Raw genomic sequence first — 255,965 nt, forward strand, 5'->3', positions numbered from 1 at the left:
CCCAACCATGATTTAGGGGTAGAGAGAGTCTAGGTAGGGACCCAGTTAACGACCCAGAAATCCGACAGATGGGGAAGGTATTGAAGGGCAGCCTCAATGTACTAACTGACCTGGCAATCTAGAGGTTCATCATTTTGACACCAGGGAGACTCATCCGTTTAGACACCGCACATACCAGTAGCCACCAAAGTGCTCAACATGAGCAAGAAGGAGGTAGATCAAATGCTAGTATTGAGTGTAATTGTCCCCTCTCAAAGCCCCTGGGTGCTACCGCCATGTATGTTCCCAAAAAGGACAAAATGCTTCAATTCTGCATTGACTACAGTAATGGTGACAGAACCATATAGGATGCCCCAGGTAGACAAATTACTGGACCTGCTTTAAGGAACTCACTCTCTGTCCGCTCTGGATTTGAGCAAAGTGTACTGACAGATACCCCTCACCAGGAAGTCGTTTTTTTTCAATCCATTTGATCTATTTGAATTTCATGTCATGTCCTTTAGAATAAAGGTGTATCTGGATGATATAGTCATTGTCAGTGACACTTGGGAGGAGCATCTTGAGCATGTTTCCTGGTACTGAGCGGCAGGACTGTTCATCAGACCCAACTAGTCCCAGATGGGCATTGTAGAGGTATTGAAATTGGGCACCATTTTGGAACTGGCCAAAATTAAGGCCACACCGAATTCCCTAAGACACCTGACTACAACAGGAAATTTCCTCCCAAGTACACAACCATCTCTAAGCTCTTCAGAGACTTGTACACAAAGAAATTAGCTCAACTTGACTGCCGCCCCCCCAAGTGTAAGCACACTTTTAATCAGATGAAGATAGCCTGAGCTCTATCTCCAGTATATGCCAATGTAACAAGAGAGTTTTAATCAAGACACTTATCCACTGGTAGCCACTTTCATCTGATAAAATGTCAGTGGCACTTCTCTAAGTGTTCTTAAAGTGTGCCCTGTGCTATTGTTAAATATGTTTGTATATTTTATAGTTAAACTGTCACTAAGCTGGCTATGTTCATCCTGGGTTTGTTGTGGGGTGCCCTCCAGGTATCGACTGCTGTCATTACCGACAGCAGGACTTTGTGTTACAGCATCTGTTACCCTAGTCCGGAAGTCCCAGTCAAGCCAGAAATCTAACTTGATAGATCAGGAGGAGCCCACCACTAAATCTCATTCATTGGGAAGGCTCCTTTTGTGAGTGTTTACCATACTTGTTCAGCATATTTGGCCACAGACTTTGAGGAGCACTGACAACAGGGAATGAAGGGGATACATGATGAATGGGGCCAGCACCCTACCACTCCCTGAAATAATAGTTTTACCAATCTCTAACAGGGGATTGTAACATGGAGCTTAATTCCCTCAGACTGTAGGAACTGCAATAACAGTATTGTCTTTAATGACAACATGTCCAAGGTCAGGAGAGAGACTGGGCAGGACTGGCTGGAAACAAGATGCCTTTGCAGGGTCATGACAAGTAAAAGTGTTCCCTGCTACTTATCTGCATAGATCCATATTTCTGTATGTGCCCACCGAGAGCAGGGTGGCATTTGGAGTGGATCACTACCCAATTTGCCAGGAGAGATGGAATTGTCTTTACAGTACAACCAATTTACTTGTGACAAATTGTCTCAAAAATGACTCAAAAGTCACCCTGTGTCTTGTATTGTAATATAGAGTATCTATAAATTGTTTGGTAAAACACTTAGGTGACTGCATTCTTTCAATAAATTATATTTGTTTATTTGCTATATCTTCCTGAGTGAAAATATATTTCCACAACAAATTACCAGGGCCGGTATTGAGGCCATTAGAGTAGCCCAAAAAACTTTGATCAAGTGCAGAAGTCGTTGTCGTTAACTCCTGAGTTCGGGAATCTACAGACAGTAACAATCAATTTAATCAAGGGATGACATCATTGCTAATTACATCTCAAGTGAATAAACTCTTAGGATCCAATGTTGGAACATGCTATCTGCAGACATTGTGGAGCTGACGCTGTTGGGGTTCTGAGATAGAGAGGAGTGCCACCATGAAGGATGGAAACCAGAGACAGGCAAACGGCTGTGTCTGGTGACTGGCAGAATAAGCCAGAGATTCAGGGTGAGATTGTGGAAGATGGAAGTCAGTAGTTGGTTACAGTGAAGCACAGTGAGGATCAGCAATTTTCTTCCTTCAGTCTCGTTCCCTGTGGATTTTGTGTATTTGTATGGTTGATAAAAGTGGTAACGTTGAAGTCATGTAGGTGATAAAAGAAGAACTTTGCTAACACTGGATGGAGCCAAAGTGGATACTCTAGTATTGGCAATAAGACGAGTATTGTATGTGTTCTCTATGTGTAATGTTTATTGATTTAACCCTTTTGTAAAAGTGCTAATACTCTTTTACTGGTTTTCTGTTTAATAAATATACCTGGATTTATGCCTGGGTGTACTTGATAGCTTATTTGTACACTGAAATTTAAAGTTGATCTAGGACAACTACCCCAAATATAAATCTGCCATCACATTTTAAATATACCTCCCCTCCAATGCAACATGATTTTACCTTACTTACTTTTGCATAACTTTCCTTAATGAATCAAGCCCATTGTCCCTCAAGCTTTGTCAGCAAGGAAACATCCATGAACCTCTTTTTGGACTAGCCCTCTGCACTGGCCCTGCAGGTGTATATGGCCACCTTGGAATACTTAAATAATTATAAAGGCCAAGACAATACACAGTCATAAGAAATGATTTTATTCATGATTTCTTTTTCTTTTCATATATCACAGATTACATGTTTATAACCTATTTAAGACAAAGAACTTACAGTACTGGATTTTAATAATAAGCAAATATAGATGAGAACTTTTAACATTAAGTCTTACCCCACAGTGAGAGTAGTGGGTAACAGAGCTACAACTGGGAGGAAGGCCACAAAGTGTCCTAGCTGCAGCAAGGAAATGGACTGTATCTGTGATACCCAAGGAGGCTGCAGACCCATCATACGCATGTAAGTTTTTCTTGTATGCCTTGGAGGAAATCTTCAAGAGGAAGGTGACTGACAAGAGAGAGTTAACTAAAATATTTAACTACATGATAAGCCCTGGATTGAATGATACTTTCTATGAGTATATGATTGTGTGACAAGTGACAGTTCTATTTTATAATCATGCACCACCACAGACTTTAGGGAGCATGGAGTCCTAGGGTATGTAAAGTACAAGACACTCCTCAAAATGTTCTCTTTTTTGTTGTCTAGCAGTTATCAGAAATCATCTTATGCTGCTGATTACTGGTCTGCGTCCCCTCAATAGACTGTTATCACTACCTGGTCAAGCCGTTACAGACATATGCACATTAATAAAAGCCTTGCAAAGATCAATCCTGATCAATCACTTTGGAAGATCCGTCAAGGACCTTTGCTATGGTACAGAAGTCTGTGATTACTTGAGGAAGTAAAGAACACAAATTATAGATAGATAGAACGATCTCTATACAGTGGTTGTCAGAAGTCAACAGCATACTTCTCAACATTTAAAGATAAGAAGTGAAATAAAATAAGTCCCTGCCAATGTTCCACCCAAAACATGCCCGGTATGCTCCATTGGCCATGGCAGAAGCATTCACTCTCTGAGCTAGTGGTTCTGCAGCCAATGAGGACCATAGCCATAGCATTCTGGGACCTGTAGTTCCAAAATCTAATGCATACCACTGCATAGACAACCTGTAGCTTACCAAGAGTTGCAGAGCTACAAATCCCAGCATACTGAGAAATGTAGTTCCCTAATAACAGGAGAGACACAGGATGCCTATGTTCTATACATAAGCCAATAAGCTGTTTATCCTTATATGATGATAATTTATATGATGATGATAATTAGCCCAAGCTGGCTCTCTGAATCTAATTATAGAATGGATAGGGAGATCTTTTGCAGTTTAATTTTTAAAGGGCTTAGTTTTATTAGTATAAACCCACTACCCCTTACAAATTTTATAACCATCACTGGCCAACCTGGGTTGATTATTATTAATGCAGGAGATCCATCAATGGGCTGTAATGATAAGAAGCTCCCACGCTATTCAGTACAGAGCTGTTAGCTCTATTACATATTACTAATCTTGCTTTAAAAAGTGTTGTGGGCATTGTACTGAATGAATAAGACCCCAGTATGGCAATCTGTCTATTCTTGACAAAGAGTCCATAAAAACCTCTTTCTATTGCACCAAAAAGTAAAATAGAAAAGAAACACAGGCCTGTTAGGTAAATACATTTTAATTGACTAAAATAAACATGCTCTTTATTCTTCTTGCTTAATCAATTCTTTATAAAAAAAAAATCATCTGGTCTTCTGTTCTTGATTTGACAAAGTCCAGCACTTACTGTGCTTTAACCCACCTAAGCCTGACAAAAACTCCATCAAAAACAACAAACCCCTTCCTCATCGCAAAGGTTAAAAATGAAAACATGAAAAATACGACCAATCAGCATTGTATACGACAGAGGTGACACGTGGCCCCTTGTTCTTCAAGGAGAAAGTCAGCATGTTGGAGAATCTAATTCAATGAATAGCTTGACTCCGCCAATCTGCTTTCCCGATACACTGACCTCAGTCCTCTTTGGACACAAAATACTAGAGGTCCACAATAGTGGAATCAAGTTGCCGATATAGTACCCTACAGTATTTCTGTAAACTAACAAATAATCCTTTTTTCCCTTTAAAGCAGATTTTTTTCTTGTATTCTACATCATGTTTGTGTTGTATATGAAGCAGTTTTTTATAAAGTTATATATCTATGGATAGAGAAGACAATATTTTAAATGTGATGAAATAAAGGGCAGAATTTTCAATGAAAAAAAAAAGTAAATTCAAACTTTTTCAGTTCAAGGTACCCTTAGGGTCTCCAAAAAATTTTCAAGGCACCCCTAAGTCAATATAATTACCAAGTAGTCCCCCACCTTGCTTACCACTGGCCCTGGCTGAGGCCCCCCTGTGAGATCTCCAAGGCACCCCAGGGAGCCGCGGCACACAGTTTGGGAACCACTGGGCCAACACATGATTAATAATACCATTTTTCAACATTTTTTAATAATCAATAATGTATTAATATAAGTAATAATAGAACTGAGTAATGCAGAAATGAAATAACAAGGGAACGTAATTATTATGGTATGTTCCTGATTTTAATAATGATACAAAATAGACAGTTACTTGAATGTTATATTTGCACAGATCTGGTGTAGCTTGTTTTAATACCAACAATTCTGTTTAACGCGCCTTTTACCTCTTTATTCCTTAGACTATAGATAAGAGGATTCAACATTGGAGTTACAGCTGTATACAATATTGAGAACACCAAGTCTTGCTCCTCTAGACGATCTAAAGGAGGCTTCATGTACATACATAGACCAGTGCCATAGAATATAACAAGGACGGTAAGGTGGGATGTGCAGGTAGAGAAGGTTTTTCTTCTACCATTTGCGGATTTGATACCGAGAATACTTCTAATTATTTTAAAGTAGGATGTTACACTGAGGACGAATGGACAGAGGGCAAGAACCATAGTTTCTACATAGAGTGTGATATGAAATCCGGTGTCATTGCAAGATAACTTCTCCAATGCTTTAATATCGCAGAAAAAATGCTGGATTTTATTAGAACGACACAAGTCTAAATGGTAGATGGAGAGAGTCATAAATAGGGAATTTAAAGATCCGGATACCCAGGTGGCCCATAAAAGGAGAACATATTTCTTCTTACTCATAATCAGGTGATAATGTAAGGGCTTACACACAGCCAGGTAGCGATCATACGCCATACAGGACAGAAGGATGTCCTCTGTGCCAGCTGCGAACATGAAAAAGTACAACTGTGAGAAGCATTGTCTGAATGATATGGAGTTATTTCCGGAGAGTAAAATGTCCATCAGTTTTGGGAGAGTGGATGATGTAAAAATAATGTCCACAAATGACAAGTTGCAGATAAAAATGTACATGGGGTTGTGTAAACGGACATCGATGATCACAGTAGAAATAATGACTGAATTACCAAGTACACCAGACATATAAATAAAGAAAAATACAAAGAAAAGAAGAGAATGCTTCTCCGTACTGTTGGAAAAAGCTAAAATCTGGAAATATTTTATATATGTGCCGTTATCCATCAGGTTTCTGCAAAACAAGGAGAATAAAAGTGGTTTACTTTCCCCGTTTCCTTTCTAAGGACACAGTCAAAAATAATACATACAACAAATAGCTTTAACAAATGGCCACGCCGGTGCCGAAGGTCCAATAAAAATATTCATATGTCAAATATAGAACAAAACAATTTATATTGTTATAGGTTTTCATTATATTGCAGGTTGATTATCAATCAGCTTAGGTCACTGCTGTTTCCAAAGTGTTTCGTAGCCTGTGGGTGACCTAGTTCTAGTACTTAACTAGGGCTGCTAGTAGTCTTAATTTTCCTATGATATTGCTGGTTTTTGCTGCAGTAAATATTGAACATATTTTTTAGAACTAGCTATGATTCACATTAATAGAATTAGTATGGAAATTACTAAATCTTTTAGTGCATTTACTGGCCCGAAAGGATGAAAGCGTTGGATTTTATGCACAGTGCAAACTATGGAAGACATTTATAAAAGCTAGTGTACAGGAAAACTGTGGTGGTTGTCTGGCTACCTGAAATGAAGCGTAAGCTTGCTTGGTATCCCCTCTTGACAATAATAGTTAAATTGATTGTATGTATATGACTGTATGTGTTTTAATAGTTATGATTGCGCTGATTTTAAATGATGCCAGGTAGGTTGTTTAGGTACCACTAGATTCTCAAATATGTACCTTAAAGAGCTACTTTCACTAGTTATTGTGGTACGCTGCCAACCATCCATGTTGTACAGGAAGTGAGGTTCGTTCCAAAGCATCTATGCACCTAAAAGACTGTACTGTGTTAAACTGGGGCATAGCTCAAGATGCTCAGATACTAAAGTGATCAGGGTCATATGTGTGGTTAAGTGTGGACCCATTGTTCAACAACTAATCCAGCTGTACTACTCGGAGCCAAATACTGCAGGGTGCCTGCTGCTACATGAAGAATGTGGGGTGACACTTCTTCCAATAGTCAGGTATCAATCTATTGAGTAAGGATTTTCTAAGCACTTGCCCTGCCAAGCCACACCACACAATGGGAACCAGTCTGTAGAATAACAAGAGACATTGTCCAACTGATTGGTGACTTCTACTTGGGACAGTACAAACTTGAAATTATGGCTCCTGTCATAGATCACTGGTTGTAATTTAGATCTTTATGTCTACATGGACTTGGTCACTTTGTGCACCTGATACAAATGGGAAGACGATGGTAGTAAAGTGAATTGTGGAGTTCAACATCTGGATCCTGGCTCTGGGAGAATGGTGATTATATGCTCCTTTATGTTGGAATTATGTCATAGGCTCTAATTGCGGTGAACCCCCTGGAAAGAGCTGTAATCTGTGGTGTTTATTTTGTACAATAAGTCACTGTTTTGCTTTATCCAACTGTTTCTCTAAGGGATTTCTACCAACTAGGGATACCGGGTGTGCTGGGTGGGTATATAAGGCTGCCTACAGGCAAACAAACTACCTAGTATGGTGTAAGAATGAAACATTAACCTGGTATCCTCACAGTTGCCCATAGAAACAACCTGTAGAGTGGTTTAGAAAATTAATTGCAAACATCTGATTGTTACTAGGGACAACACTACAGTTTTCCTCTGCACCATTTTTTTTGTAAATGTGCTCAATGGTGTAAGCATATATGTTCAAATCTGCCTCAAACCTGCTAGAAATTGAACCAATGCTCTATTACCTAATAAAGGTGTATTTTTCCCTTTACTGGATCTTAAAGCAATAGAGAAGAAAGCAAAACAGATGCTAAAGAACAAATATTATAAACTCTGTGTGCGTGTGTGCGGTGGGGGCTGTATCCCTGGCTCCCCTGTGCCATACAGTTCCATTAACCTTTTCCATGCCAAATCTGATTAAATTAAATAAATAAATATATTTTACCTGGACTTAAACTCTGCAAATACATACGTTCCTCTGTACATGTGCATAAAAAGAAAATATATTTGAAAATACTGAGTTACAAATGACCACTTGAAACCTAAGGGATATCCCGCTGCCTTTGTAAGTCGGCCACCCTTGGTCTTGGCCTACATTGCCTTTCTAGGAATCCAGCCCTGAAAATAAAAGTATCCATTGTTGCTCAAATCTCATACATTTTACTATATTACAATGCAAATATATATAATAATCATGGACAAAGATTGTAACGCTGGAGGAAAGATGAAGAGGTTAGGATTTGTACCATAGAAACTAGAGATGAGCACACTCGGATTTCTGAAATCCGAGCCCACCCGAACGTTGCGGATCCGAGTCGGATCCGAGACAGATCCAAGTATTCCCGCCAATTGCAAAACTGAAACCGAGGCTCTGAGTCATAATCCCGCTGTCGGATCTCGCGATACTCGGATCCTATAAATTCCCCGCTAGTTGCCGCCATCTTCACTCGGGCATTGATCAGGGTAGAGGGAGGGGGTGTTAGGTAGTCCTCTGTCCTGCTATATCTCGTGCTGTTCCGTTCTGTGCTCTGTGTCCTGTTCAGTCCAGTGGTGCTGTGTCCTGTGCTCTGTCCTTCTGAGTTCAGTGGTGCTGCTGGGTCCTGTGCTGTGTCCTGTTCAGTCCAGTGGTGCTGTGTCCTGTGCTCTGTCCTTCTAAGGGCATTGTTATTTCCCCATTATTCCCAAATTATAAAAAAATTCAAAAAAAGTTATAAAAAAAATTACAAAGGAAGTAATTATTAAAAAAAAAAAAAAAAAAATATCCCTAAACAATCCTGCAGTATAAGTCCATTGGTACTGCTATATTACAAAGTACACTGATTCAGCAGTATAAGTCTAGTGGTACTGCAATATTACAAAGTTCACTGATTTTCAAGTATAAGTCCATTGGTACTGCTATATTACAAAGTTCACTCATTCTGCAGTATAAGTCCATTGGAACTGCAATATTACAAAGTTCACTCATTCTGCAGTATAAGTCCATTGGTACTGCTATATTACAAAGTTCACTGATTCACTGCTATATTACAAAGTTCACTGATTCAGCAGTATAAGTCTAGTGGTACTGCTATATTACAAAGTTCACTGATTTTCAAGTATATGTCCATTGGTACTGCTATATTACAAAGTTCACTCATTCTGCAGTAAAAGTACAGTGGTACTGCAATATTACAAAGTTCACTCATTCTGCAGTATAAGTCCATTGGTACTGCAATATTACAAAGTTTACTCATTCTGCAGTATAAGTCCATTGGTACTGCTATATTACAAAGTTCACTGATTCAGCAGTATAAGTCTAGTGGTACTGCAATATTACAAAGTTCACTGATTTTCAAGTATAAGTCCATTGGTACTGCTATATTACAAAGTTCACTCATTCTGCAGTATAAGTCCAGTGGTACTGCAATATTACAAAGTTCACACATTCTGCAGTATAAGTCCAGTGGTACTGCAATATTACAAAGTTCACTCATTCTGCAGTATAAGTCCAGTGGTACTGCAATATTACAAAGTTCACTCATTCTGCAGTATAAGTCCAGTGGTACTGCAATATTACAAAGTTCACTCATTCTGCAGTATAAGTCCAGTGGTACTGCAATATTACAAAGTTCACTCATTCTGCAGTATAAGTCCAGTGGTACTGCAATATTACTAAGTTCACACATTCTGCAGTATAAGTCCAGTGGTACTGCAATATTACAAAGTTCACTCATTCTGCAGTATAAGTCCATTGGTACTGCAATATTACAAAGTTCACTGATTTTGCAGTATAAGTCCATTGGTACTGCAATATTACAAAGTTCACTCATTCTGCAGTATAAGTCCAGTGGTACTGCAATATTACAAAGTTCACACATTCTGCAGTATAAGTCCAGTGGTACTGCAATATTACAAAGTTCACTGATTTTCAAGTATAAGTCCATTGGTACTGCTATATTACAAAGTTCACTCATTCTGTAGTATAAGTCCATTGGTACTGCAATATTACAAAGTTCACTCATTCTGCAGTATAAGTCCAGTGGTACTGCAATATTACAAAGTTCACACATTCTGCAGTATAAGTCCAGTGGTACTGCAATATTACAAAATTCACTAATTCTGCAGTATAAGTCCAGTGGTACTGCAAAATTACAAAGTTCACTCATTCTGCTGTATAAGTCCAGTGGTACTGCAATATTACAAAGTTCACTCATTCTGCAGTATAAGTCCAGTGGTACTGCAATATTACAAAGTTCACTCATTCTGCAGTATAAGTCCATTGGTACTGCAATATTACAAAGTTCACTGATTTTGCAGTATAAGTTCAGTGGTACTGCAATATTACAAAGTTCACTCATTCTGCAGTATAAGTCCAGTGGTACTGCAATATTACAAAGTTCACTCATTCTGCAGTATAAGTCCATTGGTACTGCAATATTACAAAGTTCACTCATTCTGCAGTATAAGTCCAGTGGTACTGCAATATTACAAAGTTCACTCATTCTGCAGTATAAGTCCATTGGTACTGCTATATTACAAAGTTCACACATTCTGCAGTATAAGTCCAGTGGTACTGCAATATTACAAAGTTCACTGATTTTCAAGTATAAGTCCATTGGTACTGCTATATTACAAAGTTCACTCATTCTGCAGTATAAGTCCATTGGTACTGCAATATTACAAAGTTCACTCATTCTGCAGTATAAGTCCAGTGGTACTGCAATATTACAAAGTTCACACATTCTGCAGTATAAGTCCAGTGGTACTGCAATATTACAAAATTCACTAATTCTGCAGTATAAGTCCAGTGGTACTGCAAAATTACAAAGTTCACTCATTCTGCTGTATAAGTCCAGTGGTACTGCAATATTACAAAGTTCACTCATTCTGCAGTATAAGTCCATTGGTACTGCAATATTACAAAGTTCACTGATTTTGCAGTATAAGTTCAGTGGTACTGCAATATTACAAAGTTCACTCATTCTGCAGTATAAGTCCAGTGGTACTGCAATATTACAAAGTTCACTCATTCTGCAGTATAAGTCCATTGGTACTGCAATATTACAAAGTTCACTCATTCTGCAGTATAAGTCCAGTGGTACTGCAATATTACAAAGTTCACTCATTCTGCAGTATAAGTCCATTGGTACTGCTATATTACAAAGTTCACTCATTCTGCAGTATAAGTCCATTGTTGTTACTGCCATATTACAAATGTCACTGATTCTGCAGTATAAGTCCAGTGGTACTGCTGTATAACTCCAGTCCAGTGGTACTCTCCTCCCCCCCCCCCCCCACAAAAAAATTAAGAGAGTTATGCTGTCAGCAAAAACACAGCAAACAACTCTGCCTTCTAAAGAGAAATTATCACAAATCCCCAATGCGAGTCCAAGGGTGTTGGTGGTTGCGAAGCCTGACCTTCCCATCACTGTACGGGGAGAGGTGGCTCCTTCCACCATTTGCAGCACGCCCTCTGCATATTCTGGAAGGATCACCCAGAGTCCAGTTACAGATTTGGCTAATGAAGGTGTGAATGTTGTACACCGGGAGGAGGATATTGATGTAGCTGGTGCTGAGGAGGATGTGTATGATTATGATGCAGACAGATACCAAATTGTCTTTCTCAATTTCTATTTATATTCTAGATCAGGGTTGGCCCAGCACGCCTGTAAATGTGGTCCAGAAGGAGTTTTGGTTGTGGCAAGGGGGCAGCACTGTTAATGGAAAAAAAAAATCCTGCAAAAAAAAGAAAAGAAAATACTTACCTTGCGGTCACGTCAGCTGGTACTCCGGCTCCCTCCCTTGTCTCCTCCTCCGTGCGGTGCTCGCAGTGAATGTCGGGCGTGATGTCATCACGCCCAACATCCATTGCGGAGCGCAGCACAGAGTAGTCACCCGCGTGAGAAGAACAATCAGCAGCACAGAATTGGAGAAAAGAAGAGAAGAGGACAGGAGAACAAGCCGATTAAAAGGTAAGTTAAGGGGGATTTGTTTTATTATTTCAAGGGACGCTGACCAGTGAATAAAAGTCCCCTGGTCCTGGAGCATCATGGACCTTATCTCCCTGCTACATACTTCTACTTGTAATACTAATGGGGCATTATATATTATTCTCTTTGGCCCATTATAAGTTGTTATTCCTTAACTAACATAGTGGTGTAATTAGCAAAACAGGTCACAATTTGGGGTCATAGTGATGTATATGACAGGTACCGCAGGCCTGGTCAGGGCACCCTGATATACAATGCCTGGCTTAAATGCACTTTATTGATATTGCATCGAAACAATACAAAAAGTGATTATAGTATAATAACTAGAGAGGATTTTTTGAACAGGGCGATTGAAAGGTAAGTATAGGGGGATTAAAAAAAAAAGTGATATATATATATATATATATATATATATATATATATATATATATCACTTTTCTTCTCATATATATATATGTTAAATATGTTTTCTATGTTTTTTTTGGATGATCAGCTATCGTTATTGTTAGTGTATCTTATGTGCGGCCCAAACCAACTCGTCGTCTTCCAATGTGGCCCAGGGAAGCTAAAAGGTTGGACACCCCTGTTCTAGATTATATAACGGCTGAATAGTTTTCTATTTTACTCCTAGTGGAGAGGGGATCTGATTCAGACTAGGGATGAGCGCACTCGGATTTCTGAAATCCGAGCCCACCCGAACGTTGCGGATCCGAGTCGGATCCGAGTCGGATCCGAGACAGATCCGGGTATTGGCGCCAAATTCAAAAGTGAAACTGAGGCTCTGACTCATAATCCCGTTGTCGGATCTCGCGATACTCGGATCCTATAAATTCCCCGCTAGTCGCCGCCATCTTCACTCGGGCATTGATCAGGGTAGAGGGAGGGTGTGTTAGGTGGTCCTCTGTGCTGTTTAGTTCTGTGCTGTTTAGTTCTGTGCTGTTTAGTTCTGTGCTGTTTAGTTCTGTGCTGTTTAGTGCTGTGCTGTGCTGTGCTGTGCTGTTTAGTGCTGTGCTGTGCTGTGCTGTGCTGTGTTCTGCAGTATCAGTCCAGTGGTGCTGTGTGCTGTGCTCTGTCCTTCTGAGGTCAGTGGTGCTGCTGGGTCCTGTGCTGTGTCCTGTTCAGTCCAGTGGTGCTGTGTCCTGTGCTCTGTGCTTCTAAGGGCATAGTTATTTCCCCAATATTCCCCTGTGTTTAAAAAAATAAAAAAAAGTTTTTTTAAAAAATACCAAAAACTACTTTAATATTTTTTAATTACCACAAAATTTTCACAACCAATCCTGCAGTATAAGCCCATTGGTACTGCAATATTACCAAGTTCACACATTCAGCAGTAAAAGTCCAGTGGTACTGCAATATTACAAAGTTTACACATTCTGCAGTATCAGTCCAGTGGTGCTGTGTCCTGTGCTCTGTCCTGCTGAGTTCCGTAGTGCTGCTGGGTCCTGTGCCGTGTCCTGTTCAGTCCAGTGGTGCTGTGTCCTGTGCTCTGTGCTTCTAAGGGCATAGTTATTTCCCCATTATTCCCAAGTTTTTAAAAAATAAAAAAAAAGTAAAAAATAATAAAAATTTAAAAAAAAAAAAATATATAATAATTATAACCAAATTTGCAAAACCAATCCAGCATTATAAGTCCATTGGTACTGCAATATTACCAAGTTCACACATTCTGCAGTATCAGTCCAGTGGTGCTGTGTCCTGTGCTCTGTCCTGCTGAGTTCCGTAGTGCTGCTGGGTCCTGTGCCGTGTCCTGTTCAGTCCAGTGGTGCTGTGTCCTGTGCTCTGTGCTTCTAAGGGCATAGTTATTTCCCCACTATTCCCAAGTTTTTTAAAAATAAAAAAAAAGTAAAAAAAAATAAAAAATGTAAAAAAAAAAAAATATATAATAATTATAACCAAATTTGCAAAACCAATCCAGCAGTATAAGTCCATTGGTACTGCAATATTACCAAGTTCACACATTCTGCAGTATCTTGTGCTACATATAATGGAGACCAAAAATTTGGAGGATAAAGTAGGGAAAGATCAAGACCCACTTCCTCCTAATGCTGAAGCTGCTGCCACTAGTCATGACATAGACGATGAAATGCCATCAACGTCGTCTTCCAAGCCCGATGCCCAATCTCGTAGTACCGGGCATGTAAAATCCAAAAAGCCCAAGTTAAGAAAAAGTAGCAAAAAGAGAAACTTAAAATCATCTGAGGAGAAACGTAAAGTTGCCAATATGCCATTTACGACACGGAGTGGCAAGGAACGGCTTAGGCCCTGGCCCGTGTTCATGACTAGTGGTTCAGCTTCACCCACGGATCTTAGCCCTCCTCCTCCTCCCCCCCCTACAAAAAATTGAAGAGAGTTATGCTGTCAGCAACAAAACAGCAAACAACTCTGCCTTCTAAAGAGAAATTATCACAAATCCCCAAGGCGAGTCCAAGGGTGTTGGTGGTTGTCAAGCCTGACCTTCCCATCACTGTACGGGAAGAGGTGGCTCGGGAGGAGGCTATTGATGATGTAGCTGGCGCTGTGGAGGAACTTGATGATGAGGATGGTGATGTGGTTATTGTAAATGAGGCACCAGGGGGGGAAACAGCTGATGTCCATGGGATGAAAAAGCCCATCGTCATGCCTGGTCAGAAGACCAAAAAATGCACCTCTTCGGTCTGGAGTTATTTTTATCCAAATCCAGACAACCAATGTATGGCAATATGTAGCTTATGTAAAGCTCAAATAAGCAGGGGTAAGGATCTTGCCCACCTAGGAACATCCTCCCTTATACGTCACCTGAATAACCTTCATAGTTCAGTGGTTAGTTCAGGAACTGGGGCTAGGACCCTCATCGGTACAGGGACACCTAAATCCCGTGGTCCAGTTGGATACACACCAGCAACACCCTCCTCGTCAACTTCCTCCACAATCTCCATCAGATTCAGTCCTGCAGCCCAAGTCAGCAGCCAGACTGAGTCCTCCTCAATACGGGATTCATCCGAGGAATCCTGCAGCGGTACGCCTACTACTGCCACTGCTGCTGTTGCTGCTGTTAGTCGGTCATCTTACCAGAGGGGAAGTCGTAAGACCGCTAAGTCTTTCACCAAACAATTGACCGTCCAACAGTCGTTTGCCATGACCACCAAATACGATAGTAGTCACCCTATTGCAAAGCGTATAACTGCGGCTGTAACTGCAATGTTGGTGTTAGACGTGCGCCCGGTGTCCGCCATCAGTGGAGTGGGATTTAGAGGGTTGATGGAGGTATTGTGTCCCCGGTACCAAATCCCCTCGAGATTCCACTTCACTAGGCAGGCGATACCAAAAATGTACAGAGAAGTACGATCAAGTGTCCTCAGTGCTCTTAAAAATGCGGTTGTACCCACTGTCCACTTAACCACGGACATGTGGACAAGTGGTTCTGGGCAAACGAAGGACTATATGACTGTGACAGCCCACTGGGTAGATGCATCCCCTTCCGCAGCAACAGCAACAGCTGCATCAGTAGCAGCATCTACAAAATGGCTGCTCATGCAAAGGCAGGCAACATTGTGCATTACAGACTTTAATAAGAGGCACAACGCTGACAACATATTAGAGAAAATGAGGGAAATTATCTCCCAGTGGCTTACCCCACTTAGACTCTCATGGGGATTTGTGGTGTCAGACAATGCCAGTAACATTGTGCGGGCATTAAATATGGGCAATTTCCAGCACGTCCCATGTTTTGCCCACACCATTAATTTGGTGGTGCAGCATTACCTCAAGAGTGACAGGGGTGTGCAGGAGATGCTTGCGGTGGCCCGCAAAATTGCTGGACACTTTCGGCATTCAGCCAGTGCCTACCGCAGACTAGAGGCACATCAAAAAAGCTTGAACCTGCCCTGCCATCACCTCAAACAAGAGGTTGTGACGCGCTGGAACTCCACCCTCTATATGCTGCAGAGGATGGAGGAGCAGCAAAAGGCCATTCAGGCCTACACAGCCACCTACGACATAGGCAAAGGAGTGGGGATGCGCCTGAGTCAAGCGCAGTGGAGACTGATTTCCGTGTTGTGCAAGGTTCTGCAGCCATTTGAACTTGCCACACGAGAAGTCAGTTCCGACACTGCCAGCTTGAGTCAGGTCATTCCCCTGATCAGGCTGTTGCAGAAGCAGCTGGAGAAAGTGAGGGAGGAGCTGGTAAGCCATTGCGATTACAGCAAGCATGTAGCTCTTGTGGATGTAGCCCTTCGTACGCTTTGCCAGGATCCGAGGGTGGTCACTCTTTTAAAGTCAGAGGAATACATTCTGGCCACCGTGCTCGATCCTCGGTTTAAAGCGTATGTTTCCGGCGGACACAAATCTACAGCGGTGCAAAGACCTGCTGGTCAGGAGATTGTCCTCTGAAGAGGACCGTGACATGCCAACAGCTCCACCCTCATTTTCTTCCACATCTATGGCTGCGAGGAAAAAGCTCAGTTTTCCCAAAAGAGGCACTGGCGGGGATGCTGATAACATCTGGTCCGGACTGAAGGACCTGCCAACCATTGCAGACATGTCTACTCTCGCTGCATTGGATGCTGTGACAATAGAAAAAATTGTGGATGATTACTTTGCTGACACCATCCAAGTAGACATGTCAGACAGTCCATATTGTTACTGGCAGGAAAAAAAGGCAGTTTGGAAGCCCCTGTACAAACTGGCTCTATTTTACCTGAGTTGTCCCCCCTCCAGTGTGTACTCGGAAAGAGTTTTTAGTTCAGCGGGGAACCTGGTCAGTGAGCGGCGAAGGAGGTTGCTTCCTCACAACGTTGAAAAAATGATGTTTATAAAAATGAATAATCAATTCCTCAATGAAGTACAGCACTGCCCTCCAGATACTACAGAGGGACCTGTGGTTGTGGAGTCCAGCGGGGACGAATTGATAATGTGTGATGAGGAGGAAGTACACACTGTAGGGGGAGAGGAATCAGAGGTTGAGGATGAGGACGACATCTTGCCTCAGTAGAGCCTGTTTAGTCTGTACAGGGAGAGATGAATAGCTTTTTTGGTGTGGGGGCCCAAACAAACCAATCATTTCAGTCAAAGTTGTTTGGTAGGCCCTGTCGCTGAAATGATTGGTTTGTTAAAGTGTGCATGTCCTATTTCAACAACAGACCTCTCAACTGCAGCTCATCCCTCCTCTGCGGGGATAATGTCTCCTGTGCTCTGACACGTCACTCTGTGTACTCTCAGCCTCAGGATCTGACACTACAGCTACCATGCCTCTTGTAGCAGCCCTCACTCCAGGGCCTCTTCCATGTGCAGTGTCCCCCTCTCTCTTGGGATCACTATAGTGGCATGGAGTTCTCCCCCTCATCCAGGGCACACATTCCTTGCCCTGGCTCAGTCACCACGCTCAGACTTCCAGGCAATGCTGGGGGAGCCTGGGAGCTTCCACCCCAGGTCCCCAGCTACAACTCTCCTCTCCTGTGTCTTCTCTCTCTTTCTGACACTTTAAAGATCGTGCCTTTAAATGAAAAAGTCAGTCTTCATTGCACGACTATGTGCAAGTGCAACAGGGACATTTTTTTGGGTTTACAAAGTCAAACAATAACACTACGACCCTGTCTGTCTGGGGTCTGTCAATGACGAATTGTCTGGAGCATGTTTGGAGGAGGTATTGTGGCCCCGGTATCAAATTGGGTACCGGGGCCACCCCACTATGCAGTCCAGATACTTGTTTGGTGGAATTCCGACACGTGGAGGGTTTTTAAATTATATTGTGGCCTCGGTACCAAATTGTGTACCGGGGCCACCACACTACGCAGTCAAGATACTTGTTTGGTGGAATTCAGACCAGTTGAGGGTTTTATTATTATATTGTGTGGACCACTCTATCTATACCACACTACAACTCTATACCACTCTATTTCCTACTTTAATTCTATTTAATTCTATTTCCTACTTTAATTCTATTACTAATTAATTACCATAAAGAGGAACAAAAAAACCCAATTTTACCAAAAGTATAATATGACTTAGACTTACAAACACTACACTTTAAAGATCGTGCCTTTAAATGAAAAAGTCAGTCTTCATTGCACGACTATGTGCAACAGGGACATTTTTTTGGGTTTACAAAGTCAAACAATAACACTACGACCCTGTCTGTCTGGGGTCTGTCAATGACGAATTGTCTGGAGCATGTTTGGAGGAGGTATTGTGGCCCCGGTATCAAATTGGGTACCGGTGCCACCCCACTATGCAGTCCAGATACTTGTTTGGTGGAATTCCGACACGTGGAGGGTTTTTAAATTATATTGTGGCCTCGGTACCAAATTGTGTACCGGGGCCACCACACTACGCAGTCAAGATAGATAGATGCGTATTGCGTATCATAGATAAAGTACATTCAGTGGTGTGGGGCAAATTGAAAAATATTCCAAATGCACTGACATTATCAAAAACAAGAGGTTGTCACACGCTAAAACTCCAACATGTATATGATGGAGAGGATGGAGGAGCAGCCGTATGTGTAGTGTAATGCAGATCTGTTGAAGGTTTTTTATATATTTTATTGTGGTGCCCAGTGCCCACTCCTCTACGCAGTCCAGATACATTTATTGGTGCGAATCATAAAAGTTCAGGGTTTTTAATATATATTGTGGTGACCCACTCCTCTACGCAGTCCAGGTACATTTATTGGTGCGAATCATAAAAGTTCAGGGTTTTTAATATATATTGTGGTGACCCACTCCTCTACGCAGTCCAGGTACATTTATTGGTGCGAATCATAAAAGTTCAGGGTTTTTAATAGATATTGTGGTGACCCACTCCTCTACGCAGTCCAGATACATTTATTGGTGCGAATCATAAAAGTTCAGGGTTTTTAATATATATTGTGGTGACCCACTCCTCTACGCAGTCCAGGTACATTTATTGGTACGAATCATAAAAGTTCAGGGTTTTTAATATATATTGTGGTGACCCACTCCTCTACGCAGTCCAGGTACATTTATTGGTGCGAATCATAAAAGTTCAGGGTTTTTAATAGATATTGTGGTGACCCACTCCTCTACGCAGTCCAGGTACATTTATTGGTGCGAATCATAAAAGTTCAGGGTTTTTAATATATATTGTGGTGACCCACTCCTCTACGCAGTCCAGGTACATTTATTGGTGCGATTCATAAAAGTTCAGGGTTTTTAATATATATTGTGGTGACCCACTCCTCTACGCAGTCCAGGTACAATTATTGGTGCGAATCATAAAAGTTCAGGGTTTTTAAGATATTGTGGTGACCCACTCCTCTACGCAGTCCAGGTACAATTATTGGTGCGAATCATAAAAGTTCAGGGTTTTTAATATATATTGTGGTGACCCACTCCTCTACGCAGTCCAGAAAGATACCTTGTTGCAACGTTTTGGACTAATAACTATATTGTGAGGTGTTCACAATACACTGTAAATTAGTGGAAATGCTTGTTATTGAATGTTATTGAGGTTAATAATAGCCTAGGAGTGAAAATAAGCCCAAAAACTTGATTTTTAAACTTTTTATGTTTTTTTCAAAAAAAATCCGAATCCAATACCTTAAATCCGAACCGAGACCTTTCGTCAAGTGTTTTGCGAGACAAATCCGAACCTCAAAAATAACGAAAATCCGGATCCAAAACACAAAACACGAGACCTCAAAAGTCGCCGGTGCACATCCCTAATTCAGACAGATACCAAACTGCCTTTGTCCATTTCTTTGTATATTTGAATTTCTAGTTCTACAGTCTATGCAGGCTGCTTTTTTTTATATTCAACTACAAGTGTAGGGCGGGGGGGCATAGATAGCCACCAAAGTAACGTAGTCCATTTAATTTCACTTTCTAGCTCCACAGTCTGTGCAGCCTGCTTTTTTTTATCTTCAAAGTATTTACAAGCCTTGCAATCTAAATTAACAAGAGGTAGTGACGTGCTAGAACTCCACCCTCTATATGCTGCAGAGGATGGAGGAGCATCAAAAGGCCATTCAAGCCTACACAGCCACCTACGACATAGGAAAAGGAGTGGGGATGCGCCTGAGTCAAGCGCACATGAGAATGATTTCCGTGTTGTGCAAGGTTCTGCAGCCATTTGAACTTGCCACACGAGAAGTCAGTTCCGACACTGCCAGCTGGTACACCATTGCGATTCCACCAAGCATGTAGCTCTTGTGGATGAAGCCCTTCCTACGCTTTGCCAGGATCCAAAGGGTGGTCAGTCTTTTAAAGTCAGAGGAATACATTCTGGCCACCGTTCTCGATCCTCGGTTTAAAGCGTATGTTGTGTCTGTTTCCGGCGGACACAAGTCTACAGCGGTGCAAAGACCTGCTGGTCAGGAGATTGTCCTCTGAAGAGGACCGTGACATGCCACCAGCTCCACCTTCATTTTCATCACTGTTTGTGCAGTTCCAAAAAAGAGAAACTGCCATTTCTATTGCTACCTTCTTTCTTTCTATATTTAAAAAAAACAAAAAACTGTCATTTCTATTACAACGTTAATTGTTTGTGCAGTCACAAAAAAGAGGAACTGCGCCCTTAACTGCTATGTTTGTTTTAGATGTCCATCCTGTGTCCGCCATCTGTGCACTTGAATTCAGACCAGTTGAGGATTTTATTATTTTATTGTGGCCCACGGTACCAAATTGAGTATCGGGGCCACTCCACTACGCAGTCCAGATACTTGTTTGGTGGAATTCAGACCAGTTGAGGGTTTTTTTAATATATTGTGGGGACCACTCCACTACGCAGTCCAGATACTTTTTTGGTGGAATTCAGAACAATTGAGGTTTTTTTTTATTATATTGTGGCCCCGGTACCAAATTGGGTACCGGGACCACTCCACTATGCAGTCCAGAAAGCTACCTCGGTGAAACGTTTTGGACTAAAAACAATATTGTGAGGTGTGAGGGTGTTCAGAATAGACTGGAAATTAGTGGAAATGATTGTTATTGAATGTTATTGAGGTTAATAATAGCGTAGGAGTGAAAATAAGCCCAAAAACTTGATTTTGGAACTTTTTATGCTTTTTTCAAAATAAATCCGAATCCAAAACCTTAAATTCGAACCAAAACCTTTCGACAGGTGTTTTGCGAAACAAATCCGAACCCAAAACATCAAGCAAATCTGAATCCAAAACACAAGACACCAAAAGTGGGCGGTGCACATCTCTAATAGAAACATACAAGAGCATAGAATTTGACGGCAGATTAATGCACAGCCCATCGAGCCTGCCCATTTTATTAATAAAAACCACAGACAGATTTCAAGAACAAAAAAAAGTTTACATATATACTTTCAATGTAATAGTAAATCCAAATATTAGTGGGTTATGGAACAGACTGAGAAAAACGGGGGGTTACCAAGAATAGAAGTAATAGGTAACATCATCTTATTTTCTGGATATAATATTTAGGAAGCTCTTGTAGACTCTGAGTCTACATAGTGACTCTCCGGTCCCATAGTGGACTACCTTGGGCTGGGTCTCTGGGCCATCTGCATTTTTTCTTTCCTTTAAAATGTTCCTAATAAGCTGCTGAGTTGAGTTTTGCCCCCCCAAGGCTAAAATTTGCCAGCCCTCCCCTGTAAACCAGGGAATTCAAGATTTTTTTGTTTACATTTATCTCCTTTGCATGCAGATAACGCCCAAGTTCCCCCCTGATATTATAAAATACAATCTATTTCTAACTGCAAGCAAAGGAAGTGGCGACAGTTGCTCCTGGACTTTGCTATTGTGCTTTTAGTTGCTAGAATGCTAGTTTATTAGCATCTCTGTTATGGAAAATGATAGGTTATCACAGGATACCCTCCAGTTTTAGTGCATGTCCTCGTGTTCTAAAAGTTCTGTAATATGCTTTCCTCCAGCACCTTGTTTAAACCCTTGATATATTTGAAAGCTTCTATCATATACCTACTCTCCCTTCTCTGCTACAAGCTATACATGTTGGTGTCCTTTAGTCTTTCCTGGTATTTTACAACAGTCTCTACCCCATTGGAGCTTGCAGTCTTAATTCCCAACCACACAGACACAAACACACTAAGGCTATTTATTTTTTTGCCAGAGCCAATTTAACCTACTAATATGTTTGTGGGAGGAAATTGGTGCACCTCATTTATAATGCTCGGTTGGGAATCAAACTCATGACCCCAATGCTGTGAAGCACAAATGCTAACTACTGTGCCACTCTCTTGCCTATCTTCTATCTTAAGTAACATGAAATAGTTACTCCTAGATGCTTTTTCTTATCAGTAGTTGTCATTTGTCATTAATATAATATTCAGCCTTTGGATGAGACACAAGTGGATCATTTTGTGTTTTGTTTTAGTTTTGTACTGTAGCTGTCACACCCTTAACCATTCCTATAATCTACGTAGACCAACAGAATCTGATCAACTTGTCAAACAATGGAGAAAGTGCTTGCTTCTGATTGAAATGTCCTAATAATTCCATAATTAGGTATTGACATGCAGAATAGCTTATCATGTGTAGAAATCATTATATTACTGACAATGACGGCATTAAAAACAGACAGAGAAATTAAAAATAATTTCCATGTGCATTGTATATATCAAACAAATGCCCCAGTGTGGTATATTTACAGCATATTATAGACCAAATTATATAAGAGCAGAGCAATTTGTCATGTAAACTTACTGGCATCATATATAAATATATATATATATATATATATATATATATATATATATATATATATATACTGCTCACTTTTAACTGCAGTTAAGGTACCCATGTAAAACACTACTTTCAGTGCGGCAAGGAAATAATATTTGTCACCCTAAAAATCAATCATTCTGCCAGCATGTCAGGAAACTAAACCTAACCCATTTGGGTAGATGGAGAGAAACTTAGGAGTCTGTGTAATAATGTGAGATACTCATACAGCACTGAATATAATTACTGTATTATTATCATTATTATTATTATCATTATTATTCAATATTAGGTAAAACAAAGTAAATGGAAATATCAAATATTTATCACTTATTTTCTGAAACGTAGAAAAATATTACCTTGTAATTGACAGAAGAGCTTCAGATCTTGCAAGCCCTCTATGTCATTACTAGAGGTTTATATACCTTGCAAATGTCAAGTTAACACATTAGCAGTGTTATCTATAGGGAAAAAAGTAATAGTCAAGGGATCGTACCGCTCCTTGCAATAACAAAATAGCATTGTTTTGGAACCTTTAGTGTTTTTAATTATCCATTAAGTTATTTCAGTTTTATTGCTATTTTAATTACACCTAAACTGAAATTAAAATCTAGTAGAGAAAAACTGAGATTCTAAATCCAAAAGAAAGATACTAGGAAATGCTGTACTCTGTTAGTCAACACACTATTGTGTGAAGGAACAATAGTAAGATAAAATGTACTTTTTATGTAAATGATTTACTAAGAATTGTATTTCCTATTAAAAATTGACACTCGTGAAAACCTGTTGCAGTGAATACCATACAAGTGATGTAGAGGAACCACAGACTGGATAAAAAGCTGTGCCTGGAGACTGGAGATGGACTCGATGATCGTGAATCTGGATGTCAGGACAGGTAAGAGGTGACGATTCCCACTTAACTGACTAAAGAATCTGAGCTACAGTGAAGGGCTGCGAGGACTGACAATCTTCTGACAATCTTCTTATTTCATCCAAAATTTCTGCAGGTCTTGTGGATCTTGTGGACCTTGCTGGCAGAAGGAGTCATCGCAACAACGGATCACGCATGAAAGGTTATAGCTGGGGTTGGCTAGTAAGAAATTGTATTTGTACTATACTTGCAGGCCTATGTCTCGTATTAGAACTGCGGTAGTGTGATTAAGTTAATCCTTGTTTAACAGTACAATAGCTTGGTTGGTGTTTTTGTATTAATGAACTTAACTATTTTTGATCCATATATTTGCCTGGGTGTGAAAATATGTTCCCACAGTTCCTGAGGCAAGTGATAGGTTGAAGGTAGCGATTTAGTGCATGAGTCTTTGATGGGTAAACCTCAGTACACTCTACACAGGTTCAATTAGCCTGTGGGTGCCCTGGTATTATGAAAATCTGGCACCTGTGGCTCAAGTTAAGTCTCCTGGATCAGCTGGAGTGCCTGGAAGAATGATTTTAATTGTCTAAGGAAGAAACAGTGGATCTGGCAGGATCATTGTTGCAGAGTGGAGGCCAAGAGGGATTATCAGCAGCAACTCCTTAAAGCAAATTCAAGCATAAAAAACCTAACTGCAGCAATGGGTAATAAGCCAGCAGTCCTAGAAAGATAATTGTTTAGCCAGCAGCCATGAGGAGGTGAGAAAGCTGTCAAATAGGAGCCCAATATCTTCCCATATTCAGGCTGGAAAACGAAAACATGGTGGCCAAATGTTAGCTCTGGAGGGCATTTTGTCAGTAACACTGGAGAACTGCAGTGACAGTACAATGGATAGGTAGCGGGTGATGATCCACAGCAATTACCACTAACGAGTGGAACAGGTAAGCGGAGATCAGCGGCAGTACACTGGATAGGAAACAGGTGATGATCCACAGCAATTACCACTAACGAGTGGAACAGGTAAGCGGAGATCAGCGGCAGTACACTGGATAGGAAACAGGTGATGATCCACAGCAAATACCACTAACGAGTGGAACAGGTAAGCAGAGATCAGCGGCAATACACTGGATAGGTAGTGTGAAGATCCACAGCAATTATCACCAACGAGTAGAACAGGTAAGCGGAGATCAGCGACAGTACACTGGATAGGTGGCGGGTGATGATCCAGAGCAATTACCACTAACGAGTGGAACAGGTAAGCCGAAATCACTGGCAGTACACTGGATAGGTAGCGTGAAGATCCACAGCAATTATCACTAACGAGTAGAACAGGTAAGCGGAGATCAGCGACAGTACACTGGATAGGTGGTGGGTGATGATCCACAGCAATTGCCACTAACGAGTAGAACAAGTAGGCGTAGATCAGTGGAAGAACACTGGATAGGTAGCGAGTGATGATCCACAGCAATTAACACTAACAAGTGGAACAGGTAAGCGGAGATCAGCTGCAGTACACTGGATAGGTAGCGTGAAGATCCACAGCACTTACTACTAACGAGTGGAACAGGTAAGCAGAGATCAGCAGTAGTATACTGGATAGGTAGTGGGTGATGATCCACAGCAATTACCACTAACGATTGGAACTGGTAAGCGTAGATCAGCAGCAGAACACTGGATAGGTAGCGAGTTAAGATCCACAGCAATTACCACTAACGAGTGGAACAGGTAAGCAGAGATCACCGGCAGTACACTGGATAGGTAGCGTGAAGATCCACAGCAATTATCACTAACGAGTACAACAGGTAAGTGGAGATCAGCGACAGTACACTGGATAGGTAGCGGGTGATGGTCCACAGCAATTACTACTAACGAGTGGAACAGGTAAGCAGAGATCAGCTGTAGTACACTGGATAGGTAGCGGGTGATGATCCACAGCAATTACCACAAACGAGTGGAACAGGTAAGCGGAGGTCAGCGGCAGTATACTGGATAGGTAGTGGGTGGTGATCCACCATGCGGAAGAGAGAGAGCTGCTTTCAGGCCCGAAGTAGACATGAAGAACCAGCACTGATAGGTGAAGGGAGAGGAGCCTTATCAAAGGATGTCTGGAAAGTACAACCAATGGGAGAACAGGTGAGTAAGTCTGCGCAAGTGCAGGACCGCTGCCGACATGACAGCTGACGAGGAAAGCGAAGGATCAGGAGGAGGGTAGGTGCGCCGGTCCTTGAGTGGTGGCCAAGGAAGGCCGGCGTGTGACAGTACCCCCCTTTAAAGGTTGTCACCGAACACCTGGGATCAGGTTTCCTGAGAAATTTGGCGAGGAACTTCTTTAGAAGAAGAGGCGCATTGACATCGGATGCCCGCACCCACGAACCGAAGCCCTTCCAATCCACAAGGTATTTTACTCCACTTTTAAAGTACTTGGAATCCAGGATCTGCTTGATCTCGAATTCCTCAGATTGTTGAAGTTCAGGATGAGCAGAAGAGGCAACGGGAGATGAAAAGCAATTAATGACAAGAGGCTTTAACAATGAAATGTGGAAGGCATTAGCGATCCGGAGAGCCGAGGGAAGCTTGAGTTTAAAGTAAACAGGAGAGATAACTTGAGCAATCTTGTAGGGACCAATAAACAGAGGAGCAAATTTCATACATGGCACTCTGAGACGGATAGTTTTGGTAGATAGCCAAACTCTGTCACCAACTCTCAGGGGTGGCCGGTAATGCCAAAAGTTCATGATTTCAAGGGTGTACACCATACACAATAGAGAATGGGGTCGCCGAGGTGGACTCATGAAAGGCACTATTGTGCACGAATTCAGCCCAAGGTAACATATCGACCCAATTGTCCTGGTAAGCCGAAGAGAAAATTCGGAGGAAAATTTCCAGATCCTGATTGACTCTCTCTGTTTGGCCATTGGTTTGAGGATGGTAAGACGAGGAGAATTTTAGGCGAATACCAAAAAGGTGACAAAGAGATCTCCAGAACTTAAAGACAAATTGGATTCTGTGATCAGAGACGATCTCAGAAGGACAGCCATCTAGGCGAAAATTCTCCTTCACGAAGTGCTGAGCCAGAACTGCTGAGGAAGGTAACCCGATCAAGGGAATAAAGTGTGCCATTTTGGAAAAGCAATCCACAATAACCCAGATGGTATTACATTTTTTGCTAGCAGGCACATCCGTAATAAAGTCCATAGAAATATGGGTCCAAGGCTTAGAGGGCAACAGGAAGGATGAAGAAGACCCAACTGAGGTTGACTAGGGGATTTGCGTTGAGCACAAACCTCACACGTGGCTACAAAGTTCTTAACTTCGGACTGATACTTGGGCCACCAATACTGGCGAGAAATTAGCCAAAGGTCTTCCAGGCTCCCAGATGTCCAGCAACACGTGAAGCGTGGAACCAGATCAAGAGTCTCTTCCATAGGTAGGGAGGAACAAATGTTTTCCCATGGGGAGGAGTAGATAGTTTGACAGCATTGACACATTTAGGATTCAGAATGGGAAGTTCAAGGAAGTCCTCGGGTTCAGAGTTCTCAAAGACTCGGGATAAGGCATCAGCTTTTTCATTCTTCAAACCAGGTTTGAAGGTGACATGAAGATTGAAGCATGAAAAGGAGAGCAACCAGCTAGCTTGACGAGGATTTAAACACTGGGCACACTGGAGATAAAGAAGATTTTTATGATCTGTGAAAACAGTGACAATGTGTCGGGCCCCTTCCAGGAGATAACGCCATTCACTCAAGGCTAGTTTTATGGCTAGAAGTTCCTTGTCGCCTATGGAGTAATTCCTTTCAGCTGGCAGAAATTTGCAGGAATAAAAAGCACAAGGATGAAGTTTCCCTTGACTTGACCTTTGAGATAGAACGGCTCCTACCCCAATAGTAAAGGCATCAACTTCAAGAAAAAACAGGAGATAAGTCAGGCTTTTTCAGAACGGGAGCAGAAGAAAAGGCTTTCTTTAGAAAGAAGAAGACCTCGATAGCCTCTGGTGACCAATGCTGGGTCTCAGCTCCTTTCTTGGTGAGAGCCACCAAAGTGGCCACGATGTTGGAGTACCCCAAAATAAATCGTCTATAGTAGTTGGCAAACCCAAGGATGGATAGTCTTGAGAGTGTTGGAACGAAGCCATTCCAGAGTTGCCTGAACTTTTTCAGGATCCATCCGAAGGCCTGAACCAGAGATGATGTAACCAAGAAACGGTAGTTCAGAAGCCTAAAAGGAGCATGAGTAAGACCCTCAGCAAGATGAAGACAATGAGACTGGAGATCCTTAGAAAATATTAAAATATCATCAAGGTACACTACCACGGCAGAATACAGGAGGCCACGGAAAATTTTGTTAACATAACTCTGAAACACGGCAGGGGCATTGCAGAGGCCGAAAGACATGGCTAAATATTCGTAGTGACCATCTCGCGTGTTGAACTCTGTCTTCCACTCATCTCCAGCTCGTATTTTCATGTGGTTGTATGCCCTCCGGAGATCTAACTCTGAAATTTTTTTTGCCCCTTTAATGTGATCGAATAATACGGTGATCAGCGGAATGGGGTAATGGTTTTTAATAGTGATGGCATTCAGACCCCTGTAGTCAATGCAAGGCCGTAGGGTTCCATCCTTTTTCCTTACAAAGAAAAAAAACCTGCTCCCGCAGGAGAGGTAGAAGGTGTAATGAATCCTCGTTGCAGGTTTTTCTTGATATAATTCTCTGTCGCCGCAGTCTCCAGTAAGAAAAGGGGATAGACTTATCCTCTAGGCGGAATTTTCCCTGGAATTAAATCGATGGGACAATCCCAGGTTCGGTGAGGAGGCAATCGCTCAGCAAACGATTTATTGAAGACATCCAGGGCCCGATCAACCACTAGGCTGACCAGGCTGCAGCCTGGGGTGCTGGGTCCCGGGGGGCGCGGCGCTGCGGGTATTTATTCATTTTTTTCATTCTTTTTTTTTTCTTTATTCATTTTTTTTCCGGAGTGCGGGAGGAAGGATTGCCGCGTGCGGGGGGGGGGGGAGGGTCGCCACGGGGGGGTGGAGGGCTCGACGATCAAAAGCATTGGTGGTCAGCAACACACAGCCAGTCGCCAGGCTGCCTGCTGCTGTGCAGCAGACAGGAAGCAGGACGTCTTCACATCCTATCTGCTGATCTGAGGAGAGGAGCAACGCTGGCACAACTACATGTAAGTGAAGGGGGGAACTGCCCTGCATATCTATAGGGAGAGGGGAACTGCCCTGCATATCTATAAGGAGGGGGGGAACTTCCCTGCATATCTATAGGGAGGGGGGGAACTGCCCTGCATATCTATAGGGAGGGGGGAACTGCCCTGCATATCTATAGGGAGGGGGGGAACTGCCCTGCATATCTATAGGGAGGGGGGGAACTGCCCTGCATATCTATAGGGAGGGGGGAACTGCCCTGCATATCTATAGGGAGGGGGGGGAACTGCCCTGCATATCTATAGGGAGGGGGGGGGGAACTGCCCTGCATATCTATAGGGAGGGGGAGAACTGCCCTGCATATCTATAGGGAGGGGGGAACTGCCCTGCATATCTATAGGGAGGGGGGGAACTGCCCTGCATAACTATAGGGAGGGGGGGAACTGCCCTGCATATCTATAGGGAGGGGGGGAACTGCCCTGCATATCTATAGGGAGGGGGGGGACTGCCCTGCATATCTATAGGGAGGGGGGGAACTGCCCTGCATATCTATAGGGAGGGGGGGAACTGCCCTGCATATCTATAGGGAGGGGGAGAACTGCCCTGCATATCTATAGGAAGGGGGGGACTACCCTGCATATCTATAGGGAGGGGGAGAACTGCCCTGCATATCTAGAGGAAGGGGGGGGACTACCCTGCATATCTATAAGGAGGGGGGGAACGACCTTGCATATCTATAGGGAGGGGGGAACTACCCTGCATATCTATAGGGAGGGGGGGGAACTACCCTGCATATCTATAGTGAGGGGGGGAACTACCCTGCATATCTATAGGGAGGGGGGAACTACCCTGCATATCTATAGGGAGGGGGGGACTACCCTGCATATCTATAGGGAGGGAGAGGGGGGACTGTCATGCATATGTATAGGGAGGGAGAGGGGGACTGCCATACAAATCCATAGGGTGGGAGGGGGGGGCGGCCATGAAAATCTATAGGGAGGGAGAGAGGTTGATATGTATGAAGGGGGGCTGATATATGTGACTGGAGGAGTTTTGATGTAACGGGGGGGATAGCTACAGAGTGGAGGTAAGGAAAATAGCTGCAAGGGGGATGGATGCAGGGTGGGAGGTAAAGAAAATGGCTGCGGTGACGTGCGGCCAATCAGTGGTAGCACCATATGAATTAGTCGCTGATTGAAAAAGCTCTCCTGCCACGCTGGAGTCCTTTAACGGACCCCCAGCCCGCCACCCATAGACCTCACTAACTGACCTACTCTCTAAAAAAGCTGTTCTATAAAAATCCAATTGCCGCGGCCGTATTAGCCTAGGGTGGGCAGAACCCTTAATCAGGCCCTGAAGACATCAGAAAAGGAGGAATACTGGGGAGAAAGTGTGGGAAGTGGTGGAATCTGATGAGGTATGAAGGGTCCTCAAAGGTTTGACCTGAGTAAGACATCACCCTGAACAGGCTTTGCCCCAAGCCAGAATCTGAGTGGAGGGCCAATCCAAATGAGGTGAGTGGAGATGAAGCCAGGGTAGACCTAAGATGAGAGGGCTAGTGGTTTGAGGAAGAACAAGAAATGAGATTTTCTCCCAATGTAGAACCCCTACTTGTAAGTAGGGATGTGCACCAGCCACTTTTGGTGCCTCGCGTTTTGTGTTTTGGGTTCGGATTTGCTTGAGGTTTTGGGTTCGGATTTGTTTCACAAAACACCTGACGAAAGATTTTGGTTCGGATTTAAGGTTTTGGATTCGGATTTATTTTGAAAAAAGCATAAAGTGCTAAAATCAAGTTTTTTGGGTTTATTTTCACTCATACGCTAATATTAACCTCAATAACATTCAATAACAATCATTTCCACTAATTTCCAGTCTATTCTGAACACCTCACAATATTGTTTTTAGTCCAAAAAGTTTCACCGAGGTAGCTTTCTGGACTGCATAGTGGAGTGGTCCCGGTACCCAATTTGGTACTGGGGCCACAATACCTCCTCCGACTTTCAAGTGTAGTGTTTCTAAGTTATAAACCCTACAGTAGTTCCAGTGGCGCACGCAGGGGGGGTTTCTGAGTCTCCAGAAACCCCCCCCTGCGCTAACTAAGTGGCCGCTATAGCTGCACTGTCCTATACAGCAGCCGCGGCGCTGTCAAAGAAGCGTCCGCGGCGGTGCTGTAGTGTATACAGCACCGCCGCGGACGCTTCTTAGACAGCGCCGCGGCTGCTGTATAGGACAGCTCTGAAGAAACGAAGCTGCTGCGCATGCGTGTTTCTAAGTTATAAATACTACAGTAGTTCGAGCACGTCAATACCTCTTGTTTTAGACGACCATGGTACTGAGCATTCATTATTGAGATCCCATCAAGTATGTGAAAGACAGACAGGGTCGAAGTGTTATTTGTTGACTTTGTTAACCAAAAAACTGTCCCTGTTGCAAATATTCGTGCAATGAAGAGTGACTTTTTCATTTAAAGGCTCAAGCTTTCAAGTGTAGTGTTTCTAAGTTATAAACACTACAGTAGTTCGAGCACGTCAATACCTCTTGTTTTAGACGACCATGGTACTGAGCATTCATCATTGAGATCCCATCAAGTATGTGAAAGACAGACAGGGTCGAAGTGTTATTTGTTGACTTTGTTAACCAAAAAACTGTCCCTGTTGCAAATATTCGTGCAATGAAGAGTGACTTTTTCATTTAAAGGCTCAAGCTTTCCAGTGTAGTGTTTCTAAGTTATAAACAGTACAGTAGTTCGAGGACGTCAATACCTCTTTTTTTTTTATTATGACTGGGCATTTAACTTTTGGTTTAATTTGTTTAATTGGTTTTAATTTTGTTTTACTTTGTGCTCATGGCAAACGACTGTTGAACGGTCACATAATGCCAAAAATTGAGTTGCAAGATGGAATTGTCCTTGGGCCCTCCCTCCCACCCTTATGTTGTTGAAATAGGACATGCACACTTTAACAAACCAATCATTTCAGCGACAGGGCCTACCAAACAACTGTGGCTGAAATGATTGGTTTGTTTGGGCCCCCACACCAAAAAAGCTATTCATCTCTCCCTGTACAAACTCAACTGGCTCTACTGAGGCAAGATGTCGTCCTCATCCTCAGATTCCTCGCCCCCTTCAGGGTGTACTTCCTCATCCTCACACATTATCAATTCGTCCCCGCTGGACTCCACAACCACAGGTCCCTCTGTAGTATCTGGAGGCCAGTGCTGTACTTGATTGAGTAATTGATAATTCATTTTTATGAACATCATTTTTTCAACGTTGTGAGGAAGCAACCTCCTTCGCCGCTCACTGACCAGGTTCCCCGCTGCACTAAAAACTCTTTCCGAGTACACACTGGAGGGGGCACAACTCAGGTAAAATAGAGCCAGTTTGTACAGGGGCTTCCAAACTGCCTTTTTTTTCCTGCCAGTAACAATATGGATTGTCTGACATGTGTATTTGGATGTTGTCAGCAAAATAATCCTCCACCATTTTTTCTATTGTGACAGCATCCAATGCAGCTAAAGTAGACATGTCTGCAATGGTTGGCAGGTCCTTCAGTCCGGACCAGATGTTCTCAGCATCCCCTCCAGCGGGTCTTTTATGAAAACTGAGCTTTTTCCTCGCAGCCACAGGTGTGGAAGAAAATGAAGGTGGAGCTGTTGGGATGTCACGGTCCTCTTCAGAGGACAATCCCCTGACCAGCAGGTCTTTGCACCGCTGTAGACTTGTGTCCGCCGGAAACAGAGACACAACATACGCTTTAAACCGAGGATCGAGAACGGTGGCCAGAATGTATTCCTCTGACTTTAAAAGAGTGACCACCCTCGGATCCTGGCAAAGCATACAAAGGGCTTCATCCACAAGAGCTACATGCTTTGTGGAATCGCAATGGTGTACCAGCTCCTCCCTCACTTTCTCCAGCTGCTTCTGCAAAAGCCTGATCAGGGGAATCACCTGACTCAAGCTGGCAGTGTCGGAACTGACTTCTGGTGTGGCAAGTTCAAATGGCTGCAGAACTTTGCACAACACGGAAATCAGTCTCCAGTGCGCTTGATTTAGGTGCATCCCCACTCCTTTGCCTATGTCGTAGGTGGCTGTGTAGGCTTGAATGGCCTTTTGCTGCTCCTCCATCCTCTGCAGCATATAGAGTGTGGAGTTCCAGCGCATTACAACCTCTTGTTTGAGGTGATGGCAGGGCAGTTTCAGACTTTTTTGATGGTGCTCCATTCTGCGGTAGGACACTTCCGGCATTCTGCCAGTGCCAGCAATTTTGCGCGCCCCCGCAAGCATCTCCTGCACACCCATGTCACTCTTGAGGCAATGCTGCACCACCAAATTAACAGTGTGTGCAAAACATGGGACGTGCTGGAAATTGCCCATATTTAATGCCCGCACAATGTTACTGGCATTGTCTGACACCACAAATCCCCATGAGAGTCTAAGTGAGGTAAGCCACTGGGAGATAATTTCCCTCAGTTTCTCTAATATGTTGTCAGCGTTGTGCCTCTTATTAAAGCCTGTAATACACAATGTTGCCTGCCTTTGCACGAGCAGCCGTTGTGTAGATGCTGCTACTGATGCAGCTGCTGCTGTTGCTGCGGAAGGCAATGCATCTACCCAGTGGGCTGTCACAGTCATATAGTCCTTAGTTTGCCCTGAACCACTTGTCCACATGTCCGTGGTTAAGTGGACAGTGGGTACAACCGCATTTTTAAGAGCACTGAGGACACTTGCTCGTACTTCTCTGTACATCTTTGGTATCGCCTGCCTAGTGAAGTGGAATCTCGACGGGATTTGGTACCAGGGACAAAATACCTCCATCAACCCTCTAAATCCCACTCCACTGATGGCGGACACTGGGCGCACGTCTAACACCAACATAGCAGTTACAGCCGCAGTTATACGCTTTGCAATAGGGTGACTACTATCGTATTTTGTGGTCATGGCAAACGACTGTTGGACGGTCAATTGTTTTGTGAAAGACGTAGCGGTCTTACGACTTCCCCTCTTGGAAGATGATCGACTAACAGCAGCAGTGGCAGTAGTAGGCGTACCACTGCAGGATTCCTCGGATGAATCCCGTATTGAAGAGGACTCAGTCTGGCTGGTGACTTTGGCTGCAGGACTGAATCTGATGGAGATCGTGGAGGAAGTTGACGAGGATGGTGTTGCTGGTGTGTATCCAACAGGACCAAGGGATTTAGGTGTCCCTGTACTGATGACGGTCCTAGCCCCAGTTCCTGAACTAACCACTGAACTATGAAGGTTATTCAGGTGACGTATAAGGGAGGATGTCCCTAGGTGGGCAAGATCCTTACCCCTGCTTATTTGAGCTTTACATAAGCTACATATGGCCATACATTAGTTGGCCGGATTTGGATAAAAATAACTCCAGACCGAAGAGGTGCATTTTTTGTTCTTCTGACCAGGCATGACAATGGGCTTTTTAATCCCATGGACATCAGCTGTTTCCCCCCCTGGTGCCTCATTTACAATAACCACATCAGCATCCTCATCATCAAGTTCCTCCACAGCGCCAGCTACATCAATAGCCTCCTCCCGAGCCACCTCTTCCCGTACAGTGATGGGAAGGTCAGGTTTCGCAACCACCAACACCCTTGGACTCGCCTTGGGGATTTGTGATAATTTCTCTTTAGAAGGCAGAGTTGTTTGCTGTTTTGTTGCTGACAGCATAACTCTCTTCAATTTTTTGTAGGGGGGGAGGAGGAGGAGGGCTAAGATCCTTGGGTGAAGCTGAACCACTAGTCATGAACACGGGCCAGGGCCTAAGCCGTTCCTTGCCACTCCGTGTCGTAAATGGCATATTGGCAACTTTACGTTTCTCCTCAGATGATTTTAAGTTTCTCTTTTTGCTACTTTTACTGAACTTGGGCTTTTTGGATTTTACATGCCCTGTACTAGGAGATTGGGCATCGGGCTTGCCAGGCGACGTTGATGGCATTTCATCGTCTATCTCATGACTAGTGGCAACAGCTTCAGCATTAGGAGGAAGTGGGTCTTGATCTTTCCCTACTTTATCCTCCAAATTTTTGTTCTGCATTATATGTAGCACAAGAGAGTGTACCCTTAAGCCACAAACACTCGGCAAAGCCTTTAAAAATTATATGCGGCACAGGAGAGTTCCACTGGACTGGAGTTATACAGCAGTACCACTGGACTTATACTGCAGAATCAGTGAAATTCGTAATATGGCAGTAACAACAATGGACTTATACTGCTGAATCAGTGAACTTTGTAATATTGCAGTACCACTGGACTTATACTGCAGAATCAATGAAATTTGTAATATGGCAGTAACAATGGACTTATACTGCAAAATCAGTGAACTTTGTAATATTGCAGTACCAATGGACTTATACTGCAGAATGTGTGAACTTTGTAATATTGTAGTACCACTGGACTTATACTGCAGAATGAGTGAACTTTGTAATATTGCAGTACCAATGGACTTATACTGCAGAATGAGTGAACTTTGTAATATAGCAGTACCAATGGACTTATACTGCAGAATGTGTGAACTTTGTAATATTGCAGTACCAATGGACTTATACTGCAGAATGAGTGAACTTTGTAATATAGCAGTACCAATGGACTTATACTGCAGAATGTGTGAACTTTGTAATATTGCAGTACCAATGGACTTATACTGCAGAATGAGTGAACTTTGTAATATAGCAGTACCAATGGACTTATACTGCAGGACTGTTTTGGGATATTTTTTTTTTTTTATAATTCCTTTTTTTGTAATTTTTTTTATAACGTTTTTTGAAATTTTTTATAATTTGGGAATAATGGGGAAATAACAATGCCCTTAGAAGGACAGAGCACAGGACACAGCACCACTGGACTGAACAGGACACAGCATAGGACCCAGCAGCACCACTGAACTCAGAAGGACAGAGCACAGGACACAGCACCACTGGACTGAACAGGACACAGCACAGGACCCAGCAGCACCACTGAACTCAGAAGGACAGAGCACAGGATCACAGCACCACTGGACTGAGCAGAACACAGAGCACAGCACAGAACTGAACAGCACGAGATATAGCAGGACAGAGGATCACCTAACACACCCTCCCTCTACCCTGATCAATGCCCGAGTGAAGATGGCGGCGACTAGCGGGGAATTTATAGGATCCGAGTATCGCGAGATCTGACAGCAGGATTATGACTCAGAGCCTCGGTTTCAGTTTTGCAATGGGCGGGAATACCCGGATCTGTCTCGGATCCGCAACGTTCGGGTGGGCTCGGATTTCAGAAATCCGAGTGCGCTCATCTCTACTTGTAAGGAGAGTAGTTCCGTACATGTATGGAAAAGATCGTTACTCAGGCAAGCTCCATTAATGCCGGTAATGACAATAGGTTCTTTCAGTGGGACGGTAGGGAGAGCCAATTGTTTCACTAGGAGTAGTGAAATTAAATTTCCTGCAACACCAGAATCCAACATGGCACAAGTGCGGGCAGATTTAGAAGCCCAATGTAAGGTGACGGGAAAGGAGCAAGTCTTCCCAAACGAGAAATCCGGAGAGTGGTTGAACTCTCCAGACTTTAGCCTGCTCTCCTGAGCAGGCTAAGGTCTGACATTTCCGAACCGTTTAGGATACAATTTTAGAAGATGTCCAGAATCGCCACAATAGATACATAATTTATTCATCATTCTCCTATCTCGTTCTTCCGGAGTTAGGCATGAATGACGCAATTGCATGGCCTCATCGGAGGAGCTAGGAAGTTGGAACCGGGGAGCCAGCCGGAATGGCGGTCGTTTTAAGGTTTCCTTTTCAGAAGATCTTTCTCAGAACCTGATGTCTACTCTGTTACATAATAGGATTAGGGAATCCAAAGTAGTGGGCAGTTCTTGAGAGGAGAGAGCGTCCTTAACCTTGTCGGAGAGACCCTGCCAGAAGGTAGCTACCAGGGCCTCGTTGTTCCACTGAAGTTCAGAGGATATAGTCTGAACTGGTTTCAGGAGAGGTAGGTAAGGGCATGTTCAAATAAGGATTATGCCAGCCTGGATCCACTCTCTTTTGGATCTGCTGTTTCTGTTTAACTGTATGTTCAGTTGTGTCTCCATGATTGCACCATTACTAAATCTGTAAAAGAGCTGTAAACATTTTATTTATAAAACTTGCAACAATACAAACTGAATGTTGCATAACCAGATTGTCACGGGCACTAGGAGTTCTACCCAGGATTCACCAGGTGATAATGCTTACCAGAGGGGCGGCGTTTACCCAGCGATCCTCTGGGCGGTAGGGTGAATAGTAGAAACGTATATAACAGCAGATGGAGAGAGAATGCCAATGGAATAGATAGGAGTCAGCGACTTGCAGCTATGGTGGAGAGGCAGGTGTCAACCAGGAAGAGCAGAATGGACGTGAGTAGGTGAAGGAAGGTAACGGGAGAGTCAGTGGTCTGCGGATAGCAAGTTGTACCACTGCTGTGATGAGAAGACTTGTCCAGGTGCAGGTAGGTAGCGGAAGAGAGTCAGTGGTCTGCGGATAGCAAGTTGTACCACGGCTGTGATGGGAAGACTGGTCCAGGTAGGTAGCGGAGGAGTCAGTGGTCTGCAGATAGCAAGTTGTACCACTGCTGTGATGGGAAGACTTGTCCAGGTGCAGGTAGGTAGCGGAGGAGTCAGTGGTCTGCGGATAGCAAGTTGTACCACTGCTGTGATGGGAAGACTTGTCCAGGTGCAGGTAGGTAGCGAGGAAGTCAGTGGTCTGCGGATAGCAAGTTGTACCACTGCGAGGAGGTGAGGACTTGTCCAGGTGCGGATAAGTGAAGTAATAATAAGAGTCTATGGCTGTATGTATACAGCTGGAGAGCAGAGGAGCTTGTCCAAATAGATATGCAGAGTAACAGCTAATAGTCTATAGCGGGTATGTATACCGCTGCTGAGTAGAGAAGCTTGTCCAAAGTGGATATGCAGGATAACAGCTGATAGTCAATAACAAGTATGCATACCGCTGCTGAGTAGCGAAGCTTGTTTAAACAGATATGCAGCGTAACAGCTAATAGTCTATAGCGGGTATGTATACCGCAGCTGAGTAGAGAAGCTTGTCCAGGTGCAGGCACAGCAGGAGAGCTGGGAGACTGTAGCGGGTATGGGAACCGCCGGTGAGCAGAGCAGGTAATCCAACAGGCAGCTGAAGACACAAGCAGGAGAACTAGGAGTCAGTAGCGGGTATGGGAACCGCCGGTGAGCAGAGCAGGTAATCCAGCAGGCAGCTGAAGACACGAGCAGGAGAACTAGGAGTCAGTAGCGGGTATGGGAACCGCCGGTGAGCAGAGCAGGTAATCCAGCAGGAAACTAAAGACACGAGCAGGGCACAGGAAACACCTTCAGAGACTCACAGGGAGTGAGACTCAAGATCAGGTAACGATACAATGGCCACAGGTGCCTTAAATAGGGAGAGGTGATTGATTCACCAATTAGGTTAAAAGCAAGGTCATAAGAGTTCAGGAATCCTGCGCATGCGCAGTCCATCAAGATGGCGGATGGCCGCGGCTCAGGACAGGCGCCGGCAGGAAGGAGAGAGAACCACGCACAAGAGCAGAGGCACTCACAGTCCGGTGAGTGACAAAGATTCACTGCACACCACTGTCACGGTCACTAGGAGTCTCGACCCAGAATTTACCAGAATAGACTTCTACTCACCAGAGGCGCGGAGTCTAACACAGCGACTGGTCTTCTCCAAGAACTCCCGCAAGGAAGAGTGGGTTTCAGCGGCTTCCACTGTGCAGGTATATAGTATATAGATGAACTGTGGCAGATAGATACATCATTAACATGGAATAAAAGCTTGTCCAGGTTGCAGATGCAATACAAGGTAGTGGGGAGGTCTGCGACCAACCGTTATTTACACTGATATGGAGTAGCGACTTGTCCGGATGGTAGATATAATACAGGATGGACAAGAGGTCTGTGGCTGATAGATATTACCACTGGCATGGAGTAGAGAGTTGTTCTAGTTGCAGGCAAGATACAAAGTAGCGTGGAACGATCTGCGACTGACAGGTATTACCACTGGCGTGGAGCAGAGACTTGTCCAGATTGCAGGTAAGATACAAAGTAGCGGAATAATCTGTGGCTGACAGGTATTACCACTGAATGCAATGAGCAGTAGTAGAAGGAAACAGGCAGCTCAAGGGCAACTAGTATATAGATGAACTGTGGCAGATAAATACATCATTAACATGGAGTAAAGGCTTTTCCAGGCTGAAGATGCAATACAAGGTAGTGGGGAGGTCTGCGACCAACCGTTATTACCACTGACATGGAGTAGCGACTTGTCCAGATGGTAGATATAATACAGGATGGACAAGAGGTCTGTGGCTGATAGATATTACCACTGGCGTGGAGTAGAGAGTTGTTCTAGTTGCATGCAAGATACAAAGTAATGTGGAACGATCTGCGACTGACAGGTATTACCACTGGTGTGTGTTACGATCTGCCTTTGTATCTTTGTGAGCATTTTACCCTGTGTTATGTTTTGCTTTGTTCCCTGTGTGCATATTACCCTGCAGTACCTGTGATCCTTCAAAGGTGCTGCTGATTGGCCTTTCCTACTATCAGGGGTTAACTTGCACTGCTAGTTAATCATAATCACCTGTCTGTGGCCTATATATGCCTGCTTATTCCTGAATCCTTTGTTGGTCATTGAAGTTCCTAGCCTGTTCATGTGGCTCTGTTCCTGGATTACCTGCATGTGTCTGTTCCTGGTTTCAGTTAAGTTATTGGCTGCATTTCTTTATCATTTACTGTTGTCTGCCAAGATCTGGAAATCCATTGTTTCATTCAGCTTGAACTGTTTACTGTTTATTTTAGCTACCCTGGACTATACCTTTACTGCAATAAACAGTTTAAACGTTTATATCATGTGTCTGGCTCCATGGCTGTTATCAAGGAATTGGTTTTGAACAGAACCATAACAGAATGACCAACCAAAAAGAAAGCCTTGGGGGTAAATGTATCAAGCTGAGAGTTTTCCGGCGGGTTTGAAAAACCAATCAGATTCTAGCTATCATTTATTTAGTACATTTTACAAAATGACAGCTAGAATCTGATTGGTTGCTATAGGCAACATCTCCACTTTTCAAACCCGCCGGAAAACTCTCAGCTTGATACATTTACCCCTTGGAGTCATGTGGAAAAACCCTGCTTTAGATTTCTCCTGGAACTCTCATTGCAATTGATTTCATTTGTTTTCTCCCTGCAAATATGTCTGCTCTACAAATGGCTGAACAGCCTCTGCTTCAGTGTCTACAAATGGACATAATTCTGTTACGCACTCAGCTGGCTCAATTTTCTGCTATACTTTTGGACCCACTCAGGAGACTATCAGAATCTGTTTCTCTGAAATCCAATACTGTTGATTTGCTTCAGCCAACTCTGCTGCTGAAACTGTGCTGCAAGCAGCTCTTAATAGTACTATGACAAATTTGCATTTAACTAACTACAGTGTAACAAATGCCCGGTTCACAGGTGGTCCACGCCCCCACCTGACCGAAGCGGAGCGACGGCGCAGAATAACCAACAAACTGTCTCTACTGTGCAAATAATATACCCTTCTTACAAGCCTGTCCTCTCCGCAGACCACGACAGCCTACCAAACCATGTTCTGTTGTTACTTCTCTGCATTCTGGATTTGTTTACACTTCACCTGTTCTGCTCCCTGGAATGAGACCCAATCTGCCAACACCAGTTACCAGCTCTGAGGCGCCAGCTCCAGCCGCCTGTCCCGAGGCGCCAGCTCCAGCCGCCTGTCCCGCGGCGCCAGCTCCAGCCGCCTGTCCCGCGGCGCCAGCTCCAGCCGCCTGTCCCGAGGCGCCAGCACCAGCCGCCTGTCCCGAGGAGCCAGCACCAGCCGCCTGTCCCGAGGCGCCAGCTCCAGCCGCCTGTCCCGAGGCGCCAGCTCCAGCCGCCTGTCCCGAGGCGCCAGCTCCAGCCGCCTGTCCCGAGGCGCCAGCTCCAGCCACCTGTTCCGAGGCGCCAGCCTCTGTCTCCTGTTCCGATGCGCCAGCCTCTGTCTCCTGTTCCATCATCATGTCTGTGGCCTATATATGCCTGCTTATTCCTGAATCCTTTGTTGGTCATTTAAGTTCCTAGCCTGTTCATGTGGCTCTGTTCCTGGTTTCAGTTAAGTTATTGGCTGCATTTCTGTATCATTTACTGTTGTCTGCCAAGATCTGGAAACCATTGTTTCATTCAGCTTGAACTGTTTATTTTGGCTACCCTGGACTATACCTTTACTGCAATAAACAGTTTAAACGTTTATATCATGTGTCTGGCTCCATGGCTGTTATCAAGGAATTGGTTTTGAACAGAACCATAACAGCGTGGAGCAGAGACTTGTCCAGATTGCAGGTAAGATACTAAGTAGCGGAATGATATGCGGCTGACAGGTATTACCACTGGTGTGGAGTAGAGACTTGTCCAGGTTGCAGGTAAGATACAAAGTAGCGTGGAATGATCTGCGGCTGACAGGTATTACCACTGGCGTGGAGCAGAGACTCGTCCAAGCTGCAGGTAAGATACAAAGTAGCGGGGAACAATCCGCGGCTGACAGGTATTACCACCGGCACACAGGAGGGCTTCCACAGCAGGCAGAAAACACGATCCAGGAGTAATGGACTCCTTGGTTACCTCAGAGGAATGAGGACAAAGAACATCCAAAGGTAGTAGGGCAACAGGTGTCTTAAATAGTGAGAAGCGATTAATCAACCAGTGAGGAGAGGGAGAAGGTTTTATCAGTCTTTAGGTCTGCACATGAACAGACCTCTGGTCAAGATGGCGGACTGCCGCAGCGCAACACAGGCGCCAGCAGAGTAATAGACTAACTGAAAACTCACCAACAGACTTTGGTGCAACCATGTGGATATTGGAATGGCTCAGGTCAATAGGCATAATCCTAAAGGATGTAGATGGGATGTTGGAGATGGGAATCAGTGTGCTTTCCCAAAGTCCCTTGGCCACCAGTGAAGTGTAAAAAAAGAGCTTAAGTGCAAAAAAGAACTGAACCCTTAAGTTCTGCCTGGGTTACTGCAGGCTAAATGAGGTGACAGTGAAGGATCCTTACACCATGCCATGAGATAACAAATTGCTAGATTGACTGTGGGGGCCCATTATATGTTCATATTGGCTCTTGTAAATAGATATTTTCCAGTACCCCTTTCTAAGGGAGGAGCAGGAGTTGTCCACTTTTATTAATAGTTTGGGCTATTTGAGTTCACTGTCATGCCCTTCCAAATGAAGAACAACCCCAGTAACCTTCAAGATGACTGTGGTCCACCTACTTGAATGAAGTCAGGAGTTTGTACAGACATATCTGGATGACATATTCAATGGCATTTGGGAAGAACATCTCAGGCATGTGGCACAAGTGCTTTAGCACGTCCAGAAAGCAGGTCTCAACATACAGCCCAACAAATGACAATGTGGATGGTGGAGCTATACTTGGGACACTTTTTTGGAGTCAGCGATGTTTGACCGGAGACAGACAAACCTGAGGCTAGTTTGAAATGGCCTCAACCTTCCAACCAGTTTCAAGTTTATGCCTTCCTTAGGATGACCAGATACTAGTTTAGTTTTGCTATAAAGCATCATTGCCAAACCCCTGACCGACCTGAGGCACTTGTCACAGGTGACATAGTCCCCCGCCTGAGTTTTCTTTTCGCACTTGAAGGCTACACTTTAGCAAAGCCCCTGTGCCGCCCAACCCTGTCTTCTGACAGCGATCAGGGCCGGATTAACCCGAGGTCTAACTGGACTATAGCCCAGGGGCCTCGGGCATCCAGGGGGCCCTTCAAAGTCCTCAGCAACATTATTGATTGGTCCGGGGACGGGGGCGCCCCCAGCCCGATCAATGCTGCTAAACACTGTCGGTGCAGTCACCCGTCCCCGCTCAGTAATCTCCTTACTGAGGAGATCTCGCGAGAGTTCGTGAACTCTCACGAGATCTCCTCAGTAAGGAGCTTACAGCGCGCCGCGGAAGGAAGACTCCACTGACAGGTAAGTGCTTTGGGGGGGGGGGGTAGGGGGGGGGGCTCACATTGGGGGCTCACAGGGGAATGGAGGCCCCCTTAGCCTAGGGGCCTCCATTCCCTTAATCCGGCCCTGACAGCGATTCATGATTCACATTGCAGATTGGGTGAAGTACTCGGCCAAATAGCGGGTAATGGTCCAGAACACTGAGTTGCTTGCTTCTCTCAAAAACTAGTAGAACAGGATAAGGCTTATGTCACCATTAAAGAGGAGAGCCTGGCAATTGTCTGAGCATTTAGGAAACTGTGTAATAAGTGTCATCTCGGCTAGCGTTCCCTACTCCATTGGGTCTCTCGGACATGAGTATTTCACTCATTGACAATACTTTTGTTGTGTGTTATGTAATTTGCTGATTGTACTTAAATATTGCCAGGGGTGTGTAATGGTACCAGGAGCTGGGGATCCCATATAACCATTTTCTAGGTATGAAGGAGGCACTGACAATCAAGGGTATATGAACGGGGTCATTAAAGTCAAGAACCTGGTCCCTAAGCTTCACTGATCGCCATATCTTAGGCTATACCAGTGTGGTTATATTATGGGGATTGGCTGTGACCCTTATCTATTGGGTTAATATGAAATATGGGTTCATACATCGACAAATTAACGCCAGCATTTTTTTACGTTACAAATTCTCACAAAAAGCTATAATTTATCCATCACTTCACACACAATACTGCACAATGTCACACAATCAATGAACAAGGATATACAATATTGCAAGTTACCCAGTGCCATTCTCTTCCTGTAAGAGTTCATAAGAGAGTAGTTAAACTATAGATAACCCACTGTCACATAGACCGCGACTGTACCTGATGTCACCACACTTCTGGTGGGCACAGAAAGAAGTACATTCCTCGGGATGGAGTACACCTTCCTCCTCACTCAGTTTTTGAAATCCTTGGTGCAGGTCATACAATTCTTCAAGCAGCCCCAGCCTAACAATACTCCTGACCAGTTTGTAAGATACCAAGAACTGTCATCCCTGGACTCTCTTTTGAGTCCTCTCATTTTCCAATACCATCACACAGCCACAGGGAGGAACATGACCAATGAACCAAGGAAAAGATAGAGGAGGGCAGAGTTTAGTAGTGATCTCATTTCTGGAAGAAGATATCTCTCAAAATAAGTAGCAGGTCTGGCTACAATATGTCTACAGTTTAACAGTTCACAGAATGTAACAAAATGAAAGGTGACAATACATTACACTCAGGAGCAGCGGTCACGGTGGACGGGAAGGTTCCTCCGAAAAATTGATTATTCTTCACCCACTTCACATTCTGTACTGCCAGGCTTAGCAGTGGCCTGATCAGTCATCAGTAAATTTTTGACAGGTACATGAGAAGATGCAGATCAGTGATTAAAGGAGCAGATTGTAGCTGTTGTTCCCTTTTAATGCATTGATCAGTGAAATTCAACGGAGCGGTTGCCACCAGTCGGTATTTCCCTAAAAAGAAATACAGCTATTGTTCCTTGAAACCGTCCTTTATAAACTCTCCCTGGTTCCTGCTTGTCCTGAAGTAGTGTCAGGGGGGGGGATGATGCACCACTTCCACAGTTGTGGCTTAGTTTATCCTTATCTCAGGAGACATAATAGAAGACAAGGATTGTTCAAGGAAATCTGAGACTTCCCCCTCTACCATTCCCTTCACTGGCTCCCCTTCCCCTTCAGAATCCTCTTCAAGCTCCTCACTCTTACTTACAAGGCCCTCGCCAACTCCACTGCACCCTACATCTCCACCCTCCTCTCTATTCATGCTCCATCCCGCCCTCTCCGATCTGCCAATGACCGTTGCCTCTCTTCCCCCCCTGATCACCTCCTCCCATGCGCGTATCCAAGATTTCGCCCGCACTGCCCCCCTCCACTGGAACAAGCTCCCTCCCTCCATCAGAACTTCCCCTAATCTGTCCAATTTCAAACGGGCTTTAAAAACCCACCTTTTTCTTAAAGCCTTCCAGTCTCCCACTTAATTACCTACCTTTTCTTCTGCCTCTTACCCTTCATTCCCCTTCCCCTATCCTCCCTCTCTCCCCCGTGTCTCTCTGTCTGTTTACACACCCCTTAGATTGTACGCTCCTTTGAGTTTGAGCAGGGTCACCTCTCCTCCTGTCTTTACCACTGTTAACTCTGCTCTCCAGCAACCTCACCCTCCTCCTCGAGGACCCTTTTCCCCCCGTCCCCTCCCGCTCCCTCTTCTCCCCCCCTGGGGGTCTCCCTATCATCAGTGCCCTCCCTCTTGGGCTCCGTCGTATGCAGACCTTCCCCTCTCCCCTCCCCCGCCCTTGCTGTGCATTGAGCTCACTGAGTTACTGTGCTTATTGTTTACTGTACTGTGCTGTCTCTCCTCGTATTGTAATTTCGTTTGTCCCTGTACGGCGCTACGGACACCTAGTGGCGCCCTATAAATAAAAATTAATAATAATAATAATAATAATTCAGGTGTATCCTCCAGGATTCAAATTATCTTATTTACTCTTACTTGTTCTTGCAGCCATTGTTCTCTCTTGCTTGTACTTGCAGTGTTGTTGCCATCTAGCTGGCTTCCAGAAAGTTGGGGTGCTGTTATGCAGAAATTATATTATAATGTAAAATGTTAACAAACCCTGAATGATTACCCTCTTTAGTTCAAACACAACACTCCATTATGTCCAGATAAAAGTACCCCCCATAGCACAGGCATATATAGACAATAAAATATATGAAATTGTGTTGTCAAAGAGCTATAATCAAATACTAACATCTAACAGCCCAATTTGACTAGTATTTAGCATTCTAGTGACCACTGAGAACACTGTGACAGCCACACAATACTGAGAACCAGGGCCGCCTTCAGAAAAAATTGGGCCCAATAAGGGCGATCATGTGCTCTGCCTGTGACAGATCACATGATCGCAGGGGGAATGATTCCTCCACCCCTGCGATCGGATCCTGGTGCCTGGCTGTCACGGTGACAGCCAGGCTGAAGACAGAATAGCGGAGACCAGCGGCGGGCCCCAGGTAAGTCTTTGCTGAGCTGTTGTACCGGGCCCCCTGGTGAGCCCGGGCCCGGTACAACAGTACCCCCCTGATGGCGGCCCTGCTGAGAACATCCCTTATACCCACCACACAATACAGAAAACATGCCCCCCCACAAAGCTGCTCTATTCTTTGACTCTCCCCCTTCAGCCAATACATCAGCCCCTTTCTGCCATTTTTGCAGTCCTGCCAGAACTTTTTACAGCCCCCTTCTGTCATTTTTTACAGCCCACATCTGCCATTTATACAGTAGCTTTCTGCCTTTTTGTAATGCCCCTTATGTCATTTTTATAGCTCCCTTCTGTCATTTTTATAACCCCTTTTAGACATTTTTAAAGCCCCCTTGTGTAATTTTTTGTAGCCTCTTTCAGACATTTTTATAGCCCCCTTGTGTCATTTTTATAGCTCCCTTCTGCCATTTTTATAGCTCCCTTCTGCCATTTTTATAGCTCCCTTCTGCCATTTTTATAGCTCCCTTCAGACATTTTTATACCCCCCTTTAGACATGTTTATAGTCCCTTGTGTCATTATTATAGCCCCCTTCAGACATTTTATCACCTCCCCCACTGCCATTTAATGTAACCCAGCACCTGTCACTTACCTTCCTCTCGTAGACCAGGCGCTGCTCCTCTCCTCCTCTTCATGTTGATCGTGGACAGGACAGGCAGCCTGACAGTAATTAAAACTGTTGTCAGCTGCCAGTCAGTGTGTCTGCGGATGGATCTCATGAGATGGGGCAATTTTGCGAGACCAGAACCGCGGCTGCACTGACAGGCAGCTGACAGCAGTTGCATTTGCTGTCAGGCTGTCTGTGTCCTATAGAGAATGTCGGGGCCGCCCCCTTTAGACCAGGGGCGGACCCCGATGATGCCAGCCACCGCCACCGACACCATTATAATAAAAAAAAAAAAAGTGTGTGTTGGGGGAAATGTAATTCTGTTGGCGCTGCGCACCCCCCCAAGATTCTGTGCTCCTATTGGCTGATCAGGCCCTGCCCATATTATGGATCCCTGGAGTTGATACGAGGCATAGAGTTATCATGTGCTTGTATTGGTTGTGAGAGATTCATGGATGGTGTTTCTATGCTCGAAGTTGATTTCCACCCTGGGCTGCAAGCCAAGTCGCCTGTTCTGGGCTGTCTGAATTCCTATCCACTACAGAAAAGCAATCCAGACACCTCTTTCTGCAGGGAGCACCACAGGAGGCCTCGGGAGAATTTAAAATCGGGGAGTGGTCCGTGCACTCCCTTTGAACATGATGAGCTAATGAAGCTCTGGATTGCTATCTAAAGAGAGCCTTTTACTAACCCTACACTCATGGGAATTCTAGAAGGTTTTGAAAGTGGGGTGCCAGGAGGGAAAGAGGTGGGCGGGTGCAGGCTTGACTACCTATGGGTTCCAACTCTGGTGGTCTGGAAGGCTGGTTACTAACTAGTGGCATCAGGGAATGTCTCAGAGATGGTCTATATGAAACTGAACCTGCCTGAAGCAGGGGGACAGTAATCGTTGGTTGTAACTTGCAGTACAAGAGTGAAGATGAGTTGGGGCTGCCAGAAGGGAGCAGATATCCTGGGTTACCAGAGACTGCTGATGTATTTTGGGCTATGGTGATGCTCCTGGTTATTGTTAATTTACCTTGTTTATTAAACATGTGTAGTGTTTTAAATAAAAATAATGTTTTGGCGTTTTATTTGGCTTTATTCATCTGGTCTATGCCTAAGTGTATTACGAACCCATTAAGGTACAGGGACTGAAAGCTGGCAACTAGGCCAGTGGCGCACGCAGGGGGGGTTTCTGGTTCTCCAGAAACCCCTCCCATCCGCGAACCAACGGTACTGTACAGAAGCGTCCGCGGCAGTGCAGTATTGTAGTATATTACAGCACTGCCGCGGATGCTGCTTGACAGCGCCGCGGCTGCTGTAGAATTCAGACTCACCGAAATGGAGCTGCTGCGCATGCGCAGCAGCTCCCTCTCGCAACATTTTTTTTTTTTCCGGGGGGGGGGGGGGGGCGGAAACCGCCCCTTCTAAATCCTGCGTTCGCCCCTGTAGGCTGCCATCGGCAAACCAGTCAAGCTGAGTGCCTGAATGGGGTGTTAATTTCCCAGTACTCTATTGCATAGAATGTGTGTATTTGAAATTGTGACATTTCATATTCTTAAGTGCCGCCGGGTTGGTCCTTTAGGTTCTACGAGATACCCCAATATTTTCCCTAAAAGAACTATCTTCACCTATACTTATCAGGGCACCCAAGCACACGGATTCAACCTGAGCAACCTGTGGCCCGCTAGCAGTCAACTATGTTGAACCAGAAGTGATGGCCAGCTCTGAAACCACTGTCATGATAACCAAAATTTGGTTTTGGCCAACCAGCTACCAAAGTGCCCGGGGGGTAACTGGCATTGACTCCCACACTAGATTAGTGCTTATTTATTTTCCTTCAGCCTACTGCCCACTTCTAGCACTTTGGACATAAGGACACATTCTACACCCAGGCAAGTGGATGAATAAATACAGTTCTATCGAACAAAAGGAGCATCAACAGCAAAAACAGCACTTTTAAGCAATATCATACTGTGAGGCCCATTTGTTAATTAATAGGGTTGTGATGAAACAAGATATTACTATCACCTTAACCAGTCTGCACCTCGTTTCTCACAAAGTGTGGACTATAAAAACATATACTCTTGCTAGCCCTCTGGTTGCCCATATTTGCCAGTCATATTTACATTAGTATATGTTGTATTTTTAAGTTGTAATATCTCAGGCAGCATGGCTTTCTTATTTTGAGCATATATGCAGACTAGTCCATTGTTTCAGCCTAGGCAAACAGATTATTGTCCACCATTCCTGTATGAATGTACATCACACCAGGGGTCTCGTGTTAAGAAAGGGAAAAGGTCCACAGATAGAGCGCTTTGTTTAATTACAGAGGACTACATTGTGTATGCAAATGTAATGGGCCTGATTCATTAAGGAACTTAAGCAAGAATTTGAGTAGGTTTTCTTAGTTAAGTTTTCTGGACAAACCATGTTACAATGCAAGGGGTGTAAATTAGTTTATTATTTTGCACATACCGTATATACTCGTGTATAAGCCGAGTTTTTCAGCATACTTTTGTATGCTGAAAAAGGGCACTCGGCTTATACACGGGTGAACTTACCTGGTGTCCGGTCCGTCGGCTGTCAACCTCTGCATATGCGTTGCAACAACAGGAAGTTCGGCATTTGGAACGCAAACTTGCGTTCCAAATGCCGAACTTCCTGTTGTTGGAACGCATATGCGTTCCACTGCCGGGTAAGTGAAACTAACCGTGGCCTTTTCTTAATCCTTAGAAATGTATAGAGCATGTGAACCTGCGCCATCTGTACCCAGCTACCAACAGACCAGACAGTTTCCAGTCTATGAAGCTCAGGAGGAAAGTTATTTGAATCAGCTGTTGTTGGATGCCACTCTTGAACCTGTCACTGTCACAGACTCCAGCATTAGCGTCTTCCAGAATCAATATCTGTGCTTCCCGGAAGGACCCACCCAGCCATCTCCCATCTTCTACCAGAACATGGTAACGTTTATTTCCTATCGTGTTAGCTATTAATATGCGCGTAAGAAGTTCTATCACCTCTCAACATAGGTCTGATGATCTCACTCAGTATCTTACTCGGGTTGGTTCGATAGTTCTAGATATGTCAGTACAATGAAGATCTACAGTACCTGCTCTGAAAGGGAAACTGTAAGGCAAGTTCCTGAAAGATATATAGGTTGTCAGGTTTGAAAAGGTTTTCAAATGCAAATAGCAATTTCTGTGTTCAGTAAAAAAAAGTACCATACTTAAAATATGTTCATTTCTTAAGTCAGTTTGATTGACATTGAAATAAAACTGTGGGCTGAGTTAGGATAAGACTTTCAAGTTACAAATACAACCCTCCACCCCATTCTCTTTCTTCATTTTTTTCTCTCTCACTCCCTCATTCCTTACACCATCTCTATTTTCTCACCCCCATGCGCTCTCTCTCCCCCTCCCTTTTTACCCCTTTCTTTTTCTGTCCCTCTCTCTCTCTCATCCTCGCACTCTCTCTCTCTCTCTCCCCTTTTTGTTTTGTTTAATTTACAGTGCAATTACATAAAGAAACAAACAATACAGCCACTATGTTCATACATTTATATCCCTACCCCTTATATACCCCTTTATTTAGGTTAGGTTGTACCCAATGATTTTATAATCATTTATGAATGTTCCTTGACATCTAGCTAAAAATGATTTCATAGATTGAACCTATCATTTTTATTTAGGTTTTTAAATTAGCGCTCTTTTCCACCCTAGGCTTATACTCGAGTCAATAAGTTTTCCCAGTTTTATGTAGTAAAATTAGGTGCCTCGGCTTATATTCGGGTCGACTTATACTCGAGTATATACGGTAAGTTAAATACTGGCTATTTTTTCATGTAGCCACATGGTATTTTATTTTACAAAAATAGCAAAACAAAACCAAACAAAACCAAAACACAAAGGTAATCCAGATCCAAAGCCAAAAACCAAAACACAGGGATCAGTGACCATCTCTAATAATAACCCTCAGTAAAGAGTTAACTCATCTTTTGGGGCGGCGGTTCCCAAACTGTGCGCCGCGGCTCCCAGGGGTGCCGCGGCGCTGTCACTGGGGTGCCGCGGGCCAAGCATTGAAAAAAAGAAAGAACACAGAAACTTACCAATCTGTCGGGCGCCGGGACCCAGCAGACTCCTCTCTCCTGCAGCTGTCACTGAATATCGAAGTCAGTAACAAGCTGCTGCAGGAGAGAGGAGTCTGCTGGGTCCCGGCGCCCGACAGATTGGTAAGTTTCTGTGTTCTTTCTTTTTATTCTATGGCTGGCACGTGGCAGAGGAGAGAGAGGGTGACAGCGGGGCAGAGAGGGTGACAGCGGGGGCAGAGAGGGTGACAGCTGGGGCAGAGAGGGTGACAGCGGGGCACAACAGGACAGAGGAGGGTGACAGCGGGGAAGAGAGGGTGACAGCTGGGGCAGAGAGGGTGACAGCTGGGGCAGAGAGGGTGACAGCGGGGCACAACAGGACAGAGGAGGGTGACAGCGGGGCACAGCAGGACAGAGGAGGGTGACAGCGGGGCAGACAGCGGGGCACAACAGGACAGAGGAGGGTGACAGCGGGGCACAACAGGACAGAGGAGTGTAACGGAACAGAAGAGGGTGACAGCGGGGCACAACAGGACAGAGGAGTGTAACAGGGGACAGAGGAGTGTAACAGGGGCAGAGGAGGGTGACAGCGGGGCACAACAGGGCAGAGGAGTGTAACAGCGGGCAGAGGAGTGTAACAGCGGGCAGAGGAGTGCGACAGCTGGGCAGAGGAGGGGCTCAGCTAGGCAGAGGAGGGGCACAGCGGGGCAGAGGAGGGGCACAGCGTGAGAGGGGCAGTGGAGGGGGACACAGCGTGAGAGGGGCAGTGGAGGGGGACACAGCGTGAGAGGGGCAGTGGAGGGGGACACAGCGTAGGAGGGGACAGCGTGAGAGAGGGCAGAGGAGGGGGACAGCGTGGCAGAGGAGGTTGACAGAGGGCAGAGGAGGGGGACAGCGTGAGAGAGGGCAGAGGGGGCAGTGTGAGAGAGGGCAGTGTGTCTGGATGCAGAGGGGGCAGTGTGTCTGGATGCAGAGGGGGCAGAATGCCTGAGGGCAGAGTGTCTGGATGCAGAGGGGGCATTTTTGCATACAACTAAATAAGTATTTCTGTCCTGACCTAAATACTTATTAAAATTTTTTGACCCAACTACTTCTAAAACAGGACTGCTCAATAATTATTTTGGAGGGGTGCCTTGAAAAAATTTGGAGACTCTAAGGGTGCCGCGAACTGCAAAAGTTTGGGAACCACTGTTTTGGGGTTTAACTGCCATCTTGTGGCTAAATTGTATATTATATTCTTTACGACACCTATTTGGAAATCTATTGCCATCTAGTGGCTAAACTGTACAGGTTACAATTCTGATTTTCTGTACTTTCTGCTGAACTGTTTATTGGCCTTTGATGCCACCTAGTGCCTTTACATAACATTGCACGGCTCACTGATATTCTCATGTTCTACAATCCTTAAATAAGACAACGCAGAATCCCAGCTTGCTTTTATATACTTCCACCTACAAAAAACCCTCTTCTTTTTGGAGTAATCAGACTCAACCCTTGAACCTTAGGGATCATATGCTAGCATTTAGTTTTGGGCATATTGCTCTATGGCTGTGTGGTGTTGTTTCGGTGTTTCTTCTGCTGTCTGAGTCATGTCTCACAAACCGCAAAAAGCCGGCCATGTTTACCCGCAAAGACAAAACACAAGTGTGTTTTTCCTTACTTGAAACTCCGGTATCGCCGATCTCGGACCACGAGGACTCCCAACCCTCAAATGTAATTTGCTCCACACCAGAGCTGTTGAAGATAATTCAAACCACCATACAAACTGAGATGAGGGCGGTTATTTGGGACATTAAAGCTGAGGTTCTGACCCTTGGCAACCGCACAGATTCACTAGAAGTGGATGATATCTGCTCCCATCAAATATCGGTTGACCAACAACTCACAGAAATACGCCAATCTCTTTCAGATGTGCAACATCACAACGAGGATGTTGAATATCGCACACGACGAAATAACGTCCGCCTTAAGAATATTTCGGAACTCATTGACACTGATGCTCTGCCTAAATATTTAGAGGGCCTTCTCCGCCAATGCCTTCCGGATGCTCCTTCTTCCGACTTTCTACTGGACCGTGCTCATAGTGGTCTGCAGACCAACCACCCAGAGACGTGGTGATTAGATTCCATTATTACACTGTCAAATAAAATTTTTTAGCTGTGACATGCAATACTCCAGCTTTTTCTTACTCTGGTCATAACATCCAGATTTTTCAGGACTTAGCTCCTTCAACTTTAAGGAAACGCCGCAACCTGATCACCATCACGAAATCCCTCAGAAACCATCACATTCGATATCGCTGGGGCTTCCCCTTTTCTCTCCAAGTTCCTCATAATGGCTCCTTCCATAGGATTAAGACTCACGAAGGAGGCCTCTTAATGCTGGAGAAGCTGGGTATCCCAATGGCCTCTCCAAACCTGCCCGCAAGCAGCTCTCCACCCGCGAAGATTTCCATCACCTACTAGGTCTACAGTAGAGAAGCTCACTGACCCCCGTGTTTTTGTTTTTGTATCTGTATCTGTATCACCGTCGTGTTTTGGTTTTGGTTTTGTTTGATTTTTCAACAAAATAGCAGAACAAAACCAATGTTTTTGTGCATAAAATAACCAAATTTAGTGCTCCACCTGTTTCTTGGATAAGTAATGTAATTGTAAAACTAATAAATTATGAAAAAAACTGTTTAATTTCTGGTAGGTAGGCCTTCATTAATTCTACACACAAACCAGATTGTCTTCCTCTCCATCTATGCATATTGGCAATGCAGCCATTATCTTTGGGTGTATATTACACCCTACACGTATAGTTAAATATGTAAAGAAATGGACAAAGACAGTTTGGTTTCTGTCTCTATAGGCCCCCCTCCACTTGTAGAAAATACAAAAAAATTTAGCCGTTATAGACTGTACAATATTAATTGAAATGGACAAAGGCAGTTTGGAGTCAGTCTGTGTATGACACCCTACCCATAATGGGAAATTGCCAAAACAGCAGCCTTTCCAGACGGAACGCGATATGGAAATGCCCCAAGTCCCTTTCCTCTTTGGGGGTAGATTGCACCCTAGACTTAAATAGAAAGATTTAAAAATATGTTATCGTCATCATCTGGAGCTTCATCCTCACCCTCATCAGTGTGTACGTCATCATCACAGACTATCAATTCATCGCCGCTTGAATCCGCCATTAGAGAACAGTCAGTGCTTGTATGTCTTTGATGGTGAAGGCCTTTCTCGTGGAAGATGTAGTTCATTTTTATAAACATAATTTTCTCCACATTTTTGGGAAGTAACCTTCTACGGCGATCACTGACTTAAGTTTCCGGCTGTGCTGAACACTCGTTCAGAGTACACACTGGAGGGTGGGCAGCTTAGGTATTGCAAAGCAAGTTTGTACATTGGTTTCCAAATGGCCTGCTTTTCCTCCCAGTAAGGAAAGGGACTGTCTGACATTTCCATATCAATTACCTTTTGAAAATAATCCTCCACCATCCTTTGCATGTTTATACTCGTATTGGATGGAGTTATGGGCAAGGTGACTTATTTTTTGGAAAAATCCTTCAAACCAGCCCAGATGTTAAATTGTTCTGGTCTGCCCTCTGTGTCTTCCCTGCTTCTTTTTGAGAAATTACATTTTTTACCAGCAGCATTTCGAGAAAATGAAGGAGGACACGTCGTCAAGCCGAGGCCAGTTCAGCGGCCAACTTGCTGAGCAACAGCTCCTTGCAAAAGTTGACATCTCGTTCATTTTGAAGCAAAAACTCAATGTAGGTCTTAAACCTTGAATCAAGCACAGTGGCCAAAACGTACTGATCCGAGTTCACGATCTTAATAACTCGAGGATCATTGTGAAGCGAATGAAGTACTTGATCGACAAGGCCAACATTCTTTGCGGAATTGCTTGATTTCATCTCCTCCTTCAGTTTCTCAAGCTGCTTTTCCAATAGACTAATTAAAGGAATGACTTGGCTCAAACTAGCAGAATCTACACTCACTTCACACGTCACAACTTCAAATGGTTTCAGCACCTTGCACAGGACTGAAAGGATTCCCCACTGTGCAAGAGTGAAATACATCCCCCCTCCTTTCCCAATGTCATGGCTTGTGCAATATGCTTGGATGGCTTTGTGCTCTTCCTCCATCCTCTGAAGCATGTACAGGGTGGAATTTCACCTAGTTACAACCTCCTGCTTAAGTTGGTGGCAGGACAAGTTAAACTGCTCTTGGAGCTGCTGCAATCTCCTACATGCTGTGGCCGAATGCCTGAAATGGCCTGAAATCTTACGGGCCACCGGAAGCATCTCCTGCACCTCACGGTTATTTTGTAGGAAGCTCTGCACCACCAAGTTGATGGTGTGAGCAAAACAGGGTATGTGCTGGAAATCACCCAGCTGCAATGCTCGCACTATATTGTTGGCGTTATCAGAAATGACATATCCTGGGGAGAGTCCAAGTGGTATAAGCCATGTATCAATCACATCTCTTAGTTTGCGTAACAAATTGTCAGCTGTATGCCTGTTAGTGAAGCCGGTGATACATTACGGGAGAAATGGTGTCGCAATGGAATCCTGTAACGCGGACACAAAACCTCAATTAACTGTGTAAAACCAGCTGCGTTTATTGTGGAGATTGGACGCAGATCTAACATTAACATGGCAGCCATGGCGTCTGTGATTTGCTTGGTGACTGCTGTCATATTTGCTTCCCATCGCAAATGATTGTTTCACAGTTAATTGCTGAAATGTAGGACTGCTCTTTTTCTGGGCCTTCCTCTGGGCTAACGAATAACCCCCAGCAGCAGCAACAGCAGCAGCAGTGGGACAAACGCTTTCTTCAGAGGAATCAATAATAGTGCAGGAGTCATCCAGCCTTAATAAGTGGGATGCAGGGCTAACTCCGAGCGCTACTGAGGATATTGATGAGGATGGTGTGGTGGGTGTATTTTGTAGCCGTCGGGATGTCGGTGACCGGAGGGTCCGAGCTGATGATGGAGTGCTTGTAATTTTTTTGGAAGAACTTTCAGCTTTTCCCAACACTTTGCCATGAACTCTCGTCAAATGGCGTAACATAGACGAGGTTCCAAGATGGTTAAGGTCCCTCCCTCGACTGACTGTGGCTTGACATACACTACAAATGGCTATACAGTTGTTGTCTGGATTGGGGTAGAAATAATTCCACACATAAGAAGTGGATTTTTTAGTTTTATGGCCTGGCATGACAATGTCCTTTTTCTTGTCACGTGCCAGAACTGCTGCCACTGGTGCAGGACTTACACAAACAACCTCATCCTCATCAACATCCTCATTAGTGCCCTCGTCGCTTACACAATTCTCCCCCTCGTTCTCTTCTATTTCCATATTGGCATCCTCAATTTGTGTATAACCGGCTACACTCGGGCTGATCAGGCACACATCAGCAGAACTGCTGAAAGGGCCCTTCTTTATGGGTACACTTACAGAATGCTCACGATTAGACATCCCACTGTTGGATGGCAGAGCCGTAACTAGGGTGGTGCGGGCGGTGCCGTCGCCCCGGGCGCAAGCCTGAGGGGGCGCAACAGCCGCCCGCTACCTTCCCCTCTGTCTTACATAGTAAAAAAAAATTGGTGGCCCCTCCCCCGACTTCTCTATCCTCCTCTCTTCTCTATCAATTGTTATCAGAATTGTAATCAGAATTGTATTCTCTGTCCCTGCTCTAATCAGCCTGTGACTACACCCTGCTCTCTCCCTCTGTCAAATGACGATGGATTGCTGTGGAGGCTGGTATTTCTCATTTTTAAATATCGCGAGAACCGAGCACCGAGATCCGACTACGTCATGATGACGTTTGGCCTCGATTTGGAATCCGAGCAGGCGGGAGAGTACCCAGCCTGCTCGGCTCGGTACTCGGATAGGCAAGTTCGGGCAGGTTCGGTTCTCGGGGAACCGAGCCCGCCCATCTCTAATTACAATACAGGATAAATATGAGGGCATATTTTACAATGTGGTTGAGCATGTAGAACAAATCAAAATAAAACATTGTGTCAAGTTCCTGCGTTTCTTCTTAGCAAAATGTTTACAGTCCTCAAAATTGTTATGGGTATGCTTGGTATTAGAACTCATGCCTGCTGCATTGTGAGTTCAAAGTGCTAACCACTGAGCTACCTGTGAGATTCCTATTTTGTCAGTAATTTGTGTGAATAATGAAGAGTACATTTAAGTGTCAGTTGCCTGTGTAGCACGCATGCTGTATTGTTGGTGTTCTTCCTGCTTTTTTAAATATCAGGTTGTGATATTGGGTAGCTCTCCCACTTTCCATAAAGGCAGTCATGAGTTCTAATCCAGACAGAAACCCTTTATCTGTGTGGAGGTTGTATACACTCTTGTGTGTATATCCTTTATGGAAGAGTATGGTATGCATTTTCCTGAAAACCCAGATGGATTTATAGTACAACATACATTTTTATAGATTAATTATTCATGTGCTTTTAATGTAGCTATGCCCATGCATTTTGCGCATTATACGGCGACTTAAAATCCAAAACACACAAAGGCCTTCAGCAATGTGTCTTTTAGGTAAAAGTGTGTATTACGCTAATTAATAGCAAACGTAAAACATTGTTCACAGTGTACCACGTCATTGTTATTTGCCAATGATTAATCAGTAAAGAGCTATCCCGTGAAAATAAGCCACAGGCATTGTGTTTTGTTACGTGTAAACAAACTGTTCAAACCTCCCACATTGGGCGTGGCGTATACATTCCTTAGCTTCACGTCAATTGCTTGTGATCTGTCGCTTGTGCTTCTACCTTGTTTAAAGATCTGCATGTTGGTGTGTTTTTTTGCGTTTGCGATTCTTATTTCCATCACTTAAGTGTAGAAGACCACAAGTGGGTGTGTTTTTGGAGTTTGAGGTTCTTATTTCTCTCGCGTAAGTGTCTGCGTCATTTAAAGTATGCAACGCAAATACAGATGCATTTGTTTACCTTAATAAATCGGGCCCATGGTTATCATTTTAGACAAATACACAGGCACTACTGTTAGAAGTACACAGCTCTGCCTTCACAAGCAGAATGTTGTGAAACGGGACATACCTCCCAACTGTCCTTGCAGTCAGACCAAATCCTGACTAAGTTAGACAGTCATCCAAATTCTGGACTGCCCTACCAGATTCAGGACAGTTGGCAGACTGTCCTGCTCTCTCCTACCTGTCTTGGTCATTTTCACCACTTGTAGCAGCTGGTTTATATTGCTCTGTTCCTTCTTGCCTTGATCCTGGAATATTGAAGGCCCTATTTTGAAAAAAATGGGTACATGAGATTTAGAAAACTCCAACCAGCCCCGGTGTTAAAACAATAGCACTCACGTTTTATAATTAGGCCTCCCTCCAGTCCCCCAAATTATATTATTCACATTTAAGAAGTAGAACTATTTCCCTCCAACCAGCCCCAACATTAAATTAACAGTATACCCATTTACTCAAATCATATTTCCCTCCCTCCAAACAGTACCAGCAATAAATGAAATAGCATTAAATTTTAATAAATATAGCAATTTTCCACAACCATCCACAGCAATACTTAATTCATATTCACATGTAATAAATAGCCCTCCTCCCCAAAAACAGTCACATATTTCAATTGATAGCGCTAAACCACCCCAGCATTAAATTAAAGGTTCCTTCACCTCACCTTAAATAATTAGCCCCCAGCTACACTCCACCAATAAATAGCCTGCCTCCCTCACTATATAAAGATCCTACCTTCCCTTACATATTATATTAAAATACTGCGCACACACTATGTTTAAAATATTGCGGACACACGCACTGTCACTCACCGGACTGTGAGTGCTACTTCTCGTGTATTCAGGAACCGTGGCCGTCCGCCATCCTGAGGGTCTGCGCATGTGCAGCCCTTTCAAGCCTTCAGTACCTGTTGCTTTTAGTTAATTGGCTGATCAGGCAACACTCCCTATTTAAAGCACCTGTGGTCAATACTTCGTTGCCTGATCTTGGAGTCTCATTCCCCATGAGCCTCTGAAGGTGTTCCAGTGTTTCCTCGTGTATTCAGCTCCTGCTGATTCCTGTTATTCGCTTGTGGTTTCCAGACCACTTTAACTCTCCTGTGTTCATCGTGTCTGCAACCAGCTGATTCCTATCCGCTGCCTCCGTTCCTTCTACAGAGTTCCTGCTCACTTCAACTCTCCTGTGTTCATCGTGTCTGCAACCAGCTGATTCCTATCCGCTGCCTCCGTTGCTTCTACAGAGTTCCTGCTCACTTCAACTCTCCTGTGTTCATCGTGTCTGCAGCCAGCTGATTCCTATCCGCTGCCTCCGTTGCTTCTACAGAGTTCCTGCTCACTTCAACTCTCCTGCGTTCATCGTGTCTGCAGCCAGCTGATTCCTATCCGCTGCCTCCGTTGCTTCTACAGAGTTCCTGCTCACTTCAACTCTCCTGTGTTCATCGTGTCTGCAGCCAGCTGATTCCTATCCGCTGCCTCCGTTGCTTCTACAGAGTTCCTGCTCACTTCAACTCTCCTGTGTTCATCGTGTCTGCAGCCAGCTGATTCCTATCCGCTGCCTCCGTTGCTTCTACAAAGTTCCTGCTCACTTCAACTCTCCTGTGTTCATCGGGTCAGCGCTCCGCTGCTCTCATCTCTGCTACTGGATATCAGACCGCCTCAACTCTCCCGTGTTCTTCACGTTCCAGTTCCTCTTACTACTGCTTCCAGAGTATTGCCTCGTTCATGCTGGTTTACCTGCCGTGCGCTGCACCAACCTGATTACCGCTTCCACCTTCCAGTGGTCTCTCCTCCTGTCGGCCTTCAGCCGTTCAGGTATCTCTGCACGTCTCTCTGACAGCCTGCTCTCCTGAACCGCGGTATGCATACTTCTCATTGACTTTGCTGGTGTATTGCATATCTAGCTGGACTGAGTTGTGTTCTCCTCCGGAGTCTCCTATCCACTGAGACTATTGCTACCATTGACTTTGTTCCCTATTGTCTGGATAGTTATTGTGACTTTGTATATGTAGCAGTGCTGCTCAGTTATCATTGTATTGTGGATATCATCGTGGGATCAAGTTCTGTGTGCCCGTGTATACTCTGCATTGCATTCATCTCCTCGTGATACTCCTCACATATATATTGCAGTGGTACAACTTGCTATATGCAGACCACTGACTCCTGTTCCCTGTGACACCAGTTTTAAGTTTCCTCTCACGTAAGCAGTGGTACAACTTGCTAACGCAGACCACTGACTTCCCTGTTACCTACCTTCACCTGGATTCCATTCCTTCACCTAGACAGCGGTACAACTTGCTATACACAGACCGCTGACTCTCACCACCTCCTCGCTACTCCTGGACATTCCTCCTCACTATAGCAGTGGTACAACTTGCTATACGCAGACCACTGACTATCCTCACGTTTCCTTGTCCATCTAGTTCCTCGTGTACAGTCATCTACCCATTACCAGTGCTGCTAGTCATAGACTTTCCTCGAGCATTCTCTCACCATCTGCTGTTTCTCCTGTTCCGTTGTCACCCTGCTACCAGAGTACCATATTACCAACTATACTACTCTGGTAAGTCCATCATCTGGTGATATCCTGGGTAAAGACTCCTAGTGCCCGTGACACGCGCACACTATATTAACATGGTGACATACATTAACATGGGGCCACACACACACACTATATTAACATGGGACACACACACTATATTTAAAATACTGTGCACGCACATGCACACTATTTTTAAAATATTGCGGACACACACGCACACTATATGAACATGGCCAAACACACACACGCACACTATATGAACATGGCCAAACACACACAAGCACACTATATGAACATGGCCAAACATACACTATATTAACTTGGGGCTACATACACACACATTATATTAACATGGGGCTACACACACACACACACACACACACACTGTATTAACATGGCCACACACTATATTAACATGGACACACACACACACAAACACACTATATTATCATGGACACACACACACACACACACACACACACTATATCAACATGGGGACACACACACTATATCAACATGGGGAAACACACACACACTATATTAACATGTGGACACACACAGACACACTTACCTTGTTACATCCGATCCAGCCATCCGCATGCCCGCCAGAGCAGCAGCACCTCCTTCCTGCGCACTGCTCAGCGCACGGAGAGTCAGTGACGTGTTGCCTATGCAAGTAATCACATGGGACAGCACAACGTGACAGGTGACGTCCCATGTGATTACTTGCATTGGCCGTACATCACTGAGTCTCCATCCGCCGAGCAGAGCGCAGGGAGGTGCTGCTGCTACGGAGGGCATGCAGACCGACCCATCTTGACATTGGCCCTTCTGGTATTTGCCAAAAGTACTGGATGGCCAGTCCGGCCCTGACGCAGAGTATTGATACTGGAATGCTGGGTCCCAACCTCAGAACAGCTGGATAACGGATTAGATTGTCTAATCTGTAGGTCACAGGAATTGCTGCAGGTAAGTAGGTGTCAAAACAGGATCTTCAAGCAGTAATGTTTTATTAGCTCAAGTAATCCTAATAGCAGTTACATACACTAGTTTAAGGTGATAGTGATCTCCAGAAGTATAGATGGTAAAATATTACATGGTCAAACAGAGCTCCATTTTATACAGAATCTGACACAAGTCCTGGCAGGGGATAAACCAGCCCCCTGGTCCGACCAGACACCAAATCGTCTGATATCACATCACATGATTTAACATCAGGATGTGATATTTCTATAGACGTGAAGTTAATTAAATTTACATTAAAATTTAGCATAAAATTCACAGCAATATGTGATATCCTACATAACTTGCATCCTGAGTTTACATTGTTCAGATTGGTTCCTGTGTCTCTAACAAGAAGTGACAACATGTAACAACCTCTTGCTGGGCCTTCAGGCTAAACCAGGTTTTTGTCACTTCTGTGATGAAAATAATTTCTTAGCATTTCCTGCTTTCAGCAAACAAGACTTCCTCTGACCTGGCATAATATATTAGAAATCAATACATTTCCTATACCGAAATACACACAATATGAAAAAATACCTGTATATTTGAAATTAAATACAGTGGTGCCCTGAACCCTTAATTAAAGTAAATATCTAAAAAAAAGTTATTTATAAGTGATCCACCCACAACATAATGCACTGATGCTCTGGTATATACACTTAGACTGGGGCAAGAATTAAAAAGTGCAATAAACTGAGAAACGGGTGATAGATAAAAAGTCCTCAGTCCAGTAGGTCCCCGTTTCATCACAGTTCCTTTATGGATTCAGAAATCATTTGGATAAAGCCAATTATACAGGTAAACATTGCAAATAACAATAGCAAGGAGCAACATTATAACTCAGAATATTCAACAATTATCACCCCACAACATTCTCCAGTACCCCAGTGATACAGCTCTCCATCTGTGAGCACGGCCAAATCTTCACTCCTATACCACATGTTATAGTCCTATCTTATTGTCTCCTTGCTTTTGGCAGGATCACAGATTCCCGGAAGCTTTTTCTGTTGTTTCTGTACAGCGATCACTATTCAAATACTTTCAACGCCATAACCCCTAGGTAGCTACTCTTACCCCTAGCTGGCACCCCCAATTGGCTGTCTTTGGCGAGTGACCAGAACATCATTGGCTTAGCAGTGTTCGTCTCCAATGTATGATGCTCCCTGCGATACCTGTGATGCTGGCTCCAGGTTGTCTACTGGGGAAGAGGAAAAAAAATAAGTCTTTAAGTTTCCAGACGTAACAACTTCACCAGTTCATTATGTAATTGCCCTGTTCTCTTCCCTTGTTCACTTGTTCCAAGTGAGCGGCCTACAGAAAATGGGTTGACGTGATTGTCCAATAAAGGTGTAATAGCAGGTAAATTCGGTATCGTTTTCTTAAATCACTTTCTTTTCTGCTGATCAATGGTCAACCCGTTTTCAGTACACACATAAAAAGATGCAGACCGGTGACTAATGGAGAAGTTTGTAGCTGTATTTCCCTCTTGAAGTGGTAGCAGGTGTCTGACTTATAAGGGATGAATATCCCTTATAAGTATCCTTCCAAATTCTCTTCTGTTCCGATTGTCCTCAAGGAGAGGCAGGTGGAATGTGGCACCACTTACATAGTTTTGGATTGGGGCACCCTTATTTAATAGGATTTGCTAGAGAAGTGGGGATGTGCAAGGAAGCCTAATACTGAGAGAATACCGGGACCTAGGAGTAACTCTTATGCCCACTCAGCCTAGCTTGTCTTCCATAAGCATCCTTATATGCTAGCTGAGGGTACCTGGTACTTCTGTGAGTTATGAATCACTTAGGCAAACAAAATAAAAAGATACAAATGTACCTTTTATTCTATAATATAACTATATTTGCATATATGTATATATATATATATATATAAACACACATTAATAATAATGAATGCTGGTAGCAAAGCCTCTTAGAGACTTCCCCATACACAGAACATACTACAGTACTCTACTTTAAAGGACTTATAGTCACAGTATCCATTAGGCCACAATGTTCACTCCTCCGCCAGCCAGGGAGGTCCAAGTCCTCTGTCCTCCTGCTTTCGTCGGGTGCACAGAGCAACAATGGCCACAGAGATTTCCACGAGCAGATCAACAGGCACAACCCTAGACATGTGCAACATGCATTTACCCCATTGCTGTGGCAGAAAACCTGATCTCACCACAACCAGTCTCCAGAATAAAACACACAGGTATCCCTCCAGCTCCTTATTATAAAGGGACCCACATTCCCACCATGTAAGGATTCACCCTGGGTGGGTATCAGATACCTTGAAGATCCAGACAAAGGGGCTGACTGGAGTGTCTCTATTCATTAACGTCAGATCCTTCTAACCTTGCTGGGAAGGCACCTGGATGTCTGCTAGGATGCCTTACAGAACAACAGTCACATTATCATGGCAACAAATGGGGTCAGTGTCCTTAATAAATTGAACCTAGAAGCAGTGGCGGATCCAGGGGGGGCGATCCCCCTAGCAGGGGCTTGCTGCTGATGGCTGCACACTGTGCAGGTCCGTTCAGCAGTGACAGTGTGCTGCCCGGCTGCTCTGATTGTGTTTTAAACACAATCAAAGCAGCGGGACAGCACACTGCCAATGCTGAACGGACCTGCACATACTGTGCAGGCGGCAGCAGCCTTAGAAATTAGAAAGGGGGCGGGGCCTAAACCCCCCCCCCCCCCCCCTAAAATCGCCCCGGGTAGAGCAGTTGCCTAGATCCGCCCCTGCCTAGAAGTCAACCCCATGCAAACTTTTTCAAGTAAAGGAAGCAGCAACTGTTATGGGCTTCCTGTCTGGAAGAGAAGGAGGACACATTGGGTGGATATAACTGCCATATATGACTTCTCCATACAATTTGTCACAATTGGATGCATGCATAATTAATTTCTGGTCAGTCCTAAAATGATTTTATGCTATGCTATTTTATCTGGGCTTAAGGCTTACCTGCACACAGCTTTTAAATGCAAGTCTTTCCCAAGCACTAGCAACCATGGGAGACCTGGGACTCACCTGACACAAGTTGGAATTAATTAATGTAAACAATGGAGTGCAGGAGTCATGGGACTTACATTGTATAAACAAAAACAGACATAGATCCTCTGCACTCTCCATGTACAGACTGGGGTGCAAAAGGAGGTTACCCACATTGTATAGACAATCTATACAATGTGGGCAACCCCTTCTTGCACCCCAGTCTGTAAATGGAGAGTGCAGAGGATCTATGTCTGTTTTTGTGTATATATAATATATATATATATATATATATATATATATATATATATATATATATATATATATATATACATATACACACACATAAAACAATGTTGAATGAAGCCTGAGACCTCCTGTATTGTCTCCGTAAATTCTGTGAACACTGCCAAGAACCAGTAAGCTGTGCATTTGACATTCAGAAAGAGGATAATCACAGTAAAAGTCTTTAGGTGTAAGTGTGGTACTCCAAGCCCTGTTGAACAGCACAGAGGAGTGCATAAACGCTTTTAAAATGCAGGGCTACAGGGGGTTAATTGTGCTCCTGAAAACTTGTGCCCAGGAGTGATTGACAGGAGGAGGATGAAGGCCCTGATTGGCTGGGGGAGTAACAGGAAGAGGTTGTGCAGGAAGGAGGAGAGAGAGAGAGCAGCATAGTAGAAGGGACAAGGGGGAGGATGTGCAGCCGAACAGAGAGAAGATAAGCTGCTGCCAGAACTGTGATATTGCCAGCAAAGCGGACGGAGAACAGCTGGGGACACGCAGCGGGGCGCCAAAGACAATCTACACTAACTGCAGAACCGTCTCCAGGTAAAACTCTAGCCTGCAGTGTATTGCACACACCCCAGTGTCCCCGGCCGTTAAGCCTGCCTTGTCTTGGGGCTCAGGACTTAGGTGCCCTTCCGACGGATGGAGGGGTTCACTCGAAGACCGAGAGCCACAAGCCGGCCAAGAGCAAGTGATTTGCTGCTGGATATTTCCCGTAAAGAACCGACGTCCCTATAACACAAAGGCTCTTCTCAGAGCCACCCACGTTTTCCTATAAGAGCTGATTACAGCATGGTTGTTTCCTTATATTGCAGCTTTGTGTAGGTTCACAGCAGTTTATTTCGCTAGTAAACCCGGCCAGAGTCTTTATCACCACTTTGGGTAGATAAGGGAGGTTATTTACAGGGACGATCTTTGTGGGGAACGACTATTGTTTTCTCTACGTATACGTTTTAACTGTCTTAGTTATATTTATCCACTCTTCCCTTCCCACGTACTGTAGGGCTCCATATGTAATTGCGGTTATTAGCAGCTTGTAGGGAGTGATCTACCTGTACGTTGATTGTCAGTATCCAGTAGCGACACCTCGGAATGTGTAATGGATGCTCGGGGTACAGTATACGTGAGGCAGGTGATGAATAAAATCTGTCCTTTAGATACCACATAAGCTGGTAGAGAGCGGAGCTGAGAGAGTAACAACCATTTAACAAACTAATGAATGGTTTATATATTGATTTTGCTATAGCTCGTTCAGTAGGATAACGTGGCTGAAAAAAGCCGTCAGTATCTATATACACACTAGTTTATGCCCTTCGTGCGGGTGGGTGAAACTAGTTGAGCACGTACAACCTTAGTTTTCTCGAAAATAACTTGGAAATAATGGAAAGTAGGTGGGAGAATCAGTGTGCACAAACAGCAACTGACGAAATGCACGTTGTGCTGATAATACAGGCTGAGGTGCTGCTGTGGATCCCCATAAATGATCGAAAACCGACCAGTGTCTGATACCAGACAGTAATTACTTTAGATAAACAATTTGAAACCTACAGATTAATGCTAGAGCTCGTTTAGAAGGATTTGGTGGCTCTGAAAAGAGCCTTTGTGTTATGTATATAGATGATGCCGATTATCTTATGCCCTCTCCCCGCGGATTCTGCGGGCCAGCTGGATATCCTTGGGCATGATGGTTACCCTCTTGGCGTGGATGGCGCAGAGGTTGGTGTCCTCGAAGAGCCCCACCAGGTAAGCCTCGCTGGCCTCTTGCAGGGCCATGACTGCCGAGCTCTGGAAGCGCAGGTCGGTCTTGAAGTCCTGGGCGATCTCCCGCACCAGACGCTGGAAGGGCAGCTTGCGGATCAGCAGCTCAGTGGATTTCTGGTAGCGGCGGATCTCTCGGAGAGCAACAGTTCCTGGACGGTAACGATTCGGCTTCTTCACGCCGCCGGTAGCTGGGGCGCTCTTATGGGCGGCTTTAGTTGCCAGCTGCTTGCGAGGAGCTTTCCCTCCAGTAGATTTGCGGGCGGTCTGCTTGGTCCTGGCCATTGTTCTACTACAAGTGTGCACTAGTAACTGAAGAAAAGCCTCTTAACCACATTTATTTATACAAAGTGCTGCGCTATGATTGGATGATGTAAAGTCGTCTTTCATCCTAATTTTTTTGTTATTTTTAATATAAGCCATCTGACAGGATGAGGAATTGAATGAGAATAATTAAGACAAACGGTATTTTCATGTTTCAGTCATGATCATTACGATTTAACTGAACCGGGAAGTATTTCCTAGTATTCCAGCGGGAATAAATAACAAGTAGATACACATACTTACCACACGGTGGTGATATTGCGTCACGATCTACAATACAGTACTAGGATCCAAACATCCCACGTTCAATATATACCGTATTTGCCGGCGTATAAGACGACTGGGCGTATAAGACGACCCCCAACATTTCCACTCAAAATTAAAGAGTTTGTTATATACTCGCCGTATAAGACTACCCCCTCTTCCGCACACCTTCCACACACACACTGTATTAAATCACTGGCCCCCACACACACTGTATTAAATCACTGGCCCCCACACACGCTGTATTAAATCACTGGCCCCCACACACACTGCATTAAGTCACTGGCCCCCACACACACTGCATGAAGTCACTGGCCCCCACACACATACACACACTCATATATGCTGATCACACACACACTCATATATGCTGATCACACACTCTGCATTGACATGACATAACATAAAACAAACATAACATAACACATACTAATAACACTTACCTTCTTCTGCTGTCACTCTCCTCTGTCCCCCTCCTGTCACTCTCATCTGTCTCTCTCTCCCTCTCTCACTTTGCCCCCTCTGCCGCGCCCCAGCCATAAAAAAAACCCCAGAAACACTTACCAATCCGCGCGGCGCCGGGACCCAGCATCCTCCTCTCTCACGCAGCTTGTCACTGATATATGACAGGCTGCGTGAGAGAGGAGGATGCTGGGTCCTGGCGCCGCGCAGATTGGTAAGTGTTTCTGTTTGTTTTTTTTTTATGGCTGGGGCGCGGCACCCCTGAGACCCCTGAGTTTGGCACCCGGCGTATAAGACGACCCCCCCACTTGGAGGCATGTTTTTCAGGTCAAAAAAGTTGTCTTATACGCCGGCAAATACGGTACTTTCTTTCCTGCCCTCCCCCATTCCTTCTTTTTATTCTTCTACAGTATAGCATCTCCTATAGTATACCTTTTTGATAGTGCCATAATTATTTGTTTTAAATGATCAATCTGATTTGACTATCAAATAGATTGTCACAAAGTATTTTCAATTGACTATATGAATAACAATGTGACACAGAGAAATGTATGACATTAGCTCAGGGACTTTCTAATGTGCCCTTGCTGGAACACTTGGAGAATTGGGTGTCACACTATGCAGCACCCACAGGCTATTTGCCAGGATCTAGAGGAGTTTACCAGCAGCAACTCCTGCACCGAGTCTTCTCTCACTGAGTTTCTTTTCAGCCTCTCAACCCCTACAGTACCGAAAAATCTATAAACATATATAGATGCGCCAAAGGAGTGTTTAATTTTGAAAAACAATGGCAAAGTTCATCTGATATCAAACCAATTTTCTTAAAACAAAGGACAAAAATGGCTGTAAGATGTAAAAATACAATATAAATGCTAGGTAATCTAAAATCAAATTATTTATACCCAAAATCCCACCTGGGGTAAGTGTAATAAACAATGTGCGTGGATAAAGCATATCATGTACAGGTGATAATTATGCTCCTGGAACCTGAATGAGAATACCTTATGATTGAAGCACAAGATGAAAGTGAATGGCCAGTTCACTTGTAAGTACTTATATGAATGTCAATGTGTTCCAAAAGTTTTCTAAAAACAGAACATGAATACATCTTACATGTGGAAAAGTGTCTTTAGAGCGATCTCACCAGGAGGTTAACAGCGGACTCTTGGGGAAGACTCTCCCTTTGTGTAGTTCATACAACTGAACAGACTCGGACTCCAAGCTGCTGGTCCCTCCATAGGAACAATAATCTAGTCTTATCATGCTCTCCTCAATTAAGGCTGACAACCTCCTGATTCAGAGCTTGTGGGCTGTTTGAAGAAGGATTCTCCCCCTCTACAATTCCTGCAGCCAAATACAGTTGTTAGATTCACAGTTCCTCTATAATTATGTACTTATTAGTGAGAATCTTTCTCAAAAGTTTATACAAACATTGATGTCCAGGTTAAAAGGATGTTAAAATTCCACATATGTCTGTCTGATTCGGAATAAATATCCATTGACGCGTTTCGTCAGTCTGATATTGACTATGTCAAAGATACTTTGTGGTCACTCGTTGGGGTCCAATTATATATACAACCTGCTGCAATTAGTACAGCTGTACCAGTCATTTAAGTCAACACCTAAGATGGTTAGTAGCACACGTATATTTTATGGCACAGCAAAATGTAAAAATATAGCTGAGAATGCCATTATTAAAATAGTAACTATAGACATTTATATAAAATGAACAATAAATATCAAATAGGAGTTAGAGGAGAGGGGTATAGTTATCCATAATGAATGATTATACTACATACATGAATCATTTCTCTATGGATATAAGTTTATTCTCATTTTCTTATCAAACTCATTTATAGTTCATACATGTTTAAGTCTCTACAATCTTCAATAAAAGATAAAAATATATATGATAAAAAGAATACATTTTCTTTATATTGAGCTTCTTTGTCACTCCAGCAAGGATGTGAGCTCTCAGTGGCTCAGTCAAGTGTCCTCATCTTTTTCTGCTGAGCCACAGCTCAGTTTTAATTCATACTCCTACAAATGGGGAATAGGAAATGTTTTCTTACTTCTAGTAATGAACCCTCAATCTTTTCAACGGGGAGTAAATTTGTTTCTATTAAAATCCAATCAGCTCTTAAAACATATTTCATTTCCAAAACTGCTTTTGGGGATAGGGGGAGAGAATCTTTACACGATACATTCTCACAGGTCTATAACAATCTAATCAACTAGAAACTATACAAAATCCTGGTGCATAAAGAATAAAGATGAAAATGGATAAAAATCAATAACAATATAAATAATAATAATAATGACAAATATAAATATTAGAAAATAAATAAAAATATAAAAAATAAAAACATTTGGAGATGTAAAATCAAAGGGACAAATGGCAGGAATAATCGATCTCCATAGTTCGATGTGTGTAACAGAAAGAACGTCTTACACATCACTTTTTAAATAATTTATCCAAATCATCTATGCTGAGTTGAATGCTAGAGTTTCATTCAGGCCCTCTGGTGTCAGTGTTCTTAACGTAAATATCCAGAAGATCTCTTTTTCACATAGGATCCTAAATCTTTCGTCCCCTATAGTACAGATGATGTGGGGAAGTACTATGACAAACACTTGTATGCAGGTTGCCTAGTGGTCAGAACCTTGCCAGTGTAGATACAGTGGGTCGCTCCATAAGTGTGCCCAGGTTGGCTGGTGAATTGTTCCTCTGCTCCTCCGCACATCATCATATGTTTGGTCTAGCTATTGGTCAGCTGTGCCACCTATCTGATCACTTCTACCCATAGGTCTGTCTTAGATTCTGCTAATAAGTCAGGAATGGGGTCCCTCTAAGAGTTGTACATGGTCGGGCAGCACGACTGCCAGTTCCCCTACTGCATGCTCCAGGTATCCCTTGACCCATTTGATGTTATATCTGTAACTGCTTGCCGGTATTATCTAAGGTGACAGTATAGTCAGCCAAATGTTAGGTAACTATGGTAACCACAGGCTATTTACTTGTACTTACCAGTAGAGAAGGTTAAATGAATCTCACTGTAACATCTGTATCATAGCACATAGAGAATGCATTACAGTATGATAATGGTCTGTATCCTTATATCCAGCCCCTGAATAACTGCTCCAGGGGGGATGGGTATGAAATCCTGATGGAAGAAATGCCGACACTTAACCTGCCAACATAAAAATGCAGACAATGTAAATGCCGCCATTTCCATTTGACATACACTGAGAAAATGCTGACAGTGTGATTGCCGACCTTAATAATGCAGAGAATCACATTGCCGACATTAAATGAGCAATGCCTACGAATTCTTGTCAGAAATGTTACCACCACTGCCGGGACTGCAGTTGTCCTGCTTTAATTCAACCTGATTTTGGCAGACACACAGATCCACAAAACCTGCAAGGAACAATGGTTGAGCACATGATTAAAGTTCATGGGATCTGCATCTTTTCCTCTACCCACCAAAAGTGAGCTGACGTTTGTTCAGGCCACTGTCAAGTCTGGCAGGACAAAGAGTGAAGTGATCAAAGGATACTCAATTGCCTAAGAAGCCTTCTCAGCCACTGTGACCGCTGCTCTCATGAGTAATGTATTGTTAACCTTCATAGGTATTCCTGTGATGCCCAGAAAACTGTGGCACACTAGGACCCAGTGAAACAGGGCTGTATCATTGCATGATACTGGAGAGACTTTAAGACCCAGAAAATTCCAGTCTGTCAGGGCTGCTGGAAAGCTATGTGTTTGGTGTGACTGAAACAATGATTCAAGGAAGTGGAGTAACAGAGAGAGGGCTGAGGAGCCTTGTGAAAAGATAAAATAGTGCAAACGGAGGAGGGAGTAAGAGTACGGAAGTCACACTGACATATTTCTTTAACTTTTTTTTTAAGTACCAAGCTCCGCCCCCCCCCAGCGAAGAGGGTGGAGTAATCAGGCGTCGGGGTCCACCAGGATACCCCGGCTCGCCGGGGGGCCAGTCCGACTTACTCAATTTCTTGCCTAACTTCCTTAATGAATCAGGCCCATTGTCTCTGTTACCTTGAATATACAATGGAATGGCTTAGCTGAAATAACTATTTTGCTGCATACACTTAACAAAGGGATACAATATTACACTGGATTATAACACTTCACAGTGGTGTGAAATATTAAGACATTTAACACATGGGGGTATATTTTATAAACTGCAGGTTTGAAAAAGTGGAGATGTTGCCTATAGCAACTAATCAGATTCCTGCTATCATTTGTTTAGTACATTCTACAAAATGAGAGCTAGAATCTGATTGGATGCTATAGGCAACATCTCCAATTTTTCAAACCCGCAGTTTAGTAAGCATACCCCATTATATCTGCAGTGTTGCACAATATGAGCCTGTGGTATATTTTGATACAATAAAATTTTTATTGATACATATTAATAGATTTCACAATGCTTTTTTTAGACAGTATATTACTGTGGAGACACATTGCACATAAAGTTCTAATCTAATTACCTCCTAGATTACCTGTTTTACCTAGATAAGTACCTTTGGCTGCCAGCTAGCTTTATTAACAGACACTCATATATCTGAGCTTTTAGTTAGTGGGATAATGTCTGTCATACCTTATAACAAGGGACATTTGAGACAAATGGTCATTTATTTAGCTAACTCACATACCTTAGCTATGACTTCTGCTGTCCTGCTTTTTTCACACCATCTGTCAACAGTCTTTATATTTCTAATACATATAATATTGCAGGTAATAACAAGAGCAACATGTTATTTGTTGTTATTAGGTACAGTTAGAGATGCTCAATGACCCCCGTGTTTTGGTTTTGGATCTGGATTAGCTTTGGGTTTTGGTTTTGCTAAATCCGCTCTTGCGTGTTTTGGTTTTGGTTTTGTTTAGCTATTTTTTTTAAAATTTTATTTTTTGGGGTAAAATCACATCATTTTGTACCTACATTACTATTAACCTCACTAACACTAAAATCCAATGATTTACATTCAATTTTTACCATGTCACAGGTCACCATATACTTTTCATACACTTTCAGCCAAATATTTGTCACAGTTTGAGGGATTGGATTCTTTGATCTGCCCATCTTGACGCTACTCCTAGCAAGACACGGAATCTTACAGACAGACAGTATTCACCAGGGACCACCGCAAGGTGGTTTGGTCTTAGTTGCATCCACCCGCAGGTCGCGGCCCTTACCAGGAGTATCAGGCGAGACCCTTTAGGGGAATGAGCGGAATGGGATGAACAGGATACAGCAGAGAAGATGGAGCACAAGCTCTGTAGACAATAGTGTAACAGAATAATGGAGTGTAAACTTTTGTGGAAAGTGGTTTAGCTGAGAGAGCTGGAGCATAAGATCTTGATGTGAGCGATATAGCTGAGAGAGGTGGAGCGTGAGCTCTGGTGGTCTTGTGGTGTGTAAAAATAGTGACTGGATGCCTAGCCCCCTCCAACAGATAGTGCCACTCCTCCAGAGCTGTTTTAATGGCAAGTAACTCCATGTCTCCGATAGCGTAATTTTTCTCTGCCAGTAAGAACTTTCTTGAGAAAAATGCCCAAGGATGAAATAGATTGAGATGAGATTTCTGAGAAAGGACAACCCCAACTCCCACATTAGAGCCATCAATTTCAAGAAAAAACGGCTGAGAGGTGTTGGGTTGCTGGAGAATAGGCGCAGAGGAAAAGGCTTTCTAAAGAAATTCAAAGGCCTCCAGGGCCTCCGTTGACCAGGATTTAGGGTTGGCGCCCTTCCGTGTAAGAGCCACAATAGGTGCCACAATGGTAGAATATCCCTTAATGAAGCGCCCATAGTAATTTGAGAATCCCAGGAAACAAGAGGAAGAGGCCACTCAATTATTGCTCGCACCTTTTCTGGGTCCATCTTTAATCCTGTACCAGAGATTATGTAGCCTAAAAATGACATCCGAGGTTGTTCAAAGAGACACTTTTCAAATTTATAAAATAGTTGGTTATTGTGGAGTCGTGAAAGGACTTCTGCCACATGGGCACGTTGAGACTGAATTTTCTGGGAAAAAATCAAGATATCGACCAGATAGACTACAACATACTCATAGAGGAGATCCCTGAAAATCTCATTAACAAAACTTTAAAAGATCACCGTCGTTACACAGGCCAAAGGGCATCACCAGGTATTCACAGTGGCCGTCACGGGTGTTAAAAGTGTCTTCCATTTGTCACCAGATCTGATTCTATTCAGATTATAGGCTCCTCTGAGATCCAATTTAGAAAATATTTTGGCTCCCTTGATCAGGTCAAAAAGTTCCGTAATGAGTGGGATGGGATATCGGTTCTTAATAGTTATTGCATTGAGACCCTGGTAGTCAATACACGGGCGTATCGAACCGTCCTTCTTTTCAACGAAAAAGAATCCCGCTCTGGCAGGTGAAGAGGAGGGTCTAATGAACCCACGTTGGAGATTTTCTTGGACATAGTCAGAGGATATACGCTTCCTCAAGGAGGAATCTGACCGGGTTGGAGGTCAATGGGACAGTCCCTGGGCTGATGAGGAGGGAGATGTTCGGATCTCGTTTTATCAAAGACATCCAAAAATGAAGAGTATTGTTCCGGGAGGAGTTTACACTTGGTCTCGGAAGAGATGCTAATAGAGGCAAGGGGTCGAACTTGAGAAAGACAATCCCGAAAAAAATAGGGCTCCAGGAAAAAACTTGGGAGGTGGTCCAGTCCATTTGAGGCGAATGCCGTTGGAGCCATGGCAACCCCAATATGACAGGGCTGGTAGAGGACGGCAAGACAAGGAAGGAGATTCTCTCCCTGTGCAATGCTCCCACCTGAAGAACGATAGGCTTACTGCTGCACTTGATTAATCCATTAGAGATGCGGGAAACATCAATAGCATTGATGGGGACAGGAGATTCCAGAGGCTGCATAAACAAAGAACCTTGAGACACGAGGGAGAGTGAAATAAAATTCCCAGCTGCTCTAGAATCCAACAAGGCGTGGAAATGGACAGGACCTAATGGACATACAGCGTAATAGGAAAAGAACAAATTTTAGGTAGATTAGAGGGAGGAGAGGATTTAACATTACCCAATCTGACCTCTCCGGAACAGATTAGGGCTTGGCGTTTCCCGACTTCTTAGGTCAATTATTAAGCATATGGCCAGGGTTGGCACAGTAAATACACAGCTTGTTCTTAAGTCTAAGGTCGCGCTCCTCTGCAGTCAAGCGAGAACGTCCCAGTTGCATTGGTTCATCCTCAGAAGTTGGGGAAAGGAAATGTGGTGTTAACTTGGGTATGGGGCGCCGGGAATTATCCCTTTCAGCAGTCCTTTCACGAAAATGAAGATCCACACGATTACATAGAGAGATAAGAGCATCCAAGGTAGTTGGTAGTTCCTGGGAGACCAGAGCATCCTTGATTTTAAAGGATAATCTCTGCCAAAATCTAGCCACCAAGGAGTCGTTGTTCCAAGGCAACTCAGATGATAGAGTGCGAAAGTTGATGACATACTGAGCCACTGATTGTGAACCCTGGCGGAGTCTGAGAATACTGAATGCTGAGGAGGTAACCCGGCCAGGCTCATCGAAAATTTTTCAGAAGCCCACAATAAAGGCAGTGCTGTCATAAAGGAGTGGATCATCATGCTCCCAGAGGGGAGGCGCCCAGGCCAGGGCTTGCCCCGAAAGTAACGAGATTAGATAGGCCACCTTGGCTCTTTGAGTAGGAAAATTGTGTGGTTGTAGTTTGAATTGAATCAAACACTGGTTGAGGAAGCCCCTACAATTGTTAGGGTCCCCGTCGAACTTGGAAGGAGGAGGAATCTGAAGAGTAGAGATAGTGGTAACTGGTACCTCAGGAGCGGGAGGTTCCGGCGCCGGGATGACGGGAGGAGCAGTAGAAGCAGCAACCTGAATCAAATCCATTCTAGAGGCCAGCATTTGAAAACATTGAAGAAGTTGCCGCTAAACTCTGTCCTGTTGTTCCACTCGATTGAGTAGGTGCTGAAGCATGTCTTTATCAGATTGTTCCCCAGTAGAATCCATCATGGCCTGTTGAAACTGTTATGGTTTAAGGGATTGGATTCTGTGATCTGCCCATATTGGTGCTACTTCTAGCAAGGCGCGGAATCTATCGGGCGGACGGTATTCACCAGGGACCACCGCAAGGTGGTTTGGTATTAGCTGCATCCACCCGCAGGTTGCGGCCCTTACCAGGAGTGTCAGGCGAGACCCTTTAGGGGAATGAGCGGAATGGGATGAACAGGATACAGCAGAGAAGATGGAGCACAAGCTCTGTAGACAATAGTGTAACAGAATAATGGAGTGTAAACTCTTGTGGAAAGTGGTTTAGCTGATAGAGCTGGAGCATAAGCTTTTGAGAGCAGCGATATAGCCTAGAAAGGTGGAGCGTGAGCTCTTGTGGTCAGCAGTATAGTTGAGAGAGATGGAGCGTGAGCTCTTATGGTCAGCGGTATAGCTTGAGAGAAATGGAGCGTGAGCTCTTGTGGTCAGCAGTACAAATGAAGGGATGGAACGTAAGCTCCTCCGCCAGTGGTACAGCGGAGAAAGATGGAGCTCTGAAGCCAGCAGCACTGCGAAGATATGGAGCTTTAGAGCCAACGGCACAGCGGAGATATGAAGCTGTGAAGTCAGCGGCACAGCGGAGATAAGGGGCCTCGAAGACCAAATAGAACACGCAGGAAGAGGAGACGGAACGTCTAATACCAGGCAGGTAACACGAACAACAGGCACTGAGGAGAAGGAGAAAGTGCCTTTTAAAGTTTAGAGCCAGAATGGGTATCCAATAGGGAGCATGCAAAGGACATAAAAGATAGAGTCCACGCATGCGCAGAGTCAGAGACAGGACGCCAGCAGCCATAGCATGGAATCAGCATGAGGCAGGTGAGAGTGTTGGGCCTCGGTTATAGAAGCCAAATGACCTCCGTGCCAAGAGGCAGAGGCCTTTTGGGGATAGTAAGTATTTGCTATAACTGCTGGACATAATTGGATAACATTGAGATGTCCATTATACTTGTAAATAATCCCTGCTGTTACACATGTTGATTAAATGGTGACATAAATGTCACAGGTTTAAAACATAATGGCCCTACAAATTTTAATTTGTTTAAACACTAAAACCACAGCCAGAGCCATCTTAACACATGGGCACGCAGGGCAGGGGCGACACAAACAGATGGGCCCGATAGCCTGGTCAACTTGTCAGTATATTATTCTATTTTTTGGAATTCAAATCTAAACCAAATTATTTTTATTTCCTGTGAGTGGTTGTGTAGGTAGTGCCCCACTGTAGTGCATCGCCCTGGGGCCTATAATACTGTTAAGACCACCCTGTTCACGCCCCTCTCAGAAAGTAGTACATCTATGAAAATGCTACACCAAAGCCTTATCAATGACTATTGTGCGGCCAAATGCATTTGTATGTAGAGGCCTAACATTTTAAAGTAATGTAACAGTACACATCTCTAGTAAGTCCTGTCTGTTTGACAAATTAGGTTTGGATGTATATTTATTTTTGTTTTTTGGTTTCTTTCAGCACCCAAGGAGGAACCCCAAATGTGGTCTCCCCCACCACCAACTGCGGGTGAACTCATGGCCCACATGGGCCAATTTGTGGAGGAGTTGGAAGCCCTCCACAATCGCCAGGGCCAAATCATTGGCGATCTGCGCTTTAAATTGGCCTACTGGGCCTCATTGTCCTAATGTTTTTTGACTTTTTGTTTTTTATTGTAAATATTGTTATTTTTTATGTAAATAGTTGTAAATCATTCCAAAATTTTAAATTTATATAAGTTGATAAAAAAAAAAAATCATTGGTGTGTGACTTTATTCATCTAATTACCCAACATGTGGGTGTAAGGATAAAAGAGAAAGTATATAACATTCCGAAAAGAGTAACATTTAAATAAGATGGTTTGTTTAGAACACCATCATCATTTCGATAGCAGAAAAGGCTTTGATTTGCTCTTTGCATGTCATCTTAAAGGAACATGTGCCTTCCACCAACAAACCACCCCTCTAAGAGGTATGCCATCCGTAGGCCCTGTGTGCAAAATAAATTCCCAAAGGTCAAATGCCCTAGCTAGTTGACAATTTCCCCAAATCATGTGTCATTGTAGTGATAGTCCAAGGTTACGTTCAAGTATCAGAGCAAACCCAGTCACACATTGAAGATAATATCGAAACTGTACCCAGAAGTGGCGTCAGTGGTGTAAGACAGAAGTGCAAGTGAAGCAAATCTCCATGGTACTGGACTGTGGGGAGCGTTCTGTTTGGATAAAGCTGAGTACATCACATAACCTGTACGCCGTGTATCCAGATAAAAGTAGGTTTGCAGGCAATGTTGCATTTAACTCCAAGAAGGCTGTCCCCTACAAACCTCCCCCCACCACCCTCTTAGTCCATTCCTAGTAGTAAATGTCAGCATGCACATAATAATGTGCATGTGAACTGTGGGCCCTGAGGCTTTTCGAAAGTTCCCTCCAAAAAATTAGTTTATTACTATACAGGATAAATATGAGGGCATATTTTACAATGTGGTTGAGCGTGTAGAACAAATCAAAATTAAAAAATAAAACATTGTGTCAAGTTCCTGCGTTTCTTCTTAGCCAAATGATTACAGTCCACAAAATTGTTATGCATTTGCTTGGTATTAGAACTCATGCCTGCTACATTGTGAGTTCAAAGTGCTAACCACTGAGCTACTTGTGAAATTCCTATTTTGTCAGTAATTTGTGTGAATAATGAAGAGTACATTTAAGTGTCAGTTGCTTGTGTAGCACGCATGCTGTATTGTTGGTGTTCTTCCTGTTTTTTCAAACATCAGGTTGTGATAGTGGGTAGCTCTCCCATTTTCCATAAAGACAGTCATGAGTTCTAATCCAGACAGAAGCCCTTTATCTGTGTGGAGGTTGTATACACGTGTGTGTGTGTATCCTTTATGGAAGAGTATGCTATGCATTTTCCTGAAAACCCAGATGGATTTATAGTACATAGATTTTTATAGATTCATTATTCATGTGCTTTTAATGTAGCCATGTCCATGCATTTTGCGCACTATACGGCGACTTGAAATCCAAAACACACAAAGGCCTTCAGCAATGTGTCTTTTAGGTAAAAGTGTGTATTACGCTAATTAATAGCAAACTTAAAACATTGTTCACAGCGTACCACATCATTGTTATTTGCCAATGATTAATCAGTAAAGAGCTATCCCGTGAAAATAAGCCACAGGCATTGTGTTTTGTTACGTGTAAACAAACTGTTCGGACCTCCCACATTGGGCGTGACGTATACATTTCTTAGCTTCACGTCAATTGCTTGTGATCCGTCGCTTGTGCTTCTACCTTGTTTAAAGATCTGCATGTTGGTGTGTTTTTTTTAGTTTGCGATTCTTATTTCCATCACTTAAGTGTAGAAGACCACAAGTGGGTGTGTTTTTGGAGTTTGAGGTTCTTATTTGTCGCACGTAAGTGTCTGCGTCACTCAAAGTATGCAACGCAAATACGGATGCGTTTGCGTACCTTGATGAATCGGGCCCATGGTTATCATTTTAGACAAATACGCAGGCACTACTGTTAGAAGTACACAGCTCTGCCTTCACAAGCAGAATGTTGTGAAACGGGACATACCTCCCAACTGTCCTTGCAATCAGACCAAATCCTGACTAAGTTAGACAGTCACTTAAATTCTGGACTGTCCACCAGATTCAGGAAAGTTGGCAGACTGTCCTGCTTTCTCCTACCTGTCTTGGGTCACTTTCACAACTTGTAGCAGCTGGTTTCTTTAGCTCTGTTCCTTATTGTCTTGATCCTGGAATATTGGATGCCCTATTTGGAAAAAATGGGTACATGAGATTTAGGAAACTCCAACCAGCCCCGGTGTTAAAACAATAGCACTCACATTTTATAATTAGGCCTCCCTCCAGTCCCCCAAATAATATTATTCACATTTAATAAGTAGAACTATTTCCTTCCAACCAGCCCCAACATTAAATTAACAGTATACCCATTTACTCAAATTATATTTCCCTCCCTCCAAACAGTCCCAGCAATAAATGAAATAGCATTAAAGTTTAAAAAATATAGCCATTTTCCACAACCATCCCCAGCAATAAATAATTCATATTAACATGTAATAAATAGCCCTCCTCCCAAAAATCAACCACATATTTCAATTGATAGCCCTAAACCACCCCAGCATTAAATTAAAGGTTCCTTCACCTCCCCCTAAATAATTAGCCCGCAGCAACACTCCACCAATAAATAGCCTACCTCCCTCACTATATAAACATCCTACCTTCCCTCACATATTATATTAAAATACTGCGCGCACACTATATTTAAAATATTGCGGACACGTGGCACACCATATGAACATGGCCAAACACACACACGCACAATATATGAACATGGCCAAGCACACACACGCACACTAAATGAACATGGCCAAACACACACTATATTAACATGGGGCCACACACGCACACACGCACACACACACACACACACTATATTAACATGGTGACATACTACAATAACATGGAGCCACACACACACACACACATTTATTAACATAGCCACACGCACACTATATTTACATGGGGCCCCACACACACACTATTTTAACATGGGGCCACACACACTCTATTAACATGGGGCCCCACATACACACAATTTTAACATGGGCCACACACACACACTATATTAACATGGGGAAAGACACACACACACTATATTAACATGCCGCAGGTAAGTAGGTGTCAAAACAGGATCTTGAAGCAGCAATATTTTATTAGCTCAAGTATTCCTAATAGCAGTTACATACACTAGTTTAAGGTGATAGTGATCTCCAGAAGTATAGATGGTAAAATATTACATGGTCAAAAAGAGCTCCGTTTTATACAGATTATATATCTATAATATAAATGTCTAGTGGCGTGTGTTAGTCTGTCTGTGTGTGTGTGGAAAAAATAAAACCAAGCTGCAGCGCCACCTGCTGGGCGGGGTTATACAATGACCTACTAAATTCTTAGTGTGTGTGGAAAAAAAAATTCAGAAAGGGCTGAAATTTGGTATACTAAGATGTTTTTAATTTGTTAATTTAATTTGTTAATTGTTAAAGGTGTTTATAAAGATTTTTAAAAAAATATATATATATTTCTTGAAGGAGAAGTGACAGTTGGGAGTGGTTGGTGGTTGCCGGGGGTGACAGTGGGGAGTGGTTGGTGGTTGCCGGGGGTGACAGAGTGAGAGGAGTGTGATACTCAGGACCGCTGAGAGAGATCCCTGTGTCTGGATTGACATCTGGATAGATGTGGCAATGAAAATGAATGATGAGGTGATGGTGAAGAATGATGAGGTGCTGACATGTGGACAAAACCACGTTAAAAAAGGGCGCTTACGTCGGGAAGTAACGCTCTTCCCCTGATGAGGCCTGGGCTATGGCCCAAATGCATGACAAGAACCTTTTTTAACACCTTAAGTAGCTTGATTTGACTAGAATGCATGAGTATCATGCACGGGCAGTGTCGGACTGGCGCATGAAGGGCCCACCGAGGGACTGCAACGCTAGGGGCCCACCAGTGGGGGTGTGGCCGGCCATCATAGAGGCGGGACCAGACACTAGAGGGGGAGTGGTCAGCTCACGAAGGACAGCTAGTACCATAGTGTAGTATATAAAGAATGCAGTGTGTATATAGAGTACACAGTCTTGACCTGCCCCTTAGATTGGGTAGAACAGTCACCAAAAATTGGGATTGTTCCAGTAAATTAGGCTTGGCTAACCTGTGGCACTCCAGGTGTTGTGAAACTACAAACCCCAGCATGCTTTGCCAATATATAGCAGCTTATTGCTGGAAGGGTATCCTGGAACTTGTAGTTTCACAACACTTGGAGTGCCACAGGTTAGCTAAGCTTGCACTAGACTCAGAACATTTGACAAACTGTCCTACCTGTTGTTGTCACTTTTACCACCTGTGGCTTCTGGTTTCTTTAGTTGCGGCTTGTCTGGATCCTGGAATGTTGAGGGTCCTATTTGGAAAAAATAATGGATACATTTAGAAAACACCAACCATCCCCGCTATTAAATCAACAGCACCCACATTTAATAAATAGGCCTCTCTCCAGCCCCAACATTAAAGTAATAGTACTCACATTTGATAAATAGATCTATTTCCCTCCAACCGACCCCAACATTAAATTAATACTATTCCCATTTAATAAATAAACCTATTACCCTCCCTCCAAACAGCCCCAGCAAGAAATTAATAGCATTTACGTTTAATACATCCATTTCCCACATTAAATATTAATATTCACATTTAATAGATAGCCCTCCTCCCCACACTCAGCCCTACATGCAATTATAGACCCAAACCACCCCAGCATTAAATTAAAGGTCCCATCACCCCCTCCCTATAGTGTTCTCTGTACAGTCCCCCTCCCTATAGTTTAGCAAAGGCAGCCCCCTCTAATTATAGTTTAGCATAGGCAGCCCCCCCCTCACTATAGTTTAGTATAGATAGGCAGCCCCCCTATGCCACATAGTAGTGCCCCCAAAACAATATTATGCCACACAGTAGTGCCCCAAACAATGTTACTCCACACAGTAGTGCCCCAAACAATGTTATGCCACACAGTAGACCCGGAATTCACATATGCCACGTAATACTGTCCCCAATTCATATTATGCCCACAATAGTGTCCCCAATTCAAATTATACCCTCAATAGTGCCCCCCAATTCACATATGCCATGGAATAGTGCTCTCTCAATTCGCGCACACACTAATATATATATATATATATATATATATATATCTATATCTATATTCTCTGCAGTAAGCCTCTGCTTACCCAGTAGCTAGAGAACAGATGGAGGATATAAGATAATTCTGTGTCAAGTAAAAGTCCTGGAATTTGGAGGAAATTAAAAGACATATCCAATAATATTAAATAAAAATAAGAAAATCTACTTACCCATATTTTGATTGATGCAGCCTCTGCTCTTTAGTCCTTCAGCGGCGGCGGGAGCATAAGACAGTCAGCTGACAGGAGGAGGAGAGGGCAGGTCACATGATCGCAGCTGCGATCGCATTTGAAAGATGACTGCAGCCAGTCATCTGTAGCAGCAGGGACGCCGATCACCAGGTGAGCTGACCCCCCCCCTCCCTTTGATCCAGAACGTGGCTGCCGGCTGGATGACAGAATACGTATGTTCAGCAGCCATTCATTAATTCCTGGTTTAAGTTAAATATTCTACGAGTATTCCCTTTATTATTCCGCTCACGCTCAGACAGTTTGTGTGTAACACACTTAACTGACAAGAAGTCTGATGTGCGTAGGGGGAACTGTTCCCTGTGGTTAAACCTTATCTGGAAATATCTGACAAGAATCCCTGGACCTGGTCTCCCAGCAGGCACACGCTCCTCTGTCTAACACGCTGGCAGGATCTGGGCACACGTACTGCGTGTAACACGGGTGATATCAGGATGGTGATTGGGGAACTCTCCACACCAGGCCGGCAGTGAGAATGATTACAAAGGTTTATAACAAGCAGACGAGATGAACTCTGTACACACAGCAGCAGGGACGCCGGGGAGGGCAGCAGGGATACAGAACATGTGAGCTGAATGGGATCCGCCCACTTCTAGAAGGGGGTGTGGCCGTAAAGCAGAGGGGCCTACCGGTAATTTTTCCAGTAGTCCTGTGGGCCAGTCCGACACTGTGCACGGGTTTACTTGTATATATATATATATATATATATATATATATATATAGACAAAGAACAGGGATACTCTGCACTCTCCAAACACATAATTAATGCTGTGCTAAAAGCTTTTCTATATTAAAAACAGGGAATGTTAGTTCCACATATTGCAATATATGTTAAGCTGATCAACTCACGCCAAAGTCTTCCCATTCTGGTCAGTCCTAACATGATCATATGCTATGCTATTTTATCTGGGCCTTAGGCTTACCTGCACACAGCTTTTAAAGGTGAGTCTTTACCAAGCACTAGCAGCCATGGGAGACCTGGGACTCATCTGACACAAGTTGGAATTAATTAATGTAAAGAATGGGGTGCAAGAGTGATGGAACTTACATTGTATAAACAAAAAAAGACGTAGATCCTCTGCACTCTCGATGTACAGACTGCGGTGCAAGAGGGGGTTGCCCACATTGTATAGACAATCTATACAATCTATATCGGGCAGCACGGTTGGCAAAGTGGTTAGCACTTCTGCCTCACAGCACTGGAATCATGAGTTCAATTTCCAACCAGGAAATTATCTGTGTGGAGTTTGTATATTCTCCCCGTTTTTGCGTGGGTTTCCTCCGGGTGCTCTGGTTTCCTCCCACACTCCAAAAATATATTAGTAGGTCAATTGGCTGCTATCAAATTGACCCTAGACTGTGTCTGTGTGTGTGTTAGGAAATTTAGACTGTAAGCTGAAATGGGGCAGGGACTGATGTAAATAAATTCTCTGTACAGCACTGCAGAATTAGTGGCACTAAATAAGTAGATGATGATGGAGAGTGCAGAGGATCTATGTCTGTTTTTGTGTGTATATATATATATATACACATACACACATAAAATAATGTTGAATGAAGCCTGAGACCTCCTGTATTGTCTCCGTAAATTCTGGGAACACTGCCAAGAACCAGTAAGCTATGCATTTGACATTCAGAAAGAGGATAATATCAGTAAAAGTCTTTAAGTGCAAGCTGCTTGGGCATTTAAACCCTTGATGGATTTTCTACCTACAAACGGGTAAATAACTACCCATTCTTCCAGTCCCAGGAATACAAGGTACCCAGGTGTTTTATCAGTGTACATTTTCTCATTTACTTTAATAGGCGTTTAGGCTCCTTTACAGTGAACATTTCATAACACTATACAAAATTGCTTTGATTACGACCCATGGTAAAATGTTATAATCTGAGCAGCAGCATTAATAATGATGAGAGGAGATTCCCGGAGATTTACTCCTTATGGATCAATACCAATAATCTGCTCTCATCACAGAAAAGTGTGGGGAAGAGTCTCCGAGTTAGGCATGAATGCCTACCAGTCTACATGACCATGAGTTTAAAAGTGACAAGACAATGGTAAGTAGACAATGGTAAGTAGAGGCAGGGAAGTCAAAAACGCCTCTAGAAGTTTTCTAATGAGGATAATTTTGCACTCTAACGTTTGAGAACGGCTAACACTAAAGACTTCCCAGGTGATGTCTGACAGTCCATTAGGAGTTATAACCTCCTGCAAGCTTGAAAAGCATATGGATACCCAATATGTACCTTGCATCACCCTTCAAGCCCCTCTTCTGGGTCTCTTGGTCCAGAAGGGGATGGGAACAAGTGGAGACATTTGTCCCAGTATGAGGGTTGGAGGGCACTATCTTGCGGAGAGTACCAGTAAGTTTGTTGTGCCCTCACGTGCCCAAGGGCTCCCTGAAGTCTGTAGTAGTGAAAGATTAAACAATGGAGCCACCAATTGTCACACAATTCAATATAATCTAAGAAAATGTCTCTAAATCCAAGATAATCATAAAATTAACCCATTATTGTTTTTTTCTTTCTAGAAATGCTAACCTGCAGCCTGGGATTTTTGGCTCCTGGAACCTGGCCGTTAGTGTCCAAAATACTGCAGTTCATACTATAAGCAATACGTCACTGTACCCGTGTAATGTGCTACAAACCAAGACTAAATACAATAGTAAGTGACCATGCTGCTTTAGAACTGAAGATATAACACTGTGATACTGCAACCCCTTTGTACTCCATATGGCAAGATTTATGGTACTTTATTACTGACGAGAGAGGGTCCCCAGGAGGGACAACCTTTCCTGACCCTACTCTCATATAAAAATATAGAACTACAAGTGTTGGCAAAAGAGGATGTCAAGTTGCCTTTGTTTTTCAATGTGCCCAGCACCCTGCTCTTGCCACACCAGCCTCTCTTCACAATAAAGATGGCAATTTAGTTCCTAGACAAGAGTGCCATAAAGTTGTTTGGATTGGGAGCAGAGACAACCTGCCTGTGCTAACCACCCGGGTGTACAAGAGTCCTGATCCTCTTTATGTCGTTCAATATGCAGCCTGCTATGTACGGATTGTGACAAAGAGCATCTTCTTTATGACAAGTGCCAGGTGGAGAGAGAAGAGCCCCGATGGGCCATTTTAGCCTTGTAGAAACGGGGAGATGTGTCACATGCCGGGCAGATCCGACGGGGTATGGGTGAGCTTCCAGCGGGGATTCCTGGCTTCCTTATTAACAACTAGTCCAGCAATGGCCATAAAGGGTTAGGAGAGACCTTGGAGGACGGTTGTGGTGCAGAGAACCAGCTCGCTCGTCTTCTTATATCGTATAAAAGTCTCTTTTCCTCGGTCACAGAAACACAACGTACGAGGAAAGCTCCCCTTACACTCAGACAGGGAAGGGTTTACGTGTCTGCGTATCCACCAATAGAAACACAGAGCGGAATGTGCACACCAGCCAATCACAGCGCAGCCGGCAGTGTATATAAGAGACTTCTGCCGCCCTCTATGGATAGTACTTTTCTATTTGTGTACTTGTAGTGAAGATGGCAGAAACCGCACCAGTCGCCGCTGAGTCTGTTCCTCTATCAGAGGGCGCCGGCAAGAAGAAGAGACAGCCGAAGAAAGCCGCAGGAGGAGCCAAGAAGAGCCCCAAACCCTCTGGTCCTAAAGTGTCCGAGCTGATCCTGAAAGCCGTGTCCGCCTCCAAAGAGCGCAGCGGGGTTTCTTATACCGCCCTGAAGAAGGCTCTGGCTGCCGGAGGTTACGATGTGGAGAAGAATAACACCCGCGTCAAACTGGCTGTGAAAGGTTTGGTGAGCCAGGAAACCCTCATCCAGGTGAAAGGCAGCGGCGCTTCCGGCTCCTTCAAGCTGAATAAGAAGCAGCTGGAGAGCAAAGAGAAGGCGGCCAAGAAGTCTGTGCAGCCCAAGAAGCTGGCGGCAAAGAAAGTGGCCAAATCCCCTAAGAAGCCCAAGAAAGCTCCGAGTGCGGCCAAGAGCCCGAAGAAGGTGAAGAAGCCAACGGCGGCTGCCGCAAAAAGCCCGAAGAAGGCTGCCAAGAGCCCGGCTAAGAAGGCGGCTAAGCCAAAAGCTGCCAAGAAAGCAGCTAAGCCCAAAGCTACTAAGAGCCCGGCTAAGAAAGCGGCTAAACCTAAAGCTGCCAAGAGCCCGGCTAAGAAGGCGGCTAAGCCTAAAGCTACCAAGAGCCCGGCTAAAAAGGCGGCTAAGCCCAAAGCTACCAAGAGTCCGGCTAAGAAAGCTGCGGCAAAGAAGTGATGGAAGAGCCGCAGCCTGATCTTTCTTAACTCCCCCCAAAGGCTCTTTTCAGAGCCACCCACCCTCTCACGACAGAGCTGTATGCACACGATATGATCTATAAGGAGGAAACACGGGAGTGTGGGGTATGTATTAGGTAACCATATGCGGTCTCCAGGCCTTACACTCGACCACATTTGCTGACATAACCTTGGGTATTGCTGTGAAGAGGCAAATGTGACTTCATAACAATATTACAGTAAGACTGCAAACTCATGCGCTGGTTATTACATCTAGACAAATGTATGTTGACTACATAGAAAAATCACCGTTTCTCCTGCAACACCTCCTGATTATCATTGTATATTGCAAACGCTGGTGGTTACACTGCAGTGTATAACATGATTGTTCTGATTGCAGATAGGTTCTTCAAGGGTCACTGACATTCTCGGCAGTCTTAACCTTATTGGAACTCTCAGGTACGCAGGGTTCTCGCGACGCCAGCAGTCTTTTAATTGATTCTATCCGGTATACCCACTGTCATAATGGAGAATATGCAAACTTTAACCCCTTGCATTACACCTGCCGATAACCATCTTTCCTGGCACACATTGTGAACAACTTTGGCACAAAGGATAAATAGCATTGCCGATAATACTTATGTCTCTTGGGGAATACGGTTTATTCACTCTTTTACTCATAGAAATGTAGCAAAAATATAATGCACAATAAATATTCACTTTGATACTCTATTTGTTACAGTTGAATGTATCAGTAAAATTCCTTTACCAGAAGTGGAGAATTAAACAGATATCGGGACAACTAGAGGAGAGTTTCCCTCAGTGACCACATGAGGTCGCTCTTGGGTCAGATTAGTGTGGTTGCCAACTTCCAGTTTCTGATGTTTTCTAAGAAAGAGCCAAGAATTCAAAGCGCGTTTATAAATTAAAAATGAACACAAGAAATACAAATTCTTTGAAATGTTGTATAATAAATGTTAATGGACAAGGGTTATTACCACATTTATATTTACGTTTCTTTAAGTGCACCATATAGATCAACGTGTACACCTTAAATATTCGCATCATTAAAAGTCCGAATAAACCATTCAGGATTGTTAAATGAAGTCCGGATGAAAAGCCAGATAATAGTCTGAAATCACTTGTCAGCAGCCTAGTACAGTCACAGCATAAACCACAATAATTACAGCCCGATTATAGAGAAAGAGGGTGGCTCTTAGAAGAGCCTTTGTGTTCATTTCGGGCGGAGAAGGGATAACTTGGCGCTGGTGCACTTGGTGACGGCCTTAGTGCCCTCGGACACGGCATGCTTGGCCAGCTCTCCTGGCAGCAGCAGGCGTACGGCGGTCTGGATCTCCCGGGAGGTGGCGGTAGAGCGCTTGTTATAATGAGCCAGGCGGGAAGATTTCCCAGCGATGCGCTCAAAAATGTCATTAACAAAGGATGATGCCCATAGCCTTAGAGGAGATGCCGGTATCGGGGTGCACCTGCTTCAGTACCTTGTACACGAAGATGGCGTAACTCCCCTTCCTGGTCTTCCTACGCTTCTTCCCATCTTTTTTTTTGGGTCTTGGTCACCGCTTTCTTGGAGCCTTTCTTAGCAACAGGCGCTGACTTTACAGGATCAGACATGATCGATTCACTCCTTCCACACACTACAGAATAAACAGTTTTAAACAGCTCCCAGATCTGCCATATTTATAGGCAAATGAATGCAAATGAGGAATCAAGCAATATTAGACAGACGAATCATGTGACGATCAGTACGTCCATAATTCCACCTTTCACTCTCTGATTGGTCTGTGCATGAACCTGAGCGGCATTGGTTATCTTGAAATGGACCAATCACGGAGGAAGAGCAAGTGATTTGATCTGCAAGTTACCCTACAGAACCGACGTCCCTACAACACAAAGGCTCTTTTCAGAGCCACCCACTTTTTCCTGTAATAGCTGATTACAGCGCGGTTGTTTCCATTGCAGTTTATTTGTGTAATTTTACAGGCCATTATTTTACGTCTATACCGAGACCATGTATCAATCTAGATTTGTGAGCTTCCCGACAGAAAGGAGCTGTGCCGCGGGGAAGTTAATGTTTGGCTCGTGTCATTTTTTAGCACTGTAAGAACTCAATGTTATAGGAAAAACCTGTAGCTAGAGTGGGTGCACGTGTTGTGTTCTTACCATAGACAAACTGTAAAGAACGGATGATCGGAGCACAGTATTCGGGTCGTGTTGTTTTTAAACGATGACATTTAGATACCACATAAACCGGTAAACAGCGGCTGTAATAGCCTCTTATAAAGTAACATACAGATCATGCCAGAGCTCGTTTAGAAGGATTTGGTGGCTCTGAAAAGAGCCTTTGTGTTATGTATGTAGATGTACTATTATCTTATGCCCTCTCCCCGCGGATTCTGCGGGCCAGCTGGATGTCCTTGGGCATGATGGTCACCCTCTTGGCGTGGATGGCGCAGAGGTTGGTGTCCTCGAAGAGCCCCACCAGGTAAGCCTCGCTGGCCTCTTGCAGGGCCATGACTGCCGAGCTCTGGAAGCGCAGGTCGGTCTTGAAGTCCTGGGCGATCTCCCGCACCAGACGCTGGAAGGGCAGCTTGCGGATCAGCAGCTCAGTGGATTTCTGGTAGCGGCGGATCTCTCGGAGAGCAACAGTCCCGGGACGGTAGCGATGCGGCTTCTTCACGCCGCCTGTAGCTGGAGCGCTCTTCCGGGCGGCTTTAGTTGCCAGCTGCTTGCGGGGAGCTTTCCCTCCAGTAGATTTGCGGGCGGTCTGCTTGGTCCTGGCCATTGTTTTACTACACGTATGTACTAGTAACTGGAGAAACATCCGTTAAAACACATCTATATATGCTTAGTCCTGCGCTATGATTGGATAGCTAAAGAATGATCCTGATTGGTTTACGATTTTTCGTAGCAAGTTTTCAAAAGCCCGCCAAGAATTTGTGTTTATTTTTTCATTAATTATTCAATAACGTCTTTCATGTGAAAGAATATGAATTATCTTAACTAATTTATGTATTAGTATACCATCTTCTGTGCAAACAATTTAATGCCTTTAAATTTAGACAACTAAAAAGAACATATTTACTGCTTTACAATTTTTAAATTAGCTATAATGTTATATTACTAGTCCAAATCAGAGGACAAGATACTTACCTGACCAATGTTTTCCATATATTAGTTCCTTCCAGAACCACAATTCCATCCTTCATTTCATTTATAAAGCAAGTACATTTTACACATTACAACACAGGAACATTCTTAATGTCTTTAGTTAAATGTATAAAATTAAGTATTTGTATCCTCTTTTTTTGTTGTTAAACTTTCAGCATATATACGTAATTAATCCTTCACAAAACAAGTACATGAAGTTACACAGGACCAAATCTTTTGCCCCATCCCTGATGCAGTATAGTTTGGTCTGACACACCGCTCACTCACTACTTATCCACCCAGCAAAGAACCGAATGTATGTACAAATTACACACAAACCTCCACATTTGGCTTCTTTCTTGTTTAATTATCTTAGTGACTTGTTAAAAGTCTGAAAAGAAGGTTTAGCATGTCTCTAATAGAAGGTAAAACGTAATCTGGTCTTAAATTGTAATGATGGAGAACCAGTGCCCAACGGGATATGGGTAGGAATCTAAGTTTTAGGAAGAACATCAGTTTCAACCAATCTTATGATTTTTATTCCATAACAACTGATCTTTTTTTTGTGTGCTTTTTACTGATTATTATTAAATGGTTTAAACTGCAAACAAGGGAACTTTTTTTCTGTAATCACTTCTCAGAAGCTGCAAATAATGACACATAGAGGATCTGATGAAAAAAACTCAGTTTTACGCATTCTATACCCCAATCAAATATTCACGAAGCAGATTATTTTGCAATGTAGAATAAGACATTGATGTAAATAGAGCGTACACGTTAGTGATCACATTTCATTAAATGCAAACCAGCCTTGTTACTCGTCTCTGGTGTCCTAACCTTAATTCTCTGAGTAGCGGCTTTGCCTGTGTAACACTGATCCGTCAGATATGCTACGGACTGGAGACTTGTCTTCCACCAGTAACCAGCAGCTACAAAACAAATCAAGATTCCAACGTCTACAAAACGTGTGCTTGACTAGGACGTGGATGGGGGAATAATACAAGAGTAACTGAATTCCACCGGTTAAGGCTAAGGGATGTGTTATGGGGATCTATGGTTGGGCGGTTTAGTCTGCGTGGAATTCTGCATTAGGAAATTAACAGCATAATGTCACACACTACAAGCTAAATTAGGCACATTACATTGTTGATTTCCAAAAAGTCATTTAAAAATGTTATATTTCCAGTGCAATTCCTTTTCTTAGTTTTTCGGTAAAATTTTATATGTCAGCGATAGATACACAGCTTTCTGTAATATCCAGATTTACAAGTAGAGAAAGTCACCAGTCCAGATTCTGACAGTTCCTCCACTTCCTCCTTTTTGTGGATTTTCCAGGACAGCGACACATGGCACCGGAGAACCATTGTTGATGCAGAGAGCAGATACTACTGAGGGAGAGATCCACTATGGACATTTCCCTTATAGCAGATTTTCAGCAGCAAATCCTGTAGCGTGGCCTGTACTAAGAACCTGGCATCAGTTTTCCAGCCTCCCGTGCATATACTGTTACAGGATACAATTACTGGATCAATCATATTGTTAGTCCATAAACACTACAGTTCTTTCTTCTGTTGAGAGCAACAATGTGTTAATATATTCAAATCGATCAGGCTCTTTGTTTTATTACATCCACATCATCTGGCGTAAGCTGCACTGGCTCACTGGTAAACTGAGTGTCAAAGTTCTCAAACCCATAATCATCTGTGATCTGAAGCTTGAAGGGAGGAACAACCTACGTTTTCTCCAGCATATTCCATACTCTTCTCCTCTGAGGATTTCAGGAGAAATGTAAGTTGGTGATCACAGAAAGTGCTAGTTGTGTCTCCTGGCCCTAGGCCCTCCTTACACAAGCCATAATCAGTTAGCTTGATGTGATCCAAGAATTTGTATTTAGTACTTTGTTTTAAATCTAATAAGCGAGATGGCAGGATCACAAATGAAATTAGTTACAATAAGCAACATTTTTATGTTTCAGTCATAATTACATTAGAATTGAATCAAGAAGAATTTTCTAAGAAATAAGAAGTAGATACACATACTTACCACAGGGTGGTAATATCGCATCACATACTGCAATTTAGTACTAAGCTCCAAACATTCTACAAAGAGAGTTTCTGAAACAAAGTCTTCACATACACAGGAAATATACACTTCCCGTGACTTGGTATCGCCATACATATTTTCATATAGCATCCCTTATTGATAATGATATAATCATTTGTTTTAAATGATCAATCTCATTTGACGGTCTCAAATAGGTTGTCTCTGTTTATTTAATGTACTGTAAGAGGATAATAAAATATGATGTCCGGAGAGCAGGGTGCCAGGCACCTTGAAAAGTAAAGGTACAGCCCACTTGTCATCCTCTCTCTTCAGTAGTTATATATTTTATTCAGTGACATAGTTTCAAATGTGTTTTAAGCGTCGCAATTTACAGTACTTAAAAGTTTTCCTGTGTGTTCTTTATGTAAAAGTAGGAAGACATTGGACTCAGTCCCAACCTCTCTGACAGTGGAGCAGAACATGTTGCTCTGCAGTCAGGTCATTGCTCTAAGTGACTTTGTGGATATTGCCCCTATAGGGTGAGTTATTTAGTTGGCTTAGGTGCTTTCAACCCCCTGACACTGTTTGTTAAAGAGTGAAAGCATTTTATTTAGAATAAAAACCTATTTGTTTTTTCATCCAACTGTTTTTGCTAAGTGATTCATGAGGGAAGAGCAGGGTGCTGGACATTGAAAATAAAGGTTAAACTTGCTTGGCATCGCCTCTGATCCAGTACAAGGCGCTCATCGCATGTAATGTTTTGACAGTTCTTAAATATTGCCAGGTGGGTCCTCTATGCACCACTAGGCAGTCCATCACTTCCTCTGAAGGAGCTACTATAACACATGGATACCCAGCCGACAGGAAACACCCAGAGAGGTTACACAGATCGCTGGCTGAGACTTTTTTTTTTACTTGCTGCCCTTGGTGGTCGTCCGTGTTGTGCTAGAAAAGTGGTTAAACTGGGACATGGCTCATAGTGCCCAGGGGTGCAACATTATTTTAGTTAGTTAAGCAGATGCTTCTTGACTCATTTTTCCTTTCCAGCTATATGTTTCCCTTTCTCTCTCTCTCACAAAGACACACACAAAGGAAATATTATCACTCCAAATCCGTCTTTAAAAGTCACAGCGACACGTTTATTAGTTAGGCATGGATCTCTAAGTTGTTTTTTTTTACTAACTTTTATATAAAAAATAGATTGCTTTGGTTCAAATAAATGGTGACAAATAATTTGAAACAATACTTATTAGTATCTAAAATATAACCTACACATTCCTCACTAGTCTGATGTAGCTAAGAGGTACCTCTATACCTTCTAATAACTGTCTTTCAATATCTCACTAAGGGGTCTATTTAGCAAGGATTTTTCTTGTGTTAAACACCCGAAAACAACAGTTTTCGGGTGTTTACCGTGAAATTGCTATGTATTATTGAAGCATCGCAGCAGATATCTCAGATACCTGCTGCTTTGCATTTCCTATCGTTTTTCTGAGCACTCCCCATAACAGTGTATGGGAAGTGCTCAGAACCGCTATGTATGAAAGTCTATTTAGAGAAACTTTTCTCTCTTTTTACATGTTAATGTACGCCATCTGAAGCTGGCGCCATCTGAAGCTGGCGTACATTAACATATCTGTAAACTTCCGCGCTGTCCAGCTCTGCTCTGAAGAGCAGAGCTAACAGCGCATGTGTGGAGGGATCATGTGATCCCTCCCTGTCAATCACCCTGCAGTTTGCCGTCCAGGATGCTAGTGCGCATGCACCAACTTTTTAGTCGGTGCATGCGCACTAACAAAAAAGGAAAAAAAAGAGAAGATCACCGCAGCCTTTAAACTTGAGAAAAGACTGCGATGATCAGGTGAGTCACTTCTCAGGGACAGCAGTCTATCGGCACTGCTGTCCCTGAGAAGTTTTTTTAATACATAGCTGTTACTTTTCAATCCTTATCAAGGAGATAAGGATTGAAAAGTATCAAGTGAAAAAAACGAACCCCTAACAACGATAACTATCACTAACAATATAGACTAAACTTTATCACAGCTGCTTTAACTTAGTAAACACATAGCATACAAGTACATTTGGATGTTAAGCAGAGGTATATATGGGTATGCAGTCTCTATACAGTGGCAGTTTAAACACAGTTCACTACTTCTCTTTCACAGTTCAAACTAGAGATGGGCGGGTCCGGTTCTCCGAGAACCGAACCCACCCGAACTTTGGGTATCCGAGTACCGAGCTGAGCAGCTCGGTACTCTCCCGCCCATTCCGAATCCAAATCGAGGCCGAACGTCATTGTGACGTCGTCGGATCTCGGGGCTCGGTTCTCGCGATACTTCAACTTTATAAATACACGCCTCCACAGCAATCCATCGCCATTTGACAGAGGGAGAGAGCAGGGTGTAGTCATAGGCTAATTAGAGCAGGGACAGAGAATACAATATTGTTCTTGCAATTGCTCTAACCAAAATCGCTAGTGCAGAGAGGAGGATAGAGGTTTATTATTTTTTCTTCATATTTGGCACTCCCCAGCGCTTTTGGGGTGTCCCCCATAATTGTGCATAAATATTTCTGGCTGTCAAAAGTCATATCTGTCAGCAGTATCTACTAAATAATTTTTAGCACTCCTCAGTGCTTTTGGGGTGTCCTCCCTAATTGTGCATTAATATTTCTGGCTGTCAAAAGTCATATCTGTCAGCAGTATCTACTAAATAATTTTTAGCACTCCTCAGTGCTTTTGGGGTGTCCTCCCTAATTGTGCATTAATATTTCTGGCTGTCAAAAGTCATATCTGTCAGCAGTATCTACTAAATAATTTTTAGCACTCCTCAGTGCTTTTGGGGTGTCCTCCCTAATTGTGCATTAATATTTCTGGCTGTCAAAAGTCATATCTGTCAGCAGTATCTACTAAATAATTTTTAGCACTCCTCAGTGCTTTTGGGGTGTCCTCCCTAATTGTGCATTAATATTTCTGGCTGTCAAAAGTCATATCTGTCAGCAGTATCTACTAAATAATTTTTAGCACTCCTCAGTGCTTTTGGGGTGTCCTCCCTAATTGTGCATTAATATTTCTGGCTGTCAAAAGTCATATCTGTCAGCAGTATCTACTAAATAATTTTTAGCACTCCTCAGTGCTTTTGGGGTGTCCTCCCTAATTGTGCATTAATATTTCTGGCTGTCAAAAGTCATATCTGTCAGCAGTATCTACTAAATAATTTTAAGCACTCCTCAGTGCTTTTGGGGTGTCCTCCCTAATTGTGCATTAATATTTCGGGCTGTCAAAAGTCATATCTGTCAGCAGTATCTACTAAATAATTTTTAGCACTCCTCAGTGCTTTTGGGGTGTCCTCCCTAATTGTGCATTAATATTTCTGGCTGTCAAAAGTCATATCTGTCAGCAGTATCTACTAAATAATTTTTAGCACTCCTCAGTGCTTTTGGGGTGTCCTCCCTAATTGTGCATTAATATTTCTGGCTGTCAAAAGTCATATCTGTCAGCAGTATCTACTAAATAATTTTTAGCAATCCTCAGTGCTTTTGGGGTGTCCTCCCTAATTGTGCATTAATATTTCTGGCTGTCAAAAGTCATATCTGTCAGCAGTATCTACTAAATAATTTTTAGCACTCCCCAGTGGTTTGCGCTCAGAATAGATTCAAAGCAGTCCACATATGATCTGAATGAGCAACCAGGTTCTGTCACCAGTCCTGATGTTAGTGTTCCCAGTACGTCATCTGGCCAAGGCGATGTCAAACAACAGAGTGTTTTCAAATTAGTGCAAAAAACAAAAACCCAAAAAAAATTTACTGTATTGAAGCGAAAAAGAAGTGTAACTGAGCAAAAGTTAAGTGACGATAAAAAAAAAATTGCAAGCATGACATTCTACACACGCAGTGGCAAAGAGAGAATGAGGCCTTCACCTTTGGCTATTAGTGGCAGATCCCAAGTAGTTACCCAGCCTACAATTGGTGCACAACTACTGTTACGCGTCAAAGCCGAGCTGCAAGATAACAGTGAGGCATTACAGGAGAATATTTGCTCTGATTCACAAATGACAACAATCCATGTGGAGAGTCCATCCAACAGTGGGATGTCTAATCGTGAGCATTCTGCTGATGTGTGCCTTAATAGCCCGAGTGTAGCCGGTGATACCCAAATTGAGGATGCCACTTTGGAATTAGAAGAGGATGAGGGGGAGATTTGTGTAGGCGACGAGGGCGCTAATGATGATGTTGATGATTATGATGCAGACAGATACCAAATTGCCTTTCTCAATTTCTATTTATATTCTAGATTATATAACGGCTGAATAGTTTTCTATTTTACTCCTAGTGGAGAGAGGATCTGATGCAGACAGATACCAAACTGCCTTTGTCCATTTCAATTTATATTGTACAGTATATAACGGCTGAATTTATTAGTATTTTATACAAGTGGAGGGGGGCCTAGAGAGACAGAAACCAAACTGTCTTTTTCCATGTCAATTAATATTGTACAGTCTATAACGGCTGGATTTTTTTGTATTTTATACAAGTGGAGGGGGGCCTAGAGAGACAGAAACCAAACTGTCTTTCTCCATGTCAATTAATATTGTACAGTCTATAATGGCTGAATTTTTTAGTATTTTATACAAGTGGAGGGGGGCCTAGAGAGACAGAAACCAAACTGGCTTTCTCCATGTCAATTAATATTGTACAGTCTATAATGGCTGAATTTTTTGGTATTTTATACAAGTGGAGGGGGGCCTTGAGAGACAGAAACCAAACTGGCTTTTTCCATTTCTTTACATATTTAACTATAAGTGTAGGGTGTAATATACATCCAAAGACGATGGCTGCATTGCCAATATGCATAGATGGAGAGGAAGACAATCTGTTTTGTGTGTAGAATAGGCCTACCAACGAAGAATTAAACTGTTTTTTTGGATGATTTATTACCTCAACAATTAGATTACTTGTCTCTAAAACAGTTGGAGCACTAAATTGGGTTAATTTAGGCCCAAAAACATGGATTTTCCAAAAAAATAGCAAAACAAAACCAAACAAAACCAAAACCAAAACACGCAATGGCAGTTTTGCAAAACCAAAACCAAAACACGACGGTAATCCAGATCCAAAACCGAATCCAAAACCAAAACACGGGGGTCAGTGACAATCTCTAGTTCAAACAAACATTCCGTGGAAAATAGCACAGAGCAAAGTCACGGCTCCCTGTATTCCTCAATTTGAATTTAGCACGAATAATCCCAAACAGTGGAACATTGCAATGTTAATCCCCTCCAACGAACAGTTACTTTATTCCAGGCAATTTGACAAAGCACGTGTAAGAAACTTACCTGCTCCACGCTCCTGTTCCCGTCCTGTCTGTAGTGTGGGGACTTCCGAGTGTGCGGCTCTGCTGGTCATGTGACCTCCAGCAGGGAATTTGACCTTCCCCTTCCTACATAAGAATCGCTCTGACACTTGTATGGTGTAAGTTATCTAGTGTTTGACTCGCTTTGCCTTCTAGGTGCTTCTTCTCCCTGTGATTCGTGCCTGCTTCATTACTGGTTCTGACCTGTGTACCAGACCTCGGCTTATCTTGAGACTTCGCTACTGGATACTCCCTGTGTACGACTTGATACATTAAAAAACACCTTGGCTACCCAAGTTAATCCTCCGGCTTGCGGTCCTCCAGTGCAAAGCTCTGCAGTAACACATTCTTCTGCGTCATAGCTCCAGATCCTTAATTCTCCGAAGTTTGATGTTGATCCTAAGTCCTGTTGGGGCTTTTTAATTTAGTGTGCTTTACAATTTTAATTGCAGCCGGGAAATTTTCCTACTGAAAAAACCATAGTCACATATATCATTTCTGTGTTATCTGGCCAAGCCTTGGCTTGGGCCTCACCGTTCTGGGATCGCAACCATCCTTTGTTACATAACTACACTATGTTTTTGGAGATGTTTATGAAATTATTCGAAGAACCAGGCAGGTTCTCTAGTACAGCCTCCGCCATTCTTCATATACGACAGGGTACGCTTCCTCTGGGTCAATATGCCATTAAGTTTCGTACTTTAACTTCTGAGCTGCGGTTGAACAATGACACCCTGGAAGCAACTTTCTGGCAGGGTTTATCCAATTTTATAAAGGATAATCTAGCTAGTCAGGAATGTCCTGCTTATCTTGATGCCCTTATCTCCATTTGTAACCAAATTTACATTAGTTTTAGGGAGAGAATTCAAGAGAGAGAACATTCCTGTCGCTCTAACCTGTGTTTGGCTCCCAGGTTTCAAAACCCCATTATCCCTGTTGAGGAGTCCATGCAAATAGGCTGAGCACATCTCTCACTTGAGGAGAGGGAGAGACGTTTTAATAATAATCTCTGTCTGTACTGTGGTGAGCCCGGACATTTCTTGATACAATTGTTCTAAGCACCTGGGAAACGGGAGAACCTAACCTCCTCCAGAGAGGCCGGGTTAGGTACATCAGAGATCTCTCTGTGTGACTCAAACTATTCCTTTGAAGTGCTGCTTTGTTATGCTGATCATCAGGTCTCACTGCCCGCTCTTATTGACTCCAGTGCAGCCGTACATTTGCCTCTCCTTCCTCAACTCATAGCTATCACTAACATTGACGTAGTCGCATTGTGGGGGGATCAGTCAGATTTTGCACTATTCCTCTTTCTCTTCAGGTGGGTGCACTGCACACTGAATGCATCTCCTTTCTGGTTATCCCTATATCCATTAACCTGCTGGTATTAGGTCTTCCTTGGCTTCAACTCAATTCAAAGGTATTGTATTGGCAAAAAGCGCAAGTGCTATCTTGCGGATCCTCCTGTCATTCCCGATGCCTTCAGAAGGTGCTGATTCCTAAGAGAGAATCCTTACCATATTTGTTTACTTCCTTGGATCTTCTGGCTCAGTACGTTAACTTCACGATTGTCTTTTGTGAACAAGAAGCCTCCAAGTTACCCCTTCATCGGGCTTGGGATTGTGCTATAGAGTTGTTAACTGGCAAGACTCCTCCACATGATCGCGTCTATCCTCTCTTCTTACCTGAATCCCAGGCCATGTCTACCTACATTGAGGACAACCTAAAGAGAGGCTTCATATGGAAATCTACCTCCCCTGCCGGGACATAGTTCTTTGCGTCAATAAGAAAGATGGAGGGCTTCGCCCTTGCATTGATTATAGGGGTCTCAATTCCATCACTGTTAAAAACAGGTACCCACTGCTCCTGATCTTGGAACTCTTTGACAGGATAAAAGGAGCTTCCATCTTCACAAAATTAGATCTAAGGGGAGCTTATAATTTGAGTCGGATTAAAAAAGGCAAAAAATGGAAAACAGCCTATAACAACCTTGATGGCCACTTTGAGTATACGGTGATGCCTTTCAAGCTGTGTAATTCACTCACTGTTTTCCAAATTTTTATGAATAAGATCTTTCAAGATATGCTCTATCAGTTCGTGGATATATATCTGGATGATATTCTCATCTACTCTTCTGATTTAAGATCTCATCGTGAACATGTGGCTGCCGTTCTCACTCAGCTTCGACAATATCACTTTTTTTTTGTAAATTAGAAAAATGTGTTTTGGAGAGAGAACAGCTTAATTTTCTTCGGTATGTGATCTCTGGTTCCGGATCTCAAGTGGACCCCGAGAAACTTAAGGCTATCTTGGAATAGCCCCAGCCTGTCTGTCTCAAAACAACTCAGCGTTTTAGCTGGTGATAAATCAATTGAGGATGCCACTTTGGAATTAGAAGAGGATGAGGGGGGTATTTGTGTAGCTGACGATGGCGCTAAAGAGGGTGTTGATGATGATGAGGTTGTTTGTGTAAGTCCTGCACCAGTGGAAGCAGTTCTGGCACGTGACAAGAAGAAGGCCATTGTCATGCCTGGACATAAGACCAAAAAAAGCCACTTCTTATGTGTGGAATTATTTCTACCCAAATCCTGACAACAGTTGTCTAGCCAATTGTAGTGTATGTAAAGCCACATTCAGTCGAGGGAGGGACCTTAACCATCTTGGAACCTCATCCATGTTACGCCATTTGACGCGAGTTCATGGCAAGGTGTTCTGAAAAGCTGAAAGAAAAATAATAACAAGCAGTCCGTCATCAGCTAGGACACTTCTCTCACCTACATCCCGACGCCTGCAATCTACACCCACAACATTGTCCTCATCAATATCCTCAGTATTGATAGGAGTTAGCCCTGCATCCAACTTTGTAAGGCTCGATGACTCCTGCATTATAATTGATTCCTCTGAAGAATTCTTGAGCGTTAGTCCCACTGCTGCTGCTGTTGCTGCTGCTGGGGGTGAATCTTCCTCCCATAAGCAGCCCAATATTTTTACATTGTGCTGTGCCATAAAATATATGTGTGCTACGAACGATCTTAGGTGTTGACCTAAATGACTGCTACAGCTGTACTAATTGCAGCAGGTTGTATATATAATTGGACCCCAACGAGTGACCACAAAGTATCTTTGACATAGTCAGAATCAGACTGACGAAACGCGTTAGGGGATATTTATTCCGAATCAGACAGACACATGTGGAATTTTAACATCCTTTTAACCTGGACATCAATGTTTCTATCAACTTTTGAGAAATATTCTCTCTAATAAGTACATCATTATAGAGGAACTGTGAATTGAACAACTGTATTTGGCTGCAGGAATTGTAGAGGGGGAGAATCCTTCTTCAAACAGCCCACAAGCTCTGAATCAGGAGGTTGTCAGCCTTAATTGAGGAGAGCATGATAAGACTAGATTATTGTTCCTATGGAGGGACCTGCAGCTTGGAGTCCGAGTCTGTTCAGTTGTATGAGCTACACAAAGGGAGAGTCTTTCCCAACAGCCCGCTGTTAACCTCCTGGTGAGATCGCTCTAAAGACACTTTTCCACATGTAAGATGTATTCATGTTCTGTTTTTAGAAAACTTTTGGAACACATTGACATTCATATAAGTACTTACAAGTGAACTGGCCATTCACTTTCATCTTGTTCTTCAATCATAAGGTATTCTCATTCAGGTTCCAGGAGCATAATTCTCACCTGTGCATGATATGCTTTATCCACGCACATTGTTTTTCAAAATTAAACACTCCTTTTCCGCAATCTATATATGTTTATAGATTTTTCGGTACTGTAGGGGTTGAGAGACTGAAAAGAAACTCAGTGAGAGAAGACTTGGTGCAGGAGTTGCTGCTGGTAAACTCCTCTAGATCCTGGCAAATAGCCTGTGGGTGCTGCATATTGTGACACCCAATACTCCAAGTGTTCCAACAAGGGCACATTATAAAGTCCCTGAGCTAATGTCATCTATTGCTCTGTGTCACATTGTATTTTCAATTGACAATAACAGGAATAATAGAGACAACCTATGTGATAGTTACATCAGATTGATCATTTAAAACAAGTAATTATGCCACTATCAAAAAGTGATGCTATACTGTAGAAGAATAAAATAGAAGGAATGGGGCGGGGGAGTATATATTGAACGTGGGATGTTTAGCTCCTAGTACTGTATTGTAGATTGTGACGCAATATCACCACCGTGTGGTAAGTATGTGTATCTACTTGTTATTTCTTCCCGCTGAAATACTAGGAAATACTTCCCGGTTCAGTTAAATCGTAATAATCATTACTGAAACATGAAAATACCGTTTGTCCTAATTGTTATCAATTAATTCCTCATCCTGTCAGATGGCTTATATAAAAAATAACAAAAAAAAACAATAAAGATTATTGGCGGACTTTTTGAAACATGCAGCGAGCTGATTAAACCAATGAGGATGAAAGGCGACCTTAAATCATCCAATCACAGCGCAGCACTTTGTATAAATAAAGTTGGTTAAGCAGCTTATTTTCAGTTACTAATACACACTTGTAGTACAGCAATGGCCAGGACCAAGCAGACCGCCCGCAAATCTACCGGAGGGAAAGCTCCCCGCAAGCAGCTGGCAACTAAAGCCGCCCGGAAGAGCGCCCCTGCTACCGGCGGCGTGAAGAAGCCGCATCGTTACCGTCCCGGGACTGTTGCTCTCCGAGAGATCCGCCGCTACCAGAAATCCACTGAGCTGCTGATCCGCAAGTTGCCTTTCCAGCGTCTGGTGCGGGAGATCGCCCAGGACTTCAAGACCGACCTGCGCTTCCAGAGCTCGGCAGTCATGGCCCTGCAAGAGGCCAGCGAAGCTTACCTGGTGGGGCTCTTCGAGGACACCAACCTCTGCGCCATCCACGCCAAGAGGGTGACCATCATGCCCAAGGACATCCAGCTGGCCCGCAGAATCCGCGGGGAGAGGGCATAAGATAATCAGTACATCTACATACATAACACAAAGGCTCTTTTCAGAGCCACCAAATCCTTCTAAACGAGCTCTAGCATTACTCTGTATGTTTTCAATTATTTATCTAAAGTAATAACTGTCTGGTATAAGACACGGGTCGGTATTCGATCATTTATGGGGATCCAAAGCAGCAGCTCAGCCTGTATTATCAGCACAACGTGCATTTCGTCAGTTGCTGTTTGCACACACTGATTCTCCTACCTACTTAACATTATTTTTTATTTATTTTCGAGAAAACTAAGGTTGTACTCAACTAGTTTCAACCACCCGCACAAATGGCATAAACTAGTGTGTGTATGTATAGATACTGACGGCTTTTTTCAGCCACGTTATCCTACTGAACGAGCTATTAACATTAGTTGTTCCCCACAAAGATAGTCCCTGTACATAATCTCACTTATCTACCCAAAGTGGTGATAAAAGTTCTGGCCGGGTTTACTAGTGAAAGAAACAACCGCATTGTAATCAGCTCCTATAGGAAAACGTGGGTGGCTCTGAGAAGAGCCTTTGTGTTATAGGGACGTCGGTTCTTTAGTGGAAATATCCAGCGGCAAATCACTTGCCCTTGGCCGGCTTGTGGCTCTCGGTCTTCTTGGGCAGCAGCACGGCCTGGATGTTGGGCAGGACACCTCCCTGGGCGATGGTCACCCCACCGAGCAGCTTATTGAGCTCCTCATCGTTGCGCACGGCGAGCTGCAGGTGGCGGGGGATGATACGGGTCTTCTTGTTATCACGGGCGGCGTTCCCAGCCAGCTCCAGAATCTCAGCCGTCAGGTACTCGAGTACTGCGGCCATATACACCGGGGCTCCGGCTCCCACACGCTGCGCATAGTTTCCCTTCCTCAGTAGACGGTGAACGCGACCGACAGGAAACTGCAGACCGGCCCTAGAAGAGCGAGTCTTGGCCTTAGCCCGGGTCTTACCGCCTTGTTTCCCTCTTCCAGACATGTTCAGCTCAGACTAATATACTAGCACTGTAATATAAGTAATTCTGCTCGTCTCCTTCCTTCATATACTTGGAAGGCACAAACAGCTTCCTCTGTGATTGGTCCGCTTTTCCCTAACCAATGCCGCTCAGGTTCATGCGCAGGCCAGTCAGGAAGTGAAGGGTGGAGTTATGAATACACCGACCGTCACATGATAAATTTGTCCAATAAATCGTGATTCCTCATTTGCATGCGCTGCCTATAAATAAAGCAGATCTGACGGCGTTTAGAAACAGTTTTTCAGCATCGTGTGTAGAGAGAAAGAACTGATAATGCCTGATCCAGCGAAGTCAGCGCCTGCTGCTAAGAAAGGCTCCAAGAAAGCGGTGACCAAGACCCAGAAGAAAGATGGGAAGAAGCGTAGGAAGACCAGGAAGGAGAGTTACGCCATCTACGTGTACAAGGTACTGAAGCAGGTGCACCCCGATACCGGTATCTCCTCTAAGGCTATGGGCATCATGAACTCCTTTGTTAATGACATCTTTGAGCGCATCGCTGGGGAAGCTTCCCGCCTGGCTCATTATAACAAGCGCTCCACCATCACCTCCCGGGAGATCCAGACCGCCGTACGCCTGCTGCTGCCGGGAGAGCTGGCCAAGCATGCCGTGTCCGAGGGCACTAAGGCCGTCACCAAGTACACCAGCGCCAAGTAATATCCTCTGTCCTACATGAATACAAAGGCTCTTCTAAGAGCCACCCATCTTCTCACTAATCGGGCTGTAATTATTGTGGTTTGTGCTGTAACTATACTAGGCTGCTGACAAGTGATTTGGGACTATAATCTGGCTCTTCATCCGGACTTCATTTAACAATTCATTTCCTGAATGGTCTATTCGTATTTTTAATGATGTGGAAAATGCAGGTGTACAAGTTGATCGATATGGTCCACATAAAGAAACGTAAATAAAATGTGACAATAACCCTTGTCCATTAACATTTATTATACAACATTTCATAGAATTTGTATATTTTTTTTTTCAAGTTTATAAATTGAACACGCTTTGAATTCTTGGCTCTTTCCTACAAAACATCAGAAATTGGAAGTTGGTAACCACACTAATCTGACCGAAGAGCGACCTCATGTGGTCACTGAGGGAAACTTTGCCCTCGTTATCCCGATATGTTTAATTCTCCACTTCTAGTTAAGGAATTTACGGATACATTTAACTGTCTCTAACAAATAGAATGCAAAATAAATCTTCACTTTGATACTCTATTTTTGCTACAATTATATGAGTAAAAGAGTGAATAAACCTTATTCCCCAAGAGACATAAGTATTATCGGCAATGCTATTTATCCTTTGTGCCAAAGTTGTTCACAATGTGTGCCAGGAAAGATGGTTACCGGCAGGTGTAATGCAAGGGGTTAAAGTTTGCATATTCTCCATTATGGCAGTGGGTATAGAAGAATCTATCTGCAATCAGATCGATCATGTTATAGACTGCACTGTAACCACCAGCGTTTGCAATACACAATAATGATTATTAGGAGGTGTTGCAGGAGAAACGGTGGTTTTCTGTGTAGTCAACAGACCAATCAGTCATTTGTCTAGATTTAAAATCCAGCGCATGAGTTTGCAGACTTACTGTAATATTGTTATGAAGTCACATTTGCCTCTTCACAGCAATACCCAAGGTTATGGCAGGAAATGTGGTTGAGTGTAAGGATTGGAGACCGTATATGGTTACCTAATACATACCCCTCACTCCCGTGTTTCCCCCTTATAGATCATATCGTGTGCATACAGCTCTATCGTGAGAGGGTGGGTGGCTCTGAAAAGAGCCTTTGGGGGGAGTTAAGAAAGATCAGGCTGCGGCTCTTCCATCACTTCTTTGCCGCAGCTTTCTTAGCCGGACTCTTGGTAGCTTTGGGCTTAGCCGCCTTTTTAGCCGGGCTCTTGGTAGCTTTAGGCTTAGCCGCCTTCTTAGCCGGGCTCTTGGCAGCCTTCTTCGGGCTTTTTGCGGCAGACGCCGTTGGCTTCTTCACCTTCTTCGGGGTCTTGGCCGCACTCGGAGCTTTCTTGGGGGATTTGGCCACTTTCTTTGCCGCCGGCTTCTTGGGCTGCACAGACTTCTTGGCCGCCTTCCCTTTGCTCTCCAGCTGCTTCCTATTCAGTTTGAAGGACCCGGAAGCGCCGCTGCCTTTCACCTGGATGAGGGTTTCCTTGGTCACCAAACCTTTCACAGCCAGTTTGACGCGGGTGTTATTCTTCTCCACATCGTAACCTCCGGCAGCCAGAGCCTTCTTCAAAGCGGCAAGAGAAACCCCGCTGCGCTCTTTGGAGGCGGACACGGCGTTCAGGATCAGCTCGGACACTTTAGGACCAGAGGGTTTGGGGCTCTTCTTGGCTCCTCCTGCGGCTTTCTTCGGCTGTCTCTTCTTCTTGCCGGCGCCCTCTGATAGAGGCACAGACTCAGCGGCGACTGGTGCGGTTTGTGCCATCTTCACTACAAGTACACAAATAGAAAAGTACTATCCATAGAGGGCGCCAGAAGTCTCTTATATACACTGCCGGCTGCGCTGTGATTGGCTGGTGGACACAGTCCGCTCTGTTTTTCTATTGGCAGATATGCAGTCACGTAAACCCTTCCCTGTCTGAGTGTAAGGGGAGCTTTCCTCGTACGTTGTGTTTCTGTGACCGAGGAAAAGAGACTTTTATACGAAATGAGAAGACGAGCGAGCTGGTTCTCTGCACCACAACCGTCCTCCAAGGTCTCTCCTAACCCTTTATGGTCATTGCTGGACTAGGTGCTGCTAAGGAAGCCAGGAATCCCCGCTGGCAGCTCCCCCATACCCCGTCGGATCTGCCCGGCATGTGACACATCTCCCCGTTTCTACAAGGCTAAAATGGCCCATCGGGGCTCTTCTCTCTCCACCTGGCACTTGACATAAAGAAGATGCTCTTTGTCACAATCCGTACAGAGCAGGCTGCATATTGAACGACATAAAGAGGATCAGGACTCTTGTACACCCGGGTGGTTAGCACAGGCAGATTGTATCTGCTCCCAATCCAAACAACTTTATGGCACTCTTGTCTAGGAACTAAATTGCCATCTTTATTGTGAAGAGAGGCTGGTGTGGCAAGAGCAGGGTGCTGGGCACATTGAAAAACAAAGGCAACTTGACATCCTCTTTTGCCAACACTTGTAGTTCTATATTTTTATATGAGAGTAGGGTCAGTAAAGGTTGTCCCTCCTAGGGACCCTCTCTCATCAGTAATAAAGTACCATAAATCTTGCCATATGGAGTACAAAGGGGTTGCAGTATCACAGTGTTATATCTTCAGTTCTAAAGCTGGGTACACACTACACGGTTTTCATCCAATAATCGGCTCAATCAGCCGACATACGACCGCTCGTTCAAAAGTCGGGTCAGTGTGTGCAGTGACACAATGGTCGAAAGTCTGCCCAAATGGACGATTATCGCCTCATTTGTTTGGTTGTACCGTTTTATATTTTCGTTCCAATCTCGTTTCCGTTGTGAAGTGTGTATAAACTTCCGACCGATCCACAACAGTGAGTACGAAATTACAGTCATTGCTCACCACAACATGGCTGTAAAAAGTCGCTAAAGGGAAGTCCGCTCTTCCCTTTATCGTCCTAAACAAGGCTAGTGTGTATGCAGTCCATGAACTGAGCGATCGGAACATCGATCACATGTAAAATCGATCGGCATAAAAAGTTGGTGGGAAAATCTGTAGTGTGTACCTAGCTTAAAGCAGCATGGTCACTTACTATTGTATTTAGTCTTGTTTTGTAGCACATTACACGGGTACAGTGACGTATTGCTTATAGCGGCGGTTCCCAAAGTGTGCGCCGCGGCTCCCAGGGGTGATGCGGCACTGTCACTGGGGTGCCGCGGGCCAGCCCTAGAGAAAAGAAAGCAAACAGAAACACTTACCAATCCGCGCGGCGCTAGGACCCAGCAGCCTCCTCTCTCCCGCAGCTGTCACTGAATATCGACATCAGTGACAGCTGCGCGAGAGTAGAGGCTGCAGGGTCCTAGCGCCGCGCGGATTGGTAAGTTTCTGTTTGCTTTCTCTTTTTCTATAGCTGGCGCGGGGCAGAGGAGGAGGGCAGATGGCAGAGGAGGGGGACAGATGGCAGAGGAGGGGGACAGAGAGCAGAGGAGGAGGGCAGATGGCAGAGGAGGGGGACAGAGGGCAGAGGAGGGGGACAGATGGCAGAGGAGGAGGGCAGATGGCAGAGGAGGGGGACAGAGGGCAGAGGAGGGGGACAGAGAGCAGAGGAGGAGGGCAGACGGCAGAGGAGGGTGACAGCGTGAGAGAGGGCAGAGGAGGGTGACAGAGGGCAGAGGAGGGGGACAGATGGCAGAGGAGGGTGACAGAGGGCAGAGGAGGGGGACAGATGGCATAGGAGGGGGACAGAGAGCAGAGAAGGAGGGCAGATTGCAGAGGAGGGGGACAGAGAGCAGAGGAGGAAGGCAGATGGCAGAGGAGGGTGACAGCGTGAGAGAGGGCAGAGGAGGGGGACAGAGGGCAGAGGAGGGTGACAGAGAGCAGAGGAGGAGGGCAGATGGCAGAGGAGGGGACAGCGTGAGAGAGGGCAGAGGAGGGGGACAGAGGGCAGAGGAGGGGGACAGAGAGCAGAGGAGGAGGGCAGATGGCAGAGGAGGGGACAGCGTGAGAGAGGGCAGAGGAGGGTGACAGCGTGAGAGAGGGCAGAGGATGGTGACAGCGTGAGAGAAGGCAGAGGAGGGGGGCAGAGGAGGGGACAGAGGGCAGAGGGGGCAACGTGAGAGAGGGCAGTGTGCCTGGATGCAGAGGGGGCAGTGTGCCTGGTTGCAGAGGGGGCAGTGTGCCTGGTTGCAGAGAGGGCAGTGTGCCTAGTTGCAGAGGGGGCAGTGTGCCTGGATGCAGAGAGTGCAGAGTGTCTGGATGCAGAGGGGGCAGAGTGTCTGGATGCAGAGGGGCATTTTTGCATACAGCTAAATAAGTATTTCTGTCGTGACCTAAATACTTATTACAATTTTTTGACCCAACTACTTCTAAAACAGGACTGCTCAGTAATTATTTTGGAGGGGTGCCTTGAAAAAAATTGGAGACTCTAAGGGTGCCGCGAACTGCAAATGTTTGGGAACCACTGGCTTATAGTATGAACTGCAGTATTTTGGACACTAACGGCCAGATTCCAGGAGCCAAAAATCCCAGGCTGCAGGTTAGCATTTCTAGAAAGGACAAAACAATAACGGGTTCATTTTATGATTATCTTGGATTTACAGACATTTTCTTGGATTATATTGAATTGTGTGCAATTGCTGGCTCCATTGTTTAATCATTCACTACTACAGACTTCAGGGAGCCCTTGGGCACGTGAGGGCACAACAAACTTACTGGTACTCTCCGCAAGATAGTGCCCTCCAATCCTCATACTGGGACAAATGTCTCTACTTGTTCCCATCCCCTTCTGGACCAAGAGACCCAGAAGAGGGGCTTAAAGGGTGATGCAACGTACATATTCGGGATCAATTTGCTTTTTAAGCTTGTTGGAGGTTATAACTCCTGATGGACTGTCAGACATCACTCGGGAAGTCTTTAGTGTTAGCGGCTCCCAAAAGTTAGAGTGCAAAATTATCCTCATTAGTAACCTTCTAGAGGAGTTTTTGACATCCCTGCCTCTACTTACCATTGTCTACTTACCATTGTCTTGTCACTTTTAAACTCATGGTCATGTAAGCTGGTAGGTATTCATGCCTAACTCGGAGACTCTTCCCCACACTTTTCTGTGATGAGAGCAGAGTATTGGCATTGATCAATAAGGAGTAAATCTCTGGGAATCTCCTCTCATCATTAATAATGCTGCTGCTCAGATTATAACATTTTACCATGGGTCGTAATCAAAGTAATTTTGTATAGTGTTATGAAATGTTCACTGTAAAAGAGCCTAAACGCCTATTAAAGTAAATGAGGAAATGTACACTGATAAAACACCTGGGTACCCTGAACGGACATTCCTGTGAACGGAAGAATGGGTAGTTATTTACCCATTTGTAGGTAGAAAATACACCAAGGGTTTAAATGCACAAGCAGCCTGCACTTAAAGACTTTGATTATGATTATCCTCTTTCTGAATGTCAAATGCACAGCTTACTGGTTCTTGGCAGTGCTTCCAGAATTTACGGATACAAAACAGTAGGTCTCAGGCTTCATTCAACATTATTTTATGTATATATATATATATATATATATATATATATATATATATATATATATATATATATGTTACCCCTGGGGATGCTGCAGTTGGACTTGAGCACCCAGGGGCTAATAATCACAATTGCATCAGTAAGAAAAGAGATGCATATAGCTATTTACCAGTCAAGGAGAAGGAACTACATCTCCCAGAAAGCTGTTATGAAGAGGGGGCGGAGCCTAAGAAGACTGAGAAACCAGAGGGCGGAGAGAGAGAGGAAGAGAGGAGCATCCTGGGAGAGACTGAGCTGTGTGACCAGTTCAGATAGGTGACCCTAGGCAGAAGGGCACTGGATGAGTGATCTGAGCAGAGAGAGCAGTCTGCAGAGATATCAAAGCTCGGTGCAGTTCTGAACAGAACCTGCTGGAAGCCACAGTTTGAAGCTGTAGGAGGAGGTTTGCATGCATCTCTGAAGAAGGACATTTTACAAGTCAGCCATTTTGGAGATAATCAAGTTCAGACCTGTGACACACTGGTGCAGATAAGTTACTGGTTATTTTATCTATCTGTTGTTGTTCAAGTGGGGTTTGGACTATATCTGGCCACAAGGGCTGAAGAGTTAGGGATAGATGGGTGGGCAGGTAAATATGCACCAAGTGTGTGTCTAATCAGCACTTGTGGAACTACAAGTCCCAGGATACAAATTAGAAAGGATTTTACAGTTGTTGCTAGAGGAGGGTCTGCATACTGTGACTGCTGTACCTCACTGCAAGTGATTTAAAGATCTCCAAAATCTGCAAACTGGACACATGATGTTTCCATGCCATGCTGCATACATACAGAAGGGCCCCAACTTGCAGTGCACTGCTCTATTTGTGTGGTGTGTTTGAATACTGCTGTGTGTGTTTGGCAGTACATTGTAGGGCTATAAGGGAAAATATATAAATTCACCCTGCAAGATATTCACAGTATCAGGAGCAAGTAAGATATCTGATATATTTTTTCATGTGTATAAAGCTGTGACAGTTAATGGTTATATTGTTATATATTATATTATATTGTATGCTGTTATTGATTTATTGCGAGTTTTTGTGTTAACTTGGTGTGCATAGTAAGAAGTGGTGCGCCACTTTCATCCACATTTGTTTTATTACTGTATTGTATTGTTTGCACTATTATTTCAAATTATACCAAAGTATATTTTTCTATAAAATTACAAAGCTGCATTTAGGATTTCCATTTAAATAAATGTGCCTGGCTGGCTTTTGCAGCACACATTTTGTCACAGAGTGTTAATACTGGGCAGGGGGTTTCCCGAATCTCCCCCTGGTGTATCTTTTGAACACCCCCCAGAAGAGAAAGCAGAGATTCGGGTGGAGGCACTGAAAACCAAGTACCAAGGTGAGAAGCATCTGCGTGGTTCAATATATATATATACCCTCACAACGCTTAATACACAAGGGGGTGTTACAGTGCCTCCACCCGAATCTCTGCTTTCTCTTCTGGGGGGTGTTCAAAAGATACACCAGGGGGAGATTCGGGAAACCCCCTGCCCAGTATTAACACTCTGTGACAAAATGTGTGCTGCAAAAGCCAGCCAGGCACATTTATTTAAATGGAAATCCTAAATGCAGCTTTGTAATTTTATAGAAAAATATACTTTGGTATAATTTGAAATAATAGTGCAAACAATACAATACAGTAATAAAACAAATGTGGATGAAAGTGGCGCACCACTTCTTACTATGCACACCAAGTTAACACAAAAACTCGCAATAAATCAATAACAGCATACAATATAATATAATATATAACAATATAACCATTAACTGTCACAGCTTTATACACATGAAAAAATATATCAGATATCTTACTTGCTCCTGATACTGTGAATATCTTGCAGGGTGAATTTATATATTTTCCCTTATAGCCCTACAATGTACTGCCAAACACACACAGCAGTATTCAAACACACCACACAAATAGAGCAGTGCACTGCAAGTTGGGGCCCTTCTGTATGTATGCAGCATGGCATGGAAACATCATGTGTCCAGTTTGCAGATTTTGGAGATCTTTAAATCACTTGCAGTGAGGTACAGCAGTCACAGTATGCAGACCCTCCTCTAGCAACAACTGTAAAATCCTTTCTAATTTGTATCCTGGGACTTGTAGTTCCACAAGTGCTGATTAGACACACACTTGGTGCATATTTACCTGCCCACCCATCTATCCCTAACTCTTCAGCCCTTGTGGCCAGATATAGTCCAAACCCCACTTGAACAACAACAGATAGATAAAATAACCAGTAACTTATCTGCACCAGTGTGTCACAGGTCTGAACTTGATTATCTCCAAAATGGCTGACTTGTAAAATGTCCTTCTTCAGAGATGCATGCAAACCTCCTCCTACAGCTTCAAACTGTGGCTTCCAGCAGGTTCTGTTCAGAACTGCACCGAGCTTTGATATCTCTGCAGACTGCTCTCTCTGCTCAGATCACTCATCCAGTGCCCTTCTGCCTAGGGTCACCTATCTGAACTGGTCACACAGCTCAGTCTCTCCCAGGATGCTCCTCTCTTCCTCTCTCTCTCCGCCCTCTGGTTTCTCAGTCTTCTTAGGCTCCGCCCCCTCTTCATAACAGCTTTCTGGGAGATGTAGTTCCTTCTCCTTGACTGGTAAATAGCTATATGCATCTCTTTTCTTACTGATGCAATTGTGATTATTAGCCCCTGGGTGCTCAAGTCCAACTGCAGCATCCCCAGGGGTTACATATATATATATTAGGGATGTGCACCGGCGACTTTTGAGGTCTCGTGTTTTGTGTTTTGGATCCGGATTTTCTCGATGTTTTGGGTTCGGATTTGTTTCGCAAAACACCTGCCGAAAGGTTTTGGTTCGGATTTAAGGTTTTGGATTCGGATTTTTTTTGAAAAAAAACTAAAAAGTGTAAAAATCAAGTTTTTGGGCTTATTTTCACTCCTACGCTATAATTAACCTCAATAACATTCATTAACAATAATTTCCACTAATTTAAAGGCTATTCTGAACACCTAACACCTCACAATATATTTTTTTTTTTAGTACAAAACGTTGCAACGAGGTATCTTTCTGCACTGCGTAGAGGAGTGTTCCCCACAATATAATTAAAAACCCATCAACTGGTCTGAATTACACCCAAAAATAGTATCTGGACTGCGTAGAGGACTGACCACTGGCCACCACAATATAATATATAGAAAACATTCAACAGGTCTGCATTACACCCAAAAATAGTATCTGGACTGCGTAGAGTAGTGGGCACTGGGCACCACAATAAAAAATATATAGAAAACCTTCAACAGGTCTACATTACACCCAAAAATAGTATCTGGACTGCGTAGAGGACTGGCCACTGGCCACCACAATATAATATATAGAAAACCTTCAACAGGTCTGAATTACACCCAAAAAAAGTATCTGGACTGCTTAGAGGACTAGCCACTGGCCACCACAATAAAAAATATATAGAAAACCTTCAACAGGTCTGCATTACACCCAAAAATAGTATCTGGACTGCGTAGAGGACTGGCCACTGGCCACCACAATATAATATATTGAAAACCTTCAACAGGTCTGAATTACACCCAAAAATAGTATCTGGACTGCGTAGAGTAGTGGGCACTGGGCACCACAATAAAAAATATATAGAAAACCTTCAACAGGTCTGAATTACACCCAAAAGAAGTATCTGGACTGCGTAGAGTAGTGGGCACTGGGCACCACAATAAAATATATAGAAAACCTTCAACAGGTCTGAATTACACCCAAAAATAGTATCTGGACTGCGTAGAGTAGTGGGCACTGGGCACCACAATAAAATATATAGAAAACCTTCAACAGGTCTGAATTACACCCAAAAGAAGTATCTGGACTGCGTAGAGTAGTGGGCACTGGGCACCACAATAAAATATATAGAAAACCTTCAACAGGTCTGAATTACACCCAAAAATAGTATCTGGACTGCGTAGAGTAGTGGGCACCACAATAAAAAATATATAGAAAACCTTCAACAGGTCTGCATTACACCCAAAAATAGTATCTGGACTGCGTAGAGTAGTGGGCACTGGGCACCACAATAAAATATATAGAAAACCTTCAACAGGTCTGCATTACACCCAAAAATAGTATCTGGACTGCGTAGAGTAGTGGGCACCACAATAAAAAATATATAGAAAACCTTCAACAGGTCTGCATTACACCCAAAAATAGTATCTGGACTGCGTAGAGTAGTGGGCACTGGGCACCACAATAAAAAATATATAGAAAACCTTCAACAGGTCTGCATTACACCCAAAAATAGTATCTGGACGGCGTAGAGGACTGGCCACTGGCCACCACAATATAATATATTGAAAACCTTCAACAGGTCTGAATTACACCCAAAAATAGTATCTGGACTGCGTAGAGTAGTGGGCACTGGGCACCACAATAAAAAATATATAGAAAACCTTCAACAGGTCTGCATTACACCCAAAAATAGTATCTGGACTGCGTAGAGGACTGGCCACGGGCCACCACAATATAATATATAGAAAACCTTCAACAGGTCTGAATTACACCCAAAAATAGTATCTGGACTGCCTAGAGTAGTGGGCACTGGGCACCACAATAAAAAATATATAGAAAACCTTCAACAGGTCTGCATTACACCCAAAAATAGTATCTGGACTGCGTAGAGGACTTACCACTGGCCACCACAATATAATATATAGAAAACCTTCAACAGGTCTGAATTACACCCAAAAATAGTATCTGGACTGCTTAGAGGACTAGCCACTGGCCACCACAATAAAATATATAAAAAACCTTCAACAGGTCTGCATTACACTGCACATACGGATGCTCCTCCATCCTCTCCATCATATACATGTTGGAGTTTCAGCGTGTGAAAACCTCTAGTTTTTGATAATGTCAGTGCATTTAGAATATTTTTCAATTTGCCCCACAACACTGAATGTACTTTATCTATGATACGCATCTATCTTTTTTGACTGAGTAGTGTGGTGGCCCCGGTACACAATTTGGTACCGAGGCCACAATATAATTAAAAAACCCTCCACGGGTCAGAATTCCACCAAAAAGGGTATGGACTGCGTAGTGTGGTGTGCCCGGAACACAATTTTTTACAGCACCAACAATATAATTAAAAAATTGGACATCAACTGTCACCGTTGTTTAATATCTGATACACCTAAATATGGACTGCACAGTGGAGTGGCCCCGGTAGTAAATTTGGTGCCGGGGCCACAATACCTCCTCCAACTTCAAAGTGTAGTGTTTATAAAGACAGACAGCGTCGAAGTGTTATTAGTTGACTTTCTTAACCCTAAAATTGTCCCTGTTGCAAATATTCGTGCAATGGAGAGTTACTTTTTCATTGAAAGACTCAAGCTTTCAAGTGTGGTGTTTATAAAATATAAACAACAATACAGTAGTTTTAGAGCACGTCAATACCTCTTGTTTTAAATCATGACAGGGCATTTTACTTTTGGTTTAATTTCTTGCATTTTTTTTTTTAAATTTGGTTTTACTTTTTGAACATGGCAAACGACTGTTGATTGGTCATATAATGCAAAAAAAAAGTTCCAAGTTGGAATTGTCCTTGGGCCCTCACACCCACCCTTATGTTGTTGAAATAGGACATGCACACTTTAACAAACCAATCATTTCAGCGACAGGGCCTACCAAACAACTTTGGCTGAAATGATTGGTTTGTTTGGGCCCCCACACCAATAAAACAATTCATCTCTCCCTGTACAAACTAAACAGGCTCTACTGAGGAAAGATGTCGTCCTCATCCTCAACCTCTGATTCCTCTCCCCCTACAGTGTGTACTTCCTCCTCCTCACACATTATCAATTTGTCCCCGCTGGACTCCACAACCACAGGTCCCTCTGTACTGTCTGGAGGGCAGTGCTGTACTTCATTGAGGAATTGATTATTCATTTTTATAAACATCATTTTTTCAACGTTGTGAGGAAGCAACCTCCTTCGCCGCTCACTGACCAGGTTCCCAGCTGCACTAAAAACTCTTTCCGAGTACACACTGGAGGGGGGACAACTCAGTTAAAAAAATAGAGCCAGTTTGTACAGGGGCTTCCAAACTGCCTTTTGGAGTTCTACCACGTCACTACCTCTAGTTAATTTAGATTGCAAGGCTTGTAAATATAAATACTTTGAAGATAAAAAAAAGCAGGCTGCACAGACTGTGGAGCTAGAAAGTGTAATTAAATGGACCACGTTACTTTGGTGACTATCTATGCCCCCCCCGCCCTACACTTGTAGTTGAATATAAATAAAGCAGCCTGCATAGACTGTAGAACTAGAAATTCAAATATACAAAGAAATGGACAAAGGCAGTTTGGTATCTGTCTGCAGCAGATCCCCTCTCCTCTAGGAGTAAAACAGTAAAATATTCAGCCGTTATATAATCTAGAATATAAATAGAAATTGAGAAAGACAATTTGGTATCTGTCTGCATCATAATCATCAACATCCTCCTCAGCGCCAGCTACATCAATATCCTCCTCCCGGTGTACAACATTCACACCTTCATTAGCCAAATCTGTAACTGGACTGTGGGTGATCCTTCCAGCATATGCAGAGGGCATGCTGCAAATGCTGGATGGAGTCACCTCTTCCCGTACAGTGATGGGAAGGTCAGGGTTCACAACCAACAACACCCTTGGACTCGCCTTGGGGATTTGTGATGTCATCTGTTTAGAAGGCAGAGTTCTTTGCTGTTTTGTTGTTGTTGCTGACAGCATAACTCTCTTAAATTTTTGGTAGGGGGGGGGGAGGAGGAGGGCTTAGATCCTTGTGTGAAGCTGGGCCACTAGTCATGAACACGGGCCAGGGCCTAAGCCGTTCCTTGCCACTACGTGTCGTAAATGGCATATTGCCAACTTTACGTTTCTCCTCAGCTGAAGTTTCTCTTTTTGCTATTTTTTGAGAACTTGGGCTTTTTGGATTTTACATGCCCTGTACTAGGAGATTGGGCATCGGGCTTGCCAGACGACGTTGATGGCATTTTATCGTCTATGTCATGACTAGTGGCAGCAGCTTCAGCATTAGGAGGAAGTGGGTCTTGATCTTTCCCTACTTTATCCTCCAAATTTTGGTTTTCCATTATATGTAGCACAAGAGAGCATACCCCTAAGCCACACACACTCGGCAAAGCCTTTAAAAATTATATGCGGCACAGGAGAGTAGCACTGGACTTATACACTGCTGAATCAGAGAACTTTGTAATAGCAGTACCACTGGACTTATACTGCTAAATCAGTGAACTTGGTAATATTGCAGTACCAATGGGCTTATACTGCAGGATTGGTTTTGCAAATTTTGTTGCAATTCTTTTTTTTTTAATTCTTTTTTTATATTTTTTTTTATAACTTTTTTTTAATTTTTTAAACACTTGGGAATAATGGGGAAATAACTATGCCCTTAGAAGCACAGAGCACAGGACACAGCACCACTGGACTGAACAGGACACAGCACAGGACCCAGCAGCACTACTGAACTCAGCAGGACAGAGCACAGGACACAGCACCACTGGACTGATACTGCAGAATGTGTGAACTTTGTAATATTGCAGTACCACTGGACTTTTACTGCTGAATGTGTGAACTTGGTAATATTGCAGTACCAATGGGCTTATACTGCAGGATTGGTTGTGCAAATTTTGTTGTAATTGAATAAAAAATAAATAGTTTTTTGTATTTTTTTAAATAACTTTTTTTTATTTTTTTAAACACTTGGGAATATTGGGGAAATAACTATGCCGTTAGAGAAGCACAGAGCACAGGACACAGCACATGACCCAGCAGCACCACTGAACTCAGAAGGACTGAGCACAGCACAGCACTGCACAGCACAGAACTGAACAGCACGAGATATAGCAGGACAGAGGACCACCTAACACACCCTCCCTATACCCTGATCAATGCCCGAGTGAAGATGGCGGCGACTAGCGGGGAATTTATAGGATCTGAGTATCGCGAGATCCGACAATGGGATTATGAGTCAGAGCCTCAGTTTCAGATTTGAATTTGGCGCCAATACCCGGATCTGTCTCGGATCCGACTCGGATCGGCAACGTTCGGGTGGGCTCGGATTTCATAAATCCGAGTGCGCTCATCTCTAATATATATATATATACATACAAAAACAGACTGGGGTGGAAGAGGGGGTTGCCCACATTGTATAAATTGTCAATACAATGTTGGCAACCCCCTCTTGCACCCCAGTCTGTACATGGAGAGTGCAGAGCGTCTATGTCTGTTTTTGTTATACAATGTAAGTCCCATGACTCTTGCAACCCATTCTTTACATTAATTAATTCCAACTTGTGTCAGGTGAGTCCCAGGTCTCCCATGGTTGCTAGTGCTTGGGAAAGACTCACCTTTAAAAGCTGTGTGCAGGTAAGCCTTAAGCCCAGATAAAATAGCATAGCATAAAATCATTTTAGGACTGACCAGAATGGGAAGACTTTGGCGAGAGTTGGTCAGCTTAACATATATTGCAATATGTGGAACTAACATTCCCTGTTTTTAATATAGAAAAGCTTTTAGTACAGCATTAGTTATGTGTTTGGAGAGTGCAGATCCCTGTTTTTTGCCTATATATATATATATATATATATATATATATATTATTATTATTATTATTATTAATTTTTATTTATAAGGCGCCACCAGGTATCCGTAGCGCCGTACAGGGACATACAGAAACACGATACAGGGTGAGGCAGCACGGTACAGTTAACAAAAAGCACAGTAACTCAGAAGCTCAAAGTACAGCTAGATGAAAGGTGAGAGCCCCCAGCGGTGAAGCTAGAGGGGCAGAAGTACAGGAGGACCTCACGGAGGAGACAGGGAGCTGGAGAGCAGAGTTAAGGTGGTGGAGAACAGGAGGAGAGGAGGCCCTGCTCGAAGGAGCGTACAATCTAAGGGGAGGGTAGGACGGACAGAGACACAAGGGTAGGAGGAGAAAAGGAGTAGAACGCAGAGAGGGAGAGGGGGGAGAGGAGAATGACGAGGAGGGAGGCAGGAGGAGGGCAGGATAGGGAGGGCGGTAGGTGGGAGGCTGGAAGGAGGTCGGTTAGGTGGGGGACTGGAAGGCTTTGAGGAAGAGGTGGGTTTTTAACTCCCGTTTGAAGCTGGACAAGTTGGGGGATGTTCTGATGGAGCAGGGGAGCTGGTTCCAGTGGAGGGGGGCAGCGCAGGAGAAGTCTTGGATGCGAGCATGGGAGGAGGTAACCAGGGGGGAGGTGAGGCGGCGGTCATTAGCCGAACGCAGAGGGCGGGATGGAGCGTGGATGGAAATGAGGTTTGAGATGTAGGGAGCAGTGGAGTTGGAGAGGGCCTTGAAAGTAAGTGTGAGGAGCTTGAACACTATTCTGTAGGGGAAGGGGAGCCAGTGAAGGGATTGGTATAGGGGGAGACAGAAGAGGAGCGGCGAGAAAGGAAAATGAGCCGAGCGGCTGCATTGAGTACAGAGCAAAGGGGAGCGAGATGAGTGCGGGGGAGGCCGGTAAGGAGGAGGTTGCAGTGGTCCAAGCGGGAGATGATAAGAGCGTGGACAAGAGCCTTAGTGGCATCTTGGGAGAGGAAGGGTCGAATGCGTGCAATATTCCGCAGCTGGAAGCGGCAGGATTTGGCGAGAGAGAGAATGTGAGGAGCAAAAGAGAGAGAGGAGTCAAGGTTGACACCGAGGCAGCGAAGTTGAGGAACAACTCCTCTATTTCCCATAGAGGAGTTGAGAACAGAGATAGAACGGTCGGAAGGGGAGGGGGAATGAGCGGGAGGAAAAAGAATAAGTTCGGTTTTAGCGAGATTAAGTTTGAGGAATCTAGAGGACATCCAGGAGGAGATGGCAGAGAGGCAGGCAGACGCCCTGGAGAGGAGGGAGGAAGAGAGATCGGGAGAGGAAAGGTAGAGTTGGGTGTCATCGGCATAAAGGTGGTACTGGAGACCAAAAGAGCTGATGAGTTTCCCCAGGGAAGAGGTGTAAAGAGAGAAGAGTATATATATATATATATATATATATATATTAATTATGCATGGCCAGTAATTCTGACAAGCTGTATGGAGAAGTCATATATGGCAGTTACATCCACCCAATGCGTCCTCCATTCTCTTCCAGACAGGAAGCCCATAACAGTTGCTGCTTCATTTACATGAAAAAGCTAGCCAGGGGTTGACTTCTAGGTTCAATTTATTAAGGACACTGACCCCATTTGTGCCTATTGTTCTGTAAGGCATCCTAGCAGACATCCATGTGCCTTCCCAGCAAGGTTAGAAGGATCTGCAGTTAATGAATAGAGACACTCCAGTCAGCCCCTTTGTCTGGATCTTCAAGGTATCTGATACCCACCCAGGGTGAATCCTTACATGGTGGTAAATTGGGGGTCCCTTTCATAATAAGTTGCTGGAATGATACCTGTGCGTTTTATTCCGGAGACTGGTTGTGGTGAGATCAGGCTTTCTGCCACAGCAATGGGGTAAATGCATGTTGCACATGTCTAGGGTTGTGCCTGTTGATCTGCTCGTGGAAATCTCTGTGGCCATTGTTGCTTTGTGCACCTGACGAAAGCAGGAGGACAGAGGACTTGGCCCCTGCCTGGCTGGCGGAGGAGTGAGCATTGTGGCTTAATGGATATTGTGAATATAAGTCATATAAGATAGAGTACTGTAGTATGTTCTGTGTATGGTAAGCCTCTGAGAGGCTTTGCTACCTGCATTCATTATTATTAATGTGTGTTTATATATATATATATATATATATATACACAAGTTAACCCGTGCATGATACGCATGCATTCTAGCCAAATCAAGCTACTTAAGGTGTTAAAAAGGTTCTTGTCATGCATTTGGGTCTAGCCCAGGCCTCCTCAGGGGAAGAGCGTTACTTCCCGATGCAAGCGCTCTTTTTTAACGTGGTTTTGTCCACATGTCACCACCTCATCATTTTTCTCCATCACCTCATCCTTCATCTTCATCACCACATCCTTCATCAAGCTACTTAGGGTGTTAAAAACTCCCCACTGTCACCCCCGGCAACCACCAACCACTCCCAACTGTCACTTCTCCTTAAAGAAATATATAGGTCAGTGTATAACTCTGCCCAGCAGGTGGCGCTGCAGCTTGGGTTTTTTTTTTCCACACACACCACTAGGCATTTATATAGTAGATACAGATATATATATATATATATATATATATATATATATGTGTGTGTGTGTGTGTGTGTGTATGTGTGTGTGTGTATATGCAAATATAGTTATATTATAAAATAAAAGGTACATTTGTATCTTTTCATATGTTTTGCCTAAGTGATTCATAACTTACAGAAGTACCAGGTACCCTCAGCTAGCATATAAGGATGCTTATGGAAGACAAGCTAGGCTGAGTGGGCATAAGAGTTACTCCTAGGTCCCGGTATTCTTTCAGTATTAGGCTTCCTTGCACACCCCCACTTCTCTAGCAAATCCTATTAAATAAGGGTGCCCCAATCCAAAACTATGTAAGTGGTGCAACATTCCACCTGCCTCTCCTTGAGGACAATCGGAACAGAAGAGAATTTGGAAGGATACTTATAAGGGATATTCATCCCTTATAAGTCAGACACCTGCTACCACTTCAAGAGGGAAATACAGCTACAAACTTCTCCATTAGTCACCGGTCTGCATCTTTTTATGTGTGTACTGAAAACGGGTTGACCATTGATCAGCAGAACAGAAAGTGATTTAAGAAAACGATACCGAATTTACCTGCTATTACACCTTTATTGGATAATCACGTCAACCCCTTTTCTGTAGGCCGCTCACTTGGAACAAGTGAACAAGGGAAGAGAACAGGGCAATTACATATTGAAGTGGTGAAGTTCTTACGTCTGGAAATTTAAAGACGTAGTATTTTTCCTCTTCCCCAGTATCCCCAGTAGACAACCTGGAGCCAGCATCACAGGTATTCCAGGGAGCATCATACATTGGAGACAAACACTGCTAAGCCAATGATGTTCTAGTCAGTTTGTAAATAAAAGACCTCAGGCCTGCTTGTTTCTTTGTCACTGTGATGGTATGCCTTTGACGAAATATCAATTTTCAGCCATTCTGAAGCGGACCCTACAGTCTCTCAATTTGATCAGCGCATTGTACGGGACACATTCATTTAGGATTAGGGTGGCCACATCTGCTGCCATGGCGGGGCCCTTTACTGAGACCATAAAAGCACTGGGCCGATGGAAATCCACGGCTTATAAGTCTTACGTTAGAATTGACAGTGTTGCTGATTGATTGTTGTGATGCCTAATCAATTTTGTTTTGCCTTCACAGTTTTTTCTTTTTCAATTTTCATTCTCTTCTGGTTCTCCAACCCACCCCACTTCCCTTCCCCATCTCATCTTCTCCCTCCATTTGGTGGGCTACCCTGGGCTTTTCCGCTCGTCGCTTTAACGCGGGGGCGCGAAGGGATTTTCACCCGGGTTTCCCTGGGCGTAAGTCCTGATTAGTGGTGTGCAGCCGGGGTTTTTCCGGGTGTTGTTTACCTTCGCCTGGATGGTCTGCTCCCCGTATGTGTATCCTTCCCTTATCCCTTTCTGTTGACCGGTTTCCAACATGCTTTCCTTCTCGGTGCTTTATTCTAATCCTGACCTGTCTTCAAACCTGAGGTGGTATGGTTTGTTAACACTGGTTTTTATGCTTTCAGGTGATGATGTTTCAACCATGATGGCGTGTGTCATCGGTCACTCAGTCGTTTTTTGGGCCGCTGGCCATTCCAGGTGTAACGTTATCCCGAATCACAGAGCCACTGGAGTGTGATGGTTGGGCAGATGGGGCTGCTGGCCACCAAAGGGGCAAAGTTAATCATGGATCACAATGGCACTGAGACAAAATGGTGTGGTAGATAGGGCTTAGGTTGGCCTGATCTTATGAGAGTCGGTGGTTCTCGGTTAGTTGGTGGCGGGCTTCGGCGTCTGTGGGGTGCACCGGGGTAGGAAGGCACTGCGTTCAGCGGCTGATTAGTGGGCGCACAGGTAGTTGTCGTAGGTCACTGCCCCCCTTTGAGGCACCAGTAACTCCTTTTGGCCCTTCGGTGAGGAGGGTCCCTGTCCGGCTCGGTGAGTTTGAAAGGGGCAGTCACTCTGACGCCAACTCAGCGCAATTTGTGTAGGGATTTGTTCCCCGTGGTTTGCGGACTTATGGCGGTTTGCGCCTGTCCCCAAAGTGATCTTGTGTGATCAGCTTGAGAGCTGTTCCGCAGTGCCCTTTCTCCGCCACAATAGGTTTAGTTTAATATAATCCTTATAATAAAATTTTTGCCAATTTTTAATAACTTATTTCATGTCTCCGTGTGTTTATTGGCATGCAAAGGTTTATATTGAAGTTTATGGTAACATACACGGTGAGCCCTTTATATAGTCAGATATAAATGTATAGATCAGTATAGCAGTATTATAGTCAGATATAAATGTATAGATTATTATAGCAGTATTATAGTCAGATATAAGTGTATAGATCAGTATAGCTGTATTATAGTCAGATATAAATGTATAGATCAGTATAGCAGTATTATAGATCAGATATAAATGTGTAGATCAGTATAGCAGTAGTTAGTAATATATAGATCAGTATAGCAGTATTATAGATCAGATATAAATGTATAGATCATTATAGCAGTATTATATTACAGATATAAATGTCTAGATCAGTATAGCAGTATTAAATTACAGATATAAATGTATAGGTCAGTATAGCAGTATTATATTACAGATATAAATGTATAGATCAGTATAGCAGTATTATATTACAGATATAAATGTATAGATCAGTATAACAGTATTATATTACAGATATAAATGTATAGATCAGTATAGCAGTATTATATTACAGATATAAATGTATAGATCAGTATATCAGCAGCACTCACAGTAAAGCAGTAATAAAGCACAGATAGTAATAGACTATATTATCTGTATGAGTATTATAAATATAACAGAAATACCTGTAAATATACTTATACCCTGTGTCCTCTGGGGTCTGTAGTCTATTTCAGGACTTAGATAGCTGAGAAGTGCCTGTGTCCAGCAGTGAGGAGGACATGTCCCCCTCCCCGTGTCCCATCACCCTGTGTGTCTCTGTGTGGTCACATAGACATGTAAATGACAGCTGCAGTGTAGTCTCAGATAACACTGATACCTGAGTGGGGTGTGGGGGTCTTACAGACACATGTACATTATGTAATGGTGCCATGTGGCTGGGAGGAGGGGAAATGCTTTGTACAAAGCATGAAATGACTTGGGAATCACATCATAGTCCACACATATAAATAGACTAAATCTAGGGTCCTGAGCACTGAGCCATATGGGTGGATGGGAGGTTATTACATCATATATCCACACCATACATTAAGGAACTTATTACACAATACACACCTGTCAGTCTGGATTTTAATGGTTTCAATATTCTGCTTTTTAGAGAATGGTTTTAATGTGAATTAGTAGAGATATAATTGTGTATTATCTGGAGTGTGATCACACTCAGCAGATCTACCTGTACTTACATATCATATGTCTCTTACCCCTGCAGTGACTCTCCTCATGGTTACAGTACATTGAGTACACAAGAAGTTTTCAATGTGATTTTTATGTGGCGGTTTCTTTGTTTGTATTTATACGTCATATTAAATTTATAGTGTTTTTATGAGAACCACTTTGACACATATTTTTCATAGTACACAGTCAAGGGTTAGTCATACTTACCAACTTTACAATGTTGGTATGCGGGAGCCTGCGGGGGAGGTGGGCGTCATGGGGGGGCGGGCCTCCAAAATCCGTGTCATTTGGACCCGCCCCCATGACGCAAAATGCGTCATTTGACAGAGGGGGCGGGGCCAAACGCCGCGATTCACCAGGAATCGCGGCGTTTGTGACCTAATTCTGCCCACTTCACTAGGAAGTGGGCAGATCCGGGATTTTGCCACACTCGCCCGGGAGTCCGGGAGACTCTCTCAAAATGCGGGAGTCTCCCGGACATTCCGGGAGAGTTGGCAAGTATGGGGTTAGTAGGAGCAAGTTCAACAATAATCGCCACCTTTATTGAACTGGTTATTCACTCTTTGTCAATGCTGTAATAATATTTTTCTTTTCTTGGTGGGGTGCAGCATGTATGTATGTATTTATGTATGTATATATATATGTATGTGTATATGTATGTATGTATGTATATATGTATGTATGTATATATGTATGTATGTATATATGTATGTATATATGTATGTATGTATATATGTATGTATGTATCTTCTGGCAGGCAGTGGTGGGGTGCAGTATGTATCATACATACCCACTTTTAAGATTTCTCCACCGGGAGAACCGGGGGAGAAGTCATGTGACAAGGTATAGGAGGAGGGCGTAGCCCCGCCCCCACTTTAAAAAAGCTGAAATTCATGGCATTGGATGGAGGGGGCGGAACTTAATGACGCGATTAAGCCCCCTCCCTCCATTCACTGCCGTGAATTTCGCAACATTTTGGGAGTCTTGCCTACTCTTCTGGGAGTCCGTGAGGACTCCCCGAAATTCAGGAGCCTCCCGGGAATTTCGGTAGAGTAGGCAGGTATGGCATGTATGTATGTATGATATGGCAGGCGGTGGTGGGGTGCAGTATGTATGTATGATCTGGCAGGCAGTGGTGGGGTGCAGTATGAATGTATGTTCTGGCAGGCAGTTGTGGTGTGCAGTATGTATGTATCTTCTGGCACACAGTGGTGGGGTGCAGTATGTATGTATGATCTGTCACACAGTGGTGGGGTGCAGTATGTATGTATGATCTGGCACACAGTGGTGGGGTGCAGTATGTATGTATGAGCTGGCAGGCAGTGGTGGGGTGCAGTATGTATGTATCTTCTGGCACACAGTGGTGGGGTGCAGTATGTATGTATGAGCTGGCAGGCAGTGGTGGGGTGCAGTATGTATGTATGATCTGGCAGGGAGTGGTGGGGTGCAGTGTAGTATGTATGTATGTGTGTTCTGGCAGGCATTGGTGGGGTGCAGTATGTATGTATGTATGTTCTTGCAGGCAGTGGTGGCGTGTGGTATGTATGTGTCAGAGATGACCTAAATGGGTCCTTTCTCCTGAACTCCGGCTGCTATACCTTGTGGGTATCGATCGATAGAGAAACAGACAACTTCAGATGTTTAGGCTGAAAATGATTCTGATTCTGACCAGCCCTAAGTCAGAGTAGCTTTATTTATGCATAGTTTCACAGACAAAAGAAGATAAGGAATACAAGGTTTCTGAAGGCATCCTGTTCATGTCAGCAGTTTGTGGACAGGATGTCCAGCAGATGTCTTATCTCAGTCACGTAGGCCTCAAGTGGGGGTCGTGGGCTCCCGGTACTGAAGCTGCTGGATGTGCACATTCTTGAGAAGAGACATGTTGAAGAAAAGATAAGAATGTGAGGCAAAGTTCATGGAGAATATTCTGCAAGAAGCTGCAGACTATTCCTCTTCCATCAGTAATTATACAAAATGCATTACTTTAAGAAGTTCATAAAATGTATATCTCTCACATATGTATGATCTGACAGGCAGTAGTGGGTGTAGTATGTATGTATGTATGTATGTATGTATGTATGTATGTATGTATGTACAATCTGGCAGGCAGTATATCTTCCAGTAATAAACTTATCAATGAAGAAAATAGCACTGTTGGGTCAGCCGAGTAAAAGCAGAAACTTGAACCATAGAACTAGCTTTAAATGCAGCTGACAACTCACAGGAAACGTTCAACATGCAGGTAACAGCGAAGAGGAGCATACGATAAGCCCACTGTGGAACTGCAAGTGACAGGCACCCTTAGCCGCAGGCCGTAGTAATTCAGCGTGCAGATTAATCACAAGGAAATTCTCAATAGAACCCAGCATGAAAGTACAACAACAGGTGTGCAGGATTAACCACAGGTGCAGCAATCAACTCACAGTGGACGTTCAACATGTAGGCTTGATAGCAAGAAGTAGGTTGCAGAAGTCCAGCAAACGGGTAACAGCAGCGGGAAGTTCAGCAGGGCAGCGTGGAACTAAAGATAACCGGTACTATGGTTGTAGATTGCAGGAGTCCAGCAAGCAGGTAACAGCAGCGAGAAGTTCATTAGGGCAGCGTGAAACTACAGGTAACCGGTACTATGGTTGTAGATTGCAGGAGTCCAGCAAGCAGGTAACAGCAGCGAGAAGTTCAGTAGGGCAGCGTGGAACTACAAGTACCAGGTACAACGGTTGTAGATTGCAGAAGTCCAGCAAGCGGGTAACAGCAACGAGAAGCTCATCAGGCTACAAACGGGAGGTCAAGTAGTGGCAGCCAGGACCTTAGGCAGACTGAGTAACACGAAGAACAGGCAATAAGCCAAGGACCATGGATAGTTTAAGTAATACTCCAGAGACAATGAGAATCGAAAGGCAGTCAGGAACACCTGTGTAAAGGTAGTATCTCAGAAACAGGAATAGGTTCAATCACAGTTTCTAGAGGCAAGTCACAGTGCCGGCACTATGGGACCGGCATGTGACAGTATTCCCCCTTTTAAAAGTGGCCACTGGACACTTATCGACAATCTTCCGAGGAAATTTAATATGAAACTTTTGCAAAAGTGCAGGAGCGATGATGTCAGAGGCAATTACCCAGGAACGCTCTTCAGGGCCAAAACCCTTCCAATCCACTAAGTATTTAATCATTCCTCGAACCATCTTTGAATCCAGAATTTGAGTAATCTCAAAGTCTTCTTGTTGAATTCCTAGAGGCAAATCACAGTGCCGGCACTTATCTATGGGACCGGCGTGTGACAGAAGGTGGGAGCAGTGTGATGAAGGTGGAAGCTGTGTGATAAGGGTGGAAGCAGTGTGATGAAGGGAACAGTGTGATGAAGGGAACAGTGGTGTGAAGAAGGTGGAAGTAGTGTGATGAAGGTAAGTGCAGTGTGATGAAGATGGAAGAAGTGTGATGAAGATGGAAGCAGTGTGATGAAGGTGGGAGCAGTGTTATAAAGGTGTAAGCAGTGTGATGAAGGTGAGAGCAGTGTGATGAAGGTGGAAGCAGTGTGATGAAGGGAAAATTGTGATGAAGGGAACAGTGGTGTGAAGAAGGTGGAAGTAGTGTGATGAAGGTGGAAGAAGTGTGATGAAGGGAACAGTGGTGTAATGAAGGTGGAAGCAGTGTGATGAAGGTGGAAGCAGTGTGGTGAAGGTGGGAGCAGTGTGATGGAGGTGGAAGCAGTGTAGTGAAGGTGGAAGCAGTATAGTGAAGGTGGAAGCAGTGTGGTGAAGGTGGGAGTAGTGTAATGAAGGTGGGAGCAGTGTTATGAAGGTGGAAGCAGTGTGATGAAGGGAACAGTGGTCTGATGAAGGTGGGAGCAGTGTGATGAAGATGGAAGCAGTGTGATGAAGATGGAAGCAGTGTGATGAAGGTGGGAGCAGTGTGATGAAGGTGGGAGCAGTGTGATGAAGGTGGGAGCAGTGTGATGAAGGGAACACTGTGATGAAGGGAACAGTGGTGTGAAGAAGGTGGAAGCAGTGTGATGAAGGTGGCAGCAGTGTGATGAAGGGAACAGTGTGATGAAGGGAACAGTGGTGTGATGAAGGTGGGAGCAGTGTGGTGAAAGTGGGAGCAGTGTTATGAAGGTGGAAGAAGTGTGGTGAAGGTGAGAGCAGTGTGATGAAGGGAACAGTGTGATGAAGGTGGAAGCAGTGTGATAAAGGGAATAGTGTGATGAAGGGAACAGTGGTGTGATGAAGGGAACAGTGGTGTGATGAAGGTGGCAGCAGTGTGATGAAGGTGGCAGTAGTGTGAAGAAGGTGGAAGTAGTGTGATGAAGGTGGAAGCAGTGTGATAAAGATGAAAGCAGTGTGATGAAGGGAATAGTGTGATGAAGGTAGAAGCAGTGTGATGAAGGTAGGAGCAGTGTGATGAAGGTGGAAGCAGTGTGATGAAGGTGGGAGCAGTGTGGTGAAAGTGGGAGCAGTGTAATGAAGGTGGAAGCAGTGTGATAAAGGGAACAGTGGGATGAAGGGAACAGTGTGATGAAGGTGGAAGCAGTGTGATAAAGGGAACAGTGGTGTGATGAAGGTGGGAGCAGTGTGATGAAGGTGGCAGTAGTGTGATGAAGGTGGAAGCAGTGTGATGAAGAAGGAAGCAGTGTGATGAAGGGAATAGTGTGATGAAGGGAACAGTGGTGTGATGAAGGTGGAAGCAGTGTGATAAAGGTGGGAGCAGTGTGATGAAGGTGGGAGCGGTGTGATGAAGAGAACAGTGTGATGAAGTGAGCAGTGGTCTGATGAAGGTGGGAGCAGTGTGATGAAGCTGGGAGCAGTGTTATGAAGGTGGGAGCAGTGTGATGAAGGGAACAGTGTGATGAAGGGAACAGTGGTCTGATGAAGGTGGGAGCAGTGTGATGAAGATGGAAGCAGTGTGATGAAGGTGGGAGCAGTGTGATAAAGGTGGAAGCAGTGTGATGAAGGGAACATTGTGATGAAGGGAACAGTGGTGTGAAGAAGGTTGAAGTAGTGTGATGAAGATGGCAGCAGTGTGATGAAGGGAACAGTGGTGTGATGAAGGTGGGAGGAGTGTGGTGAAAGTGGTAGCAGTGTACTGAAGGTGGAAGCAGTGTGATAAAGGGAACAGTGTGATGAAGGGAACAGTGTGATGAAGGAAACAGTGTGATGAAGGTAACAGTGTGATGAAGGTAATAGTGTGATGAAGGGAACAGTGTGATGAAGGTGGAAGCAGTGTGATGAAGGGAACAGTGGTGTAATGAAGGTGGAAGCAGTGTGATGAAGGTGGAAGCAGTGTGGTGAAGGTGGGTGCAGTGTGATGGAGGTGGAAGCAGTGTAGTGAAGGTGGAAGCAGTATAGTGAAGGTGGAAGCAGTGTGGTGAAGGTAAGAGTAGTGTAATGAAGGTGGAAGCAGTGTGATGAAGGGAACAGTGTGATGAAGGGAACAGTGGTCTGATGAAGGTGGGAGCAGTGTGATGAAGATGGAAGCAGTGTGATGAAGGTGGGAGCAGTGTGATGAAGGTGGGAGCAGTGTGATGAAGGTGGGAGCAATGTGATGAAGGTGGAAGCAGTGTGATGAAGGGAACAGTGGTGTAATGAAGGTGGAAGCAGTGTGATGAAGGTGGAAGCAGTGTGGTGAAGGTGGGAGCAGTGTGATGGAGGTGGAAGCAGTGTAGTGAAGGTGGAAGCAGTATAGTGAAGGTGGAAGCAGTGTGGTGAAGGTAAGAGTAGTGTAATGAAGGTGGAAGCAGTGTGATGAAGGGAACAGTGTGATGAAGGGAACAGTGGTCTGATGAAGGTGGGAGCAGTGTGATGAAGATGGAAGCAGTGTGATGAAGGTGGGAGCAGTGTGATGAAGGTGGGAGCAGTGTGATGAAGGTGGGAGCAGTGTGATGAAGGTGGTTGCAGTGTGATGAAGGTGGGAGCAGTGTGATGAAGGTGGCAGCAGTGTGATGAAGGTGGGAGTAGTGGGATGAAGAAGGGAGCAGTGTGATGAAGGTGGGAGCAGTGTGATGAAGATGGGAGTAGTTTGATAAAGATGGGAGTAGTTTGATGACAGTGGGAGTAGTGTAATTAAGATGGGAGTAGTGTGATGTAGGTGGGAGCAGTGTGATGAAGATGGGAGTAGTTTGATGAAGATGGGAGTAGTGTGATGAAGGTGGGAGTAGTGTGATGAAGACGGGAGCAGTGTGATGAAGGTGGGAGCAGTGTGATGAAGGTGAAAGCAGTGTGATGAAGATGGGAGTAGTGCGATAAAGGTGGGAGCAGTGTGGTGAAGTAGAAGCAGTGTGATGAAGGTGAAAGCAGTGTGATGAAGATGGGACTAGTGCGATAAAGGTGGGAGCAGTATGGTAAAGGTGGGAGCAGTGTGATGCCCCCCCTGATCTGCCCCTGAGGTTAATCACATAGAATATAACAGGTAACGCCACCCTGAAATGGGCACTGCAGTACTGCGCAGACCCCATATTAATCTATGGGGACAGCATTAAGAAATGTTAAATGGGTTATGGAGGAGAAATCACCCTCCTGCCGTAATCTCTTCAAACATTTTGCTGTTTTCTCTGTTTTAATGGCTGATCGCAGGCCACCAAGAGGAATTTCGGGCCCCTGTACAGCAACTTTCTGGGCCCTCCTTCACACATAGTAGCAGAATGGATGTGCGTGTGCCTATGAATGGGGCGTGATGGGGGAGTGGCAAACATGGGCTGTGGCTGCGCCTCTCTACATACAACTTTATGGGGGGAATTCAATTAGCCACAAAGTGTCTCTGGAGCATCCGAGGAACACTGTGCGGCGGAGATTTCGTCAGACATTTTATACCGTAATTGCCGGTAATGTGTGCGGGGCAATGTCCACACACCATGTCGCCGTCAATGTGTGCATGGCGATGCCCGCACACCATTTCGCCGGCGATGTGTGTGAGGCGATGTCCGCGCCGCCACATCGCCAGTAGTTGAATTCCCCCCATTATGCATTAAATGGTGTTGCTCTCACCTACCTGCTATTGCAGCTTTTACAACCTGGTACTGGATTCTTGTCTGGATCCTGGAATATAGGGACCTGTTTGGAAAATGTACATCAAAAAAATCACAGATGTGTTTGGAAATGGTCAGATAATGAAACACAATTGTAAGTGTATAAGAGAAATGGCTACAACCCCATACAAAGATAAAAACACAATAAAAATTTAGAGGAACTCAAAAACCCTTACACATAAATTCAATAATGATGAGAGAAAATTGAATAAAGTTTTAAACTCAAAACTAATTTATTCATAAAATAACAATATGAATATAGGGGAGATTCAATTGCTGGCGATGTGGCACACGGACATTGCGCTGAGCACATTGCTGGTGATGTGGCACACGGACATTGCACTGCGCACATTGCTGGCGATGTGGCACACGGACATTGCGCTGAGCACATTGCTGGCGATGTTGCACACGGACATTGCACTGCGCACATTGCTAGCGATGTGGCACACGGACATTGCGCTGAGCACATTGCTGGCGATGTGGCACACGGACATTGCACTGCGCACATTGCTGGCGATGTGGCACACGGACATTTCGCTGAGCACATTGCTGGCGATGTGGCACACGGACATTGCACGCGCACATTGCTGGCGATGTGGCACACGGACATTGTGCTGAGCACATTGATGACGATTACAGTTGGAATCTCTGCTGCGAGGTGTCCCGTAGACTTTCCTATATATGTAAAATTATGTTTTATTATAATGTATGTATTATATAAAAATTAAAAGGTCTTTAAAAACCCTTAAAACACACACACACATATATATATATATATATATATATATATATATATATATATATATATATATATATATGTTTCAGGGTTTTTGAGCGCCTCTTAATTTTTAGCATGCGATATATAAGACATACATTATAATGGCAAATGTGTATTATTATAAGGGCAGTTGTGCCCTTATATTAATGTTGCCTGTAATAGATTGCATTAGGCCATGTTAATTTTCAGAGTGGGGGGGCGGCAGGGTGTTTGCCAAATTTCAGAAAAAAGTATAAAAAAAATTATAAATCAAGAATAATCTACATTTGAAAATCTTCCCGTTTTTCACTTCTGATAAACTATAGTTTTGACATAATAATAATACTAATTGTTGTTGGATGAAGTTATTAATAGTTTAGGGAACTATAAAATGTTAAAAGAAATGTAATGTTTTAGATGAATGAATAGATGTGTGTATTCCATGTGTGTAAATTGATGCCAGATACCTTTAGCAGGACAGAGCTATAACAGGATGTAAAGGACAACATCTGGATTTAAGATTCCGAACTGTTTGCAAAATATGTTAAATATCTTTATTCTTTACTACATGTCATCTGTTGTATATTATTACAAAGAGGTTTTGTTGGATTAATGTATACTACGTGAGGCTCCCAAACATGTTTTAGGGGACTTGTCCTTGGACGGGTCCTGAAGAACAGAGAAGGAGGGAGGTTTTCCTTCCATCCCCCACATCCCTCAGCCGTTCTGTGAGTGACTAGTGAGGACGGGCTGCAGAGAACTCAGTCTATTTCCTCCAGTCGGGACATACAGCACCTCTGTGCCAGCACCACTGCCACTATGGAAACTGCTAAACTCCAAGGAGCAACTGTCTGACTCAGGTAAATGTACACATGGGAGTTATATACATATATACAGTGCATGACTGATGCTGGTACATACATACTGCACCCCACCACTGTCTGCCAGATCATACATACATACATACATACATACATACATACATACTGCACCCCATCACTACCTGCCAGAACATACATACATACATACATACATACTGCACCCCACCACTGCCTGCCAGATGATACATACATACTGCACCCCACCACTGCCTGCCAGATCATACATGCATACATACATACATACATACATACATACATACATACATACTGCACCCCACCACTGCCTGCCAGATCATACATACATACTGCACCCCACCAGTGCCTGGCAGATCATACATATATACTGCACCCCACCACTGCCTGCCTGATCATACATACATACTGCACCCCACCACTACCTGCCAGATCATACATACATATTGCCTCCACCACTGTCTGCCAGATCATACATACATATTGCACCCCACCACTGCAAGCCAGATCATACATACATACTGCACCCCAAAACTACCTGCCAGATCATACATACATACTGCATCTCACCGCTGCATGCCAGATCATACATACATGCTGCACCCCACCACTGCCTGCCAGATCATACATACATACTGCACCCCACCACTGCCTGCCAGATCATACATACATACTGCAACCCACCACTGCCTGCCTGATCACACATACATACTGCAACCCACTACTGTCTGCCAGATCATACATACATACTGCACCCCACCACTGCCTGCCAGAACATACATACATACATACATACTGCACCCCACCACTGCCTGCCAGATCATACATACATACATACTGCACCCCACCACTGCCTGCCAGATCATACATACATACTACACCCCACCACTGTCTGCCCGATCATACATACATACTGCACCCCACCAATACCTGCCAGATCATACATACATACTGCACCCCACCACTGTCTGCCCGATCATACATACATACTGCACCCCACCACTGTCTGCCTGTCTGATCTATACATTTATATCTGTAATATAATACTGCTATACTGATCTATACATTTATATCTATAATATAATACTGCTATACTGATCTATACATTTATATCTGATTATAATACTACTATACTGATCTATATATTACTATCTACTGCTATACTGATCTATACATTTATATCTGATATATAATACTGTTATACTGATCTAGACATTTATATCTGTAATATAATACTGCTATACTGATCTATACATTTATATCTGTAATATAATACTGCTATACTGATCTATACATTTATATCTGAATATAATACTGCTATACTGATCTATACATTTATATCTGACTATAATACTGCTATACTGATCTATACATTTATATCTGACTATAATACTGCTATACTGATCTATACATTACTAACTACTGCTATACTGATCTATACATTTATATCTGACTATAATACTGCTATACTGACCTATATATTACTAACTACTGCTATACTGATCTATACATTTATATCTGATATATAATACTGTTATACTGATCTATACATTTATATCTATAATATAATACTGCTATATTGATCTATACATTTATATCTGATTATAATACTACTATACTGTTCTATACATTTATATCTGATTATAATACTACTATACTGATCTATATATTACTAACTACTGCTATACTGATCTATACATTTATATCTGATATATAATACTGTTATACTGATCTATACATTTATATCTGTAATATAATACTGCTATACCGATCTATACATTTATATCTGATATATAATACTGTTATACTGATCTATACATTTATATCTGTAATATAATACTGCTATACTGATCTATACATTTATATCTGACTATAATACTGCTATACTGATCTATACATTTATATCTGTAATATAATACTGATATACTGATCTATACATTTATATCTGTAATATAATACTGATATACTGATCTATACATTTATATCTGTAATATAATACTGCTATAATGATCTATACATTTATATCTGTAATATAATACTGATATACTGATCTATACATTTATATCTGTAATATAATACTGCTATAATGATCTATACATTTATATCTGTAATATAATACTGCTATACTGATCTATACATTTATATCTATAATATAATACTGCTATACTGATCTATACATTTATATCTAATATAATACTGCTATACTGACCTATACATTTATATCTATAATGTAATACTGCTATACTGATATATACATTTATATCTGTAATATAATACTACTATACTGACCTTTATATTACTAACTACTGTTATACTGATCTATACATTTATATCTATAATATAATACTGCTATACTGACCTATACATTTATATCTGATTATAATACTTCTATACTGATCTATACACTTATATCTGATTATAATACTACTATACTGATCTATATATTACTAACTACTGCTATACTGATCTATACATTTATATCTGACAATAATATTGCTATCTGGAAGTATATCTCTATTATAAGCTATATTGCTGTACTGAACTATCCTGTATTATATATACTGTACTGCTATACTGCACTGTTACTAGTAGACATCTATTATAACTAATTTCTGGAATACCACAAAGGGACAGTGAATAAAGATATATGTATAGAGAATGTATTGAGTTAGTATAGGACATAGAAAAGCATCAAAGTGAGTGTAATAAAGTAATGGTGGTGAATGCAGGATTAATTACAATATATGTTCTGTACAAAGGTTTAGCTTTGGTATTGTTATCCTGTATTATTATATTGAGGGATATTATAGATATATGTATAAACTGTAAGTGCAAGGCGTTCTGTGTATATTAGAGATGCTCACTGACCCCCGTGTTTTGGTTTTGGATCTGGATTACCGTCGTATTTCGGTTTTGGTTTTGGTTTTGCAAAACCGCCATTGCGTGTTTTGGTTTTTGTTTTGTTTGGTTTTGTTTTGCTATTTTGTTGGAAAATCAATGTTTTTGGGCATAAAATAACCAAAATTAGTGCTCCACGTAATTGTAAAGCTAATAAATTAGCAAAAAAACAGTTTAATTCCTGGTAGGCCTTCATTAATTCTAAACACAAACCAGATTGTCTTCCTGTCCATCTATGCATATTGGCAATGCAGCCATCGTCTTTGGGTGTATATTACACCCTACACTTATAGTTAAATATGTAAAGAAATGGACAAAGGCAGTTTGGTTTCTGTCTCTATAGGCCCCCCTCCACTTGTAGAAAATACAAAAAAATTCAGCCGTTATAGACTATACAATATTAATTGGAATGGACAAAGGCAGTTTGGGGTCAGTTTGTGTATGACACCCTACCCATAATGAGAAATTGCCAAAACAGCAGCTTTTCAAGATGGTACGTGATATGGAAATGCCCCAAGTCCCTTTCCTCTTTGGGGGTAGATTGCACCCTAGACTTAAATAGAAAGTTTTAAAAAGATGTTATCATCATCATCTGGGCTTCATCCTCACCCTCATCAGTGTGTACATCATAATCACAGACTATCAATTCATCGCCGCTTGAATCCGCCATTAGAGAACAGTCAGTGCTTGGATGTCATTGATGGTAAGGGCCTTCCTCGTGGAAGATGTAGTTCATTTTTATAAACATCATTTTCTCCACATTTTTGGGAAGTAACCATCTACGGCGATTACTGACTAAGTTCCCGGCTGTGCTGAACACTCGTTCAGAGTATACACTGGAGGGTGGGCAGCTTAGGTATTGCAAAGCAAGTTTGTACATGGGTTTCCAAATGGCCTGCTTTTCCTCCCAGTAAGGAAAGGGGCTGTCTGACATTTCCATATCAATTACCTCTTGAAAATAATCCTCCACCATCCTCTGCATGTTTATACTCGTATTGGATGGAGTTATGGGCAAGGTGACACATTTTTTTGAAAAATCCTTCAAACCAGCCCAGGGGGTAAATGTATTAACATGCAGGTTCTCCAACACCCGCGAGTTCAGCGTCTTCGGCGATTAAATTTAAAGCGGCGCTGCCTTGTAAAGGGAAACTTCCCTTTACAAAGCAGCGCCGCTTTAAATTTAATCGCCGAAGACGCTGAACTCGCGGGTATTGAAGAACCTGCATGCTAATACATTTACCCCCAGATGTTAAATTGTTCTGGTCTGCCCCCTGTGTCTTCCCTGCTTCTTTTTGGGAAATGTATCTTTTTACGAGCTGCAGCAGCTTGAGAGAGTGAAGGAGGACACATCGTCAAACTGAGACCCAGTTCAGCAGCCAACTTGCAGAGCAATAGCTCCTTGCAAAAGTTCACATCTCGTTCATTTTGAAGCAAAGACTCAATGTAGGTCTTAAACCTTGGATCAAGCACAGTGGCCAAAACGTACTGATCCAAGTTTTAAGATCTTAATAACTCGAGGATCATTGTGAAGCGAATGAAGTACTTGATCGATAAGGCCAACATACTTTGCGTAATTGCTTGATTTCATCTCCTCCTTCAGTTTCTCAAGCTGCTTTTCCAATAGTCTAATTAAAGTAATGACTTGGCTCTGCACTCACTTCACACGTCACAATGTCAAATGGTTTCAGCTCCTTGCACAACACTGAAAGGATTTCCCACTGTGCAAGACTGAAATACATCCCCCCTCCTTTCCCAATGTCATGGCTTGTGCAATACGCTTGGATGAATTTGCACTGTTCCTCCATCCTCTGCAGCATGTACAGGGTGAAATTCCACCTAGTTACCACCTCCTGCTTAAGTTGGTGGCAGGGCAAGTTAAACTGCTCTTAGAGCTGCTGCAATCTCCTACATGCTGTGGCCGAATGCCTGAAATGGCCTGAAATCTTACGGACCACCGTAAGCATCTCCTGCACCTCACGGTTATTTCGTAGGAAGCTCTGCACCACCAAGTTGATGGTGTGAGCAAAACAGGGAATGTGCTGGAAATCACCCAGCTGTAATGCTCGCACTATATTGTTGGCGTTATCAGAAATGACATGTCCTGGGGAGAGTCCAAGTGGTATAAGCCATGTATCAATCACATCTCTTAGTTTGCGTAACAAATTGTCAGCTGTATGCCTGTTAGTGAAGCCGGTGATACAAAGAGTGGCCTGCCTGTGACAAATTTTACGTAGTTGTGTAAATGCTGCTGCTGTTCCTGCTGGTAAAGGTGAATGACCAACCCAGTGGGCTGTCACAATCATATAGTCTTTGGTTTGCCCACTTCCACTTGTCCACATATCTGTGGTTAAGTGTACAGTGGCCAGAATGGCATTTTTCAGCGCAATCTCTACATTTGTACACACTTTTTGGTATAGTTGTGGAATAGCTTTACGGTAAAAATGTTGTTGCGATGGAATTCTGTAACGCGGACACAAAACCTCAATTAACTGTGAAAAGCCAGCTGTGTTTATTGTGGAGATTGGACGCAGATCTAACACTAACATGGCAGCCATGGCGTCTGTGATTCGCTTGGCGACTGGGTGACTGCTGTCATATTTGCTTCCCCTCGCAAATGATTGTTTCACAGTTAATGAAATGTAGGACTGCTCATTTTCTTGGCCTTCCTCTGGGCTGACGATTCACCCCCAGCAGCAGCAACAGCAGCAGTAGTGGGACTAACGCTTTCTTCAGAGGAATCAATTATAGTGCAGCAGTCATCCAGCCTTAATAAGTGGGATGCCAGGCTAACTCCGAGCGCTACTGAGGATATTGATGAGGATGGTGTGGTGGGTGTATTTTGTAGCCGTCGGGATGTCGGTGAGCGGAGGGTCTTAGCTGATGATGGAGTGCTTGTAATTTTTTTGGAAGAACATTTAGCTTTTCCCAACACTTTGCCATGAGCTCTCATCAAATGGCGTAACATAGACGAGGTTCCAAGATGGTTAAGGTCCCTCCCTCGACTGACTGTGGCTTGACATACACTACAAATGGCTATACAGTAGTTGTCTGGATTGGGGTAGAAATAATTCCACACATAAGAAGTGGATTTTTTAGTTTTATGGCCTGGCATGACAATGACCTTTTTCTTGTCCCGTGCCAGAACTGCTGCCACTGGTGCAGGACTTACTCAAACAACCTCATCCTCATGAACATCCTCATTAGCGCCCTCATCGCCTACACAAATCTCCCCCTCATCTTCTTCTATTTCCATAGTGGCATCCTCAATTTGTGTATCAGCGGCTACACTCGGGCTGTTCAGGCACACATCAGCAGAACTGCTGAAAGGGTCCCTCTTTATGGGTACACTAACAGAATGCTCACGAATAGACATCCCACTGTTGGATGGACTCTCCACAGGGATTGGTGTCATTTGTGATTCAGAGCAAACATTATCCTCTAATGCCTTACTGTTATCTTGCAGCTCGGCTTTGACGCATAACAGTAGTTATGCACCACTTGTAGGATCGGTAACATTTTTGGATCTGCCACTAATAGAGAAAGGTGAAGGCCTCATTCTCTCTTTGCCACTGCGTGTGTAGAATGGCATGTTGGCAATTTTTTTTTTTATCGGCAGCTAACTTTTCCTCAGTTACACTTCTTTTTCGCTTCAACACAGTAATTTTTTTTTGGGGGTGTGTTTTTTTGACTGATTTCAAAAGATTGTGTAGTTAGACATCGCCTTGCCCAGATGACGTACTGGGAACTCTGTTTTATCTATTTTTGTGTTAGTATCTAGATTGAAGATTCCACCAATAGACGTTTACTATTTGAATTTCATCCTTTTTCTGCATTATCAGCCATGCATACTAATATACATATCGATATCCTTTCTTAGAGACAACGCTTTTTAATGTATGTTATTTATCTGAGATATTATATTTTTTTATATGTGTTGCATAAATGATTCATATTGATTTTTTTATATTATTATTTTTATATTGGTTACAATAAATATTACTTGTATTTCAGACAAAGCCCGCCATCCGTCTTCCTTTTTTTTCTTCCTTTATACATTGTTTTTAGCATTATTTACAATTGCATATTTAACCCCCATTGTGTTTGGTTCCCCTGGCGCACCTGATTTTGTACTTATGTGGTTTCTGTTTGCAAGGAGTGGCACCCTTGATTAGGATTGCGACAGGGAACATTTTTGTCCATTTTAAATATATATATATATATATTTCTATTTGGTCTTTGAGTACTCAGGAAACGTTATTTAATCAGTCTAACACCCTGCCTATTGTATCATTCCAGCAAGGACCCACATAAACGATGCCGTCATACAGATGGAGTTAGCACCCAGAAGGTGACGCTGTGGTTCGAGTTAACTCTAAAAATTGTAAGTTTATGGCTTGTGGTAGAGGGTTTCATAGCTGTACATCAGGGATGTCTTTTCTCTGTCTCCACCCCACTGCACACCACACTAACAGTCTCTCCCAATGTCATCCAATCACTGATCACCAAATGACTGACTATCTGGCCATCTGCAGGTGCAGTAAATTGGTTAGTAAGTTTCTACGCTCAGGCGCTCCCTTTTACTAATAGTGTCTGTTACTTTCAGTATAATTGAGACTTGTTAAAGTGCTCAGGAAGTGACAGTTATCTGAAGGTGTCCAGAAAATGTTTGAAATAATTCCCTAAAACCCATCTTAGCTGCAATCAGTGGTTCCTGCCTGGAAGGAAAAATTTACTTAAACTAAACAGTAGGAGCTTGGTTCATATTCGGGCATAACCTGCGCGCAACTCGCGCTTTAAAGAGCAACTTGAGCGTAGTTCTAAACGTAATCAAATCCAAGCAGATCTCGTGTACGCTTGAATCCGAGTGTAAGTACATCTGAGTGTAAGTACATCTGAGTGTAAGTACATCTGAGTGTAAGTACATCTGAGTTTAAGTACATCTGAGTGTAAGAACATCTGAGTGTAAGTACATCTGAGTGTAAGTACATCTGAGTTTAAGTACATCTGAGTGTAAGTACATCTGAGTTTAAGTACATCTGAGTGTAAGGACATCTGAGTGTAAGTACATCTGAGTGTAACTACACTCTGCCTAAATATTACTTGTCGCATGTAGACAGACAGAACAGACTGTAGTATACACACAAGGTCTTATCAGAACACGTAGAAAATGTAATTATATCAAATAAATGAACAACTCTTAATAGTATAATCGTTCATAAAAAGATGGATTTAAACTAATTTTTTTAATTAAATATCTAAATCAAGACACTTTTAATGTGTACTGCACATACAATGCGTTTTTAAACTCTATCTTACTTGCATACACATGTTCTGTGCTAGCTAGCGGCATGCATACATGTAGTTTATAAAGCAAAGTAACACTATCAGTCAGCACTTACACCTGCCTTGTAGCTGGTCTAAGTCATACGGCAGAAACCAAGTGTACTTATGTTAAACCTAGGACTAGAATCAGCCGCACCTGCATGCCCTTACTGTACATGACTTATGTTAGTCCTCCCCTTCACTCCCTCTATCCGCGTCTCAAGTCATGCCATTTGCGTTTGGACATGAAGTCCGCTTCGGAGCATGCGCAGGGCAATGTTATGTAGGATACAGCACGCAAACGTACTTTCATCTGAGCATCTATCAGGCCCGAGGTGTGCTGCTGACATGAAAATGTTGGCAGGCTACATGCCGACATTTGCATTATGACGGTCCGCCGGCTACACCCCGGACCCGCTGGTAATGGTCCTTTAATGTCAACATCATGATTGGTGACATTGTGCATATCGCCAATCATACTGTACACATTGTCAAGCTGTCAGCATAATGCAAATGGCGGCATATAGTCTGCCAACATTTTCATGCCGACAGGTTAGCTGCCGACATTTACAGTGTTGCATTTATGACCGCCACCGAAAGGCTCATACTCATGTGGAAAAATGTAAAGCCTGCAAATATATGAAGAAGACTAATGATTGACGACAGATACCATAACCAATGTGAGAAAAAAGATTTTATAAGACCACTAGATCACTAAAGAGAAGAATTCTGGAACATGTAGGAAATATTACTATCTGTTGCCAAAAATTGATTGCTTCATTAAATACTACCATAGATTCTTGCCTGACATCGCTCCAATTCTGCACCCATTACATCAGTTGCTCCAGCAGGGTCAGAAATATCTATGATCAAGGCACTATGACCATGCTTTTACACAGGCAAAGAAATGGATTACGTTGGACACTGTATTAATCCACTATGACCTCTCTCTTCCTGTCAGAGTGGCCTATGATGCTTCAGCTTATGGCATTGGAGCGGCTATGTCACATACTATGCCGGATGGAAAGGAGCATCCAGTCGCCTTCGCATCCCGGGAGTTATCCAAGGTGGAACATAACTATGCACAATTGACAGGAAGCCTTAAGCCTGGTTTGGAGCATGAAACGGTTCAATCAATATTTATATGGCAAGAAATTCACTTTTATAACTGACCACCAACCGCTTTTGTCCATCTTTAAACCTTGGAAGAGTATTCCTGTCACTGCGACTGCAAGGATGCAGCTCTGGGGCTTGTTCTCAGGTGGACACTGCTATTGTATAGAATTTAAGCAGACGGCACACCATGCTAATGCAGATGGATTGTTGCCATTGCCTTTACAGACTGACACAGAAAAATAAGGATTCTGGGGATGTTTTCACAATGACGCAAGTGGAATGTCTTCCTATAACCATCTGTTTGATCAGATGCAAGACTGTTCAAGTCCCCATCCAACAGCTACACAAAAAGAGTGGGTTACTCCCCTGCGCCGGCAGCTGGCTCCTTACTTTCATTGCAGACGTGAGTTGACAGTTGATTCCGGCTGCCACTTCTGGGGGGTGCGGGTCATTATCCCTGTCAACCTGTGAGCAAGAGTCTTGTAGAAATTCAGCAGTTGGAGGATATGGCCAGAGAGTGTTCTGGGTGGCAATCTGTCCAGAATATACCTGCACTGTTGCATCCATGGGAGTGGCAGTGGAATCATGTGGACTTTATGGGACCATTTATGGGGTCCATGTTAGTGGTGGTCTTGGATGCCTGTTCCAAATGGCCCAAAGTTTTTGCAGTCAGCTCTACTACAGCTACGCATACGATGGAAGTGTTGAGGAGTCTTTTGCCAGAACAGGGGTACCAGAGCAGTTGACCAGTGATAATGGGCCTCAGTTTACAGATGAAGAATTTCAGACCTTCATAAATGTCATGGAAAGAAAAAAAACTAACAATAAGGAAGTCTTTATAATATATGCTGGTTTATTTTGTACGTACAGTACAGACCATTAAAATAAAAAATGACCAATGGCAAAATTAATTATTTTTGCATCTCTTTTATAGATTTAAACCACAAAGATAGTACGTTGGTAAATACATCATAACAGACTCTAAACTAATAATATCACCCCATTATTGGTCATTTATAGGTCTCTTCAACATCCCTTAGAAACAGGCTTTTACCAAGTAGGCCTCACTGCAACTTCACCTTTTCACATCATGGGGGGATACATTTGCTTAGATCAGTTGCAATTTATAAGTGCAGGTTAATAGATTTCCTCATATACATGTGTTCAACTTCTGCTAAAGATTACATATTAATTTTCAGCTAATATTGTTAACTCATTACATCCTAAACATTTAAGGATAACAACTTGTATTATTCAACTTCCATTTTGTATGTATTGATTATCCACATGTCACTCACCGGACCGTGAGTGCCTCTTCCCGGACATTTAGGAACCGTGGCCGTCCTCCATCCTGAGGGTCTGCGCATGCGCAGCCCTCTCCTATACTTCAGTGTATGTCCCTTTAACTCAATTGGCAGATCAGGCAACACTCCCTATATTAAGCACCTGTGGTCAACACCACGTTGCCTGATCTTGGAGTCTCATTCCCCATGAGCCTCTGAAGGTGTTCCTGTGTTTCCTCGTGTATTCAGCGCTGCTGATTCCTGTGGTTTCCAAACCACTTCTACCTCTGTGGTTTCCTAACCACTTCTCCTACTGTGGTTCCCATACCACTTCTACCATCAACTGTATCATCGTGACTGTTTGCTGATTCCTATCCGCTGCCTCCGTGCACTACAGTCTCCTATACCACTTCTACCATCAACTGTATCATCGTGACTGTTTGCTGATTCCTATCCGCTGCCTCCGTGCACTACAGTCTCCTATACCACTTCAACGCTATTATATTCCATTGTGACTGTTTGCTGATTCCTATCCGCTGCCTCCGTGCACTACAGTCTCCTATACCACTTCAACGCTATTATATTCCATAGTGACTGTTTGCTGATCCCTATCCGCTGCCTCCGTGCACTACAGTCTCCTATACCACTTCAACGCTATTATATTCCATAGTGACTGTTTGCTGATTCCTATCCGCTGCCTCCGTGCACTACAGCCTTCTCTCCTTATCCACTCACCTGTTCATCATCAAAGTCTGTGAGCTGATTCCTAGCTGCTGCCTCCGTGCACTACAGCCTCCAGCTGGCAACTCGCCTGTGTTCATCATCGTGACCGTGAGCTGATTCCTATCCGCTGCCTCCGTGCACTACAGCCTCCAGCTGGCAACTCGCCTGTGTTCATCATCGTGACTGCTAGCTGATTCCTATCCGCTGCTCCTGTGCACCTCAGCCTCATCTCATCTCTCCCGTGGGTTCGCAGAGTCCTGCTGCCGCTGCCAGTCCTATCGTCCATCTACTGCTGATCCGCTCTCCACGCCTTCCTGGTTCCCCTGGTCGCTACCCTCCTGTCAGCATTGGATTCGTGTCCCTGTTGGTCTACTTACCTGTGCGCTGCACCTACTAGACTCCTGCTTCTTACATCCAGGGACTTCTCATCCTGTCGGCCTCCTGCCGCCCAGGTATCACTGCACTCCTATCTGACTGCCTTCTGAACCACGGTATGCATACTTCTCATTGACTGTGCTGGTGTATTGCATATCTTGCTGGACTGTGTTGGTTCTCCTCTGGAGTCTGCAATCCGCTGAGTCGTTTGCCATCATTGACTGTGTTACCTTGTGCTGGATTACTTCAGAGACTTCCTACATTTGCAGACCTGTTCAGTCATTTATATATATTGTGCATATTACTGTGGATCGTGTTTAATGTGCCCGTGTACATCCTGTGTTGCAGTCTCTCCCCGTACACCTCCTCACATATTTTTTCAGTGGTACAACTTGCTGAAGGCAGACCACTGATTCCTGTTCCGGTATCACCTGTTCCATTCCTCTCACATAGCAGTGGTACAACTTGCTACCGCAGACCACTGACTTCCCGGATACCTCCACTTGGATTCCATTCCTTCACTCAGACAGCGGTACCACTTGCTATCCGCAGACCGCTGACTCTCATCAACTCCTCGTTTCTGTTGGACATTCCTCCTCACTATAGCAGTGGTACAACTTGCTAACGCAGACCACTGACTACCTCCACTTGCCCTTGTCCATACAGTTCCTCGTGTATTATTACCTCCATATTACCAGTGCTGCTAGTCATAGACTTTCCTGAGCATCTCATCATCTACTATTGCCTGTTCCGTGATCACCCTGCTACCAGAGTACACTATTACCATCTACATTGCTCTGGTAAGCTTACCACCTGGTGATCCCTGGGTAAAGACTCCTAGTGCCCGTGACAGTAAGATCAGGCCATGACAGACCCAGATACGGAACCTACCGCCAAAGAGATGCTGCAGCATCTGGTCAGCCGTGTGGAGCAACAGGATGCCCGCCAACAGCTGTTACTTCAGTGTTATCAGTCATTAACCTCCCAAGGAACATCTGGACAGACTGTGACAGCTACTCCTGAGGCTTCTGTGCTTTCCTCCGTTTCCCCAGTGCCATCCCAGGTGTCTACAGCTTCCACGCTTCACCTGCCTACTCCGTCAAAGTACGATGGAGACCCCAAAACTTGTAGGGGTTTCCTGAACCAATGTTCAGTCCATTTTGAGCTCCAACCTCAAAATTTTTCTACCCATCGTTCCAGAGTGGCCTATCTTATCTCTTTGTTTTCAGGACAAGCCCTGGCTTGGGCCTCCCCTCTGTGGGAGAGAAATGACCCTATATTGCAAGATAGTGCCAAATTCATTTCTACATTTCGAAGTGTGTTCGATGAACCAGGTCGTGTGACCTCCGCTGCTTCCAGCATCCTCCGCCTACGACAAGGACCTCATACAGTAGGCCAGTACGTCATTCAATTTAGGATCTTAGCCTCTGAACTTCAGTGGAACACTGAAGACCTAGTTGCCGCCTTCTGGCAGGGGCTCTCCGATAAAATTAAAGATGCACTGACTACTCAAGAGCTTCCTTCGTCACTTGAAGATTTGATCTCTCTTTGCCATCGTGTTGATATGAGATTTCGTGAAAGGGAGGCTGAAAGAACAACTTCTGCTAAAGCACCTCTTCGTTCTAACCCTCAATTTCGTCCAGTTTCACCCTCTGTGATTCCCATGGAGATAGGACGTTCCAAATTATCTTCCGAGGAGAGAAAACGAAGAGTAAAGAATAGACTCTGTATCTATTGTGCTGATTCCACTCATATTCTCAGCTCCTGCCCTAAGAGATCGGGAAATGCCAGGCCCTAACTAGTTCTGGAGAGGTGAAGTTAGGGTCCCTGGAGTCCTCTCCATCTTCCATGAAATCTAAAGTCTGCGCTTTTGATGTTACGATTTCCTCTGCTACCAAAACCTTTGAGTCACAGGCATTAATTGATTCCGGAGCAGCAGGAAATTTTATTTCCAAATCATTAGTAAATCAATGGTCTCTACCAGTGATTACCTTAAAAACACCCATTACTGTGACGGCTATAGATGGATCACGTCTCATCAACGGTCTCATCACTCAGAGTACGTCTCCAGTAACACTTCAGATTGGTGCCCTGCATCATGAAGTAATATCGTTTTTAATCCTTCCTGTTACGACAAGTCCGATTGTCTTAGGCCTTCCATGGCTTCAGTGTCACTCTCCCCAGATTGACTGGCGCACCCCTCAAGTCACGTCTTGGGGGCCTGAATGTCACCATCGTTGCCTTTCCCAAGTTATTCCTCTCAAAGTACAGCAATCTTCCATCTCATCTACCTCACCGGGACTCCCTCCTCAATATGCTTCATTTACTGATGTGTTTGATAAAGCTCAGTCTGAACGTCTTCCTCCTCATCGTTCTTGGGATTGTCCGATCGACCTTCTACCTGGCAAGACTCCCCCCAGGGGCCGGGTCTATCCACTTTCGTTACCTGAAACTCAAGCCACATCTGAGTACATACAGGAGAACCTCCAGCGTGGGTTTATTCGACCTTCCACCTCTCCCGCTGGAGCTGGGTTCTTCTTCGTCAAAAAGAAGGATGGATCATTACGCCCTTGCATAGATTTTCGTGGACTCAATGCCATTACTATCAAGAATCGGTACCCCATTCCGCTGATTACTGAGCTATTCGATCGCATCAAGGGAGCCCGTATTTTTACTAAGCTGGATCTTCGTGGTGCCTACAATTTAATCAGAATCCGTTCCGGTGACGAATGGAAGACAGCGTTTAACACCAGAGACGGGCATTACGAATATCTGGTAATGCCTTTCGGGCTGTGTAATGCCCCCGCTGTTTTTCAAGGCTTCATCAATGAGATCTTTCGGGACTTATTATATGTATGTGTCGTCGTCTATCTGGACGACATATTGATCTTTTCTCAGGACCTGCCTTCTCACCACCAACATGTGGCAGAAGTCCTCTCCAGGCTACGAAAAAATTCATTGTTCTGTAAATTAGAAAAATGTTCATTCGAATTGCCCCAGATTCCATTCTTGGGGTATATAGTTTCCGGAGTTGGCCTGAAGATGGATCCAGACAAGGTGAATGCTGTACTACATTGGCCCCAGCCAACTACTCTTCGTGCTATTCAGCGTTTTTTAGGTTTTGCCAATTACTATAGACGCTTCATTCAAGACTTTTCTTCCATTGCATCTCCTATTGTGGCCCTGACTCGAAAAGGGGCTAATCCTAAGCAATGGTCGCCTGAGGCTTTTCAAGCCTTTCAAACACTCAAAGAGTCCTTCTCTTCGGCTCCAATCCTTCGACAGCCTGATGTGACACTCCCCTTCTTTCTAGAAGTAGATGCCTCTAATGTGGGCTTGGGAGCTATTCTCTCCCAACGCTCTGAACAGCAAAAATTCCATCCTTGTGCCTTCTATTCTCGGGGTCTTCTGCCCGCAGAGAAGAATTATACTATCGGGGACAAGGAGTTACTAGCTATCAAAGCTGCATTAGAGGAGTGGAGATACCTATTGGAAGGAGCTCGCCATCCGGTGACGATCTTCACGGATCATAAGAACTTGTCATATCTTCAGTCTGCCCAATGCTTGAACCCTCGCCAAGCAAGATGGTCTCTTTTCTTTTCCCGTTTCGAATTAATAATAACCTTCAAACCAGCTGCCAAGAACAAAAAAGCTGACGCTTTATCTAGAGCTTTTGTGACGTCCTCTGATATAGAAGAGGTTTCCAACCATACCATTCTAGACCCCAAATGTATCTCACTGGCTGCTTCATCCACCAAAACGCTACCATTTGGGAAGACTCTCGTGCCTCCTACTCTAAGGAGGAAAATCCTTTCGTGGTTCCATGCCTCTCGTTTTTCTGGACACGCCGGTGAACACAAGACCTTTGAGATGCTCTCTCGAAGTTACTGGTGGCCTTCAATGAGGAGAGACGTCAAAGAGTTCATTGCTTCCTTTGAATTATGTTCCCAATTCAAATCTTCCCGCAGAACTCCAGCAGGGTTGCTGCGACCACTACCCATTCCGTCCAAGCCGTGGACCCATATTAGTATGGATTTCGTTACTGACTTACCACCTAGTAAGAATCATAACACTATTTGGGTGGTGGTGGACAGATTTTCAAAGATGGCTCATTTCGTCCCTCTGTCTGGTTTGCCTTCCTCGTCTATCCTGGCCGAACATTTCATTAAAGAGATCTTCCGCATCCATGGATGTCCGTCTGAGATTGTGTCAGATAGAGGAGTACAATTCGTTTCCAGATTCTGGCGAGCCCTTTGTAAAACCTTGGGCATACGATTAGCACTCTCATCTTCTTACCATCCGCAATCTAACGGACAGACTGAGCGTGTCAATCAAGATCTTGAGACTTTTATAAGGATGTTCTCTTCAGCCAATCAAGACAACTGGGTAGAGTTGCTTCCTTGGGCCGAATTCGCCCATAACAACATGTACCATGAGTCATCATCCAAAACTCCATTTTTTGTGGTCTACGGTCACCATCCGTCTTTTCCGGAATTTCCTGCCCTCCCGCCCACCCAAGTTCCAGCGGTGGAGACGGCCTGTCAGACCTTTAAAAATATCTGGTCTCAGGTCAAAACCTGTTTGAAGAAAACATCAATCAAATATAAATCTTTCGCAGATAAGAAGAGGCGGGCTATTCCACCACTAAAAATTGGAGATCGTGTCTGGTTATCTACTAAAAACATTCGTTTGAGGGTCCCATCTATGAAATTCGCCCCTCGTTTTATTGGTCCATATAGGATCATTCAAGTAATCAATCCAGTATGTGTGAAACTTCTTCTTCCTAAGAATCTTCGGATTTCTAATGCCTTCCATGTGTCCTTACTCAAGCCTCTTATTATCAACCGTTTTTCAAAACCTCCCTCAGCTCCGCAGCCAGTTCAAGTTCATCAGGAGGAAGATTTTGAAATTACTGAGGTATTAGACGCAAAAATTTTGCGAGGAGTACTCCGTTTCCTCGTTCATTGGAAGGGCTTTGGTCCTGAGGAGCGCTCTTGGATCAAAGCTGAAGATCTTAATGCTCCTGCCCTTTTGAAGAAGTTTTATTTCAAAAATCCGGACAAGCCCGGTTCCAGGCGTTCTGTGCCCACCTTTAAAAGGGGGGGTACTGTCACTCACCGGACCGTGAGTGCCTCTTCCCGGACATTTAGGAACCGTGGCCGTCCTCCATCCTGAGGGTCTGCGCATGCGCAGCCCTCTCCTATACTTCAGTGTATGTCCCTTTAACTCAATTGGCAGATCAGGCAACACTCCCTATATTAAGCACCTGTGGTCAACACCACGTTGCCTGATCTTGGAGTCTCATTCCCCATGAGCCTCTGAAGGTGTTCCTGTGTTTCCTCGTGTATTCAGCGCTGCTGATTCCTGTGGTTTCCAAACCACTTCTACCTCTGTGGTTTCCTAACCACTTCTCCTACTGTGGTTCCCATACCACTTCTACCATCAACTGTATCATCGTGACTGTTTGCTGATTCCTATCCGCTGCCTCCGTGCACTACAGTCTCCTATACCACTTCTACCATCAACTGTATCATCGTGACTGTTTGCTGATTCCTATCCGCTGCCTCCGTGCACTACAGTCTCCTATACCACTTCAACGCTATTATATTCCATTGTGACTGTTTGCTGATTCCTATCCGCTGCCTCCGTGCACTACAGTCTCCTATACCACTTCAACGCTATTATATTCCATAGTGACTGTTTGCTGATCCCTATCCGCTGCCTCCGTGCACTACAGTCTCCTATACCACTTCAACGCTATTATATTCCATAGTGACTGTTTGCTGATTCCTATCCGCTGCCTCCGTGCACTACAGCCTTCTCTCCTTATCCACTCACCTGTTCATCATCAAAGTCTGTGAGCTGATTCCTAGCTGCTGCCTCCGTGCACTACAGCCTCCAGCTGGCAACTCGCCTGTGTTCATCATCGTGACCGTGAGCTGATTCCTATCCGCTGCCTCCGTGCACTACAGCCTCCAGCTGGCAACTCGCCTGTGTTCATCATCGTGACTGCTAGCTGATTCCTATCCGCTGCTCCTGTGCACCTCAGCCTCATCTCATCTCTCCCGTGGGTTCGCAGAGTCCTGCTGCCGCTGCCAGTCCTATCGTCCATCTACTGCTGATCCGCTCTCCACGCCTTCCTGGTTCCCCTGGTCGCTACCCTCCTGTCAGCATTGGATTCGTGTCCCTGTTGGTCTACTTACCTGTGCGCTGCACCTACTAGACTCCTGCTTCTTACATCCAGGGACTTCTCATCCTGTCGGCCTCCTGCCGCCCAGGTATCACTGCACTCCTATCTGACTGCCTTCTGAACCACGGTATGCATACTTCTCATTGACTGTGCTGGTGTATTGCATATCTTGCTGGACTGTGTTGGTTCTCCTCTGGAGTCTGCAATCCGCTGAGTCGTTTGCCATCATTGACTGTGTTACCTTGTGCTGGATTACTTCAGAGACTTCCTACATTTGCAGACCTGTTCAGTCATTTATATATATTGTGCATATTACTGTGGATCGTGTTTAATGTGCCCGTGTACATCCTGTGTTGCAGTCTCTCCCCGTACACCTCCTCACATATATTTTCAGTGGTACAACTTGCTGAAGGCAGACCACTGATTCCTGTTCCGGTATCACCTGTTCCATTCCTCTCACATAGCAGTGGTACAACTTGCTACCGCAGACCACTGACTTCCCGGATACCTCCACTTGGATTCCATTCCTTCACTCAGACAGCGGTACCACTTGCTATCCGCAGACCGCTGACTCTCATCACCTCCTCGTTTCTGTTGGACATTCCTCCTCACTATAGCAGTGGTACAACTTGCTAACGCAGACCACTGACTACCTCCACTTGCCCTTGTCCATACAGTTCCTCGTGTATTATTACCTCCATATTACCAGTGCTGCTAGTCATAGACTTTCCTGAGCATCTCATCATCTACTATTGCCTGTTCCGTGATCACCCTGCTACCAGAGTACACTATTACCATCTACATTGCTCTGGTAAGCTTACCACCTGGTGATCCCTGGGTAAAGACTCCTAGTGCCCGTGACACCACATTAATGAAGAGGAATGGAATTTGTCACATTACCTCTGCCCCATATCACTCGGCTACAAATAGGTTGGCTGAACGTTTCCTACAAACCCGAGAGCAAGCTTGCCGTGCCATGCGCACAGATAAGGTTACAATTCAGCACAAGCTTCCAATTTCTTGTTTGCTTACAGAAATGTGGTTCATGCCACAACCAGCTATGTTGTTCGGGTGGCACCAAAATTTGGACTTTGTCTATAGGACAGACTGTGTGGGCACGTAACTACTGTGAAGAGCAGAAGTGGGTACTTTCAAAGTTTGCACAGTGTAAAGGGCCATTGTCATACATAGTGGAAATCGAACCTGGTGCATGGTGGCACCGACACTTGGATCAACTACAGGGAGATAACGGATTACCTGCGCTAGGCGGTGAAAACTCTGCTATAGAAGCTTTGGTGTCAACGACTACACCTAGAAACAGAGGATTGTTTGGATGACTTGTCTGGAGTAGCAAAATTGTTTCAACCCAATGATATTTGACTCATGCTGTCAATCCTAAGGGACACACTGTCAGCCAACATGTCGTGATGTTGCTGTTTCTACTGAGTGACAGGAAGGTTATCTCATTATTCCAAATTCCATGATGTGTGCAGAGAAAACACCGGCATTCTGGTGCATCGGCTGACAACAGGTGTGACAGGACTGGTAGCAGGTGTTACACATCTATGGTCAGTGCAGGAGATGAGTAACGTATCATTGGAGCGTTCTGATGGCAGAATATGATGATTATACAAATATGTACAGAGACATTAATAAACCATGAGTACATTAATAAAAAATATAGAGTTCTATTTACTGCACATTTCATTGGCAGTAGGGTCCCAGCAAAATGGGAACATACACAAAAATAAAAACAATGGTCAGTGACTGGGTCATATTTGCTAGTGTATATAAATATACTTTGTGCTACTTATACAATATAACACAACTTCTGTTAAAGTAGATTTACACAGGTGGTCAATAGGCTTTTAAACATTATCATAATTTTATCCTACAGGTGAATTAATAAGCAGTATATCCAGAAAGAACAGCAGACGTCTCAGAAGAGGACATTTTTCTATGAAAATCTGAGTGTTCCAAAAAAAATAAATCTCACCAACAAGTAATATAGACCGCAGACATTAATTCTTCCACTCTAGAGGTTTCACACAAGCAAGTATCAATTTCTGAATAAGAGAAACCATCTCAACTAAGTTGTTACTTGATGAATTTCGCAGGAGTGAAACACGATCTATGTTCTAAATGTATCAAGAGTTTTACCCTCAAGTCAGATCTTCTAAACCATCAGTGGCTTTGTATATAAGAGAAACCATTTAAATTCTCTGAAAGTAACAAGTGTTTTATTGAAATGTCAGAACTTGTTGGATATCAGAGGATTCACACAGGGGATAAATCATTTAAATGCTCTCAATGCAGTAAGTGTTTTACCTGCAAGTCAAGTCTTGTTACACATCAAAGGATTCACACAGGGGAGAAACCATAAAAGTGCTCTGAATGTAGCCGATGTTTTGCCACAAAGTCACAACTTGTAGCTCATCATATGCTTCACACAGGGGAGAAACCATTCAAATGTTCCGAATGTAGCAAGTGTTTTATCCTGAAGTCAGAACTTGTAAAACATCAAAAGATTCACACAGGAGAAAAGCCATTTAAATGCTCTGAATGTAGCAAGTGTTTTACCCTCATGTCGAATCTTGTAAGACATCATAAGATTCACACAGGAGAAAAGCCATTTAAATGCTCTGAATGTAGCAAGTGTTTTACCCAAAAGTCAGAACTTGTAGCACATCATAAGATTCACACAGGCGAGAAACCATTTAAATGCTCTGAATGTAGCAAATGTTTTGCCTTTAAGTCACATCTTGTAACACATCATAAGATTCACACAGGAGAGAAACCATTTAAATGCTCTGAATGTAGCAAGTATTTTAGCCATAAGTCAAATCTTGTAGCACATCATAAGATTCACACAGGCGAGAAACCATTTAAATGCTCTGAATGTAGCAAGTATTTTAGCTATAAGTCAGAACTCGTTGTACATCAGAGGATTCACACAGGAGAAAAACCATTTAAATGCTCTGAATGTAGCAAGTGTTTTACCCAAAAGTCAGCTCTTGTAACACATCGAAAGATTCACACAGGGGAGAAGCCATTTCAATGTTCTGAATGTACCAAGTGTTTTACCAAAAAGTCATATCTTGTAACACATCAGATGATTCACACAGGTGAGAAGCCATTTCAATGCTCGGAATGTAGCAAGTGTTTTAACCAAAAGTCCCATCTTGTATCACATCAGAAGATTCATGTCCCTATAATACCTAATACTACACTGGAGGACAAATTAGCAAAACTTCCATAGTATACAGGCTAAATTCTACATGAACAGGTTAATATTAAGTCCGTTAGTCCATATTATAACAAGAAATGTGGACTGACTCAATGGCTAGTTATTAGAAAAATATCAAATAAAAAATTGCAAAATAGATTGTACATGTTATGACTGCCTATGTTTTGTATCTGGCAGCAGTAGTTATAATCCACCAGAGGTGCTCCTGTCCTGCTCCTGAACTCTGCAACATGCCTGAAGGAGTTAATCTCCTTGTCTGATGCTAATTAGAACTGCACCTGTCGCACTGCTTCAAATACCTGCCTCAAGCTGTGCTCTGTGCAGTTCATCCCGTTTGTTCCTGGCTGCTGCTAACCTGCTTCTGTTCTGTTTGGTATATACCTTCTGGATTGAACTTCTGTGTATGACCCCTGCCTGTACCTTGGACCTTGCCTGAGACCCTGATTCGTTTGCCTGTACCTTGGACCACGCTGTTTTGCCTCTTGCCCTGACCTTTTGGCCTGACTTCTGGACCTTGCTTATTCGCTTTATCTCTGCCTGGCTATTTGGATTTGTTTGTCTGATCTCTGCTTGATCCCTTGACTCTGTCTGCTTTCCTGGACAGCCTTGTGCTCTCTAGACTGGGGTAAAACTTATAATACCTGTTCCTGACATTTTTACTATACAGTCTCCTTAGGAACCTGTTTTAATCAGTGTATCTGAGTTATCTTTGTGTATTTACCTGAATAAAGACACATTGCTTAACACTCCCGTTGCTCTTCGTGCATGCACTGGGATTCATATCATGATGAACTGCCATACAATCTGGGCCTGCTGATTGCACGCCCTCTGCCTTAGTCCTGGAATTCCTAGTGTTTTTGCATTGAACTCTGTGTTTGGCTATTAGACATGTCAGTAAATCCACAATTACAAATGCTGCAAATGGACATTGTTCAGCTCCATTACCAAATCATACAAGTATCCACTTTACTCCAAGAACTGCTTAAAACCCTTCCTGCTGCTGTGTTAAGTAGTTTCAACACTAATTCTGATTTTAAAGCAACAAACTCCTCTAATGAAAGCATGCAGACCGCAGAGAATCCTCCCAGAACTTTTTCTGACATTGGTGCTGCATCTCTGGTAATGTCAGTAGCCCCTATTATTAGGGATTCTAAATGGCCAAGCTACCTGCGTCCCCCTCTCACTGACCAGGAACGATGGCGCAGAAGAATTTGTAAACTATGCCACTACTGCGCCAGTGGCGAACAATTCTTACAAAGCTGTCAAAGACCACAACATTCTATGGAGCAGCCTTTAGTGTGCTCCTCTCCAGACCCTAGATGATTCTGCATGTCACCTCCTGTTGCTTTACTTCAACCTAATCTGTTCCCTGGGATGGGGCCTAATCTGCCAGTTCCAGTTGCCGCCTGCGGTGTCAGTTCCAGTTGCCGCCTGTCCTGCGGTGCCAGTTCCAGTTGCTGCCTTTCCCTGCGGTGCCAGTTCCAGCTGCTGCCTGTCCTGCGGTGCCAGTTCCAGCTGCCGCCTGTCCTGCGGTGCCAGTTCCAGCTGCCGCCTGTCCTGCGGTGCCAGTTCCAGCTGCCGCCTGTCCTGCGGTGCCAGTTCCAGCTGCCGTCTGTCCTGCGGTGCCAGTTCCAGCTACCGTCTGTCCTGCGGTGCCAGTTCCAGCTACCACCAGTCCTGAGTATTCTGCCGCTGTGTCCGGTCCTGAGTCTCCTGCCGCTGTGTCCGGTCCTGAGTCTCCTGCCGCTGTGTCCGGTCCTGAGGCTCCTGCCGCTGTGTCCGGTCCTGAGTCTTAAGCCGCTGCTTCTACTTCCAAGTCTTCAGCCGCTGCCTCTACTCCCAAGTCTTCAGCTCCAGAGGGGGCGCTGCCCTTACAGTCCACTCCAGAGGGGGTGCTGCCCTTACAGTCCGCTCCAGAGGGGGTGCTGCCCTTACAGTCCGCTCCAGAGAGGGCCCTGTCCCTCAAGTCCACTGCAGAGTTGCCTGTCCATGCAGTTCAGCCCGAGTTGCCACTCTGTGCGGTTCAGCCCGATTTGCCACTTGGTGCTGTCTGCTCTGAGGCATCTCATAGTGCTGTCTGCTCTCAGGCATCTCACAGTGCTATCCAGTCAAAGTGCTGTGCCCAGGCCTGGCTTCCCGTCAGGTGTGCCCGACTTGCCGCCCCAGCCGGGGACTCCTGCTCTGCCGTCACAGCCGAGGACTCTCCAGAGACTGTTGAACAAGCTGGGTACTCTCCAGAGTCTGCTATTGAGCCTGAATGCTCAATAGCCCAAAAGCCTCTTCCGAGTCATCAGATCCTCCTCCAGTCTTCTTTGATGGAGACATCAAACAGTTTGTTATGGTACTCGAACTTTACATGAAACAGTTTCAAGAAAGTCCGGATTATTTTGTTGACCAATTTAACCAAGTGGGTTCAATTATTATGTGTTTTAGAGGGGAGCCACAAACCTGGGCCTTCTCATTACTAAATTCCGATGACCCCATTATTCATAATACTATGGACTTTGTTAATGCTGTTTGTCAGAAGTACACTCTATCCACAGTCAAGTCATCTGATCACGATTTTTCTGTGCCCATTCCAGCCTGTGCGTTAGTTCCTGCACTTGTCCATAAGACCTCTATGAATGTGTCTTCCATCAGACAGTCTAGGTGACCTAGGGAGAAGGTTAACAAGAATGGAAAAACTCTTGCTTTGCCACTTCAGTCACAACAATCACCAACCTTGGTTACTGGCTTCTTGGGCATATCATCTGGTGATAAAATAAAAGGTCCTGTCCCGACTCTAGGGTGGGACTCAGACTCTGAATTTGTGGAGGATACTAGAGAGTTAGTGGACAAACTTGCCAATTCTTCTGCTTTTGAAGAATTGGGTCTTCTCTGTACTCCATTAGAGAAGAGCCCAATTGTGTCTCCAGGGAGATCTTATAAAAAGAAAGAGAAAAACCTGAAGGGAGCATATATGGAGCATCTGGAATCCGCTCCTTAAAGGGGGGGGCTATGTTATGACTGCCTATGTTTTGTATCTGGCAGCAGTACCTATAATCCACCAGAGGTGCTGCTGTCCTGCTCCTGAACTCTGCAACATGCCTGAAGGAGTTAATCTCCTTGTCTGAAGCTAATTAGAACTGCACCTGTCGCACTGCTTCAAATACCTGCCTCAAGCTGTGCTCTGTGCAGTTCATCCCGTTTGTTCCTGGCTGCTGCTAACCTGCTCCTGTTCTGTTTGGTATATACCTTCTGGATTGAACTTCTGTGTATGACCCCTGCCTGTACCTTGGACTTTGCCTGCTTGCCTGAGACCCTGATTCGTTTGCCTGTAACTTGGACCTTGCCTGCTTGCCTGAGACCCTGATTTGTTTTCCTGTACCTTGGACCACGCTGTTTTGCCTGTTGCCCTGACCTTTTGGCCTGACTTCTGGACCTCGCTTATTTGCTTGATCTCTGCCTAGCTATTTGGATTTGTTTGTCTGATCTCTGCTTGATACCTGGACTCTGTCTGCTTTCCTGGACAGCCTTGTGCCTTCTGGACTGGGGTAAAACTTATAATACCTGTTCCTGCCATTTTTACTATACAGTCTCCTTAGGAACCTGTTCTAATCAGTGGATCTGAGTTACCTTTGTGTATTTACCTGAATAAAGACACATTGCTTAACACTTCCGTTGCTCTTCGTGCATGCACTGGGATTCATAACAGTACATAGTCATATCTGTGATCAATCACATACCGTAATTTTTTTATACGCAAAAAACTTATATGAACAGGTCTCGCTGAAAGAATAAAATACAAATCACAACTCCAAAAACATATATAATAAAGTTAATACATTTATTAATACATTAAAGCTGATAACAGAATAGTAAGTTTAAAAATCATATATAAAAGTTATTGATGCTTTACAGGACCAAACAAATATTCACTCTTCAGAAGCAAATATATGTGTAAATATCATCATGCTGCATGTGAAACATATATGTATATAATGAGATGATAAATCTGTATATCTCCATGCTTTGTCAGGAGATATATAAAGTGATATTGAAGTGATCCACACTAGCTGTATCCATTAGTTGTTTTACAAGACAGAAGAAGAAATAAAATACATTCCAGACAAGATCGCAATTGAATAAATAGGAAACCATCCACATATGAAAAATGTCACCTTTTTAGCTAGTTAAAGCCATTTTATCTTTCTGTGCCAATAACAAACAGATTTGTGGTATATCTCTACCAGGAATTAGTGACAATAGACAGATGGGACAATGTAACGTACTATACCAATCAGGGAAGTATCATACACTGCAATCCAAGTTCACACAGACTGCAAGTATCCATCCACTTACGTCTGGAGATGTAAAGGTACTTATCCACTATGCTTGGTTCACACACGGATTTCCAAATAGGTTTCCCAATCCTTCCACTTTAATAACGTGGTCACAATATTATAATGAAGATATCACTCTGTCATCCACTGGATAATAGCTCAGTTATAATTGATATATTTAGGAACAATAGTACCAAACAGGCTCCTTCCCATAAGGGAATAAAGTTACCATCCAGGCAATCAGAGATATGTAGATAGTCATAACGCGTTTCTTCACCCTAATTGGTGATTTCTTCACAGGCATCCGTCAGATGAGTCAATATCCAGCAAAACTGACAATTGTAACCTCAATTATATCCGTCAACAGGTGTCCGTGTTTTTACCTTTATCAAATCTATCTAAAGCCTGTGATCGATTACAATAAGATTAGTAACAAAGCAGAATTTTCATTTATTTACAATATATCAAGACTAGTGTTTCATAATACATATTATACACTATAATCATATGGTAGTAATTCAATATAATAGAAACAAATTCAGACTCTTTCATCTATTTAGTTAAGTTTGGTTTCTATATAATTACCTATTTTAAGCATTGGAAATAGGCCTTATAGTATCTGTATATGGTGACATCACAATATAATTGTATTTTATTCTTGCAGTGAGACCGATTATAAATATATGTTATTAATACATGTTCTTTATGTACCCATTGAGCGCAGTTACTTTTCTTGTTATTTTGTGAGATGTTTTATGAAGTTTGCAGTCTCCTTGGACATCTGCTTAGTCAGGTGTGGTCATTGTGAGCACCAAGAGGGCTATCTATGTATATGTTATAGTTATATCCCATATAACTATGTGCTAACTCCAGTAACACAAACACAACTTTACACCAATGTAATATAATGCACATCATGCTGGTTACATTGTTTACAAGCAAAGCCTCATGGAAAGTGTATATCACACAATGTTATAGTACTAAGCCGTAGTCATATATATATATTCAATGTATAATACCACATTAAGTATCTATATTCATTCATTAGTAATGAGAAATTAAGACATAATTAGATATATGGCAGAAAAAGGAAACAAGTGACGGTATAGAGATGAAAGAAAATGTCCATGTGTCAATCCTTATGGTATAAATATCTGTAAACAGATACAAATCTCAAGCTCAGAAAATAGTATAATATTCTATAATGTAGTGTAACATATATAGTACTAATACAAAGTAACTGGCATTGTACTGACATTATTTCAAATCTAGACTTTGTATCCGCACAGCTGTCAATCAGTGAAGTACTCCATCATCTGGATAATTATTCACAAGTCAGTGAGCTTTAAAGGATCATGTCCCAGTAATGCTACTTACTGCTGATAAATACCCTGAAGGAAAGATTTACAAATCTCCAATAACGCGCACACATCATCCAATATCATCCGTTATCTTAAATCAGTTGAATCCCATAAAGCTATTTGCCAACTCCAATAACAATTTTTCTTTATACCAATGTGATATATTGCATATTGTGCTGATCAAAGTGGTGGCAAACATTTCCTCAAGGAAAATATATATTACACAATGTTATAGTTCTAATCCATTACCATATATTTGTTCAGTCTTACCCAAGTATAGTAATCCACAGGGGCATTTAACAATAATATCGGAGCTGTTACAAGTAAAGAGATTGTTAATTGTAATCTTTTTACCTGAATGACGGTGGTTGAAGTGTGTTCCTAATAGCATATTGTTGCAGGTAACACAACCATCAGTCCTAATGCTGCCCAATCTAAGTGGACGGGGAAAGGATAGGTGACTGCTGTATTTTTGTACAGGGTCATTCAGTACCAAAAGATCCCTCAAGATGCGACCTCTTTTGTACCATATCAAAGGACAATCAGAAAAATAAATTTTCAAGCCAAGATCACTGGTCAAAAAGATCCAATTTTTGTTGATAGCTCGTCTAAAGTGACTGTGTTACTGAATGTTGTGCCAATCATCAATCTATTATTGTTATGTAGTTTCTTCTTTTTCAGTTGTAATAGCATCTGTCTATCCATTTTAAGTGCTTTTAATGATCACCTTTTGAATCTCATGTACATTGTAGCCATGCCCAATAAATATATGTCCCAAATCTGTCATCTGTTTGTGACACTCAATATCATTACTGTCAATTTGTCTGACTCTTAAGAATTGTAATAGGGTAAGAAATGGAGGGTGACGGCTGGATGCATGTAATATCGTATTATGGTCTGTTGATTTGATCTTATTGGTGAAGCCTAAATGTATCTTCTCATTGATACAGACTTTATTCTTAAAAGTGAGATCAAGGTCCAATTGTACATGTGCATCCGTATCACTGAGTTGGTGTAAGGCTTCATTGCGATAGTATGAGTAGTCTAATATCACTATAGCTCCCCTTTATCTGCTGGCTGAATTATAATATCCTTATCACTGGCCCGCTCTGTAAGAGATGTCTCCCAGAAATGGAACAGTTGTGCTTATAGCTCCCTTGTGGAGGTGTCTCGTGATTCTGTGGACACCATTCTAACCAAAGTATGTATAGAGCTATTGGTGTTTATCGGTCAAATGTGCTCGGTGTATAAAATGTAGGTTTATTAGTGGTTACAGTATTCTTAAAGTTATGCTTTCAGGACCTTTCTGTAAGATTGAGACCTTTCTGTAAGATGTTTTATTCAATTGTAGTTGTTTCTTTTAGTAAGGTAGTAAATCACAGTTTGGTGACACCCGTCGTTGGTTTTTCTGACCTTGTGCTTTGAGCCGCCCCTCATCAGGTGGCGTCTTTTCCTTTTTCTCTGCTGTTTGCACTGGTACAATTCACTCCAAACACAAGAGATGGATCTGAAGAGGAACCAGGTGCATTATCCATCCTGGAAAGGGGGATGTTCCCCCCTCACTACAGCTGTCCTGGACATAGACACCTCTTCTTAGAAAGCACCTTTTGGGTCTATGTGGTCTAGCACATATCCCCCAAGAGCCAAGGCTCTACTCTGTGGTCCTTATAGTCTGGAGATGCTTTATGGAGTTTGACTTTGAACAAGATAATCTCTTCTCTATATGAATTACCTGATAAACCAATCCGTGGTGGTATCATTGATGTTATCATGTGAATCATTCATCTTGGTGATTTAGTATCTTACATCCACCAGGTCCTTCTTTACCTCCTCAGTAACCAGACTGATCAAATTCATGGAAGTTATTTAAAATCACCCACTATGTTCTACAGAATTCAGTGTTTGTACGGCCTATAGTGGGCTGGTTATTGACTGAAGACTCTGGGTATTTGTTTAGCTTTATGATAGTTTGATACAGTGGCTGCAGCAAGATGTAAATCCACCTCTCTTTTATTTAGTGTTAATAAGTTATCATAAATATATTTAGAATTTGAAGAGCCGACATTATCATGTAAAGTCTATGAATGAATCATTTTACTGGCTTCATCCTACATAAAGGACAATATCTCAGCATGTAGTAGGTTTCCACCTCCTAGATCTGTAAAAGCTTCAATATCCAAAACATACCAATGATAAAGCAACAAAACAGCCACAAAATGCCAATAGCAATGAGATTGTGTCTCTATATGTAACTATAAATCAGTCCTTTAGTAATATAAATCTGGGTATCAATATAAATCTATATATTTTCTATTATCAGTACTGTGGTATCCTGTGTGTAATATATTGTTCATTTGGGCAGGGTCATCTTTACCTTCTGTCTGCCTAAACAATAGGTGAATCCTAAACAAAAGATCCATTTGTTGACATAACAGGATGTCAGAGGGTTGGGTACGTTTTCACGAATGTGAAAACACCAACACTGAAGATACATAAAAAAAAACCCCGAAGACCCAGGAAACGGGGAGTCGACGGGGAGATGATCCTGAGCAGCTTGATATTGTCTTAACATCTACCCCACCTCCTCAGTCTTCTACCCACATGATCGATCCTAAGGCTCCGATTACCTTCAAGTCAATGCAAACTTTGTTAGCCACCTTGAAAGTCGACTTATCAGCGGAGTTGAGAGCCTCCATGAAAGCCATTCAATGAGATGTTGTGGCACTGGGCTCCAGGACGGTACATCTTGAGAATAAATTGGAAGAATTGGTCTCTTCGCATAACGAACTTATTACATCTCATGAACAACTTGAGTCAGAAGTATCTTGAGAGATAAGTTGGCGGATATGGAAGACAAATCGCATCGTAATAACCTCAAAATCCGGGGAATACCAGATCGTATCTCAAACGCAGATTTACTATCCTTTGCCACCAATCTTTTCCAGAAACTACTCCCTTCGGCTTCTACACAAGACCTAATCATTGATCGCATACACCGTCTCCGTAAAAATAAGAGGGCACCGGACACGGTTTCCAGAGATAACTTATTATGCGTTCACTTCTTCCATATTAAGGAAAGTATTCTGCGGGCGGCCAGGGAAGCGGAAGGCACAGATCTCCTTCAAGACATTCAAGTGTTTCCAGATTTTTCCCAACACACGGTGGCGAAGCGAAGAGCTTTTCAAACAGTCACAAGAACCCTAAGAAGTAATGATATTTCCTACAGATGGGGGTTCCCAGTGAAACTGCTGATCCACAGACATAACAAACTGCATATCATAATTCAGTTGAAGAAGGGACAAAGCTTTTAGTGTCCTGGAACCTTCCGGTATCTCAGCCTGACCCCAAAGTCAGAACCCATATTTTTAATGACTGGTCTACTCAGGGGGGATCGAGACACAAAGAATCTTCGATTCGGGATGTGCTCCCTAGCTCGACCTGAGTTCTCTCTCCTTTGGGCCAAGACCCAAGAATATATTCTTCTCCAAATGTTGGAGGAAGCTGAGAGTTGGATTTCCACAAGCTCTCTTTAGCCTCTATCTCTTTATCTCAGGGTCGATACAGGAGGGTCCGTTGGAACAAGTGGGCATTAAGATCATCTAAACATCTTCAGACTTTAGACGAGTGTCTTTAAGGTTTATCTAAAGATTCTGGAGACTTAGACGAGCGTCCCCAGGACTTTTTACAGTACATTGAGGGGGTACCTCGGTTCCAGTGTTGAGTTCTTGCTCATTTTTGGATACCCCTTCATTCTTATGTGTATTTGTATTGGGTGATGCCTTTATCCTTAGGTCCGGTCTGACACACGGATGCATTGACTTCATGGACTTCCAATAGAACTCCCTTTACGTTATGTCCATGGCGTTTATCAGAACACTTGCTACTCTCGGTTGAGGCAAAATTAGAGATAGCAGATGCCATTCACTCCTTTACACAAACTAATGACCCAGCTGATACTTCTGTGTTTACATACTGGTGCGCCCTTAAGGCGGTAGTGTGGGGTACGATTATTCAGATAGCCTCTAGATTACATAAGGTGAACATATATTTACAGACAGAACTGGAAGCGAAACTTACATTTTTAGACACCCAGAACAAAACACACGCGTCTAAAACACTGAATCTCGAGAGAACACGGGTCAAAGCTGAATTGCAAAAACTACTTATCAAGCGAACCCAAATGGCATTATCTAAACTACGCCAAAAATACTATGTAGCGGGTAATAGCCGGTAACCTTCGGGGACTACAGGCCCGAAATCGTATTGGAGCCATCACAACTTCCAAGGGCACTAAGATTACCAATCCAAGAGCTATTGCAGACTCCTTTGCAGCCTTCTACACAGATCTTTATAATCTGAGTACTGACCCCTCTACTTACCAGCCGACAGAACACGACATTGCCACCTTTTTGGAAAATCTCCCCCTTCCAGCTATATCCCCCTCTCTTAGGGAAGAACTGAATGCCCCCTGGTCCTTAGAGGAAATCGATAAGGTCATTAAACAACTTCCCAAGAATAAAGCACCTGGCCCTGATAGATATAACAACTCATTTTTTACCACATTTCAAGATGTGCTGTCACCTATCCTTCTCCAACTATACGAGGCCGGAACTCATCTTGGCTTCTTCCCATCTGAGATGTTAGAATCCCATATAGTGGTCATCCCCAAACCGGGAAAGGACCCCACTGACTGTAAGAATTATCGTCCCATAGCCCTTTTAAATACTGATGTCAAAATATTTGCAAAACTTGCTAACAGACATTCTCCCATCATTCCGGAATTGAACCACCCAGATCAGGTGAGTTTTGTGACAGGTAGACATACCTGACAATTCGAGACGTATTCTCCATTTAATAGAACAATGCCATAAAAACGATGATAACATGTTATTGCTATCTCTGGATGCCGAAAAGGCGTTTGACAGGTTACATAGGTCCCGACAGGGTTTCCCCATGTCTCCCATTATCTATTTGATGGCTATAGAAGCCCTGGCGGAACGAATAAGACTTGATCAAAGATGCACAGGACTAGAGGTGAGAGGGTCATCCCATAAAGTGTGCTTATTCGCTGACGACGTACTCCTGTTCGTGACTAACCCGGAGACCTCGCTGCCAGCGATACATGACCTTCTGTTTCAGTTCGGGAGACCTTCCCTTTATAAATTGAATTCCTCAAAGACAGAGGTACTCCCTATAAATATCCCAGCAGCCAGATTGCAGGCCTTAAAAGATAAATTTTTTTACTCTTGGAAAACTACTGGACTTACTTATCTTAGGATTCAAATAACTTCCCATCTAGATTCAATGTAGATCATAACTTTTCTCTACTACACCAACAATTATTGAAGCTCATATGGTCGTGGATGTGCTTTGAGGTCTCCTGGTTAGGCAGGATCTCAGCATTTAAAATGATGCTTTTCCCTAAATTAATGTACCTATTCTGTATGCTCCCGTTTTGCCTTTCCCCGGGGTTACTAGCCAAATTGACCTCTCCGATGAAAACATATGTTTGGAAGTCTAGACCCCCACGTATTGCTATGCAGTGTATGACTAGAGGGAAACGACAAGGGGGACTGGCCCTTTCTCACTTGACAAAATATCATGAGGCTGGAATTTTGTCCCAGGTTCGGGACTGGTACCTTCCAAGGGGGGTGAAACCCTGGGTAAGAACTGGAAATAGCATGTAACCCAGAGTTCTCTCTGACGGATCTTCTATGGGTACCTGGTCAGTGAAGGCTTCCCACGGAGACCTTGCCAGCCCTTACTAGGGACACTCTGACTGTGTGGGACCTCCTGTGCCGGGATACGGAGGGGCTAATACGTTCCGCGACGGGTGTGTCGTTACAGGTGATCGCCAGATAAATAGCAGATTTAAATCTCTCTGGTTGGGTCAGTAGGGGTATTCAGACTTTAGGTCATTTGTTGGACTAGGGCGACCTTTCCTCCTACTCGCATCTTAGTGCCCTGTATTCGCTGCCCAAGGGTGACTTCTATAAATACCTCCAAATTAGGCATCTATTAGCCTCTCCACCGTTGAGAAATCTGGCGATATGACCTCCCCTGACCAGGTATTACTCCCCGTTAACTAAAGGTAGTAGTAAAGCCAGCATTACCCTCTGGTATAATACTCTATCGTTCCTAAACACTGCATCTAAGAGCTAGATTTACTAAGCTGTGGGTTTGAAAAAGTGGGGATGTTGCCTATAGCAACCAATCAGATTCTAGCTTTCATTTATTTAGTACCTTCTACAAAATGAAAGCTAGAATCTGATTGGTTGCTATAGGCAACATCCCCATTTTTTCAAACCCGCAGCTTAGTAAATCTAGCCCTAAACCTCAGATCCAATGGGAAACAGACCTCCAGTTAGAATTGTCAGATGAAGACTGGAAACATATTTTTGTCAACTCTTTTAAAATGTCTAAGTGCCGTAACCATACGGAGATGTTGGTAAAACTATTGAATAGAACGTATGCCACCCCAGACAATAAAATTTGCCCCTCCATATCCCGACTATGTTGGCGCAATTGTTCAGAACGTGGTGACATTCTCCATATATTTTGGTCATGTCCTGTGGTACGTCCATTGTGGAACAAGGTTTTCCAATTGATAAACTCAGTCCTTGGTCACTCTATCCCTCCCACGCCAGAGTTGGCTCTATTACAACATTATCCACCTGCTCTTCCACGTTGGGATAGATATGTGACAGGTCAGGTGTTGATAGCAACCAGAGCAGCTATCGCTCAGGCATGGAAGCAATCTCTCCCCCCACCCCTGGCCAAAGTGATCTTTAAAATTATATTTAACTTTGAAATGGAAACCCTGGGTGTCCCATACTCTACGTTAACATCATCTCTTCTGGTTAAATGGAGAGCTTGGCATAACTATGTTACCGAAGGGGAGGGAGCCCCGTTACGTTCCCCACTCACGCCCACTAACGATACTGGTAAATGAGCTTCTGTATGTAGGCTATTAGCAGGGTCTACCATATATGGCAAATAGTCAGATAGATATTGCTCTGATTCTATATGCTTTCAGGATCATTGTGTTCCATTCCCTTTATGTACCCTTTCCCTTTTTTTTTTCTTTCTGTACCCCTTTTGAAAAATTTATAAAAAACAATAAAAATTTTATTTGTTAAAAAAAAGACTATGGATAGGATATCTTTATTGGAACCAAAGAAAAAATTGAACGATGTGAAAAGAGATGTAGTTTTCATTACGCAATATAATAGAAAACACAGAAATTATGAGAATGTAGTGAAAAAGTATTGGAAGATACTTACCAGTGACCCAATTTTGAGAGATCAGCTACCTAGGGAACCTAAATTTGTGTATGGAAAGGCCCCAAATATAAAAGACCATATTGTCCGCAGTATATTACCTAGAAAAACTAAGCAACAACGAATCAATACTGCAGGTTTCCAGAGATGTGGCATGTGTCTACCATGTAGAACCATTCAGAGCAATAAATCTAAAATCACAGAGTGTAAATCTACAGTAAATGGCTTGAATTATAAAATTCAGGACTTTATCACCTGCCATTCAAAAAATGTGATATATTTGATCCAATGTAAGTGTAGCAAGCAGTACATAGGAAAAACTAGCCGACCCCTTAAAGTCCGTCTGGAGGAACATTTGAGAAATATAAAGAAAGGTAATATAAACCATTCCTTGTCTGCTCATTGCAGAGATCTACATGATTATAACCGCAATTCAATTGAGTTCTTCTGTGGTATTAGACAGATAGCCAGTAATTGTAGATGCGATGACCAAGAGATCAGATTAGCAAAGGCTAAAATGGAAAATATTTATAAATTTAAAACACTAACCCCAGAGGGTCTGAATGCAGAATTCGAGTTAAAATGGTTTCTGGAATAATCAACTCCTTTTTATTTAGGTAGTTGTCTATAATAATGAGGAATATGAAAATTGCTTTAGATTTTCTTTTTTTTCTGGTTGAATTTATGTCCTTATGGGAGAGAAAATAGATGCTGATTGGTGGGAATTCAGAAATGTTCTTCATCTATATACTCTCTACCACGCAGATCGTTTCATTACATATGAGACTTTCCATCATTATGTGATATATATCTTGATGGATCACTTTGTCATGTATTATACACCTGTTTTTATTGTTATATCATATAGTCTTGATTTGATTAGGTATTTGGCATACTAGCAATTGTCATGTTGAATTAACAAGTTCGGTTCAATCTGACTTTCTGCCAATGTGCCGCTTCATTATAAGATTGGATTTGTGTATATTAACTTATAAGGTATATATCCATATTCCTATCTTCTACATAATTTAAGATATGGGGAATGACAGAATTATGAACCCATTCGATCAGTATGTCACCATTCATTGGAATGGTGTTTTGATCTTGGTGTATATATTTCGGATTCTGTAGTGGAAATCCACTTCCCTTATCTCTGTGATACTCTAACCTATGATTATATGCGTGTGGATTCGTGTAGCATATTTTTTGATAGACAGATCCACACGTAACTAGGCAAGATTCACTATATCTTGATATATTTCTGTATTCATGTTTGGTTTTAAATTAATCCTTTTGACCAGTTGTTGTATTTATATGTACATATACATTTTTTGGATAAAGTAGTTTGCCAGTGATCCGTTACTCCTATATATAACAGCGGAAGGACACTGCACAGAGGAATGTATGTTCCTGGATGGTCAAATTGTTATGTATATGTTGACGATAAAAGTAAGATATATTGTTCTTTGCTATAATGTTATTGTCAGGATTTCCCAGGTATGACCACGGAGAGAGCGTAAGTGGTTAAAGTGGCTTTATTAAGAACTCAATTAACAATCCACCACGGATTGTGGCACAGATATACCGAAATGGAAAGACAGAGCAACAGTTCAATGGGATCAACAATATAGAAGACTTTAACAGAACTTGGTAATGCAGACTGGAGTTGACAACTTGGTAATGCAGACTGGAACTGACAACTTGGTAATACAGACTGGAACTGACAACTTGGTAATGCAGACTGGAACTGACAACTTGGTAATGCAGACTGGAACAAACAACTTTGTAATGCAATAGTAGATTTCAACAGGCAGCGTGGAACTATAAGTACCAGGTATAATGGTTGAAGATGCAGGAGTCCAGTAGCAGGTAACAGCAGTAGAGAATACAATGAAGTAATTTGCAGGAGTCCAGATAGCAGACAACAGCAGTAGTAGATAGAAGCTGAGCACAGGGAATGCTCACAGGAATGACTTGGTGATCTGGCCCAGACCGTATGAAGCAGGCAGGCTTATATAGGCCTCATGCAGGTGACACAACTCTCAGTAATCAAGGAAAATGATCAAAGTAGCACAGTTGCCCCTTTGGTGGGCAGTGGTACTACAAGTAGAATACATAATGAATCCAATAAAGTCACTGCAGACAGCAGCTGCAGAGTGCAAGTCGTGACAGTTATATGTATGTCTGGACCTTGATAGGAACCGATTATCTCAGTCAGGTTCGGTATTTACGAACGTAATATCTCGATAGCGATTGGCTATCTTGAGTATAAATGAAGATCAGCTGGAAGCCCGTGTACACTTTGACAAAGACCCCAGAGGCAGGGTCGAAACGCGTAAGAGAACACGGTCTATCTTGTTGCAGCAGCGTCTCGGTATACGGATGAAATTTGATTGCCCAGCTGATTGTGCCCGGGACTTTATATCTTTATGCTGGCTTTTATCTTCTATCCGGTACGAGTACATTAGCTGACTGGTGTCAGGATTCCTTACAGAATTTCTTTTTTAAGCTGTTTTTAGTTTGTATATGTTTTATGAATAAATTGTAATACACTAGATGCTACTTTCTTTTTTACATTGATCAGGTAATGAATTAACGTGAGAGTTCTATATGGAATGAAGTTTCACCTTGGAAGCGGACTTACTTACTAATATATGTGTTAAGTTTATTGATGGTTTGCATGTAATTCCACCTTTAAGATTTCTCCCTACACGTGTGGTGGTGTTATTATTGTCTAACAACAAACACATTGTATTTAGTGGTATTTCTGGATGTTTGAAATCTGTGATTGGTGATCCATTCACTAACCCAGTGTTTTTTCCTCTCTTTGTTAAAATTTTCTATCACCACCACCGGGAGACATCATAAGAACCAAAAGGAGTCATTTGATGGAAAAGAACTATAAAAGGAATTTACACTTGATTTACAGAAGAAAGTACTTTATGGTGGACATTGTGCATGTTTTTTCATTTGCTTTGACTATATGATGATAACGTGTTTATCTTACTATATGTGCCTTTTGTACTTTTGGTTTGATGTATTGTTGAATGTAGTGACATTCATATGTGTATTTAGGCAGCCAGAGAGTAGGGAGCACTGTTTTGGGGGAATCATTTCCATTTATAAAATGTGTGTATTATATAGCGTTAGTAATTATAAATACACTGACAATGTAGTAATAAATATTTAATTTACTAGACAGTTAGATACACTGATATTTTACATATCACCCAAGTTATGCCAATAATAAATGCAACCAACAAATATATTAACGTAAGTACAAACTTTTTATTTATAAAAAACAAATATTTACAATGTATTCAATAGTAGTGTGGTTGATTTACATCCCTAGTATGATTACAAATATTAAGGTGAGTATCAACAAAATAAACCTTTCAAAAACACACCAAAAAAATAAACGTAACATCACATAAGTCCATAAAATGTATCTTTATTCACCATAGAAGGATTATCCTGGTTACTGTGATGTGACATCTTTGTTGGTATTCTATGGAGAAAAAAAAAAAAGTAATTAATGACATACAGACATGTGTAGAAGAAATGTAAGAATGAATACACTATATTTAACTGTTAATATTCATAAATAATGTATGATAAAACATAAAGATTAACACATGAACACAAGGAGTAAGGGGGTGTATGTATGTCCTCCTACCTGATCCGTTATCACTGCATGTCGGACATGACGACATCACCCCCGACATTTACAGTGAAGAGCGCAGCAGTGAGGAGTCTAAAGATAGAAGACAAAGGAGAACACAGAAGAAGACGTAAGAAATAATAAAGAAGAGAAAGTAAACGGTAAGAGAGGGGCGCACAGTGACACAAAATACAAGGGGCACAGGGGGAGGAAAAATAATTCTTTAGGAGAAATTAAAGGTTCAATATTGTACGTTATAGTGTAATGATTTGGGACAGATCTTGACCATTTCACAGATATTTATAATTTATGCAATTTTACTACATTGATATCACTGTATACACAAAGAAAAATAATGTAGTTTGGTAAGGAATGAAGAGGGTGATCAATTGGTTTATAAGGTGAGTAAAAGGATAATTAATGTGTGCAAATTAATCAAAGCAAGGTTGTAGGAGATTGGCCAAGTGAAGGGTGGACAGTGTCAGGTGTACAACATTGAAAGAGTATTTATGTCAAATAGAGGCAAATGCTTTTAAATAGTGTATAATAATATTAGACATAGAAATAAAAAACAGCTATCATCCAAGTATTAACAGAATTAGTTTACTTACAAGAGAAGAAGTCTCTGACAAGTTTTGCCCGTACATGGATTCCTAACGTTACATCCTCTTCATTTGCAGTAACAACATCTTGATCCTCAGGTATACTTTGATCAGGAATTACTTGAATATTGTGCTCTAGGCAGATTTTGTGCAACATACAACACAACACAAATATCTGACAGACCTTGTCAGCCGAATATTGTAATGTACCACCCGAACGGTCCAAGCAACGGAATCTACTTTTCAAAATTCAAAAAGTCCTTTCAATAATTCCACGGGTGGCCATGTGGGCACGGTTGTAAGGGTGTTCTGCAGAGGAACGAGGTCTTGATATAGGCGTTAAAAGTCAAGGTCTTAATCCATAACCCGAATTACCTAATTGAAAATAAATAACAAAAAAATAAATAATTCAGTTTTCACATCCACGTTATAAGATTTTATTTCAATGAATAAAGTCCAAAGAAAGGTTTAAGTGATTAGACACAAAAATAGGCATATACTTTATTTGCAACTACTGCCATTCAAGTGTTGTAATAATATTAAAAAATGATGTCACTAATTTAATATGTGTACTGAAGAACCACGACATTCAGACAAACTACAAGCATTGATCAGGCAAGAATGGCCATCAGTCAGTATGTGGGCCACAAGTTGATTGACAGCATGGTAGGGCGATTTACAGGGGTCTCCAAAAAGCAGGGTCAGCGCTGCAAATAAAATGTATGTAAATCTCAAAAAAAATAAATCTAATTCTGCTTGACTGCACCATAGCAACACCTGGACAAAAAGTAGAAAAACACTGATGCAGCAAACTGGGAGAATAACAATACTTATGCAATTCTCATAACTTTCGATCATGACTGTAGTGTTACATGTTAAAAAAAAACAAGCAAATTAACATATTTGACATAGTAAAGTATTACAATATAACTCACCAAATAACCATCCGCCTTCCAGTCTTGATTGTTCAAATTCCTGAAAAATGTAAGAATTACGCAGTATATATGAGTCATGGGTCACCCAGGGAATGATACATTGACATTAATAATCCTCCCTTGGGCATCACATACCACTTGCATGTTCATTGAGTGGAAGTGTTTTCGGTTGCGACACACCTCCTCCATATCTTTTGTAGGTGTGAATACAATGCGGGTACAGTCTATTGCACCCATTACATTAGGTATGTTTCCAATTACATAGAAAGCTTGTTTGACCTCTTGCCATTGTCTTGTGTTACGTGGGAGATAGATGTAGTCTTGTACATGTTACAGAATAGCCTTTACTACTCTGAAAAAACCCTGCAAAATGTGGATTGTGACATCTCCATCACAAGATGCAGCCGTTGGTTGAAATGAACCAAAAGCCAAAAAATGAAGAGTACTCACTAGTTCGGTGATGCCTGGAACAGCATTTGTTCTTCTGGTCATTGGTTGAATATCTAACTTGATAAGTTCATATAACGCCAATATGGCCATAGAAGGAGCCGATACAGTCTAACAATGTCTTCCTTGTGCAGAACATGAAGCGTTTGGCGTGGCCTGAACACACGAGCTCTTCTAAGACGTCTTCTTCTTTGGCGTGTAGGTGCTGTGATATTAGGTTCATTTTGAAGTGCAGATCTGGCCAGGTTTATGTTTAAAATGATTCTCAGATATTGAAGTAAAAGAGGAATCATTCTTGAATATTATTTTTAAATATTCACAAATTTATCTATTAAAAAAGATTAGTACCACAACATGTGCAAAATGTATAATATCTATCACTTAAAAAAAAAATTGAAAGTCAATGTTGGCAAAAACATTTTACACATATAAGCCGACTAATAACATAACATTATTACATCAAAAAGTAGCGGTATAAAAGACATAAAGATGAACAACATTCAATAAATATTAATTAATTCATAATCGATAATTACTGAGTATAGATCACTTTTTATATTTTAATATATAACAATATAGTTGATTGATTCTGGAAATAACAAACAACGTGACAACAATAATAATATAATGTACATCCAGCAATGGAAATAAATCTATATGGAGCCTTATAGCAGAGAACAAGGGTGTGACAACCTTTTTGTAGTAATCTACAATATAAAATATTGTGAAGCCAAGGTAGGACAGGTGTGTGTACATATATATATATATATATATATATATATATATATATATATATATATATATATATATATATATATATAGGGCCGATGGCTGGATGGGCCCGACTTCTCCCGTCTTTTTGGAAGCTGGTTCCCCAGGAACCAGCCCCCTCTGCTGCGCGCTCCTCAGGTCCCTCCCCTGTTATGCTGTGCACTGTTACAGTGGTGAGTTTCCTGTTTTTTTTTTTTACTGAAGAGGGGGGGGGGGTGCCCGCGATTTTCGGGGGGGGGGGGGGTCGCGGGGGTGCCGCAATTTTCGGGGGGAGGTCAAGAGTGTGGAAGAGCCATGGGGTGCTGGGAGAGGGGGTGAGAGAGCCAAAGGGTCTGCTGGGAAAGGGGGTGAGAGCCAGGGGGTGCTGGGAGAGGGGGTGAGAGAGCCAAGGGGGTGCTGGGAAAGGGGGTGAGAGAGCCGAAGGGGGTGCTGGGAAAGGGGTTGAGAGAGCCAAAGGGGAAGGGGGTGCTGTGAGAGGGGTGAGAGAGCCAGGGGGTGCTAGGAGAAGGGGTGAGAGAGCCAAAGGGGAAGTGGGTTCTGGGAGAGGGGTTGAGAGAGCCAAAGGGGAAGGGGGTGCTGGGAGAGGGGGTGAGAGAGCCAAAGGGGAAGGGGGTGCTGGGAGAGGGGGTGAGAGAGCCAGGGGGAAGGGGGTGCAGGAAGAGGAGCGAGAGAGCCGGGGGGTAGAGGGTGCAGGAAGACGTGTGAGAGAGCCAGGGGAGTAGGTGGTACAGGAAGATGTGTGAGAGCCAGCGGAGAAAGGAGAGAGGGACAAAGGAGAAGATGGTGCAGGGGCATAGGTAAAAGAAAGTGTAAAGGGAGAGACATCTTAAGAATTTGAATGTCAGGGATGCAGCTATCATAAAACACAAGTAATAATGAAGAATGTAAATGCACAGAGGGGACAAGTGTTAAAAAAAAATAAAAAAAATCAAGCCTTCATACTCCATTCACTTATATTTTCTATACCCCACTCCTAAATTTCTGCTTCGACCACTGCCCTCTATTCCTGCTCCCGACTGCCTGTGTGAGCTGACAGCTGCTGATCCCTCCTCGCCCAGCGTGCCCAGTAGGAGAACAGAACACATGATGCCATAATCAGGTAAGTTCATATATTTTCTCGTGTGCAATATGTTTTTAACCATCCTTTCTTGAACTGGGGACACTACAACGTATCCAATAATGTTTAACACTATGTATTGCTCATTATTGTGCTGTAATGTTTTTTGCATATTATCTGTACAGAGATTTTTAATTAAGAGGAAAAAACATTGCTTGTCATAAATTTTATCTGTAATTGTGTCGATATATCTATTTTTGTTTGCATTGTAAATGATGTATTAAGCTGCTCTTGGGACTCACACTCAGTATCTGATATGCTGTACCAATTTTTTTTTGTGAATGAGTTTTTGTCTGAGCTTTACTAATGATTTGGGGGCACTACTATGGCATAATGTTATTTGGGGTCACTATTGTGGCATAATATGATTTGGAGGCACTGTTGTGACATAATATGATTTGTGGGCACTACTGTATGGTATATGATTTGGGGGCACTACTATGCTATAATATGATTTGTTGGCACTTCTGCATGACCAAATATGAATTGAGGGTAATACTATGTGGCATAATATGACCTTGGGGCACTACGATGTGGCATAATATGAACTGGGCACACTACGGTGTGGCATCATATGAACTTCTGCCAAAGGCAAGTCTTTCATTGTTGAATATATGGGAGCCCAAAGAAGTTGCTGTATCGGGGCCCAAAATTCCTCTTGTCAGCCCTGCCTGTGAGTCAAGGGGGTAGACGTCTCCAGGTAAATAATCTAAATGTTTCCTATCTAATCAAACTGATGGATCACATCCAATTATTTCTCACCCACCTCCTCTATCCCCCTTAATTTATATACTGTGTTTTTTAAAATGAATAGAAAAGACGCATATCCAATTACTGTAGTAAAACAAAAATATTTTTCTCTGACATTTTGCTGTAGATGGAAATACTTTAAATGCGGCCGTGTGGGTTCAACTGATCATTCAATAGTTATGTTTTTTTTAGATATATGTTCGTTTTATTTCATGTGGAATGATTCATGAAAATTCTGCCATTACTATTTAATTGAGGGAAAAGGGTACCTGTTACCTATATGTGTGTGTAAGTACTCTGTTTGTTGTTGCTATTTTGTGGGAGATTTGAAAAAAGCAAAACATTGTTTCCTACAGTGGCATCTGTATAATTGGTGGTATTGCTGTCAGGGCCATCTTTCCCATTGGGCACGATGGGCAGCTGCCCGGAGGCCCCACGGACAAGGGGGCCCTATAGGCATGGCTCTTAATGAGAATAAATAATCCTGCAAAAGAAAAAACCTGCAAAAGAAACCTTCAAGGGTCACTGAGCAAGTACATCTATCTATCTCTATATATCTATATATGTATATATCTATAAATCTATATCTATATCTAGGGGCCCCGGTGCACTGCTTTGCCCGGGGGCCCATAATGTTGTTAAGATGGCCCTGATTGCTGTAGTATGGGGTGGCGTGCTGGTGGCAATGTTGTAAGGTGTTTGGTGCTTAGTATTGCTAATAAGTAGGAGAGGGTATTGCTATAATGTGGGGGGTGACGCTGGACGCTGTAATGTGGGGGGTGATGCCGGTTGCTGTAATGTGGGGGGTCATGCTGGACGCTGTAATGTGGGGGGTGACGCTGGATGCTGTAATGTGGGGGGTGATGCTGGTTGCTGTAATGTGGGGGGTCATGCTGGACGCTGTAATGTGGGGGGTGATGCTGGACGCTGTAATATGGGGGGTGATGCCAGTTGCTGTAATGTGGGGGGTCATGCTGGATGCTGTAATGTGGGGGGGTGATGCTGGACGCTGTAATGTGGGGGGTGATACTGGACGCTGTAATGTGGGGGGTGATGCTGGACGCTGTAATGTAATGTATTGTCATGGTATTTATTGATGTAATTGGGGTGCTAATAATGTAATGTTGAGGGTCATTAGGAGAAATAAATACCCCCCCCCCCCCCACACACACACACTCATACTACATCATGTTGTACTGCGCCAGCATCAGTGTGCAACAATATAGTGCATGGAGCCCACAACACGTGGGCCTGTGTGCTTTAAATGCCAGGGCTGATTTTTAGTCCCAGTCCGGCCCTGTATATATATCTAGGCCATCGGCATTGGTGCCGGCTGGAGGGTCTGATATATCTGCAGTTTTCTCTGTTGCATTTTTATGTAGTCAAGATCATAAATATTGGGACATCGACACAATTCTCATATTTTGGGCTCTATACACCACCACAATGGATTTGAAATGAAACTAACAAGATGTGCTTTAACTGCAGACTTTCAGGGAGGCACATATAGAAACCGTTGTAATCCCTACACTGTTCACCTGATTTGGATGCAAATACCCTCAAATTAAAGCTGAAAGTCTGCAGTTAAAGCACATCTTGTTAGTTTCATTTCAAATCCATTGTGGTGGTGTATAGAGCCCAAAATATGAGAATTGTGTCGATGTCCCAATATTTATGGACTTGACTGTATCTGCATTTTTATCATTGGGACACAACATGTATTTGTCTGATAACATACTAGGCATCTAAGTATGTAGTACAGATGTATTTCTATGTTTGATTCCTTTTATAAGCTGATTAAACAATTTTTATACAATATATATACTCCGTATAGATATGAAACCTCTTGGCGCTTCACTGTATATCTAACATAAACAAATGCAATTTTCATATGAAAAAAAGCCCCATATGTACATGTGGCAGCACCACTCCAAAGACCTGGTCAGTCCAGAAATGAAAATAGATATGACAAATAGATATGAAGTAGGCGCCTTCTTTGTATAGATGTATTCAAAAATATGCGTACCGGAATGCTGATAATGAAAGGCACTTCAAAGGTTGTAGAAGGTTCCTCTAAATGTCCTTTAAGGAAATATCTTGGGAGATCAGGTGCTCGCACAGAAAAAAGTAGAAAAACACAAAATAGTGTAATACCCTTTAAAAGGTAGAAATATTCCTTCATAAGACACTATAATAAATCTGCGCACCAAAAAGATATAACTGTATGACCAGCTGGTCAGTGGTTGTTGTAATTTGTATCCTGTGCTTTGGACATTCTGCTTTCCAGTGTTTATTCCTGTGACAGGATGGACCGCCTATGCCACCCTATCTGTTGTTGCGAGGAACCAGCTGGGCTTACTTTGCCACCGTTCCCTTTCGTTATCTCGAATACGCCACTCCTGCCGCAGTGGGAGGGGCCTGCTGCCACCACTGAGCTCCTTCTATGGCACTCTGAACCACGTTCCTTCTGGGTCACTGACGCTGCTAGCGTGTCTCCTTGCTGGTGTACCTGGCTGGTAACTCCGGACCTCTTACTATGGACCCGGGTTGCTGTGAATGGATCCCCCCTGGCCTATCACACTAACCAGGGCTGCAGGTAGCAGGCGGGCGGTGGTACTGGAAACACTTGGGCCCAAACCGCAGAGACAGCCGGAGAACGGATTAGATTTTAGGGTCTAATCTGTAGATCACAGGAAAACAGTAATATTGAAGATGATTCCAAGCAGGTCTTTAAAGCAAGATGTTTATTGCTCAAGTGTCCTGACAAGGACAGTCCCACTGATTTAAGGTATCAGTGGTCAGGTCAGATGAAGTCAGAAGAATGATACCATGCTCACAGAGCACATCTTTTATACAGTTCAGAAATAGTCTATTTTTAGAAACAGGATATACTCTATTCATACAAACATAAGTTTACATACATTGCAAAGTCACTAGTATTTATACTTAGCTTTAAAATTCTTAAAACCCCTTGCTGTGATTTCCTGCACCTTTGAGATGCAGGAAATGGGCAGCCCGTTTTAAATTACAACCTTCCTGTCTCCAAGTTAAACCTCACACATCAAAAGATGTAATTAACACATGGCCTTTCATCAGACCGTTCGGAATTCATATTCACACAACAACAAAAGGGACATACAACAAGCTAGTTTCCCAAGCCACAATACACCAAAGGCTTGGTAAACACAGGCTCATTGTGTCAGATATATGCATCAGAAATAGGCATTTCCTACAGTAAAGTTAGTCAAGAGACGAATTTCTTCGCTTTAAATAAATTTTTACCAAAAGTTATTTAATAGTGATCCAGTCACAGTTCCCTTGTATCCTTGGCTTTACCTGCTGCCACCTTTACTGCCTGCATTCTCCCAGCCTTGATTTGAGGGAGCACCTCCTGAGATCCAGTATCAGCGACAACAAATGCAGATAAGCAGACATTTACATTTATATCTCTTTGGTACACAGATATATTATAGTAAACAAGTGCACAGCAAAGCTCCTTTATGCCACTTTACTATGTTAAATTATACAATATTAATGCGAATAAAAAAACAGTGTATTGCAATCAATCAATTACAATGAATTAATCAATTACAATGAATTATGTGTATTTCAAAATATTAATAATATTTGCTGTGGATTTGCAGGAATTATGATCCTACATCTGAAAATAAGGGAAAAAAAAGACAACAAAGCAACATAATCAGCTTAAAAAATATTTTAATTCAAACTCCTTATTTAGACCATAAGGGACAAGAGCATTTAATTTATATATCCGTCATTTCTCATGTCAAAAATATTTTTTCAAAATTTCTGTTTCCAACTGAATGACCACTTGTATGCTACAAAAATCTTCATAGAGCAATTATGGATTTGTTTACAGAATGTGTCTTTTCCTGTTTTAATATTATATAAATGTTCTGATATTCTTTCTTTCAGTGGTCTAAATGTTTTCCCTACATATAGTAATCTGCAACAACATTCTAATATATATATATATATAAGATTTTTTTGTATAAAATGTAATGAATTGATCAATTTTATATGTAATGCCATATTGGGTAAATTGTGTAATTTTTGAATTTTTTTATTTTTAATAGTTTTATATTCTACACAATCTCCATATCGAAAAAAACCTTGTTAACAAAAATTCAAAAATTATTCACCTGAACACATACAAAAGGATTGTTATATTACAAAATGACTACATATTTTCTTCTTTTCCCATGTACCATGCATAATTGAATATTGTGACTGGATACCTTTTCTTGGCTTGAAGAAGGGATAAAGGATCTTTCCAAATATAAGTTGTGACTGGATTAAATAAATAACTTCTGGTATGAATTTATTTAAAGGAAAGAGTGCAGGGCACACTTTATACAATTGCATATGCACTTATTTTTTATATTGTATATATTCTGAGATAGGAAATCGTTATTTCTGAGACCAGGTAAACTCATTTTTCCTGTTTTAACCTTACTAAAGAATATGCCTTATTTCTAAAGCATATATCTGATACAATAGGCCTTTGTGGATGGAGGTCTTTGGTGTATTGGAATGTGTTTTGTATGGAAGTGTCATTGTGTGGGATTTGTAAGGTTACTAGTGGAAACCTCCAATTAGGCATATTTGCAAGGGAGTATGATAGCAGGAATTGCTAACGAAGTTTTGTGATGAAGTGTATGCCGGGGGTCGTTACTGTGTGGCCTTTTGTCCAGAGTGAATTTCATAAATAAGCGTAAATTTTGTTAGCTTTGCAATACATGTAAATCCATGTTTGTGTAAATAGGGTACATCCTGATGCTAAAAATAGCCTGTGTCTCAAATGTATAAAAGGCATTAGTTTGTATTTGTTATTCTGATTTCAACATTTGACCTGGTCACCGATACCTCTAACCAGTAAGAGCAAATAAACATCTTGCTTCAAAAACCTGCTTGGAAACATCTTCAATATTGCTGTATTCCTGTGAACTGCAGATTAGACCCTAAAACTAATCCTTTCTCTGGCTGTTCTGAGGTTTGGACCCAAGCTTTCCGGTACCACTGCTCTGCCTGCTACCCATGCAGCCCTGGTCAGTGTGATAGGCCAGGGGGAGATCCATCCATAGCTTTCCTGATCTATAGTAAGAGGTCAGGAGTACCAGCCCAGGTACACCAGTAACGAGATACGCTAGCAGTGTCCGTTACCCAGAAGAAACCCGGTTCTGGATGCCGGTATAGGAGTCCAGTGGTGGCAGCTCGTGTAAGCCCCTCCTACTGCTGCAAGAGGGCGCTTTTGGGAAAACGAAAGGGAACGGTGGCAAAGTAAGCCCAGTCGGTTCCCAGTAACAACAGACAGGGTGGTATAGGCGGTCCATCCTGTCACAAAAGTATTAGATAATCTTATCAATTTATTTGTGTATCCACAACCTTTAGCTGTGGAAACTCTAATTTTTCTATTCACTTATTGGAGCACATTTCTTTATCTTTACATTTTTACAAGCTGTGAATATAGGCATTACTTATATGCTAACTTTCTCTATCTCACAGCGTCTTGATCGCTGACTCCTTAACACGCACGGGACTCTTCCAGAGATAAAACACGTGCCCTCTTCTCTATTGGGTTTCACTGGTTGTCATTTTTTAGTTTCCGGATTTCACCAGCACGCTAACTGCTAACGCTAAATGGTGGATATTTACACTAAACTCTTGCACCTGGACGAGTAACACATGTCTATATATTACCTTATTAAATTCAATGTTGAGTATGCTATCACTTATGAAAGTTTTGGATTATCTGAAAAATTGTACATTATAGATTAAAATTAATTTTTGACACTTTATATCTGGTTCAAATCCTTGAGTGCCGCCCTTTTTATTCAGAATGATTTGCATCTGACTTGAGGTGAGCACCTGGGTCATTAAATGTTTGGATTGTTTTGATCGCCAAGCTATGTACTGCTATATCATCTATTTTAATCAACTGATTTCACAATATTTGGAGTATCGCAGCAACCTTGTTTCATTTCCAATTGCTTTGGTCCTGTGTGAATTTTCTGATGTTGAATAAGTTTTGATTTCTTTGTAAAACATTTCCCACACTCAGAACATGAAAATGGTTTTTCACGCGTGTGAATTCTCTGATGTCTAACCATTTCTGATTTCTGTGCAAAACATTTCCCACACTCAGAACATGGAAATGGTTTGTCACCTGTGTGAGCTCTCTGATGTCTAATCATTTCTGATTTCTGTGCAAAACATTTCCCACACTCAGAACATGGAAATGGTTTCTCACCTGTGTGAGTTCTCTGATGTCTAATAAGTTTTGATTTGTTTATAAACCATTGTTCACACTCGGTACATGGCAATGGCTTCTCACCTGTGTGAGTTTTCTGATGTTCAATAAGAGATGATTTACCTGCAAAATATTTCCCGCACTCAGAGCAAGGAAATGGTTTCTCACCTGTGTGAGTTCTCTGATGTTCAAAAAGATTTGCTTTTCGTGTAAAACATTTCCCACACTCAGAACATGGAAATGGCTTCTCAGCTGTGTGAGTTCGCTGATGTTCAACAAGATTTGATTTTCGTGAAAAACATTTCCCACACTCAGAACATGGAAATGGTTTCTCACCTGTGTGAGTTCTCTGATGATTAACAAGAGTTAATTTATGTGAAAAACATTTCCCACACTCAGAACATGGAAATGGTTTCTCACCTGTGTGAGTTCTCTGATGATTAACAAGAGTTACTTTATGAGAAAAACATTTCCCACACTCAGAACATGGAAATGGTTTCTTACGTCTGTGCGTGATCTGCTTTTTATGAAGAGATAATGTAACTGTAAAGCTTTTGTTATCAGGAAAATATTCCTCATGATCAGAGGGATCAGATGGTTTATCTGCTCTGTGAAGTATTGGATGTATATTTATGTTGTTATCTTCTATTTCACAATCTGTTGAAACAATGAATTTTCCTTCTGAGATATTCCTGTGTTTGCATCCATCTGCTGAAAATAGAATAAATGTATGGAAACAGACATCTAATGAGTATGTTGAAATGTTCAGATGTTTTTAATTTGCAAACTACAAACACTTCATGGCAATTATAAACCTGTATTACCAAGCACAATGCATAGACCCAGCCACAGTGACACACAGATCACATCCAGATTCATCAACTCCAGCCAAAATGCAGACTTTACACACTGTAATAACCACAAACAAGTTCTGCATTTACTTAGCCATTGTGTGTGGTTTTATTGTTACCTTAATTAGTGCACCAAACAGCAACTGGTTATTGTATAATAAGAAATGTATATGATGGTGCCAATAAATTATGTTTTTTAATTATAGAACATATAGGGCCTGATTTAGAGTTGGACGCAATTCCAACTAATCAGTGCAAACAGCACTTTTAGCCAAGGATCCGTCTCAGCTTGTATTCTGACTGAGACGGATCTCCTCCTTGTACCTCTCTGCGGTTAGAGAGGTAGAACGGGGAAATTAATGGTGAGCCTAGCAATGTAAAGGTGTGTTCAAGCAGATTACATGCTATGTGGAGCTGAAAGCAAGCCGCAAATAGGTCTTTAGGAGACGGATCTTTTGCGGGTGCTTTCTGCTGGTGCAACAGACCTTGTTGTGTTAAAAAATATTTTAAAAAATAATTACATTTTTAAAAAAAGATTTGCACCCCCTCCCAAACAGCTTAACTAACACGGGTGCTGTTAGTGGGGGAAGAAGCATAATTTATTTTTTACATTAATTTTTTTAAATTCATTAATCTGCCTTACAGGGTCCCTGTGACTGATACACTTAAGTGTATCATGCACGCCGGTCCATAAGGCAGATAAAGAGGTGTTTGTGCAATTTGCACAGTATTCTGAGTTGCACGATCTACAGATTTGTGTGACTTGGAATATTGTGTAAATTACGGGATATAATTTACACTCACGAGTTAAGTGTAGATTCCCTCCGACTAAACCAGGCCCATAGTATCTATATGTTATAGAAGTAGCGGTGTTTCTGTCCTCAGCGTTGTATATATTTTTTTTTTATTTTGGACTTTACACGCTGCCAAGCCAGGATCCTAGGGCAGGAAGACTCATTAGCCAAGAAGCCTCATTAGCCAGGGACATTTTCCAGCTAGACACTCTCCTCATATACAAACAGTGGAGCCTCAAAAGTAGAGTAGACGTGGGTAAAATCAGCAGTGAGACCTGGATATAAGTTTACACTACTCTCAGGTCTTACACCATTGTACAGAGCAGAGGAGAGCATCAGGACAGAGTAGGAGAACAGAGCAGGACACAGATGGGCAACAGTACAAAGTAAAGTATAAGGGCAGAGCTGGGTACAGACTAAGCTCAGCAGATGAAGAGCATCCAATCATGTAGATTGTACAATTATGGGTGTGTGGTTATAGTTCTGTGTGTGTCAGAAGGTGGAATTTGTGTTTAATGTACTTTGTGATAGGGTGTTTGTGATCTTAGAGGAAGGGGGATAATCTCATATTTTGCATTAGCATAACATTGCTACTATATAGCTGAGGATAGAATATTCCTTGATTATTACACAGGGAAGATAATGAGTAATGACACGTGGTCATAGAGAGAGGATTATGGGTAGTATCCCAGGATCGACAGTATAGGATGTTCATGGGTAAATTCATGGTGTCTTTCGCTCTAACAGCCCATGAGCTACACCAGACAGTGTGAAGAGACTGGTCAGATCTATGGGCTGGTAGCACACACTATATGATGTGAGGAGGAGACTGGTCAGATCTCTAGGCTGGTAGCACACACTATATGATGTGAGGAGGAGACTGGTCAGATCTCTAGGCTAGTAGCACACAATGATATGATGTGAGGAGGAGACTGGTCAGATATCTGGGCTGGTAGCACACAATGATATGATGTGAGGAGGAGACTGGTCAGATCTCTGGGCTGGTAGCACACAATGATATGATGTGAGGAGACTGGTCAGATCTCTGGGCTGGTAGCACACAATGATATGATGTGAGGAGGAGACTGGTCAGATCTCTGGGTTGGTAGCACACAATGATATGATGTGAGGAGGAGACTGGTCAGATCTCTGGGCTGGTAGCACACAATGATATGATGTGAGGAGGAGACTGGTCAGATCTCTGGGCTGGTAGCACACAATGATATGATGTGAGGAGGAGACTGATCAGATCTCTGGGCTGGGAGCACACAATGATATGATGTGAGGAGGAGACTGGTCAGATCTCTGGGCTGGTAGCACACAATGATATGATGTGAGGAGGAGACTGGTCAGATCTCTGGGCTGGTAGCACACAATGATATGATGGGAGGAGGAGAACAGGAGTCTAATAGGGGCTGATGGCTGCTGACTGTCCCATTGGGCAGATACTTTATCCTCATTAGTTATTACTGACAGAGAAAGGTGTAGAATATATGACTGTTATATTTACTAAATAAGCTGAGTATGTGACTGTGACAGGTCTATCAAAATGGCCATTCAGCTCTATTTTTGTTGTTTTCATACTTTCCTGTGTGTATTGTAAAATGCTTCTCTGATCAAAGGCTGGGCCGAGACATCTCCACATATACCAGGGTGTTGTCTCAGATGCTTCTGCACATGAGCGAGAATATATTCTTTCTTATAAGTAATGTACCAACAGCAAGTCTGAAAATATATTCATACCCTTATATGTAAGTTGATTCCAAGACCCTTTGTTCTCTGAGTATAAAACTGGAATGTAGCCAGAGAGACCCTTGTCTCATGACTGGACCTTCAGAAAGGTGTCTATTGTTTTTCCAGCTTTCATGAGAAAGTGGGGTCCTGGAAATTGACCGTTACTTGAACATATTGGAAGCTAAGTATTTGATTTACTTTTTCTTTTAGGTTATATTAATTTTAAAAATAAAGGTAAACGTCACAATAAATCTTGCATTCCTGAGTCATTAACTCTTTGAAACCGAAAGAACCTCATTCAACCTGGAACACTGACTCTTTTCTGTAATAAGTGTTTATTACTCACCTGTGCTGATATCTGTAGTGATTTCCTCCTCCTTACACTGCTGATCACCCCTCACATACGTCTCTTCCTCTCCATCTGTAATTTCTACTTTAATATCAGTCAGGACATCATCCTAAATAACCCACAAAATAGAAATATCATAAAATGATATAAAACAGAAGAATATCTGTGTTAGATCCATACAGCTATTTTACAGAATGTATAATTAAAAGTAATTTTGGGATTTGACGAGACCCTAAAATCTACCTGATACTCCTGTGGGATCCTGGGATTTTCCTGTGTACAATCCTGTGAATAAAGAGGACGGAGATCTCTATCTGGGGTATTTTTGTTACTGGATCCATCTGTAGGGAACACACAGTGACTGAGTACATTGCTTATATGCGATTATCAGATGATTAGTGTATCTAGATTGCCCTCAAAACTGCTCTCTTTCTTTACAATAAATGAAAGTCTCCTCTTACCCAGTGATGTGAGGGGCTGGTGATTCTCCATCTTCACATCCTCGTACAGACCGTTGGGCCCTTCTACTTTCTCCCACTCATCCTGACACTTTATAGGAACCTGACATATACAATGACACAGTCATCATCCAGACACATCCCCTAATGTTACTATATAATGTCCCATTCCCAGCAGTCACCTCTCCAGTCAGCAGCTGAATGATCTTGTTGGTCAGTTCCAGGATCTTCTGGTCATTGTTTCCCTCACGTATCAGTGAGTGAGGTTCAGGCACCGTGATGGGGCTCTGGGTCCTGCTCAATCCTACTGACACACAGGGGCGGCTCCTGGGTGTCACACACTCACCAGGTCTCTTTATCACTGCTGTGTAATTCTGTGTATGGAGAGAGATATCCAGGTGAATAAAAATCCACATATTTGGAATTTTATTTAGGGTTTCATAGGCAAACCGAGGAGGCGTTTCCTAGTGCCTGGAAACCCCCCTCCAAGACTGGGGCACTGTATAATTGAGGTGGCTGGACCCTGCTCCCGCTTCACACAGCTCTGCTTGACAAGGGAGAGCTGCGTGCACCTAACAGTAGTGCACGCAGCACTGCCCATGTATATTATGGGGATAGGAAGAGTTGGAAAGCAGCCATGCACTGTCTAAAATTATAGCCACGCCCTCATGCATGCTGGTCACGCCCACTGGTGGCATGGTGTGGAAACCCCCCTCTACAAATCCTGCGTTTGCCCCTTGGGTTAATTGTGGAAAATAAACAATAATGTTCTATTTTATGTTTACGACCCATATCCTATATTAACTATATTCTATATACAGGAATTTGGAGTGTATATAGCATTTACCTCTCCTGCAGCCGTGGTAGTCAGCATATCGATGCCGAATACGCCGACAACACTTACCCTAACATGATGATTTCGAAGGGCTCCTTACTGATGATCCCCGATGACGACTGTTGAAAGCGACTTGAACCAATCACAAAGTAGTAATAATCCGGCTCCCTTTCATGACGTCATTCACCATGGCGACGGGATTATTGCTGCTGTTAATGGGGTAATGTAAGTATGCGCCTATGTACAATGTAGTTTACAAAGCCTTCTGCATTGTACATAGGCTCATACTTACATTATACCATTAACAGCAGTGATAATCCCGTCACCATGGTGAATGACACCATGAAGAGGAGACGGCTTATTAGTTTGTGATTGGTTCAAGTCACTTTCAACAGTAGTCACCATCGGTGATCATCGGTAAGAAGCCCTTTGGAATCATCATGTCAGGGTAAGTGTTGTCGGGGTATTCAATATGCCGCACCCCATCCTTCTGCAGCTCCGGACATCTTCAGGGAGCCCACCTATCTGAGTCCTCTATCTACAGCCGGCCCCCATGGATCTATCATCTGCTTGGATAAATCAGTGCAAACAGTAAGAGGAGTTTAAAGAGGGGGCTCAGAATGGCCGACCTTTGAAAGATAGTAGGAGAGATAAGTGATATATACACTGTAATGGTCAGTGCATATAGGAAACAGTTACAGCTAATTATTTGAAAAATAAGCATTTCTTGTATCTCTAGAACATTTAATAAAAACTCCAGAAAATGGAAATCATCCCAGAATTGTAAAACTCAGTTACAAAGTATCAGTTAGTGACAGAAAAAAACCAACATACTGCGGCCAATGTAATATATCCCAACATCTGTGAAGATTGTGGGACTGATACTTCTATCTGAGACAGTCTACCCGCTGCTCATTTACAGCTGTTCAGGTGACTGAGGCAGAGCAGAAAGTACCAAAGTGAGAATGGACACCACCCTGTGAGCCAGAGAGGAGAGGATCATGGGAAGGATAAACTATTAAATAACACACCAAAGAATTAAACATTATTTATTATTATTATTATTAACCTTTATTTATAAGGCACCATAAGATTTCCATAGCGCCGTACATATTACAAATAGTAGACCTTACAGGGTTAACAGCACCTCTCCAGTCATGTCCGTTTTATTTATAGCAGTAAGAATGATGTCACTGTGACATTCCCAGAATCCCTCACCTCTCCAATCACGTCCCTGTTTTATTTATAGCAGTAAGAATGATGTCACTGTGACATTCCCAGAGTCCCTCCTCTCCAGTCATGTCCGTTTTATTTATAGCAGTAAGAATGATGTCACCGTGATATTCCCAGAATCCCTCACCTCTCCAGTCATGTCCGTTTTATTTATAGCAGTAAGAATGATGTCACTGTGACATTCCCAGAATCCCTCCTCTCCAGTCATGTCCGTTTTATTTATAGCAGTAAGAATGATGTCACCGTGATATTCCCAGAATCCCTCACCTCTCCAGTCATGTCCCCGTTTTATTTATAGCAGTAAGAATGATGTTACTGTGACATTCCCAGAATCCCTCACCTCTCCAGTCATGTCCCCGTTTTATTTATAGCAGTAAGAATGATGTTACTGTGACATTCCCAGAATCCCTCACCTCTCCAGTCAGCAGGTACATGATGTCCAGGGTGAGATTTAATATCCTCTCTCTCCTGTCCATGTCCATCCTCAGGGAATCAGTGATTTAGACAGAACGGGTTTCACCTTCAGTTGACTTCTAGTTATAGATTCTTTGGTTCCTCACAGCTCAACTGTCTAGGAATAAATATAATAATTATTATAAACTTCATAGTAGGAGACATATAAGATATTGAAATATGAAATACTGAGGAACTCATGGAGAGCTTGATATAACAGCTTTTTCTTAAAATACTTATTTCTGTACTTATGTACACATGAAATGTGTAAGACTAAGTCCCTATGTAGAGTGAGACACATCTTACCCTTACACCCCTGGATGCTTAGAGAGGCTAAACGGGGGAGGGGGGGGGGCAGTAAGTGTAGGACAAGTACAGTAATGTAGTGTCACATAATGTGTGTAACATGTAGAGGTGGAAACACCAGCAGATCGGCCAGTGTGGAGACACATCTGTTGTAGGTGCTGGACCCTGCTGCATGATATGTCCTGATGATGGACATCGCTATAATTTAGGACTTCCAGTGGGCGGGGCATCTGAGACGGCTGCTTTTTAGAACAGCTCCGTGTTTGTACTGATAATCTGCACCATCCAACATGAGTCTCACAATGTTACATGACTGCTAGGAGGTGAGGAGGAGCAGGAGGAAGAGGTAGGTCTTCATACAGCAAGACGAAATCTGGGCACAATGTGCGCTTTAGTTTTGCAGAAAATTGTGTGCTCATCCACAATACAGTCCCTGGTTATGAGTGGATTTTGGGGAGTCTAACTGCCAAGACCACGTTTGCACGTAAAAAGCAGCTGTGGTCATAATTATGTGACGCTGTCAATGTGGTGGGCCCCATAAAACGTAGCATAGAAAACTGCCGCAAACGCATCACAGACATCAAACGGTAAAGTGTGGCCCTTTAAAAGGTTAGAGGGCCGCACCATGTGGCCCCAGATGTGTATCAGGATGCCCATCACTGGTATAGACCCTATAACTTTATAGGAACAATAGTAAATTACATACAGTTGTGGCTGAATCACTTATAAATAACTTATTGTATAAATACATATATATTAGTGACGCAGTGCGCCAATTTATTTCATTGCAAATGTACTGATGTGTGATATTATGCTGTATCTGTGTAGTGGAAATGTATTGATTCCTGAGACAGTATGCCAGGAGAGGAAATTGTTTTTTTTGTAACTTTTTAAAAGAAAGTGCTAATTAGGCTTTTTCATTTGTGAATGACCAACTCTTGTTTAGCTTGAACACAGAGCAGGGAGTCGCTAAACTGCCATCCTGTGTCTGAAACAGATAGGAAACCTCTGTAGAACGTAGATTTAAGAAATCAGATATGGTGTATAAGTATTAAGTATAAATTGCATTTAAAATCCAAATTTAGAGAACATATTGCATCCTGATGCTAATCTTTGAATGTAATATTTCAGACTCTTTGGTGCCTGTATAAAAAGAGCACTGTTTGACCATGTTTTGTATCATTCCATCTGTAACCTCAGGAGATCACTAACACCTCAAACTAGTGTGTAACTGTCCTTCTAAAGACTACTTGATCTAATAAAACATCGCTGTTTTAAGACCCTGCTTTGCAGCCTATTTACCTGCTGGAATTCCTGTGACCTACAGATTAGTCCAATCTAATCTGTTATCCGGCTATTCTGAGGTTTGGACCCAGCATCCAGTACCAACGCTCTGCCCGCTACCCTGCAGCTCTGGTCAGTGTCATAGGCTAGAAGGAACCATCCACAGCAAGGTCAGGTGTATCAACCCAGGTGCCCAGCAAGGGGTACACCAGCAGCAAGAGTTACCCAGAAAGAAGTGGTTCTAGGTGCTGTTGAAGGAGCCTAGTGGTGGCAGCAAGCCCCTCTTACCGAAAGGGGACTTTGGCAAGGCAAGCCCAGCTGGTCCCCAGTAACATGGACAAGGTGGCATAGGAGGTCCATCCTGTCACAATAGCATGTAAGGATATAGGAGAAATCAATTAATATATTTTAGGATATACTTTTATTTGTACCTTCATTTTCTGAAATGATCATGGGGTGAATCACGGAAACATTTGTTTTTATTACAGTTTTCCTAAGTTTACTAAATAAAAAGAGGATTTTTATACCTACGTTAAATCCATTTCTCTGATTCCATCTGGGGGACACTGCTACCATGGGGTTGTATGTGGGGAACTTAAAGCTGGCACTTAAGTTAACTAACTTGTTTAATACTTGCTGACAGAACTCTTCCCCTCTGAAACCCCATGTGGCCTCAGTTTAATACAAAAGCCCAAAAGAAGAGGAGACCACCACCGAACACCAATTAGCAGAAGAGCAGAAGGGAGGGATTGCAGTGCCCCCCAGATGGAATCAGAGAAATGGATTTAACGTAATTATAAAAATCCTCTTTTCTCTTTCATCCAATATGGGGGACACTGCTCCATGGGGACATTCTAAAGCAGCCCCTTGAAGGCAGGAAACTAGATAACTTATGTGAAATTACAGCTAGAGGACTATATCACTCCTCGACTGAGCTGATCTGCTGAAGCACCATTAAGTGCAGCCCTGATTACCCCCATGCAGTTGGTGGAATGGGTGCCGAGACGATATCACATAGGCCGACTTAACCGAGAAGGCCAGTCAGACAGGACAGAATGCTCCTGGAGATGGTCTGCTTAGCAGCCAGCCTTTCCTGATCTCAGTAAAGATCCATACAAGCAGAAACCAGTCCTCCTATTGTTGGGCGGCCATACCACATAAGACCGAGAGCACGAACCATATGTTAAAGAAAACCCAGAGATAGAGTCCAAAGAGGCAGCCAGCTCCCGAGGCACCGGAACCAGAACATCCAGATTCAATTTGAACCCCAAAAGCATTGTAGGCTGAGTGAAGGGACTGTGCGCAACAGCCCTGACATCGCATAAAATGGAGAATATAGTATACTGCCAAGGGGCCACCGGTCTGATACCCTGCACACCAAAGTCCTTGGTCAAGGAACTCCACTACCATGTGGCAACCGCACTTCAGCTGAACACAAGGTTTCGATGAAGGTGATAAGGAAATAGGGACCTAATGTCTTAGGCCTCCCACAGGTGCTGCGTAAGGAACCTAGGTGGTGTGTATAGAGAGGTCTGTAACTATTGCATATTAACAAGCTTCTGTGTTGAACAGAGCAAGTCCGAGAGGGATAGCAGACTCCAAAATTGTCAGGAACTGAGCCGGAGACTCATCTGCAGACCTCTGTGGAAAGCAAGGAACAGGAGAAAAGGTAATTGTGTGATAGACTAATGGTCACATTCCCCCCAGAAAAGTACTGCATGCCCTGTGGTACTGTGAAAGCCAGAGGTTTCCTGGTCTACCAAAAGGGTAGAGACTATTCTGGATGAGAATCCCCTGATCCATCAGAATAATAGTCCTGATCAAGGGAGGCTGCTGAGGTTTTTCCTGGCTGAAAGAGGGGCCCTGAGGGAGGAGGTCCTTGCGAAAGTAGACAACCCCCTCCTCCCCGGACCCAGCATGAATAATAGTGCAGTCGGACCCAAAGGGCCCAATTTGAAGTCTGCAGATTTCTAAGAAGGGTCTCCGGAGATTCTTGGAACCTGCACAGTGGGAGGAATGAATGTCCATTCGGAACTCCCACTTCATTGTCATGATGACCACTTTAACGTCGGAACCCTGGTGTTTAACAGAATTCGGGTCCTGGAGACCGCACCAAGATGCCCTGAGATGTATATCAGATATATCCATTGCCGACACAGCATCTGAAGATCTGCGTGGAGAGATCCCACTCTCATTGATCAGGTATCTGAAGTCAGATAGCGAACCCCCTTTGGCGAAAGACCACTGTTTCTTCCATCTACCTGTTCTACATGTCCTGTTCCTAGACCGCTCCCAGATAAGGGGCGCATCAGATATCAACTGACAAGAACTGAGACCACAGTAGCTCTTAACCCAAAGGTCGAGAAGGGATACAGAATGAGGGCTCATAGAGTAAATATGGGACTGAACAGCCTAGTTGGCTAGGGAAGTCGAAGGAGGATGTAGTATAACTCCTCTCCCCTGTACCATGGGACCCCAGAAAAATTAAGCCTTGCTGATCTGTCTGTGGGATCCTGTGTAATACTGCAGTACTGAACTTGCGGCCCAAGGCTCTTGACACCCTTTGGAATCAAGGACTCTGGGTGCTTCCTATGAGAGAGGATCAGCTCCTCCAGGAATGGCCATGGTCGTAAGGGATCTGCCTCTGGATTACTAACTTTGACTGACTAACTGCCCCAGAGGGGCCGGCGGAAATTCACTCTCCATTACCGAGTGTGTTTCGAAATATACAACGGAAGGGGCACTCATCTCCCATGGGCTAACATATAATGTATGTCAGCCTCTGGTCCCGTATGAGCCCAACCTGAACAGGGAGAAGGTTTGGTGAATTTCTACAAGCAAAAATGTCGGCACAGGAGGGCCTTAATCAGATGGTCCCGCGGCCCGCAACCATCTAAAGACAGATAATGAAATGAGGCTGCATTTTGTGTCTCCTTGTACCTGTATCCCTGAACCTCCAACAATGACATGCCATAGGGAGCAGTGCTTGGCTAGTCCGCTGGTCTACCCAAGTCTCAACGCCCTAATGACAATGCAATGAGTCAGGGCCGGGATGTTGGTTAGGTGGGGCCCTGGTAATGTATGCTGTAGGTACCGGATACCAGCGGTGCAATACTTCAACGCAGCAGAGGATAAGAGTCATAGTTTTATAAGCCTTCTGCATTTACAATTTTACAATCAGGTGTGTATCTAATTAGATAAGGTCCCAGGCTTGGTGACCTGCCACAGCCTCTCCATCTCCTGTGTGCCTTCCCACTTCAGGAAGAGTCCTTGTAGCCTGCCAGGATGGGGGAGCTCAGTTCTTCACCCCTTTATGCTGCCTCTGTAATGGTACCTGCTGGCTGTCACGCTGCTTCTATATATCTAAGAGCGCTACAGCCATTACGCATGCCGCCACATGTGCCTCTTTCCTAACAAAAATTGCACTAAAGAGCGGGGGGCTTGGTACAATCCAATAAAATGGAAGCCGAAGATATACCGAGTGCCGGCGTTCTGAACATAATGGCAGCGCCGGTACCGGTAACTGCAGTGTCTGATGGTCCTGCTATGAACGGAAGGGGCTGCGATGTGACAGCGGTCCCTGAGACCACCGGCATCACCTTTCATGAAGCGCTGGCAGTGAGAGCCGTCCGGATTTCACTGAGCTCGCTGTTTCTGTTGTCGCAGCTGTTTGCATAGGAGCCCCCTGTCCGGTCTGCATATTATTATTATAAAAAAAAGAGTTAAGGAATAAAACAATAAAACCTATAGGTGCAGCAATGAAAAGCCACACTCCTTGGGGACTTAACAAACACTGAGGCTACAGGGGGTTTCTGAGGGGAGGAGTTCTGTCAGCAAGTATTAAACAAATTAATTAACTTCTTAAGTGCCAACTTCAAGCTCCCCACATATAACTACATGAGGAGTAGGAGCAGCTCCTTACATTGCTAGGATTAGGGCGACAGTTCTGGACCTACTGGTTCATTGCTTAAGAGATCATACTATCCAAGTGATCATCATCATCATTTATTTATAAGGGGCCACAGATTACGAAGCACTGGCAGTCATCTTTACAGATATTACTACAATAACTATTAGGACAAATACAGATAATAACAGTGACATGAATACAATAAAACATAATAACGTTTCAATGGAAGGTCTCGAGCTAGCATTAAATGAGACATGAGGATGAGAGGACCCTGCCTATGAGAGATGGAGGGCGACTGAGACCTTAACGTTGTGGCTTATATAGGTCTACTAAAGAGTATAATGCTAACAAATGGCGTCTGTTTCTATGACTGTAGAACTGGGGCTAGATTTACTAAACTGCGGGTTTGAAAAAGTAGGGATGTTGCCTATAGCAACCAATCAGATTCTAGCTATCATTTATTTAGTACATTCTACAAATTGATAGCTAGAATCTGATTGATTGCTATAAGCAACATATCCACTTTTTCAAACCCGCAGTTTAGTAAATACACTCTCTGGTGTTACTATGTTGCATACGGAGGTCCCTTGTATACTGAACGGTTGTAATGTATTTGCTCATTTTCAATTTAGTGTAAGAGGTAGACTGGGAATGTGAACGTATCATGGGCAGTAGACCCTATACTGTACCTATGATGGAATGGGGTCTATACTGTGACAATTACGAATGGGGGGAACGAAGTATAGTGGGATGGTGCGAGGGGCACTGTGGAATGGTGCGAGGGGGACTGTCGAATGGGCAGACATGATCACTCTGTCCTTGTGTAAGGAACTGTGTTTGTATATGGATGTTTTATGGATGTGGATCTCATGATAGGTGGGGGGTGAGTGTAGTATTAGGTCTGAGGAATAACCACTGGGGGCTTTGCAGCAGAACACAGTCAGACGGTAACAACTGGGATACTGGCTGTGTCTGTGGGGGACTGATGGTGTGTTGGGGGAAATAAGCTAAAAGTCTATATGATATGTATAACGACTGGAACGGAGGGTGAGGGGGTTAATGACTGTGATTAGGATTGAAGGGGCCTGATGTGTACATAGCAGGAATAAGGTTTTAGAATGAAGGCTGGTCTGGCATCTGGGGTCAGTGCTGGTGGTGTAGGGAGGTGTAACTGTGGGTGATGGAATAGATGTAGGTTGAAGGGGAATAGAGAAAATGGGTGAGGGGAGGCGAAAGGGAACACTCGGTGGGTGTACAGGGTGTGTGGGGCTAGTCTCCAGCACTAGACAAGCTATGTGTTAGTGGCACTTGGTGAGGGGGTGGTTGGGTAGGAGGTGATAGTAGGGCGATGTGAGGTAATGGGGGGTAGAAGGAGGGGGATGGGGGCTAGTCTCCAGCACTAGACAAGCTATGTGTTAGTGGCACTTGGTAAGGGGTGCTTGGGTAGGAGGTGATAGTAGGAGGGATGTGGGGTAATGGGGGTAGAAGGAGGGGGATGGGGGCTAGTCTCCAGCACTAGACAAGCTATGTGTTAGTGGCACTTGGTGAGGGGGTGGTTGGGTAGAAGGTGATAGTAGGGGGATGTGGGGTAATGGGGGTAGAAGGAGGGGATGGGGGCTAGTCTCCAGCACTAGACAAGCTATGTGTTAGTGGCACTTGGTGAGGGGTGGTTGGGTAGGAGGTGATAATTGGGGAGATGTGGGGTAATGGGGGTAGAAGGAAGGGGATGGGGGCTAGTCTCCATCACTAGACAAGCTATGTGTTAGTGACACTTGGTGAGGGGTGGTTGGGTAGGAGGTGATAGTAGGGGGATGTGAGGTAATGGGGGTTAGAAGGATGGGGATAGTCTCCAGCACTAGACAAGCTATGTGTTAGTGGCACTTGCTGAGGGGTGGTTGGGTAGGAGGTGATAGAAGGAGGGATGTGGAGTAATGGGGGTAGAAGGAGGGGGATGGGGGCTAGTCTCCAGCACTAGACAAGCTATGTGTTAGTAGCACTTGGTGAGGGGTGGTTGGGTAGGAGGTGATAGTAGGGGGATGTGAGGTAATGGGGGTTAGAAGGACGGGGATAGTCTCCAGCACTAGACAAGCTATGTGTTAGTGGCACTTGGTGAGGGGTGGTTGGGTAGGAGGTGATAGAAGGAGGGATGTGAGGTAATGGGGGTTAGAAGGAGGGGGATAGTCTCCAGCACTAGACAAGCTATGTGTTAGTAACACTTGGTGAGGGGTGGTTGGGTAGGTGATAGAAGGAGGGATGTGGGGTAATGGGGGGTAGGAGGAGGTAGATTGGGGGCTAGTCTCCAGCACTAGACAAGCTATGTGTTAGTAGCACTTGGTGAGGGGTGGTTGGGTAGGAGGTTATAGTAGGGGGATGTGGGGTAGAAGGAGGGGGATGGGGGCTGGTCATGGTGTGTGAGCCCCTCTGTGGTGTATGGGGTGTATCTGGTCTGGGTGTTAAGTCTCTCACAGCTCTGCCATTATAATAACCAGCTCTGCTATTACTAACAACCTTCTGCTGACTGCAGCAGGAGCACAATGAGGATTATGTAGCAGCTGATGTGAGAGCTCAGCCGCATGTATGAAGTCCTGATCGCCGGGAGGCTGCACATAAACATGGGGTAACTCTATGGGGGTAATTCCCGCTGTCTAATATATATTTATAGGGAGATATTACCTCTGTCTTGTACAGGGCCCGGATGTAGTCCAGGGTCTAAGATGGCGTCTGAGCGACCGTGTGACCACGCCCCCTCTGCAGTAGAATCAATAAAGTATATAGTAGACAACGGGTAAATGGCCGAGTGCAACTGTAAATGTGTGAGGGGAGGTGGGTATAGATACAGGTGTGTAGGAAAGATATGAGGGGGACTCTATGGTATTAATATAACCTTTTAATCACAACCAAAATATATAGTTATTATTACATTGTCCTTGATACAGAACAGCGGCGGCCATTTTTCCTTAGTCTTCCAGACACAATATTTGTGTAACTCTATCACACGTGACGCCGGACAAGGGGGCGTGGTTACATGCTCTCCCAATCGCCGTGGCGTAAGAAGGCGTAAGAGATGACGCCGCCTGTGTAGCGTCACTTCTATTACACTAATAGCGTGTCTGTGAGACTACGGAAAATGGCCGCATGCAAATTTTAATGTTTAGGGGAGGGGGGAATAGCGGGAGGTGTGTGCGACACAGCTGAGAGGGAACTCTGTGGTTTTCTTTTAATAATTTTAATTACCACAAAATAGCTCTTATTACTGTATTGTCCTCAGTGCAGGACAGCGGCGGCCATTTTCCCGTAGTCTCCTTTACTTTGTATTAGTTTTACAGATATATAATACCCAGTGGCGCGTCACAGGGGGCGTGGCCACATGCTCTCTCAGACGCCATCTTAGATCCTGGACCATATACAACATCCGGGCCCTGTACAAGACGGAGGTAATATCTCCCTATAATAATATATTAGTCTCTCGGTATTTGGAGGTTTCTTCTTTGTATGAAGTGGAGGTAAAGAAAGATCCTTCTCAGATCAGCACATTATATATATTATTATTATTGTTTTACCCACTGGTTAGATAGCTCCCATTATCCATCACATTTACACCCCACATCTCGTGAATCCTCATCAGCTCTTGTAAGATCACTGGCCCCAATCAGGTGGAGCTGACTGTGTATAAGTGACAATAAAGACATCTAACACCAACATTTACACAATCTAATAGTAAAGGTAATAAGAGCTACTAACCCAAGCCAAGGAGCTTAAGTAGACATAAAAGCTGTAAAAGAGCGATATGGACAAAAGAGCTATAAACACTTTAAACAAGAATATAGAAAAAGTACTTGACATGGTCCCTTATACTCTGCCAGATGTGTGTTAGTTTTGGACATCACCCACCAGATGTGTATCTCCTCCATCTGTCTCAGGCAGTGGGTAAAGCTAATGCTGGTTTGTTGGCATTTGGTCGCAGTGATCCAAGAACTTACACAAATGTTCCTTGATTTTAGCACAGATGGAACTAGTGGCAGTATTCTCCTTTATAACAGCCCATTCCTACTCATCCATTGCCTTGTGTCGGATCGGTCTCCCACAGCAGTTTGTGGGAATCTTTCATTGGCCGACCCGGGGTAGTAACGTCAGAGTAGATTACAGAGATGTAAGATGCACGGTGCAAACATAATGATGTCAGGGGCCTTCTATGGAGGTTAGATTTGATTGTCTGATAGAAATGCCTATGCTGCCTAAACTGGTAACAGCTTCTCGATAGGATAGTGTACTCCTCCTGGAGCTCAGAAAGTTGAGGGAAAAAAAGGGCTCATTCTAAATAATTTACAAATCTCACTCCACGTAACCATGGGCCGCAAGGATGGTCCTCATGACCTGAAGGGAACGTGTATTACTTCAGAGATGTGCAGTTGGTGAGGAGGAGGGCGTTACGTTATAACACTTGGTGGCGTAGGTCCAAATTGATAGTGAGAACAGTATCACAGAGTGAGACTTAGATGAGGAGGGTTGTATTATCTTGGGAGCCAGAGGAGAGATGAGAGCGTTGGGACTATAATGGTCTCAGCAGTGTGTGATATAAGTAGAGGAGTCCGGGCAGCACATTCATTTTAACAGAATTGACCAATCCAGTTTTATCCCACTAATTAAGGTCTGTTTTATTTGTTTCTATTATTGATGGGTAATTAACTTGATAATGCTGGTGGTAGTGTTTCGTTATGTATAGTAGGTGCTTCATTCATATTTATTTTGTGTCCTTTAAGATGTAAAAATCTAGAACCTCCATTCTTTTCCTGGGTTGATTTTATAGCCCGGGAGAGGCCATAAGGATCTAATTCCTTCCAGAGTTTTGTGAGGGATGATTGGGGGCTCATACCCAAAAGCAAGGCATCATTGGCACAAAGAGAGATTTTGTGACAAGAGGTAATTCTGGAGATACAGGGAATTTGAGTGGGTTTTGATGACAAGGGGCTTGGTCACTGACACAAATATCAAAAGTGAGGGGGTGGCAGCCTAGTTTCGTGCTGTTAGATATTGCAAAATACGGGGAAACTGCACCATTTGCGGAAACCGTTTCGGTGCAGACCAGTCAATGCTGATATAAATTTTTATAAAAATCTCATTACAGATAACACGCGGAACATTGATTTTCAAAAAATGTGATCAAATGCCTTTCAGTGGCCAGGGACAACAAGACGTATGGTTTCTAGCTATGGATATTGTTCATGAGATTGTACACCTTGCGTCGTCTAACACCTGCCATCTTGGTATTCAAGTAATTCTATTGTTTTCAAATAAGAATTGCATAGGCGATTGTATTGTGTTTCCAACGCACAAACTGATTTATTTTAGCAGATGTAAATAGTTAACAATTGGATACATTATTATATTTAAGATATAGTACAGTACAGTCAATACCAAAAGATACATACATACCGCTGCACTAACCATGGGCACCAGTGGACAGTAACTCACCCTTGCATACTGTGATCATAGTAGACTGAGGCTAGTGGGGTTGCAGCTATGATTATATATACAGTCAGTGTTAGAGTGAACAATAGAGATGACGTAGCTTGCTTCTATAGGTCCAGACTTCAGATGGGTCCAGTGTAAACAGGTCATAGGCTGGTTCAATCTAAGGAATCCAAAGGTGGGGGTCATCTCTCCAGGGGATGAGCTCTGTTCTTCCCGCCTGAATCTCCAGTGACAATTAGTCTATTAGCATTTTATGGTCAGTATCATATTAAATGGTTTATTCACTAACATCAATAACTAGAGTATACAATGTGTGATCTCTTCGCCGAATGCACCAGACAGCTGCTGATGAATAGGGGTTTAATATGATACTAGACATGACACCTTTCCTATAACCTGAACCTTAATTAACACTGAAGTGTACATATAATCATATTATATAAACTAATAATAAACTAAATACTATCTGCTCATAAATGACTGTGTAACGGAACCAATATGAATATGAATTACATAAATAACTAATTGTTGCAATGCGAGTGTGTATGTGCGTATTTTACCTTGCGATCGCCGTATGCCACGTGTAGCGACCACGAGGGATTTACTATGGAGTCCTTACATTCACCAAACCACTTATTAATATTACACACCTAAATAACAAACACATATAGCATGAGCCTCACTTGGTTCACAACTTCACAAAATCATGAATATGCTAGATTAAATGTATTTAATCCAAAAAAATGTTTCCAACGCTTAATTACAAAATGTTGCACAAATATTTTTCAGAAATAAAATTGGAAATAAAACCAGAGTCTAACTTACTAGTCTAAGACTTGGCGTGAGAGGAGTACACTTTGAGGGCACACTTCTACCTTGCAGGTTTCCTCAGAGAAAATGATCAACATTATCAGGTCAGGCAGTGGATTTTACATCTTACACTGCTCTCAGCCCCATCTTTGGAATTTAGTTCTTTCAATGTCAGGGCAGGTTGATTCCCCGGATGACACAGGTCTTTCCAAGGGAGTTATCGATCCCTGAGATATATGTCTGGCCTCTCAGAGGGCATGCTTCTCACCTCTGCTCTGCTGGACTGGCCGGACTATCTACCCAACTCTGGAGCGTCTCAGAAATGGTATCTGTTTAGCCTGGTTACCTTCAAAAGACTCTTGACACTTGTATAGGTCACTGGCGTCAGTCAGCAAAATACACTTTGGAAGGTTACGTACAATATACACATTGTCATACATGAAAATTCATGTAATACATAATCGTCACACAGGTTTATGAAATTGAGAAGTTGATATACACTAGGGCAGCAGTTCTTAACCATAGGTGGGAGAAAGCATTTCTAGGGGTGCGAGCGGTAAAGATAGGGTTTTTAATTTTTAGATTTTTAATATAAAATTATAAATTTGACTCGACTTTACTGTGTACTCATGGAACCAATGATCCCTACTACGATTTGACCTTACTAGTATTTAATGACTGTTATAGTATATGTTTTTGTTTACTTTTAGTTATATGTTCATTTTTTTTTTAAAAAAAGAACTTTGTATCAAAAAGTTTAATAAAATTAAAAAAATATATAGATGTATTTTTTAATAAATAAATTGTTTTGCAATAAATTCAGTTTCCTAACAAAGAAAACAACACATTTTTCAAGGGGGTGCGAGAACGTATTTTGAGATTCACTTGGGACCCGGTCACTAAAAAGGTTAAGAACCGCTGCTCTAGGGTGATCTATCCAGGAGAATTGCACAAACCCTGTCACCTTGTTTTGTCTTTTGTCAGTTAAAGGGAAGGCACATAACAAATAAATATTTTGTAAACATTTTTACAACTTGAAGAACAAAAGTCCAAGCTGCAGAAGAGTGATGTAGACCAATACATTTCATCGGGTGATAGGGGTCAATCTGTGATGGAAAACAAACAATGGGAAACACAACAAAGGCTACACCTATTACAACATTAGGCCAATGTTATAACATTTTTGAGGTCTCCGACAGCTGTGAGAAGTGGCCCACGTGGCTTCAGAGGAAAGCGTCACTGAGTCTAGGATAGGCACACTGCCAGAGTTTGTCCATTCGTATTGAAGGGCAGATGACAATATTAGACCTTTGTGCAGTTATGAACTGTATAGCAGATCCTTGCTTGCACTGGTGAAGCAGGATCATTTTATAAGAACACGTCTCATGTTAAACAAAATGAGTCCTAGATGAGAGCGGAGGAACCAAGTTGTGCACAATAAGTGGGGTGTTTCAAGTTCTGCATCTGACTTTATACCATTAAGGCTGTGGCATCTTTTAGGTCTACTTGATGAAGATCCTTGGTGAAGGCTGCTCGCCTGGGATTCAGGAAGGATTCCCAGTTTGGACATAATGATTGGACCTTGATCTACTAAGTTAGTATAAAGAGGCTTGGGGCTAGATTTACTAAGCTGCGGGTTTGAAAAAGTGGGGATGTTACCTATAGCAACCAATCAGATTCTAGCTTTCATTTTGTAGAAGGTACTAAATAAATGAAAGCTAGAATCTGATTGGTTGCTATTGGCAACATCCCCACTTTTTCAAACCCGCAGCTTAGTAAATCTAGCCCTTGGTGTCTGTTAGCACCTGAAGAGTTAGAAAGTGAAGCACCATTTATATTTGTAGTACTGAGCTCATAGGATGTTGGTGATCCCCTGCAGTTCATGTCACTTGAATTTTTAAAGATGTCAGATCTTGGGATATTTTGTCCTTTAAAGTCACAGAAAGCGTGGTCATGGATGACCACCATCATTTTTTGTTTTGTTTTATAGTAATGCAAATGGACTATAATGTCTCTGGGATTTTGGTTGGTGGGAGGCTCGCTGTGTGTAGCCCACTCACTGCCTCATAAAGATCATTTCTCCTGGACCTGGTTTAGATCCCTCCTTATCCTATATGGATTGTTGCTGTTTCCATATCAGTAATAGTCTGTGAGCGACACCGCTCATCTGTCTTATTCTCAAGGTCGTTGGTTCTGGATCCAAGAGAGGTGATTTCCATCTTAAAGTCGTCTATAACACTTTTGAGTTTCTGTTGAAATACCGTCTTCCCTGAGGATCCACCCACCAACCCAGATATATTTCAGCACAGGACTGGTTTTCTATGGGAGGGGGCCCATATTTTTCTCTGTACCCTAGGGATTTCAGGCCTTGGTGAACAGGCATTATGGCAGGGGGAACCCAAGCTACAAGATTCCCTGCTTTAGTGTCACTAGCTGAGCCTGTCATAGACTTGTGCTTTTTTGGGGGTACCCCATGATGTTTGTCCCCCTGCTATTCCCACTATCAGCCTAGTGTGTTTTTTCATTCTAACACACTAATAAGGTTTCCCATCAGCACGTATCTTCAACCAGGAGTTGAGCACCCACAGCAGACAGTCTTATCTGCTGGTGTTTCCACCTCTACATGCTACATCTTCAGTGTAACTTACTGTCTTTCTAAGTGCTAGTGGGCCGTGAGCAATTATGTGTCAGTAAGGTGCAGTTTTTCCCATATAGGGTCTGACTAATTCTCTGTCCCTGTTTGTTATTGTACCTTTGTTAATTTAAGTGCATATCCTCATCATCTATTTATATAGCGCCCCTAATTCCGCAGCTCTGTACAGAGAACTCACTAACATCAGTCGCTGCCCCATTGGAGCTTACAGTCTAAATTTCCTAACATACACTCACAGACTAGGGTCAATTTGATGCAAGCCAATTAACCTACCAGTATGTTTTTGGAGTGTGGGAGGAAACCCACGCAAACACAGGGAAAACATACAAACTCCTCACAGATAAGGCCATGGTCGGGAATTGAACTCATGACCCCAGTGCTGTAAGGCAGAAGTGCTAACCACTTAGCCACTGTGCTGAAAATTCTGAAGGGCTTAAACCAGCAGTGGGTAACAGATGGTCCGCAGGTTGCTAGCGGCCCACCAAGATATCACCTGCAGTCCCCCAGCCAGCTGATTCTAATCTTATCAGAATGGGGGCAGCTGACTTACGCATCTTATGCAGGGAAGTCTCGCAGCACATGTGAAGGCTTAAACAATAAGGTAGAGCATTGTGGGTAGTGCCTGGAAAGGGACAGAGGCTGCTGGTCTGTAGAACTCAATATCAATATACTATAGTAACAGATACAGCTGATCACTGTTACGAGCCGCGGCGGTGCCCAGCCGCCGAGACTCACTCACCTGTGTCCCGGCCGTCGCTATGGCGACTGGGACGTCACCTCCGGCCATGACCCGGCTGTTGCCGGGGCAACGGTTAGACGCTTCAGCAATGAGAGGAAGCCGGGCGCATGCGCTCAATGAATCCTCTAGCCTGCGGGCTGATCAATCTGCTTATTAATTAGGCAGGGGGCTATGTCCGATTCAGAGCTAGGCTCTGATTGGTGGCCACTGATATTTAAGGCAATGAGGTCTGCTGCCTTATTGCCGGTTATAGCTTCTGCTACCCAGTCTGCTGACCTGCCTTGTTCCTGTTCCTGTCTATTGAACTTCTACTGATCTCCCGTGTATGACCCTTGGCTTGGATTTGGAATTCGCTTGTGTATCCCGTGACCCTGACTTCTGGCCTGTTTACCAATTCTCCTGTTTTGCCTGTGACCCTTGACCCCGGCTTGTTTACTGGAACTGCAACCTGCTGCCGGCCCTCGACCTCTGCGTGGACCTCACTTCGCTGGCCTGGGTTCTCCCCAGCCGGTACACACTTCATGACCCTCTGTCAGTCTGCAGCCCAGTCTGTCCCCACCATCAGGGGCTCCAGTGAACACCTGATTGACAGAGTAGACTCCGGGTTGTGTTGTGCCGGCTGGAGGGGTTCCTAACATTATAACCGGCCATAAACAGACGTTCCGGAGACGAAGTTGAGATAGATGGAAGCAGAACTTCCCCGTCTTCGGCGCAAGCCCTAGCAGGCCATGTGGAGTCCCTGTACCAAATGATCCAGGGATTGTCTGAGCGTATGTCCATTCAAGAAGAAGCCTCGAAAACCTCACAACCCACTCCGAGTTCCACCTGTGAACCTAAGATGAATTTGCCGGATCGGTTCTCTGGAAATAGATCCCTGTTTCGGAATTTCAGGGAGAGCTGCAAGCTCTATTTCCGGTTGAGACCCCGCTCCTCCGGTTCAGAGCAACAAAAAATCGGGATTATCATTTCCCTCCTACACGTGACCCCCAGTCCTGGGCCTTTTTTTTGCCGTAGACCAGTCCTGCCATGCAGTCCGTTGAAGCTTTCTTTGAGGCATTAGGTCTATTATATGATGACCCGGATCGAATGGCCTCCGCTGAAGCTCATCTACTGGCCTTGAAACAAGGCCGGCGGTCAGCAGAGGAATCCTGCGATGAATTTCGTAGATGGTCACCTGACAGTGGATGGAATGACCCTGCTTTACGCAGTCAGTTCCGTCTCGGCCTGTCGGAACAATTTAAAGACTCCTTAGTGCAATATCCGTCTCCTACCTCACTGGAGGATCTGATGCACCTCTCCATTAAATTTGACAGGAGAATTAAAGAGCGGAAATCTGAAAAGGAGGCATCTCCTCAGTCTGCCCTGATTCCTGTTTCCACGGATGATGAGGAGCCTATGTAATTAGGAGCGTATCGTCTCTCTCCTGAGGAAAGAGACAGGAGACGATCACAAGGTCTATGTCTCTACTGTGGCACTAAAGGCCACTTCTCCCGTTCCTGCCCTAATAAGCCGGGAAAAGAGCATGCCTAGGGAATGAGGGGAAAATTCACCTAGGTCTACAAAGTGTTTTCCCGAAAAAATGCTGTATTAATTCCTGCTCAACTCACGTCCAGTGCTGGTTCTGTGAGCTTGTCGCCCTTCATTGACAGTGGAGCTGCAGGCAACTTCCTTGACATCGAGTTTGCCCGCTCTGCTGGAATTCCACGGATCAAACTCAAATCTGCCATTAGGGTATGTGGCTTAGATGGTAGTCCATTGCCAGGAGGCAAGATTACCTGGGAGACCCCGCTACTACAATTGAACATTGGAGCTCTCCACTCGGAATCCATAGTCTTCTTCCTTATCCAATGTCCGTCAGTTCCTCTGATTTTGGGCCACCCCTGGCTATCCCGCCATAACCCTGTCATGGATTGGGTAAAAGGAGAAATTGTCCAGTGGAGCTCTTATTGTACACAGTCTTGCTTGACACTGCCTTTGCGTATGATTCAGCCTATTCCGGAGCAACTTCCTTAACAGTATCATGGGTTCTGGGATGTTTTCTCCAAAAAGGCTGCTGATACTCTACCACCACACCGGGAGTTCAACTGTGCCATCGAGCTCATTCCGGGTTCTAAATTACCCAAGGGACGCCTGTACTCTCTCTCCGGTCCAGAGACCAAATCCATGCAGGAATACATTGACGAAAACCTGGAGAAAGGCTTCATCAGGCCATCCAAGTCCCCAGTAGCAGCAGGGTGCTTTTTTGTATCCAAGAAGGACGGTGGACTCAGACCCTGTATCGACTACCGAGGGCTGAATCTCATTATGGTTAAAAACACCTATCCACTTCCTCTCATCTCCGTACTTTTTGACCAACTAAGAGGTGCAACTATCTTCACAAAAATTGATCTTCGTGGTGCCTGTAACCTCATACGTATTAGAGCAGGTGAGTGGAAGACGGCATTCAACACGCTCTCGGGCCACTACGAATATCTGGTCATGCCGTTTGGCCTTAGTAATGCCCCTGCAGTATTCCAGGATTTGATTAGTGAGGTGTTACGTGAGTTTCTGGGACACTTCGTTGTTGTCTACCTGGACGACATCCTCATATAATCAGAATCATTGTCAGTACACCAGGGTCATGTCAGACAAGTCTTACAGAAATTACGGGAACACCATCTCTACGCTAAACTCAAGAAATGCGAGTTTGAGGTCCAGAAGGTATCCTTCCTAGGTTATATAATCTCCTCAGAAGGTTTCTCCATGGACCCAACCAAGGTCCAAGCAATCCTTGATTGGGTACAACCGAATAACCTCAAGGCGGTCCATAGATTCTTGGGATTCGCCAATTACTACAGGAGATTTATTGGCGGCTTTGCTGATATCGTGGCCTCTATCGTCACTTTGACCCACAAGGGAAGTGATCCAGCTGATTGGTCACCACAGGCAATATCTGCATTTAAAACTCTGAAGGAAGCCTTTGTGTCTTCTCAGGTCCTTAGACATCCAGATCCTAAGGTACCGTTTGTTCTGAAAGTTGATGCCTCTGACGTCGGTGCTGGAGCCATCTTATCACAAAAGGATCCCCATACTCACCGCCTACATCCATGTGCCTATTTTTCCCGTCAGTTCTCTTCAGCGGAAACCAACTATGATGTGGGAAACCGAGAACTGTTAGCAATCAAATGGGCCTTTGAGGAATGGCAACATTGGTTGGAAGGAGCTACACATCAGATCTCCGTTATAACGGATCATAAGAATCTGCAGTATATACAGTCGGCCACACGACTGAACCACCGACAGGCTCGTTGGTCGCTGTTCTTCACCCGGTTTAACTTTGTAATCACTTACCGTCCAGGTTCTAAAAATGTCCGGGCAGACCATGCACATCATGCCCCGGTTACTAGTCCAGAACCTATTGTTCCCTTATCTATGATCCATGCTGGGTTAACCCAAGACCTAAGCTGTACATTACAAAGGTTTCAGAAATTAGCTCCTGATAATACTCCAGTAGGGTGCTTGTTTGTCCCAGTTCATCTAAGGAAGGCAGTCATTGCCGAAGCACACAATAATCAGACTGCTGGACATCCGGGAGTTTTCAAGACATTAGAAATCCTTTCTCGTACTGTATGGTGGCCATCCTTGTCTGCTGACGTCAAAAGTCACGTCCTGTCTTGTGAAATTTGTGCCAGGAACAAAGTTCCCAGGACTCGCCCGGTAGGTCAGTTGGTTCCGTTGGCCGCTCCTGCAAAACCTTGGACACATTTGTCCATGGACTTTATCGTTGATTTACCACCGTCTGCGGGACACAATACCATTTGGGTCGGGGTAGACCGCTTCAGCAATATGGCACATTTCATTCCACTAACCCAACTTCCTACCGCCCGAGATCTAGCCATTCTCTTCATCCAGCATATTTTCCGTCTTCATGGACTTCCTTCTGATATCGTTTCTGATCGTGGTTCACAATTCATTGCACAATTCTGGAAATCCTTCTGTACCCTGCTTGGAATTAAAATCAGTTTATCATCCGCATACCATCCTCAGTCAAATGGGCAAACTGAAAGGGTTAACCAGTCCTTAGAGCAATTTTTGTGATGTTATATGTCAGAATTCCATGATAACTGGTCCTCCTTGTTACCCTGGGCGGAATTTGCTTGTAATAACTCATGTCACTCATCCATCAAAACATCGACGTTTTTTTGCAATGATGGCTTTCACCCCAGATCCAACTCCTTGTACTCACTCAAGTCCGCTGGTATCCAGGAGATCCGCTCCACTGCCAGGGACCTCAGAGATATCTGGAAGAAAGTACAGTCGTCTTTGAGACAAGCCTCATTTCTTGCAAAACAAAATTCGGACCGCCACCGTACCATCTGCTCCCTCAAGGTGGACCAGCAAGTATGGCTGTCTACAAAAAATATCAGGCTCAGGCAGCCTTGCAAGAAGTTGGGCCCTAAGTTCATCGGGCCATTTTCCATAACCAAGCAAGTCAATTCCGTTGCATTCAGGTTAAAAATTCCGGGCTCGTTAAGAATCCCCAACACATTTCATTGTTCACTGTTGAAGCCGGTACTATATCCTAGTCAAATTCAGTCTTCAAGTGTGCCTGGGGGAAATTCAAGCAAACCACTAGGATACGTGGTTCAAAGGATCCTGGATTCTAAAAAAGTGCAAGGGCAGGTCCACTTCCTGGTACAGTGGAGGAACCGCTGGTTAGAAGAGCGGTCTTGGGTTCCGCGGAGACAACTCCATGCCCCTAAACAGTTGAAGGAGTTCTTCAGGAGATTCCCAAGAAAACCTGGAAAACCTCAAGGGGGGGTACTGTTACGAGCCGCGGCGGTGCCCAGCCGCCGCAACTCACTCACCTGCGTCCTGGCCGTCGCTATGGCGACCGGGACATCACTTCCGGCCATGACCCGGGGCAACGGTTAGACGCTTCAGCGCTGCGTCCCGGCAATGAGAGGAAGCATGCGCTCACTGGATCCTCTAGCCTGCGGGCTGATTAATCTGCTCATTAATTAGGCAGGGGGCTGTGTCTGATTCAGAACTAGGCTCTGATTGGTGGCCACTGATATTTAAGGCAATGAGTTCTGCTGCCTCATTGCCGGTTATAGCTTCTGCTACCCAGTCTGCTGACCTGCCTTGTTCCTGTTCCTGTCTATTAAACTTCTACTGATCTTCCGTGTATGACCCTTGGCTTGGATTTGGACTTCGCTTGTGTATCCCGTGACCCTGACTTCTGGCCTGTTTACCAATTCTCCTGTTTTGCCTGTGACCCTTGACCCCGGCTTGTTTACTGGAACTGCAACCTGCTGCCGGCCCTTGACCTCTGCGTGGACCTCACTCCGCTGGCCTGGGTTCTCCCCAGCCGGTACACACTTCACGACCCTCTGTCAGTCTGCAGCCCAGTCTGTCCCCACCATCAGGGGCTCCAGTGAACACCTGATTGGCAGAGTAGACTCCGGGTTGTGTTGTGGCAGCTGGAGGGGTTCCTAATAATCACATTGTATTTTTATTGCAATATAAGGGTCTATTACTACAATGCTGTTACAATCATTATGTACCGCTGAATACTGCTGCAATTTACCATGCTGGGGCTGCTCTGGGAGACCTGAGGAAGATCCCCCAGCTTATTTCTTCTTCACTGGCAGCCAAATGCTGCTGCTATACGCATGCACATAACACCATTACCTGTCAGTGATCCAGCACAGCGGGAGAAGCTTCAGCTGGATCACAATGTAACAGTCACCCCATCCCGGGATGTAAAGCTTCTCCAAGCTTAATAACTGCCACATGCCGCTGTCCCCATAGAGGTCTATGGAGAAAGCGGTAAGCGCTGGCAATTAGGAAACCTCTTTGTTAGATAATAGACAGTGGTTAATGAGCCTTTTGCCAGCATTTACGGTAGTATTTTGTCTCTTCATCTCTGTTAAATATACCCCATAATCTTGTGTGGTTCCTGTTACTATTTGTTGCATTATCACACTCTACTTAAATTTGTATTTCATATATAGGGCCTGATTAATCCAGGCACGTATCTGCTGATTTTGAGCGTATTGTACGCAGAATCAATCTACGTATCTTCAGAGCAGCCCATACGCCAGTAAGCGCAGCCCTGTCCGCTCTGTCTTTGAACAGACACTTACTACAGCCCATGATTTCGGGGAGTGAACGGGGCGGGGGAAGGGCTCTCTGCCGGAGTGAATTTACAGTAAGGGTGTGCCAAGCTCAAGCCCACGCAGCCTCGTCCTCACTAAGCTCTGGGTGTCTAGAAGTCATTTGTTCTTCTGCCGTATCTCTTACTCCAGTTACAGGTCTAGTCTAAGTCCTGATCAGTACTCATGTCAGTAGCGTGTGCATGCTCTAACATGTCTGCAATCAGGAGCAGCTGTAACAATGTATTTTATAGTCAGCAGACATTAATATCATCCTAATAAATGTTTTTTATGGATGAAAATTTTTTATAAAAAGCAACACTTATGTAACTGTTTTATCACTAATGCCTGTTATTACCAGGCGACATTCATTTAATATTTTTTCTTATGTATATTTATAATCCACATAGGTATTGGACGTATCCTGCAGTGTCTTGCGTAGTACAACACAGCAGACCTAGACCCGAATTCATTTGCGCACATATCTTTAGATAAGTGCCTTGATGAATCTGGGAGCGCGTAAAGCCGAAATCCGTGTGTTTAATACTAAAGGCGGGTTTGCGCTCAGAATGCGTTCCTTGATGAATCATAGTGGCGAGAAGCAGCTGGTGTTGTATGACACTTGGCATAGAATGATGTAAATGTCACTGTATCCCACAAGAGCTGTACCTTGTGTCACACTACTTAGGGTCACTGTATTCATAGAGGGTTATGCTCTGTATCACAATATCATTTAATGGGCAATAATGCTTCAGAAATTCACACAATGGCACAACATACTATGCAACCTTACACATTGAGAAATTATAGTATAGAACATATTTAGTGATACTTATACTATAATTACTATACAGATTAGCTTGTCATATGACATCCAGTGTACAGAAATATATGGAACTCAGAGAAACTTTATTTTCAGTAGGTAACACTCTGTGATTATAATATCACCTGCATTAAATTCTCAGTCAAACCACAGTATGCACATAACAAGGTGATGCTCATTATACACAAGTCAGTTATATAGTACTGTGACAGGATGGACTGCCTGTGCCACCCTTTCTGTAGTTGCAGGGAACCGGCTGGGCTTAATTTGCCACCATTCCCTTTCCTTCTTCCAAATGCGCCCTCTAACCACAGTAGAAGGGGCTTACAATGTTGCCTCCACTGGATTCCTTACCAGCATCCAGCACCGCATTCCTTCTGGGTAACTGTCGCTGCTAGTGTACCCCCTTGCTGTGCACCTGGACTGGTACCCCTGACCTCTTGCCTTCAGATCAAGGTTGCTGTGGATGGTTCCCCCTGGCCTTTCACACTGGCCAGAGCTGATGGGTAGCGGGCAGATTGGTGGTACTAGGAGCTGGGTCTAACCTGCGAACAGCCGGATAATGGATTAGATTTGGGTCTAATCTGTAGGTCACAGGAATTTACAGCAGGGAGGAAGTTGTCAAGCAGGTTCTTGAAGCAAGTGATGTTTATTAGCTCAAGTGACCTAATAAGGACAGTTACAGCCACTAGTTAAAGGTACTAGCGATATCCAGAAAGGTACAGATGGAATGATACATTACATGCTCAAACAGCTCGCTTTTTATACACATTCTGACACACATGTCAGCAAGGGGAGACGCCAACCCCTGATCCTCCCTGGCCCCAACACGTCTGAGTTATTTTTAGTATCAGGATGCAATATGTTTCTCCAAAACATGGATTTACATGCCATGCAAAGTTAACAATAATTACACTTGCTGCTTTCATTATTCAAACAAGGGTCTGAGATGCAGGCTAAAAACCCACACCAGACAGGACGGCAACGATCCCCTGTTGTGTATACAGGCTAAACAGACGTGTTGGCCACTGAGATGAAAAGGGTCTAATTAACATGAGAATACCTGTCTCAGACAGTCACTGAATACACATTTTGTCACCTAGCATAATACATTGCAAATCAATACCTTCAAAATTAATGCATTATTATATAAATAAGCACCCTGCTCTATTTCCTTTAAATACATTTACTTTACATTTACCCTATTTTAAAAAAAAAACATTTATCTATTTATTTTCACAGTTTACTGCCGACGGGTCGCATTGTCATTTTAATGCCAGCATTTTGACTATCAGCATTTTCACTATTCGCTGTCGGTATTTTAACTTGCTTGTGAAGGGTAAGGTCAGGGGGTAAATACAGATTGGGAGCTGAGTGATGAAATCTGATGAGATGGGGTCCAGGGAATATTAATATAAAATGAGGAACAATGTGATGAGATGCTCAGTATTCACAAGGACTAAGAAAGTGGCCAGTGGAGAGCACATGAGAAAAACTATGGCTGACAGGGGGGAGGGGGGGGGGGGGGCAAGTGATAGTAAAGCTGGTGTGCTGTGGATGGCATGTGCTAAGAAAGCTGGTGCACAGCAGATAGAATGTGTGGGAAAAATATTGAGCAGGGGTGATGTGAGAAAATCTGGTGTGCATAGGGCAATGTCAGAGGTAATCTGGTTCAAGGGGGGATGCAAGTGTAAGAAAAGCTGGTGCACAGGGGCTGATATGAGAAGAATGCTTGTGCGCAGGAGGTGGCAAGTGAAACAAAAGCTGCTGCATAGGGGTGACATGTGAGAAGATCTGGCATGCAGGGGGTGACGTATGAGAAAAACTCGGGTGCAGGGGGTAATATGTGTTAGAAAAGCTGGTGCACATGAGTGATATTTGTGAGTAAAGGTGGTGCATAGGGGATGGCACATGTGAATAAAGCTGGTGCACAGGGTGTGACGTGAAGAAGCTGGTGTGCAGAGGGGATATTTGTGAGAAAAGCTGGTGCATAGGTGGTGACATATAATATTATAAGTGTTTTACCCAAAAGTTAAGTCTTGTAGAACATCAGATTATTCACACATGAGGTAAACCATTTAAATGCTCTGAATGTAGCAAGTGTTTTGCCCAAAAGTCATCTCTTCAAGAACATCAGATTATTCACACAGGAGAGAAACCATTTAAATGCTCTGAATGCAACAAGTGTTTTGCCCAGAGGTCATCTATTGGCGAACATCAGATTATTCACACAGGAAAGAAACCATTTAAATGCTCTGAATGTAACAAGTGTTTTGCCCGAAAGTCAAAACATGTAAAACATCAGATGATTCACACAGGAGAGAAACCATTTAAATGCTCTGAATGCAGCAAGTGTTTTGCCCAAAAGTCATCTCTTGAAACACATCAGAGGATTCACACAGGGGTGAAACCATTTAAATGCTCTGAATGCAGCAAGTGTTTTGCCCGAAAGTCAACTCTTGAAACACAGAGGATTCACACAGGAGAGAAACTATTTAAATGCTCTGAATGTAACAAGTATTTTGTCCGAAAGTCAACTCTTGAAGAACATCAGAGGATTCACACAGGGGCGAAACCATTTGAATGCTCTGAATGTAACAAGTTTTTTTCCCACAAGTCAAATCTTGTAACACATCAGAGGATTCACACAGGAGAGAAACCATTTAAATGCTCTGAATGTAACAAGTTTTTTTCCCAAAAGTCAAATCTTGTAACACATCAGAGGATTCACACAGGAGAGAAAGCATTTAAATGTTCTTAGGGGGGTATTCAATTGTTAGCGTTAACGCTAACAAACGAGCGCTCAAAAAATCTTACCGTTAATACGGTAATTACTCGCGGAATTTCAGCTCTCCGCTCCCTGAGCGGCGAGCTGAAATTCCGCGAGTAAACTACCGTATTAACAGTTTTCGCGCGCAATATTACCGTATAAACGGTAATATTTTTTGAGCGCTCGTTTTTCAGCGTTAACAATTGAATACGCACTTTAATGTCGCAATTATTTTAATAAAAAATGAAAACAAGACAGTTACCTTGAGATTCTAAATGTAGCATATATATCATATGCAAGTTCTCTTTTTGTATCACCATAATATCCATACAGGAGAAACACTTTTTTAAAAAATTTCTTCAATGTTGTAATGTTTAAGCCATGTTATATGTCAGTAGATTAGATATAACATATATCAATTGTAAAATCCTGACTTGGCGATTCACTAAGGTATTCAGCTGTGTTGGTATCTAGAATATCCACTCTTATTCCAATAACTATATAACAATAAAAAAGGTGATACATACACTTGTACTTTTCTTTCCTCTGCGCATAGGAAAATATTCAACTTGAATTTTGATATTTAGGATCTAGTTTTCTCCTGAAATGAATGAAATCCCATAATATGTCTCAGGACTCACATGTAAAAGAACATAATGTACACAAAATAGTGTAATACATTCATTAATTTACACACACTGAGTCCACTACCATAAGTCCTACACCCTCCTTATTTCTGTGTACAAATGTCACTCAACATACATCAGGTGATGGAATTTCCATTCTGCCCCTCTAGGGTATGTGCTTACAGGTATCCAGAAAATAATGCGCCTTCAATATGACTTTCCAGATAAAGTTTTTTCATCAGCTCTCAACTTTTAACTCCTCCCCTCCATACATGTGTGTTGCGGAGGAAATGAAATAAAAAAAAAACCAGATGGACCTAGTGTATTATCTTAATGACCATCAACGTTTAATAGAATAAAAACAGAAAAAACACTTAACCAAAAATGAAGCCCAATGACAATGCAACTGCTGAATTGGACTCGTACCAGACTTCCATAGGCAAACGTACGTAGAGACACACAGAAAGATATTACTCCAAATTCAGGTCCTCCACTGGTCAAAGGGAAGTTGGGATCCGGGTCCATATCTGCTAACGCGTTTCGACCCCAAAGCAGCACAGGTCTTTATCAAGGCTAACTATATCAGTTAAAGTGTGTCCTTATAAAGGATCCTTCTATTTACATCTCCGCCCATCATATCACCAGCACTCCTGCACTTCTGATATTGTCCATGGCTCTGCAGAATGAAAACATGGCTTGGTTTCAAATATCTTTATTGTTCCAAAATGAACAACATTCTTTTTTGAAGATCTCGGAGTAGCGATACTCAAAGAAAATACAGGTTTTCTTTCATGTATCTGTACATCGATATGTTTTCATTTCTCCCATGGATATTGCATGAAATAAACATACCAAATAAAAAACAATTAGATAATTTAAAACATCAACAATGTATGCGAAAGATGCAATTTGAAAAACAATGTATGAATACATGACACTTACATAATCATGACCAAAAAGAACTGTGTCATATACAAATACAATCTTGCACTTAAATAGACATCTTTTCACTCACGATGTTATAAGAATCATTTTATCTCGAAATCTGCATTCAGACCTAAAGGGCTTAGTGCTCATAAATTATATATCCACCTCATATATATATATATATATATATATATATTAATTGACTCTGCATCTGTGAGGAATGTCATGGGCAGTCACATTTTAAAACAGTACATCTTTCCATTGTCCAGAAATATTTTCCGGTCTCATTACAGAAATGAGGTGGATATATAATTTACAAGCACTGAATACAATCCACCACCTGCGACCAAAAGTCCCCCACCACAGGACAGTCCCAGAGTAGGTGCCAGAAATTAGCGGAGCATCTTCCACATTTTGGGCAGTTACAGTCGGTTCTGGCGCCCATCTGGAGCAACCTGCAAGGGAAATAGTATACTCTATGCAAAATCTATATCGGAACCTGTCTACACCTGGTGCACGATGTGGCCTCCTGGGCGCTGTCAAGCATATAGGTTCAGTCCTCATCTGTCAGAGGTCCCAGACCCACTTCCCAGCCCTGTGGCAGTCGAGATCTCCACCGCCTACACTCGCCACAGCCCCCAATATAGGTATTCCTCGCCAACCGGACAGCCAGAGCCAAGCTCCAGACACCCCAGGAAGCCTAATCAACGAGTGGATGCCTGTACTTTACAGGTAAGTGCAGAGAAAACGGATTTTTGCACGGATATTTCAGGGAGAGCAAAACGCTGAGCGTCCTACTCCATGTCCGGTCAAGCCACGCCCAAACCCCCCCCCCCCCCCCAAAAAAAAAACTTTACATCTCTCCACTGATTACTGAACAATAAAGCTGATCACAGTGCAGAACTGTTATGCACTTTAATTATTATTTTTCTTACTAAGAGAAAAGTGTTAAAAACTAATTTTTATTTTTGTAATTACTATATTTACCATATTAGGAGGGCCTATAACCTGGTCTGAATTACAGATGATGACGGGAAAACAGCTTTTTGCACCAGATACGATCATTGTGAATATTGTGTCATGCCTCATGGCATTTGCAATGCCCTTGCCACCATTCAACCCTTAACATAAATTACATATTTAAAAATCTAATGAATCAATTTGTTTTAGTCTACTTGGATGACATTTTTGTGTACTCAGAACAGCGAAAATATTTCCAAATGGCTTTATTATGTCTCTGACAACATAATCTCTTCATCAAATTGGAAATATATTCCTTCGAACAAGAATCCTCAGAGTTCCTTGGTCTCATCATTTTATAAGGGTTGACTATAGTTCCAGCCAAAACCAACACCATTGACAAATGGACCCCTCAAAAGATGACAAAGCGGTTCAATGGTTTACCAGTGCTTAGTCCAGAATATCTCTAAAACTGTGGCTCCCATTACCACTATGAACATGAAGGCTCGAAATGCCATTTTAAAGAAAGTTTTCACTATAAAACTGGTATTAGCTCATCCAGACTCTACATTACCCTTCATTCTGGAAACAGATGCCTTAGATAAAGCCCTGTTTGCATTTTTATAATGAAGGCATGAGAACAAAAATGCTCTTTATCCTTCTGCATATATTCCTGAATATTATTACTATACAAACAAAGTTACAGAGTTACAGCATTCATCAATCACTTTCCCAAATAACGGCTGGTGTCACTGTGCTTATTTGATGGGATCCTGAGATGTGTACAGTCTCTAAGAAGCCTTTCAGGTTACAGAGTTTTTCCTCTTTCCAGCTAGAAAACATGTGTTACAGTCTACAGCAGAAAACACTCCAAACATGTCTCAGGTCCATCCATATATGTTGTACGCTTTATCTGTAACTAAAGGAGATGCATTACTTTATATATAGAAAAGAAGATGAAAAGGTCTCTCTTGGGCTGCATTAATACTTAGGGGTATATATACTAAACTGCAGGTTTGGAGAAGTGATGTTGCCTATAGCAACCAATCAGATTCTAGCTGTCATTTATTTAGTGCATTCTACAAAATGACAGTTAGAAACTGATTGGTTGCTATAGGCAACATCTCCACTCTTTCAAACCCGCAATTTAGTAAATCTAGCCCTTATTCTTTCACCGATAGTCAATATGCTGTAAGTAAGACATTTAGGTATACCAGAGAGGTGCTGCAGAGACAAGCAAAGGGATTGGTGATTCTTCCTGAAATGTGCAGATACAGATAACTACAAAGGTTGATAGATCATGTGAACATTGTTACATGGGTGAGAATAATCAGTACTATGGGGTGACTGGAAATACTGAAGACAATAAGACCCGACTGAACAGTCAGGTGACTTTTTCATTGATGGGTAACTAGTTTATTTGCGCAGCTGAATTACTTTTATGCAATGCTGAATATGGATACTTTATCTTTCATGCATTGAAAATGAAAAAAATACCATGACACCTTTATACTGTCGTATATATATGTTATATTTTATGTGACCTGTATATGTTATTGTCATGATGTCATGATAAAACTAAAAGTCAGAAATTACTTATGTCAACATGGTTTCCTGCAAAAACACTGGGCTCACTGTGGGCTCACTGAAAGCTAATATGGATTAATGTGTTTTTTTTGAGGGAAACAGATGGTTAGAATTCCTTCTGTCAACTGTCCTCCACAGTGTGCTCCAGAGGAGTCCTGTTATCTATAACTCAGTTAAGAGTTATGTTAGTAGCTAGAAGACTGGCTAAAATTTCACGGGCCAAAGAAGGCTTGCTGGCCCTAATCATGGTAGTTATAACATCCTGAGTGAAACCCCTGGCTCTAAGTATTAGGGTTTCAACCGCCAGGCCGTCAAAGCCAGCTGATCTAAACCTTGGAAAGGAATGGACCCTGAACCATAAGATCTGCCTGCATTGGAAGCCGGAATAGAGGAGCCCCTGCTACCAATAGCAGATCTGAGAACCGCGCTCTTGTACAATAGCGTGGAACCTGAGGGTTCAAACTGGACTGAAACTGAAGCGGTTTTCCTCTTAGGAATTTCTGGGCTCCTATCAGAGTATTGTATACTGCTCTGAGTTCTAGAATATTTATAGGAAGAGTGGCTTTCTGAGGAGACCAGAGACTCTGAAGCCTCAGGGTTCCTGTTACTCCTCCCCACCCCAACAGACCTGCATCTGTAGAGACTAGAGTCCAAGACCTGGACTGTAAGGACTGGCCCTTCTCCAGATTGGCCTCGGACAACCACCAGACAAGGGACAGATTTGTGGGAGTGGACAGACAAATAATCTGCCTGTCTTAATTCTACTGCAGAGCTAGGACTCCTTCCCCTGGGAGAAAAGGCTCGAGTAAACTCTGACCCCCTTCTAGAGGAGGAAACTGACTAACAACCTGCGCTGCTAGAAGCCTCTGAATAGCTTCATGAAGAGCAACACATCTGAGTGGACAAGAGGGGAGAGGGGTGATGAAAAATCTGTGACGGGGGGAGAGAGCTAGGTCTATAATATAGCCCCTGGACACAATCCCTTAAATCCAGAGATCTGTTGTGGACTTCCACCATTGATCTCTGAACTGAAGAAAGCGTGCTCCTACCTGACGCTCCCCCCGAGAAGCTCTGTCACCCTGAGCTCTTCTCTGCTGGGTGAGAAGAACCTCTTCTCGCCCCACCTCTACCTCCTCTGCCTCTACTAGCAGAAGGCATTGATGCTGAGTACTGGCCTCTATTAAGGGTACCTCCCCCACGGGTAAAACTCCGAAAGGAACGAAACCTACCCTGCCCGGGCCTGTTGGAGAAGTGCCCTTTTCCCCCGTAGTCTCTTGAATGACCCTTTCAAGCTCCGCCCCGAATAGGGTTAAGCCATCAAAGGGTAAACACTCTAATGCTCTCTTAGAGTCTGTATCAACCGACCATGTACGCAACCATAGGTTACGACAAGCCGCTACAATAAGAGCAGAGGCCTTAGCATTCACTGACACCGCATCCATGGCTGCATTTGCCACATACTCCGAGGTCTCTAGTACATGCTCTGCAAGATTTAAGAGTTCTATACGAGGAGTAATAATTCTTAGACCCTTAATCAAAGCTTCCATCCACAATTGTACAGCCTTGTTAGCCCAGGCCACAGCCATATTTGGTCTAAACAAGCTTCACACAGAAGTGTATGCTGAGCGAAGAGCTAAATCACACTTTCTATCCATGCAATCTTTAAGGGCTATCTGTTCCTGGACAAGAATAGCAGAGGATGAAGCTAGACGGGCTACCGGGGTGTCAACCTTAGGTAATGACTCCCATTTTACTGTGTCCTCAGGTGGAAGAGGATAAATGGATTTACATTTTCCCGGCATTATAAATTGTCTACTTGGCTTAAGCAAAGCTTCTGAAATAATCTCCAACATCTCTGGAGAAAGGGGGAATATAGCTAACTGAGCCTTAGCTCTTTAAAAATAGTGAGACACCCGTGGGCGCTGAGGGCTCAGGATCAGCAAACCCTAAGGTATGCCTGATTCCTAGAATTAAACCATCCACACTAGTGGAAACTGAGTCAGAGTCATAACGGCTCTCTCCTTACGGGTATAAATCTACCTCACCTTCCTCTGCCGAGGATAACTCAGAGCACTGATCTAGGTCCAGACCTGTATCAGTAATAGCTCTTTTACCCCTCTGGGAAATAGTTAACAACCTATCTTCCCTGTGGGTAGACCCCGCCTGAGATGTGGAAGCGTTTTCGTCAGACTGACTGCCTACCAGTGTAAGTGGGATAGTGTTTCACGTACCTCTGTTACCCGCAGCATAATGGTCGTCAGTTTTTCCACAGCCGAAGAGAAGGATTGCAGCCAAGGTGGTTCCACCACTGCAGAGGATACCTCCTGGCCTGAGCTGTTTCGCCTATGAGCCTCCGCAGTACAAGCTGCGCAAAGGGCGTTTCGGTCTGTGTGTCCAACAGAAAGTTTTATATTACATTTTGCACAGGTAAAATACATTGCAGAAGGCACAGAGTCACCCTTGCTTTTAGCTGTCCCCTTCTCAGCCTGTGTACTGCTTCTTAAAATAATTATTAAAAAGAAATGCAGACAAAAGGGAGACTGTCAAACTCTGGAGTCTCTTCAAACTATAAGCACAGCTCCTAATGCAAAAACCTGTAAAGTACTGTCTGTGAAAATTTACCAAGAAATAACTCACAAAACAAATATAAACCTCCACAAAAGACTTTAGAATACAAGCCTGTAATACAGCAGGTATCAAAACTCTGTCAGTAGAGGAGAGGCAAAGCAGAGGTTCTGGCCAGCGCTGACAGGCTGCTCCCTTCAGTGTATCCACGAAGTAGACTGGGTCCTGCGCGCGGGAAGAACAGCCTGGGAGGAAGGAAGTTATCATTACCTCTCCTCCCCTTCCTGTTGTTTCGATCCACCCTGCTTGTCTCGGCCTTCAGGCCCCATCAAGACCTCGCAAAATGGCCACCATGAAGCGCTGGACTCGCGCTATATAATAAACAATGTCCAGGAGTGCGTGTCATCTAAAGCAGACCAACTCACCTCTAGATGAGTGTGAGCGCCGCTGTGTCCCCTTCCTATTAACTGCTCGTTGCCATAGGGGCGAGCGGGGAACTGCCAGTATCTGCAGCGGCGCGGGAGGAGAGGCTGACACAGCTTCACTCCCTTGTCCGCTAATAACGGAGAGACTGTGGCCGTTCTGCTTTTCTGAGGGCTTCCCTATGCCCTCCTTCACACAGCCCCCTTCTTACCTAATACTAAGGAGAATGCCGGCAGAAGGTGTAAGGTAAGTGAGCCCAGGGCTTCTCTTACCTGCGCTGGGACCCAGAGTGAGCAGAGCTGAATCCTACTCACTGGGTCTCCTGGGTCTTAGGCTGGAGTCCCGCGCTGCACCTAAAGGGAGAAAAATAAAAACATGACATCCTAAAAGACTAACAGGAGCCTATACTCTAGTGACCTTAGCTCCAAGTCACTAAAAAAACCTGAGGGTCTCTCTGGAGAGGGGGGGTTAAGTAGGGGAGGAGTCCAAAGACTTAGCAGTTAAAGTGACAAGACTCCTGAGCCCACTACTATACCCCAATGTCTCGCAGTGTCCCCCAATGGCAGGAGATAGATATATATATATATATATATATATATATATATATATATATATATATATATATATATATCTATCCTATAGATGAGATGTACATGTATGTGTGTGTATATATATATATATATATATATATATCCTATAGATGTGACACATAGTGTAGATGTTCATTAACCCATGTTACAATAGACCATATCACACTCTAATACAACACAGAGTCTGACAGCTCTGATCGTGTGTCCCACAGCTGTCAGATTACATAACATACCTAAATTCTACCGGTTAATAGGAAAACATGAGTTTACATTTGTTATTATGAAGTAGACAGTATAACTACTGTTCTCTCCTATTATAATTCAGTTGTATGTCTATTAAACAGCGATTATTTTGTGTATCTTATTATCAAGCAACGGAGGGGGAAAGTGTGTAGTGTCTCAAAACTAGTGAAAAGATCAGCTGCTTTAATTTAAGTGATGTTCCTGATATCCTACAAAGTCTCAACACATTTATAAATACAGCTAAGTCCCCTTTATATCGAACATTGCTGAGATTCAGCAGTTTATTAAACCAGCAATAAGATTCAGCTGAATGAACTTGTACATATAAGTGCATCATTGCTAGGTTATAATTGCTGTACTAAATATATACCAGTTGTTATAGATTTATTACAGATCACAGTAACCTATTTAAATAACTTATCACATTCCATTGTTACACTAAATCAGACAGCTCAGACTCTATGCGTTGCAGCCGCTCGTTTGATCACAAACTTGTAGCGTCTCTAGTAGAATAGTGAGACAGAGCTACTTTATATCATATAGTAGGTAAAGAAAATATAATCACTGTTATATCTTTCTTATTATCTCTCAGATTCATATATATCAAACAGCGATTAGTCTGTGTGTCTACTTTGTCAAACAATAATTTGTGAAAATGTAGCTGTATATCCCAGTTTGTGCTTCAATCCATATAAGCTCAGAATAGCTTTCTTAATGTTGACCTTAGATTAATATATCTTTCATATGGTCTTAATAAATGTCAGAGGAAAGCCCTACTGTGTTTCCCCCTATTTCTATAAACACATATTTGTAGACTAAACCAGCAGACTCTAACGTACATTTCGCATATGCTTCTTCTTTAAGCCTAGGGCTGGCTGAAGGAGAATTAGGGGACCCCACACTGTTTGTCCCCCCAATAATCCTATAACCAGCACTAGGCTGGCAGCACTATGGTTAATATGACTGGGGAGGGGGCTTTTTCTTTTACATTTTTGTATTTATTTGTAACACTGTTTACTACCCGCTGTCATTGCTGATTAATGTCGGCATTGTGATTGTCAGCATTTTAATTGTCGGCAATCCCAATGTTGGTATGTTATCAGTGACGGTGGAAGTGAGATACTGTTATTTGGCCTGTCAGCATTTCATGTTGGCAGGATAAGTGTCGGTATGTATCCCGTCGGAAATATGACTAACACTGCATAAGACAGGGGCACCCAGTTCACATCCCGGTTCTGTTGGACCTTCTGCAGACAGACAGGCATAGAACTGAACTTTTCCTCTGCATACCACCCTCAATCTAATGGTTAGACAGACAGGATGAACCAGAACCTCCAAACCTTCCTGCACATGTAAATCTCAGGCTACCAGGAGCACTGGGCGGACTTCTTCCCATGGGCAGAATGTGACCACAACCTGCACTATGACTCGAGTACAGGATCCGCACCATTCTCTGCACTACATAGGTACCATCCCCGACTTCTGGACATCCGGTCATCATGACATTGGAAGTACCAGCAGTAGACAAGATACACAGACAATTCCAGGACATTTTTTTTTTTACTTTTTTGTTTTAACGGTTTTCCTAAACTAACTAAATATAAATAAAAGAATATTTACTTTAAAATGCTACCAATAGAAGACCCTACAGCAGGGATCAATAGCCCACTTGTCCTGGGGGCAGATTTCACTGCAATCTGTCCTTCATGTAACACCCTCTATAATAAATCCTTCATATCCATACGTGGAGATGTAGGATAGGGACTGTCTGCTCTGTGAGGATGTATCAGTGGAGCTGTGATTGGTTGCTGCTCTGTGGAGAAGATAGTGGTACCAGCCCTATGTGGAAAGTGAATGGGGTGTAACCTGGTGGGATCTATAGGTGGTGCGGTGTAACCTGGTGGGATCTATAGGTGGTGTGGTATAACCTGGTGGGATCTATAGGTGATGTGGTGTAACCTGGTGGGATCTATAGGTGGTGTGGTGTAACCTGGTGGGATCTATAGGTGGTGTGGTGTGACCTGGTGGGATCTATAGGTGATGTGGTGTAACCTGGTGGGATCTATAGGTGGTGAGGTGCTGTATGTATTTGTCACTTACTTCTTAATCCTTAGAGTAATGAAGTTGTTGGGAGATGTTTCTCTTGTTTGGTTCTTTGTCTTCCTGTTCTTAGTTCGGTGGATGGTCCCGGAGAGGATAATATTTGGTGTTCCTTCGGAGTGAAGTGGTTACTTGGTGATATTCCTCTTGTTGGGTATTGGTGCACTTGTTCCGTGGATAAGTCCTGAAGTAGTTTGTCCTGTTGAAGAAGCAGATGAGTCACAGAATGTGGGTCGTATTTTGGATCCCCCCCAAAAAAATGGAAGTTCTGATATTTATTATTCTATGTTACAAGAGCAGCTGAAGATCAGGGAGACGTGTTGCGCAAATGTGGTGGATAATGGGAGCTATCTAACCAGCAGGAAAAACAATAAAATGGTGATGGTACCAGTAATAGGGCACAATGTATAATGGTTAGGTATGTGTGGCTAGGTAGAGTGGGGGCAGCTATAGTACAGGTCACATGGGGTGAGCCTGTGTCTGTGGGCTGAGCTGTGTAACTTGTGCAGGGAATCTGCTGCCGAGTGGCTGTGCTCAGCAGAGCTCCTGAAGTAATGGGGAGGGCAGGAGCTGGGTGACACAATGCTGCTGGTTGTGGGGGTCTTCAAAATCCCATGTGTTTCATCCTGGTTGTGGACTTCATCAGGGATATGGTGTAAGTGACTGTGTAGTAGGAATAGTGGTGTGTACATAGCTTGTGGGAGGGGGAGGTGGGTGCATGTGGGAGGGTTAGAGGGCGGGGATCAGGACACTCTGTATTGAAGAGTAATGGAGTGGAGGAGTTCTGGGAGGGGATCCTAATGATGTAGATGTCTGTGTATGTGGAGGCGCAGTATCTAAGGGACTCCATCGGTGTCTATGGAAAGGGCAGGTGGGTCGATGCAGAAGTGAGCAGAGGACTCGGACCTGCTCAGGTCTGATAGCATGTAGGAAAGACTGTCAGTCATAACCTGCACACAGTGTAATACAGTGTATTAGGGTACATGCGATTTGACAGCCTTGTAGGAGATCCTACATGAGGAGTAGGAGCGGCTCCTTACATTGCTAGGATTAGGGTGACAGTTCTGGATCTACTGGTTCATGACTTACAGATCATACTATACAAGTGCTCATCATCATCATCATCCTCATTTATTTATAAGGGGCCACAGATTCCGTAGCCCCGGACAGTGATCTTACAAATGTGACAAACATGACTACAATAAGGATTATGACAGATATAAATAATAACATGACATGAATACAATAAAGCATTATAACATTTGCAAGGATGGTCTCAATCCAGTATTAGTGGAAGGTTCATATAAAGACATGACCGCAAAGTCGAACAAAGGGAGACGGACATGAGGATGAAAGGACCCTGCCTGTGAGAGCTGAAGGGAGACTGTGGTCATAACGTCATGGTATACATGTGATATATAATAAAGAGTACAATGCTAACAAATTGTGTCTGATTGCTTGACTGTAGGAAGGACTCCTGGTGTTACTACGTTGCAGGCGGGAGTCCTGTGTACTGAATGTAAGAGGGGGACTGGGAATGTGAACGTAACACGGGCAGTAGACCCTACACTGTACCTACGATGGAATGGGGTCTTTACTGTGATAATTACAAATGGGTGGAACAAAGTATAACGGGATGGTGCGAGGGGGACTGTAGAATGGTGCGAGGGGGACTGTGGAATGGTGCGAGGGAGACTGTGGCATGGGCAGACATGGATCACTGTGTCCTTGTGTAAGGAACTGTGTTTGTATATGGATGTGTTTATGGATGTGGATCTCATAATAGGGGGTGGGTGAGTCTAGTATTAGGTCTGAGGAATAACCACTGGGGGCTTTGCAGCAGATCACATTCAGACGGTAACAATTAGGATACTGGCTGTGCCTGCGGGGACTGATGGTGCTGAAATGTAGGGTGGGAAGGGAGTTGCTGGTGTCTGGGGGGAAATAAGATAAAGGTTTATGTGATATGCATAAGGGGAGGAAGGGGGATGGTAATGGGGGGGTAGCAATGGCTGCGATAAAGGATTGAAGGGGTCAGATGTGTATATGGCAGGAATAGGGTCTTAGGATGAAGGAGGATAAGGGGAGGTTGGTCTGGAGCATGAGGTCTGCGTGGGTCATGTACGCAGGTGTGGGGCTAGTCTCCAGCACTAGACAAGCTATGTGTTAGTGGCACTTGGTGAGGGGTGGTTGGGTAGGAGGTGATAGTAGGGGGATGTGGGGTAATGAGGGGTAGAAGGAGGGTGATGGGGACTCGTCTCCAGCACTAGACAAGCTATGTGTTAGTGGCATTTGGTGAGGGGTGGTGGGGTAGGAGGTGATAGTAGGGGGGATATGGGGTAATGAGGGGTAGAAGGAGGGTGATGGGGGCAAGTCTCCAGCACCAGACAAGCTATGTGTTAGTGGCATTTGGTGAGGGGTGGTGGGGTAGGAGCTGATAGTAGGGGGGGTGTGGGGTAATGAGGGGTAGAAGGAGGGTGATGGGGGCAAGTCTCCAGCACCAGACAAGCTATGTGTTAGTGGCACTTGGTGAGGGGTGGTGGGGAAGAGGTGATAGTAGGGGGGATGTGGAGTAATGGGGGTTAGAAGGAGGGGGATGGGGTCTTGCCTTCAGCACTAGACAAGCTATGTGTTAGTGGCACTTGGCGAGGGGTGGTTGGGTAGGAGGTGATAGTAGGGGGGATGTGAGGTAATGGGGGTAGAAGGAGAGGGATGGGGGCTAGTCTCCAGCACTAGACAAGCTATGTGTTAGTGGCACTTGGTGAGGGGTGGTTGGGTAGGAGGTGATAGTAGGGGGATGTGAGGTAATGGGGGTAGAAGGAGGGTGATGGGGGCTAGTCTCCAGCACTAGACAAGCTATGTGTTAGTGGCACTTGGTGAGGGGTGGTTGGGTAAGAGGTGATAGTAGGGGGATGTGAGGTAATGGGGGTAGAAGGAGGGTGATGGGGGCTAGTCTCCAGCACTAGACAAGCTATGTGTTAGGGGCACTTGGTGAGGGGGTGGTTGGGTAGGAGGTGATAGTAGGGGGATGTGGAGTAATGGGGGTTAGAAGGAGGGGGATGGGGGCTTGCCTTCAGCATTAGACAAGCTATGTGTTAGTGGCACTTGGTAAGGGGGTGGTTCGGTAGGAGGTGATAGTAGGGGGGATGTGGGGTAATGAGGGGTAGAAGGAGGGTGATGGGGGCAAGTCTCCAGCACCAGACAAGCTATGTGTTAGTGGCACTTGGTGAGGGGTGGTGGGGTAGGAGGTGATAGTAGGGGGATGTGGAGTAATGGGGGTTAGAAGGAGGGGGATGGGGGCTTGCCTTCAGCTCTAGACAAGCTATGTGTTAGTGGCACTTGGTGAGGGGTGGTTGGGTAGGAGGTGATAGTAGGGGGATGTGAGGTGATGGGGGCTAGTCTCCAGCACTAGACAAGCTATGTGTTAGTGGAACTTAGTGAGGGGTGGTTGGGTAGGAGGTGATAGTATGGGGATGTGAGGTAATGGGGGTAGAAGGAGGGTATTAGGGGCTAGTCTCCAGCACTAGACAAGCTATGTGTTAGTGGCACTTGGTGAGGGGTGGTTGGGTAGGAGGTGATAGTAGGGGGATGTGAGGTAATGGGGGTAGAAGGAGGGGGATGGGGACTAGTCTCCAGCACTAGACAAGCTATGTGTTAGTGGCACTTGGTGAGGGGTGGTAGGTAGGAGGTGATAGTAGGGGGGATGTGAGGTAATGGGGTAGAAGGAGGGTGATGGGGGCTAGTCTCCAGCACTAGACAAGCTATGTGTTAGGGGCACTTGGTGAGGGGGTGGTTGGGTAGGAGGTGATTGTAGGGGGGATGTGGAGTAATGGGGGTTAGAAGGAGGGGGGTGGGGGCTTGCCTTCAGCATTAGACAAGCTATGTGTTAGTGGCATTGGGTGAGGGCGTGGTTCGGTAGGAGGTGATAGTAGGGGGGATATGGGGTAATGGGGGTGGAAGGAGGGGGCTGGGGGCTACTCTACAGCACTAGAAAAGCTATGTGTTAGTGGCACTCGATGAGGGGGTGGTTGGGTAGGAGGTGATAGTAGGGGGATGTGGGGTGGAAGGAGGGGGATGGGGGCTAGTCATGGTGTGTGAGCCTCTTTGTGGTGTATGGGATGTAGCTGGTCGGGGTATTAAATCTCTCACAGCTCTGCCATTATAAATAGCCAGCTCTGCTAATACTAACATCCTTCTGCCGACTGCAGCACGGAGCTCCACTGAAACTGCCCTCACTAAGTTCACTAATGAACTTCTCCTCGCTAAATCCATAAGACACTACTCCCTTCTTATCCTTCTTGACCTCTCTGATGCCTTCAATATCGTTGACCATGCACTCCTTTTGCAAACTCACAAATATATAGGCTATTTAACACTGTCCTCTCCTGTTTTTCCTCTTATCTCACCAACGGCTCCTTCTCAGTCCCTACACGACTCTATATCCCCCCCTCTTCCCCACCTGTTGGCGTTTCTCAAGGTTCCGTTCTTGGCCCCCTGCTTATCTCCCTCTACACCTACTCCCTTGGTGTCCTCATCCGCTCCTTTGGCCTCCAGTACCACCTCTATGCAGATGATACCCAAATCTATCTTTCATCCCTACCCTCTCACTTTCCCTTCTGTCTCGTGTCTCCTGCTGTCTCGCAGCCATCTCATCTTGGATGAACCCAACGCTTCTTAAACTCAATATTTCCAAGCCTGAACTTATCGTCTTCCCCCCTTACAGGACTCTCCCACCTCCACCCCTCTCTATTTCTGTTTATAACACTACACTCGTTTCTGACCCTCAAGTCTGATGCCTTGGGGTCATCCTTGATTCCTCCCTCTCCTTCAAGCCTCACATTCTGTCCCTCTCAAAATCCTGCTACTCCAGCATCGGAATATATCCAAGATACGCCCCTTTCGCACCACAGAAGCTACGAAATCCCATCTTCACGGGCTTGTAATCTCTCGCCTTGACTACTTTAACCTCCTTCTCTCTGGTCTACCCGATTCTCACCTTGACCCTCTTAAGTCTATCCTCAATGCTGCTGCCCGCCTCATTTTTTCTCCCCCCGCCGCTCTATCTCTGCTGTCTCCCTCCAACAGTCACTACATTGGCTCCCCATGGCCTACAGAATTACATTTAAACTCCTCACCTTCAAAGCTATTAATCCTCCCCTCCCTACATCTTCAATCTCATCTCTACTTACACTCCTACCCGCCCCCTCCGCTCTGCCTGTGACCGCCGCCTCACTACTTCACTGATCACACTCTCACCTCCAGGACTTTGCCCGGGCTGCTCCCCAGCTGTGGAACGATCTTCCACGTTCCATCAGGTTAGCATCTACTCTCAAAGGCTTTAAGCGTGTCCTTAAGACTCACTTCTTTATTCATGTCTATCAGTCCTCCTCCTAAATCCCGTGTCCCAGCTCTCTCCTCCAGTTAGTACCACCCTATTTGTGTCTCCCCCTTCCCTTTAGGATGTAAGCTCTCAGGAGCAGGGTCCTCTTTCCTTGTGTGCTCCTTCTACTATTCCATCACCCCCTGTACCTCTTGGCTGCTTCCCTAAGCCCTGTTCTTAGGCTTCAGCCTACTTCTCGCTGATTTCTACCATCACTTTCACTCATTTTCCCAGAAATAATCTGATTTACACCATGTTACCTGTGTCTGTGTGTATATATATCTGTTCTTTCTGTATCATGTTGTGTCACAGATCACTGTGTTCTGTATATGTCATGTACGGCGCTGCGGACCCTCTGTGGCGCCTTATAAATTAAAGATAATAATAATAATAATAATTCCGTCTGGAGCTTGATAGTCTGTGGAACAAAAACACACCAGTTGCAGGGGGTCTGCAATCCCCCTAATAATTGTCTGAACAAAAGAACAGTAAATATAATAGAGTATTATGTACCAGCAGAAACAGTCAGTAAACTGTGGGGAATATTTTTATAACATTTATTTGCCAAAAAGTCTATTAAAAATATCATAAAATCACCTTCTAATCAGTACATAATATATAGGTCAGTAATACACAGTATTATAATATGACTGTACAGGACTCATTAAGGGTTCTGGCCGCCCTAGGCTAATACGGCCGCAGCGCCCGCCCCCCCCCCCCCTCCTCCTCCGAATATATAGGTGTATAGGAACACTCCTGAATATGAATGTTCAGGTGTATTCTCCAGCATTCAAATTTAGACAGATTGTGCCATTGTCTCTTACCTGTTCTTGCTCTTCTCTCTTGCAACTTTGTTATCCTCTCGCTGGCTTCTGGAAAGTTGGCGTCCTGTTTTGAAAATGCAAAAATGTATTATAATGCAAACCCTGAATGATTAGGCCCTTTAGTTAAAACAAAACACTCCATTATGGCCAGCTAAAAGTACCCCATTGGACAGGCATATATAAGCAATATCTGAATATTTGTTGTCAATCAAATACAAACCTCTACCAGCCCCATCTCACTAATATTTAGTATTCTAGTGATTGCTGAGACCACCCATGTGACCACCACACAATCATGAGATTCTGCCCCCCAAAGCTGCTGTATTTTTTAAATACCCCCTGCAGCCATTTTCCTTAACCACAACCCCCCCACAGCCATTTTCCTTAACCCCTGCTGCAGCCATTTTCTTTACCTCCCACCCTGCATCCATCCCCCTTGCAGCTATTTTCCTTACCTCCACTCTGTTAGCTAGCTATCCCCCCGTCACATCAAAACTCCCCCAGTCACATATATCAGCCCCCCTCCTCTGCCCTCCTTCATACATATCAACCTCTCTCCCTCCCTATAGATTTCCATGGCAGCCCCCCCCTCCCACCCTATAGATTTGTATGACAGTCCCCCTCTCCCTCCCTATACATATGCATGACAGTCCCCCCTCTCGCTCCCTATAGATATGCAGGGTAGTCCCCCCCTCCCTATAGATATGCAGGGTAGTTCCCCCCCCTCTCTATAGATATGCAGGGCAGTTCCCCCCCCTCTCTATAGATATGCAGTGTAGTTCTCCCCCTCCCTATAGATATGCAGGGCAGTTCCCCCCCTCCTTATAGATATGCAGGGCAGTTCCCCCCCTCCCTATAGATATGCAGGGCAGTTCCCCCCCTCCCTATAAATATGCAGGGCAGTTCCCCCCCCTCCCTATAGATATGCAGGGCAGTTCCCCCCCCCCTCCCTATAGATATGCAGGGCAGTTCCCCCCCCTCCCTATAGATATGCAGGGCAGTTCCCTTCCCTATAGATATGCAGGGCAGTTCCCCCCCTCCCTATAGATATGCAGGGCAGTTCCCCCCCTCCCTATAGATATGCAGGGCAGTTCCCCCCCCTCCCTATAGATATGCAGGGCAGTTCCCACCCTCCCTATTTATATGCAGTGCAGTTCAGTTCCCCCCCCTCCCTATAGATATGCAGGGCAGTTCCCCCCTTCAATTACCTGTAGTTGTGCCAACGTCGCTCCTCTCCTCAGATCAGCAGATAGGAAGTGAAGACGTCCTGCTTCCTGTCTGCTGCACAGCAACAGGCAGCCTGGCGATTGGCTGTGTGTTGCTAACCACTGACCACCATTGCTTTTGATTGTCGAGCCCTCCACCCCCCCGCGGCGACCCCCCCTCCCCCACCCTGAAAAAAAAATGAATGAAGAAAAATAAATAATTTTTTTTTTTTTTAAAAAAAAAATACCCACAGGGCAGCGCCCCCCTGGGACCCAGCGCCCCAGGCTGCAGCCTGGTCAGCCTAGTGGTTGATCAGGCCCTGCTCATGTAATGACTAGATGACAGGTATAACTGTGATCCTACAATCTATACAGCAATGTATGTAGAATATAACCACATGGCTGTTATACTGTAATAATATATAACCAGTCTCACACCCTTGTACTTTTATAGACCGCGGGCACCGAGCAGTAGTCGTCACTGTCTGATGTATTATTATACAAGGCCCGGATGTAGTCCAGGGTCTAAGATGGCGTCTGAGAGACCATGTAGCCACGCCCCCTGTACTGTGTAAGTTGTTGTTTGGGGCGGAGACCAATAGTGTGACTTGGAGACTACGAGAAAATGGCCGTCGCTGTCTTGCACTAAGGACAATACAGTAATAGACACTTTATAGTCCACTATATAAGTAAGTGGAAATGTATTGCCCTTAATTCAGGAAGGCGACGGTCATTTTCCCGTAGTCTCCCAGACACACTATCGGTCTTAAAAATAAATCAAAAATAAATCTCCGCCCCTGACAACAATTTACACAGCACAGGGGGCGTGGCTACTTGGTCTCTCAGACGCCATCTTAGACCCTGGACTACATCCGGGCCCTGTACAATGCTGAGGTAATATCTCCCTATAATAATATATCAGACAGCGGGAATTACCCCCATAGAGTTACCCCATGTTTATGTGCAGCCTCCCGGCGATTAGGACTTCATACATGCGGCTGAGCTCTCACATCAGCTGCTACATAATCCTCATTGTGCTCCTGCTGCAGTCAGCAGAAGGCTGTTAGTAATAGCAGAGCTAGTTATTATAATGGCAGAGCTGTGAGAGACTAGACCAGCTACACCCCATACACCACAGAGGGGCTCACACACCATGACTAGCCCCCATCCTCCTCCTTCTACCCCCCATTACCTCACATCCCCCCTACTATCACCTCCTACCCAACCACCCCTCACCAAGTGTCACTAACACATAGCTTGTCTAGTGCTGGAGACTAGCCCCCATCCCCTCCTTCTACCCCCATTACCTCAGATCCCCTACTATCACCTCCTACCCAACCACCCCTCACCAAGTGTCACTAACACATAGCTTATCTAGTGCTGGAGACTAGCCCCTATTCCCCTCCTTTTACCCCACATCCCCCTACTATCACCTCCTACCCAACCACCCCTCACCAAGTGTCACTAACACATAGCTTGTCTAGTGCTGGAGACTAGCCCCCATCCCCCTCCTTCTACTCACATTACCTCACATCCCCCTACTATCACCTCCTACCCAACCACCCCCTCACCAAGTGTCACTAACACATAGCTTGTCTAGTGCTGGAGACTAGCCCCATCCCCCTTCTTCTACCCCCATTACCTCACACCCCTCCTACTATCACCTCCTACCCAACCACCCCCTCACCAAGTGTCACTAACACATAGCTTGTTTAGTGCTGGAGACTAGCCCCCATCCCCCTCCTTCTACCCCCATTACCTTACATCCCCCCTACTATCACCTCCTACCCAACCACCCCCTCACCAAGCGTCACTAACACATAGCTTGTTTAGTGCTGGAGACTAGCCCCCAGCCCCCTCCTTCTACCCCCATTACCCCACATCCCCCCTACTATCACCTCCTACCCAACCACCCCTCACCAAGTGCTACTAACACATAGCTTGTCTAGTGCCGGAGACTAGCCGCCATCCCCTCCTTCTACCCACATTACCTCACATCCCCCATACTATCACCTCCTAACTAACCACCCCTCAGCAAGTGTCACTAACACATAGCTTGTCTAGTGCTGGAGTCTAGCCCCATCCCCTCCTTCTACCCCCATTACCTCACATCCCACTACTTTCACCTCCTACCTAACCACCCCTCACCAAGTGCTACTAACACATAGCTTGTCTAGTGCCGGAGACTAGCCGCCATCCCCTCCTTCTACACACATTACCTCACATCCCCCCTACTATTACCACCTAACTAACCACCCCTCAGCAAGTGTCACTAACACATAGCTTGTCTAGTGCTGGAGACTAGCCACCATCCCCCTCCTTCTACCCCCATTACCCCACATCCCCCTACTATCACCTTCTACCCAACCACCCCTCACCAAGTGTCACTAACACATAGCTTGTCTAGTGCTGGAGTCTAGCCCCCATCCCCTCCTTCTACCCCCATTACATCACATCCCCCCTACTATCACCTCCTACCTAACCACCCCCTCACCAAGTCCCACTAACACATAGCTTGTCTAGTGCTGGAGACTAGCCACCATCCCCCTCCTTCTACCCTCATTACCCCGCATCCCCCTACTATCACCTCCTACCCAACCACCCCTCACCAAGTGCCACTAACACATAGCTTGTCTAGTGCTGGAGACTAGCCCCCATCTCCCTCCTTCTACCCCCATTACCTCACATCCCCCCTACTATCACCTCCTACCCAACCACCGCCTCACCAAGTGCTACTAACACATAGCTTGTCTAGTGCTGGAGACTAGCCCCCATCCCCCTCCTTCTACCCACATCCCCCCTACTATCACCTCCTACCCAACCACCCCTCACCAAGTGCTACTAACACATAGCTTGTCTAGTGCTGGAGACTAGCCCCCATCCCCCTCCTTCTACCCCCATTACCTCACATCCCCCTACTATCACCTCCTCCTACCACCATTACCCCACATCCCCCTACTATCACCTCCTACCCAGCCACCCCTCACCAAGTGCCACTAACACATAGCTTGTCTAGTGCTGGAGACTAGCCCCCATCCCCCTCCTTCTACCCCCATTACCCCACACCCCTCTACTATAACCTCCTACCCAACCACCCCTCACCAAGTGTCACTAACACATAACTTGTCTAGTGCTGGAGACTAGCCCCCCATCCCCCTCCTTTTACCCCCATTACCTCACATCCCGCCTACTATCACCTACTACCAATCCACCTCCTCACCAAGTACCACTAACACATAGCTTGTCTAGTGCTGGAAACCTGCCCCCAGGGGCGGGCTGGGCAGGGGGGCATCGGTCCCACGGGCCGCTCAGTCTGACCCCTGTTCGGGGCAGCCACCCCTCCCCGTGGATGCACATTTTCCTTAATATTACAAAACACGCGATGCGGCCGCCTGTGCGCCCCCGGGCTGAGATGTGCCAGCCCGCGCCTGCCTGCCCCCCACATTCTGATACAACCTCAGACCCCATACACCCACGAAGAGTTCCCTTTCGTCTCCCCTCCTCCATTTTCTCTATGCCCCTTCAACCTACATCTATTCCATCACCCACAGTCACACCTTCCTACACCACCAACACTGAACCGAGATGCCAGACCAGCCTTCCCCCTTCATCCTAAAACCTTATTCCTGTGATGTACACATCAGGCCCCTTCAATCCTAATCACAGTCATTAACCCCCTTACCCCCCCCCCCCCCTTCCACTCGTTATACATATCACATAGACTTTTAGCTTATTTTCCCCAACACATCATCAGTCCCTGCAGACACAGCCAGTATCCCAATTGCTACCGTCTGACTGTGTTCTGCTGCAAAGCTCCCAACATCCTCACTTTTTAAAACCCGCAGTTTAGTAAATCTAGCCCCAGGAGTCCGTCCTACAGTCAAAGAAACAGACGCCATTTGTTAGCATTATACTCTTTAGTAGACATATGTAACCCACAACGTTAAGGTCTCAGTCGCCTCCCATCTCTCATAGGCAGGGTCCTCTCATCCTCCTGTCTCATTTAATGCTAGCGCGAGACCTTCCATTGAAACGTTATTATGCTTAATTGTATTCATGTCACTATTATTATCTATATTTGTCCTAATGTCCTTATTGTAGTCATATCTGTAAGATGACTGCCAATGCTTCGGAATCTGTGGCCCCTTATAAATAAACAATGATGATGGTGATCACTTGGATAGTATGATCTCTTAAGCCAGGGTTTCCCAAACCCAGTCCTCAGGGCTCCCCAACGGTGCAGGTTTTCCATATCTCCTTGCTGGAGCACAGGTGTATTCATTACTGACTGACACATTGTAACAGATCCACAGGTGGTCATAATTATGTCACATGATCTGGAAAACCTGCACTGTTGGGGAGCCCTGAGGGCTGGGTTTGGGAAACCCTGTCTTAAGCAATGAACCAGTAGGTCCAGAACTGTCGCCCTAATCCTAGCAATGTAAGGAGCCGCTCCTACTCCTCATGTAGGATCTCGTACAGGGCTTTCACACCTCATATATCTTAATACACTGTATTACCCTGTGTGCAGGGTATGACTGACAGTCTTTCCTACATAGTACCAGAACTGAGCAGGTCCAAGTCCTCTGCTCACATCTGCAGCGACCCACCTGCCCTTACCATAGACACCGATGGAGCCCATTAGATACTGCCCTTCACCATTCACAGACATCTACATCACCAGGATCCCCTCCTACAACTCCTCCCCCCTCCATTAGTCTTCAGTACAGAATGTCCTGATCCCTGCCCTCTACACCTCTAACACGCACCCACCTCCCCCTCCCTCACACATCAACCTCCCCCTGCCACACGCACCCACCTCCCCCTGCCATACACACCCACCTCCCCCTGCCACACGCACCCACCTCCCTCTCCCACATACACCCACCTTCTCCTCCCACAAGCTATTTGCACACCACCAATCTTACTAGACAGTCACTTACACCATATCCTGATGAAGTCCACAACCAGAAAGAAACGTTGGATTTTGAAGACCCCCACAACCAGCAGCAATGTGTCACCCAGCTCCTGCCCTCCCCATTACTTCAGGAGCTCTGCTGAGCGCAGCCACTCGGCAGCAGATTCCCTGCGCAGGTTACACAGCTAAGCCCACAGACACAGGCTCACCCCATGTGACCTTAACTATAGCTGCCACCACTCTACCTAGCCACACATACCTAACCATTATACATTGTGCCCTACTACTGGTACCATCACCATTTTATTGTTTTTCCCACTGGTTAGATAGCTCCCGTTATCCACCACATTTGCTCAACAGGTCTCCCTGAGTCTAATCAGCTCTTGTAACATAGAGATAGAAATATCAGCACTTCCATCTTTTTAAGGGGGAATCCAAAACACCACCTGCATTCTGTGACTCCTCCTCCATCTGCTTCTTCAACAGAACAAAGTACTTCAGGAGATATTCACGGAACAAGTGCACCAATACCCAACAAGAGGAATATCACCAAGCAACCACTCCGAAGGAACACCAAAAATTAGCCATTCCTGAACCACTCCTTCAAACAAAGAACAAAAAGACAAAGAACCAAAAGATAGGAACATCTCCTGACAACTTCATCACTCTAAAGGATTAAGCAGTAAGTGGCAAACATATACAACACCACACTACATATAGATCCCACTAGTTTGTACCACGGCATCCCATCTTTCCACATAGGGCTGGTACCACTATCTTCTGTGCAGGGCAGCAACCAATCACATCTCCACTGATACATCCTCACAGAGCAGACAGACTCTATCCTACATTCTGATGTATGGATATGATGGATTTATTATAGAGGGGTGTTACTGGAAAGACAAATTGCATAGAAATCTACCTCCATGACAAGTGGGCTCTTGATCACTGCTCTAGGGCCTTCTATTGGTAGCATTTTTACTTTCATCCAATCTGGGGGACACTGCTACCATGGAGTTATATGTGGGGAGCTTGAAATTGGCACTTAAGAAGTTAATTAATTTGTTTAATCCTTGCTGACAGAAATGCTCCCCTCAGAAACCCCCTGTAGCCTCAGTGTTTGTTAAGTCCCCAATGAGTTGGGCTTTTCATTGCTGCACCTATAGGTTTTATTGTTTTATTCCTTAACTCTTTTTTTTTTTTTATTAGGATATTATGCAGAACGGACAGGGGGCTCCTATGCAAACAGCTGCGACAACAGAAACAGCGAGTTCAATTTGGACGGCTCTCACTGCCAGCGCTTCATGACAGGTGCTGCCGGTGGTCTCAGGGACCGCTGTCACACCGGAGCCCCTTCCGTGCATAGCAGGACCATCAGACACTGCAGTTAAGGGTACCGGCGCTGCCATTATGTTCAAAGAGCGCTGGCACTTGGTATATGGTCGGCCTCCATTTTATTGGATTGTACCAAGTTCCCGCTCTTTAGTGCAATTTTTGTTAGGAAAGAGGCACATGTGGTGGCATGCGTAATGGCTGTAGCGCTCTTAGATATATAGAAGCAGCGCGACAGCCAGCAGGTACCATTACAGAGGCAGCATAAAGGGATGAAGAGCTGAGATCCCCCGTCCTGGCAGCTACAAGGACTCTTCCTGAAGTGGGAAGGCACACAGTAGACGGAGAGGCTGCAGATACAGACTTGCTGATAGGCTTCTTTCTCTGAGACACGTTGTACTAGACCTCTGGAGAGCTGAGTACCTAGTTTTGTTCTGTCATTATATATTTATTGTATATTAATAAAAAGAAGAAATAAAAGTACCACACTAGATGGACACTGCAAATGTGGGCGGCCAGTTGTAATTCAGATCATAACACTTCCCCACAGATGCACGCGGGGGTGGGGGGGGGGGGTCTGAGGATAACATTTTGGGCCACAAAGGGAACAGGAGCACAAGACTGATGTATGCTTACTATAGAAGCACTGCAAGACAGCTATTTTTGACAGATACCGCTGCAGATAAGTTAGAAAGTTCAGGGGAGTAGCCCAGATATGGGTTTCCCCTCCACCCTCCTCTCTCGTCTGTTACAATGCAATGGTATATTCCTGAAGCGGCAACTGCACACAGGAAGGCAGTTACATGGCTACAGGCTCTTCTCCTCTATGTTGCTGACGGTCCTTGGCCACCAGGAGGGTTAAGTGATTTCATCACACCTGTTATGACTGTGTTGCCTTCCTAAGGTATTAAAAACACGAGGAACTGGTTTGGTGCAGCAGTTACCTGGTTACGGGAACAATGGTCCGGGTAAAAAGATTTACTGGTTATACTGTAAATAATGGTTTCTATTGTGGACTGAAGACCCAGGGCTGACCGTGCAGACTGTGGGGCTTACCCATGGTGATTAGGACCAGGGTAGCACACCACCCAGGGTATATATATACCAGTGTGAGCAACTGAGCGGACACAGTCAGTAGTGACACGTGTATAGCTTATTGCCAGGCCGGCGGAGATATAAGCTAGTGCTCCGGCTTTTTTTCGTTACTGTACTCCCTTCCAAGGTGGACAAGTACCGTCCCGAAATTTACATACGGGAATGGGCCTGTTTGGTCACATAGCATTGGGGACCCGGAGCACCCAATCGCTCCGTGGTTAGTGGAGGCCTTAAGCCGCTTGACCTGGTTCTTGGTCTCAACCACACGGGCGCCATGAATGTAAGCGTCAGGGGTCCACTCAGACCCGCCCTCGAATCCTGTCTCAACTAGGGGTCTGCTGAATCAGAAGAGGTATGGAGGATTCTGCCTCTCCCCACATGGGGGTTGGGAAGAAACCTCCACGCACAAAGGCATTGTGGTTTTGGCTGTGGCAGGTAATGAAGCCTGCGACCTTATCTAATTAGATACAAACCTGATTGTAAAATTACAAAAGCAGAAGACTCCTAAAACTATGATTCTTATCCTCTGCCGCGTTGAAGTATTGTACAACTGGTATCCGGTGCCTACGGCATACAAGACTAGGGCCCCACCTAACCAACATCCCGGCCCTGACTCATTACATTGTCATTAGGGGGTTGAGACTCAGGTAGACCTGCGGACAGCGCAGTTACCAAGCACTACTCCCTATGGCATGTCATTTTTGGAGGTTCAGGGATACAGGTACAAGGAGACACAAAACGCAGCCTCATTACATTATCTGTCTGTAAACGGTTGCGGGCCGCAGGACCATCTGATTAAGGACCTCCTGTGCCGACACTGAGTTTGTAGAAATTCCTTAAACCTTCTACCTGTTCAGGTTGGGCTCATATGGGGCCAGAGGCTGACATTCATTATATGTTAGCCCACGGGAGATTAGTGCCCTCCTTCCGTTGTATATTTCAAAACACACTAAGGCTCCGAGAGTGAATTTCCACTGGCCCCTCTGAGGCAGTTGGTCTGTCAAAAGTCAGTAATCCAGAGGCAGATCCCTTTCGACCATGGTCGTTCCTGGGGGAAATGATCCTCTTTCTCATAGGAGGCACCCAGAGTCCTTGCTTCCGGAGGGTGTCAAGAGCCATGGGCGGATCCTACTTAGTTCAGTACCACACTATTACACAGGATCCCACAAACAGATCAGTAAGGCTTAATTTTTCTGAGGTCCCATGGTACAGAGGAGAGGAGTTATACTACATCCTCCTTCGGCTTCCCTAGCCAGCTAGGCTGTTCAGTCCCATACTTACTCTATGAGCCCTCATTCTGTATCCCTTCTCGACCTTTGAGTTAAGAGCTACAGTGGTCTCAGTTCTTTTCAGTTGGTATCTGATGTGCCCCTTATCTGGGAGCAGTCTAGGAACGGGACTTGTAACAGGGAGATGGAAGAAGCAGTGGTCTTTCGCCAAAGGGAGGCTTGTTATCTGACTTCAGGTACCTGATCGTTGAGAGTGTTATACAGATATAAGTTGGACCATAGAGTCATGTTACTGCTGCAGCTGGGGTTCGGTCACTTCTTTAAGGGTTCCATTCTTTTTTCAGTCTGACAATGCCAGGGCGGGACCAGGAATGTCAGAGAGCATTAAGATACAGCCGTGGTCCATTGGGTGGACTTCTGTCACAGCAGTCCCACCAGGAAAGGGATCTCTCCCCACAGATCTTCAGATGCTGTGTCGGCAGTGGATTTATCTGATATACATCTCAGGGCATCTTGGTGCGATCTCCAGAACCCAAATTCTGTTAAACTCCAGGGTTCCTACGTTAAAGTGGCCATCATGACCATGAAGTGGAAGTTCCGAATAGGACACCCTTTCCTCCCACTGTGAAGGTTCCCCGATTCTCCGGAGGGTCTATGGAGGAGAACCTTCTTAGAATTCTGCAGACTTCAAATTGGGCCCTTTGGGTCCAGCTGCAGTATTCTTCATGCTGGATACACAGAGGAGGAGGTTGTCTGCTTTCGAAAGGACCTCCTCCCTCAGGCCCCCCTGTCAGCCAGGAGCAACCTCAGCAGCCCCCCTTGATCAGGACCATTATGGCTGGCTTCTGATGGATCAGGGGATTCTCATTCAGAATAGTGGCCACCCTTTTTGTAGACCAGGAAACCTGTGGCTACCACAGTACCACAGGGCATGCAGTACTTTCTCGGTGGGGGGGGGGGGGTTGTGAGCATTAGTCTATCACACAATTACCCTTTTTCCTGTTCCTCGCTTTCCACAGAGGACTGCAGGCGAGTCTCCGGCTCAGTTCCTGACAGTTTTGGAGTCAGTTATCCCTCTCGGACTTGCTCTGGTCAACGCAGAAGCTTATGAAAATGCAAGAGTTACAGACCTCTCTATTCACACCACCTAGGTTCCTTACGCAGCAACTGTTGGAGGCCTAAGACATTAGTTCCCTATTTCCTACCACCTTCATCGCAACCTTGCGTTCAGCTGAAGTGCCGGTACCACGTGGTAGTGGAGTTCCTTGACCAAGGACTTTGGTGTGCAGGGTGTCAGGCTGGTGGACACTTGGCGGTATACCATATTCGCCATTTTATGCGATGTCAGGGCTGATGTGCACAGTCCCTTCACTCAGCCTACAATGTTTTTGGGGTTCAAATTGAATCTGGAGGTTCTGGTTCCGGTCCTTCGGGAGCTGGCTGCCTCTTTGGACTTTATCTCAGTGGGCTTTCTTTAACATAGCTCTTGTCCACTCTCTTATTATCTCCCGCTTGGACTACTGTAACTTCCTTCTTACTGGCCTCCCCCGCTCTCATTTCGCTCCCCTTCGCTCCGTACTCAATGCTGCCGCTCGGTTAATTTTCCTTTCTCGCCGCTCCTCTTCTGTCTCCCCCCTCTACCAATCCCTCCACTGGCTCCCCATCCCCTACAGAATCGTGTTCAAGCTCCTCACTCTTACTTTCAAGGCCCTCTCCATCTCCACTCCTCCCTACATATCCAACCTAATCTCCATTCACGCTCCATCCCGCCTTTTGCGCTCGGCTAACGACCGCCGCCTCTCTTCCCCCCTGGTCACATCCTCCCATGCTCGCATCCAAGACTTCTCCTGCGCTGCCCCCCTCCACTGGAACCAGCTCCCCCGCTCCATCAGAACTTCCCCCAACATGTCCAGCTTCAAACGGGCCTTAAAAACCCACCTCTTTCTTAAAGCCCTCCAGTCCCCCACCTAATTGACCTCCTCTCAGTCTCCCCCTACCCCCCTCCCACTCCTGCCCTCCCTCCTGTCCCCCTCTTACCTCCCTCCTTTTGATTCTCCTCTTCCCCCCTCTCCGTCTCTGCCTCTGTTCTCCCCATTCCCTCCTCCTACCATTGCGTCTCTGTCCGTCCTACCCTCTTCTTAGATTGTATACTCATTCGAGCAGGGCCTCCTCTCCGTCTGTTCTCCACCACCTTAACTCTGCTCTTCAGCTCCTTGTCTCTTCCACGAGGTCCTCCTGCCCTTCTACCCCTCTCTCTACCTCGCTTGGGGCTCTCACTCTCATCTAGCTGTACATTGAGCTTCGGAGTTACTGTGCTTTTTGTTAACTGTACCGTGCTGTCTCACCCTGTATCGTGTTTCTGTATGTCCCTGTACGGCGCTAGGAATAGCTAGTGGCGCCCTATAAATAAAAAATAATAATAATAATAACATATGGTTCGTGCATCTCGTGCTATGTGGTTTGGCCATCCAACAATAGGAGGGCTGGTTTCTGCTTGTATGGTTCTTTACTGAGATCAGGAAAGACTGACTGCTAAGCAGACCATCACCAGGAGCGTTCTGTCCTCTCTCTGACTGGCCTTCTCGGTTAAGTCAGCCTATGTCATATCGTCTGGGCACCCATTCCACCCACTGCGTGGGGGTAATCAGGGCTGCACTTAATGGTGCTTCAGCAGATCAGCTCGGTCGAGGAGTCATATAGTCCTCTAGCTGTAATTTCACATGAGTAATCTAGTTTCTTCCCTTCAAGGGGGCTGCTTTAGAACGTCCACATGGTATCAGTGTCCCCCAGATTGGATGAAAGAGAAAAGACGATCTTTATACTTACGTTAAATCCATTTCTCAGATTCCATCTGGGGGGCACTGCGTTCCCACCCTTCTGCTCTTCTGCTTATTGGTGTTCGGTGGTCGTCTCCTCTTCTTTGGGGCTTTTGTATTACACTGAGGCCACAGGGGATTGCAGAGGGAGAGGAGTTCTGTCAGCAAGTATTAAACAAATTAGTTAACTTAAGTGCCATCTAAGTTCCCCACATACAACCCCATGGTAGCAGTGTCCCCCAGATGGAATCCGAGAAATGGATTTAGCGTAAGTATAAAAATTCTCTTTTTATTTAGTTAACTTAGCAAAACTGTAATAAAAGCACCCCATGATCTTTCAGAAAATGAAGGTACCAATAGAAGTATATCCTAAAATATATTAATTGATTTCTCCTATATCCATACATGCTTTTGTGACAGAATGGACCTCCTATGCCACCCTGTCCATGTTGCCAATATTTAAAGTACATACTTGTGGCACTACAACATGCTACTTTGTATAGGCGTGATTAGCAAACATCAGCCATTGGTCTATGCCGGATAATGACTATAAAAACGGCCCCAAATGCCCATTAATCTGCAGGTGGTTGAAAATGGAGTTGATAGGAATTTTGTTGTTGGGTGTTTTGCAGCAACATCAGCTTTTGGAATCAGCACAGAGAGGCAGAGAGGAACATCCCCAGCACCAGGCTCCTCTTAGACTGAGCAGGCCATGTGGTTATTTTTTTATCATTTTTTGGTGTTTGGTGTTTTTATGTGGTGTTTCAATCATCTAAATGTATTTATGTTTCATTGTAGATGACTCAGGATAGAGGTGTCAATCCTAGTTTATGACACCTCTGTTGAATCCACAGTCTCCTGCCCACACAGCCACTAGAGGGGTGATAGCACGTACCTTTGTCCTTTTATAGTCCACATTCAGGTGCCTTGATACATCTAGTGGTGTGCTTCTCTATGTCACAGGTAAGGTGGCTGATATCGTGTTGTGGTGCTGTCTGCTGCATAATTTGGTCCTAAACCACAGTATACCCCTAACACCAGCAGTAGACAGTGACGGAGCAGATGAGCTCATACCAGCAGCTGATGTGGATAATACAGAGGGGGGAGCAGGTCATAGAAAGGATCACCCAGACTTATTTTTCAGGTGAGAATGGTTTGTAAGTGTAATTGTTTAGTAATTACCAGTAAACTTGTTTTTTATTTTTATCTGTTCTTGTAGCATCAGCATCATTATCACCATCATAAGCACAGGACCATTTTGGAAAAACCAATGACCTCTGTGGCTGGATCACTTATAAATAACTTATTTGTAGCTGGATCATGTAGAAATAATTTATTGTAGAAATGTATTTTTTCTATTTGCAGGCACCAATGTATGTTATAGCAAATGTACTTATCGTGTTACATTGGGATGTGTCTGGTATGGAAATTCATTGACTGCGGAGACTGAATGTCTTGTTTCGGGTTGTAACTTTTCTATGGGAAGACCAAGCATGGATATTCGTGGAGGGGATGTGTTATTGGAACTGGCTACAGACAGATAAGCTCATGCTAATTAGCCCTGTTCATCGCGCATTGTCCAAAACGTCTGTTGAGACCTGAAAGACAGGAGGGGATCGTTATACTTGCTGGGAAACTCCCTAGGCAGTCATCGCAGAGTGTTATGAATTTTTCAAGTTAAATTGTGTTAAAAGCAAGACTATAGAAATGTTATATTCTGATTATAAACATTCAGTAGAAAGCCTGAGACGGAGCGCCACCGCTTGAGCAATGTAACAGGTGTTACACCCCTCCAGGCAAGGACAAAATTGATAAGATCAGGCTTGAAATGGTATCTCCCTTGACAAGCAATCTGCTCAATTCCTTTGTACCACCCTCTGACACTCTCTCTTCATTTGATCCCACAAATGAAGAGGAAGTTTCTACTCTCTTCTCATCTTCCTACTCTACCTCCTGTCCTCTTGATCCCATTCCCTCACAAATGGGTATGTCCCTGTCTCCTGTGCTCATTCCCCCTCTAACTAAAATCTGTAATCTATCTCTTTCTACTGGTATTTTTCCATCTATATTCAAGCCTGCAGCGATTACTCCCATTTTAAAAAAACAGAATTCTGACCCTAACTCTCTCATAAATTACCGCCCCATCTCCCATGCCCCTCCAAGCTTCTCGAGAGAATTGCCTACACACGCCTCACACACTTTCTTACAGCAAACAACCTATTGGATCCTCTTTCACTCTCAACACTCCACAGAGACTGCGCTGACCAAAGTTGTCAATGATTTGATCACAGCAAAAAATAATAACCAATACTCTCTTCTAATTCTCCTGGATCTCTCTGCTGCTTTTGACACTGTTGACCACTCTCTCCTCATACAAACGCTACAATCCCTAGGTCTTGAATGCACTGTCCTATCCTGGTTCTCATCCTACCTATCTAATCGCTCTTTCAGTGTTAATTTCTCTGGATCCACCTCTGCTCCGCTTCCTTTATCAGTTGGAGTTCCACAAGGCTCAGTCCTAGGTCCTCTGCTATTCTCTATCTACACCACTTCTCTTGGAAAACTAATAAGCTCCTTTGGATTTCAGTATCATCTCTATGCGGATGATACACAAATTTATCTATCCTCTGATCTTTCACCATCTGTGTTGTCTCGCGTTACTGACTGTCTTTCTGCCATTTCATCTTGGATGTCTTCTCGCCAACTCAAACTCAATCTTTCAAAAACTGAATTAATAATATTCCCACCCAAAAACAGAAGCTTCCTGCCTGACATTTCTATTTCTGTCGATAACATGACCATAAATCCCACCCCGCAAGCTCGTTGCCTAGGTGTAATCCTTGATTCACAACTGTCGTTTATTCCCCACATCAACTCTGTATCTAAATCATGTTACATACACCTAAAGAACATTTCCAGAATACGCACATATCTCACACAAGACACCGCAAAAACATTAATTCATGCACTCATCATCTCCCGCATCGACTATTGCAATTCCCTCCTTACTGGTCTTCCCAAAGTCAGACTTGAACCCCTACAATCTATTTTGCACGCAGCGGCTAGACTGATTTTCCTTACAAACCGTTATTCCTCTGCTGAGCCACTCTGTCAGTCTCTACATTGGCTGCCTGTATTTCAACGAATACAATATAAAATTCTTCTACTAACATACAAGGCCATCAACAAAATTGCACCAACATACATTTCCTCACTTGTCTCGAAATATCTCCCTACTTGACACCTCAGTTCTGCATAAGATCTACGTCTCTCCTCCACTCATCACATCCTCCCATTCTCGGTTACAGGATTTTTTCCGGGCTGCACCTACTTTGTGGAATTCCCTCCCACACACAGTAAGACTTTCCTTTAGTCTTCAAACCTTCAAGCGTTCACTGAAAACCCACCTCTTCAGACAAGGTTATGATATTCCTCAACCATCATCTTAATTTCCCTAGATTACCCTATTACCATCCTCCACTGCTAACGCAAGGCAACAACCTTCTGACCAACATTGCAACACACATAGCCCACTCAGTACTTTTACCTTTGCAGTCTGGCTGGTCCATTGTGCAATATGATGTAGCACATGCCCTTGTGTTTCTAACTCCCATTGTCCTATAGATTGTAAGCTTTCGAGCAGGGTTCTCTTACCTCTCTGTCTGTATATATTACCCAGTATTGTCTTATTAATGTTTGTTCCCAATTGTAAAGCACTACAGAATTTGCTGGCGCTATATAAATAAATGTTGATGATGATATGCGCAGGCTGCTTGAAGCACCTGGATTGGTTAAGAGTGGTAAGAGGCTGCCAGCGTATCTGTGTAAATCTGTATAAACAGTGGGCTGTTTGAGCATGTAATGTATCATCATACCATCTGTACCTTCCTGGATGTCACTAGTACCTTCAACTAGTGAATGTAACTGTCCTTATTAGGACACTTGAGCTAATAAAACATCATCTTGCTTCAAGAACCTGCATTGACGACTACTTACACTGCTGTAATTCCTATGTCCTGTGACCTGTAGATTAGACCCAAATCTAATCCGCTCTGAGGTGGACCCAGCATTCCAGTACCATCGTTTTGCCCGCTACCTGCAGCTCTGGCTAGTGTGATAAGCCAGGGGGGGAAGGATATTCAGCTGGTAATGGTGTAATGTAAGTATGCGCCTATGTACAATGTAGAAGGCTTTGTAAAGTACATTGTACATGTGCGCATACTTACATTACCCCATTAAGAACAGCAATAATCCCGCAGGATTGCTGTTTGACCATGAAGGATAAACATTTGAACCATTACACATTGCTCACCAGCCTTAGGTTGGGACAGTGGTCTGTTTATGTCCCGCACGTTAATTCCTTGGAGGAGCTCAATTGGGATCAGCTGTTTGAACTCCTCCTCATATGAGGTGTATGTCATCATCAGAGCGGACCCTCGACCAGTCCCTGCAGCTGCTCTTCTCTCCTCTGCCAACTTCTCCTTCACTCTCCGTTTGATGTCTGAGATGCCTTTGCGTCAGTTTTCTATGCTACGTTTTATGGGGCCCACTGCATTGACAGCGTCACATAATTGTGACCACAGCTGCTTTTTAAATGCAAATGTGGTCTTGGCAGTTGGACTCCCCAAAATCCACTCATAAACGGGGACTAAATTGTGGATGAGCACACAAATTTCCGCAAAACTAAAGTGCACATTGTGCCCAGATTTCATCTTGCTGTATGAAGACCTACCTCTTCCTCCTGCTGCTCCTCACCTAGTAGTAATGTAACATTGTGAGACTCATGTTGGATGGTGCAGATTATCAGTACAAACACGGAGCTGTTCTAAAAAGCAGCCGTCTCAGATGCCCCGCCCACTGGAAGTCCTAAATTATAGCGAGGTCCGTCATCAGAACATATCATGCAGCAGGGTCCAGCACCCGCAACAGATGTGCCTCCACACTGGCTGAACTGCTGGTGTTTCCATCTCTACATGTTTGTTACAAGTCGCGGCGGTGCCCAGTGCCGCCGCGACCCACTTTTCCCTCAGGTTCAGCGTCCCAGCCGTCGTTATGTCGACCGGGCTGTCACTTCCGGTTTGTCCTGGCCGTTGCCAAGGCAGTAGCGCCGCGTTCCGGCATTCAGGGCAGCCGGGCGCATGCGCAAATAATCATCAGCCCCCTGTGGCTGATGATCCATGCTGTGCCCCAATGTTCCCATTGACTGTTGGTATATTAAGCAGGGAGTGCCAAGCCTCCCTGCCGGTTATAGTCCCTGCTCCCTAGCATACTTCTACTGTGTTGCTGCTACGACTATCAATATTTCTGTTGCTGATCCCTTGCCTGGATACTGACACTGCTGATTTGCCTGTGACCTTGACCTCTTGCCTGGATACTGATGCTGCTCATTTGCCTGTGACCTTGACCTCTTGCCTGGATACTGACGCTTCTCATTTGCCTGTGATCCTGACCCCTTGCCTGGATACGGACGCTGCTGATTTGCCTGTGACCCAGACCCGTTGCCTGGATACTGACGCTGCTGATTTGCCTGTGACCCAGACCCCTTGCCTGGATACTGACGCTGCTGATTTGCCTGTGACCCAGACCACTTGCCTGGATACTGACGTTGCTGATGTGCCTGTGACCCAGACCCCCTTGCCTGGATACTGACGCTGCTGATTTGCCTGTGACCCTGAAACCTTTGCAGGGATCCTCACTCCTCCTCTTTGTTAACTCCTGCGCTACGTTCTCAGGTTATCAGCTTCTACTGCTAAAGAACAAGACCTGGGAACATGCGAGTACCTGTGAGCGCTTCTAGCTCTACGAGAAAGGCGGCTGCTATTGGTGAAGACCACTTAAGCGGTTCTAGGAGTTGATACCTGGGGCGTGAGCCGTAACAATGTTACACACTTTATGTGACACTACATTACTGTACTTGTCCTACACTTACTGCCCCCCCCTCCCCCGTTCAGGCTCTCTAAGCATCCAGGGGTGTAAGGTTAAGATGTGTCTCAGTCTACATAGGCCCTCAGTCTTACACATTTCATGTATACATAAGTACAGAAATAAGTATTTTAAGAAAATTATCTTATATCCAGCTCTCCATGAGTCCCTCAATATTTCATATTTAAATATCTTACATGTCTCCTATGATGTTTATAATAATTATTATATTTATTTCTAGCCCATTGAGCTGTGAGGAACCAGAAAATCTTTTACTAGAAGTCAACTGAAGGTGAAACCCGTTCTGTGTAAATCACTGATTTCCTGAGGATGGACAAGGACAGGAGTGAGAGGATATTAAATCTCACCCTGGAGATCATCTACCTGCTGACTGGAGAGGGTAGGGATTCTGGGAATGTCACAGTGATATCATTCTTATTTCTATAAATAAAACGGGGACATGACTGGAGAGGTGAGGGATTCTGGGAATGTCACAGTGATATCATTCTTACTGCTATAAATAAAACGGGGACATGACTGGAGAGGTGAGGGATTCTGGGAATGTCACAGTGATATCATTCTTACTGCTATGAATAAAACAGGGACATGACTGGAGAGGTGATGGATTCTGGAAATGTCACAGTGATATCATTCTTACTGCTATAAATAAAACGGGGACATGACTGGAGAGGTGAGGGATTCTGGGAATGTCACAGTGATATCATTCTTACTGCTATAAATAAAACAGGGACATGACTGGAGCGGTGAGGGATTCTGGAAATGTCACAGTGACATCATTCTTACTGCTATAAATAAAACGGGGACATGACTGGAGAGGTGACATCATTCTTACTGCTATAAATAAAACGGATATGACTGGAGAGGTGAGGGATTCTGGGAATGTCACAGTGACATCATTCTTACTGCTATAAATAAAACAGGGACATGACTGGAGAGGTGAGGGATTCTGGGAATGTCACAGTGACATCATTCTTACTGCTATAAATAAAACAGGGACATGACTGGAGAGGTGCTGTCTGGATGATGACTGTGTCATTGTATATGTCAGGTTCCTATAAAGTGTCAGGGTGAGTGGGAGAAATTAGAAGGGCCCAACGGTGTGTACGAGGATGTGAAGATGGAGAATCACCGGCCCCTCACATCACGGTAAGATGAGACTTTCATTTATTGTAAAAGCAGAGCGCAGTGTTAAGGGCCATCTAGATACACATCATCTGATAATCACATATAAGCAATGTACTCAGTCACTGTGTGTTCCCTACAGATGGATCCAGTAACAGAAATACCCCAGAGAGAGATCTCCGTCCTCTTTATGCACAGGATTGTACACAGGAAAATCCCAGGATCCCACAGGAGTATCGGGTAGATTTTAGTGTCTCACCAAATCCCAAAATTAATTTTAATTATACATTCTGTAAAATAGCTGTATGGATCTAACACAGATATTCTTCTGTTTTATACAATTTTATGATATGTCTATTTTGTGGGTTATTTAGGATGATGTCCTGACTGATATTAAAGTAGAAATTACAGATGGAGAGAAAGAGACGTATGTGAGGGGTGATCAGCAGTGTAAGGAGGAGGAAATCCCTACAGATACCAGCACAGGTGAGTAATACACACTTATTACAGAAAAGAGTCATTGTTTTAGATTGAATGAGGTTCTTTCGGTTAATGACTCGTGAATGCAAGATTTATTGTAATGTTTACCTTTATTTTTAAGATAAACATAACATAAAAGAAAGTCAAATACTTAGCTTCCAATATGTTCAAGTAACAGTCAATTTCCAGGACACCTCTTTCACACGAAAGCTGGAAAAACAATAGACACCTTTCTTCATCAAGGTTCAGTCATGAGGCAAGGGTCTCTCTGGCTACATTCCAGTTTTATTTTATTTTATACTCAGAGAACAAAGGGTCTTGGAATCAACTTACATATAAGGGTATGAATATATTTTCAGACTTGCTGTTGGTACATTACTGATAAGAAAGAATATATTCTCACTCATGTGCAGAAGCATCTGAGACAACACCCTGGTATATGTGGAGATGTCTCGGCCCAGCCTTTGATCAAAGAAGCATTTTACAATACACACAGAAAAGTATGAATACAACAAAAATAGACCTGAATGGCCATTTTGATGGGCTGTCACAGTCACATACTCAGCTTATTTTAAATTACAATCATGCGATCTGCAGGTCACTGTGACTGGGTCTATGCATTGTGCTTGGTAATGCAGTTTTATAATTATCATGAAGTGCTTGTAGTTTGCAAATTAAACATCTGAACATTTCAACTTAATCATAGTATGAAAATGTTGGGCATTTTAATGTTAATTTAAAATTAAATGTCTGTTTCCTTACATTTATTCTGTTTTCAGCAGGATGCAAACACAGGGATATCTCAGAAGGAAAATTCATTGTTTCAACAGATTGTGAAATAGAAGATAACAACATCACACAAGACTCTCCTGGAGAAACCCCCACTACCCTCAATATACATCCAATACTTCACAGAGCAGATAAATCATCTGAGCCCTCTGATCATGAGGAATATTTTCCTGATAAAAGCTTTACAGTTACATTATCTCTTCATAAAAAGCAGATCACGCACAGACGTAAGAAACCATTTCCATGTAATGAGTGTGGTAGATGTTTTACACATAAAGTAACTCTTGTTAATCATCAGAACTCACACAGGTGAGAAACCATTTCCGTGTTCTGAGTGTGGGAAATGTTTTTTCACATAAATTAACTCTTGTTAATCATCAGAGAACTCACACAGGTGAGAAACCATTTCCATGTTCTGAGTGTGGGAAATGTTTTTCACGAAAATCAAATCTTATTGACCATCAGCGAACTCACACAGCTGAGAAACCATTTCCATGTTCTGACTGTGGGAAATGTTTTACAAGAAAATCAAATCCTTTTGAACATCAGAGAACTCACACAGGTGAGAAACCATTTCCTTGCTCTGAGTGCGAAAAATATTTTGCAGGTAAATCATCTCTTGTTGAACATCAGAAAACTCACACAGGTGAGAAGCCATTGCCATGTACTGAGTGTGAAAAATGGTTTATAAACAAATCAAAACTTATTAGACATCAGAGAGCTCACACAGGTGAGAAACCATTTCCATGTTGTGAGTGCGGGAAATGTTTTGCACAGAAATCAGAAATGATTAGACATCAGAGAATTCACACACGTGAAAAACCATTTTCATGTTCTGAGTGTGGGAAAAGTTTTACACAGAAACCAAAACTTATTGAACATCAAAAAATTCACACTGGTCAAAAGCAATTGGATATGAAACAAGGTTGCTGCGATACTCCAAATATTGTGAAATCAGTTGATTAAAATAGATGATATAGCAGTACATAGCTTGGCGATCAAAACAATCCAAACATTTTGCTGACCCAGGTGCTCACCTCAAGCCAGATGCAAATCATGCTGAATAAAAAGGGCGGCACTCAAGGATTTGAGCCAGAGATATAGTGTCAAAAATAAATTTTACTCCATAATGTGCAATGTTACAGTTAATCCAAAACTTTCATCAGTGATAGCATACTCAATATTGAATGTAATAAGGTAATTTATAGACGTGTGTTCCTCATCCAGGTGCAAGAGTTTAGCATGAATATCCGTCATTTCGCGCTAGCAGTTAGCGTGCTGGTGAAATCCGGAAACTAAACTATGACATCCAGTGAAACACAATAGGGAATAGAGGAAAGGGCATGTGATTAATCTCTGTAAGAGTCCCGTGCGTTTTAAGGAGTCAGTGATCAAGACGCTGTGAAATAGAGAAAGTGCGTAGAAGTAATCCCTTTATTCGCAGCTTGTAACAATGTAAAGATAAAGAAATGTGTTCAAATAAGTGAATATAGAAATGAGAGTTTCCACAGCTAAAGTTTGTGGATACACAAATAAATTGATAAGATTGGATAATACTTATATTTGGGAAGATCATTTATCCCTTCTTCATGCCAAGAAAGGGTATCTAGTCACAATATTCAGTTATCCATGGTACATGAGAAAAGAAGAAAATATGTAGAAATAGCATCATTTTGTAATATAACAATCCTTTTGTATGTGTTCATGTGAATAATATTTACATTTTTGTTAGCACAAGATTTTTTTTGATATTGGAGATTGTGTAGGATATAAAACCATTAAAAACAAAAAATTCAAAAATTACACAATTTACCCACAATGGCATTACATATAAAATTGATCAATTACATGTAATACAAAAAATCTTATATATATTTTAAAATGTTGTTGCAGAATACTATATGTAGGGAAAACATCTAGACCACTGAAAGAAAGAATATCAGAACATTTATATAATATTAAAACAGGAAAAGACACATTCTGTAAACAAATCCATATTGCTCTATGAACAGCCCTATTGATTTTTGGGGTATACAAGTGGTCAATGAGTTGGAAACAGAAATGTAGAGAAAATATTTCTGACATGAGAAATGACGGATGTATAAATAAAATGCTCTTGTCCCTTGTGGTCTAAATAAGGAGTTTGAACTAAAATGTTTTTTAAGATAATTATATTGCTTTTGTTGTCTTTTTTTCCCTTTTCAGATGTAGGATCATAATTCCTGCAAATCCACAACAGTTATTATTAATATTGTCGTGAACATAGAGAGCTTGCAGTTATTTATAAGGGATATCAAATGAATCCATTGATAAGTTAAAGTGTAAGATTTGCAGCCAGAGAGTCTGATGTAAATTTATTGGATGGCTTTGCACATCCCAGTGTGAAAAGATAGGAGTGTCACCTGGGGGCAACTTGAAAGGACTCCCGGGGTGAGATCTAGACTATTTGTGACACTTGAATAGACTTTTAGGTACTGCTCAGCATGTGGTCTGGCTCAAAGAGGCCAAAAATAATTCAGTTTTAAAATATGCCACTTAAAATCAGTAAAGTAGTGATCAACCACATATTCCTCAATAGCATGATGAAGGGCAGCTCATATGTAAAATTGAGAATTCTGCCCTACAGAGAAATGAAGAAAGGGAGTGTAAGCTCTGAGAATGCATTTTACTTAGGCGTGTTTGATATCAAAAGATGGACAAAGTCATAGGGGATTTATTAATGATAAAATTGGATCGATGTAACGCTCTCCAGAAAAAATATATCACATAGTAGAATTGGTTAGTAAATCAGGCAACATGTAAATGTGGATTGAAAAAATGTCCCAGGCCACAAGCCCCTATTAGCATTAAACATTGCCCCTGTGAAGACCATCCAATTTCATGTTGCTTAAAAACCTGTGTGTTAAAAGGAAAAAATGGTCACCATCTTGGGGATCAATCTAATTGAAGGACTGTCCATCTTTCCTGCCTGCCCCAGGCATACAGATTATTATATGTAAGTAATGCTCTGTACTTTCATCCCATTTGTTTTCATAACTGTTTCCAATTTTTTATTTATATGTCAAATCTTTATCTAATTGTTTTTATTATCTGTATGCATTGTACTTTTTGTATATTAAATCTAAAATTTAATAGTTCTGTCCTTATTGCTCTAAACAAATCCATTGCCTGTTTAGAAGAGAGAGATTGCTTGGCTGGATTAACTCTTTAGATACCAGAGTGAGAAGAGTTAACTATTTAGCTACCGGTGCACATAATGTGCGCAATTGGGTGATTAAGTCATAGGCTTGCTATGGGCCTTATTCGTAGCTGGTGGCAGTTGCTGAGAGGTGTGAAGCCTGAGTTTGTGTTGGGACGGGACCAGCGAAATCTGTAGCCTTAGAGAAAGAGGTGAGTGTTAGATTTGGGTCTAAAATCCTGTGTTCCCTTACAGTAAGCTTCCAAGTCACATGTGCGCAGAGGGCAGTTTGTGACTGATAAAGGGGTACAGGAGCGGTTTCCTGACAGAATAGAGGTGATATATTGTATGACTGTTAGAATATAAGATAAGATATCTAATCAGGGAGTAGCGAGAGGGGTTTATTCCTGACAAATATTATTGTGAAATAAATAATTCATTGTAATCAATCTCATGATACCATCATACATTGTAATTTATATTATATGCACATAAGAGATCTAAATTATTCAAATGACATTTACATGTCCCTATATGTACTTTTTTTTGTATTTTTTCTTATGTTTTCTTTCATTTTTTGTAATGGAAGACCACTTTTAATATGTTCAACATAACAGCCTTGCAATATTATTTTATTATTGTAATGCAAAAGTCGAACTACCATTGACTACCATTGACTCTGTATTGCATAATACTGTATAGTTAAGTTGATTCCCGATGTGGAACTCAGAAGAACTAACTATAATATAAACAGAGCAATGAATAAAGTTTATTGAAATTTATGACCATTTCCGGTGCAAAAACGAAGGTGGACCGCAATCCGAGGCATGGAACGCAAGTAGTGTTCCCACACCTCCGGTTACTGCAATTTCAAATGTTAAACTTAACGTATACAAAAATCTTTGCGGACCATCTTAAAAAGGTTTTTCATCTATGTAGAAAGAAATCTCTATAATAACCTAAAGTAGATATATCAGGTGGATTGCTGCCACAGACCTTAAAATAGGGGTGTCTCCTCACCTAACAAATAAACAATAGCACCTATTTCCCTTAGGGAAGGGTGCACTTAGGAAAAGGGGGGGAGTAGGATAAAATGGTAATCTTACTGAATATGAGGAAAATACAGTGAATAGAAGGCTGCTTATTAGATGAGCCAAAGGTGACCAGATGAATAAAGATGATTGCTTGAAAGCCACAGTTCTAATAATGTATACACACTCAGGGAAATATTTCTCAACACGTTACCAGTGGTCAAGGACATATTTTTTATATCATAAAAAACAAATTCAATAAGCACAAATGAATGTCGAAATGAATTCATGTATGAATGAGTTAATGCACAGACAAATATGGAACTCCAAGAGTTAACGTTTATCGAACTCGTGTTTTAGTGTTCTCAATCCTGTGTGTCTTCTATGTGCCTTCTCTAACGTTCCACTCCCCAATTTGGGTACCATAAAGTAGAGCGAGTCACCATAGTGAAGTTCTGTTAGATACTTTATTCATAAAATAGGGATTAAAAACACATTTTACAGTGCATAAAAATTCCTTGAAAGGTTTCTTTCTTTTACAGCCCTCCTCACGTCTGGCTCTGACTACCAAGCAATGTACGATGCTCAGATAAACTCAGACGGCTGCTGCGAATGTTAAGCTTCAAAAATATGTTAGGCAAAGAGGCTGACGTCACAAACCTATGCGTTTCATCATTGGTTGACTTTGTCAGGGCATTCCTTCATTCTCCAAAGTGTCAGTTTAAACAGTGATCCGAGTCAATCAGTTTCTACTCAAAGCGTTTGTATTAGCCAAATGTTCAGAGCGCAGTTTGTGACCCTCATTCAAACAGATCTTTATGGTTATAATTACAGCAATCACAAGATTAATCTATATTAATAACTATATGCTCTTGACCTAATTAAACTAATGATATAGATCATATTAAAATATATTTCACAACATATATGTGATACATGCACTGGGCGTACTTGTAATCATGTATGTTAGCACAATGACAGGCACGAATTCCAAAAGTCATAAAATAATTTGCACAAAATGGTAAAATTATTTCAACAATCATAAGCCCCATGTACATACTTAGTACTTTAGTTCTAATTGGATTATATTCCCAATAAAACGCACAGTGTATAAATACTGCGTTATGTATATTTTTAAAACAAGAATCCTGTTTGGCAAATATATGAGGACAAATTTCTGTGGTTCAAAATATTACAAAAAAATCCACATTCAAACCTGCCGGTGCTAAAGTGCCGATGGTGTATATCCATTTTGACTCTTGCTGATTTCCAACCTTTTGTTGTAATCTATTCCGCTCCAGTCTTAATTCACCAGTTGAATCGAATGTTTAATATATGAGGAATTTTGTAGATAAAAAAATGTATCTACAAAAGATAGGGACTGCCATGGGCACCAGGTTTGCCCCTTGCTACGCCAACCTCTATATGAGTGGGAAGACCTCTATATTTGGAATGGCGAGGGGTGGGGGGCAAGCCTGGTGTCCTGGTCTAGATACTTTGACGACATCTTTGTTATCTGGAGGGAGGATAGAACCTCCCTTGATTCCTTTTGTAACTACTTGAATTTGTATCCTTTCAATATTAAATTCACTTATGATATTAGTCAAAATTCTGTCAATTTGTAAATTTAACCATCTACATAAAAGGTAACATGTTACACACTAAAATCTTTACTAAACCTACCGATAGTAATAGTAATTCATATATCAATGCATCCAGCCACCATCACCAAAATTGGCTTAATAATGTTCCGGTAGGTCAATTCATATGGATTAGAAGAAACTGCACTGAAGACCAAATTTGTGAAGATCAGATCACTACAATGAAAATGCAGTTTCTGCATAAAGGTTTTTCAAATCAACTAATTGAGAATGCCCATATGAAAGTTAAGAATATGGATAGGGGGGCGTGGCCTGGCAGCCATCGAGGATAGACGTGTTTAGTTGGAGCTT

At 43.5% G+C, this 255,965-nt stretch overlaps 8 protein-coding genes, 2 long non-coding RNA genes and 2 pseudogenes across 10 annotated transcripts; 5 read left to right on the forward strand and 7 right to left on the reverse strand.

The window, feature by feature from the left end:
• Positions 1-5,209: 5,209 nt before the first annotated feature.
• On the reverse strand, positions 5,210-123,401 carry LOC142150652 (olfactory receptor-like protein OLF4). Its single transcript, XM_075205846.1, has 2 exons — positions 123,190-123,401; positions 5,210-6,161 (listed from the first exon to the last, which is right to left on the reverse strand). Exon 2 carries the CDS (start codon positions 6,152-6,154, stop codon positions 5,210-5,212), a length of 945 nt encoding a protein of 314 aa, XP_075061947.1. The 5' UTR covers positions 6,155-6,161; positions 123,190-123,401.
• LOC142150653 (histone H3-like) lies at positions 65,943-66,353 on the reverse strand. Its single transcript, XM_075205847.1, has one exon. It carries the CDS (start codon positions 66,351-66,353, stop codon positions 65,943-65,945), a length of 411 nt encoding a protein of 136 aa, XP_075061948.1.
• On the forward strand, positions 85,691-86,785 carry LOC142151412 (histone H1-like). Its single transcript, XM_075207022.1, has one exon. The coding sequence runs from the start codon at positions 85,731-85,733 to the stop codon at positions 86,460-86,462; it is 732 nt and encodes a 243-aa protein (XP_075063123.1). The 5' UTR covers positions 85,691-85,730; the 3' UTR covers positions 86,463-86,785.
• On the reverse strand, positions 87,249-88,149 carry LOC142151414 (histone H2B 1.1-like; annotated as a pseudogene).
• On the reverse strand, positions 88,854-89,264 carry LOC142150654 (histone H3). The gene has a single exon (XM_075205848.1). The coding sequence runs from the start codon at positions 89,262-89,264 to the stop codon at positions 88,854-88,856; it is 411 nt and encodes a 136-aa protein (XP_075061949.1).
• On the forward strand, positions 101,558-102,030 carry LOC142150655 (histone H3). Its single transcript, XM_075205850.1, has one exon. It carries the CDS (start codon positions 101,558-101,560, stop codon positions 101,966-101,968), a length of 411 nt encoding a protein of 136 aa, XP_075061951.1. The 3' UTR covers positions 101,969-102,030.
• Positions 102,470-102,955, reverse strand: LOC142151415 (histone H2A type 2-B-like). Its single transcript, XM_075207024.1, has one exon. It carries the CDS (start codon positions 102,953-102,955, stop codon positions 102,563-102,565), a length of 393 nt encoding a protein of 130 aa, XP_075063125.1. The 3' UTR covers positions 102,470-102,562.
• LOC142151416 (histone H2B 1.1-like) lies at positions 103,237-103,657 on the forward strand. The gene has a single exon (XM_075207026.1). It carries the CDS (start codon positions 103,266-103,268, stop codon positions 103,644-103,646), a length of 381 nt encoding a protein of 126 aa, XP_075063127.1. The 5' UTR covers positions 103,237-103,265; the 3' UTR covers positions 103,647-103,657.
• An 8,901-nt stretch (positions 123,402-132,302) lies between the features above and the next one.
• LOC142151420 (uncharacterized) lies at positions 132,303-139,651 on the forward strand. Its single transcript, XR_012691193.1, has 2 exons — positions 132,303-132,374; positions 139,563-139,651. It is a non-coding gene; the product is annotated as an uncharacterized LOC142151420 (long non-coding RNA).
• A 12,872-nt stretch (positions 139,652-152,523) lies between these two features.
• LOC142150656 (uncharacterized) lies at positions 152,524-212,715 on the forward strand (annotated as a pseudogene).
• LOC142149559 (uncharacterized) lies at positions 180,541-185,610 on the reverse strand. Its single transcript, XM_075204887.1, has 5 exons — positions 185,408-185,610; positions 185,229-185,328; positions 185,011-185,108; positions 184,765-184,876; positions 180,541-181,750 (listed from the first exon to the last, which is right to left on the reverse strand). The coding sequence occupies exons 2-5, from the start codon at positions 185,257-185,259 to the stop codon at positions 180,720-180,722; spliced, it is 1,272 nt and encodes a 423-aa protein (XP_075060988.1). The 5' UTR covers positions 185,260-185,328; positions 185,408-185,610; the 3' UTR covers positions 180,541-180,719.
• A 10,022-nt stretch (positions 212,716-222,737) lies between the features above and the next one.
• Positions 222,738-230,575, reverse strand: LOC142151419 (uncharacterized). Its single transcript, XR_012691192.1, has 2 exons — positions 230,519-230,575; positions 222,738-222,870 (listed from the first exon to the last, which is right to left on the reverse strand). It is a non-coding gene; the product is annotated as an uncharacterized LOC142151419 (long non-coding RNA).
• Between the last annotated feature and the right edge of the window lie 25,390 nt (positions 230,576-255,965).

The sequence above is a fragment of the Mixophyes fleayi genome, chromosome 4 (assembly GCF_038048845.1).
Source record: "Mixophyes fleayi isolate aMixFle1 chromosome 4, aMixFle1.hap1, whole genome shotgun sequence".
In the NCBI taxonomy this organism is placed as follows: Eukaryota; Metazoa; Chordata; class Amphibia; order Anura; family Limnodynastidae; genus Mixophyes; species Mixophyes fleayi.

Bases quoted from the DNA above. Each gene is read 5' to 3' on its own strand.
- LOC142150652 (XM_075205846.1), bottom strand. From the start codon at position 6,154: ATGGATAACGGCACATATATAAAATATTTCCAGATTTTAGCTTTTTCC.
- LOC142150653 (XM_075205847.1), bottom strand. From the start codon at position 66,353: ATGGCCAGGACCAAGCAGACCGCCCGCAAATCTACTGGAGGGAAAGCT.
- LOC142151412 (XM_075207022.1), top strand. From the start codon at position 85,731: ATGGCAGAAACCGCACCAGTCGCCGCTGAGTCTGTTCCTCTATCAGAG.
- LOC142150654 (XM_075205848.1), bottom strand. From the start codon at position 89,264: ATGGCCAGGACCAAGCAGACCGCCCGCAAATCTACTGGAGGGAAAGCT.
- LOC142150655 (XM_075205850.1), top strand. From the start codon at position 101,558: ATGGCCAGGACCAAGCAGACCGCCCGCAAATCTACCGGAGGGAAAGCT.
- LOC142151415 (XM_075207024.1), bottom strand. From the start codon at position 102,955: ATGTCTGGAAGAGGGAAACAAGGCGGTAAGACCCGGGCTAAGGCCAAG.
- LOC142151416 (XM_075207026.1), top strand. From the start codon at position 103,266: ATGCCTGATCCAGCGAAGTCAGCGCCTGCTGCTAAGAAAGGCTCCAAG.
- LOC142149559 (XM_075204887.1), bottom strand. From the start codon at position 185,259: ATGGAGAATCACCAGCCCCTCACATCACTGG. The intron at 185,109-185,228 runs GTAAGAGGAGAC...TGTTCCCTACAG, and splicing joins CCAGCCCCTCACATCACTGG to ATGGATCCAGTAACAAAAAT. The intron at 181,751-184,764 runs GTGAGTAATAAA...TTCTATTTTCAG, and splicing joins CACTACAGATATCAGCACAG to CAGATGGATGCAAACACAGG.